The sequence below is a fragment of the Anomaloglossus baeobatrachus genome, chromosome 8 (genome assembly GCF_048569485.1).
Source record: "Anomaloglossus baeobatrachus isolate aAnoBae1 chromosome 8, aAnoBae1.hap1, whole genome shotgun sequence".
Classification (NCBI taxonomy): Eukaryota; Metazoa; Chordata; class Amphibia; order Anura; family Aromobatidae; genus Anomaloglossus; species Anomaloglossus baeobatrachus.
Genome location: NC_134360.1, coordinates 45,251,973 through 45,495,765, shown reverse-complemented (window position 1 = coordinate 45,495,765; position 243,793 = coordinate 45,251,973). Strand labels below are relative to the sequence as shown.

Sequence of the window (243,793 nt, the reverse complement as noted above, 5' to 3'; positions counted from 1 at the left end):
AGCGCACCGGACAGATTCCCTTTAATGCCAGCTATAGCTTCACTATGCTGGTCTGGTGAGGTGTTGTGATCCAGACTAACTGGTGGTTGTAGTACTTTGTTGCTGTGATTGGTTGTGGTATTAATATTTGGTGCTGCCTCACTTCTCTTGCTTTTCTCCTTAGTTTCTTACTGTTTCTTCCTGTGAGTTTGCAGTGTGACTGCGTTTTGGTTTTCCCTGTCTGTCTTGCCATCACACTTCTGCCCCTTCCTTCTTTGAGGGGTAATGGATTAGGCTAGGTCCACATTTCCGTTGTTTATGATCAGTCACAATCCGCTGCTCTGATAAACAACGCAATCCGTTTGGCGGATTCCGTTGTTTCCCATAGACTTGTATGAGTGGCGGATTGTGACTGATGCCCTTGCGTTGCTTCCGCCGCCCGACTGATCAGTCGTGGAACGACTGACCATCGGGCATCAGGAACGCAGCATGTAGTGTTTTTTGAGCAGCAGAATCCTTTTGATTTCGCTGCTCATGCTCTCTCGGCGGCCGAACGATCAGCTGATCTCCCGGCGGCCGGCCAACTTCTGTGAGCAATCAGCTGATCATCCGGCGGCCGGCTAATGAGAGCGATCAGCTGATCACTCATTAGCCGGCCGCCGTGAGATTATCTGTTCGCTCTCAATAAGCCGGCGGCCGGCTATTGTGAACGATCAGCTGATCGTTCTCTCTCTCACGTTTTACAACGGAATACGCTTTATGATGACAATGAATTCCAATTCTTGTCACCCGTTGTACAACGCATCAGTCACAAGCGTCAAGCAACGCATGTGAGTGATGCAAAACAACGGAAATGTGGACCTAGCCTTAGATCTGGTCAGGAGAATAGTAAGTCACAGGACTCCGTCATCTCCACCATCAGGGGTAATCCGGAGGTCAGGGATCACCTAGGGTCCCCAGCATGAGGAACGCTATAGGAGCCCCCTGTCCCTGACATTGTGACAGGGGAGAACGCTCGCTCATCACTAAATTGAACTAATAAAACATTACACCATTTATCTCATAAACTAAATGCCAAAATAATGATAATAAAGTGGAGGCGGCTCAGCTTATACCCAAATTTTGTTTTTGTTGATGATAATGATGTGAAAATAAAACTTTAAAAATGACAAGTGTTAAAAATGTTGTCTTAGACCCGGAAATATGTGACTGGAGAAAGTCACGTGACTACATGTCCCCCCCCCCTTTTTACTGTACTGAGTTTTAAGATAAAAAAATAGTGCGGCTCTCCGTTGCTAAGTAACATCAGAGTCGGCGGATGGATACGTTTTCAGAACACAGCGCTCCCACCCTGTGAGCCGCCGGGCTCTGCAGCTCCTTCCGCGCGAACTACATGCTACAGGGATACCAAGATGGAAATCCAGGGGCCGACGGGGCAGCGGCAGCAAGATGGCGGCTCGGGGCTCCCTGAGGGAGAGACGCCGGCGGGAGAGGACGACGAGGAGAAGTCCGGGCTCCAGAAAGACGATGGAAATGTTCGTCCCATCTACATGGTGGTCAACCTGGGCTCTGTGGCCCCGGAGCCGCCGCCTCCTCCGCCCCCACAGAGGCCCTGCCCGTCCTCGGAGCTGGCTCTGCCCGGGTACGTGACGGTGCGGCTGGAGAACGGCCTGCTCACCCTGGGAGGAGGCGGCAGAGATGCCGCGGAGAGCGGAGCCAGGCCGCAGCCTCGGACTGGGAGCAGCAGCGCGCCGGCTACCCCTCAGCAGAGCTGGGCCTCCGAGCTGTCACCCCCGGGGGAGCCGAGCAACAGCTCCGGGGCGGCGCACAGCTTCTCCGAGAGCCTGGAGGACATGGTGCTGCGGGGCCCGGTGGACGAGCAGGTGGCCGGCTTCCTGGTGGGGGACATCGGGGAGCTGCAGGTGAATCTGGGGGAGGCGCTGGACCTGGCCCGGAAGGGGGTGCTGCTGGTGTTCCGCTGCCCGCAGCCCGGCTGCGCCAAAGCCTTCGACCGTAAGCAGCAGCTGAAGGTGCATCTGCTGAGCCACACGGAGGAGCAGAGGCCCTACAAGTGCCATGTGCAGGACTGCTGCTGGTCCTTCACCACCCTGTACAAGCTGAAGCGACACCTTCAGTCCCACGACAAGCAGCGCCCCTTCTCCTGCGACTCCGCGGGCTGCGGCAAGAGCTTCACCACCATCTACAACCTGAAAGCCCACCTGAGAGCCCACGAGCAAGAGAACCAGTTCCGCTGCGACACCTGCGGCGAGGCCTTCCCCACCACCACCAAGCTGAGCTCCCACCGGAGGACGCACTTCGAGCCAGAGAGACCGTACAAGTGTGAATTCAACGGTACGTGCCGGACGGATGCGTCGCGTGGCGTTTTCTTAGGCCGCTTTCACACTGCGTCCTGATCTCTGTTCAGCGGTCTCATCAGGGCTTCTGTCCGAACCCCCGTAAAACTGGTTTCGAACATTCACTGGCGGGGCCACTGACTTTAATGGTGGAGACAGTCACCGGGTGCTCTGTCGTGCACTGTTTTCGGAAGTATACACCTATTGGAGGCGAACACCCAAACGTAGAAGTGCATCTGGATGTCCGCCTACAATAGGCACATACTCCCGAATATGGTGCACGACAGAGCACAGGGTAATTCGGTCTCCACAGTTAGTCAATGGCCTATACCCGTTTTGCGGGGGTTTCAAACAGAAGCCCTAACGGGACCACTGAACGGGGATCGGAAAATGTGAAAGCAGCCTAAGCGAAACCTCAGATCCTTCAGGGAGGTGGCAGCGCAATTATTTGTTGCAAACATGTGAAACACGGTAACTAAACAACCAGTTTGTTGCTACGTAGAGGCGCTGCAGGAGCGGCCGCCTACGTAGAGGCGCTGCAGGAGCGACCGCCTACGTAGAGGCGCTGCAAGAGCGGCCGCCTACGTAGAAATATGATGCTGGAGGAGGTATGATGACTGGATGTCAGAAAACTTGCTACAAACTTAGACTTTATACAGTGCCTCAGAGACATGCTGCAGCACGATGGGATGTGGAGGACGGTTACCTAGACAACCGCTGAATGCACAGATGGTATTGTACAGTGCATGAGATGCTGCAGCGTTTGGCAACAATCTGATGTCTTTCTGGTATCATGCACGTTTGGCTGTAGTGTCTGATCCCCGTAAGGGCGCTCTCACACATTCAGTTTGACGGATCCGGCACACGCCAGTTCAGTATGATACAGTACAGTGGCAGCGCCGCAACTTCTGGGTCACATGCTCCGGTCACATGACAGCATGTGACCGGCGCTTGTTGCGCTGCCACTGTACTGTATACATACTACTGGCTTGCACCGCATCCGTCAAACCGGCGAAAAGCCGGATGTGTGAGAGCGGCCTCAGTGTTGTGCGCATGTCCTAATAAGACTCGTGCTCTGCTTTGAATTGTTACAGCAGCATCTTCCATGCATGATCCCTGCAAAGCATCAGGTAAATGTCCCGTCCATTGTCAGATCCCATAGAAGATGAAGTCATAACGGGTGGTTCACCCATATTTATTATTGGCCACAACGATATGTTGAGAAACAAGGTTTCTCTCAAATACCTTGTGTTGCCAATAGTGTCTGAGTGGCGCTATTCCCCATCTCCTGACCCCCGGGCTCCGAGACCTCTGGGATCTGGTGATGTCACGTCAGCTTCCTGCTCACATCACCGCGGTTGACCCCTGTCTACGTGAGTGACTGGGATGTGGGCGGAGTTTCACCACTCATCACAGCGCAGCACCTCCCTCCTACTTCACTGCAAAGTGCGCAAGCAGGAGACACGCTGGGCTTTGACAAGCGGTGACACTCCGCCCACAGCCCAGTCACTCACGGAGACTGGGGCCGGCTGCGGTGATCTCAGGTGAACAGGAAGTTGAAGTAACATCACCAGATCCCAGAGGTCACGGAGTCCGGGGTCAGGCGATGGGGAAGGGCGGTCTGCAGTAGTGCCGCTCACTGGCACTATTGGCAACACAAGGTATTTGAGAGAAACCTTGTTTCTCAACATATCGTTGTGGCCAATAATAAATATGGGTGAACCACTTCCTTAAATTCTGAAAGGGGTTTTCCACTAATCTTACATTGATGGCATATTATTTGGATCGGTTATCAGTGTCTGATACCCGGCACCTCACATCACTCAGCTGTTCTAGGTGCCGGCAGCAGGAAATGCTGAGTTCTGGAGCTTTCCCGTCTTCTAATAGCAGCCCGGTGCTGCACATATGCCCCTTGTTTATTTGAATGGGATGCAAATGTGCAGTACCGGGCTGCGGCAGCTATTAGTTGATGGGGTAAGCTCTGGAACTGAGCATTTCCTGCTGCGCTGCCAGGACTGGGAACAGCTGATCGAGGGGGAGGGGGGGTGTCTGACCCCAGCTGATCAGACACTGATGTTAAAGGGAACCTGTCACCACTTTTTCGGCCTATAAGCTGTGGCCACCACCACTGGGCTCTTATATACAGCATTCTAACATGCTGTATATAAGAGCCCAGGCCACTGTGTAAAACCTAAAAAACACTTTATAATACTTACCTAACAGTCGCGCTGTGGTGGATTCTAGTCAGATGGGTGTGTCTGGTGCTGGTGCCGCCTCTTTCGGCCATCTTTGTCGTCCTTCTTTTGTATCTGCGGTGCATGAGGCGTCCTACGTCATCCACAGTCGCTGGCATTGCGGTCCTGCACAGGCGCACTTTGATCTGCCCTTAGCAGGGCAGATCAAAGCATTGTCGTGCGTCTGCGCAGGACCGGCGAGTGTGTTTGATGTACACATGTCATGCACACAGGCTTCAGAAGGAGGACGAAGATGGCCGAAAGAGGCGGCGCCGGCAAGCCTCGCTATATATTTATCCTTCTCAGACTGTCGTCTGCGTATGATTTTTTTTTTTTTTTTTTCATGGTCACAGATGGGCAGTGAGGGCAGGAGAGGAATTAAAATTGGAGGTTACAAAGCAAATCTGTATTTATGTCTTCTCCTAAAGTGGTCTCTAGCTGAGGGGGGTGCTGTATCAGATGTGTGTGGTATAATGTTGTACCCTGGTCTTATTGGTGCCTATGGGTGATGATTATTACTTTTTTACAGAAATCTTTTATCTTTAAATGCTGATGACCTGAACACTTCTGTTCTTTGTAGGTTGCGACAAGAGTTTTATTACAGTGACTGCATTATTCTCCCATCACAGAGCGCATGTGCGAGAGCAGGAACAGTTCATCTGCTCTTTCCCCGGCTGCAATAAGCAATACGATAAGGCGTGCAGGCTGAAGATACATCTCCGCAGTCATACAGGTACGGCGCCATGTCAGGGACAGGAATTGGGCCTGTTCCGTATGTCAGTAGGGTACTCGCAAGTATTCAGATACATCTGTTGTAATCTTTCACATAGAAACTGTAATAAATAATAATTGTGTTCATCATCATTGATTTCCACATCTAATGTTTTGCTTCTTTCAGGTGAGCGACCTTTTACCTGTGACTTTGAGAGCTGCGGCTCGTCCTTCACAAGCATGTCCAAGCTCTTAAGACATAAAAGGTATCTTGTACATGTCGTGTCTCTCTGACACACAGCACAATGTTAGTTTTTTTTTTTTTTTGTGATACATTCACAGTAGTTTATAGGTATACCGTATTTTTCGGACCATAAGACGCACCCTGGTTTTAGAGGAAAATAGGAAAATAAAATTTTAAGCAAAAAATGTGGTCATGACACACTTATGGGGCGAGGATCTGCTGCTGACACTATTATGAGTGTACTGTCCCCAAATTCTCTACTAAGGTACCCCATCCTGGTAATGATCCTCCTGCCTTATATATGATCCCCATCCTTGTATATATGTCCCCCATCCTGGTATATGGCCTGTATCCAATGGCACAGAAAAACAAACGTTTATACTCACCTTTCCTCACTCCATCGATCATCTTCCTCTCTGTGCCAGCAGCAGCGCCACTGACCTGTGTGGAGCCGTTCCCCTGCAGCATTGCGATGTCCTCCTGTTAGCTGACCTGTGTGGAGACTAGCGCTGCGTACAGGGATGATGTCATCGCTGTGCTCATTGCTCCCTACACAGATCAGCGGGCCAACAGACAGGAGGACATCGCGATGCTGCAGGGGAACGGCGAGTATACCGTACTTTTTCACTGCCCCCCGCACTGATGATGGTGCGCGGGGGGGCAGTGAATATAGCAACACATGATCACTCCAGGCTGTAGTTGCCAGGGGTGATCACGAGGGCCGGCTGTTTACTATGCGCGCACCCCCCGCCCATCATCCCGCCCACCTGTCAACGCCAGCTTGAGCGCTGAGAGATGGGTGGGAGGATGCATATGAAATGAGCGGGCCCACGTGGTCATGGCAGGTGCTGCTACAACCTGTTTGTGCCACTGATGACCTGCTGCACCGCAGCACCCTCATTTCCTGCAGCCCTACATTCAGACTATAAGACGCACCCCCCCACTTTCCCCCAACTTTGGGGGGGGGGGGGAAAGGTGCGTCTTATAGTCCGAAAAATATGGTATTCACACTAGACAGAAAAGGTGCATATTTTGTGGACGAGAGTTCATCAAAAATCCTATACACTGTGGATAAAGTTGCATCATGAATTGACCTATGGTGCACACTTTCTGTTCACAGCAAGTCACAAAAAAACTGTGGCTTTTCCCTTATTAAACCCTTTGCAATGAAAATCTTTAGTATTTTCACAGTGAAATCACCAGACAAGACATATTTTGTGTGCGAATTTTGCCGCTGAGGAAAGTTGCAGTATGTCAGCTCCATATGATTGTACCCTAAGTTATTGGAGATACCCTTTTAATATAAGCAGATTTTAAACTTTATAGTTGCTTTTTCCTACATACTCTATCCAGTCTTATTGATAGATTGATCCTTAGCAGAGTTATCGAATATATATATATATATAGTGGTGCTGACGAGAGCATCTACTTTGCTGTGTTATAAAGAAGGATGGACAATAAGTGCTATAGGGTCTTATTGGCGGATGAAATTGTCAAGTTGAGGCGTACAAGAAATGCTCACATTATAGTTTTCTTTAACCCATATGTGAGGAATCTAGGATTAACAGCCTCTGCAATATCCTCAGGATAGCCCGTTGTGTAGAACAAGTAGTAGGAGGGTGGGGGTAGTAATCTGTGTTGCTGATGTTATATTCAAGAAATTTAGACGACGTTGCAAAGGATTTGACCATGCGGTTTATTCTTTATGCGTTTCGAAGTTGACCAACGTTGTGGTTCTCCTGATTAGTTTCCACTTCAAACCTTGTAGAGAATAAACCGCATAGACAGATCCTATGTCTTGAATCTAACGCAGAGCAGATTACTACTCCTATCCTCGCACTACTCATACTTGACTGTATTGTCCGTGTTTGTAGATTAGATTTTCTCCCTTCTTCCACAGTAAGGGTACCTTCAGACTTTAGCGATCAGACCAGCGATCTGACCTGGTCAGGATCGCTGCTGCATCGCTACATGGTCGCTGGTGAGCTGTCAAACAGGCAGATCTCACCAGTGACCAGCCCCCAGCCAGCAGCGACGTGCAAGCGACGCTGCGCTTGCACGGAGCCAGCGTCTGGAAGCTGCGGACACTGGTAACTAAGGTAAACATCGGGTATGGTTACCCGATCTTTACATTAGTTACCAGCGCACACCGCTTAGCTTAGCGCTGGCTCCTTGCTCTCTTAGCTACAGTACACATCGGGTTAATTAACCCGATGTGTACAGCAGCTACATGTGCAGAGAGCAGGGAGCCGCGCACACTGCTTAGCGCTGGCTCCTTGCTCTCCTAGCTACAGTACACATCGGGTTAATTAACCCGATGTGTACAGCAGCTACATGTGCAGAGAGCAGGATCCGGCACTGGCAGCGTGAGAGCTGCGGAGGCTGGTAACTAAGGTAAATATCGGGTAACCACCTTGGTTACCCGATGTTTATCTTGGTTACAGCTTACCACAGCTGCCAGATGCCGGCTCCTGCTCCCTGCTCGCTTCATTTGTCGCTCTCTCGCTGTCACACACAGCGATCTGTGTGTCACAGTGGGAGAGCGCCTTTGAAGAAAACGAACCAGGGCTGTGTGTAACGAGCAGCGATCTCGCAGCAGGGGCCAGATCGCTGCTCAGTGTCACACACAGCGAGATCGCTAATGAGGTCATTGCTGCGTCACAAAAAGCGTGACTCAGCAGCGATCTCGGCAGCGAGCTCGCTGTGTGTGAAGCACCCCTAAAGAAAGTGACCAGCCAGAGAAGGGAGGAGATTGTTTTGCATCTGAGGTGGGGAAGATGCACTTGGTTTGAACAGTCATTCTGTGCTGACTCAAGTCTCTTTTAAAAGATAAAAACTTGCATATAGATGTAAAACGCTGTAGTATTTATGGCGTTCAGTGTAGGTTGCATCATTTATATGCTACATAAACAGTAAGGCCTAAGACACACGGCATGAAAATCGGAGCAAGTGGAATGCGATAAAACATCGCATTCCACTCGGACCAATATTGGCCTATGTGGATTATTTTCTCAGCCCTAATCGGACCGGGAAAACAATCGCAGCATGCTGCAACTGTAATGCGTTCCTGGTTTCTCTCACACCCATTCAAGTCTATGGGGCAAGAGAAAAATCGCACTGCACTCGCGGTACACCGCTGTTCTGCGAGTGCAGTGCGAGAATGGCAATAGCCGGCTATGGAGGAGAGAGGGAGATAAATCCCGCCCCTCCTCAGTAAACTCACCACCACCCCCCCCCCCCTGCAGCTGTGGTCCGATCGCATGATCGGACCTCAGTTGCAAGGACACTCTGCTCCCGTTGTGCTCCCAACGTGAGCCGAGTGTCATGCGAGGATCGCAGTAGTCCCCTGTGTGGCCCCGACCGAATAGCAAGTCCCCGTATGAATTGTACAGCTGCAGGACATCAGAAAGTAGGCAGACTTTATGTCCCTATCTACTCATTGGATACATTGTATTCACCTCTCAAAGCGCACCATGTGTAGAGAAAAAGCTGTTGTAGACCGCAAATGGCCATGGCAATGTCAAATATCCGATGGATTAATTGGGCGCAATTGCAAGTTACTTTGCAGTTCACCTCTCATTCTAAATTCCATTCTCAAGAACGGAGGGATATTTTACTCTAGTTTATTTCTTGTTGCCTAGGTTACCTGCCACCTTTGCCATCTGTGAAGGGTGGTCGATTTCTTAGTGAAAGAGTGCAGTGCTTAAGGATCTTTTCTATAGCCCTTGTAAGAGCTACTCCGAAGGTGGCTGAATATCTGTATCGGCCAGCTTCAATGTCCTTGGACTTCACAGATGCTGCAGAGGCAAAGCTGTCGCCGTTTACGGAGAGAGCACAGTCCAGACGAGCAGCACAACAATGCATCTGGCACCAGCTGTCAATCACTTAGTAGCGGAGCAGACCCTTACCTCAGGGGGCAGAGGAGCCGTGCACCTTTTTAAGAAAGATCTTGACACAAGCCCTTTTAAGCAATTGTGTTTTGATAAAGTATCTATGCTATTTGAAATGCTATTACTAATATTTACATCTCAATGATACATATTAATATTGCTCACATCCTTTATATTCTGTATGCTTCAAGGAAACACGAGGACAACAGACGTTATCCGTGCCCAGTAGAAGGCTGCGGAAAATCATTTACACGAGCAGAGCACTTAAAAGGTCACAAAATTACTCATCTGGGCACCAAACCTTTTGAGTGCCCTATAGACGGTAAGAATTTGCTAAATTCGTCACATTTGTACACTTTATGCCTAGGCTCGGATATGATAGCACTGGAGGTATTTCTTGTTTCTGTATAGTAGTAAATGTGGTCAGGCAATTCCCTAAATACTAGTCCTCTCTGGAATATAATGGAGTACAAAATTGGATGCATGGTACAGGCCTTCATTTTGATTTATTTTACAACCCATATTCTCTATCAGGTTGTGGAGCCAAGTTCTCAGCCAGAAGTAGCCTGTACATCCACTCCAAGAAGCACCTTCAAGATGTGGATGCCTCAAAGACGCGCTGTTTGGTGTCCAACTGCAGCAAGATATTTACATCTAAGCAGAGCCTGAAATCTCACATGGTTAAACAACATGGCCACGGTAGGTTTATCTCCTGTAATAATAACTGACTGGGGGGGGGGAGATAGATTTCCTACCCTCGTGTGTTAGCAGGTTTCAGCACCATTGACATTGTCTAGCTCCAGGACAAACCTCTGGTTGTGGAGAGCTCCACCGATCACTAGCGGGACCTTTTCTATCTATTTGCAGTAGGGATTGAATGGAGCCACATGATTGCGCACAGCCATTGTCGTACCAGTGTATGTCTTAGGCTAGGTTCACATTTCCGTTGTTTTGCATCAGTTACATGCGTTACTTGTGACTGATGCGTTGTACAACGGATGACAAGTATTGGATGAGAAAGCGGATTCCGTCTGGCGGCCGGCTATTGTGAACGATCAGCTGATTGCTCTCAAAAGCCGTTGGCCGGGAGATCAGCTGATCGCCCTCATTAGCCGGCCGCAGGCTTATGAGAGCAATCAGCTGATCTCCCGGCTAATGAGGGCGATCAGCTGATCTCCCGGCTAATGAGGGCGATCAGCTGATCTCCCGGCTAATGAGGGCGATCAGCTGATCTCCCGGCTAATGAGGGCGATCAGCTGATCTCCCGGCTAATGAGGGCGATCAGCTGATCTCCCGGCTAATGAGGGCGATCAGCTGATCTCCCGGCTAATGAGGGCGATCAGCTGATCTCCCGGCTAATGAGGGCGATCAGCTGATCTCCCGGCTAATGAGGGCGATCAGCTGATCTCCCGGCTAATGAGGGCGATCAGCTGATCTCCCGGCTAATGAGGGCGATCAGCTGATCTCCCGGCTAATGAGGGCGATCAGCTGATCTCCCGGCTAATGAGGGCGATCAGCTGATCTCCCGGCTAATGAGGGCGATCAGCTGATCTCCCGGCTAATGAGGGCGATCAGCTGATCTCCCGGCTAATGAGGGCGATCAGCTGATCTCCCGGCTAATGAGGGCGATCAGCTGATCTCCCGGCTAATGAGGGCGATCAGCTGATCTCCCGGCTAATGAGGGCGATCAGCTGATCTCCCGGCTAATGAGGGCGATCAGCTGATCTCCCGGCTAATGAGGGCGATCAGCTGATCTCCCGGCTAATGAGGGCGATCAGCTGATCTCCCGGCTAATGAGGGCGATCAGCTGATCTCCCGGCTAATGAGGGCGATCAGCTGATCGTTCACAATAGCCGGTGGTCGGGCGATCAGCTGATCGTTCACAATAGCCGGTGGTCGGGCGATCAGCTGATCGTTCACAATAGCCGGTGGTCGGGCGATCAGCTGATCGTTCACAATAGCCGGTGGTCGGGCGATCAGCTGATCGTTCACAATAGCCGGTGGTCGGGCGATCAGCTGATCGTTCACAATAGCCGGTGGTCGGGCGATCAGCTGATCGTTCACAATAGCCGGTGGTCGGGCGATCAGCTGATCGTTCACAATAGCCGGTGGTCGGGCGATCAGCTGATCATTTGGCCGCCGATGAGCATGCGCAGTGAAAACATACGGATCGCGCTGCTCAAAAAACGTTACAGGCTGCGTTCCTGCCACCCAACGGTCAGTCGTTCCACGACTGATCATTCAGGCTGAGGATTGAACGCAGCATCATCAGTCACAATCCGCCGCTCATGCAAGCCTATGGGAAACAACGGAATCCGCCAAACGGATTCTGTTATTTACCAGAGCCGCGGATTGTGACTGATACAAATTGATGGAAGTGTGAACCTAGCCTTAGGCTAGGTTCACATTTCCGTTGTTTTAAGTCCGTCAATGCGACTGAGTGACGGATCCGTCGCTTTTTAGATGTCAACTGACACAATGGCTGTGTTATTTCACAGGATTCCGTTCACAGGAATCCTGTGAAAAAACTGATCCGTCGCGTCCGTTACATCTGAGGTGCGTTCGTTTTTTGACGGATCAGTTTGTGTTTGGGACAGCCCAGTGGGTGTGCCAAATATGCTGGGCATGCTCAGTAGAGCATGACGTAATCCAGTGCTGGATTCCGTCGTAAGACGGATTACAATGGAATCCAGCACCATAGACTAACATTACAAGCTTGACTGATTCCTGCGCGGTGCATTAATTTTGACGGCCCAAAAAAGTTACATTCTGCGTTGTTTCTGCCCGGCGGTCAGTCCAAAAACGACTGACCGCCACGCAGCGGATGCAACGCAAGGTCATCAGTCGCAATCCGCCACTCATAAAAGTCTATGGGAAACAGAATCCACCAAACCTAGCCTTAGGGAATGTCCATGGGACTGTCCCATGTAAGTTTCATTTACTTTACTTTTAACATTACTTCCTTATTTTTTGTATTCTAGATCTTGAAGCTGCAAGTTCCCTCACCCCCAGCAGTGAATTGACAAGCTCAGGGCAGAGTGACTTAAGTAACTTGGATCTTTCCTCTCTGTTCTCCAACGTTTCCTCCAATGGGTCTGGAATCTCTGCAGACCTGACCCTGGTTAACTCTGGGATACTGACTATTGACGTGTCTTCTGTAAGATCTACATTAGGGGGCAACATATCTGCCGGCAGTAACTCTCTGGTTCATCCTGTGGACCCCTTGGTATTAGTGTCCAACACTGACAATAACAGCAACTTGGATAGCTCCCTCCTGTTAGGAGCAGCAGCGTCCATCCTTCAGCAAGGAAGCCTTCATCTGGACGACGTACAGACGGTTAATGCAGAGGCTTTGGGCTCCTTGGCTTCTTTATCAATGAGAGGATCCAACCAGGACATTCACGCACTTACAGCCGCAAATAACCTTTCCATTGATTCCACTACGTTAACGTCTTCAGTTACACTGGGCACTGGCGGCTCTATACCCGAACTGTTGACTCAGACCAAAGCTGACAGAAGCCTTATGCCAGCGTCTGAGGTTGTGAGCCAGCAGGAGGGGAGTAAAGTGGTGACGCAGTTTGTGTTTCCTCAAACGGGCAACTACAGCTCTCAGAAGGACATGGACTTCAGCCCAGTAGCTGGAAGCACTATATTGGTAAGATTACAAGTCTTTTGGTTTTTGTATAGATTTATTTAAATTTTTTTTCTTACATCGAAATTTTATTCCTCAGTTCGGCATCTTGGCTTTATGGCGGCAACCCATTCTGTAACCCTCTGCTTTTAAAGGGAACCTGTCAGCAGAAATGTCCCCTAAAACCTAACAGATTCCCCCTCTGCAGCTCCTGGGCTGCATTCTATAAAGGTCCCTGTTATGATTGTGCCCACTTTCTGACCGAAAAAAAGTGTTTATAAAGTTGTACCTTTTTGGCTTCTGATTCTGTAAATCCGTCACGGGGGCGGGTTGCCTGATGGCCGTTATTCTGCCCCCTGGTCCTGTATGCCGCCCCCATCGCTGATTTCAATACTTCTGGACGCCGCCCACTGCTCCAGCCATCCCCGCGCATGCCCAGTGCCCATCTCTCGGGGATGAGCACTGTGCCCAGCGTCACCGCTGGTGACGTGCACTCAGGGTTAAGATTATGGGCGGTGCTGTGATGTTTATTCCTAAGCAACCGCCCATAATCGCGGGACCGCGCTTTCCCCCTCGGCCTGCTTCTTTCTGCGCAAGCGCGCTGCTGCTGACCTCACTTCGCCTCCTTCCCAGCTTGCCCCGAGGCAGGAAATAGATGGGAAGAGCGCGGAGCAGTGACTACACCGAAAGCGCGGTCCCGCGATTATGGGCGGTTGCTTAGGAATAAACATCACAGCACCGCCCATAATCTTAACCCTGCGTGCACGTGACGCTGGGCACAGTGCTCATCCCCGAGAGATGGGCACTGGGCATGCGCGGGGATGGCTGGAGCAGTGGGCAGCGTCCAGAAGTATTGAAATCAGCGATGGGGGCGGCATACAGGACCAGGGGGCAGAATAACGGCCATCAGGCAGCCCGCCCCCGTGACGGATTTACAGAATCAGAAGCCAAATAGGTACAACTTTATAAACACTTTTTTTCGGTCAGAAAGTGGGCACAATCATAACAGGGACCTTTATAGAATGCAGCCCAGGAGCTGCAGAGGGGGAATCTGTTAGGTTTTAGGGGACATTTCTGCTGACAGGTTCCCTTTAAATGCCGTTTTCTGTACCTTCCAGTGTCCTTTTCAGGAGCGGTTTGCAAGCTGTGGCCACCAATAAGCCATGGCACTGAGGAATGAATAACCGCCAGACTTTAGCCTTCTGTAGTATATGGCATATGCATGAATAAGACTTCATTTCTTTGTCGCTCCATTGGGAGACCCAGACAATTGGGTGTATAGCTTCTGCCTCCGGAGGCCACACAAAGTATTACACTTAAAAGTGTAAACCCCTCCCCTCTGCTATACACCCTCCCGTGCATCACGGGCTCCTCAGTTTTCATGCTTTGTGCGAAGGAGGCTGACATCCACGCATAGCTCCACATCTTAGTCAGCAGCAGCTGCTGACTAGGTCGGATGGAAGAAAAGAGGGCCCATATTGGGCCCCCAGCATGCTCCCTTCTCACCCCACTCTGGTCGGCGGTGTTGTTAAGGTTGAGGTACTCATTGCGAGTACATAGGCAGGAGCCACATGCTGTTTTCCTTCCCCATCCCTATAGGGCTCTGGGTGAAGTGGGATCCTAAACGGTCTCCAGGCACTGGGACCGTGCTCCCTCCGCAGCCCCTGGGGAATCTGCTGGATAGGAGCCGAGTATCATCAGGGACAAGGCCCTGCTACTGTGAGGTACTCTGTGTCCCCGTGGGGACCGCGCATGGAGCGCTTGTGCCATACACACTGCAGCACTGCTGGGTGTGTTAGTGCGCCGGGGACTACCGCGCCGGCCGCGCTTATATGCCGGCCGCGCTTATAACTTTAGTCCCCGGCTTTTGCGGCCTAGTTTCGTTTATTCCCGCCCACAGGCCTGCCAGTCAGGGGAAGGGCGGGACGCTGCACAAGACGTCAGTGCTGAGGGCAGGAGCATACTCTGTATCCCCCTCCCCCCTCACTCAGCACAGTGGGGCACTAGATTCCCGCACTTTCTAGGGCACGCCCACGGCCCCCTCCTCCTCACAGAACGCCGGCAGCCATTCCTGTCAGCAATTCTGACGCTGGAGAGGAGAGACAACACTGGGAGGCCTAGGCAGGGATTCTGGTGATACACAACCGCTTGTGCGGTCGGTAAGCAGCACCTGAGGTGCTGGCCCCACTGAGTGCCGAAGTGTAATATATATATATATATATATGCTTGTATGCTTGATTTACACTGTATGGTCGCACTGTGCATTTTTGGCTACTACTGGAGAAGCCGTACAGTCCAGGCTGGTGATTCAGCCCGGGCACTGTTCAATCATTAAACCGCCCCCGGACCTGCCAGTCAGGGGGAAGGGCGACACAGTCGGGCTGACGCCGACAGTGAGGGCCGGAGCACACTTCGCTGTCCTCCGCCCCCCTCACTAAGCACGCTGATCCCCGCAAGTTACTCAGTGTCCCCTTGGGGACGGTGCAGAGAGCACCTTGGCCTCAGACTTGGCGACCACCGCGCCGACCGCGCCTGCTTGCCGGCCGCGGTCTGTAACTTTAGCTCCCGGCTTTTGCGGCCTAGCGCCTTAAACTCCCGTCCCTGGCCCTGCCAGTCAGGGGGAAGGGCGGGACGGTCAGTCGGAGGCTAGCAGTGAGGGCTGGAGCACACTTGGTGTCCTCCGCCCCCCTCACTTTTCACTCAGGGTACCAGAAGGGGTTATGCCCACGGCTCCCCCCTCCACTGTATACGCCGACAGCCATATTTTCAGCAGCACAGACTGCTTCAGGGTCGGTTCACCAGGGGGTTTCTTCTCGATGCTGGGCCCCCTAGAGTGATGAACTGTATATGTGATGAACTGTATATATGGATATATAATGTTTGTATGCAGTTTCACAGTTCGGCTGTACATATGTATCCTCAGTGGTCACTGTGAACATTGCTCGGGCCATGTGGCACTCGCTCAGCCGGAGACGGGGGCACTGGTTGAGCTCCGCCGGCGTTCCCTGTCCAGGCGGCAGGGACAGAGTTGCAGTTTTTGCTGAGAAACTCTCTGGGCCATTTTCACTATCCATGTCTCGGGCTATGGACAAATGGTCGGCTAAGAGACTAGGAGTTTGCAGTCCAGACCGGCCCCTTACACAGGCCCCGGGCACTGCGGGATCGCCCCAGGCCTCTATCGGTCTGCGACGAAGCGTGTTCCTGGGGTGGCCTCTAGTTATTACGTGGTGAACTCCAGCACGAACCGCAGTCCCAGTCCGGCTAAGCAGCCTTGCTTGGAATCTTCCCCGACTTCTCCAAGGGTCTCAGCTTGACGACCCTCTAGAGGATGGGGCGGAGGTCGCAACCCAGGACTCTGTCCGGACGTGGCTCTTAAGGCTTCACAGATACTGTCCAGAAGCACACCTTCCTGGACAAGCGTTTTACTGAACGCCTTATAACACACGTTGTCCCTTCCCCCTCTGACGTTGTTAAGGCTTGGGCTCAGTGTCATAAGGTGCCCTCCAGCCTCTTGACTGGCGGCTAGATCAGTAGTAGCAGTGGCTGGCGAGTCCACGCTCAAGAATGCCACGGACAGACAGATAGAACTCCTAATGAGATCCATCTATGAAGCCATAGGCGCGTCCGTTGCCCCAGCCTTTGCAGGGGTGGGCACTCCAGGCTATCTCAGCTGCTCTGTCTGAGATCAATGCGGTCTTCCGGTGCTCCGCAATTAGCGTCTTTGACGTTTCAGGCGGTGGTATTTTCATCATCCGCCGTGCACAGAGAACCTTTTCTGCATCCAGGTCAGGGGAGTGGTCCCCACATGGCCAAGACCGATGTAGGAGGCATTCTGTCTTACGGTCACAGGATAGAGCTCAGTTCTCGTCCTCCGACTCGTTGCTTCAGAGCATCTCCGTCCCCCGAGCGAGCCGAGGCACGTTTCCAGGCGGTGAACACTCCAAAAGCAGGAGGAGTTGCGATCCTCGTTCCCCTTCAAGAACGTAGTCGCGGCTTTTTACTCCAGCTTGTTCGTGGTACCAGATAGGACGGATCACTCCGGCCCGTTCTGGACTTCACACTGCTCAACGGACAGGGAACCTGATGGTTCCGGATGGAATTTCTCCGCTTGCCATCGCCCTTGATGGCCCAAGGAGGCTTCTTAGCGTCAATCGACATCAGGGATACTTATCTCCACATGCCGATTGTACCAGAATATCAGCGCTTCCTGTGCTGCGCCTAGCGGTCCTACTATCTCAGGCAATGTACTGGTCAAGGCCCCCCCTCGGGTGGCATGGCATCACAGCCCGAACATTGTTCATACTCTATCAGCGATAGTGAAGCTTCCGCTGGACAAACAGCGTTCACTACAGACAGGGGTGCAACCGCTCCTTCGAGCCCAGTCACACCCTTTGAGGCGCCTCATGCATTTCCTAGAGAAGTTGGTGGCAGCAATGGAGGCAGCTCCGTTTGCGCAGATTCATCTGCGCCCACTTCAATGGGACTTTCTCCACAAATGGGACAGCGTCCCTCGACAGGAACGTTGCTCCTTCTCGGGCAGCCAAGGCCTCCCTTCAGTGGCGGCTTCTTCCCACTTCTTCTCGAAGGAAAAGTCCTTCCTGCCCACATCCTGGGCTGTGGTCACGGCGGACGCGAGTCTGTCAGGGGGTCTTCCTCCGCCACAGGGCTCAGGGTACATGTACTCAGCAGAGTCCTCCCTACAGATCAAGGTTCTGGAGGGAAGGGCAGTGTCTAGCCCTATAAGCGTTCCAGCCATGGCTGGAAGATAGGCAGATCCGAATTCAGTCGGACTACGCCACGGCGGTGGCATACATCAACCGCCAAGGCGGCACAAGCAGTCGGCAAGCCTTCCAGCAAGTCCGGCGGATTCTGCTGTGGGTGGAAGCCACAGCCTCCACCATCTCCGCAGCTCACATCCCGGGCGTAGAAAACTGGGAAGCAGACTTTCTCAGTCGCCAGGGCATGGACACAGGGAATGGTCTCTTCGACCGGACGTGTTTCAGAGATTTGTTGCCGCTGGGGAAGCTGGACGTCGACCTATTGACGTCCCGGCACAACAACAAGGTCCCGGCATTCATGGCACGTTCTCAAGATCACAGAGCTCTGGCGGCAGACGCATTAGTTCAGGATTGGTCGCAGTTTCCACTGCCTCACGTATTTCCCCCTCTGGCGATGCTGCCCAGAGTGTTACGCAAGATCAGATCCGACTGCCGCCGCGCCATCCTCGCTGGCCGAGGAGGTCGTGGTACCCGGACCTGTGGCATCTCACGGTAGGCTAACCGTGGACACTACCAGACCGGCCAGACTTGCTGTCTCAAGGGCCGTTTTTTCCATCTGAATTCTGCGGCCCTCAACCTGACTGCGTAGCCATTGAATCCTGGATCCTAGCGTCTTCAGAGTTATCTCAAGAGGTCATTGCCACTATGAGACAGGCCAGGAAACCAACGTCCGCCAAGATCTACCACAGGACGTGGAAGATTTTCTTTTCTTCGGCGCTCCATTGGGAGACCCAGACGATTGGGTGTATAGCTACTGCCTCCGGAGGCCACACAAAGCATTACACTAAAAAGTGTAAGGCCCCTCCCCTTCTGGCTATACACCCCCCGTGGGATCACGGGCTGCTCAGTTTTCAAGCTTTGTGCGAAGGAGGTCAGACATCCACGCATAGCTCCACTGTTTAGTCAGCAGTAGCTGCTGACTATATCGGATGGAAGAAAAGAGGGCCCATATAGGGCCCCCAGCATGCTCCCTTCTCACCCCATTCCTATTGGCGGTGTTTGTTAAGGTTGAGGTACCCATTGCGGGTACGGAGGCTGGAGCCCACATGCTGCTTTCCTTCCCCATCCCCCTGAGGGGCTCTGAGGAAGTGGGATCTTACCGGCCCCCAAGCCCTGAGGCCGGGCTCCATCCACAGACCCGTAGAACCTGCTGGATACGGAGCTGGGTACCGTTCAGGGACAAGGCCCTGCAACATTCAGGTACTCTGTGTCCCCGTATGGACAGGCCGCGCACACTCCAGACTTGCTGGGTGTGCTAGTGCGCCGGGGACAGTAGCGCTGCGCGCGGGGGTTACAGTCACTGCAGCTTCTCTGAGGGACTTTATGTGTTGGGGACCGCCGCGCCGGCCGCCCCTGGAGCGGCGGCGCGGCTGAGACTTGTGGTGCGCCGGGGACTTCGCGCCGACCGGACGGCGGCGCTTATAAATCTAGTCCCCGGCTTTTGCGGCCTAGCTCCGCTTCGTTCCCGCCCCCACCCTGTCAATCAGGGAAAGGGAGAGACGCTGTTCTATAGTCAGCGCCGAGGGCTGGAGTCTTATTTACATACTCCAGCCCTCTCACTGGGCACAGTGGGACGCAAGTTTCCCGCTTTTCGTCTGAACACACCCAGGGCCCACCCCTCTCCACAGGACGCCGGCAGCCATTCCTTCATGCAGTCTGGCTGGGGAACGGACACAGGCTCTGGGAGACCCAGACAAGGGATTCGGGCGACCACACACCCGCGTTAAGCGGGCGGTAAGCAGCACATTAGTGCTGGCCCCACTAGTGCCACAGTGTTATATTGGTGTACTTTTTTCTCTGTACCATATATATATATATATATATATATATATATATTGCACTGTAAGGTCGCTTCTTGGCTGTACCCTATATTGCTCTGAGGAGACAACAACATGTCATCCGCAAAACGCAGGGGTGCCAAGACACAGGCTGTATCCGCTGCTTGTGCCGCTTGTGGGGCTGATCTACCGGCAGGTTCCAATGACCCCCATTGTGTGCAATGTTCGGTCCCTGTGCCACTTCGTCAGCCGGAGTCTATGGTGGTAGTGGCCCAGGCAGAGTCACCGGTGAACCCTGTTCCGGTGACGGGGACAGAGTTTGCAGTTTTTGCTGACAAGATGTCTGTGACTATGACAAAAATCCTAGAGTCCTTGCAGGCCAGGCCAGTTACTCAGACCATGGACACTGCTGTGTCAATGTTCCCCGGTCCCCCTCAGTTGGAGCTAATCCGTGCTTCTAGGGGGTCCCAGGCATCTCAGGCTGAAGGCTCTGACTCGGATGACAGTCCCAGGCAGCCTAAGCGAGCTCGCTGGGAGAGACCCTCCACGTCATCACGCTGGTCAGGGTCTCAGCGAGACGAGTCTCTGTATGATGAGACAGAGGAGGGTGATCAGGAGTCTAATCCTGAGACCGCTCTCAATCTGGATACTCCTGATGGTGACGCCATGGTAAATGACCTTATAGCGGCCATCAATAGACTGTTGGATATTTCTCCCCCAGCCCCTTCAGCAGAAGAGGCAGCTGCACAGCAGGAGAAGTTCCATTTCAGGTATCCCAAGCGTAAACTGAGTACCTTTCTGGACCACGCTGACTTCAGAGAATCAGTCCAGAAACACCATGCTTATCCAGACAAGCGTTTCTCCAAACGTCTTAAGGATACACGTTATCCCTTTCCCCCTGACGTGGTCAAACGCTGGACCCAGTGTCCAAAGGTGGATCCCCCAATCTCCAGGCTTGCGGCTAGATCCATAGTTGCAGTGGAGGATGGGGCTTCACTTAAAGATGCCAATGACAGACAGATGGACCTTTTGGTTGAAATCTGTCTATGAAGCTATCGGCGCGTCGTTTGCTCCAGCATTCGCAGCCGTGTGGGCACTCCAAGCTATTTCAGCTGGTCTGGCGCAGGTGGACTCTGTCATACGTCCATCAGTGCCGCACGTGGCGTCCTTGACCTCGCAAATGTCTGCGTTTGCGACTTACGCTATCAACGCTGTCCTGGACTCTACGAGCCGTACCTCAATGGCGTCCGCCAACTCTGTGGTTTTGCGCAGAGCCTTGTGGTTAAAGGAATGGAAAGCGGATTCTGCTTCCAAAAAATGTTTAACCAGCTTGCCATTATCTGTAGACAGACTGTTTGGTGAGCAATTGGCGGAAATCATTAAACAGTCCAAGGGTAAAGACTCCTCCTTACCCCAGCCCAGATCAAGCAAACCTCAACAGAGGAGGTGGCAGTCGAGGTTTCGGTCCTTTCGAGGCTCGGGCAAGGCCCAATTCTCCTCGTCCAAAGGGACTCAGAAGGAGCAAAGGAGCTCAGATTCCTGGCGGGCTCACTCACGCCCCAAGAAAGCAACCGGAGGAACCGCTTCCAAGGCGGCTGCCTCATGACTTTCGGCCTCCTCCCTCCGCATCCTCGGTCGGTGGCAGGCTCTCCCGCTTCGGCGACATTTGGCTGCCACAGGTCAAGGACCGGTGGGTAACAGACATTTTGTCTCACGGGTACAGGATAGAGTTCAGTTCTCGTCCTCCGCCTCGGTTCTTCAGAACCTCCCCACATCCCGACCGAGCAGATGCCCTTCTGCAGGCGGTGGGCTCTCTAAGAGCAGAAGGAGTGGTGATCCCTGTTCCTCTTCAGGAACAAGGGCAAGGTTTTTACTCCAATCTCTTTGTGGTTCCAAAAAAGGACGGCTCGTTCCGTCCTGTTCTGGACCTAAAACTGCTCAACAAGCATGTGAACGCCAGGCGGTTCCGGATGGAATCCCTCCGCTCAGTCATTGCCTCAATGTCTCAAGGAGATTTCCTTGCATCAATAGACATCAAAGATGCTTATCTCCACGTGTCGATTGCTACAGAACACCAACGTTTTCTACGTTTCGTGATAGGAGACGACCATCTTCAGTTCGTAGCTCTGCCATTTGGTCTGGCAACAGCCCCACGGGTTTTCACCAAGGTCATGGCGGCAGTGGTAGCAGTCTTGCACTCTCAGGGACACTCGGTGATCCCTTACTTGGACGATCTACTTGTCAAAGCACCCTCTCAAGAGGCATGCCAACTCAGCCTGAATGTTGCGCTGGAGACTCTCCAGACTTTCGGGTGGATCATCAACTTTTCAAAGTCAAATCTGTCACCGACTCAATCACTAACGTATCTTGGCATGGAGTTTCATACTCTCTCAGCGATAGTGAAGCTTCCGCTGGACAAGCAGCGGTCACTACAGACAGGGGTGCAGTCTCTCCTTCATGGTCAGTCGCACCCCTTAAGGCGCCTCATGCACTTCCTAGGGAAGATGGTGGCAGCAATGGAGGCAGTCCCATTTGCGCAGTTTCATCTGCGCCCACTTCAATGGGACATTCTCCGCCAATGGGACGGGAAGTCAACTTCCCTGGACAGGAAAGTCTCCCTTTCCCAGACGGCCAAGGACTCTCTGCAATGGTGGCTTCTTCCCACCTCATTATCACAGGGAAGATCCTTCCTACCCCCATCCTGGGCGGTGGTCACGACAGACGCGAGTCTGTCAGGGTGGGGAGCAGTTTTTCTCCACCACAGGGCTCAGGGTACGTGGACTCAGCAGGAGTCCACCCTTCAGATCAATGTTCTGGAAATCAGGGCAGTGTATCTGGCCCTACTAGCCTTCCGGCAGTGGCTGGAAGGGAAGCAGATCCGAATTCAGTCGGACAACTCCACAGCGGTGGCATACATCAACCACCAAGGAGGGACACGCAGTCGGCAAGCCTTCCAGGAAGTCCGGCGGATTCTAATGTGGGTGGAAGACACAGCATCCACCATATCCGCAGTTCACATCCCGGGCGTAGAAAACTGGGAAGCAGACTTCCTCAGTCGCCAGGGTATGGACGCAGGGGAATGGTCCCTTCACCCGGACGTGTTTCAGGAAATCTGTCGCCGCTGGGGGGTGCCGGACGTCGACCTAATGGCGTCTCGGCACAACAACAAGGTCCCGGCCTTCATGGCGCGGTCTCGCGATCAAAGAGCTCTGGCGGCAGACGCCTTAGTGCAAGATTGGTCGCAGTTCCGGCTCCCTTATGTGTTTCCACCTCTGGCACTCTTGCCCAGAGTGCTACGCAAGATCAGATCCGATTGCAGCCGCGTCATACTCGTCGCTCCAGACTGGCCGAGGAGGTCGTGGTACCCGGATCTGTGGCATCTCACGGTCGGCCAACCGTGGACACTACCAGACCGACCAGACTTACTGTCCCAAGGGCCGTTTTTCCATCGGAATTCTGCGGCCCTGAACCTGACTGTGTGGCCATTGAGTCCTGGATCCTAGCGTCTTCAGGATTATCCCAAGGGGTCGTTGCCACCATGAGACAGGCTAGGAAGTCCACTTCTGCTAAGATCTACCACAGAACGTGGAGGATTTTCTTATCCTGGTGCTCTGCACAAGGAGTATCCCCCTGGCCATTCGCGTTACCTACTTTTCTTTCCTTCCTGCAATCTGGGTTGGAAAAGGGCTTGTCGCTCGGCTCCCTTAAAGGGCAAGTCTCGGCACTATCCGTGTTTTTTCAGAAGCGTCTAGCACGACTTTCTCAGGTGCGCACGTTCCTGCAGGGGGTTTGTCATATCGTCCCTCCGTACAGACGGCCGTTAGATCCATGGGATCTAAACAGGGTACTAGTTGCTCTCCAGAAGACGCCTTTCGAGCCTCTGAGGGCTGTTTCACTTTCTCGACTCTCACAGAAAGTGGCCTTTCTGGTAGCGGTCACGTCTCTTCGGAGAGTGTCTGAGCTAGCAGCGCTGTCATCCAAGGCTCCCTTCCTGGTGTTCCACCAGGACAAGGTAGTGCTGCGCCCCATTCAGGAGTTTCTCCCTAAGGTGGTATCCTCTTTTCATCTTAATCAGGATATTTCCTTACCTTCCTTTTATCCTCATCCAGTTCATCGGTATGAAACGGATTTGCATTTGCTAGATCTGGTGAGAGCACTCAGAATCTACATTTCCCGCACGGCGCCCCTGCGCCGCTCGGATGCACTCTTTGTCCTTGTCGCTGGTAAGCGCAAAGGGTCGCAGGCTTCCAAAGCCACCCTGGCTCGATGGATCAAAGAACCAATTCTTGAAGCCTACCGTTCTGCTGGGCTTCCGGTTCCATCAGGGCTGAAGGCCCACTCAACCAGAGCCGTGGGTGCGTCCTGGGCATTACGACACCAGGCTACGGCTCAACAGGTGTGCCAGGCAGCTACCTGGTCGAGTCTGCACACTTTCACCAAACATTATCAGGTGCATACCTATGCTTCGGCGGACGCCAGCCTAGGTAGAAGAGTCCTGCAGGCGGCAGTTGCCTCCCCGTAGGGGAGGGCTGTCTTTGCAGCTCTAACATGAGGTATTTCTTTACCCACCCAGGGACTGCTTTTGGACGTCCCAATCGTCTGGGTCTCCCAATGGAGCGCCGAAGAAGAAGGGAATTTTGTTACTTACCGTAAATTCCTTTTCTTCTAGCTCCTATTGGGAGACCCAGCACCCGCCCTGTTGTCCTTCGGGATTTTTGGTTGTTTTCGGGTACACATGTTGTTCATGTTGAACGGTTTTCAGTTCTCCGAGGTTACTTCGGAGTGAATTTGTTTGAACCAGTTATTGGCTTTCCTCCTTCTTGCTTTAGCACTAAAACTGAGCAGCCCGTGATCCCACGGGGGGTGTATAGCCAGAAGGGGAGGGGCCTTACACTTTTTAGTGTAATGCTTTGTGTGGCCTCCGGAGGCAGTAGCTATACACCCAATCGTCTGGGTCTCCAAATAGGAGCTAGAAGAAAAGGAATTTACGGTAAGTAACAAAATTCCCTTCATCCTGGTGCTCTGATCAGAGTTTTACTCTCTGGCCATTCACCTTGCCCACTTTCTGTCCTTCCTTCAATCCGGAATGGAAAAGGGGTTGTCTCTCCTTACAAGCGTCGGCTAGAACCCTGGGATCGGAACAGGGTGATACCGGCTCTTCGGAAACCACCCTTCGAGCCAATGAGGGATATTCTCTTTCACGCCTTTCGCAGAAGGTGGTCTTCCTAGTGGCAGTCACGGCACTCCGCAGAGTGTCTGACATAGCAGCGCTGTCATGCAAAGCCCCCCTTCCTGGTGTTTCACCAGGACAAGGTGGTTCTGCGTCCGGTTCCGGAATTTCCCCCGAAGGTGGTATTCTCTGTTCATCTCAATCAGGATATCTTCTTACCTTCTTTTTGTCCTCATCCGGTTCACCAATGTGAAAAGGATTGGCACTTGTTAGGTCTGGTGAGAGCACTCAGACTCTACATTTCCCGTACGGCGCCCCTGCGCCGCTCGGATGCACTCTTTGTCCTTGTCGCTGGCCAGCGTAAAGGGTCACAAGCTCCCAAGTCAACTTGGCTCGGTGGATCAAGGAACCAATTCTTGAAGCCTACCGTTCTGCTGGGCTTCCGGTTCCTTCGGGGCTGAAGGCCCATTCTGCCAGAGCCGTGGGTGCGTCCTGGGCGTTGCTGCACCAGGCTACGGCTCAGCAGGTGTGTCAGACGACTACCTGGTTGAGTCTGCACGCTTTCACGAAGCACTATCTAGTGCATACTTACGCTCGGCAGATGCCAGCTTAGGTAGGCGAGTCCTTCAGGCGGCGGTTGCCCACCTGTAGGAAGGAGCCGTTTTACGGCTCTTTTTACCGAGGTATTCTTTTACCCACCCAGGGACTGCTTTTGGACGTCCCAATTGTCTGGGTCTCCCAATGGAGCGACAAAGAAGAAGGGAATTTTGTTTACTTACCGTAAATTCCTTTTCTTCTAGCTCCAATTGGGAGACCCAGCACCCGCCCCTGTTCCCTTCGGGCTGTTAGTTCTTTGTGTACACATGTTGTTCAGATTGAATTGTTCTTGGTTATGGTTTCAGTTCTCCGAACATCCTTCGGATTGAAGTTACCTTAGACCAATTTATAAGTTTCCTCCTTCCTGCTTTTGCACCAAAACTGAGGAGCCCGTGATGCACGGGAGGGTGTATAGCAGAGGGGAGGGGTTTACACTTTTAAGTGTAATACTTTGTGTGGCCTCCGGAGGCAGAAGCTATACACCCAATTGTCTGGGTCTCCCAATTGGAGCTAGAAGAAAAGGAATTTACGGTAAGTAAACAAAATTCCCTTCATTTTGGGGTGTGTGTGTGTGTGTGTGTGTGTGTGGTAGCTAAGCAGATATGGGGGTGTTTGAACTGCTGTAGAATTCTCCGAATCAGCGAGTGTCCCAGCAGTTGTACCTGTAGTGATGACACATGTACAGTATCACCCATATTGTGGATAAGTAATACCTGTATTTGTGGAAAACCTCCTTCTAACCCCTTAATGCAATATCATGTACGTGTATAAGATTTCTGGGGTGATTGCCTGTGGAGGGGACTCAGGAGGTGAGCTTTCTCCACACATGTAAGCTACCAGCTATATTAACCCCTTCACAACCGGCCGATTTTTCGCCTTTTTTTTTTCCTTTTTCTTTGTCGCTCCTAATTGGGAGACCCAGACAATTGGGTGTATAGCTACTGCCTCCGGAGGCCACACAAAGTACTACACTTAAAAGTGTAAGGCCCCTCCCCTTCTGGCTATACACCCCCCCGTGGGATCACGGGCTCCTCAGTTTTATGCTTTGTGCGAAGGAGGCCAGACATCCACGCATAGCTCCACTGTTTAGTCAGCAGCAGCTGCTGACTATGTCGGATGGAAGAAAAAAGGGCCCATACTAGGGCCCCCAGCATGCTCCCTTCTCACCCCACTTTCTGTCGGCGGTGTTTGTTAAGGTTGAGGTACCCATTGCGGGTACGGAGGCTGGAGCCCACATGCTGATTCCTTCCCCATCCCCATTAGGGCTCTGGGTGAAGTGGGACTTTACCGGTCTCCGGGCACTGAGGCCGTGCTCCATCCACAGCCCCTGGAGGATCTGCTGGATACGGAGCGGAGTTTTCTCAGGGACAGGACCCTGCTCCATCAAGGTACTCCGTGTCCCCGTGCTTATCGCACGCACACTGCAGCATTGCTGGGTGTGTTAGTGCGCCGGGGTAAACAGCGCTGCTGCGCTGGTGCCGTTACTCACTACAGCTCTGCTGAGTGAGGTGACTTTGTACGATCGGCCGATCCGGCCGCTGGGGTCAGTGTTTACTGGTAGCGGCTGGGATTTGTGGTGCGCCGGGGACTTCCGCGCTGGCCGTGCATATATGACGGCCGCGCTAGATTACTACAGTCCCCGGCTTTTGCGGCCTAGTTCGTATCGTTCCCGCCCCCGGACCTGCCAGTCAGGAGGAGGGCGGGACGCTGTACAGTCCAGCAGCGTTAAGAGCTGGAGTCTGTTTTACATACTCCAGCCCTCACACTAGGCACAGGGGGACGCAGTTTCCCGCTCTTTTGTTTGGGACGCCCACGGTCCGCCCCTCTTCACAGGACGCCGGCAGCCATTCCTGCCTGCACGCTGAACTGCGGAGGGGAGGCTGGGAGACCCAGACAAGGGATTCTACGACCTCACACCCGCTTCCAGCGGGCGGTAAGCAGCCCTCAAGGGCTCTCCCCCACTTGTGCCATAGTGTACTTTGTATTTTGTGCTGGCATTACTTTGCACTGTACAGTCGCTGGTGGTTTTCTGCTATATACCCTCCTTAGATTTCTCAAGGAGATAACAGCATGTCGTCCGCAAAAAGCAAAAGTGCCAAGGCACGGACTTTATATGCTGCTTGTACCGCATGTGGGGCTACTCTACCGGCAGGTTCCACTGACCCCCATTGTGTGCAGTGCTCGGCCCCTGTGGCAATTTCTCAGCCGGGGCCGCTGCTAGAGGTGACCCAGGGAGAACCACCTGTAAATGCTGTCCAGGTGACAGGGACGGAGTTTGCAGCTTTTGCTGACAGATTGTCTATGACTGTCTAAAATTCTTGAAACATTGCAGTCTAGACCAGTAACTCAGACCATGGGCACTGTTGATCCATTGCCCCCTGGTCCCCCTCAGCTGGACCACTTCCTAGCTCCGGGGGTGTCACATGCACCCCAGGGTGACGGCTCTGACTCGGACGACAGTCCCAGACAACCTAAGCGGGCTCGCTATGAGCGACCCTCAACTTCATCACACTGGTCAGGGTCCCAGCGGGACGACTCTCTGTGTGATGAGGCGGATGTAACTGATCAGGAGTCTGATGCTGGGGCCGCTCTCAATCTAGATACCCCGGATGGTGACGCCATAGTGAATGATCTTATAGCGTCCATCAATAGGATGTTAGATATTTCTCCACCAGCTCCTCTTGCGGAGGAGGCAGCTTCACAGCAGGAGAAATTCCATTTCAGGTATCCCAAGCGTAAATTAAGCACGTTTCTTGACCACTCTGACTTTAGAGACGCAATCCAGAAACACCACGCTTATCCATATAAGCGTTTTTCCAAACGGCTTAAAGATACACGCTATCCTTTTCCCCCTGACGTGGTCAAGGGCTGGACATAGTGTCCCAAGGTGGACCCTCCAATCTCCAGGCTTGCAGCCAGATCTCTAGTTGCAGTGGAAGATGGGGCGGCACTTAAAGATGCCACTGACAGACAGATGGAGCTCTGGTTAAAATCCATCTATGAAGCTATTGGAGCGTGGTTGGCGCCAGCATTCGCAGCCGTATGGGCACTCCAAGCTATTTCAGCTGGGCTTACACAGGTCGACACGGTCACACGTACATCTGCTCCGCAGGTGGCACCCTTGACCTCTCAAATGTCTGCATTCGCGTCTTGCGCGATTAATGCTGTCCTAGACTCTACGAGCCGTACGGCGGTGGCGTCAGCCAACTCTGTGGTTTTACGCAGAGCCCTGTGGTTGAGCGAATGGAAGGCAGATTCTTCTTCCAAGAAGTGCTTAACCAGTTTGCCTTTTTCTCGTGACCGATTGTTTGGTGAGCGTTTGGATGAAATCATTAAACACTCCAAGGGTAAGGATTCATCCTTACCTCAGCCCAGACAAAACAAACCTCAACAGAGGAGGGGACAGTCTGGTTTTCGGTCCTTTCGAGGCTCAGGCAGGTCCCAATTCTACTCGTCCAAAAGGACTCAAAAGGATCAGAGGGGCTCAGATTCTTGGCGGACTCAATCACGCCCAAAAAAGCCAGCCGGAAGAACCGTTACCAAGACGGCTTCCTCATGACTCTCAGCCTCCTCTCTCCGCATCCTCGGTCGGTGGCAGGCTCTCCCGCTTTGGCGACATTTGGTTGTCACAGGTCAAAGACCGTTGGGTGAGAGACATTCTGTCTCACGGGTACAGGATAGAGTTCTGCTCTCGTCCTCCAACTCGCTTCTTCAGAACTTCCCCACCGCCCGACCGAGCCGATGCTCTGCTGCAAGCGGTGTCCGCTCTAAAGGCGGAAGGAGTGGTGACTTCTGTTCCTCTTCAGGAACAAGGCCACGGTTTTTACTCCAATTTGTTTGTGGTGCCAAAGAAAGACGGGTCGTTCCGTCCCGTCCTGGATCTAAAGCTGCTCAACAAACACGTAAAAACCAGGAGGTTCCGGATGGAATCTCTCCGCTCCGTTATCGCCTCAATGTCTCAAGGAGATTTCCTAGCATCAATAGACATCAAGGATGCTTATCTCCACGTGCCAATTGCGCCAGAGCATCAGCGTTTTCTACGCTTCGTTATAGGAAGCGAACACCTGCAGTTCGTAGCTCTACCTTTCGGGCTGGCGACAGCCCCTCGGGTCTTCACCAAGGTCATGGCAGCAGTAGTAGCAGTCCTGCACTCGCAAGGTCACTCCGTGATCCCGTATTTGGACGATCTACTTATCAAGGCACCCTCTCAAGAGGCATGCCAACACAGCCTGAACGTGGCACTGAAGACTCTCCAGAGTTTCGGGTGGATTATCAACTTTTCAAAGTCAAATCTAACCCCGACCCAATCACTAACATATCTTGGCATGGAGTTTCATACTCTCTCAGCGATAGTGAAACTTCCACTGGACAAACAGTGCTCGCTACAGATAGGGGTGCAATCTCTCCTTCAGGGCCAGTCGCACCCCTTGAGGCGCCTCATGTACTTCCTAGGGAAGATGGTAGCAGCAATGGAAGCAGTTCCTTTTGCGCAGTTTCATCTGCGTCCACTACAATGGGACATTCTCCGCCAATGGGACGGGAAGTCGACGTCCCTCGACAGGGAGGTCTCCCTCTCTCAGGCAGCCAAGGAATCTCTCCGGTGGTGGCTTCTTCCCACCTCATTGTCAAAAGAAGTCGTTCCTACCCCCATCCTGGGCGGTGGTCACGACAGATGCGAGTCTATCAGGGTGGGGAGCAGTGTTTCTCCACCACAGGGCTCAGGGTACGTGGACTCGGAAAGTGTCCACCCTTCAGATCAATGTTCTGGAGATCAGAGCAGTCTATCTTGCCCTACAAGCCTTCCAACAGTGGCTGGAAGGCAAGCAGATCCGAATTCAGTCGGACAACTCCACAGCGGTGGCATACATCAACCACCAAGGGGGAACACGCAGTCGGCAAGCCTTCCAGGAAGTCCGGCGGATTCTGACGTGGGTGGAAGACACGGCATCCACCATATCCGCCGTTCACATCCCAGGCGTAGAAAACTGGGAAGCAGACTTTCTCAGTCGCCAGGGCATGGACGCAGGGGAATGGTCCCTTCACCCGGACGTGTTTCAGGAGATCTGTCGCCGCTGGGGGATGCCGGACGTCGACCTGATGGCGTCACGGCACAACAACAAGGTCCCGGTTTTCATGGCACGGTCTCACGATCACCGAGCTCTGGCGGCAGACGCCTTAGTTCAAGATTGGTCGCAGTTCCGGCTACCGTATGTGTTCCCACCTCTGGCATTGTTGCCCAGAGTGCTCCGCAAAATCAGGTCCGACTGCCGCCGCGCCATTCTCGTCGCTCCAGACTGGCCAAGGAGGTCGTGGTACCCGGATCTGTGGCACCTCACGGTAGGCCATCCGTGGGCACTACCAGACCGTCCAGACTTGCTGTCTCAAGGGCCGTTTTTCCATCTGAATTCTGCGGCCCTGAACCTGACTGTGTGGCCATTGAGTCCTGGATCCTAGCGGCCTCAGGTTTATCTCATGAAGTGGTTGCCACCATGAGACAGGCTAGGAAACCATCCTCCGCCAAGATCTACCACAGGACTTGGAGGATATTCCTATCTTGGTGCTCTGCTCAGGGAGTTTCTCCCTGGCCTTTTGCATTGCCTACTTTTCTTTTCTTCCTGCAGTCTGGGTTGGAAAAAGGTTTGTCGCTTGGCTCCCTTAAGGGTCAAGTCTCCGCGCTATCCGTATTTTTTCAGAAACGCCTGGCGCGACTTCCTCAGGTACGCACGTTCCTGCAAGGGGTTTGTCATATCGTCCCCCCTTACAAGCGGCCATTGGAGCCCTGGGACCTGAACAAGGTTCTAATTGCTCTCCAAAAGCCGCCTTTCGAGCCTATGAAGGAGGTTTCCCTTTCTCGTCTTTCACAGAAAGTGGCCTTTCTAGTGGCGGTCACGTCTCTTCGGAGAGTGTCCGAGCTGGCGGCGTTATCATGCAGATCTCCATTCCTGGTGTTTCACCAGGACAAGGTAGTTCTGCGTCCAATTCCAGAATTTCTTCCCAAGGTGGTATCTTCCTTTCATCTCAATCAAGATATCACTTTACCGTTTTTGTGTCCGCATCCAGTTCACCAATTCGAAAAAGGTTTGCATTTATTGGATCTGGTGAGAGCACTCAGGATCTACATTTCCCGCACGGCGCCTCTGCGCCGCTCGGATGCACTCTTTGTCCTTGTCGCTGGTCAGCGTAAAGGGTCGCAAGCTTCCAAATCCACCCTTGCGCGTTGGATCAAGGAACCAATTCTTCACACCTACCGTTCTGCTGGGCTTCCGATTCCATCAGGACTGAAAGCCCATTCTACCAGAGCCGTGGGTGCGTCCTGGGCATTACGGCACCAGGCTACGGCTCAGCAGGTGTGCCAGGAGGCTACCTGGTCGAGTCTGCACACTTTTACCAAGCATTATCAGGTGCATACCTACGCTTCGGCGGATGCCGGCCTAGGTAGACAAGTCCTTCAGGCGGCGGTGGCTCACCTGTAGGAAAGGGCTGTTTGACGGCCCTATCACGAGGTATTCTTTTACCCACCCAGGGACTGCTTTTGGACGTCCCAATTGTCTGGGTCTCCCAATTAGGAGCGACAAAGAAGAAAAGAATTTTGTTTACTTACCGTAAATTCCTTTTCTTCTAGCTCCAATTGGGAGACCCAGCACCCGCCCTGTTTTCTTAGGAAATTTGTTTTTTTCGGGTGCACATGTTGTTCATGTTGAACAGTTCAGTTCTCCGAGGTTGTTTCTCGGGTTGAATTTGTATTTAAAACAGTTATTGGCTTTCCTCCTTCTTGCTTTTGCACTAAAACTGAGGAGCCCGTGATCCCACGGGGGGGTGTATAGCCAGAAGGGGAGGGGCCTTACACTTTTAAGTGTAGTACTTTGTGTGGCCTCCGGAGGCAGTAGCTATACACCCAATTGTCTGGGTCTCCCAATTGGAGCTAGAAGAAAAGGAATTTACGGTAAGTAAACAAAATTCCCTTCTTTGCCATTCTTCTTCCGAGACACGTAACTTTTTTATTTTCCAGTCAATGTGGTCATGTGAGGGCTCTTTTTTTTTTTTTTTTTTTTTTTTTTGCAGCGCGAGCTGTACTTTTAAATGAAACCATGAGTTTTACCATATAGTGTACTGGAAAACAGCAAAAAAAATTCCAAATGCGGAAAAATTTGCAAAAAAAAAAGTACGATAGCACTATTATTTTTGAGATTTTATTCACTATATGGTAAAACTGTGTGTGCGTATGTGTGAGATACCTGAGGTCGGTGCGAGTTCGTAGATACTAAACATGTATAGGTTTACTTTTATCTAAGGGGTTAAAAAAATCTGAATTTTGTCTGAAAAAAGTGGCGAATGTTTTACGCCATATTCCGTGATCAGTAGCGTTCTCATTTTTCGTGATCTAAGGCTCAGTGATGGCTTATTTTTTGCGTCTCAAGCTGACGTTTTTAATACCATTTTTTTTTTTTTTTTTTTTTTTTCGCAGATGCTACGTTTCGATCGCCTGTTAATGCATTTAGCACAAAATTTGTGGCTACCGAAAAACGTAATTTTGACGTTTGGATTTTTTTTTTGCTGCTACGCCATTTACTGATCAGATTAATTGATTTTATATTTTGATCTGGCATTTCTGAACATGGCGATGCCAAATGTGTGGTTTTTTTAAAAAAATTTTTTTAACCCTTTAATTTTCAATGGGGCGAACGGGGTGATTTGAACTTTTAGGTTTTATTTTTTAATTTTTTTAAAGGGAACCTGTCACCAGAATTTTCACAATTAAACTAAAAGAATCCCCTTCTGCAGCTCCTGGGCTGCATTCTAGAAAGGTTCCTCTTGCTACTGGCCCCCTTTCAGACCTAAATAAACACTTCATAAAATGTTACCTTTTGGTATGCTAATGATGTTTTCTGGCCACGGGGGCTTGCTGTTTTTCATCTGTTATTGCCCCTCCTACCGCTGTTCGCCGTCCCCAATCGTTCATTTACATACATGAGGCCGCCGCCCTCATGTAACGCTGTTCTCCTGAGTTCTCGCTCATGCCCAGTGGCACCATCGCAGGACTGAGCATTGTGCAAATTGCGAGTGCCGGTGAGGTTATTGCGCAGGCGCGAGATGATGGGCGACGCTGTGAATGTCATCACCAGTGTCATCGAAGTACCCGCCCATAATCTTGTGCCCGCGGTTTTCCCTCTGCCTGTTCCGTTATGCGCAAGCGCTGGCCATATGAACCACTTTACCTATTACCGCACGAGATTATGGGCGGGTACTTGGATGACGCTGGTGATGACATTCACCACGCCGCCCATAATCTCGCGCCTGCGCAATAACCTCACCAGCGTTCGCAATTTGCACAATGCTCAGTCCTGCGATGGTGCCACTGGGCATGCGCAAGAACTCAGGAGAACTTCGTTACATGAGGGCGGCGGCCTCATGTATGTAAATGAACGATGGGGGACGGCGAACAGCGGCAGGATGGGGAATAACGGACGAAATACAGCCCACCCCTGTGGCCAGAAAACATCATTAGCACACCAAAAGGTAAGATTTTAAAAAGTGTTTATTTAGGTCTGAAAGGGGGGCCAGTAGCAAGAGGAACCTTTCTAGAATGCAGCCCAGGAGCTGCAGAAGGGGAATCTTTTAGTTTAATTGCGAAAATTCTAGTGACAGGTTCCCTTTAAAACTTTTTTTTTTTTTTTATTTTACCAGGTCTCCTAGGGGACTATATGGATCAGCAATCTGATCGCTCTGCCATATCTGCTGATCACAGCTATAAATAGCGGATATGCCAATTCATGTCTCACCCAGCTCTGGGCCGGGTGAAACTGAAAGTGGGTCATGTGAGCTTACAGGAGTCATCACATGACCCTGTGCTACCATGACAACCACAGGAAGTCACGTCACGTGACTTTCGGTATCTGCCGGTGAGTAAATGTTTACCGCTGATGCCATTTATGTCACTGTCATATATTGACAGCGCCATTTAAGGGGTTAAATAGCACGGGCAGATAACTATTCAGCTCGTGCCTGGCAGGCACACATCTCAGCTGTAAAAAGCAGCTGAGATGTGCGGCGATCGCTGCAAGCTGCCGGCAACAGACTGCAGGCAATAACACTGACCACTAGTACGTAATATTACTGCCCGCGGTCGTTAAGGGGTTAAATAGCCGGCATCTGTCTCTAACAGACGCGGACTGAGATCAGGTCCTACCGTGGCTGTTAAACATTTAAGCACCAGTCATTCTCTGACTGGCATCACTACTTGCATTTAGACTCCCATTGGTGCCCTGTGACGTGGTTGCGGGGAACAGAAGGGTTAGCATTGAAGCTAGTGGGTGTTGAAGACTCCTGTCACCTCCATATTAGTACTCCTCTGAGGCTCCGCTATATGCTGTGCTTCAAACGAGACCGAGATTTACTGTAGTACTGCAGTACATAGTGTAAGTAATTATGTGCAGTATTTAGTGGTGCAATTTTTCAATAAGTTGAATGGTAAAATGCATGGTACCATTCAAAACTACAGCTCGTCCTGCAAAATCTCTTATGGCTCTTGGAAGAAAGGGAGGTGAAAAAAAGTAAAAATGTCTGTCAACAGGTTTTTTCTATGTAATCAGAGCACTATTATGTAGGAGCGGAGTTCCTGATTCAGGGGATGCCACTTACTGGTCTTTATTTTGCTCTCTCAATACAATTAGCAACACCGGAAACTATGGGTGTGCGCTGCTGCCACTAGGCAAGAAAAAGTTATCTTCTCAGCAGGTTATGCAGATCGACCAAAGCGAAGCTGATCAGTTTTATCTTAGTGTCCATAGGAGGCAAATATGGGGCTGCCTTGTTTTTACCTTAAATTTGTTGTTTTTTATTGATTGCTTACTCTGTCATCCCACCTACAGACTGAGCATAGTGTGGTTTAGTGTCACGACTGTATCCTCTGGTCTGTCCACCAGGACCCTAACACATAGTGTGTTTTGGGGCTCCCTGGTGATTGGTCCTTGCCGTCATACCCCTGCCTGCTCGACTCCCAGAGTATGCAGGTAGGGAAGACTATGCTTTCCAGTTGCTTGGCAGATAGTCAGCAGGCGTCCCGGACGCTGTCTTTCTCAGTTTGCTGCGAAGATGGATTCTCGGGTCTTTAGGACAGATATTCCCTTCCATAGGTCCCGTACTATGGAGGGCTCAATCTTTTAAAAAAAATCTTTATTTAATAATAGTTATTATAGTAGGCCACAGGAAGCAGTCACTCCCCTTTATTTACATTTAAGACTGCACAGAGATTCCACTTGGTCTCCAATGGCCCTATCATTGTTCTTTAGGTTGCTCCTAAATCTAGTTCTTGGCTTGTCAAGCCTACTCTGCAGCCAGTCCACGCCCCCCCAGCAGCCTAGCCAATGACATGCGCCAGCTCTCCTGCGCACCTCCCCTGTTCTCAGCCTATCGGGTCCCTCGTCCCAGACATCTGTGCGGGAATCCTGTGCGTGCTTTTCAACGTCATCTCCTCCTTCCTTTTTCCGGCACAATTTTTTTTTTTTTTTAATCTTTTCCCCCTTCACCAGCATGAAATTCACTAAGTGGCGGCAAAGCTAATACCCCACCACGGTGCGCGTCTCTCTCCACTCCATCATTGCGCCAGAAAGATTTTAAATGCGTTTGGTCCCACAGCACTAAATCATAGGCAACCACAAAGGTACGTTTGCAGAGGAGGCTACAGAACAGGGGTATCCTCTGTTGCCTCCCTGGGAGGATGACGTACTCTAGTTGGTCCAGGGCAGTCTTCTTGTCAGGCCTTCATTATATACATAGGATATACATAGGCCTTTCTATATACCCTTCATTTTTGCACTTCCCTCGAAATCTCGCTTCTTGCTCGGGAGGCCCTTACAGCCTGTTTTCTAGGGTAATTCCCTTCCCTGTAAGGTTGCGGCCCCGTTCAAATGTGTCCTATCAAATCGTGTCGTCCAGACCTTTACCACAGCTTGGAGTACTTGCCTATGCTGAAAACCACTTGGTCCATTTTCCACAGTGAGTCAGACCCTCCACCTACCCCTCCACAGTGCTGATCGCAGCAGAGGCCATGTGCTCTGTTCACCATCCAGCGTTTCAGTCCCGTCACTTACAATGAATCACTTTGCTGATTACAGCAGTGGCCCAGGTGCTCTGTCCAATTTCAGTGAGTCAGACCCAACATCTACCATGTGCCAAATGGCTGATCGCAGCCGTGGTCCAGGTGTTTCCACTATCCAGTGAGTCAGTTCCACCATCAAGCACCAGCCATTTGGCCGAAAGAAAAAGCCATTTCTACTACCTAATGAGTCATCCATTTTCTACCATGATCCACAGGGGCTGGTTGCAGCGCGGCCAAGTGGCCTCATGCGATATCATTGCCTTAACCTCCTTGTCTATTAGTTGGCACTTACCTCTTCTTTTTTTTACAAAAATTGGGCCACAGCAGGTCCTTTGCAAGCTACAGACAAGGTACTGTAGCCTCTTTAGTGCAGTAACCGGTTCCCCAATTTCATGGAGGTGGATACACTCTCCTCCTGCAAGATTTTGTATCCTTTTACCATATTTGTACTTGTATTCTGGTCCTTCCTTTCCATTGACTAGATCTCGACTCATGTTCAGCACGCTCTCAGCTGGACAGCCCATTTCAGGCTACAGAATCCCTGACTAGGCTGCTCCTGTGGTTCACAGGGTCAGGCCTCGTGGGCAGTTTCCACAGCTGGTTGTGTTGGCGAGGCTGTCCCTGACTGTCCAGTTTCCTGCTCCAAATCCCTTCAATGAGTTGTCTGACCTCGCAGAGCAGATTACCCATGGGGGTAAGTAGCTTTGTGGTCTTTCCTTACAGCTGCTGACAGTTCTCAACTTCATCATGTCAAGATACGCGGCTCCACATTCAGAGAATCCGTTACTTTCTCCTTTTCAGGACTGCCGCCTCTCTGCTGCATCTCTGGGACTGAGATGGACAAGAGCCATCCCAGAAGCTGCAAGTTAACAGTATTTGATTCCATAGGCTGCACCAGTCAATTCCTCATCAGTGCCGTCTCTTATCCAGAAGAAACCATCGTTTCTATGAGAAGCTTTTCTCAGGCCGAGTCCATCCTGCTGTCCTCAAGACCAGTTGGTAGTTTCCGTCCCATCTTTCCTTCATTTCATCGGTGTCAGTCAACCTTTCTACACAGCAGTGACTCCTCGAGGCTCAGTACCTAGCACTGTTACCTGGCATCACTTGGCTCCCGGTTCATATCCTGCTATGGACAAATCCACAGGGAATTGTATGTTCTTTCTTTGTCGCTCCATTGGGAGACCCAGACAATTGGGTGTATAGCTACTGCCTCCGGAGGCCACACAAAGTATTACACTTTAAAAAGTGTAACCCCTCCCCTCTGCCTATACACCCTCCCGTGCATCACGGGCCCATCAGTTTTATGCTTTGTGTTGAAGGAGGCACACATGCACACAAGCTCCACATTTTAGTCAGCAGCAGCTGCTGATTGTATCGGATGGAAGAAAAGAGGGCCCCCCACAGGGCCCCCGGCATGCTCTCTTCTCACCCCACTGAGTCGGCGGTGCTGTTAAGGTTGAGGTACCCATTGCGGGTACAGAGGCTGGAGCCCACATGCCGTTTTCCTTCCCCATCCCTTAGGGGCTCTGGGAGAAGTGGGATCCTAACCGGTCATCCAGGCACTGGGACCTGGCTCCATCCGCAGCCCCTGGGCGAATCTGACGGACAGGAGACTGGATATCATCAGGGACAGGGCCCTGCATCCATAAGGTACTCTGTGTCCCCTTAGGGACGGTACATGCAGCGCCTGTGTTACAGACGCCGCAGCGGCTCCTGTGTGGTTTGTGAGACCGGGACTACCGCGCCGACCGCGCCTGTTTGCCGGCCGCGTTTTTAACTTTAGTCCCCGGCTTTTGCGGCCTAGTACCATATACTCCCGCCCCCGGGCCTGCCAGTCAGGGGTAAGGGCGGGACGGCCGACTGGACGTCGGCAGTGAGGGCTGGAGCATACTTTGGTATCCTCCTCCCCCCTCACTGAGCACTGTGGGGCACCAGTTTCCCGCACTTTATTAGGCACGCCCACGGCTCCATCCTCCCCTCAGAACGCTGGCAGCCATTGTTATAATCAATACTGCCGGTGGGGGATTTCAGAACGGGCTCCGCAGTTCTGACAGAAGTGGGATCCTAACCGGTCGCCGGTTACTGGGACCGGGCTCCTTCCGCAGCCCCTGGGGGAATCTGACGGACAGGAGGCTGGATACCATCAGGGACAGGGCCCTGCATCCATCAGGTACTCTGTGTCCCCTTAGGGACGGCGCATGCAGCGCCTGTGTTAGACGCCGCAGCGGCTGCTCTGTGGTTTGTGAGCCTGGACTACCGCGCCGACCGCGCCTGCTGGCCGGCCGCGCTTTTAACTTTAGTCCCCGGCTTTTGCGGCCTAGTACATGTACTCCCGCCCCCGGGCCTGCCAGTCAGGGGTAAAAGCGGGATGGCCGACTGGACGTCGGCAGTAAGGGCTGGAGCATGCTTGGTATCCTCCTCCCCCCTCACTGAGCACTGTGAATCATTTCTGCTGGTGGGGGATTTCAGAACGGGCTCCGCAGTTCTGGGAAAAGTGGGATCCTAACCGGTCGCCGGTCACTGGGACCGGGCTCCCTCCGCAGCCCCTAGGGGAATCTGACTGACAGGAGGCTGGATATCATCAGGGACAGAGCCCTGCACCCATGAGGTACTCTGTGTCCCCTTAGGGACGGTGCATGCAGCGCCTGTGTTACAGACGCCGCAGCGGCTGCTGTGTGTTTTGTGAGCCGGGACTACCGCGCCGACCGCGCTTTTAACTTTAGTCCCAGGCTTTTGCGGCCTAGTACAGGTACTCCCGCCCCCGGGCTTGCCAGTCAGTCACTTCTGCCGGTGGGGGATTTCAGAAGGAGCTCTGCAGCTCTGAGAGTCCCTGGCAGGGAACTGGTGGACACACCACTGCTTGGGGCGGTTGGTAAGCCACACCAGTTGTCAGGTGCTGGACCCCTCTGGGTCCCGTAGTGTATGTATGTATGTATATATATATATATTGTATACATTTTCTCTATTCGGCAGCATTATTTGCTTTTGGCTCCCTCAGCCGGAGTCTCCGGCACTGGTGGGACCCTCGGCTCAGGAGGTACCGCCGGTTTCCACTGCACAGATGGAAGGGACAGAGTTTACAATTTTGACTGAGAAACTCTCTGAGTCGCTTCATATTCCATGGTTCAGTCCATGGACAGATGGTCTGCTAAGATACTAGAAGCTTGGCAGTCCAGACCGGTAACACAGGGCCAGGGCACCGTGAGTTCATCGTCCCCCAGGCCCTCTCGGTCGGTACAGCAAAGGGCTCCTGGGGTGGCACCCAGATCCCACGGTGAGAACTCCGACACGGACCGCAGCCTCAGACAGGCTAAGCGGGCTTGCTGGGAACCTTCCCCGGCGGCATCACGCGGTTCGGGGTCTCAGCATGAGGACCCTCTGGAGGATGAAGCGGAGGTCGCAGCTCAGGGCTCTGATCCTGACGTTGCTCTCAATCTGGATACACCTGAAGGGGACGCCATAGTAAATGACCTTATAACGTCCATCAACCAGGTGCTAGTCCTTTTCCCCCAACTCCACCTATAGAGGAGTCGGCTTCACAGTAGGAGAAACACCAGTGTAGGTTTCCCAAACGTACCCGGAGTGCGTTTTTCGATCACTCTAACTTCAGAGATGCTGTCCAGAAGCACAGAGCACTTCCGGACAAGCGCTTTACTCAGCGCCTTAATGACACACGTTACCCTTTCCCCCCTGACGTAGTTAAGGGTTGGGCTCAGTGTCCCAAGGTGGATCCTCCAGTCTCCAGACTGGCGGCTAGTTCCGTAGTATGAGTGGCAGATGGTTCATCGCACAAGGATGCCACTGACAGGCAAATAGAGCTCATGAGGAATTCCATCTATGAAGCCATAGGCGCGTCCTTTGCTCCGGCCTTCGCAGTCGAGCGGGCACTCCAAGCTATTTCAGCTTGTCTGTCTGAGACTAATGTGGTCGCACGTACCTCTGCTCCGCAGGTTGTGTCTTTGACTTCTCAGGCGTCGGTTTTTTCGTCCTACGCCATGAACACCGTCCTGGACTCTGCGAGACGTACAGCGGTAGCATCCGCCAATTCGATGGCAGTCCGCAGGGCTATGGGGCTACGCGAATGGAAGGCAGACTCTGCTTCCAAGAAGTTCTTAACCGGTTTGCCATTTTCTGGCGACCGTTTGTTTGGCGTACAATTGGATGAAAAACCGATGGGTGAGAGACATTCCGTCTCACGGTTACAGGATAGAGCTCAGCTCTCGTCCTCCGACTCGTTTCTGCAGATGGAGTTGTGATCCCCGTTCCGCTTCAAGAACGTAGTCGCGGTTTTTTCTCCAACTTGTTCGAGGTACCAAAAAAGGACGGATCATTCCGGTCCGTTTCCGGGCCTCATTCTGCTCAACAGACACGTGTGAACCAGACGGTTCCGGATGGAATCTCTCCGCTCAGTCATCGTTTCGATGTCCCAGGGAGTCTTCCTAGCATCAATCGACATCAGGGATGCTTATCTCCATGTGCCGATTACACCAGAGCATCAACGCTCCCGGTGTGTCGCCATCCGGGTCGAACGCTTTCAGCTCGTGACTCTGCCTTTCGGCCTGGCGACAGTCCCACGGGTCTTCACCAAGGTCATGGCATCAGTGGCGATGGGCCTACACTCTCAGGGACACTCGGTGATCCCTTACTTAGACGATCTCCTAAGTCAAGGCACCCTCCCGGGTGCCACGTCAACACAGCCTGAACATTGTTTTGGAGACTCTCCAGAGCTTCGGGTGGATCATCAATTTCCCAAGTAAAAATTGACACCGACCCAATCACTGACTTACCTCGGGATGGAGTTCATTCTCTCTCTGAGATAGTGAAACTACCACTGGACAAACAGCGTTCGCTGCGGACAGGGGTGCACTTTCTCCTTCGGGCCCAGTCTCACCCCTTGAGGCGCCTCACGCGCTTCCTAGGGAAGATGGTGGCAGCAATGGAGGCAGTTCCCCTTGCGCAGTTTCATCTGCGTCCACTCAACGGCACATTCTCCGCAAATGGGACAGGAGGTCGACGTCCCTAGACAGGAACGTCTCTCTTTCACTGTCAGACAAAACCTCTCCTCAGTGGTGGCTTCTTCCCACTTCTTGGTCGAAAGAAATGTCCTTCCTGCTCCCATCCTGGGCTATGGTCACGACGGACAAGAGTTTGTCAGGGTGGACAGCGGTCTTCCTCCACCACAGGGCTCAGGGAACCTGGACTCTGACAGAGTCCTCCCTTCAGATCAATGTCCTGGAGATAAGGCCAGTGTAGCTAGCCCTAAAGTCATTCCAGCGGTGGCTGGACGGCAGGCAGATCCGGATACAGTCGGACGACGCCACGGCGGTCGCGTACATCAACCGCCAGCACAGAGCGCTGGCGGCGGACGCATCAGTTCAGGTCTAGTCGCAATTTCGACTGCCTTATGTATTTCCTCCTCTGGCGCTGCTGCCCAGAGTGTTACTCAAGATCGGGTCCGACTGCAGCCGCGCCATCCTCGTCGCTCCAGACTGGCCGAGGAGGTCGTGATACCTGGATCTGTGGCACCTCACGGCGGGTCGACCGTGGGCACTCCCGGACCGACCAGACTTGCTGTCTCAAGGGCCATTGTCCATCTGAATTCTGCGGTCTTCAACCTGACTGGGTGGCCATTGAGTTCTGACTCTTAGCGTTCTCAGAGTTTTCTCTATCACGCCTTTCGCAGAAGGTGGTCTTCCTAGTGGCAGGCACATCACTTCGGAGAGTGTCTGAGCTAGCAGCGCTGTCATGCTAGCCCCCTTCCTGGTGTTTCGCCAGGATGAAGTGGTTCTGCGTCCGGTCCCGGAATTCCTAATTAAGGTGGTATCCTCCTTTTCTTCTCAATCAGGATATCTCCTTACCTTCTTTTAGCTCTCATCCAGTTCACAATTGTGAAAAGGATTGCACTTGTTAGATCTCGGGAGAACACTCCGGCTCTTCTTTCGCGCACTGCGCCCCCGCGCCGTTCTGATGCGCTCTTTGTCCTGGTCACTGGCCAGCGTAAGGGGTCGCAGGCTTCTAAGTCAACCTTGGCTCGGTGGATCAAGGAACTGACCCTTGAAGCCTACCGTTCTTCTGGGCTTCCGATTCCTTTAGAGCTGAAAGCCAATTCTACCAGAGCCGCAGAGGCATCCTGGGCATTGCGTCACCAGGCTACGGCTCAGCAGGTGTGTCAGCACTACCTGGTCGAGTCTGCACATTTTCACGAAACACTATCAGGTTCATGCCTATGCTGTGGCAGATGCCAGCCTAGGTAGGCGAGTCCTTTAGGAGGCGGTTGCTCACCTGTAAGAGAGGGCCGTTTTTTCGGCTCGTTTTATCGAGGTATTCTTTTACCCACCCAGGGACTGCTTTTGGACATCCCAATTGTCTGGGTCTCCCAATGGAGCGACAAAGAAGGGAATTTTGTTACTTACCGTAAATTCCTTTTCTTCTAGCTCCTATTGGGAGACCCAGCACCCGCCCCTGTTCCCTTCGGGCTGTTGTTCTTTTGAGTACACATGTTGAAGGGTTCTTTTGGTTCATGGTTTCAGTTCTCCGAACATTCTTCGGATTGAATTTACCTTAGACCAATTTATAAGTTCCTCCTTCCTGCTTTGGCACCAAAACTGATGGGCCCGTGATGCGCAGGAGGGTGTATAGGTAGAGGGGAGGGGTTACACTTTTTAAAGTGTAATACTTTGTGTGGCCTCCGGAGGCAGTAGCTATACACCCAATTGTCTGGGTCTCCCAATAGGAGCTAGAAGAAAAGGAATTTACGGTAAGTAAACAAAATTCCCTTCTTTTTCATGTTTGTGTGACTTTACTTCAGTTCCTCAGGTTTTTCTTATAGACCTCCTTTTGTACCAACGATAGGTCAGTACCTCTCATACTGTTCAGTAGCTGAAGCTTACATTCTGACGTGTTCGCCTACGCCTTCCAGGTTGGATTCTGCATTCCGGGGGGAATAACTCACCATCTGCCTCTAACGCAGAGTGGATTTTAGGATGTTTACCTACCTTCTGGATGGCCAAAGAGTTCAAGATTCTCCCTATGGTGTTTCTCCTTGGCTTTCCACAGTGTCCTGTTGAGGATCATGTCTGCAGTTTAAGATTGGTATACAATAAAGGCATTTTTTATTCTATATTCTGGTGTGCATCTGATATATGTGCGGTTGCTTTCCTCCTTTTTTTGTTGTCTATCCATTCTACCGCACCAGGTAGCACCCCTCTTGCTATCACCCCTCACTCATTCTAGAATGTTGGTGCGCTCCTACTAAAATTCATGCCATGTCTGCAGTGTAGCCATTCCCTGCACCAGAGGGATCTGAGTCTTCCCTCCAGATCTCATATGACTCAAGGCTGTTCTCTTCTGCATGCTGCTAGAGGTTTTCATGCCTCTCATAGCACACCTCTCATTCGAGTTCGACATGTAAAGTAGTCTTCTATCCCAACCCAGTGTCTAGTTATCTGACCACACTGTATTTTCAATTTGCACAAACAAGACTCCCCTTTCCCTGTCCTCCCCCCTGTAGAAAAGTCCTCTACTCTCCTCCTCCTGTCCATGCTCCACTTCGCCCAAGCGATTCCTTTTGAATAGCAGTCTCTCATTTGTGGCTGTATTCAACTTTAATTTTTTATTTATTTTTTTTTTTTGTCTTTTGGCTAGAGACGCTTCCAATTATTAAAAGATCGTGATGATGGATTCCTGTTTTCTTGGTTGCTTATTCCAGTATTTCACATTTTAGGATGGCTGGTAGGCTCTATAAGCCATCTCTTCTTTCTTCACCAGAGCCATTCATTTACTTCTCTTTCAGTAGGTTCTTCTGGATAGCTGCCCTCAACATCTAATCAATAACACAGCGACATCGAGCATTTACCAAGGCGGAACCCTATCACGACCAGTAATGACGGAGGGATCTGGTCATGGACGGAGCAGTGTGTACCGGTGATTTCAGCAGTTCACATTCCCGGAGTAGGTTTCGGACCACTGACTTCCTAACCTGCGAAAGACCTTCAACAGAGGAAGCGGTTGCCTTCTCAAACGGTTGTAATCGGATTTGTTTTTGGCAGGAGCACTCCTAACATCGATTTGTCAGTATCCAAAGAGTTTATATCCAGGTCCTGTGATCCTGAGCGGTTTTCTCTGCTCTGGCAGTTTCCTGGGTTTTCCAACCTCCACTTTCCTTCCGCCATCCTCTAGTTCTAGAGTGACCTAAAGATTCAGATCTAAGGAGGCTGCCTACAACCTTGTTAATGTAGCCCATTTTGTCACAGACCTCATGTGGTGACTTCCATATGTTTCCTTGGTCCCGTCTCATGTATGAGCTTCAGGTTCTCTGATCATTATCAAAACATGTCCTTTATCTCTCTTTCCTCCATACTGTCGAAACTTGAGTCTGGCCTGCTCCTCTGTTCTCTCGAAGGTCAGGTCTCTGTCCATTGAATCCTTTTTTTTTCAAGGGAGTCTAGATTTCCGTTTACGGTTCAAGAGTTCCTGTGAAGAGGGCTCGCTTGGTCACTCTCTAGCAGCCTCCGAAGATCTCTACCTCATCTGGTGTTAAATGCTCTATAGCGCTCTCATTGTGAATGAGAGTCTAGTCTTTCTTCGCTTCCTGGATAGTTTTCTTTCCAGAGAAGATCACTTCTATGGGCGAGTCTCAGAACGAGCAGCCCGGTCTTGTCCTTTCATCCTATTCTTCTTCTGATCAGGGGCTCCTGCTTATGGTTTTTCCTCTTCTCCTAAGACAGTTTTCACTTTTCTCCCTTTGAATGAAATAGCCTTCTCTCACCCTGTTTTTTGTCCTCCTTTCTAGTCTCTAGCATATTTTTATACCTGGTCAGACTGAGCCTCAGCACTCCTATCTAAGGCAGCTTACTTAGACGCTCGGATTCCTTCTTCGTGATTCGGAGAGTCATTAGAATGGTTTTCCGGTCCAGATCCGTTTTGCCATTCTGGACACACATTGAGCTCGAGTCAGAGCGCCGCCGCCACTGTTTCTGGATCTTTCCACCTTTTGACTCTTAGCCCATTTGTCATCGGGCTTCTATTTGGCAAATCTCTAGGCTGTTTCCTAGTTATTAGTGCTTAATTTTTCAAGGTTTTATAGAGTACACACCACCTTATCTTTTTCCTTTTTGGAGGTTTCGGGCCAAGCAGAAAGGTTTTGCAATTACAGCGGACAGTTTCCAACCTGAGAATCTTGCCTCGGCTCTTCCATTTTTCTAGTCCTTCTTTTCTCACCCTTGAGAACTGCATTGGGACGTCCCACAATGAAGCGATAGAGAAAAGATGATTTGGGGGTACTCGCTGTAAAATCCTTTTCTCTGAGCCTTTATTGGGGGATACAGCACCCACCTTTTTCAAAGGCTTATTTTATTGTTTCTCCTCCTGCTTTCACACCAACTGATCGGCTTGGCTCTGTTCGGTGTGTGTATTCTACTGAGGAGGAACCTTCTCATTTAGTGTCAGCCTCTTAGCGGAAGCAGCATACACCCATAGTTTCCTGTGTCCCCCAATGAGGGCTCCGAGAAAGTTTTAACAGTGAGTAACTAAAATCTTTTTATCGGCAGGAGATTATCATTACAGGACAACCCCTAATCAGTGCAGGGTTGTCCAACCCAATCCTCCAGCACTAATTAGCAGCTTTCTGTCACTATACAATATTCACAGAAAGCTGTGGTGTTATACACTGCTCAACATCTCAGCTACGTCAGCAACAGGAAAATCCGTGACTATCAAAATAGCTGTGCCGAGTATACTGACTTGTCGTCTCTGTCCTTACCTTATGGTGCTGTCAGATTACATAACAAAAACCTGTTGACAGATTCCCTTTAACCCCTTCACGACCATGGACGGATATTTCCGTCATGGAGCGTGTCCCGTTAAGCCCCGCCCCCTGCCGCGGGCAGGCGGCGTGGATCGGCACACATATCAGCTGTTTTTAACAGCTGACGCGTGCCTACATGTTCCGAGTGGAATCGCATTCCACCCGTAACATTAACCCCTTAGATCTCGCTGCCAAAGTCTGGCAGTGAGATCTATATACGCGCGGCCATGTTTTTTACTTACCGCCGCCCCCACCGGAAGTCACGTGAGTGATCACGTGACGTTCGGTGGTTGCCATCGTAGCACAGGGTCATGTGATGACGCCTGCAGCTACGAAGTTTCACTTTTGTTTTTCCTCGGCCGGGAGCAGAGGGGAAAGAAAGTGACAATTTCTGCTGTTTACACCTGTATAGCTGTGATCAGCAGATAGCGATCAGCGATCGGATTGCTGATCGCTATAGCCCCCTAGGGGGACTAGTAAAATAAAATAAAAAAAGTAAAAAAAAGTTTTAAAAAATTAAAAAAAAAAACCTAAAAGTTCAAATTATCCCCCTTTCCCCCTATTGAAAATTAAAGGGTTAAAAAAAAATAAAATATACACATTTGGTATCGCCGCGTTCAGAAATGCCCGATCTATCAAAATATAAAATCAATTAATCTGATTGGTAAATGGTGTAGTGGCAAAAAAATTCCAAACGCCAAAATTACGTTTTTTGGTCACCGCAAGTTTTACGCAAAATGCAATAACAAGCGATCAAAACGTAGCATCTGCGCAAAAATGCTAAAATTAGAAACATCAGCTCGAGACGCAAAAAATAAGCTGTCACTGAGCCATAGATCCCAAAAAATGAGAACTCTACGGGTTTCGGAAAATGGCGCAAAACGTACGCCACTTTTATTGGACAAGCTTGTGAATTTTTTTTAACCCCTTAGATACAAGTAAACCTAGACATGTTTGGTGTCTGCAAACTCGCACCGACCTCAGGCATCATACCCACACATCAGTTTTACCATATAGTGAACACCGTGAATAAATCATCCCAAAAACCATTGTGCCATCACACTTTTTTTGCAATTTTTCCACACTTGGCATTTTTTGCTGCTTTCCAGTACACTATATGGTAAAACTTATGGTTTCATTTAAAAGTACAACTTTTCCCGCAAATAACAAGCCCTCATATGGCAGGAATGACAGAAAAATAAAAAACTTATGGCTCTCGGAAGAAGGGGAGCAAAAAACAAAAACGGAAAGTGCCCCGGGGCTGAAGGGGTTAAAGAGAATCTGACACCCATCTAAGGGTAATATCCAGTCAGATTCTGGGTCACTGATAATTGAAGAATAGCAGTGCATCCAGAAGAAAATATTAAAGTACTGGTGCAACATGAATTTGGTCTATGGACCCAGCACAAACGGCCAAAAGTTAAAAAACAAAAACCATCACGGCACTCAGAAATGGGGCATCAAATATTTTGAGTGCTGCGATCCGGTCTTTTTTTTTTTTTTTTTTTTTGGGTCGTTAACTGGTGTTTTGAATTAGTTTCCATAAAATGACCCTTCAATAGCAAGAGACGATCTCTCAGGTCCTCTATATTATGTTTGTGGGCTCCTGAGTCAGTCATTGTGCCCAGCTGTGTGTGTGTGAGAGTGTGAGTGTGTGTGTGAGAGTGTGTGTGTGTGTGAGAGTGTGTGTGTGTGTGAGAGTGTGTGTGTTTTGTCCCTGTACTATCAGTATGCAATCCGGATAGCAAATGGACACCAATGTATACTTGCTTGTCTCTAGCACTGCTGTTAATTCTGGGTCCGTGCAGTGAATATGCAATGAGCATAATGAGCGGGCCCTGAAGCAACAGCAAAGGCAGACAGCAGTGCTTGGAGACAGGCAAGTTATAAAAATTCTTTATTTTTGTGACCTGTGTTTTCTCTGATACATATTACACTGATGTCACACGGATCACATCAGCATGCGGTACGTGTGAAATCCGTGCTGTTGGCAGAACTGACATGTCGCCATGTGAAGCACACGGACACGTGTGTGTGCGCCACACACTGTCCATATGAAAACGTGGATGCCTGGGCAAACCTGTTGATTTTAATGGGTCTACAACATACTGATAGGGACTCTAGATTGGCAACACTGTCCCTGTTGGGGCTCACAATGTATGTAAAGCGCTGTGGAATTACTAGCGCTATATAAATGAATATTATGTGAGTTTGTGTCTCCGGTACGTGTGAAAACGGATGTCACGCGTACCCTAGATGTGAAGGAGGCCTCAGGTAGAGAGCAGTCAGGTAGTGGTAGGAGGGCAGAGGGAGCCATGGCATTGGGCTACCTCTGTGAATGATGCACTAGCCTCCGTAAAAAAATGTAAGTGATCAGATGATGAAATTGGAGTCTCAGTATTTTGTGCCTCCTTGGGTTTGGTAATAGATGCTTAATTTCCTGCATTTATTTGGACAAGCTGTAAAGGCTCTGTTCGCTTTCATTAGGAGAGTGGGGGCTCAGCGAGGACGGACTACAGAGCCATACAACTGGCCAAGAGCAAAAAGAAGGGAAGTGCGAGCTGCTCAGGTGAGCAAAACACAGCAGTAAACTACACGTGCTGCATATATTTCATACAGATTGTGTTCTGCGGCTCAGCGCGGATGTGACACAGGATTAACATTTACTTTTTATTTTTTAAAGGGACTTCACCTCCACAGAGGAAAAGTAAAGGTACAAAACAAAACCAAGCTGTGTCTCCTGCTGGTAACCGATTTAGTAGCAGTGTTTTGTCAAATGGCGGACTGACGTTACGGGATCCAGCAACAGGGACGCAATATGTCCAGATCCAGCTTCTTCAGGTAGGTATGCACAACCCTTGCCTTCCTTTCTGTGATCTAGACAGCAAATAAGCCTAAAGGGGCTCTCCGCTGGCAGTTTCCTGTCTTCACTGTTAAAATAAACCATATGGTCTTTATACTAAAGGCCATGTGTCTGCCAGTATACGATATGCAAGCTTCCGGCCACATTCTGACTACACCTGCGCGGCCTTGCGCAATACAAGTGAATTGAATGAGGCTGCGCACATCTAGTCAGAATGTGGCCGGATGCATGCATAATGAATATGTGCGATTCACATTGCTGTCCTGTTTCACTACCAGCATCAGAGAATTATGACCGCACACTGTGAGGATTCACATGTCTGCAGTCACATAGAATAACTGCAGACTTTTGTGTCAAACCTGGACAACCCCTTTTAATTGAAAAGGTCTCAACCATAGAAAAAATCCAACAATACAGAGAGAATCCTAGAAAATGTGCCTTACTTTCACTATGGTGGATCAAACATGTCAAAAATACAGGAGCCCATGAATGGACCTACTTGTTTCGGCATGTTATACCTTATTTATGGGCCAACAGCATTGATTGAAAAAATACTGCAGCTATATTCTCTGTGTTGCTCTCCTCTTATTTAGGGCTCAGGACAGTAAATAGTAGAGAGTTCCCTTTTAAATACTGATTAAAGTGTGTAAAGTTTGGGTCTGATGTTGTCCTTGAATGCAATACTTTGTCCTGTCACCAGGATGAGCCTCCAGGGGATGGGGACCTGCCCTTCCAGCTGAACGCCCAGTCACCAGCCGCAAACACACAGCTGACTGTTGATTTACCTGTGCATATCCTGCAGGTACCATGGTTTGTATACTTTATCACAGATATAGTAAGACTAATGGAATATAACACAAGCTGTAGCTTATGATTCTATGTTCATGTAAGAAAACAGTAGTATTAGTTAAAGTCCTAAGTTGTACTGTATTCTTTGGACTCTTTACGCCCCCCACCCCCCAATGTTGGGGGAAAGTGGGGGGGTGTCATATAGTCTGAATGTAGGGCTGCGGGGAATGAGGGTGCTGCGGGTCATCGGCGGCATGTGCAGGCTGTATCAGCGCCTGCCGTGACCACGTGGCCCTGCTCATTTCATATGCATACATCCTCCCGCCCATCATCTCTCAGCGCTGAAACTGGCGCTGACAGGTGGGTGGGGATGATGGGCGGGGGGTGCGCACATAATTAGCAGCTGGCCTGCGTGATCACCCCTGGCAATTGCAGCCTGGAGTGATCATGTGTGGCTATATTCTATTCACTGCCTCCCGCGCTGATGATTAATAAGTGTACTGACCCTTCCCTGCAGCACCGCGATGTCCTCCTGTCTGCCGATCTGTGTAGAGAGCGGTGAGCACAGTGATGACGTCATCCCTATGCGCACCGCTCTCCACACACTTCAGCGGGCCGGCAGACAGGACGACATCGCGATACTGCAGGGAAACTGCTCCACACAGGTCAGTGGCGCTGCTGCTGGCACAGAGAGGAGGATGAGTGATGCTGCTGGAGTGAGGAAAGGTGAGTATAAACGTTTTTTTTTTTGTGTGCCACAGGATGGCGGTATATAACAGGATGGGGGCTATACCAGGGTGAGGGACATATATACATGGGTGGGGATCATATAAAAGACAGGAGAATCATTATCAGGATGGGGTACCTTAGTTAGAGAATTTGGGGACATTACCCCCATAAGTGTCAGCAGCAGATCCTTGCCCCATAACAGTGTGTCATGACCACACTTTTTCCTTAAAATTCTATTTTCTTCCTCTAAAACCAGGGTGCATCTTATAGTCTGAAAAATACGGTAGTTATTTAATCATTGGGGCTGAGCCTGCAGGACCTCTGTTGGATCTGCACCATGAAGGAATGTGACGCTCATACAATTGCATGTGACTGGTGCTGATCATCAAGAGTTTCCCCTTATTGTGCTATGACAGGGGTCTCCTGGGTCAATCACTGATCACCATCAATGCCCTGCGCAGAGGAAAGGCTTTTATTGTTCCAGAGAACCACTAATGGCTCTGCGCAGACTGTAAAAAGATTTCTAAACGTGTGATGCAATCCTGAGACCTGTGTCCATGTATGTGCATCTAATGTAACATGTAGACCATAAGGTCCCATTGAACAAAATTCATGTTGCACGGTGGCCTCGATGGACATCACAAGGGCACTTTTTGTTGGTGAAGAGAGCCCTATGGATATGTTTTGACTTGTGATACAGTGTGCATTGAGCTATAACTGAATCCGCATTAATTGTACCCAGCAGATGATATTATGCATATAGATAAGTTTTTTTTTTTTTTTTTTTTTTTTCCTTTTAGGAGCCTCCCGTATCGGCAGAAGACGATGCAGCGTCGGACAATTCCCAGTTTACAGGAAGCACAATAAACCTGCAGGACCTTGAATAACCCGGAGCTGCGCTCGATCAGGAATACAATGTGTTCTTCAGAGCCGGCCGGCAGCGTGCAGTTATCGTTTCCGTTCACTCCAGTCACCTGGTATATAGGAGATGACGCCTGCACATCCGTTTCTCTGATGGTGGACTTTTCTCCAATATGGCATTTCTTTTTGCACTAGGTTTTTATGCTCCTCTTGCCATAAATGACACTCTATCTTGAAAGTGCCCAACGCTGCTCTGCAAGTTTCCCCTCCTGCCGGAAATACTCAACTGCTGTCTCCACCTGGAAGGAATGGAAATCACCCAAGCATCTTCTGGATATAGTATTCTGCAGTCTTTTGTGTGAATGTTTCCCGTTAGCAGAGGACTGCCTTCTTATCCAAAAAGTATTTGATCTCTTTACCACAAATGTCATCTCCAGTGATAATGTTGCACCTACCTCCAGAGCAGAAATCGTTCAGTATGACAACTTCTCCAACCACGCACTGTCCTTCTGTAAAGACTTGATTTCTTTTATAAAAAAAAGGCTGCGGACAAAACTGACCCAGCGTCAGGAGTTTGTAAATTATAATATCAGGTATTTATTTGTGATGCCGCAGGGATATTTTCACTTGCGTGTTTTTTTGTTTTTTTTTGTACAAAGGTGTACAAATTAGTATTTATATCCCTTTAATTCAGAGATTTCTTTTATCACCTACTGCATTTTTTTTTTAAATAATTATTATTTTTATTTTAATAGGTGCATTTAGGTGAATTAAAGTATTAATGAAACAAAATGTATAAGTGATTTGTTTCTATATCATGATGTTGGTTTAAAGGGGTTGTCCACTACTTTTACATTGAGGGCCTATTCACACAGAGTTCTGTAAATCACAGTCCTGATGCTAACTGAAAAATAGCAAAGCCTCCTCTTTCTCTTTGTCAGCGTCTTGATCCTTCTCAATTTTGGGTTTCATTGCTGGTGGATCAGATCTTGTCATCAGCTTCCTGCCAGTCTGTAGAGGGGTGAGAAAAAAAAAAAAAGATGGTGGACCTGTCGGCACAAGATTGATCTTCCTACAGAGCATTCTTCTACCGTGTTTTTCCAAAAGAAGGGAATTTTGTTACTTACCGTAAATTCCTTTTCTTCTAGCTCCTATTGGGAGACCCAGACGATTGGGTGTATAGTACTGCCTCCGGAGGCCACACAAAGCATTACACTAAAAAGTGTAAGGCCCCTCCCCTTCTGGCTATACACCCCCCGTGGGATCACGGGCTGATCAGTTTTAGTGCTAAAGCAAGAAGGAGGAAAGCCAATAACTGGTTTAAACAAATTCACTCCGAAGTAACATCGGAGAACTGAAAACCATTCAACATGAACAACATGTGTACCCGAAAACAACCAAAAATCCCGAAGGACAACAGGGCGGGTGCTGGGTCTCCCAATAGGAGCTAGAAGAAAAGGAATTTACGGTAAGTAACAAAATTCCCTTCTTCTTCGGCGCTCCATTGGGAGACCCAGACGATTGGGACGTCCAAAAGCTGTCCCTGGGTGGGTAAAGAAATACCTCATGTTAGAGCTGCAAAGACAGCCCTCCCCTACGGGGAGGCAACTGCCGCCTGCAGGACTCTTCTACCTAGGCTGGCGTCCGCCGAAGCATAGGTATGCACCTGATAATGTTTGGTGAAAGTGTGCAGACTCGACCAGGTAGCTGCCTGGCACACCTGTTGAGCCGTAGCCTGGTGTCGTAATGCCCAGGACGCACCCACGGCTCTGGTAGAATGGGCCTTCAGCCCTGATGGAACCGGAAGCCTAGCAGAACGGTAGGCTTCAAGAATTGGTTCTTTGATCCATCGAGCCAGGGTGGCTTTGGAAGCCTGCGACCCTTTGCGCTTACCAGCGACAAGGACAAAGAGTGCATCCGAGCGGCGCAGGGGCGCCGTGCGGGAAATGTAGATTCTGAGTGCTCTCACCAGATCCAACAAATGTAAATCCTTTTCATACCGATGAACTGCATGCGGATAAAAGGAAGGCAAAGAGATATCCTGATTAAGATGAAAAGAGGACACCACCTTAGGGAGAAACTCCTGAATGGGGCGCAGCACTACCTTGTCCTGGTGGAACACCAGGAAAGGAGCTTTGGATGACAGCGCTGCTAGTTCAGACACTCTCCGAAGAGACGTGACCGCTACCAGAAAGGCCACTTTCTGTGAGAGTCGAGAAAGTGACACATCCCTCAGAGGCTCGAAGGGCGGCTTCTGGAGAGCAACAAGGACCTTGTTTAGATCCCACGGATCTAACGGCCGCCTGTACGGAGGGACGATATGACAAACCCCCTGCAGGAACGTGCGCACCTGAGAAAGTCGTGCTAGACGCTTCTGAAAAAACACGGATAGTGCCGAGACTTGCCCTTTAAGGGAGCCGAGCGACAAGCCCTTTTCCAACCCAGATTGCAGGAAGGAAAGAACAGGTAACGCGAATGGCCAGGGGGATACTCCTTGTGCAGAGCACCAGGATAAGAAAACCTTCCACGTTCTGTGGTAGATCTTAGCAGAAGTGGACTTCCTAGCCTGTCTCATGGTGGCCACGACCCCTTGGGGTAATCCTGAAGACGCTAGGATCCAGGACTCAATGGCCACACAGTCAGGTTCAGGGCCGCAGAATTCCGATGGAAAAACGGCCCTTGGGACAGTAAGTCTGGACGGTCTGGTAGTGCCCACGGTTGGCCGACCGTGAGATGCCACAGATCCGGGTACCACGACCTCCTCGGCCAGTCTGGGGCGACGAGTATGACGCGGCCGCAATCGGATCTGATCTTGCGTAACACTCTGGGCAAGAGTGCCAGAGGTGGAAACACATAAGGGAGCCGGAACTGCGACCAATCTTGCACTAAGGCGTCTGCCGCCAGAGCTCTTTGATCGCGAGACCGCGCTATGAAGGTCGGGACCTTGTTGTTGTGCCGAGACGCCATTAGGTCGACGTCCGGCACCCCCCAGCGGCGGCAGATTTCCTGAAACACGTCCGGGTGAAGGGACCATTCCCCTGCGTCCATGCCCTGGCGACTGAGGAAGTCTGCTTCCCAGTTTTCTACGCCCGGGATGTGAACTGCTGATATGGTGGATGCTCTTTCCTCCACCCACATCAGAATCCGCCTGACTTCCTGGAAGGCTTGCCGACTGCGTGTCCCTCCTTGGTGGTTGATGTATGCCACCGCTGTGGAGTTGTCCGACTGAATTCGGATCTGCTTTCCTTCCAGCCACTGCTGGAAGGCTAGTAGGGCAAGATACACTGCCCTGATTTCCAGAACATTGATCTGAAGGGTGGACTCCTGCTGAGTCCACGTCCCTTGAGCCCTGTGGTGGAGAAAAACTGCTCCCCACCCTGACAGACTCGCGTCTGTCGTGACCACTGCCCAGGATGGGGGTAGGAAGGACCTTCCTTGTGATAATGAGGTGGGAAGAAGCCACCATTGCAGAGAGTCCTTGGCCGTCTGAGAAAGGGAGACTTTCCTGTCTAGGGAAGTTGTCTTCCCGTCCCATTGGCGGAGAATGTCCCATTGAAGTGGGCGCAGATGAAACTGCGCGAACGGGACTGCCTCCATTGCTGCCACCATCTTCCCTAGGAAGTGCATGAGGCGCCTTAAGGGGTGCGACTGACCCTGAAGGAGAGATTGTACCCCTGTCTGTAATGACCGCTGCTTGTCCAGCGGAAGCTTCACTATCGCTGAGAGAGTATGAAACTCCATGCCAAGATACGTTAGTGATTGAGTCGGTGACAGATTTGACTTTGAAAAGTTGATGATCCACCCGAAAGTCTGGAGAGTCTCCAGCGCAACATTCAGGCTGAGTTGGCATGCCTCTTGAGAGGGTGCTTTGACAAGTAGATCGTCTAAGTAAGGGATCACCGAATGTCCCTGAGAATGCAAGACTGCTACCACTGCCGCCATGACCTTGGTGAAAACCCGTGGGGCTGTCGCCAGACCAAATGGCAGAGCTACGAACTGGAGATGGTCGTCTCCTATCACGAAACGTAGAAAACGTTGGTGCTCTGTAGCAATCGGCACGTGGAGATAAGCATCTTTGATGTCTATTGATGCAAGGAAATCTCCTTGAGACATTGAGGCAATGACTGAGCGGAGGGATTCCATCCGGAACCGTCTGGCGTTCACATGCTTGTTGAGCAGCTTTAGGTCCAGAACAGGACGAAACGAGCCGTCCTTTTTTGGAACCACAAAGAGATTGGAGTAAAAACCTTGCCCTTGTTCCTGCAAAGGAACAGGGATCACCACTCCTTCTGCTTTTAGTGAGCACACCGCCTGCAGAAGGGCATCTGCTCGGTCGGGATGTGGGGAGGTTCTGAAGAACCGAGGCGGAGGACGAGAACTGAACTCTATCCTGTACCCGTGAGACAAAATGTCTGTTACCCACCGGTCTTTGACCTGTGGCAGCCAAATGTCGCAAAAGCGGGAGAGCCTGCCACCGACCGAGGATGCGGAGGGAGGAGGCCGAAAGTTATGAGGCAGCCGCCTTGGAAGCGGTTCCTCCGGTTGCTTTCTTGGGGCGTGAGTGAGCCCGCCAGGAATCTGAGCTCCTTTGCTCCTTCTGAGTCCCTTTGGACGAGGAGAATTGGGTCTTGCCGGAGCCTCGAAAGGACCGAAACCTCGACTGCCACTTCCTCTGAGGTTTGCTTGATCTGGGCTGGGGTAAGGAGGAGTCTTTACCCTTGGACTGTTTAATGATTTCCGCCAATTGCTCACCAAACAGTCTGTCTACAGATAATGGCAAGCTGGTTAAACATTTTTTGGAAGCAGAATCCGCTTTCCATTCCTTTAACCACAAGGCTCTGCGCAAAACCACAGAGTTGGCAGACGCCATTGAGGTACGGCTTGTAGAGTCCAGGACAGCGTTGATAGCGTAAGTCGCAAACGCAGACATTTGCGAGGTTAGGGACGCTACTCGCGGCACTGCTGGACGTATGACAGAGTCCACCTGTGCCAGACCAGCTGAAATAGCTTGGAGTGCCCACACGGCCGCGAATGCTGGAGCAAACGACGCGCCGATAGCTTCATAGACAGATTTCAACCAAAGGTCCATCTGTCTGTCATTGGCATCTTTAAGTGAAGCCCCATCCTCCACTGCAACTATGGATCTAGCCGCAAGCCTGGAGATTGGGGGGTCCACCTTTGGACACTGGGTCCAGCGTTTGACCACGTCAGGGGGAAAGGGATAACGTGTATCTTTAAGACGTTTGGAGAAACGCTTGTCTGGGTAAGCATGGTGTCTCTGGACTGATTCTCTGAAGTCAGCGTGGTCCAGAAAAGTACTCAGTTTACGCTTGGGATACCTGAAATGGAACTTCTCCTGCTGTGCAGCTGCCTCCTCTGCAGAAGGGGCAGGGGGAGAAATTTCCAATAGACTATTGATGGCCGCTATAAGGTCATTTACCATGGCGTCACCATCAGGAGTATCCAGATTGAGAGCGGTTTCAGGATTAGACTCCTGATCGCCCTCCTCTGTCTCATCATGTAGAGACTCCTCTCGCTGAGACCCTGATCCGCGTGATGACGTGGAGGGTCTCTCCCAGCGAGCTCGCTTAGGCTGCCTGGGACTGTCATCTGAATCAGAGCCGTCAGGCTGAGATGCCTGGGACCCCCTTGAAGCACGGATTAACTCCAACTGAGGGGGACCGGGGAACGTTGCCGCAGCAGTGTCCATGGTCTGAGTAACTGGCCTGGCCTGCAAGGTTTCTAGGATCTTTGTCATAGTGACAGACATCTTGTCAGCAAAAACTGCAAACTCTGTCCCCGTCACCGGGACAGGGTTCACCGGCGACTCTGCCTGGGCCACTACCACCATAGACTCTGGCTGACGAAGTGGCACAGGGACCGAACATTGCACACAATGGGGGTCATTGTAACCTGCCGGTAGATCAGCCCCACAAGCGGCACAAGCAGCGCTTACAGCCTGTGTCTTGGCACCCTTGTTTTTTGCGGATGACATGTTGTCGTCTCCTCAGAGCAAGATAGGGTATACAGCCAAGAAGCGACCTTACACGCGGGTGTGTGGTCGCCAGAAATCCCTTGTCTGGGTCTCCCAGAGCCTGTGTCCGTTCTCCAGCCAGACTGCATGTAGGAATGGCTGCCGGCGTCCTATGGAGAGGGGCGGGCCCTGGGCGTGTGCAGACAAAGAGCGGGAAACCTGCGTCCCACTGTGCTCAGTGAGAGGGCTGGAGCATGTAAATAAGACTCCAGCCCTCGGCGCTGATTAATCGTACAGCGTCTCTCCCTTGCCCTGATTGACAGGGTGGGGGCGGGAACGAAGCGGAGCTAGGCCGCAGAAGCCGGGGACTAAATTTATAAGCGACGCCGTCGTAAAAGCACGGTCGGCGCTAAGTCCCCGGCGCACTACAAGTCGCAGCCGCGCCGCCGCTCCAGGGGCGGCCGGCGCGGCAGTCCCCAATACATAAAGTCACTCAGAAAAACTGCAGTGACTGTAACCCCAGCGCGCAGCGCTACTGTCCCCGGCGCACTAGCACACCCAGCAAGTCTGGAATGTGCGCGGCCTGTTTGGGACACAGAGTACCTGAATGTCGCAGGGCCTTGTCCCTGAACGGTACCCAGCTCCGTATCCAGCAGGTTCCATGGGTCTGTGGATGGAGCCCGGCCTCAGGGCTTGGGGGCCGGTAAGATCCCACTTCCTCAGAGCCCCTCAGGGGGATGGGGAAGGAAAACAGCATGTGGGCTCCAGCCTCCGTACCCGCAATGGGTACCTCAACCTTAACAAACACCGCCGACATAAAGTGGGGTGAGAAGGGAGCATGCTGGGGGCCCTAGTATGGGCCCTCTTTTCTTCCATCCGACATAGTCAGCAGCTGCTGCTGACTAAACAGTGGAGCTATGCGTGGATGTCTGACCTCCTTCGCACAAAGCAGAAAACTGATCAGCCCGTGATCCCACGGGGGGTGTATAGCCAGAAGGGGAGGGGCCTTACACTTTTTAGTGTAATGCTTTGTGTGGCCTCCGGAGGCAGTACTATACACCCAATCGTCTGGGTCTCCCAATGGAGCGCCGAAGAAATAAGCCCTAGCAGGCATTTCTTCATCGTTCCTTATGGGAGACCCAGACCATGGGTGTATAGCTTCTGCCTCCGGAGGACACACAAAGTACTACACTCAAACGTGTAGCTCCTCCCTCCTAGCATATACACCCCCTGGTAGCCAGTCCTAGCCAGTTTCAATGCTTTGTGTTCAGGAGGTCACACACACATGCATTCTCTGATTTTTGGGATTTCAAAGATTTGGAAGAAAAGCGGGTCCAATCTGGACTCCCGGCATGTCCCTTCTCACCCCACTGTGTCGGCGGTGCTGTTAAGGTTGATTTTACAAGGCTGGAGCCTTCACATGCCGCGCTCCTTCACCATCCCCTGGGGCTCTGGCTTGAAGTGGGAGCCATCACGGTTCTCACTGCTTTGCAGGAGACCGGTCTCCATCCGCAGCCCTTTTCAGGATTCTGCCGGACGGAGCGGAGATTGATCTTCCTACAGAGCATTCTTCTACCGTGTTTTTCCAAAAATAAGCCCTAGCAGGCATTTTTGGAGCAAGGCTTAAATATAAGCCCTCCCTCGACAATAAGCCCTAATCGCTGATTAATAATGAAGTGTCCGTGCAGCTAAAAAAAATACAGATACTGCAGGACACTTCATTATACACAGTGGGCACCCTGCAATCATACTCCCCAGACGCTGAGCAGAGGACCTGCAGTGATCTCACTTGCAAACATCGGATCGCACACATACCACATCCAGCGACACCGATCTCTTCTTGCCAGCAGAATCCTGAGAGGCAGTGCAGTGGAGCACAAGGATGTGTAGAATAGGACCCGTGACTTCCTCCCATCATTCCCTGCGGCCGGTTGTGCTGTATGTGGTGTGTGTCTGCGTGCGTGCAGCAGGGGAGGACAGCGTGGAGCACCCACCGGAGATCACAGGAGGACCTGGGAGCCACGCAGATGTCTGCGTCTGGTATGGGTCTCCTGGGAAGTGGGGGGGGGGGGGGGTTAACTTACCCCCAACCGTGTTTCTCCAAAAATAAAACCACCTTCAACAATAAGCCTACTGCTTTTTTGGGGGGGGCAAAAAAATAAGACTTTATTTCTTTGTCGCTCCATTGGGAGACCCAGACAATTGGGTGTATAGCTTCTGCCTCCGGAGACCACACAAAGCACTACACTTTAAAAAGCGTAACCCCTCCCCTCTGCCTATACACCCTCCCGTGCATCACGGGCTCATCAGTTTTATGCTTTGTGTTGAAGGAGGCACACATTCACTCAAGCTCCCATTTTAGTCAGCTGCTGATTGTATCGGATGGAAGAAAAGAGGGCCCCCACAGGGCCCCCGGCATGCTCCCTTCTCACCCCACTAAGTCGGCGGTGCTGTTAAGGTTGAGGTACCCATTGCGGGTACAAAGGCTGGAGCCACATGCCGTTTTTCCTTCCCCATCCCTTAGAGGCTCTGGGAGAAGTGGGATCCTAACCGGTCACCATTCACTGGGACCGGGCTCCCTCCGCAGCCCCTGGGGGAATCTGACGGACAGGAGACTGGGTATCATCAGGGAGAGGCCCTGCATCTAAAAGGTACTCTGTGTCCCCTTGGGGACGGTGCATGGAGCGCCTGTGTTACAGACGCTGCAGCGGCTGCTGTTTCTTCGGCGCTCCATTGAGAGACCCAGACGATTGGGTGTATAGCTACTGCCTCCGGAGGCCACACAAAGTATTACACTAAAAAGTGTAAGGCCCCTCCCCTTCTGCCTATACACCCCCCGTGGGATCACGGGCTGCTCAGTTTTCAAGCTTTGTGCGAAGGAGGTCAGACATCCACGCATAGCTCCACTGTTTTAGTCAGCAGCAGCTGCTGACTATGTCGGATGGAAGAAAAGAGGGCCCATACTAGGGCCCCCAGCATGCTCCCTTCTCACCCCACTCTTGTCGGCGGTGTTTGTTAAGGTTGAGGTACCCATTGCGGGTACGGAGGCTGGAGCCCACATGCTGCTTTCCTTCCCCATCCCCCTGAGGGCTCTGGTGAAGTGGGATCTTACCGGCCTCCAGGCTCTGAGGCCGGGCTCCATCCACAGACCCGGAGATCCTGCTGGAATGGAGCGGAGTATCGTCAGGGACAGGCCCTGCAACGTTAAGGTACTCTGTGTCCCCGTACAGTCTATGCACAGACACACTCCAGCGTTGCTGGGTGTGTTAGTGCGCCGGGGACAGTAGCGCTGCGCGCTTGGGCTTTACTCACTGCAGCTTAGCTGAGTGAGTTTGTGTCGGGAACTACCGCGCCAGCCGCTGCTGGAGCTGCGGCGCGGCTGAGACTTGTGGTGCGCCGGGGACTTTCGCGCTGCCGTGCTTTTACGACGGCAGCGCTTATAAATCTAGTCCCCGGCTTTTGCGGCCTAGTTACGTTTCGTTCCCGCCCCCAACCCTGCCAGTCAGGGAAGGGGCGAGACGCTGTACAATGATCAGCGCCGAGGGCTGGAGTCTTATTTACATACTCCAGCCCTCTCACTGGGCACAGTGGGACGCCAGTTTCCCGCTCTTTGTCTGGGGCACGCCCACGGCCCGCCCCTCTTCACAGGACGCCGGCAGCCATTCCTGCAGGCAATCTAAGCTGGAGAACGGACACAGGCTCTGGGAGACCCAGCAAAGGGATTCTGGCGACCACTTACCCGCTTATGCGGGCGGTAAGCAGCACCTTGGTGCTGACCCCACTATTGCCACAGTGTTTTTTTGTGTACTTTATCCTTGTACTTATATTTGCAAGACCATACACAGACACACGCCAGCATTGCTGGGCGTGTTAGTGCGCCGAGGACAACAGCGCTGCGCGCTTGGACTATACTCACTGCAGCTTAGCTGAGTGAGTTTATCTGTGGGAAACTGCCGCGCTGGAGGCTGCGGCGCGGCTGAGACTTGTGGCTGTACGGTCGCTTCTTGGCGATATACCCCTAGATAGCTCTGAGGAGACAACAGCATGTCGTCAGCATAGAGCAAGGGGGCCAAGGCACAGGCTTTCTATGCTGTCTGTACCGCACGTGAGGCTGTTTTACCGGCAGGTTCCACTAACCCCTAATGGGTAGAGTCTCTGCTAGTGGTGGCCCAGAGAGGGCCACCTGTGAAACTGTCCAGAGGACAGAGTTTGCAGTTTTTTTGCTGATAAAATGTCTTGGACTATGAACAAAATTCTAGCAACTTTGCAGTCCAGGGCGGTGACTCAGACCATGGGCATTGTTGAATCAAGGCTCCCCGGTCTCCCTCAGTTGGAACTAATCCGTGCTCCAAGGGGGTCCCATACATCCCAGACTGAAGGCTCTGACACGGACGACAGTCCCAGACAGCCTAAGCGAGCTCGCTGGGAGAGACCCTGACCAGTGTGTGAAGTCGAGGGTCTCTCCCAGCGAGAGGATTCTCTGTATGATGAGGTAGCTGATCAGGTTTCTGATCCTGAGACCGCTTTCATTCTGGATGCTCCTAATGGGACGCCATGGTGAATGATCTCATAGCGCCCATCAATACACTGGTGGATATTTCTCCCTCAGCCCCTCCAGTGGAGGAGGCAGCTTCAGCAGGAGAAATTCCATTTCAGGTATCCCAAGCGTAAATTCAGTACTTTTTGGGCCTCTCTGACTCAGAGGAGCAGTCCAGAAACACTACGCTTATCCAGACAAGTTTTTCTCCGCCGCGCCATCCTCCATAGTTGCAGTGGAAGATGGGACTTCACTTAAAGATGCCATTGACAGACAGATGGACCTCTGGTTGAAATCTGTCTGTGAAGCTATCGGCGTGTCGTTTGCTCCGGCATTCGCAGCCGTATGGGCACTCCAAGCTATTTCAGCTGGTCTTGCGCAGATAGACACTGTCACACGTACATCTGTGCCGCAGGTGGCGTCCTTAACCTCGCATGCATTGCGACTTACGCTATTCATGCTGTCCTGGACTCTACGAGCCGTACGCCGGTGGCGTACGCCAACTCCGTGGTTTTGCGCAGACCCTTGGGGTTAAGGGAATGGAAGGCAGCTCCTGCTTCCAAAAAGGGCTTAACCAGTTTGCCATTATCTGGTGACAGACTGTTGGCTAAGCGATTGGATGAAATCATTAAACAGGCCAAGGGTAAGGATTCTTCCTTACACCAGCCCAGATCAAACAAAACCCAAGGAAGGACAGTCGACGTTTCGGTCCTTTCCAGGCTCGGGCTGGTCCCAATTTTCCTAGTCCAAAAGGACTCAAAGGGCTCAGAGGGGCTCAAACTCCTGGCGGGCTCAATCACGCCCAAAGAAGGCAGCCGGAGGAACCGCTACCAAGGCGGTTTCCTCATGACTTTCAGCCCTCTCTCTCCGCATCCGCGGTCGGTGGCAGACTCTCCCGCTTTGGCGGCATTTAGCTGCCACAGGTCAAAGACCGGTGGGTGAGAGACATTTTGTCTCACGTGTACAGGATAGAGTTTTGTTCTCGTCCTCCGGCTCGATTCTTCAGAACTTCCCCACCTCTCGACCGAGCCGATGCTCTTCTGCAGGCAGGAGTGATAATCCCTGTTCCTCTTCAGGAACAAGGTCACGGTTTTTACTCCAATCTGGTTGTGGTGCCAAAAAAGGACGGCTCTTCCGTTCCGTTCTAGACCTAAAACTGCTCAAAAAGCAGTGTAAACCAGGCGGTTCCGGATGGAATCCCTCCGCTCCGTCATTGCCTCAAGGTCTCAAGGAGATTTCCTAGCATCAAGAGACATCAGGATGCTTATCTCCACGTGCCGATTGCTCCAGAGCACCAGCGTTTGCTGCGATTCGTTATAGAAGACGAGCATCTTCAGTTCGTAGACCTGCCCTTAGGTCTGGCGACAGCCCCACGGGTTTTCACCAAGGTCATGGCAGCAGTGGTAGCAGTCCTGCACTCTCAGGGTCACTCTGTGATCCCTTACTTGGACGATCTACTTGTCAAGGCACCCTCTCAAGAGGCATGCCAACGCAGCCTGAACGTTGCGCTGGAGACTCTCCAGAGTTTCGGGTGGATCATCAACTTTTCAAAGTTAAATCTGACACCGACCCAATCACTGACATATCTTGGCATAGAGTTTTATACTCTCTCAGCGATAGTGAAGCTTCCGCTGGACAAACAGCGTTCACTACAGACGGGGGTGCAGTCTCTCCTTCAAGGCCAGTCACACCCCTTAAGACGCCTCATGCACTTCCTAGCGAAGATGGTAGCAGCAATGGAGGCAGTCCCTTTCGCGCAGTTTCATCTGCGTCCACTTCAATGGGACATTCTCCGCCAAAGCGATGGGAAGTCGACGTCCCTAGACAGGAACGTCTCCCTTTCTCAGACGGTCAAGGACTCTCTTCAGTGGTGACTTCTTCCCACCTCATTGTCAAAAGGAAGGTCCTTCCTACCCCCATCCTGGACGGTGGTCACGACAGACGTGAGTCTGTCAGGGTGGAGAATAGTCTTTCTCCACCACAGGGCTCAGGGTACGTGGACTCAGCAGGAGTCCACCCTTCAGATCAATGTTCTGGAAATCTAAGCAGTGTATCTTGCCCTGCAAGCCTTCCAGCAGTGGCTGGAATTCAAACAGATCCGAGTTCAGTCGGACAACTCCACAGCGGTAGCATACATCAACCACCAAGGCAGAATACGCAGTCGGCAAGCCTCCCAAGAAGTCCGGCGGACTCTGATGTGGGTGGAAGACAGAGCATCCACCATATCCGCAGTTCACATCCCGGGCGTAGAAAACTGGGAAGCAGACTTCCTCAGTCGCCAGGGTATGGACGCAGGGGAATGGTCTCTGCACCCGGACGTGTTTCAGGAAATCTGGGGCCTTCGGGGGAGGCCGGACGTCGACCTAATGGCGTCTAGGCACAACACCAAGGTCACGAGTTTCATGGTGTGGTCTTACGATCAACGAGCTCTGGCGGCAGGCGCCTTAGTTCAGGATGGGTCGCAGTTCCAGCTACCCTATGTGTTTCCCCCTCTGGCACTGTTGCCCAGAGTGCTACGCAAGATCAGCTCCGATTGCCGCCGCGCCATCCTCGTCGCCCCAGACTGGCAGAGGAGGTCGTGGTACCCGGATCTGTGGCATCTCACGGTCGGCCAGCCGTGGGCACTACCAGACCGGCCAAACTTACTGTCCCAAGGGCCGTTTTCCATCTGAATCCTACGGCCCTGAACCTGACTGGGTGGCCATTGAGTCCTGGATCCTAGCGTCTTCAGGATTATCTCATGACGTCATTGCCACCATGTGACGGGCTAGGAAGCCGACGTCTGCCAAGATCTACCACTGGACGTGGAAGATATTCTTACCTTAGGGCTCTGCTCAGGGAGTGTCTCCCTGGCCATTTGCATTGCCTACTTTTCTTTCCTTCCTGCAATCTGGTTGGGAAACAGGTTTGTTGCTCGGCTCCCTTAAAGGACAAGTTCCAGCGCTGTCTGTATTCTTTCAGAAGCGCCTAGCACGACTTCCTCAGGTACGCACGTTCCTGCAGGGGGTTTGTCACATTGTCCCTCCGTACTGAGGCCGTTAGACCCATGGGATCTGAACAGGGTACTAATTGCTCTCCAGAAGCCGCCCTTCGAGCCTCTGAGGGATGTTTCACTTTCTCGACTTTCACAGAAAGTGGCCTTTCTGGTAGCGGTCACGTCTCTTCGGAGAGTGTCCGAGCTAGCAGCGCGGTCATCCAAAGCTCCCTTCCTGGTGTTTCACCAAGACAAGGTAGTGCTGCGCCCGATTCCGGAGTTTCTCCCTAAGGTGGTATCCCCTTTTCATCACAATCAGGATATCTCCTTACCTTCCTTTTGTCCTTATCCATTTCATCGATATGAAATGGATTTGCATTGTTGGATCTGGTGAAGAGCACTCAAAATCTACATTTCCCGCACGGCGCCCCTGCGCCGATCGGATGCACTCTTTGTCCTTGTCACTGGTCAGCGCAAGGGGTCGCAGGCTGCCAAATCCACCCTGGCTCGATGGATCAAGGAACCAATCCTTGAAGCCTACCGTTCTGCTGGGCTTCCGGTTCCATCAGGGCTGAAGGCCCATTCTACCAGAGCCGTGGGTGCGTCCTGGGCATTACGGCACCAGGCTACGGCTCAGCAGGTGTGCCAGGCGGCTACCTGGGCGAGTCTGCACACCTTCACCAAGCGTTATCAGGTGCATGCCTACGCTTAGGCGGATGCCAGCCTAAGTAGAAGAGTCCTGCAGGCGGCGGTTGCCTCCATGTAGGGAAGGGCTGTTTTTACAGTCCAAACTTGAGGTATTAATTTACCCACCCAGGGACTGCTTTTGGACGTCCCAATCGTCTGGGTCTCCCAATGGAGCGCCGAAGAAGAAGGGAATTTTGTTACTTACCGTAAATTCCTTTTCTTCTAGCTCCAATTGGGAGACCCAGCACCCGCCCCTGTTTCCTTCGGGATTTTTGGTTTGTTCGGGTACACATGTTGTTCATGTTGAATGGTTTCAGTTCTCCGATGTTCCTTCGGATTGAATTTGTTTAACTAGTTATTGGCTTTCCTCCTTCTTGCTTTTGCACTAAAACTGAGCAGCCCGTGATCCCACGGGGGGTGTATAGGCAGAAGGGGAGGGGCCTTACACTTTTTAGTGTAATACTTTGTGTGGCCTCCGGAGGCAGTAGCTATACACCCAATCGTCTGGGTCTCCCAATTGGAGCTAGAAGAAAAGGAATTTACGGTAAGTAACAAAATTCCCTTCTTTTTTGTGATGACCGGGACTACCGCGCCGACCGCGCCTGTTTGCCGGCCGCGTTATTAAATTTAGTCCCCGGCTTCTGCGGCCTAGTACCATAACTCCCGCCCCCGGGCCTGCCAGTCAGGGGTAAGGGCGGGACGGTCGACTGGACGTCGGCAGTGAGGGCTGGAGCATACTTAGGTGTTCTCCTCCCCCCTCACTGAGCACTGTGGGGCACCAGATTCCCGCACTTTATTAGTCACGCCCACGGCTCCCTCCTACCCTGAGAGCTCTGGCAGACATTTTCACAATCACTTCTGCCGGTGGAGGATTTCAGAACGAGCTCTGCAGCTCTGGGAGGCCCAGGCAGGGAATCTGGTGGACACACAACCGCTTTGGGCGGTCGGTAAGCCACACCGGTTACCCGGTGCTGGCCCCCCTAGGGTGCCGAAGTGTGTATATATATACACATATATACATATATAATATGTATATTATATATATATATACATATATATAATATTTGTATACATTTTCTCTGTTCGGCCGCATTGTTTTGCTTTTGGCTATATACCCTCAGTGATCACTCTCAGAGGAGACTACAGCATGTCGTCCGCAAAGAGCAAGGGTGCCAAGGCACAGGCTTATTTTGCAACCTGTACCTCTTGTGCGGCTATGTTACCTGCAGGTTCCACCTACCCTCACTGTGTGCAATGCTCGGCCCCTGTGGCACTCACTCAGCCGGAGCCTCGGGCACTGGTGGGACCCTCGGCTCAGGTAGAACCGCCGGCTTCCACTGTCCAGGTGGCAGGGACAGAGTTTGCAGTTTTGGCTGAGAAACTCTCTGAGTCGCTTTCACAATCCATGGCTCAGTCTATGGACAGATGGTCTGCTAAGATACTGGAAGCCTTGCAGTCCAGATCGGTAACACCGGCCCCGGGCACTGTGAGTTCATCGCTCCCAGGCCCCTCTCGGTCGGCGCAGCAGAGTGAGTGCTCTTGGGGTGACATCTAGGTCCCACGGGGAGGACTCCGACACGGACCGCAGTCCCAGACCGGCTAAGCGGGGTCGCTGGGAACCTTCCCCGACTTCATCACGCTGTTCGGGGTCTCAGCATGAGGACTCTCTGGAGGATGAAGCGGAGGTCGCAGCTCAGGGCTCTGATCCTGACGTTGCTCTCAATCTTGATACACCTGAATGGGACGCCATAGTAAATGACCTTATAGCGTCCATCAACCAGGTGCTAGATCTTTCTCCCCCAACTCCACCTATAGAGGAGTCTGCTTCGCAGCAGGAGAAACACCAGTTTAGGTTTCCCAAACGTACACGGAGTGCGTTTTTCGATCACTCTAACTTCAGAGATGCTGTCCAGAAGCACAGGGCTTTCCCGGACAAGCGCTTTACTAAGCGCCTTAATGACAAACGTTACCCCTTCCCCCCTGACGTAGTTAAGGGTTGGGCTCAGTGTCCCAAGGTTGATCCTCCAGTCTCTAGACTGGCGGCTAGATCCGTAGTATCAGTGGCAGATGGTTCATCGCTCAAGGATGCCACTGACAGGCAAATAGAGCTCCTGATGAAATCCATCTATGAAGCCATAGGCGCGTCTTTCTTTGTCGCTCTATTGGGAGACCCAGACAATTGGGTGTATAGCTACTGCCTCCGGAGGCCACACAAAGTATTACACTTAAAAGTGTAAGGCCCCTCCCCTACTGCCTATACACCCCCCGTGGGATCACGGGTTCCTCAGTTTTCATGCTTTGTGCGAAGGAGGCTAACATCCACGCATAGCTCCACTGTTTAGTCAGCAGCAGCTGCTGACTTTGTCGGATGGAAGAAAAGAGGGCCCATACTAGGGCCCCCAGCATGCTCCCTTCTCACCCCACTTTTGTCGGAGGTGTTTGTTAAGGTTGAGGTACCCATTGCGGGTACGGAGGCTGGAGCCCACATGCTGCTTTCCTTCCCCATCCCCTTAGGGCTCTGGGTGAAGTGGGATCCTATCGGTCTTCAGGCACAGGAGACCGTGCTCCGTCCACAGCCCTGGGGATCTGCTGGACATGGAGCTGAGTATCGTCAGGGACAAGGCCCTGCTACATTAAGGTACTCTGTGTCCCCGTACAAATCGCGCACACACACACCAGCATTGCTGGGTGTGTTAGTGCGCCGGGGGCAGCAGCGCAGCGCGCTCGTGCTATACTCACTACAGCTTGCTGAGTGAGTTTATGTGTTAGGAACTACCGCGCCGACCGCTGATGGCGGTTTTTACAGCAGCGCTGCGACGCGGCTGGGACTTGTGGTGCGCCGGGGACTTCCGCGCTGGCCGCGCTTTTACGGCGGCCGCGCTTATAAATCGAGTGCCCGGCTTTTGCGGCCTAGTTCCGTTTCGTTCCCGCCCCCAGGCCTGCCAGTCAGGGGAAGGGCGGGAAGCTGTGCTGAACTTCAGCGCCGAGGGTTGGAGTCTGCTTAGCATACTCCAACCCCCCTCACTGGGCACAGTGGGACGCCAGTTTCCCGCACTTTGTCTGGGGCACGCCCACGGCCCGCCCCTCTTCACAGGACGCCGGCAGCCATTCCTGTTTGCAGTCTCAGTGGAGAAGGGAGACAAGCTCTGGGAGACCCAGACACGAGATTCTGGCGACCACACACCCGCTTGGAGCGGGCGGTAAGCGGCACCTCGGGTGCTGACACCACTTGTGCCGAAGTGTTCATTTGTATATGCTTGTATTCTATACATTGCCCTGTACGGTCGCTATTCTTGGCTATATACCCTCCTAGATTGCTAGACAACATGTCGTCCGCAAAAGGCAAGGGGGCCAAGACACAGGCTTTCTATGCTACCTGTACCATATGTGCGGCTGTTCTACCGGCTGGTGCCACTGACCCCCATTGTGTGCAATGTTCGGCCCCTGTGGCACTTGCTCAGCCGGGGCCTCGGCTAGAGGTGGCCCAAGGAGAACCACCTGTGAACACTGTCCAGGTGACAGGGACGGAATTTGCAGTTTTTGCTGATAGATTGTCTGTGACTATGACTAAAATCTTTGAGACTTTGCAGTCCAGACCGGTACATCAGACCATGGGCACTGTTGATTCAATGCTCCCTGGCCCCCCTCATTTGGAACAAATCCGTGCTCCGGGGGGGTCCCATGCATCCCGGGGTGATGGCTCTGACACGGACGACAGTCCCAGACAGCCTAAGCGAGCTCGCTACGAGCGACCCTCGACTTCATCTCACTGGTCAGGGTCCCAGCAAGAGGACTCTCTATATGATGAGGCAGAGGTAGCTGATCAGGAGTCTGACCCTGAGACCGCTCTCAATCTGGATACACCTGATGGGGACGCAATAGTGAATGATCTCATAGCGTCCATCAATAAAATGTTGGATATTTCTCCCACAGCTCCTCCAGTGGAGGAGTCAGCTTCACAGCAGGAGAAATTCCATTTCAGGTATCCCAAGCGTAAATTGAGTACTTTTCTGGACCACTCTGACTTTAGAGAGTCAGTCCAGAAACACCACGCTTATCCGGATAAGCGTTTCTCCAAACGTCTTAAGGATACACGTTATCCCTTTCCCCCTGAGGTGGTCAAGAGCTGGACCCAGTGTCCAAAGGTGGATCCCCCAATCTCCAGGCTTGCGGCTAGATCCATAGTGGCAGTGGAAGATGGGGCTTCACTTAAAGATGCCACTGACAGACAGATGGAACTCTGGTTGAAATCCATCTATGAAGCTATCGGCGCGTCGTTTGCTCCAGCATTCGCAGCCGTATGGGCACTCCAAGCTATTTCAGCTGGTCTTGCGCAGGTTGACACTGTCACACGTACATCTGGTCCGCAAGTAGCGTCCTTAACCTCCCAAATGTCTGCATTTGCGTCTTACGCTATTAATGCTGTCCTAGACTCTACGAGCCGTACGGCAGTGGCGTCCGCCAACTCCGTGGTTTTACGCAGAGCCTTGTGGTTAAGGGAATGGAAGGCAGATTCTGCTTCCAAGAAGTGCTTAACCAGTTTGCCATTTTCTGGTGACAGACTGTTTGGTGAAAGATTGGATGAAATCATTAAACAGTCCAAGGGTAAGGACTCATCCTTACCTCAGCCCAGACCAAATAAACCCCAACAGAGAAAGGGACAGTCGAGGTTCCGGTCCTTTCGAGGCTCGGGCAGGTCCCAATTCTCCTCGTCCAAAAGGACTCAAAAGGATCAGAGGAGCTCAGATTCTTGGCGGGCTCAGTCACGCCCAAAGAAAGCAGCCGGAGGAACCGCTACCAAGGCGGCTTCCTCATGACTTTCGGCCTCCTCTCTCCGCATCCTCGGTCGGTGGCAGGCTCTCCCGCTTTGGCGACATTTGGCTGCCACATGTCAAAGACCGTTGGGTGAGAGACATTCTGTCTCACGGGTACAGGATAGAGTTCAGTTCTCGTCCTCCAACTCGATTCTTCAGAACTTCTCCGCCTCCCGGCCGAGTCGATGCTCTTCTGCAGGCGGTGTGCTCTTTAAAGGCAGAAGGAGTGGTGATCCCTGTTCCTCTTCAGGAGCAAGGTCACGGCTTTTACTCCAATTTGTTTGTGGTACCAAAAAAGGACGGGTCTTTCCGTCCTGTTCTGGACCTAAAACTGCTCAACAAGCATGTGAAAACCAGGCGGTTCCGGATGGAATCCCTCCGCTCCGTCATCGCCTCAATGTCTCAAGGAGATTTCCTAGCATCAATAGACATCAAAGATGCTTATCTCCACGTGCCGATTGCTCCAGAGCACCAGCGTTTTCTACGCTTCGTTATAGGAGACGAACACCTTCAGTTCGTAGCCCTGCCTTTCGGTTTGGCGACAGCCCCAAGGGTCTTCACCAAAGTCATGGCAGCAGTAGTAGCAGTCCTGCACTCTCAGGGTCACTCTGTGATCCCTTACTTGGACGATCTACTTGTCAAGGCACCCTCTCAAGAGGCATGCCAACACAGCCTGAACGTTGCGCTGGAGACTCTCCAGAGTTTCGGGTGGATCATCAACTTTTCAAAGTCAAATCTCACCCCGACCCAATCGATAACATACCTTGGCATGGAGTTTCATACTCTCTCAGCGATAGTGATGCTTCCGCTGGACAAACAGCGTTCACTACAGACAGGGGTGCAATCTCTCCTTCAGGGCCAGTCGCACCCCTTGAGACGCCTCATGCACTTCTTGGGGAAGATGGTAGCAGCAATGGAGGCAGTCCCTTTCGCGCAGTTTCATCTGCGTCCACTACAATGGGACATTCTCCGCCAATGGGACGGGAAGTCGACGTCCCTAGACAGGAACGTCTCCCTTTCTCAGGCGACCAAGGATTCTCTTCATTGGTGGCTTCTTCCCACTTCATTGTCAATAGGAAAGTCTTTCCTACCCCCATCTTGGGCGGTGGTCACAACGGACGCGAGTCTATCAGGGTGGGGAGCAGTTTTTCTCCACCACAGGGCTCAAGGTACGTGGACTCAGCAAGAGTCCACCCTTCAGATCAATGTTCTGGAAATCAGAGCAGTGTACCTTGCCCTACAAGCCTTCCAGCAGTGGCTGGAAGGCAAGCAGATCCGAATTCAGTCGGACAACTCCACAGCGGTGGCATACATCAACCACCAAGGAGGGACACGCAGTCGGCAAGCCTTCCAGGAAGTCCGGCGGATTCTGACGTGGGTGGAAGACACGGCATCCACCATATCCGCAGTTCACATCCCGGGCGTAGAAAACTGGGAAGCAGACTTCCTCAGTCGCCAGGGTATGGACGCAGGGGAATGGTCTCTTCACCCGGACGTGTTTCAGGAAATTTGTCGCCGCTGGGGAATGCCGGACGTCGACCTAATGGCGTCCCGGCACAACAACAAGGTCCCGGCCTTCATGGCACGGTCTCACGATCTCAGAGCTCTGGCGGCGGACGCCTTAGTTCAAGATCGGTCGCAGTTCCGGCTACCTTATGTGTTCCCACCTCTGGCACTGTTGCCCAGAGTGCTACGCAAGATCAGGTCCGACTGCCGCCGCGCCATCCTCGTCGCTCCAGACTGGCCAAGGAGATCGTGGTTCCCGGATCTGTGGCATCTCACGGTAGGACAACCGTGGGCACTACCAGACCGGCCAGACTTGCTGTCTCAAGGGCCGTTTTTCCATCAGAATTCTGCGGCCCTGAGCCTGACTGTGTGGCCATTGAGTCCTGGATCTTAGCGTCTTCAGGATTATCTCAAGAGGTCATTGCCACCATGAGACAGGCTAGGAACCTAACCTCTGCCAAGATCTACCACAGGACGTGGAAGATATTCTTATCTTGGTGCTCTGCTCAGGAAGTTTCTCCCTGGCCATTTGCTTTGCCTACTTTTCTTTCCTTCCTGCAATCCGGGTTGGAAAAAGGTTTGTCGCTCGGCTCCCTTAAGGGACAAGTCTCTGCGCTATCTGTATTTTTTCAGAAGCGCATAGCACGACTTCCTCAGGTACGCACGTTCCTGCAGGGGGTTTGTCATATCGTCCCTCCTTACAAGCGGCCGTTAGAGCCCTGGGATCTGAACAAGGTTCTAATTGCTCTTCAGAAGCCGCCTTTCGAGCCTATGAGGGATGTTTCCCTGTCTCGCCTTTCTCAGAAAGTGGCTTTTCTAGTAGCGGTCACGTCTCTTCGGAGAGTGTCCGAGCTAGCAGCGCTGTCATGCAAATCTCCCTTCCTGGTATTTCACCAGGATAAGGTGGTGCTGCGCCCGATTCCGGAGTTTCTCCCTAAAGTGGTATCCCCTTTTCATCTCAATCAGGATATCTCCTTACCTTCTTTGTGTCCTCGTCCAGTTCATCAATGTGAAAAGGATTTGCATATGTTGGATCTGGTGAGAGCACTCAGAATCTACATTTCCCGCACGGCTCCTCTGCGCCGCTCGGATGCACTCTTTGTCCTTGTCGCTGGCCAGCGTAAAGAGTTGCAAGCTTCCAAATCCACCCTGGCTCGGTGGATCAAGGAACCAATTCTTGAAGCCTACCGTTCTGCGGGGCTTCCGGTTCCCTCAGGGCTAAGAGCCCATTCTACCAGAGCCGTGGGTGCCTCCTGGGCATTACGGCACCAGGCTACGGCTCAGCAGGTGTGCCAGGCGGCTACCTGGTCAAGTCTGCACACTTTTACCAAGCATTATCAGGTGCATACCTATGCTTCGGCGGACGCCAGCCTAGGTAGACAAGTCCTTCAGGCGGCGATTGCCCACCTGTAGAAAAGGGTCGTTTTTACGGCCCTATCATGAGGTATTATTTTACCCACCCAGGGATTGCTTTTGGACATCCCAATTGTCTGGGTCTCCCAATAGAGCGACAAAGAAGAAGGGAATTTTGTTTACTTACCGTAAATTCCTTTTCTTCTAGCTCTAAGTGGGAGACCCAGCACCCGCCCCTGTTTTTTTGTATACACATGTTGTTCAGGTTGAATGGTTTCAGTTCTCCGATATTCCTTCGGATTGAATTTACTTAAACCAGTTTATTGGCTTTCCTCCTTCTTGCTTTTGCACTAAAACTGAGGAACCCGTGATCCCACGGGGGGTGTATAGGCAGTAGGGGAGGGGCCTTACACTTTTAAGTGTAATACTTTGTGTGGCCTCCGGAGGCAGTAGCTATACACCCAATTGTCTGGGTCTCCCAATTAGAGCTAGAAGAAAAGGAATTTACGGTAAGTAAACAAAATTCCCTTCTTTGCTCCGGCCTTTGCAGCCGTGTGGGCACTCCAAGCTATCTCAGCTTGTCTGTCTGAGATTAATGCGGTCACACGTACCTCTGCTCCGCAAGTTGTGTCTTTGACTTCTCAGGCGTCGGCCTTTTCGTCCTACGCCATGAACGCCGTCCTGGACTCTGCGAGCCGTACAGCGGTAGCGTCCGCCAATTCGGTGGCAGTCCGCAGAGCCATGTGGCTACGCGAATGGAAGGCAGACTCTGCTTCCAAGAAGTTCTTAACCGGTTTGCCATTTTCTGGCGACCGTTTGTTTGGCGAGCAATTGGATGAAATTATTAAACAATCCAAGGGAAAGGACTCGTCCTTACCCCAGTCCAAACCAAACAGACCTCAGCAACGAAAAATTCAATCGAGGTTTCGGTCCTTTCGGCCCTCAGCCAGGTCCCAATCCTCCACGTCCAACAGGTCAGAGAAGGGCCAGAGGAACTCTTCTGCATGGCGGTCTAAGTCACGTCCTCCAAAGACCGCCGGAGGAACCGCCTCCAAGGCGGCCTCCTCATGACTTTCGGCCTCCCCAAACCGCATCCTCGGTCGGTGGCAGGCTCTCCCGCTTTTGCGACGCCTGGTGGCCACATGTCCAAGACCGATGGGTGAGAGACATTCTGTCTCACGGTTACAGGATAGAGCTCGGCTCTCATCCTCCGACTCGTTTCTTCAGAACATCTCCGCCCCCCGAGCGAGCCGATGCACTTTCAGGCGGTGAACACTCTGAAGGCAGAAGGAGTTGTGATCCCCGTTCCCATTCAAGAACGTGGTCGCGGTTTTTACTCCAACTTGTTCGTGGTGCCAAAAAAGGACGGATCATTCAGTCCCGTTCTGGACCTCAAACTGCTCAACAGACACGTGAGAACCAGACGGTTCCGGATGGAATCTCTCCGCTCTGTCATCGCCTCGATGTCCCAAGGAGACTTCCTAGCATCAATCGACATCAGGGATGCTTATCTCCATGTGCCGATTGCACCAGAGCATCAACGCTTCCTGCGTTTCGCCATCGGGGACGAACACCTTCAGTTTGTGGCACTGCCTTTCGGCCTGGCGACAGCCCCACGGGTCTTCACCAAGGTCATGGCATCCGTGGTGGCGGTCCTACACTCTCAGGGCCACTCGGTGATCCCTTACTTAGACGATCTCCTAGTCAAGGCACCCTCCCGGGTGGCATGTCAACACAGCCTGACCATTGCTCTGGAGACTCTCCAGAGGTTCGGGTGGATCATCAATTTCCCAAAGTCAAAATTGACACCGACCCAATCACTGACTTACCTCGGGATGGAGTTTCATACTCTCTCAGCGATAGTGAAGCTTCCGCTGGACAAACAGCGTTCGCTGCAGACAGGGGTGCACTCTCTCCTTCGGGCCCAGTCACACCCCGTGAGGCGCCTCATGCACTTCCTAGGGAAGATGGTGGCAGCAATGGAGGCAGTTCCCTTTGCGCAGTTTCATCTGCGTCCACTTCAATGGGACATTCTCTGCAAATGGGACAGGAGGTCGACGTCCCTAGACAGGAACGTCTCTCTTTCACTGGCAGCCAAAACCTCTCTTCAGTGGTGGCTTCTTCCCACTTCTTTGTCGAAGGGAAAATCATTCCTGCCCCCATCCTGGGCTGTGGTCACGACGGACGCGAGTCTGTCAGGGTGGGGAGCGGTCTTCCTCCACCACAGGGCTCAGGGAACCTGGACTCCGACAGAGTCCTCCCTTCAGATCAATGTTCTGGAGATAAGGGCAGTGTATCTAGCCCTAAAGGCGTTCCATCGGTGGCTGGAGGGCAGGCAGATCCGCATACAGTCGGACAAAGCCACGGCGGTCGCGTACATCAACCACCAGGGCGGCACACGCAGTCGTCAAGCCTTCCAAGAAGTTCGGCGGATTCTGCTGTGGGCGGAAGCCACAGCCTCCACCATCTCCGCAGTTCACATCCCGGGCGTAGAAAACTGGGAAGCAGACTTTCTCAGTCGCCAGGGCATGGACGTAGGGGAATGGTCTCTTCACCCGGACGTGTTTCAAGAGATCTGTTGCCGCTGGGGAACGCCGGACGTCGACCTCATGGCGTCTCGGCACAACAACAAAGTCCCGGCATTCATGGCACGGTCTCAAGATCACAGAGCTCTGGCGGCGGACGCATTAGTTCAGGATTGGTCGCAGTTTCGACTGCCTTATGTATTTCCTCCTCTGGCACTGCTGCCCAGAGTGTTACGCAAGATCAGGTCCGACTGCCGCCGTGCCATCCTCGTCGCTCCAGACTGGCCGAGGAGGTCGTGGTACCCGGATCTGTGGCACCTCACGGTGGGTCAACCGTGGGCACTCCCAGACCGACCAGACTTGCTGTCTCAAGGGCCATTTTTCCATCTGAATTCTGCGGCCCTCAACCTGACTGTGTGGCCATTGAGTCCTGGCTCCAAGCGTCCTCAGGGTTATCTCAAGATGTCATTGCCACTATGAGACAAGCCAGGAAACCAACGTCCGCCAAGATCTATCACAGGGCTTGGAGGATCTTCTTATCCTGGTGCTCTGATCGGGGTTTTACCCCCTGGCCGTTTGCCTTGCCCACTTTTCTTTCTTTCCTTCAATCCGGAATGGACAAGGGTTTGTCTCTCGGCTCTCTCAAGGGACAAGTATCGGCGCTTTCCGTGTTTTTTTTAAAAGCGTCTAGCCAGGCTTCCGCAGGTCCGCACGTTCCTGCAGGGAGTTTGCCACATAGTCCCACCTTACAAGCGTCCGCTGGAACCCTGGGATCTTAACAGGGTGCTAACGGCTCTTCAGAAACCACCTTTCGAGCCGATGCAGGATGTCTCTCTATCACGCCTTTCGCAGAAGGTGGCCTTCCTAGTGGCAGTCACATCACTTCGGAGAGTGTCTGAGCTAGCAGCGCTGTCATGCAAAGCCCCCTTCCTGGTGTTTCACCAGGATAAGGTGGTTCTGCGTCCGGTCCCGGAATTTCTCCCTAAGGTGGTATCCCCTTTTCATCTCAATCAGGATATCTCCTTACCTTCTTTTTGCCCTCATCCAGTTCACCAATGTGAAAAGGATTTGCACTTGTTAGATCTCGTGAGAGCACTCCGGCTCTACATTTCTTCGGCGCTCCATTGGGAGACCCAGACGATTGGTGTATAGCACTGCCTCCGGAGGCCACACAAAGCAATTACACTAAAAAGTGTAAGGCCCCTCCCCTTCTGGCTATACACCCCCAGTGGGATCACTGGCTCACCAGTTTTCTGCTTTGTGCGAAGGAGGTCAGACATCCACGCATAGCTCCACTGTTTAGTCAGCAGTAGCTGCTGACTATGTCGGATGGAAGAAAAGAGGGCCCATATACGGCCCCCAGCATGCTCCCTTCTTACCCCACTTGTGGTTCGTAAGGTTGAGGTACCCATTGCGGGTACGGAGGCTGGAGCCCACATGCTGCTTTCCTTCCCCATCCCCCTGAGGGGCTCTGTGGAAGTGGGATCTTACCGGCCCCCAAGCCCTGAGGCCGGGCTCCATCCACAGACCCAGTGAACCTGATGGATAAGGAGCTGTGTACCATTCAGGGACAAGGCCCTGCGACATTCAGGTACTCTGTGTCCCCGTTCAGGCGGGCACGCACACACCAGACTTGCTGGGTGTGTTAGTGCGCCGGGGACAGTAACGCTGGGGTTTGAGTCACAGCAGCTTAGCTGTGTGACTTCATGTACTGGGAACTACCGCGCCGGCCACTCTCGGAGCGGCGGCGCGGCTGGGACTTGTAGTGCGCCGGGGACTTAGCGCCGACCGCGCTTTTACGGCGGCGGCGCTTATAAATTTAGTCCCCGGCTTTTGCGGCCTAGCTCCGCTTCGTTCCCGCCCCCTCCCTGTCAATCAGGGAAGGGGAGAGACGCTGTACGTTTACTCAGCGCCGAGGGCTGGAGCCTTATTTACATGCTCCAGCCCTCTCACTTGGCACAGTGGGACGCAGGTTTCCCGCTTTTGGTCTGGCACGCCCAGGGCCCGCCCCCCCCTCCACAGGACGCCGGCAGCCATTCCTGCATGCAGTTCTGGCTGGAGGACGGACACAGGCTCTGGGAGACCCAAGACTAGGGATTTCTGGCGACCACACACCCGCGTTTAGCGGGCGGTAAGCTGCAATTTAGTGCTGGCCCCTCTTGTGCCACAGTGTGTATTGGTGTACTTTTTACTGTACCAGATATCTATATATATATACTGCACTGTACGGTCGCTTCTTGGCTGTATACCCTATATTGCTCTGGGAAGACAACAACATGTCATCCACAAAACGCAAGGGTGCCAAGGCACGGGCTGTATACACTGCTTGTACAGCATGTGGGGCTAATCTACCAGCAGGCTCCAACGACTCTCATTGTGTGCAATGTTCAGTCCCAGTGGCACTTCGTCAGCCAGAGCCTATGGTGGTAGTAGCCCAGGCAGAGTCGCCTGTGAACCCTGCCCCGGTGACGGGGACAGAATTTGCAGTCTTTGCTGATAAAATGTCTGTGACTATGACAAAAATCCTGGAGACCTTGCAGTCCAGGCCAGTTGCTCAGACCATGGACACTACTGTCCCTATGTTCCCCGGTCCCCCTCAGTTGGAACTAATCCGTACTTCACGGGGGTCCCAGGCATCACTGGCTGAGGGCTCTGACTCCGATGACAGTCCCAGGCCGCCTAAGCGAGCTCGCTGGGAGAGACCCTCCACGTCATCACGCGGGTCAGGGTCTCAGCGAGAAGGGTCTCTATATGATGAGACAGAGGTGGGTGATCAGGAGTCTAGCCCTGACACCGCACTCAATTTGGATACGCCAGATGGTGACGCCATGGTAAATGACCTTATAGCGGCCATCAATAGGCTGTTGGATATTTCTCCCCCAGCCCCTTCAGCAGAGGAGGCAGCTGCCCAGCAGGAGAAATTCCATTTCCTGTATCCCAAGCGTAAATTGAGCACCTTTCTGGACCACTCTGACTTCAGAGCATCAATCCAGAAACACCATGCTTATCCGGACAAGCGTTTTTCCAAACGTCTTAAGGATACACGTTATCCCTTTCCCCCTGACGTGGTCAAACGCTGGACCCAGTGTCCAAAAGTGGACCCTCCAATATCCAGGCTTGCAGCTAGATCCATAGTTGCAGTGGAGGATGGGGCTTCACTTAAAAGATGCCAATGACAGACAGATGGACCTTTGGTTGAAATCTGTCTATGAAGCTATTGGCGCGTCGTTTGCTCCAGCATTCGCGGCCGTGTGGGCGCTCCAAGCTATTTCAGCTGGTCTGGCACAGGTGGACTCTTTCATACGTCCAGCAGTGCCGCAAGTGGCGTCCTTAACTACGCAAATGACTGCGTTTGCGACCTACGCTATTAATGCGGTACTGGACTCTACGAGCCGTACCGCAATGGCTTCCGCCAACTCTGTTGTTTTGCGCAGAGCCTTGTGGTTAAAGGAATGGAAAGCAGATTCTGCTTCTAAAAAATGTTTAACCAGCTTGCCATTATCTGGAGACAGACTGTTTGGTGAGCAATTGGCGGAAATCATTAAACAGTCCAAAGGTAAGGACTCTTCCTTACCTCAGCCCAGATCAAGCAAACCTCAACAGAGGAAGTGGCAGTCAAGGTTTCGGTCCTTTCGAGGCTCGGGCAAGCCCCAGTTCGCCTCGTCCAAAGGGACTCAGAAAGAGCAAAGGAGCTCTGATTCCTGGCGGGCTCACTCACGCCCCAAGAAAGCAGCCGGAGGTACCGCTTCCAAGGCGGCTGCCTCATGACTTTCGGCCGCCTCCCTCCGCATCCTCGGTCGGTGGCAGGCTCTCCCGCTTTTGCGACATTTGGCTGCCACAGGTCAAAGACCGGTGGGTAACAGACATTTTGTCTCACGGGTACAGGATAGAGTTCAGTTCTCGTCCTCCGCCTCGGTTCTTCAGAACTTCCCCACATCCCGACCGAGCAGATGCCCTTCTGCAGGCGGTGAATTCTCTAAGAGCAGAAGGAGTGGTGGTCCCTGTTCCTCTTCAGGAACAAGGACAAGGTTTTTACTCCAACCTCTTTGTGGTGCCAAAAAAGGACGGCTCATTCCGTCCTGTTCTGGACCTAAAACTGCTCAACAAGCATGTGAACGCCAGGCGGTTCCGGATGGAATCCCTCCGCTCAGTCATTGCCTCAATGTCTCAAGGAGATTTCCTAGCATCAATAGACATCAAAGATGCTTATCTCCACGTGCCGATTGCTACAGAGCACCAACGTTTTCTACGCTTCGTGATAGGAGACGACCATCTTCAGTTCGTAGCTCTGCCATTTGGTCTGGCGACAGCCCCACGGGTGTTCACCAAGGTCATGGCGGCAGTGGTAGCAGTCTTGCACTCTCAGGGACACTCTGTGATCCCTTACTTGGACGATCTACTTGTCAAGGCACCCTCTCAGGAGGCATGCCAACTCAGCCTGAATGTTGCACTGGAGACTCTCCAGACGTTCGGGTGGATCATCAACTTCTCAAAGTCAAATCTGTCACCGACCCAATCGCTAACGTATCTTGGCATGGAGTTTCATACTCTCTCAGCGATAGTGAAGCTTCCACTGGACAAGCAGAGGTCACTACAGACTGGGGTGCAGGCTCTCCTTCAAAGTCAGTCGCACTCCTTAAGACGCCTCATGCACTTCCTTGGGAAGATGGTGGCGGCAATGGAGGCGGTTCCGTTTGCGCAGTTTCATCTGCGCCCACTTCAATGGGACATTCTCCGCCAATGGGACGGGAAGTCAACTTCCCTGGACAGGAAAGTCTCCCTTTCCCAGACGGCCAAAGACTCTCTGCAGTGGTGGCTTCTTCCCACCTCATTATCACAGGGAAGATCCTTCCTACCACCGTCCTGGGCGGTGGTCACGACGGACGCGAGTCTCTCAGGGTGGGGAGCAGTTTTTCTCCACCACAAGGCTCAGGGTACGTGGACTCAGCAGGAGTCCACCCTTCCGATCAATGTTCTGGAGATCAGAGCAGTGTATCTTGCCCTACTAGCCTTCCAGCAGTGGCTGGAAGGAAAGCAGATCCGAATTCAGTCGGACAACTCCACAGCGGTGGCATACATCAACCACCAAGGGGGGTCTCGCAGTCGGCAAGCCTTCCAGGAAGTCCGGCGGATCCTGATGTGGGTGGAAGCCACGGCCTCCACCATATCCGCAGTTCACATCCCCGGCGTAGAAAACTGGGAAGCAGACTTCCTCAGTCGCCAGGGCATGGACGCAGGGGAATGGTCCCTTCACCCGGAAGTGTTTCAGGAAATCTGTCGCCGCTGGGGAAGGCCGGACGTCGATCTAATGGCGTCCCGGCACAACAACAAGGTCCCGACCTTCATGGCACGGTCTCGCGATCACAGAGCTCTGGCGGCAGACGCCTTAGTGCAAGATTGGTCGCAGTTCCGGCTCCCTTATGTGTTTCCACCTCTGGCACTCTTGCCCAGGGTGCTACGCAAGATCAGATCCGACTGCAGCCGCGTCATACTCGTCGCCCCAGACTGGCCACGGAGGGCGTGGTATCCGGATCTGTGGCATCTCACGGTCGGCCAACCGTGGGCACTACCAGACCGACCAGACTTACTGTTCCAAGGGCCGTTTTTCCATCGGAATTCCGCGGCCCTGAACCTGACTGTGTGGCCATTGAGTCCTGGATCCTAGCGTCTTCAGGATTATCCCAAGGGGTCGTTGCCACCATGAGACAGGCTAGGAAGCCCACATCCGCTAAGATCTACCACAGAACGTGGAGGATATTCTTATCCTGGTGCTCTGCTCAGGGAGTGTCTCCCTGGCCATTTGCATTGCCTACCTTTCTTTCTTTCCTACAATCTGGGTTAGAAAAAGGTTTGTCGCTCGGCTCCCTTAAGGGGCAAGTCTCGGCGCTATCCGTCTTTTTTCAGAAGCGTCTAGCATGACTCTCTAAGGTGCGCACGTTCCTGCAGGGGGTTTGTCATATCGTACCCCTGTACAAGCGACCATTAGATCCATGGGACCTGAACAGGGTGCTAGTTGCCCTCCAGAAGCCGCCCTTCGAGCCTCTGAGGGAGGTTTCACTTTCTAGACTGTCACAGAAAGTGGCTTTTCTGGTAGCGATCACATCTCTTCGGAGAGTGTCTGAGCTAGCAGCGCTGTCATCCAAGGCTCCCTTCCTGGTCTTCCACCAGGACAAGGTAGTGCTGCGCCCCATTCAGGAGTTTCTCCCGAAGGTGGTATCCTCTTTTCATCTTAATCAGGATATCTCTTTGCCTTCTTTTTGTCCTCATGCAGTTCATCGGTATGAGAAGGATTTACATTTGTTAGATCTGGTGCGAGCACTCAGAATCTACATTTCCCGCACGGCGCCCCTGCGCCGTTCGGATGCACTCTTTGTCCTTGTCGCTGGAAAGCGCAAGGGGTCGCAGGCTTCTAAGGCCACCCTGGCTCGATGGATCAAAGAACCAATTCTTGAGGCCTACCGCTCTGCTGGGCTTCCGGTTCCATCAGGGCTGAAGGCCCATTCTACCAGAGCCGTGGGTGCGTCCTGGGCATTGCATCACCAGGCTACGGCTCAACAGGTGTGCCAGGCAGCTACCTGGTCGAGTCTGCACACTTTCACCAAACATTATCAGGTGCATACCTATGCTTCGGCGGACGCCAGCCTAGGTAGAAGAGTCCTGCAGGCGGCAGTTGCCTACCCGTAGGGGAGGGCTGTCTTTGCAGCTCTAACATGAGGTATTTCTTTACCCACCCAGGGACAGCTTTTGGACGTCCCAATCGTCTGGGTCTCCCAATGGAGCGCCGAAGAAGAAGGGAATTTTGTTACTTACCGTAAATTCCTTTTCTTCTAGCTCCTATTGGGAGACCCAGCACCCGCCCTGTTGTCCTTCGGGATTTTTGGTTGTTTTTCGGGTACACATGTTGTTCATGTTGAATGGTTTTCAGTTCTCCGAGGTTATTTCGGAGGGAATTTGTTTAAACCAGTTATTGGCTTTCCTCCTTCTTGCTTTTGCACTAAAACTGGTGAGCCAGTGATCCCACTGGGGGTGTATAGCCAGAAGGGGAGGGGCCTTACACTTTTTAGTGTAATTGCTTTGTGTGGCCTCCGGAGGCAGTGCTATACACCAATCGTCTGGGTCTCCCAATAGGAGCTAGAAGAAAAGGAATTTACGGTAAGTAACAAAATTCCCTTCTTCTCGCACGGCGCCCCTGCGCCGTTCTGATGCGCTCTTTGTCCTTGTCGCTGGCCAGCGTAAGGGGTCGCAGGCTTCCAAGTCAACCTTGGCTCGGTGGATCAAGGAACCGATTCTTGAAGCCTACCGTTCTTCTGGGCTTCCGATTCCTTCAGGGCTGAAAGCCCATTCTACCAGAGCCGTGGGTGCATCCTGGGCATTGCGGCACCAGGCTACGGCTCAGCAGGTGTGTCAGGCGGCTACCTGGTCGAGTCTGCACACTTTCACGAAACACTATCAGGTGCATGCCTATGCTTCGGCAGATGCCAGCCTAGGTAGGCGAGTCCTTCAGGTGGCGGTCGCCCACCTGTAAGAAGGGGCCGTTTTTCGGCTCTTTTTATCGAGGTATTCTTTTACCCACCCAGGGACTGCTTTTGGACGTCCCAATTGTCTGGGTCTCCCAATGGAGCGACAGAGAAGAAGGGAATTTTGTTTACTTACCGTAAATTCCTTTTCTTCTAGCTCCTATTGGGAGACCCAGCACCCGCCCCTGTTCCCTTCGGGCTGTTGTTCTTTTGTGTACACATGTTGTTCATGTTGAATTGTTCTTTTGGTTCATGGTTTCAGTTCTCCGAACATCCTTCGGATTGAATTTACCTTAGACCAATTTATAAGTTTCCTCCTTCCTGCTTTTGCACCAAAACTGATGAGCCCGTGATCCACGGGAGGGTGTATAGGCAGAGGGGAGGGGTTACGCTTTTTAAAGTGTAGTGCTTTGTGTGGCCTCCGGAGGCAGTAGCTATACACCCAATTGTCTGGGTCTCCCAATAGGAGCTAGAAGAAAAGGAATTTACGGTAAGTAAACAAAATTCCCTTCTTTTGGAAAAACACGATATCAAGTCACCATGGCTCGAGTTCTAGCGGAAGGCTGTTAAATACTAATAAAAGCTTTTACATTGAATAGAAACTGGGTATGTTTGGTCTACCCACTGGAACATATTCGGTATACTTACTGTTTTCTTGGGGTCGGCTTGTGCTCTTTCTAAGGCGCGGCGCAGCCTTTCCTCCTGGTGCAGTTTCTGCTGTTTAATTTTCTCATCTCTTAACCTGAGCATAAGAAATATGTAATTAAATATTCCGGCACACAAGCTTCCTTATGTAAATACTAACATAAGACCATAGTAAACCCAGGACACACCGAGCCCTCCGCACCTCAGCCGCCGCTCTTTCTCCTTTGCTTTTTCAGCGATCTCCAGCCTTTCTTTTGGAATGGCTTCGATGTTGTCTAAGAGCTCCTCCACCTGCTGCTCCATCATGGTTAACATCTGCAAGGCGTTCAGATTAGCTCGGTTTTCCTTTATGCAGGCCTGATACACCTCGCCAACTTTTTTGGTGAGCGACGTCAACATTTTCTCCTGTAAAATGAAAAATAGAGATACCTTCGCTGTCATAATAGGATTGCGAAGAAGAAATGTGATAAATGAGAAAATTACTGTGCAATATAAATTATAAATGTGTCCATAAGATTGCTGATTGTGAGTTACATCCTGTATTATACTTCAGAGCAGCACTCACTATTCTGCTGGTGCAGTCACTGTATATATTCAGGTTTACCTGCTCTTCAAAACTGTACTGTCCAAAGGCAAATACCCGACACTTCATTTCCAGATCCACCGCTCGCTCCTCCTCTCGCACAATCGCTGCCTGCAGATGACTGATCTGGGCCTTCAACTGTTCGGTCTCATTTTCCCTACAAAGAAAAATGGTAAAAAAATTTTTAAAAAATCTAAACGACAATATAGGTGTTTATTGCTGACTGCAACCCCCCCCCCCCTATTGTGCTATTGTCATTAGTTTAGCACGAGGGACCGAGGTAATATGACAGCTGTCTTTTTGTGTATTCAAAAACCGCAATTTCTGTTCTTACATTTTCCTCTCTGTCGAGGTGATGGTGTGTTTGATCTCCTCTAACGCCTCCTCTGTTTCCTGCGAGTTCTGGATCAGCGATAGGTTCCGTTCTTCCATTTCTGAGAAGATGTCTAGAAGTTGTTGTGGATCAGTGAAATACAACTCCGGCTCCTGGAGAAAGATCAGTCATCAGCATCCTTGTTTCACTTGCAAATCCAGATAGTAATATAGTCCACCATTATCATCTGGACTACTTCAGGTATGAAGGAGGAGGAAAACCTTCATTAGACCAGTGCAGACAATACTGGAGCCTGGAGAGAGGTGAGTAACCACCAGGACACCAAACATGGAGCCCAAAAGCAGGGGACTGGTAGTAACACCTTTTGTCAAGGGAGAAATTTAGGTGAAGATAGCTAATGGTATCTTCATTCAGAGTAACAGAGGCACAGATCAAATTAGCTATATATCTGCGCAGATATTACTGAATCAGACAATGATCACACAAAACGTGTTCACCGTATGAGCCAATGTCATAGACTGGACTCGTGTAATGAAAAAGACTCAATTATACAGAATACAACATTGACCTTGAAACTAGAACAGGGAGAAGGGAGTATTCAACTCTCCAGTTTTTCCCAGTATGTTATAAAATACCTCTCTGCTCATTATTCCTTCTTTCTGTGTGTGAAACCACTGATAAGGCTCCCAATTAACTTAATGAATATCTCCCTTGTTGATTTGTACCTTGGTTAACTCTTTCTTGTATATACAGTTTAGAATCATTATGGCGTCTGTGCAATTGTCATATAGACATGCAGATAAAATATAGATTTAGTAGCATAATTAATTATTTACATACACAGATATTCTTATTATGTTTGAACAAACAATTTATAGCCCAGGCTACCTTCACACTTTTATTATAGAGAAACCAAACACACAATAATTTACAATTAAAAGTGGTGGTCAGTTCAGCTGATTGTTGTGTGACCAACATCCAATGTCCCTAGCAATCTCATACCAATGAATTTATCAATGGTAAAACCCTGGACGTCACCTTTCACCCCTCCAAACTGGTTCTAACCCCTCAGCTGCCAGGAAACAATGTATTAAAGAGAACCTGCCACCAGGTCAAAAGTGGCCAGTGTTTTGCTTTTATTCCTGCCGCTTTCCTGAGTATTTTTTTTTTTAATCTGCCATGTGGTTAGAGAAATATATGGACCTTTTTATGTGTAATTTGTATGGTCTTTACAAGGAAGCATGACTTACATGATCCTCAGGGGCGTGGCTCACTGGATCTGCAGGGGTGTGTCTTTAGGCTGCTCTGTATAATTACCCTGTGAGCACCACCCTCTTGTAAATATAATTTAGCATTTAATAAAAAAAAAAAGCCTATTATATCTGCAATTGTGTGGCAGATTAAAAAATAAAAATTGAGTAGTTAGGAGCAGCAGGAATAAAGCTCCACTTTACATCCTGCAGTTCTAAAGATTGACAACAAAATTATTCATAGGTATCCCGAGACTTTTTCGGTGCTTTTTTTTTTTTTTTTAATCCCCAGTACAGTGGAATCTTTGTTTTTGAGAACAATCCGTTCTAGGAGTGTGCACTTGCAAACCAAGTTACTCGTCCAGCAAAGCAAAATTTCCCATAGGACATAATGGAAGCTCAGACAATTTGTTCCTCAACTTGTGCAATGTCCCATCCTGGTCCCCTATTGTGCCACACACTCACTATGCTCACCTTACCTTCTGTTCCCTCGCCGGCCTCCTGGTTCTTGTTCTCTGCTGGTAGAGGATGTGTATCGGGTAACCATCACGACCGATGCCGGAGCTTCCTCTTTCAGCACTTCAGCAGCAGACGTCATACGCAGGAGCCGCCTGCCTCTGATTGGTCAGCGCGCTGCCTTTGAGAAGCAGCTGTCAGCGGAAGTTCCTCAATCGTCGCGATGGTTAACAGATACACATCCTGCAGCGGCGAACTACAAGAACCAGGAGGCCGGCGATGAAACAGAAGGTAAGGTGAGCATAATATGTGTGAGTGTGCGTGTGTTTCTGTGTGTTTGTGCGGACTGCAAGAGCGGGTCAGAGCGCGGTGAAAGTATGGAACCGGAAGTGTGTGCGGTGAGTATTTGCTCTTAAAGCAAAGCTTGCTCGTAAACTGAGTTATAATTTTACAGTAAGCTTTGCTCGTATAGTGAAATACTCGCACACCAAGTTACTCGTAACCCAAGGTTCCACTGAATAGTAAAGATTAGACTGTGTGACTCCCTTAACACGTTTTTGCACCAGATTTTGCTCACCTCCTCACTGTCAGAGGACATCAAGGTTTCAGAACTGTTGTCATCTTCTTGGACCGTTATACTGCTCCTGGAGATGTCAAATGTGAGAAGCTATTATCTCCCCTCCCCACTATGATTGTACGGGGGGCTTCGTCCAGGGAGGAGAGATGTAGATGCTCATACTCACACTTTCTTGGAGGCCACGGTTTTCAGGCTAGATCTGGACGGCTGACGCATGTCCCGAGTGGAGTCACGACTCGCCAGCGGTCCAGATGATCGAGAGTCTGATTCTAGATAAGAAGGTGGTCATTACGGTACTGACCCACAAAAGAATGTCACCTACAAATACAAGTGTGCAATTGTGACGCACTGTATCATCTCAGCCGCTAAATAAATGGGGAACGCCAGAATCTGCCTCCTCTGTTCTCCCTACACAGCCCCTGCAGGATGCTCTATGGGTAGAATTGGCTTTTGGCACTGTGTAACCTGATGATGCCAAATTATACAATTCTGATGTGATCAACCCCCCCTTGTTGTTGTTTTTTTTAATAAGTGTCCATCTGCAACCAAATCCGCCGCACACAGCTCATATTTCCATCCTCTAGCAGTTTATGTGAACCTGATCTTTCCATGTGTGGTATCGCCATAACCCCAGCGCAAAAGCTCTGCCCGGCTGCTGCAGCACCCTACTCGTGTGTCTACCCAACAGCTCCTCCTGATCTCTGTCTACCACCCAACTTGTGCTTTCCAATTTGGCAGAAATCGAAGACTGGCATCCTCTATTATCTGAACCTTCCACTCCTTTTCCCCAGTCTTCTCTTGTCCTGCATCAGTTCTCTGGAATGCGCTACCTTGGATAATCAGAATAATTCCCGTCCTGCAGTCTTAGGCCAGAATCACACTTGCTAGTGCCTCGCGTGTAACTCGCGCAAGTCTCTCATGGCAGAACCCGGCTTGGCCGCACACTCCCCTGACAGGAGCGGGTAGGTTTCATGTATCTCTATGCAGCTCAGACTCTCCTGTCAGGGGAGTGTGCGGCCAAGCCTAGTTCTACTATGAGAGACTCGCGCGAGTTACACGCGAGGCACTAGCAAGTGTGATTCTGGCCTTAGGCGTTTATCACATTCACTCATCTATCTCCTCTGTGTATGTGAGGTCACTTACTCTTCCCTATGATGGGGGATGTAGACACCTTCTGAACTATGGAGCCTCTTTTCTCCATCTCGCGGCTGAGGGGCGGCAGCCGTAGCTTTCTCTCTAGCTCCTTCTTCTTTAGTACCTGATCCTGCCATTCCTTTGGAGACAATCTGAAGAGAAACTCCTTGTACATGAGATATTCGCGCAGGATCTCCTCCGATTTTGCAATGTCACTGTGGAGGGGAACAAAATATAAGAAATCCAAGCCAGGCTCTACCGTCTATATTACAGGGGTCTTCTCACATAAGGGGGCGGCAGCTCATTCCATGGATACCTTTTAATGTTCATCATTTGTGCCGTCTGACTCTTGATCTCTGCCGCTTTCTCCAGTTTCAGCTTGGTTTCCTTATCAGCCCTAGATGATAATACGGATCTCTGAGAGACGGGCGCCGGAATAACACAGAAGTCATAGGTAAGGATCGTGCCATGGAACAGAATGCAAGAATAAATCCCCTTACTGAACACCCTGGTCAGCAATCTGTGCCTTGCCCGCTGTTGGGTAACTACAACTCCCAGCATGCCATGACCGCGTGCCTCTGCAGCCGCTCGCTCTTACTGTTTCATGGCCTCCACAGAATTCCGGTCATTTTCTTTCAGGAACTCGTCGAATCTGATGGCATCCTGCTCCAAGAACTGCTCTGCTTTCTCCAGCTTCTGCTCCTCGGCAGCGGCCATGGTTTCCAGCTTCTGGATCTCATCTCTTTTCACCTGGAGGCCGTACTGGGAATGAGAACGAGGAATTAATATAGCGTTACTCGCCGGAAATGTTCAGTGAGCGCTGCTTACGAGGAGGCCTTAGTGGCTCCAACTCTGCTAGGAAGTCTCCCCCTTTTCCGGGACCCCCCAACCTTCTGGGACCCCTGCCTATGAAATGTGCACACACAGCTCAGCACTCACTGACTCATGGCCTCTTACCTCCAAGCGGAACATTTCCCGTTTCTTATTGATGTAGTCGTTCAGACTTTCCCGATGAATGTTTCTGTCTGGAGGAGAATATTGTAAATTATAAGCTGTGATCATACTGAAGAGTCCACGTTGGGTCCCCACGGACACTGCACACAAGATCCCACTACTATGGACACTGGAGACATCAGATGAGCCACCAATGCCGAAGTGGAGGGGTCTGAAGAATGTGGTGTCGACCACTATGCACTAGAGCACTGCGGCTAGAATGGAGGTGCTCTGCTTTCACTCCCGCCATGCACCCCTGGATCACCTCTTGTCACAGCAAGTTTCCAGGAGGGGTTTTCATGCAGGGCCAGCGCCTTGTACCCCGCACTTCCCATCTCCTCCATTTCTTCCTCCTCAATTTCTTTCCTCAGCCGCCCCATCTCTGCGTTCATCCGTGTGTTGTTCGTTGTCTTCTGGTGAACCTTCAGATGTTTGTTCCGTTCCTTCTCCTGCAAAGAAATGAAGACAGAATTGTGGAACTACTATGGCGGGAGATTGGGGGGAATAAACCTTGGGGGACGGCTGGTGAATATGGAGACCATCAGTAAGGAAGCCTGTGCCCCATGTTCCCGGCCGAGCACCGCGGTTCTATGGTGGCACGCATCTACATCTCACGTCTCATCTCCGCACCATTTGCTTCTTCTCTTTCTCTTGGTCTCTGATCTGGAAGACGTCCACATCGGCCGGGATCTTGAAGGGGTGGCTTCAGTCTTTTTCTTCTTCTTTTCTCCATGAGCTGCAGAGAAGACAATTGTGTCATGTGGACGGCAGAAATGTTCTACTACATCCCACCCCAACCGCAGCCCCGCTCACCTGACACCACCGACTTTGCATCCGCCCAGGACTTGGCCGAGCTCAGCGTGGACCTTGGGGCTGAGCGATGGGATTCTGTGCGGACCCCCCCTGCAGGAGAAAGACAAGGGGGTGATATTACACTGGCACTACTACTCCCGCCATCCACAACTCCTCTGAGCAGACACAATCAATGAGGAAAGGAATTGTGGGGAGCGACTAATGCACTCGGCGCCCCCCAGAGATTTTACTACTCACTAGAGCCGGTCGTCGTGGTTTCTCGCGACACAATGGAGCGCTCTAAAGACATGGAAGACATTATGTAGGGTGACGATGGAGATGGCGGCACAACAGTGACAAATCCACTGAAAGAGAGAGGTATATCCTGTACAAGCTGTATATACACAGGGTCCGAGTCTCAGCAGCAGCAGAGAGTACGGCCTTCCAGAAACATCGAGAACATGGGTCACAAATGTCAGCGCTGCAGGGTCACAGACGACATCTCCGACAGCATGGCCGGCGCGTCACGGTCAGTCACCGGTACATTCACAGCTCTGTTATACCGGAGACGTAAATGTTACAATGGAGGATGGGGACCCCGCTGCTATATAAACGCCATTACTCTATACTCTATATAGTATATACTCTACGGCCGACACCCCCAGCGTCAACCGCAATCATCCCCACCACCTCCCCTAGCATCAACCACACCCCCCAAAGCTACAGCCAAAGCCCCCAGTATCAACCACAATCATCCCCAGCTCCCCCAGTGTCAACCAAGTCCCCCCTGAACCTACGGCCGAACCCCCCAGCGTCAACCACAATCATCCCCATCACCCCCCAGCATCAACCGCACCTTCCAAAGCTACGGCCAAAGCCCCCAGTATCAACCACAATCATCCCCAGCCCCCCCCCCCCCAACCGCAATCATACCCACTGCGCCACTCCCCCAGCGTCAACCGACCCCCCCAGGCTACGGCTGAACCCCCTAGCCTCAACCGCAATCATCCCCATCACCCCTCAGCATCAATCGAACCCCCCAAAGCTTTGGCTGAAGCCCCCAGCATCAACCACAATCATCCTCACCTCCCCCAGAGTCAACCAACCCCCCCTCCGAAGCCACGGCGGAACCCTCTCTAGCGTCAGTGCAATCATCATCATCCCCCCCCCCGGTGTCAATTCAGTCATCACCAGCCCCCCCCCAGTGTTAACCCCACTCCCACTCCCCCTCGAAGCTACGGCCGAACCCCCAGAATCGGCCGATGGATGAACCCACTAAAAGGGAACCCGACACTAGATTATCCATTGTATAGTGAAACTTTCTGATCTCTGTTTGCTGTCGGGGAATATAAACTGCAGCTCTTCTCTGCAAGGTGTGGAATCCTGTATAAAGCTGATAGTTCTCACAGCTGAAGGTTTGGTACAATTGCATCCTGTTCCTACCTGTAGTGACGGCTCACAGCGCTGCCGCCTCCATTCACCAGTAGGAGCAGTGGTAGAAGGCAGCAGACAGCCCGCGGCCTCCAGTGACGCTAAGAAATGCAAAATATCAGCGCAGTCACCTGGATACAGCCCGTATAGACCGCCTGTGTGTATTTCCGGGACCGGATCTCCATGGCAACGGACGTTCCACTCAACTCACCGCGTTCTCTACAGCTTTTCAACTGACCAACAGAGGGAGCCGTGAGGTGGTAACAATGCAATAATCTGTAATCACTGCGGCCTCTGCTGGACATTCAGTATTACTACAGCACAATCAGCATTCACTGCGGCCTCTGCTGGACATTCAGTATTACTACAGCACAATCAGCATTCACTGCGCCCTCTGCTGGATATACAATATTACTACAGCACAATCAGCATTCACTGCGCCCTCTGCTGGATATTCAGTATTACTACAGCACAATCAGCATTCACTGCGCCCTCTGCTGGATATTCAGTATTACTACAGCACAATCAGCATTCACTGCGCCCTCTGCTGGATATACAATATTACTACAGCACAATCAGCATTCACTGCGCCCTCTGCTGGATATTCAGTATTACTACAGCACAATCAGCATTCACTGCGCCCTCTGCTGGATATACAATATTACTACAGCACAATCAGCATTCACTGCGCCCTCTGCTGGATATACAATATTACTACAGCACAATCAGCATTCACTGCGCCCTCTGCCGGATATTCAGTATTACTACAGCACAATCAGCATTCACTGCGCCCTCTGCTGGATATACAATATTACTACAGCACAATCAGCATTCACTGCGCCCTCTGCTGGATATTCAGTATTACTACAGCACAATCAGCATTCACTGCGCCCTCTGCTGGATATACAATATTACTACAGCACAATCAGCATTCACTGCGCCCTCTGCTGGATATACAATATTACTACAGCACAATCAGCATTCACTGCGCCCTCTGCTGGATATTCAGTATTACTACAGTACAATCAGCATTCACTGCGCCCTCTGGTGGATATTCAGTATTACTACAGCACAATCAGCATTCACTGCGCCCTCTGCTGTATATTCAGTATTACTACAGCACAATCAGCATTCACTGCGCCCTCTGCTGGATATACAATATTACTACAGCACAATCAGCATTCACTGCGCCCTCTGCTGGATATACAATATTACTACAGCACAATCAGCATTCACTGCGCCCTCTGCTGGATATTCAGTATTACTACAGTACAATCAGCATTCACTGCGCCCTCTGCCGGATATTCAGTATTACTACAGCACAATCAGCATTCACTGCGCCCTCTGTTGGATATACAATATTACTACAGCACAATCAGCATTCACTTCGCCCTCTGCTGGACGCTCGGTATTACTACAGTACAAATTGGCATTTACTGGTGGTCAAATAATATTACGGTACTACAATATTACACTATATTACATTATATTACATTAACATATTTAATTTAACAATATTATTATAATATTACAAAACTACACTACTCCCTTTGTACAAACAGCATTCTCCAACTGCGCCCTCTGCTGGATATTCAGTATTACTACAGTACAGTACAATCAGCATTCACTGCGCCCTCTGCTGGATATTCAGTATTACTACAGCACAGTACAATCAGCATTCACTGCGCCCTCTGCTGGATATTCAGTATTACTACAGTACAGTACAATCAGCATTCACTGCGCCCTCTGCTGGATATTCAGTATTACTACAGTATAATGGTGGTCAAACAATATTACGGTACTACAACATTACTACACTACTCCCTTTGTACAATCAACATTCACTAACTGCGCCCTCTGCTGGATATTCAGTATTACTACAGCACAAGCAGTATTTTTTGCACCCTCTGCTGGATATTCAGTATTACTACAGTACAAATAGGCTTTTACTGCGCCCTCTGCTGGATATTCAGTATTACCACACTGGTCCTTCTGTACAATATTCTGTATTCACTGCGCCCTCTGCTGGACAGAGGTAATAGTGTAGTGATGCTGATGGACTTAAGAGAGCAGTAAATAAGAAAGTTGAGGCTAGAATGTATGGGCTCCTTCCAGGCTAGTGGGTGTGGCCATGTTTCCTCCCGTTCACTATAATCATGCTCCCCCCACACACCCCTCTAGCGGCAGGGGGTTTTTACCCCCAGATCCCCGCTTCTATTATAAACAACTATGACTACGTGGACTTCAAAAAAAATGTTTATTTCTTCTGGAAACGTCAGGCTGTATTTTGAATATGCCCCTATCACGTGACAGAAATTATGTCATACCTGAAAGGAGCACATACAGTCTAGCATCTACCTAATTAATATTGTTCAGAAAGAGCAGTGTAGTCATTCAGATTGTCCTGCAGGGGGAGCAGGGAATAATATTATTGCACAGAGGGAATAGTGTAGTAATGTTGACTGTCCAGCAGATGGCGCAGTGAATAGCGAATATTTCACAGGGGAAGAAGTGTAGTAACGCAATTGACCAGCAGAGGGTGCAGTGATTACAGAACATTGTAGAGAGAGGAGTGTTGTAATAAGGATTATCCTGCAGAGGGCGCAGTGATTACAATATATTGTACAGACGGAACAGTGTAATAAAATTTCTCTAGAAGGGGGAGCAGTGAATAAAAAAGATTGTACAGAGGAACTAGTGTAGTAATGTTGACTCTCCAGCAGATGGCGAAGTAAATATTGACTAGTGCACAGAGGGTGCAGTGTAGCAATGATTGTCCAGCAGAGAGAGTAGTGAATACTGAACACTGTACAGTAATAAGATTTGTAGTAATAAGGATTGTCCAGAAGGGGAGCAGTGAATATTAAATATTGTACAGAGGGAGCAGTATAAAAATACTGATTGTCCAGCAGTGGGCGCAGTGATTACAGAATATTCTACAGAGGGAGCAGTTCAGTAATAAGGGTGGTCCAGCAGAAGGAGAAGAGTCTATAGCAGGGGTGGGGAACCTCCGACCCGCGAGCTGTTTGCGGCCCGTGATGACTTCTTATGCGGCCCCTGGTCATGTTCCCAGGAACCGCAGAGCTCGGGTGGTAGTAGTCTTTAAATCAAAATGTGTGATGCGATGACGCATACCATTAGGTCCTCATCACGCTGGCCTGTGCCAGCATGCTTAGAACATGTTTTGTAGGCGGGGTAAGCACAATGTGGACTCCCATCCCACAGAAGAAGAGGAGCAGCTCAGCTCAGCTGATCGCGCTACTCACCTCAGTTGCTGCGTGGAGGTGACCGGAGCGGCGGTGAGTAGAGCGATCAGCTGAGCTGTCACTGAGGTTACCCGCGGCCACCGCTGGATCCAGTGACAGCGGGTAACCTCAGTGACAGCTCAGCTGATCGCGCGGCTGTCTTCATTTGCTGTGTGGAGGTGACAGGAGCGGCTGTGTCTGCTGCAGCTCCGGTCACCTCCATGCAGCAGCGCTGGAAGCGACGCTGTACCTGGATTACGCCAGACAAGGAGGGCTTTTTGGGGCTGATTAAAGTGGTGAACCAGGGTATATGTTTGTGTTTTTTATTTATAATAAAGGATTTTTTCGGCCGTGTGTGTTGATTTACTGTAATTTACAGATTAATCATGGAGGGTGTCTCATAGACGCCTGACATGATTAATCTAGGACTTATTGGCAGCTATGGGCTACCATTAACTCCTTATTACCCCGATTTGCCAACGCACCAGGGCAAATCGGGAAGAGCCGGGTACAGTCCCAGAACTGTCGCATATAATGTATCCGGCAATTCTGGGCGGCTGCTGGCTGATATTGTTAGGCTGGGGGGCTCCCCATAACGTGGAGCGCCCCATCCTGAGAATACCAGCCTTCAGCCGTATGGCTTTATCTCGCTGGTTTTAAAATTGGGGGGGACCGCACGCCGTTTTTTTTAATTATTTAATTATTTATTTCACTGCACAGTATAGACACGCCCACCGGCTGCTGTGATTGGGTGCAGTGTGACACCTGTCACTCAGCGTTTGGGCGTGTCTCACTGTAACCAATCATAGGCGCCGGTGGGCGGGGAAAGCAGGGAATACGAGATTGTTTAATGGGCGGCCGGCTTTTTCAAAACAGTAAAAGCCGCCGGAGCAGTGTGAACGCCGTGCAGCGCCGGGGATCGGGGATCGGTGAGTATGAGAGAGGGCTGCTCAATTCACTTACTCAGGAGTTTAGCGGTCACCGGTGAGTCCTTCACAGGTGACCGCTAATCAGGGCGCGACACAGACAGAGCCGCAGCATGACAATGAAGTCGGGGGAAGTTAACCCGAGTTCATTCTGACAGTGCGGCTCTGTCTGTGTCTGCTGTCATCTGCCATTCAGCTCTGCTACATGGCTGTCTGTGTCTGCTGTCAGCGGCCATGTAGCAGAGCTGAATGGCAGATGACATAGTAAAAACGCATCCCTACACATTACACACGCTTGGCAAGTCAATAAATAAAAAAAAAAGGGGTGCCCAATGCATACGTCACAGAACACATGATCTAAAGGATCGCACATAAAATTGATCAATTTAACATAGACTACTAACGCACGTGTGACAGCAAATGAACGACCTACGTGCAATCTCATTCAATCGCATATGCAACCTGGGCGTGTCACATCGCATACGAGATCGCACACCTAATTGTAAGGTGTAAAGCTGGCTTAACTCGTTCCTGTTCCCTTCTTTCTAATTTTTCCCTCTTTTGACTCAGAGGTGGAGAACTTTGAGGTGTGATGTTAGGTGGTATGGATGATGTTGCTACTTGTAACTGCTTTTCCAAGTTGAGTAGGTCTAGAGTGCGAGCGACTCTTTGTGATAAACTTTCAAGAGAACTTGCAAAAGTATCACGCTAGGTACAGGGTTGTATCAAGCGAATGGCGAAAGGGAAGGAAACCCTGTGTCTAGGAAGGGGAAGATGGTGACCCCTGACCAAACCTAATGCTGGTCCCTGGGGTCCCTCACCACCCTAGATAGGATCCGCACCAATGTGTCGAGTCAGATACCTGACCCTAGGTATCCCTAGTGCTGGGCCCTAAATAGGGAACAGATGAGATGAGCTCTTAGTCATCCCCACTAAACACTATAGAAGACACAAGGAGGACACATGGGGGGGAAATGCATGAACTACTTATCTACAGATGACTCATGTAGAAGTTCAGCAAAGTTTCAACAACAATACCACAGAGGGGTACAAGCCACCTGCTTGCAACCAGACCTAGAATTAACTGAATAATATCACCAGCACAAGTCTAGGGAAGATGAGAGTATTTAAGCACAAAGGGAATACTGATAATTAGCAGCTGGACTGAAGGACTCCCCTGGGTCCTAAAAGGGAAGAGATGAAAACCCAGCAGGAAAGCTACCTAGAACAATGAATACTAACAGCAGAAACAATAGAAAGTCAGGGAGCATATTGCGCAACCCAACATTGTGACCTTCTGTTGCCAGAAACCACATGACTGTCTGTCAGCCGTGATGGTAAGCTCCGAACACAGATGTATATTATACTGCAAGTCTCCTCATAGTGGGAAATGCATCACTGATAGCATGATGTTTATAGAACTCAAGCAGTAGGAGGTTTGCTGTATACATCACATAGGAGTCATCACGAATACTGTATATACAACACATAGGAGACACCAAGACTGCTGTATACATCTCACAGAATACACCGAAACTGCTGTATATACCTGTCATATAGGAGACACCAACAGTTCTGTACATACATCACATAGGAGACACTGACACTGCTGTATATACACCTATGTAACCTTCCATTCAATCAGAATACTGAGTGAAAAACATAAGTGACTAAGTTATTCAGTAAAAAACTAAATTTTATTATATTTTTTAAAACACTAGTACATCACGTAGACAGATATACACTGTGTGCAGCATTATTAGGCAAATAAGCTGTGATCACGATACTTTTTATACATGTCGTCCTACTCCAAGCTGTATAGGCTGAGAGCCAACTACCAATTAAGTAAATCAGGTGATGTGCCTCTCTGTAATGAGGAGGGGTGCGGTGTAGTTGTCACGGGCGGGGGTGCAGACCACGTCAGGGGGGCTACTCAAGGCGCTCGGATCCGGGATCGTGGCTGCGGCTCGAGTGGCGACCGGATCCGGGGCTCGTGCAGCAGCCCGCTGTCCACAATAATAATAAAAGGGGATATTTACAGGGGAAAAGTCTGTCAGTGACGCCACCCGTGGGTCGCGGTGATGGCTGGTAGCACCGCCGCTGCCTTGGTATGGGGCACCCGGGGCTGTACGGGGCTGGAGTGGAGCAGCAAGATGGTATCCCCTCCACGGGTAGGGGAAATCCTGCGGAGCGTGTTCTGCAGGGCAGGACCGGGTGATAGTGGTGTGCTCACAGTTCCAGAGAACTCCACACAGAGTTCAATGGTAAACCAAATTGCCAGTGGCCGGTGACCTCTGGTGGGTGTATTCAGGTCCAACACCCTGTACAGCAAACAGGGGTCCCTTCCTCCTGCACTTAAAGTTTGTGTTCGTGGTTTGACTACTCCGCTTGGAACGGGGAAGTCCACTACCGGTGATTCTATGTGTTGGGAGCTGTGATCCGCAAGATCTGACCCTTGGGATTTCTGTAGGTGGTTGCGGACGCCCTATCCCCCGCGTTGGGCTTCCGTCTCGCTCTCTAGGCTTACTGGTGGAACAAGGCCTGAAACCTTGTCCCCGGCTGGCTAATTGACAAGGGGCTTGAAGCTGTCCTCGCCCTAGGGTCAGGCACCCTGACTGTGCACGACCTCCGGACCGGATTCCCGCTGTCGGCACCGGCGGGCTACAACCCTGCCCCGGTCCACTTTAGGTCTCCCGCGACTGGATCTCCGTCGCCTGTGGTCCTGTTTGCCGCTTGCCACCTAGTCCGTAGTCCGGTAGTCCAGGGGCCCCAACCCCTGACTCCGCTGTCACTCCACACTCCTCTCACTTCCTCTGTCAAACTCCAACTCCTGTCTGACCCAGACTTCAACTCCAACTCTTGTGTTCCCTCCCCTGACACCTCAGGACCCCCAGATGGGCGTTCCCATCCACCTGGTCCTGCCCACTGGTGTGTCCCTATTGTCATGGGGGTGGTGACTAGACTTTGCTGGCTGGTGTCATGTACCATGGGTGTGGGTTTGTGTTGGTATGCCAAGGAGGATGGAGTCCTTCACCTGGTAGATTTGTGCAGCCTCTGTGACAGCCTGGTTTTGCCTGGACGTCACACTATGACATCAACACCCTATATAAGGCGTGCTTCATTATTAGGCAACTTCCTTTCCTTTGGCAAAATGGGTCAAAAGAGAGATTTGACAGGCTCTGAAAAGTTCCAAATTGTGAGCTGTCTTGCAGAGGGATGCAGCAGTCTTGAAATTGCCAAACTTTTGAAGCGCGATCATCGAACAATCAAGCGTTTCATGGCAAATAGCCAACAGGGTCGCAAGAAGCGTGTTGGGCAAAAAAGGCGCAAAATAACTGCCCATGAACTGAGGAAAATCAAGCGTGAAGCTGCCAAGATGCCATTTGCCACCAGTTTGGCCATATTTCATATCTGCAACGTTACTGGAGTATCAAAAAGCACAAGGTGTGCCATACTCAGGGACATGGCCAAGGTAAGGAAGGCTGAAAACCACCACCTCTGACCAAGAAACGTAAGATAAAACATCAAGACTGGGCCAAGAAATATCTTAAGGCTATGTATGTGCGCACTTTGCATTGAGGTAGTTGCAGTTCTAAAGGCATCCTCTGGCAGAAATTGTCTTAGTCAAATTTGGTTTTGACCACAAAAACGCTATAAATACGCTTGCGTTTTTACCGTGTTTTAGCCGCGTTTTTACCACGATTTACACGCTTTTTCATTGCTTAAAGTCAGATGCGTTTTGAATACAAATACACTGCTAAATAAAGTTTAAACATTCAAACACTGAAAAAAACGGAAAAAAATTATAACAAATATCATGAATAAAATCATACACAAAATAGCTAATTTTATTAAAATTATAACTGTGTTATATATTTATGCCTAAAATAATGTTGTTATGGATTTTCATTAATTTAATTGTCGGACTATGTGCGCGTGTAAAGGGACATATCATGCCATCAATATAAAGTCAAAAACGCATGCATTTATTTTGTCAAAAAAGCATGTAAAACGCTAGGATTTTGATGTAGAATGCGTTTTGAAAGTTCTCATTGACTCTAATGTTGGCAAAACGCTACCAAAATGGCAAAAAAATTGACATGTTGCTTCTTTAACCGCAGGTATTTTGACAAAATTTCTGCATCAAAACCACAGCGTTTTAAACAGCATAGTGCGCACAAGAAATCCCTATTTGCCATAGACTTTGCTTGAAAAATCAAAACACATGCTTTTTTGCATTAAAACCCTGCAGTTGAAAATGCTGCGGAAACGCATTAAAAAACGCAAAGTGCGCACATAGCCTTAGACTTATTTTTCAAAGGTTTTATGGACTGATGAAATGAAAGTGACTCTTGATGGGCAGATGGATGGGCCAGAGGCTGGATCAGTAAAGGGCAGAGAGCTCCACTCCGACTCAGACGCCAGCAAGGTGGAGGTGGGTACTGGTATGGGCTGGTATCATGAAAGATGAACTTGTGAGACCTTTTCGGGTTGAGGATGGAGTGAAGCTCAACTCCCAGACCTACTGCCAGTTTCTGGAAGACAACTTCTTCAAGCAGTGGTACAGGAAGAAGTCGGTATCGTTCAAGAAAAACATGATTTTCATGCAGGACAATGCTCCATCACATGCATCCAACTACTCCACAGCGTAGCTGGCCAGTAAAAGTCTAAAAGATGAAAAAATAATGACATGGCCTCTTTGTTCACCTGATCTGAACCCCATAGAGAACCTGTGTTCCCTCATAAAATGTGAGATCTACAGGGAGGGAAAACAGTCCACCTCTGGGAACAGTGTCTGGAGGCTGTGGTGGCTGCTGCACGCAATGTTGATCGTAAACAGATCAAGCAACTGACAGCATCTATGAATGGTCGGCTGCTGAGTGTCATCATAAAGAAAGGGGGCTATATTGGTCACTCATTTTTTGGGGGTTTTGTTTTTGCATGTCAGAAATGTTTATTTCTAAATTTTGTGCAGTTATATTGGTTTACCTGGTGAAAATAAACAAGTGAGATGGGAATAGATTTGGTTTTTATTAAGTTGCCTAATAATTCTGCACAGTAATAGTTACCTGCACAAACAGATCTCCTCGTAAGATAGCCAAATCTAAAAAAAAAAAAAACACTCCAACTTCCAAAAATATTAAGCTTTGATGTTTATGAGTCTTTTGGATTGATTAAGAACAGAGTTGTTGATCAATAATAAAATTTTTTTTCTAAAATACAACTTGCCTAATAATTCTGCACACGGTGTACACATCGGGGACACGGACTAACACAGAATATCAAAACAGGTAAGCTACATGCATGTAAATTATTCTATGCAGCTATAAACCTGTGTGAACAATTATATTATATAGGCAGGAGCCAGGAGCATCTATTACAAAGGAATACCAAGATCAACACCAAACAAATGCACCAGTCACTAAGTAGTGAAATACATAAAGAGCAAAAAACGTATTACCCCTCCTAGGATGGAGGTTCTTGTCTCGTTATTTGCACTTATCCCTTATCCTGTGATTCTCATTGTGGCACATTGGTTTTGTTGATGTTTTTAGCTGATGTTCAGGCATAATTTCTTTTTATTGCTAGATTTAAAAAAAAAAAAAAAAAAAAAAAAATAAAAAAAAAATTTAAATAAATAAATTAAAAAATCCATCACACTCATTGATAACCGGTCCCATGTGTAGTGCGGGATGCAGCAGACTCCATGATAGAAGGCGGATGGGCTGCAGGTGCTGAATACTGATGACCAACCACTCCCATCATCCACGCAGGGCACATGTCTAGTATTACAGACGCACGCAGATGATGCTCATATATTGACCTAGTATTTTTCATCTTTGCAGGGTGCAGCGGGTCCTGAAATGATCTTGTGGTGATTGGGGTCTCTGTCCCTGAGGGGGAACTTATACAGAACTAACCAGCCGCCTGATCTAATAGTATGGGCGTCACTAATAGGCTGCACGGTGCACTACACATATCTGTGCAACCAACAAGCATGGAGGATGCGTGGGGGAGTGTGGGGAGCCCAGGGCCAACCAGGGGGATTCACCTGTTCCCTGTGGGTCAGTCCAGCCTGGAATTCAGGTTGATCAGTGTTTTCACCTGTTCTGTCTCTGGCTTTTATCAGGAGCCCCTGCGTCTGGCAGTATGTCAGCACTGTGCCTGGGTGTTGGTGAGTGTGGCGGGTTTATTCTTTGATTTGGGATTTCATCTACTTTTCAGTGAATTGTAATGAAGCCATCATGCTTCCAGCAGGAGTCAAGTAATCTTTGTATTTCTTTTGATGCAGTACTGTCATACGACCACCAGGTGGCGCCTAATACTGTGACAGTCTGAGAATGGACGGTGGAGTCTTCTTCAACTGTGGGACTCCAGAACATTCAGACTATGTTCACACCTTCTGTTTTTGATGCATTGTTTAGAAAGAAAAAAAAATAAATTATTTTTATATATATATATATATATATATAAATATATAATTTTTTTTATTTATTTATTTTATGCAACTTAAAGGCTGCTTTTTTACAGGACCAGCAAAAAAAAGAGATCCCAGAAATCTGCATACAATTTCATTTTTTTGTTTTTTCCCTCACTGAAATGGAAAACTGCCGCGTTTTTGAAAGAAGCAGAATGTAAATTTTTTTTTTTTTTTTTTTTTGCAGCTTTTTTTTCACCATTGACAGCAATTAGAGTAAAAATGCAACTGTTTTTTTTTGCTGTGTTTTTTTGGTGAATGAAACTAAATTTATTTAAACATACTGCAAACAAATGACGCACAAAACACAAAGCCAAAAATGCAGCAAAACCTACTTTTTGAAAGCAGATTTTTCTTTTACTGCCAAGAGAGCAGGTTTTGTTGCTGAAAGAACTGCAGCAAAAAAAGCAAGGTGTGAACAAAGCCTAATCTCCACCGAAGATGTGAAGCGTCAGGTGAGAGGAGAGGTGTGCGAAGAATTCTGACATGTGACGCCAAGGACGGGAGGAATATCACTTCTAGAAGTGTCCTCTGTACCTAACTCTGTATCTAATCCTATCATGTGTGATACTGTCTGCTGAGCTGTGTATCTAATCCTATCATGTGTGATACTGTCCGCTGAGCTGTGTATCTAATCCTGTCCTGTGTGATACTGTCTGCTGAGCTGTGTATCTAATCCTGTCCTGTTTGATACTGTCTGCTGAGCTGTGTATCTAATCCTGTCCTGTGTGATACTGTCTGCTGAGCTGTGTATCTAATCCTGTACCTGTGTGATACTGTCTGCTGAGCTGTGTATCTAATCCTGTACCTGTGTGATACTGTCTGCTGAGCTGTGTATCTAATCCTGTACCTGTGTGATACTGTCTGCTGAGCTGTGTATCTAATCCTGTACCTGTGTGATACTGTCTGCTGAGCTGTGTATCTAATCCTGTACCTGTGTGATACTGTGAATTGCAGATGAGGGCTGTGAGGTCCTTACATCAGGAGGTCACTGGATGTCGTCAGACATGATTCAATCTTTATCTGATGTAAATCTTCTGGACAGTTGCGCTACCTCTGATGAGGTCACAGACCACGGTACAATGTGGGAGCACCATATGGCAGCACACGGTGTGATATTGTCCTGTATGGCCATGTGCAGCAGTACAGACTCAGGGGAGTGATCTGAACGTTGATCGCAGACAATCGCTTATAGTGCAACTCCCTAATGCAGCGATTTCGAGCCTGTGGCTCTGCAACTAATGTAAACTACAACTCCTAGCATGTCCCTACCACAGCCCTAAAGGGGGCTTTACACGGTAGCGATATCGCTAGCAATTTGTAGCGATAGCGAGCGTGTAAGTACCCGCCCCCGTCGCGCATGCGATTGTTTGTGATCGCTGCCGTAGCGAACATTATCGCTACGGCAGCGTCACACATACCTGGTCGGTGTCGTCGCTGTGACTGCCGAACAATCCCTCCTTCAAGGGGGAGTGACGTTCGGCATCACAGTGATGGCCGGCCGCTTAGTGACGTTGCGGTGACAATCAAAGCGGAGGGGCGGAGATGAGCAGGATGTAACATCCCGCCCACCTCCTTCCTTCCTCATTGCGGCCGGCGGAAGGTAAGGAGACGTTCCTCGCTCCTGCGGTGTCACACATAGCGATGTGTGCTGCCGCATGAGCGATGAACCACCTGGATAAACAACCCTTACCGATTTTTGAGTTTGGGACGACCTCTCCATGGTGAACGATTTTCACCATTTATGAGGTCGCTTAAGGTCGCTGGTCAGTGTCACACGCTGCGATATCGTTAATGACGCCGGATATGCGTCACTAACAACGTGACCCCGACGACCAAACATTAACGATATCGTAGCGTGTAAAGCCCCCTTAACACTTGTAGGTTTGTTGGAGATTATTCCTCCTTGTGCTGTGATATTTTGATATCAGATTATGAAGGGTTAATCTGAGCGTTATATAATCTGGGCTCCGGGAGGGTTGGAAAATGATATTCTGCATTCCAGAAGGAGCAGGAAACACCTCATTTTACAGGGAACGTGATGTCCTTGCTGTGAGTGATCAGCTGCCAGTGATTTATCAGTGGTAAATACAATGACTGCGGCATGCTGAGACTTGTAGTGCAGCAGGGAAAGAAAAGTTGTTTACTACATGCACAAAGCCAACAGTGTGTGCACATGGTGAGTATTTGGTTGCAGAAATTTTTGCATCTATTGGTAGGAAAACGCAACGTAAAAAATGTGCGTTATGTGGTTTTCTCGTTGTTTTCATTGGTCAAAAATGCTGAAAGAATTGACACTGCAGATTATTTTCTGCAACAAATCTGCAAGGAAAAAAATGCACAAAATTTCAGGATTCTCATTGACTATGCTGACATAAGGATTTGCATGCAGTTTTATGAGAAAACTGCACAAAAAATGCATTAAAAAATGCAATAAAAATGTAGTGTGTGCACACATTGCTCCCATATCTTCTACCATGTGACACACACACACACACACACACACACACACACACACACACACACACACACACACACACCACCTGCCTTGTGATGTCACTCGCGCCACACCTGCCTTGTGATGTCACTCACGCCACACCTGCCTTGTGATGTCACATGCACCACACCTGCCTTGTGATGTCACATGCACCACACCTGCCTTGTGATGTCACATGCGCCACACCTGCCTTGTGATGTCACTCACGCCACACCTGCCTTGTGATGTCACTCACGCACCACACCTGCCTTGTGATGTCACTCACGCACCACACCTGCCTTGTGATGTCACTCACGCACCACACCTGCCTTGTGATGTGACACCCTCCTTGCCATGTGATGTCACTCACGCCACACCTGCCTTGTGATGTCACTCACGCCACACCTGCCTTGTGATGTCACTCACGCACCACACCTGCCTTGTGATGTCACTAACGCACCACACCTGCCTTGTGATGTCACTCACGCACCACACCTGCCTTGTGATGTCACTCACGCACCACACCTGCCTTGTGATGTCACTCACGCACCACATCTGCCTTGTGATGTCACTCACGCACCACATCTGCCTTGTGATGTCACTCACGCACCACACCTGCCTTGTGATGTCACTCACGCACCACACCTGCCTTGTGATGTCACTCACGCACCACACCTGCCTTGTGATGTCACTCACGCACCACACCTGCCTTGTGATGTCACTCACGCACCACACCTGCCTTGTGATGTGACACCCTCCTTGCCATGTGATGTCACTCACGCCAAACCTGCCTTGTGATGTCACTCACGCACCACACCTGCCTTGTGATGTCACTCACGCACCACACCTGCCTTGTGATGTCACTCACGCACCACATCTGCCTTGTGATGTCACTCACGCACCACACCTGCCTTGTGATGTCACTCACGCACCACACCTGCCTTGTGATGTCACTCACGCACCACACCTGCCTTGTGATGTCACTCACGCACCCTCCCTGCCTTGTGATGTCACTCACGCACCACACCTGCCTTGTGATGTAATACATACAAACATTGTGATGCCAGATCAGGTATCACAGACACTACTAGAGTCTAGGGCCCAGTGCCCACACTGTGTAGTTTTGATGCGTATTTTCAGCTATCTGCATGTCCATTGTGAAGCCAGCAAAGTCTGAGAATTCAGAAGTGCTCTACCTACGTTGCTTATTTTTCCCTTGAGCATTTGGTGCAGAAAAAAAGAAATGTGCACCAAATACACAAAGGGAAAAATAAGCAACGTAGGTACAGCCCTTCTGAATTCTCATAGACTTTGCTGGCTTCACAATGGACATGCAGATTTCTGAATCTGCGTCAAAATCCGCATCAAAATTCGCAGCGTGGGCACAGGGCCTAAAGGGGAAGCTTTTCTCCTTACATAGACTTATAACAGTGAGGACTGTGGGGGGAAAAAAGCGCAATAGGGTCTTATCCACAAAACTGGAAAGTTAATAAAAGGTAAAAAACTCGCCTATAGTTGTGCCAGTCACAACCCCTATAAACGAATGTATCCAACGGTTTAGCAGCTGCAGCCCCAGGTGTAGTACCGTAATTTAAAGTTTGGAAGGAGATGGGTTGTAATGCTGCGCTATGCACCACCCCAGAAATAGAAATGATTAAAGGGAACCTGTCACCACTTTTTCGGCCTATAAGCTGCGGCCACCACCACCGGGCTCTTATATACCGTATTCTAACATGCTGTGTATAAGAGCCCAGATCGGGGGTATAACATAAAAAACACTTTATAATACCCACCTAACGGTCATGCGATTGGCCTTATGGGCGTCTCCGTTCTCCGGTGCCGCCTCTTTCGGCCATCTTCGTCCTCCTTCTTCTCTAGCCGCGGTGCATGACGGGTCTGACGTCATCCACACTCACCAGTATTCAGGTCCTGAGCAGGGCAGATCAAATGATTGTAGTGCGCCTCCGCAGGACCGACGAGTGTGTATGACGTAGACGTAGTCATCATGCACACAAGCTTCAGAAAGAGGACGAAGATGGCCGAAAGAGCAGGCGCCGCCACCGGAGAACGGAGATGCCCATATGGCCAACTGCACGACCATTAGGTAAGTATTAGGCTATGTGCGCACTAGAAATGTGAAGTTTCTCAAGAAAATTTCTTGAGAAACTTCTGCCAGTGAAAGATTTACGGACCTGCGGAAAAAATCCGCACCAAATCCGCATGCGTTTTTGCCGCGGATTTGCCGCAGGTTTGTCCCTGCAATAAATAATAAAGATAATCGATAGACAGATAATGGATAGAGGGAAAGATGGATAGATGAATAGATAGATAGAGGGATAGATGGATAGATAGATAGATGAATAGATAGATAGAGGGATAGATGGATAGATAGATAGATAGATAGATGAATAGATAGATGGAGGGATAGATAGATGAATAGATAGATAGAGGGATAGATAGATGAATAGATAGATGGAGGGATAGATAGATGAATAGATAGATAGAGGGATAGATGGATAGATAGATGGAGGGATAGATAGATAGAGGGCTAGATAGATAGATAGATAGATGAGAAAAACCTATATAATGTTCCACCTCCCTGCATTTTCTAAGCTGGCACCCTCTAGTGACTTTCATGTGGCACTTAGGCTACTTTCACACCTCCGGTTTTTGCTATGCGGCACAATCCGGCACTTTGCATGAAAATCGCAACCGGTTTTTTTTGCTGCCGGTTGCGATTTTCCTGCATAGACTTTAATTAGTGCCGCATGGCCTTGCGTTCCGTCCGGTTTTTGCCGCATGCGGCAGATGTAGCCGATGCGGCGGCCGGATGGAACGTTGCCTGGCACGTTTTTTCGTGCGGCAAAAAAAACCGCATCGCGCCGCATTCGGCCGATGCGGCGCATTTTTCAATGCATGCCTATGGCGGCCGGATGCGGCGCGATGCGGCAATAACCGCATCCGGCCGCCGCATGCGGTTTTTGCCACTGCGCATGCTCAGTAGCATGCCGCAAGCGGCAAAAACCGGACTGGCCGCACAGGAAAAACTTATGCAAAGGATGCGGTGTTTTCACCGCATCCGTTGCATAGCTTAAACAGCCGGATTGAGCCGCAGAGCTCAAGCCGGATGTGTGAAAGTAGCCTAAAGGGTGCTTAGCCTTGTATTTAGCCATAAAATAAATAAATAATTAAAAAAAAATGACGTGAGGTCCCCCCATTTTTTGTAGCCAGCTAGGGTAAAGCAGACGGCTGCAGCCTGCAGACCACCGCTGGCAGCTTCACCTTGGCTGATAATCCAAAACAGTGGGCACCCCACGCTGTTATTTTAAATTATATAAATAATTTAAAACAAAAAACGTGGAGTCCCCCCCCATATTGGATCACCAGCCAAGGTAAAGCGGACAGCTGGGGTCTGATATTCTCAGACTAGGGAGGTCCACTGTTATTGGACACTCCCCAGCCTAAAAATAGCAGGCCGCAGCCGCCCCAGAAGTGGCGCATCCATTAGACGTGCCAATCCTGGCGCTTTGCCCCAGCTCATCCCGCGCCCTGGTGCGTTGGCAAACGGGGTAATATATGGGGTTGATGCCAGATGTGTAATGTCACCTGGCATCAAGCCCTGGGGTTGGTGAGGTCAGGCGTCTATCAGATACCCGACATCACCAACCCAGTCAGTAATAATTAAAAAATAGACAACAAAAAAAGTTTTATTTGAAAAAACACTCCCCAAAACATTCCCTCTTTAACCAATTTATTGAAAAGAGCACAATCAATTCCACGTCCGGCGTAATCCAATAAGGGGGGGGGGGACACGGCGATCCATACCATAGTCGCTGTCCCAGTCAATGAAAAACAGAATGTTCCCCATTGGCTGGGAGAGCAATGCAGTGACCTGAGCTAACATCAATAGGTCAGCTCAGGTCACTGCAGGGGATGACGAGCGCTGCCATCAGGAGCATAGATGAGATCATTACCTTCTGTGATCATCTCCTGTACTGCTGACGTCAGCGCTGTCACTGACTTATCGCGAGAGCCCGTGACGTCACTGCTAGTGACAGTCTCGGGCCGCTCGCGAGACGGGCCTAGACAGCAGTGACCGCGGTGACGTCAGGAGGCAGGAGATCGTCACAGCAGGTAATGATCTCACCTCCTGACAGCAGCGATCGTCATCCCCGCGGCTCCCAGCACTGCAGGATGTCAGTGTCTGCCTGCGCTGCCGCGTGACAAGCTGCTGACACTGCGGGCAGACACTGACACTGCAGTGCAGGCAGCCGCAAGGCCGGAGCAGGACACACACTGCACGGGCACCTGGAGGTCGCACGGAAGCGCTTCTGTGCGGCGTCCAGGGAGTGTGACGTGTGTTTACTCTGCTCCTCTTCCTGTCATTATGACATCGCTTCCTGCAAAACCGCAGGCAGCGATGGGCATTACCGCAGGTAAATCGCGGCTATTCCGGTGGTATACCGCACATCATTGCTACCTGCGGAATACCCCCGGAATACCGCAGGTACCTGCGGAAATTAATGGACATGCACATTTTCTCAAGAAATTTTCTTGAGAAAAATCCGCACAGTGCGCACAACTATTTTTTTTTCTCATTGAATTTCATGGGAAATGTCTGCACAAAGATTGCAGACATTTCTCAAGAAATTTCCGGGGCAAATCCGCGGGTAAATCCGCGGGAAAAACGGTCTAGTGCGCACATAGCCTTATAAAGCGTTTTTTATGTTCTCACAGTGGCCTGGGCTCTTATATACTGCATTCTAACATACTGTATATAAGAGCCCACCGGTGGTGGCCGCAGCTTATAGGCCAAAAACGTAGTGGCAGGTAACTTTAATGTCTCTTAATTTCATGCACAGGTCTATGCGTTTCAGGAGTACTCAGCTCCCATCATCAGGACATCAGGCAAAAGAACATCAAATCTGAGATTTGATGTTCATTTGTCTGATGTCCTGATGAAGGGAGCTCAGTACTCCTGAAACGCATAGACCTGTGCAGGAAATAAAAAGACATTAATCCTTTCTATTTCTGGAGTGGTGAATAGCGTGGCATTACAACCAGTCTCCTTGAGACTGACACACCATTCCAGCATGCCAGTGAGGAGACTTTAAGTCGCAATGCTCCTCTGGGAAATAGGCAAATTGTCCCTTCAGGGAGGAAGAAGACGAACTCTGGTGCCACCTATTTGCGGTAGCAATCCTAAAATTTAAAAGTGACCCTTTAACGAGTTTTGTCGTATGACTTGAGAACTCACTAGACACATGAGAGCTGGATCCTGACTGTGTGTACAGTTTTTGCATTATTGTCTATGACTGGATCTCATTCTATAACCCCTATGTCTCTCGCTCATTGCTGCCCCTACAGTAATCCATGTGTAGTCATTAGTCAGTATGTGGTCACTGTTTATTGCTAGCTCCATTACTGTTGATATCACATCACCTTATGAAATGTGGAATTTTCACAATCCTCTGCAGGGGTCACTTACTAAAACCGCACCATCCAGTATGGTGAATTGTAATGTGTGCTCAGATTGCACCATCTCTATGTATACAGTCTGGGGTTATACTTACCCATAGCCCAGGCCCTGGCGCTCCACTTACAAGCTTCCTGCCTCCATAAAATTTCCTTTTATTGTGCATAGAGGTTTATCTGAATAAGCAGAGCTGCAGTGTAAAGCATAGGGAGGTTTTCAGACTACCTTAGTCTCTAGTCGACAATGCAGCTAAGCTGGAGTCACTGACCACAGTAGGAAAACCACGAGTTCTGAGAGTTGATGCATGTTCACTAATACATATTTGCAACAAATCCATAACATATCAATGCTCACACAATTGAGGATTTGTTCCACTGTATTAATCTAGATAGAAACACGGTGGCTCAGTGGTTAGCATTGTAATCTATACAGGGCACAGCGGTGACTCAGTGGTTAGCACTGTACTATATATAGGGCACAACGGTGGCTCAGTAGTTAGCACTGTACTATATATAGGGCACGACGATGGATCAGTGGTTAGCATTGTAATCTATACAGGGTACAGCGGTGACTCAGTGGTTAGCACTGCCCTATATATAGGACACCAGCGGCTCAGTGGTTAGCACTGTACTATATATAGGGCACCATGGTGGTTCAGTGATTAGCACTGTACTATATATATATATATATCTATCTATCTCATGGCACCACGGTGACTCAGTGGTTAGCACTGTACTATATATAGGGCACCACAGTGGCTCAGTGGTTAGCACTGTACTATATATAGGGCACCACAGTGGCTCAGTGGTTAGCACTGTACTATATATAGGGCACCACAGTGGCTCAGTGGTTAGCACTGTACTATATATAGGGCACCACAGTGGCTCAGTGGTTAGCACTGTACTATATATAGGGCACCACAGTGGCTCAGTGGTTAGCACTGTACTATATATAGGGCACCACAGTGGCTCAGTGGTTAGCACTGCAATCTATACAGGGCACCACGGTGACTCAGTGGTTAGCACTGTACTATATATAGAGCACGACTGTGGCTCAGTGGTAAGCACTGTACTATATATAGTGCACGATGGTGGCTCAGTGGTAAGCACTGTACTATATATAGGTCATGACGGTGGCTCAGTTTGTTAGAGCTGGGGTCCTTGGTTCAAATCCCACCACAGACAACATCTGCAAGCAGTTTGTATGTTCTCCCTGTGTTTGTGTGGGATTCCTCCGGGTTCCCCGGTTTCCTCCCACACTCCAAAGACTTACTGATAGGGAATTTAGATTGGCAACACTGTCCCCATTGGGGCTCACAATGTATGTAAAGCGCTGCAGAATTAATGGTGCTATATATAAGTGAATAAATATTATCACAGCACTAATGTAATCTGCTGATGGGGTAAGAGTTTTGACTTTGCACATTTAAAGTAAAATACTATAATATTATGGAAATGTCCTTTAATTCTATAATATTTTAGTGACTGACACATCCTATAAGGACATAGCATAAACATTCATTGCATGATTCGGACAGATCTGTGCTACCCCAGATGTAGCAGAGCTGAGCTCATTATTTACAATGCTTAGGGATGCAGTCCCATGTAAAAGCCGCTCAGCTACATCTGCATGTGTGGTGTGTTGCTGCAGATGATCCCCCATCACATGCCTGCAGCATGGTGTAAGGAAACATTCTTGTACATTCATTTCTTGGCTGGGACAATGTTTGGGGAGGGGGGGCATTAGAAACTCCCATTGACGACGAAGGCACAGACCTCCCCCTCTGGGCCTCTGAGCCAATGGGCTGCGGAGATGTGGTCGAGCCTTCTCCAAGCCCTCCCTGCCCACGCTCGGTCATGTGAGTGTCACTAGTGCTTTTCCCCGGGCTGCTGCACACATTGTACCAGAGGGGCTGCTGCAACTGTCACTCCAAGGGCGCAGAGGAGAAACTCCCAAACTTTGCCATTACTTCCCTGGGATCTGCTGCATTGCTGGAGTAGCAGGTAGGGAGGGGAGCATGGATGGTGGCTGGGAGCAATGTGCAAACTTTGGACAACTCCTCGCTTTAGCCCCAACATATGGCGACCTGCTGCTGGCCTGGATCAGCCCTGGGATTCATTATTTTAGTCATTCTTCGCATGCAAAGTGCAAATATAAGATCTAGGGAGTTGCCTGCTGTTGTGTGAACTAGAAGTAACAACATGCCCAACCTGGGTTTGCATTTGCTCAACAGCAGTGGAGCTAATCTATCTCATGTACTCCTAGCATCAATTCTGCATCTAATCTATCCATCATATCCTACCTTTCCTAGGGTTGATGCATAAAAAAAGATATTGCATAGTAAAAAGAGCTTGAGATGGGAATGACAAAAATGAATGTAGCAGATCTGAGTTTGCAATGTTCTATCCATCATATCCTGCAGCACTTTACCTTTCCTAGGGTACATGTATATACAAAATCAGATATTGCATAGTATAAAGAGCTTGAGATAGGAATGACACGAGTTAATGTAGCAGATCTGAGTTTGCAATGATCTATCCATCATATCTTGCAGAACTTTGATTTTCTTTATACATCTACCCTAGGAAAGGTAAAGTTCTGTAAGATATGATGGATAGAACATTGCAAACTCAGATCTGCTACATTAACTCTTGTCATTCCTATCTCAAGCTCTTTTTACTATGCAATATCTGATTTTCTTTATACATCTACCCTAGGAAAGGTAATCAGATATTACATAGTATAAAGAGCTTGAGATAGGAATGACACGAGTTAATGTAGCAGATCTGAGTTTGCAATGTTGCAGATCCCACATCATAGGCTATAGCAGGATTTTGCAAAAGCATGAATGACTAGTGTGCTTCTGTGCCTGGGGGTGTGTAGAGGAGGACTGGGACATTCAGATGGGGCAGAATGTCATCATTTTATAGTGTGACCTACATTTATAAAAGCCTGGTGTTTTGCAGAATGTGTCATTGTCGATTGTGTGAGATACAAAAGGTATAAATATTGATACATTGTATTTGACAGTCTACTATTGCTTGGTTCCACTCTATTTATGTGAACATTTTGACTCCTATCTGCAGGTCACACATAGGGTTTGGTATCTCTGCTCCTTGGGGCACCTTAATGGGCACCTCTCTTGGTCTGTAGGAAGGCATTTACCCTGCGCAGGGCTCGGTCAGATGAGATGAGCTGGCGGAGCTATTCCTGGGCTGTTATGGAGAGGAGAATGTTGACAGTAGAAGCAGTGAGGGAGGGAAGATGGGTTACTAGCGGTCATGTTCAGCACTGGGGGCCAGAGATGGGGGAGTGGAGAACAGCACAAGGACTCAATAATAGGCTGCACAATGCGCCATTCACAAACAGCGCCAAGGCTAAGCTGCATTAACTGTGAAGCTACTATCCTTTTAAGCTTATTAACCCCTGCGAAGCCCTAAAACTAAATGAGATCCATCTCTATTAGGGCATATATACTGCTTAAAAAAAATAAAGGGAACACAAACAGCACAATGGTATTTTAGTGTTCCCTTTTATTTTTTTGAGCACTATATATAAAAGTGCCGTTTTTGCAAATTTTAGATTATGCCAAATAATATGTGCAATTTTTTTCCAACTTTTTTGTAGAGGTAATAAATACAAACCTGCTGCACCTTAGGTGTCATTTTAATATGGTCATATGGTCATGTTCCTGTGCAACTTGTATCATGTATTAAAAAAAAAAAAAAAAAAAAAAAAAAAGTTTAGTTTAATTAATGCACATGATCTGTTGTATCCAATCCCCACACTTTTAATCATGAAAGGATAAAAAGCAAACATTTATTTTTCCAATTGTTTACTTGAAAGTATGGCCTTGTCTTCCCAGGTGTCTTGCTGTATAGGAATGGAGCAGCAGCTGTGACAGCAGGGGGTGCAGAGCCATACTGAAGACTTGTTATGGTGTTATGTGACTCAGATTCTCCCATGCTGCCCTTAGTTTAGCATCGCTGCTCCCCTCTAAGGGTTAAGCTGACCTGGTATTTACATGACAATCCCTACATTCCACTGAGACTTTATTTTTTTGAACTTTCTATTTGCCTCAAGGGCCTTTAGAATAGTGAGATCTGCAATGATTAACACTTTATGCTACCTACATAGGCTTCTCAAGGAGTACAGCAATAAAAAAAACTATAGGAATGTGTTCACATAGGAAGAATGGGATTATCAATAGTGTTGTGTCGAAATAATAAAATGGACATGATGTCAATGTGTCTAACAGTTTACACGGCCGTAATGTTTATATGTGGTTCCATCATGAACACCTTCCCATTGTAGTTATAGGACCCAACCATGGAAAATATCTATCCATCCATCCCTCTATCCATCCATCCATCCCTATATCTATCTATTCATCCATCCCTCTATCTATCTATCTATCCCTCTATCTATCAATCCCTCCATCCATCCATCCCTCTATTTATCTATCCATCCATCCCTCTATCTATCCATCCCTCTATTTATTTATCTATCCATCCATCCCTCTATTTATCTATCCATCCATCCCTCTATCCATCCATCCATCCCTCTATCCATCCATTTATCCATCCCTCTATTTATCCATCCATCCATCCATCCCTCTATCTATCTATCTATCTATCTATCTATTTATCCATCCATCCCTCTATCTATCTATCCCTCCCTCTATCTATCCATCTATCTATCTTTTTGGACACAGCGTAGGATCGATTATGAAAGCAGTTTTTGCTTCTCACTTTCTCCAGAATGTTGCCAGAAAGAATAGTTTGCCTAATTACTTCCAGAATTTCACTGGAAACTTAAAATGGATTCCTTTTGAGCTAATAGAAGGGTTTTTCCAGCTGTGGATCCTGTTGTGCAGCTTTTCCCCTGTGTCTTATCTGTGATCCGGCTTAGTGATATCACAGTGTAAACATTCTGACTACTGACACTAGTCAAGTGCATTGTTCTTGAGTGCATAGAGCCCATAGTCACATATGGGATGTTGCTTTGCCCATAGTCACATATGGGGTGTTGCTTTGCCCATAGTCACATATGGGGTGTTGCTTTGCCCATAGTCACATATGGGATATTTCTTTTTCTGTAGTATCAATAGAAATCCCATATGATTTCCATTGATTTCTATTGACAGTGGCTGTAAACTTGCAGCAGAGATTGCAGTTACTTAGATTGGCATTGAAGTCATTTTTCACCTTTAATAGTAGTGATACAATTGATTAATCATTTGAGGCTCTAGCTGGGTGACTGAGCAGCTGTAGCTCGGGATGGGAGGTAGCTTTGTCCTGTCCATCATATTACACCGGTCCCTGGAATTGGCTGAGCCGTCACATGTCACCATGCACCTATTATCCCGTAACCCTGATTAATATGTAACTCTTCAAAGTCACTGATAAGATATTAACAATCTTTCCACTCCAGTTAAACAAGGTTTTAAACACTGGAACAAACACACGAGAACGAAGAGGCTGCGGCACTTTCCCAGCTGATTATTTCTTGTTTGTCAGGTTCTAAGCTTTGAAAATTCATCCAGCTGATGATGATCTTTCACACATCAGTTTTTTTCCATCAGTCACAATCCGTTTTGTGACTGATGCAGCGGATCCTGTAAAAATAAAAAAAAAAAAAAAAGGATCCGTTGTACCAGCCTAACAGTGGTTTTTACCCGTTCTGGGCATGTTCAGTTACAAAAAATGGCGTCCGTCGTCGGAAACCGTCATTTGACGGATTGCGATAGAGCCTGCGCACATAGGCGTCCATTAAAAAAAAAAAAGACAGAAGGCGACTGATCCGTCGCTGTCTGTTTTTTCAACGTTCACAAAAAACGTTGTGTTGAACGTTGCTTCCGTCAGCCGCACAGACAATTTTTGACGGATCCGTCGTACGACGGATAAAATGTGTGGTCCTCCGTCGCTAATACAAGTCAATGAGAAAAAACTGATCCAGCGCACATTTCGACGGATTGCAACTGATGCAAAAAAAACTGTTGTGTGAAAGGGGCCTAAACTACCATAACCTGAGCACAGGTGATCTAGAGATGAGTGAATCCATTCACCAGATCACTGTGTATCGAAAGAATCCGTTATGAGAATTGGTGAAACTCCCATAAAAACATTGACCCTTCAGTAGTTGATTGGATAGGAAAATGCTTCCTTATTTGTAAATCTTCTGGTGCCCTCTGATCTCCAAGGTCTTATAGAATGATGGGTTAAAGTATGTGAATGTCACAGGGATATGGCAATTTTGTCATGACCAACCAACCATCTTTTGTATGATGGTGTCGCCAATATCCCACCCATGACAGCTGTTCTGGGAAAGAAGGATCTGGTATAATGAACTTACCACCTGATCCTTTGGTTCTCCCATAAGAGATAAGGGGTTGGCAGCATCTTACTCCCATAGGATTTGGGCCATACTAACTTAAAAGGTCCAAATAAGGTTCCCAATTTCTACAACCACTTCCATTGTCCATAAAAATTATTGGAATTACAAAGGGAAGCAGTTAATGACAATTTCCAAAAGGAACATTGGGTCTATAGGATTGGCGTAGAACATGCCCTTCATGATTGCTCCTAATAAACGGTAATTCAGAAATCATGTTTTTGTGTTCTGTTCGCCCAGAGGTATTATGTTCCCATTCAAGCATCTGCTGTAAATCAATACTTGGGTGTAAACATCCATCAGGTTTTAACCTTGACCTCAAGTAACTAGATTTTCAAGAATGGTCAATCGAATTCACCAATCATAAGTCTTTGGCGACAGCTGTTGGCATAAAGTAGATGGATGTGATGGATGATGACATGTAGCTCCACCAGGAACAGTTGACCTTCATCCCTGGAAGAAGAGGGGTTAAGACCTAGCATAATCCCCCATTGAGTATAGCACAGAGCAACACTATAGCATGTGGAAAGGAGCTCAGTGTGGCAGTGAACATGACTAGGGTTTTCATACATGCACAGTCACAGCCCTCATATGACGGGGGAATGACTGTTACCCTTGTAATAGACTTAACATCTTTTTAGAAAGGGGCCTTTATCCTGCTCCCCTCTGGAGCCAGCAATCTTGTTCCATGTGCGGAACTGATAGCCAGATCCAGCAATCTTTGAATGTTCCTGCATTAAAACATCTCATTAGCATCACATTCCACCTTCACTTTACCATTTCGTTGCCAACTACGAGATGAGACAACGTGTACTTGAAGTGTTTTGCGTCGAGGTTCTAGAAGCCAAGGGAAGAAATGTACAAGACTTACGTAGGACTACAAATGAGGCTCTGTGGTTGAGGCTTTCAAAATGTTCCACTTTTCTTGATTTATGGATTACCTTCTATGAGTTTTCAGTCATCTTTGAAAACTCATCTGGTTTCCCGATTGAAGACACATCTGTAAACCAAGGAAGCCAATAAACAAGTATTTGGAATTTAGAGGAACATAGAAAATGATGTAGAAAAAAAAAATTGTAAAATATTCCCTAGAGAGAAGTGTGAAGAAAAAAAAAAGACTGGGGGATGTTGTTGATATATTATATAGAGTAATTGGATAGACATAGAACTTTAGTTTGGCAGCCAAAGGTTTTCCAGTAATAGTACCTCTTCTTCAGCAGGAAGAAAGCTGGTCCTCTAGTGTCACCTATTGGCCTATGATTCAATGGTCAACCACCAACTATCCGTGCAACATGACAATCTGTAGCCAGACCAGAATGTTCTTCAAAAGGCTGAATACAGCTGTTTCAAGGGGTTTGCCCCTTGCTAAAGCATAGCAGGTACTGGTTGGTTTGGTGAGAGGCCATTGAGGTGTGGTGCCATACTGTTTTGTCTGATACATATGAAGCTTCAAAGATATAACCACAGTTGACTTCATATATTTTGTCTTTTTGTCTTACAGGACCCATCCCGTAAGGGACATTTTTCATTTTTGTTTGGCTTATGGTGCTGGGACCTTCTCAGAAGCTCAACCAGGAATGGTGGATCATTTGCTTCTTACAGATGAATGCTTTTCAAATGCACAGTCAAGCCTTGATTACACAATGGAGATGCTGATGGGAGGACGGGGCTATCACATGTTGCCTTCTCCCACTTCGGAGGATGACAGTGACTCTTCCAGTTTCCGTTCCTGTTCCAGTCCTGATTCTCAGGTGCTAAGCTCCAGTTATGGAAGCACGTGCAGTGCGGAGAGTCAGGACAGCATTCTAGACTATCTTTTGTCCCAGACTTCTTTGGGTAATGCTTCTTTATCATGGTGGGACAAAAGAAAACATCCTACAATGGTCAAAGAGGAGTTCTTCAAAGTTCCTGATTTTGGGGTGGACATGGAGGAAACATCACTTTTTCATCCCACCTTGGATGAAATTGAAGAGTTTCTTGAAGAAAACATGAAAACTGATTTGAAAGTCGAAACACAACAGGAACTGAGGAATTGTGGTCACGATCAACTCAAGCAGGCCTCTATGGTGGTCAACTTTACCAAGCAGGATACAAAAGAACAGTCAAATAGCACATCACAAGGGGAATCTGATAGCAAAAGTCCTGGCGCCCTTGCTGTTGAAGGTGGAATTCCTGTTATATTGCAGATCCAACCCATAGAGATCAAGCAAGAGTCCAACGCCAGCCAAGCCTCAGCGTCACAGTTCCCCGATAACATCAAAGTAGCACAACTTCTAGTTAACATTCAAGGTCAGACCTTTGCTCTGGTCCCACAACTGGTCCAGTCATCAAATATGTCCTCCAAATTTGTCCGCATTGCACCTGTGCCAATTGCTGCTAAACCTATGGGCTCAGGTGTGGGGGGTCAGGGACAATCTGGTATTATGGTTGGCCAGAAGTTCCAAAAAAGCGCAGCAACAGAACTCATAAAAATGCACAAATGTACTTTTCCAGGATGCACCAAAATGTACACCAAGAGTAGTCATCTAAAGGCTCACCTACGTAGACACACGGGGGAGAAGCCGTTTGCTTGCACGTGGCCCGGATGTGGATGGAGGTCAGTTCACATTATTGTTTTTGTTAAAAATATCAGCTTCCATCCTAGCACATTGGGTTATAATGTCGTATGGGTATAGGTTTCTATCGTTAAACAGATTCCAATGTAACGGTGGCCATCTTGGTTGACTTCAAGCTTAGTAAGAAGTGAATGGAATTGCATGTTGTGTTGTTGGCTCTTGTAGCATAGCCATGGGCGTGTTATGCACCTTTTATTACGTCTTATGTTTGTAACCTGCAGTAACCTTGTTTGTTGGCGTGATAACATAAGAAGACGATCCCTTGTGATGTAGGTTTCTCTGAAACCTGTTGCAACATGTGAGCTGCAAAGACTCAGACCATACATAATAAATGTTAACATATAGGCCATTTTATAGAGCGGAGAGGGGCAGCTGCAGATGTGGACTGCGGGATTCAGTCCAAGCAGAACCGCACTCCAATCTTCCCAAAAATAGGAATCGTGTGATATGTAACATGAGTGCAGGACTGCGTGGACTCCACTGTAGACATAGCAGCAAAGGAAACATGTACAGGAGCTATTTCTACTGTAAAGACCTTGTGACTGCTGTGGTGGGTGGAAATGTCAATTTGGAGAGCAAGGTCATACTTGTTTAAGTAAAAAATATCCACCCATAGGGGGCTGTATTATAGTAATTATATTTCTGTACATGGTGCAGTATTATACTAGTTATATTCTTGTACATAGGGGGCAGTATTATACTAGTTATATTCTTATACACAGGGGGCAGTATTATAGTCATTATATTCTTGTACATAGGAGCAGTATTATAGTAGTTATATTCTTGTACATAAGGTGCAGTATTATAGTAGCTGTATTCTTGTATTTAGTGGTAGTATTATAATAGTTATAGCCTTGTATATAAGAGGCAGTATTATAGTAATTATATTCTTGTACATAGGGGCAGCATTATAGTTGTTATATTCTCATACATAGGGGCAGTATTATAGTAGCTATATTCTTGTACATAGGAGCAGTATTATAGCAGTTATATTCTTCTACATAGGGGTAGTATTATACATGTAGTAGGTATATTCTTGTACATAGGGAGCAGTATTATAGTAGTTATAGCCTTGGACATAGCAGCAGTATTATAGTAGTTATAGCCTTGTACATAGCAGCAGTATTATAGTAGTTAAATTCTTGTACATAGCAGCAGTATTATAGTAGTTATAGCCTTGTACATAGGGGCAGTATTATAGTAGTTATATTCTTGTACATAGGGGCAGTATTATAGTAGTTATATTCTTGTACATAGGGGCAGTATTATAGTAGTTATATTCTTGTACATAGAAGCAGTATTATAGTAGTTATATTCTTGTACATAAGGGCAGTATTATAGCAATTATATTCTTGTACATAGAAGCAGTATTATAGTAGTTATATTCTTGTATTTATGGGCAGTATTATTGTTGTTATATTCTTGTACATAGGAGCAGTATTATAGTAGTTATATTCTTGTACATAGGGGCAGTATTATAGTAGTTATATTCTTGTACATAGGGGGCAGTATTATAGTAGTTATATTCTTGTACATAGGAGCAGTATTATAGTAACTATATTCTTGTATATAGGGGGCAGTATTATAGTAGTTATATTCTTGTACATAGGGGCAGTATTATAGTAGTTATATTCTTGTATATAGGGGCAGTATTATAGTAGTTATATTCTTGTATATAGGGGCAGTATTATAGTAGTTGTATTCTTGTACATAGGGGGCAGTATTATAGTAGTTATATTCTTGTACATAGGGGCAGTATTATATTAGAAATATAATAGCCATATGCTGGTACACAGGACCCAGTAACATATGTTTTATGCTGCATTTGCTCTTGGAAATTATACTTTACCGCTGCCACATTATTACTAATGGTGGTAAGATGAGATGGGTAATGTTTTCTCTCTCAGCAGTGGAACAAGAATCAATTAGGGAACCCATGAATATTGCATGTTCCCTTTCAGCGTTTGATGTCACACGGTGTAGATTTGTGGTTCATTACTTGGCAGATGTTTGTTATAATGGTCTTACCTTGCTTTGTACTCTGTGTTTTAGGCAGTTTTGCATTACACGTCATTCTTTTTGATTTATGTTACTCCAGTAATTGCCATTTACATGCAGGTTAATTAGATGCAATGATGAAGAGACCCCTGCCCATAAGAGCTTTCAGTCTAAATGATTCTTGTGGTTATGTGGTATTGCTTACAAGCTGATGGATACATACTCTTATGAAGGGCCATGTAGTGTTCTTTTATTTACAAATAACTGTAAGCTTCTATGGTGCGGCGACTGTACATGCACAGTCACCATACCTGTAAAGAGCCTCTTAATTTGTAAACTTGGTCTTGTGGAGCTATTGATACAATTTATGAAATTCTTCTGAGAATCTAGTTATATGGTTGGTTGGCTTGAAGTGAATGAGTTTCAGGCTCAAGTCAGTCATCTCTCGTAAAGCCAAGATTTAAAGAGACGGCAGCACCTAGACTGTCTTGAGCATTTCTGGCTTCATCAATTCTCCTGTTGAGAGTTCTACCCCAGTGGTCTGTCCAGCTGTTGTAAAACTATAACTCCCAGCATGCCCTGACAGCTTGGGTGTTGTAGTTTTGCAATAGCTAGAAAGTCAAAGGGTGGAGACCATTGTTCACTAGTGTCTAAAGATCTAGCTTTGCCCAAAGTCAGAAGAGAGGAGGTGTAAACAGGGCTTATGCATTTGTATGAAGCCTGGATGCCTCTGTGGCTAAATGATGATTGCTGCCCAGAGGTAGAATATGTCAGGAACAGTCAAAGAAACAAAACCTATAGTGATAGAGTATGAAGATGTTTTGTCCTATTTGTACCTGCTTTAAAGCCATGTGCCCACAGGAGATCGTACCTACGGACTTTTCTGCAGGTATTTCCGCAGGTTCACGCAGCAGCTCCCTGGAATCCGCAGCTATCCATTGCTGCGGAATTCCGGCCTTGTATCTCCATAGTGGAAAGGCAGGAATTCCACAGCATTTTCCACAGCCGAAAATACCACAGCTTTGATCCAGTACTCCCCAAATCTCATAGTATAACATGGAGAGTGTCTGTCTGTACGTCTTGCGTAAACCTGCGGATTTATCTGGAAAATCTAGAAAATCCGTGCGTTTTCCGCAGCGAAATCCGCAGTTACTTTCTCCCGTGGGCACATAGCCTTAAGGCCCTGTCACACACAGAGATAAATCAGCGGCAGATCTGTGGTTGCAGTGAAATTGTGGACAATCAGTGCCAGGTTTGTGGCTGTGTACAAATGGAACAATATGTCCATGATTTCACTGCAACCACAGATCTGCCAAAGATTTATCTGTGTGTGACAGGGCCTTTAGGGTATGTGCGCACGTTGCTTTTTACCTGCTTTTTACCTGCTTTTTTGCTGCTTTTTCTTCTGCGCTGTTTAATGCCAAAATGGATGTGTTCTTCTATTCAAGCAAAGTCTATGGGAATTTGGGTTTCTTGTTCACACTATGTTGTTCAAAATGCTGCCTTTTTGAGGCAGAACTTTGGTCAAAAACTCAGCTTTTCAAAGAAGCAACATGTCAATTGTTTTTGCCATTTGGGTTTTGCACTGCAAAGCTGAGTTTTTGACCAAAGTTTTGCCACAAAAAGGCAGCATTTTGAACAACATAGTGTGAACAAGAAACCCAAATTCCCATAGACTTTGCTTGAATAGAAGAACACAACCATTTTGGCATTAAACAGCGCAGAAGAAAAAGCAGCAAAAAAGCAGGTAAAAAGCAACGTGCGCACATACCCTCAGGCTGCTTTCACACATCCGGTTTTTGCTGTCAGGCACAATCTGGCGAAATGCGGATAAAATGGATCCGGCGCCGGATCCATTTTATTCCTCATTGACTTGTATTAGCGCCGGATTGTGCCGGATGGCCTTGCGCTGCATGCGACGTCCGCCAGATCCGGCAAAATTTCTTCGTCCAGCTGCTGAAAAGGATGCAGCATGGGACTTTTTTTTTTTTTTGTCTCCAGCAAAAAAACGGACCACGCCAGACCCGGCGCCGTCCGGTATGTTGTATAATGGAAGGCTATGGGCGCCGGAGCCGTCGTCATCCGGCATATGACGAAATCCAACGACTGATCCGTTTTTTTTTAACGGAGCATGCTCAGTATCACAACAGATGCGTCAAAAAAACAGAAGGAACGCATGGAAAAAACTGATGCGACGGATTGTTTTTTTTTTTGCCGGATCTGTCGCATCAGTTTTTTCGCGGGATCGTGCCTGATGGCAAAAAACTGATGTGTGAAAGCAGCCTTAGGCTACTTTCACACATCCAGTTTGAGCAGTGCGGCTCGATCCGGCTGTGAAACCTATGCAACGGATGCGGCGAAAACACCGCATCCTTTGCATAAGTTTTTACATGCGGCCCGTCCGTTTTTTTTCCGCTTGCGGCACGCTACTGAGCATGTGCAGTGGAAGAAACGCATGCGGCGACCGGATGTAGTTTTTTTTTTTTTCCCTTTTCTTTTCTTTTTTTTTTTCTCCGCATCGCGCCGCATCCGGCGTCTATAGGCATGCATTGCAAAATGCACCGCAGCGGCCGGATGCGGCATGATGCATTTTTTTGCCGGACAAAAAAACGTTGCAAGATACGTTGCCTCCGGCCGCTGCTTTAATTTATTTTGCCGCATCCGGAAAAAAACGGATGTAACGCAAAGCCATCAGGCACAATCCGGTAACAATGCAAATCTATGGGGATAAAACGGATGCGGTACTGCATCCGTTTTACCCTTTTTTTTCCGGATTGTGCCTGATGGAAAAAACCTGATGTGTGAAAGAAGCCTTAGTGTGGCATGCTGTCATTTTTTAAGTAGAAACTGTGGTTTAGGACATAAAGGGAGATTAGCAAAACCGCAGGTTCACTTCCTGCAAAGCAATATGATGAAAAATGTCACAATCACGAGGTTGACGAGAACTCTGAGAACTGATTTTGACTCCTTGCCTATCTCTTGCTGAGGTCAGGAGCAGGTCAGTGTTGGAGGGAGGACATAAGAAATAATAACTTGCCAGATATTCTCCAAATACAATGTAACAAAGCTCTACTCTGCACAGTGACAGCCATTATATATTGTACTTTCCCCAACAATGTGATAAATACAAAGTAGAAGATCCTCAGATGTTTACAAATACCAAACAACGATACATTGTATCAATCAACAATTGTTATACTTAAAGGGGAAGTCCAAATAATATCTAAATACCCATTCAAAATTGTCAGTGATAACGAATATATGTCAGTGACAACCGTGACTTGAATGGACTATTATAAATTGAAACAATGTTTCGTTGAATTGATCTCGAATGTTCTTACATTATTGTGATTGGCAGCAGATCTTGCACATTACAAAAAAAATTGTTAATCTTCTTTATAATTGTGATTGATACAAATGAGGGTCGTCCAAGGTAGAGGCTTTGGCTATAATTTGTAGGGGGCGTCTTATTTGCTTAATTACTTGCAGATGTTCGTGGTGACAGATACAATTAGCTTTTACCAGATTGCTGCGGTGCTGAATGTTACATTATAGAATAAGAACCTGAATCAGTAAGGACTGATGAGAAATCAGCATCCAATGAACAAAAAAGCAACACCATTTTGAATGCAGCTTTAGCTGTGAATTTGCATTCTGTAATCTTTAAAGGGAACCTGTCACCAGATTTTTCACTATTAAACTAAAAGTGTGACCTTCTGCAGCTTCTGGGCTGTATTCTATGAAGGTGCACCTTGTGCCCTGACTCCCCTTTCAGACCCCAAAAATAACTTTAGCAAACGTGGGGGCCATGTTTTATAATTAAAGTGTGGCTCAGATGGGCGGGCTCATTTTCTTCTCCTGCCACTGTTCACCGTCCTCCTTTCTTGATTGACGTGATGACGCCTCTGTCATCATCCTCGTTGCATTTTCAAATCTCGCGCCTGTGCAGTTATGTCGGCTCGCGCAGGCGCAGTTCGCTCTGCCATATCTCGGGCAGAGCAGAAAACATAGCTGCCTTTGCACACGCCGATGAGCTAAATGCATAGGCGCGAGATTATGGTCGGGTACCAGGATGACGCTGGTGAGACGATAGTCTCGCGCCTGCGCATTTAGCTCACCGGCGCGCGCAATGTTTTCTGCTCTGCCTGTGATATGGCAGAGCGAACTGCGCCTGCGCGAGCGGACCGAACTGCACAGGCGCAAGATTTGAAAATGCAACGAGGAGGATAACTGAGACGTCATCACGTCAATCAAGAAAGGAGGACGGAGAACAGCGGCAGGAGGGGGAACAGGAGCAGAAAATGAGCCCGCCCATCTGAGCCACAGAGGTCAGTAGCATACATGGGGGTCATGTTTTATAAAGTTATTTTTGGGGTCTGGAAGGGGAGACAGGGCCAAGGTGCACCTTCATAGAATGCAGCCCAGGAGCTGCATAAGGTGATACTTTTAGTTTAATAGGTAAAAATCTGGTGACAGGTTCCCTTTAATTCTCATCAGAATGTATAGATTGTGTATAATAATGTTTCTTTCCTTCTTTCTGCAGGTTTTCCCGGTCTGACGAGTTATCCCGACACCGCCGCTCACATTCTGGCGTGAAGCCGTACCAGTGCGCAGTCTGCGAAAAGAAATTTGCTCGCAGTGACCATCTGTCCAAACACATTAAGGTGCACCGATTCCCCCGGAGCAGCCGCTCTACGCGTTTATCAAACTGATCCCCTCCGGCAGGATCCATGTGAAAACAAAGCACTTTGTCCATTCTCCCGACGTAACTTATTGGGGCGGAAAAACATCCTCGCTTGGACCGAACATCGAATCAGACAACGGACTGTGAATTGGTTCTCTGCTCCTATTTAATGTGGGCGTGAATGAGGAACTCGGTCCATTTCCTGTCAGTGAAGGGTTAACAGGGGCACTTTATGTAATAATCCACTTGATTCCATTATCATCTGTTATATCGAAGCCCAGACGGTCACTTATTATTCCAGATTGATAGTAACCGGACCTTTAGTAGGGCACTGCCATGGACAGGACTCTGTATAGTGCCATTTCAGTGTCCACTGTGTTCTTCGGGAACACATAAAAGCCACTGGCTGAGGTAGAACTACAAGTCCCAGGAAGTCATAACACTATGAAGGAGTGAAAAGCGCACCCAAGGGTACTTTTTGGGTATTTCTTTTTTGCCTAAACGACTGTCACATAGAAGGCTGAGCTACACATAGTAGATTTAGATACACAAGTCCAATAGAAAGTATCACACATGATTGACTTGGCTACACTGCTTCTGGATACAGTTATTCACAGACTTGGATACGCCAGTCCAGCAGACAGTATCACTCATAATGGGTTTAGATACACAGCTAAGATGACAGTATCACACATGATGGGTTTAGATACAATAGCTTAGCACAGTATCATACATGATACGATTGTATACACAACTTGGTAGACAGTATCACACACATGATGGGCTTAGGTAAAACAACTTAGCACAGTATCACACGTGTTCGCAGCTTTGTATCTAATCGTAATGGACCTAGTTAGAATAGAAGGTATCACACATGATTGGCTTATATGCAATAGCTTAGCACAGTATCCTACATGATACAATTGGATACACAACAGCAGACAGTATCACACACATGATGGGCTTAGGTAAAACAACTTGGTGCAGTATCACACATCTTCACAGCTTTGTATCTAATCGTAATAGGCCTAGATAGAACAGCTCGACAGACTGTATCACATATGATTGTCTTAGATACAATAGCTTACACAGTATCATGCATGATACATTTGGATACATAGCAGCAAATAATATCTCACACACGATGGGTTTAGGTAAAACAACTTAGCACAGTATCACAAGTCTTTGCAGCTTTGTATCTGATCCTAATGGGCCTAGATAGAATAGACTGTATCACACATGATTGGCTTAGATACAATAGCTTAGCACAGTGTCATACATGATACAATTGGATACATAGCAGTAGACAGTATCACACACACGATGGGCTTAGGTAAAACAACTTAGCACAGTATTACACGTCTTCACAGCTTTGTATCTAATCGTAATGGACCTAGAATAGACTGTATGACACATGACTGGCTTAGATACAATAGCTTAGCACAGTCTCATGACATGTCTTCGTAGCTTTGTATCTGATCCTAATGGGCCTAGATAGAATAGACTGTATCACACATGATTGGCTTAGATACAATAGCTTAGCACAGTGTCATGCATGATATAATTGGATACATAGCAGTAGACAGTATCACACACACGATGGGCTTAGGTAAAACAACTTAGCACAGTATTACACGTCTTCGCAGCTTTGTATCTAATCATAATGGACCTAGATAGAATAGACTGTATGACACATGACTGGCTTAGATACAATAGCTTAGCACAGTATCACACGTCTTCGTAGCTTTGTATCTGATGGTAATGGGCCTAGATAGAATAGACTGTATCACACATGATTGGCTTAGATACAATAGCTTAGCACACTATCACACATCTTCGCAGTTTTGTATCTAATCGTAATGGGCCTAGATAGAACAGCTAGGCAGACTGTATCACACATGATGGGCTTAGATACACCAGGTCAGCAGATGGCAATTCACAATAGGCTTAGATACTCTGAGTCATCAGTAAGTTTTACTTATGACTCTGACTCAGTATCACACACATTTCATGTAGATCAGATTTGCAGACGGTATCACACATTGTGGGCTTAGATACACAGCTCTGCAGACCGTATTACACATGACAGACTAAGATACAACGGTTCAGCTGACAGTGCCGCACATGACAGGCTTAGATACAGCAGATCGGTCACACGCTGTCCCTGGACATAATTGTATCATGTATGTTTCTCAATATTTTCTTCCATTTCTTGTTCTAAGGGAGCATAGAATGTCCTCGAGTCCTGTTTTTTTTTTCTGGTTTTCTGGGCAGTGTTCATTGTTCTGTCACTTTATGTCATTTTGTGTCAAAGTATCAATAACTGAACAACCTCAGACCACAGAGCGTCTTTTGGTCCTTTAGGTCCGGAACCGTATCAGTATTTCTCAGTCCAGTTCTGGTGTCATTGGCGTCTTGTTTGTGTAAATCTACAGATTTTGATCTTCCGTCTTATCCGACACTGTGAGACATCTCCTGTCACCCTCTCCGCGGAACGCCCAAAGAAAAAAAAAATCCCAACTTACGCAATCTGCAACAATGTATCAGAGCTTTATCTGGTGTTAAAAAAAAAAAAAAAAATCAGTGCATTTATTTTTCTAAAAAAAAAAAAATTGTAAAAAAATACTGTAGAAAAAAAAAATGTGAAAAATAGAAATTAATTTAATTTTGTAACAAATATTATTATAGCGAAAGTCGTATAATCTTCCAGAAATATGTATGAATGTACCTGTGCTACATTGTATAGCATGCATCAAGCCTAGAAGAGGAGGCATGCTCTAAAAATGCTGATCTAGGGGGCGCTCATGAGCTTCCTATCTGATTGCTGGAAAACATGCACCTATATTTCAGTACATTTTTAGTTTTCATAGAGAGAATGTGCAATGTTGTTATATTGATAAATCATCATATTATCCAGAATTCTCCGGAATATGCTGCTCTCCGGTGCCCGGTGTATACCGACCCCCTCCGGCTGATCACATGACTCTGCCACCGGATCCTCTATAGATAAATATATATTTTATTACTGCTGCTGTTTGAGCTTTATTTTACTAAGTTTTAGATCTCTATCTTTTAATATATTTCTGTGAATATTTTTTTTTTTTTTTTTTATTTTATTTTACGATAATGCACTTAAATTCCACCTTAATTAAATTACAAATTTTTCATTTTTTTGCTGTTGGACTGGTGTAGATAAGGGATGTTTAGTGGTAGGTCCCTCTGGTGTTGAAGAGGTTAATGAGTTTTGCATTCCTTAAAAAATATAGAAAAATGTGCAAATTTAATTATAATGGAGGGAGGGGCTGAGGGCCAAAAAATGGTTAATGTCTCAGGCTACCAGCCCTTTATTTCGTAACTCTGTTGTGTCATAGGTCTGTGATAATTAGTTAGTTCCTTGAGATCATATGCTGTGCCCTGAGAAAACTCCCACAAACACTGAGATATTATAGCTCTGAGATACTAGGCCAAACTCTAATCCAGTAAGCCAGGGCTCTGAGATAATATACCAGGCCTTAAAATAGTAACCCTGTGCCCTGAGGATATACACATACTTTAAAGTACCATATCTAGGCTCTGGGGTACTTTTGGTAAGCTCTGAGATATTAGACCAAACTCTAATCCAGTAAGCCAGGGCTCTAAGATAATACACCAGGCCTTAATATAGTAAGCTAGGCATAATAAGCTAGTTCTATGAGATAAACTTATGACCTGAGGAAATACATCAAACTCTAAAATACTATAGCTGGGTATATTTGTTAAGCTCTGTGATATTAGGCCAAAATCTAATTCAGTAAGCCAGGGCTCTGAGATAATACACCAGGCCTTAATATAGTAAGCCAGGCCTAATAAGCTAATTCTCTGAGATATGCCTGTGCCTTGAGGAAATACATCAAACTCTAAAATACTATAGCTGGATTCTAAGGTACATTTGTTAAGCTCTGAGATATTATGCCAAACTCTAACCCAGTAAGCCGGGGCTCTGAGATAATATACCAGGTCTTTGTATAGTAAGCCAGGCCTAATAAGCTAATTCTCTGAGATAAGCCAATGCCCTGAGGAAATACATCAAACTCTAAAATACTTTAACTGGGCTCTGGGGTACATTTGTTAAGCTCTGAGATATTAGGCCAAAATCTAATACAATAAGCCAGAGCTCTGAAATAATATGCCTGTGCTCTAAGGAAATATATAATATACTGCAATACTATAGCTGTGTACTCTGAAATAATAAGTCAGAGCAATGAGATAATAAATGAGTGACCTTAAGCCTGTGCCCTGAGGAAATACATCAAACTCTAAAATACTATAGTTGGGCTCTGAGATACATTTGTCAAGCTCTGGGATATTAGGCCAAACTCTAATCCAGTAAACCAGGGGTCTGAGATAATGCACCAGGCCTTGATATAGTAAGCCAAGCATAATACGTTATTGCCTTGAGATAATATGATGCACCCTGAGACAAAACCCCCATCAAACACTGAGATACTAAGCTGGGCTCTGGGGAACATTTGTCAAACTCTGAGATATTAGGCCAAAACTCTAATCCAGTATGTCAGTGCTCTGAGACAATACACCAGGCCTTGCTAGAGTAAGCCAGGCATAATAAGCTAGTTCTATGAGGTAAGCCTGTGCTGTGAGGAAACACATCAAACTCTAAAATACTATAGCTGGGCTCTGGGTTACTGAGATATTAGGCTAAACGCTAACACAATAAGCCAGAGCTCTGAAATACTACGCATATGCCCTAAGGAAATATATCAGATACTTCAATACTAATGCTGTGCACTCTTGAAATAATAAGTCAGAGCAATGAGATAATAAATGAGCGCCCTTAGATAATAAATGTGTGCCCTTAGGAAGTATCTCGGGTACTGAGCTATTATAGCGGTGTTCTGGGTTACGTTTTCTGGCTCTGAGATAATACCCCAGGCCTTAATATAGTAAACCAGAGAATAAGAGTGAGTGGTCTGAGATAATAAGCCTCTGTCTTGAGGAAATATATCAGACACTGGAATATTATAGGTGTGTTAACAAGTTCTCTGTCAGGCTGAGAGATAATAAGCTAGCACCCTGAAATTATAAATCAGAATTATGTGATAATAAGTCTGTTCTTTAAGCTATTGGGGTAAATGCTGAGACAATAAGGAAGAGCATAGTGTTTGTTTTTAGGAGAAAGCAGCTGTTGATGAGCCCCTATAAGAAAGTGCTGCCATGTATTTACAGGTTAAAAATCATTGCAGAATAGAATTGATACATTGTCCCTCTTTGCTCTTCTGGGCTTTGCAGTTGACAAGGTTGTCCCCATGGACGTTCCGTAAGATAATAGGATCTATATGTAGAGCTGCCAACCGACCAACCTCTGACCAAGCGGTTTACATCCTCCTCTGAATGTATGTAAATAACGTGTATATAGAAATCTCCAGCTAGAATATGCCTTGTAATAACAAATCAGAAATCTATGTAAATTAAATCAATATGGAAATATCTCTCTGGTACCGTGTATATAAAAAAATACTGTATTTTCTCCAATGTTCTATATAAAGTATATTTACTTTGACAATAAATTTTCAAAAATATTTTTTGCTTGATTGTGATGTTATTGGAGACTTAAGGGGGCTTTACACACTACGATATCGCTAATGCGAAGTCGTTGGGGTCATGGAATTTGTGACGCACATCCGGCCGCATTAGCGATGCCGTTGCGTGTGACACCTATGAGCGATTTTGCATCGTCGCAAAATCGTGCAAAATCGCTCATCGGTGACATGGGGGTCCATTCTCAAATATCGTTACTGCAGCAGTAACGATGTTGTTCCTCGTTCCTGCGGCAGCACACATCGCTCCGTGTGACGCCGCAGGAACGAGGAAGCTCTCCTTACCTGCCTCCCGGCCACAATGCGGAAGGGAGGAGGTGGGTGGGATGTTCGTCCCACTCATCTCCGCCCCTCCACTTCTATTGGGCGGCGGTTCAATGACGCTGCTGTGACGTCGCTGTGATGCTGAATGAACCGCCCCCTTAGAAAGGTGGCGATTCGCCGGTCACAGCGACGTCGCCGGGCAGGTATGTGTGATGGGTCTGGGCGATGTTGTGCGACTCGGGCAGCGATTTGCCCGTGTCGCACAACAGATGGGGGCGGGTACCCACGCTAGCGATATCTGTACCGATATCGCAGCGTGTAAAGCAGCCTTTTAGTCTGAAAATTAATGGAGCTCGCAGGCAAAGGGTGTACTCACATAAACAACATTTATCACTGTTTATCCTATACCTACTAAATGTTAACTGTATGATCACTATTGCCAACAGGGGTCCCAAATTAACCTATGTAAATGGCGTGGTAGTCTGCATTCTGCATGTGAGCCCTCTGCTCCATTCAGGTCTATGGGAGTGGAGGGAGTGTGCATGACCAACAATCACATACACATTGTTTGGGTACATTCCCATCCATTGTACTATCATTATTTTTCACATAAAGGATTTTGGGGCCCTTCTCTCTGACCACTGAGCCCTTCATCGTAGATTTATTACTGAAAAGTGATGAATGCTGTTTATGGAACAGCCTATATATACCTCTCTCCTCTTGCCCCCCTCCCCCCATCATTGTTAGGAAACTAAGATATGAGATGCTGTTTGGTGGGGTCCATAGACATCATTAAGCAGTTTTCTGAGCCATTGTGGTAGCAACTGACCGATGTAAGAACCTACACAATAAGTGGTCACAATTGCCATCTATCTTTTATTATAAAGGTCAGATCGTAGTTATTTTTTTTTATAAAAATTTCCAATTCTGCCTGCAGCTTCCACTAGAAGGAGCTCATGAGCTCACTGCATACTTTTTATATAACTGAGATCAATGTATAATCAGAACTCAGCAAGCTCCCCCTAGTGGTGACTGCAGGAAGACAGATTTTCATAATTTATATATTAAGGGTATGGACACACGCTGCAGATTTAGTGCAGAAATTTTCTGCATGAAATCTGCAACATTAGGTAGAAAAATACACAAAAAAGCATGCGTTTTTTGGTGCTTTTTATATTAAATCAATGGCTGAAAAGACTAAAAAACGCCCCAACAATTGACACGCCGCAGATTTTTTCTGTACCTAAATCTTCAAGGTAAGAAAAAGCAAGGCATGCAGATTTCTCAAAAACAAAACAACCCAAACGCGTAAAAAAACGCACCTTGTGCACATAGCCTTACAGGGGATATTGAGCTCTGTTTTTGAAAAATGTTCTGATGCTGAGCTCTGTATTGGAAAAATGGTCTGATATTGAGCTCTGTATTGGAAAAATGGTCTGATATTGAGCTCTGTATTGGAAAAATGGTCTGCTACTGAGCTCTGTATTGGAAAAATGGTCTTCTACTGAGCTCTGTATTGGAAAAATGGTCTGATATTGAGCTCTGTATTGGGAAAAATGGTCTGATACTGAGCTCTGTACTAGAAAAATGGTCTGATACTGAGCTCTGTATTGGAAAAATGGTCTGCTACTGAGCTCTGTATTGGAAAAATGGTCTGATATTGAGCTCTGTATTGGGAAAAATGGTCTGATATTGAGCTCTGTATTGGGAAAAATGGTCTGATACTCAGCTCTGTATTGGAAAAATGGTCTGATATTGAGCTCTGTATTGGGAAAAATGGTCTGATACTGAGCTCTGTATTGGAAAAATGGTCTGATATTGAGCTCTGTATTGGGAAAAATGGTCTGATACTGAGCTCTGTATTGGAGCAATGGTCTGATATTGAGCTCTGTATTGAAAAAATGGTCTGATATTGAGCTTTGTTTTGGAAAAATGGTCTGATATTGAGCTTTGTTTTGGAAATATGGTCTGCTACTGAGCTCTGTATTGGAAAAATGGTCTGATACTGAGCTCTGTATTGGAAAAATGGTCTGATATTGAGCTCTATATTGGTAAAATGGTCTGATACTGAGCTCTGTATTGGAAAAATGGTCTGATATTGAGCTCTATATTGGTAAAATGGTCTGATACTAAGCTCTGTATTGGAAAAATGGTCTGATACTGAGCTCTGTATTGCAAAAATGGTCTGATATTGAGCTCTGAATTGAGCTGATATTAGACCTGGCTACATCACTGTCTGTCTATAAAGTAGACGTTTTATATAAGAGGCTTCAAACCACATTATCCAATAAAAAACCCTTCCCTCTTCAGTATGAGGTTGAGCGGAGAACTTTGGGGAGTATCATAAGGAACCATTGGCTAATTAGTTACTCATTTTAAGAAAATGCAGAAACTGCATCCTTCTTCTCGAGGTGGTCTATGATTCAACCAGATGTCTAGATTGCTTCTAATAAATTATCAACCACAATTTCAGCCATATATCTATATTTATGGAGGTCTTAAAGGCTTAAAAGAATAAAAATGCTCATGCCGTGTATGCCTGGAATTGATCCATACTGCACCCTGTGTCTTGTGACTGGTCCATTAGTGATCAGGAACATGTGTATGACCTGGGTCATTTACAGGGGCCTCTGTCCTGGAGGCTAAGCTCCCGGTACACATGTTATTCTGTTTTGCTGTTAGATTTTCAGTCTAGTCATGGTTTGTCCAAACAAACAGGTGAATCTGCCCAGAAGTACACTGGCGTCAAAGTTCTAGGGTTAATGATTAGTGCCACCCTCGCTGTTTATCCAGCTCTCCTTATCCAATCAAAGGCAGAAAGCGGCTGTTTGTGAATTCCATTCACTTTTTTCCCCTCTTGTTTATGGCCTGTTTTTTCCATGTCCCTGTTATATTGTTATTATTGTACTGACTAAGCAAACAAGGACAATGTTTTCATAATGTATTTACAATGCAACAATGTAACCGTCTGTATGATGTAAACATGTAAGACATGTTTGTGAAATAAATTAAGGAGCCATTACATATATATATATATATATATATGTGTATATATATATATATATATATACAGTCAGGGCCAGAAATATTTGGACAGTGACACAAGTTTTGTTATTTTAGCTGTTTACAAAAACATGTTCAGAAATACAATTATATATATAATATGGGCTGAAAGTGCACACTCCCAGCTGCAATATGAGAGTTTTCACATCCAAATCGGAGAAAGGGTTTAGGAATCATAGCTCTGTAATGCATAGCCTCCTCTTTTTCAAGGGACCAAAAGTAATTGGACAAGGGACTCTAAGGGCTGCAATTAACTCTGAAGGCGTCTCCCTCGTTAACCTGTAATCAATGAAGTAGTTAAAAGGTCTGGGGTTGATTACAGGTGTGTGGTTTTGCATTTGGAAACTGTTGATGTGACCAGACAACATGCGGTCTAAGGAACTCTCAATTGAGGTGAAGCAGAACATCCTGAGGCTGAAAAAAAAGAAAAAATCCATCAGAGAGATAGCAGACATGCTTGGAGTAGCAAAATCAACAGTCGGGTACATTCTGAGAAAAAAGGAATTGACTGGTGAGCTTGGGAACTCAAAAAGGCCTGGGCGTCCACGGATGACAACAGTGGTGGATGATCGCCGCATACTTTCTTTGGTGAAGAAGAACCCGTTCACAACATCAACTGAAGTCCAGAACACTCTCAGTGAAGTAGGTGTATCTGTCTCTAAGTCAACAGTAAAGAGAAGACTCCATGAAAGTAAATACAAAGGGTTCACATCTAGATGCAAACCATTCATCAATTCCAAAAATAGACAGGCCAGAGTTAAATTTGCTGAAAAACACCTCATGAAGCCAGCTCAGTTCTGTAAAAGTATTCTATGGACAGATGAGACAAAGATCAACCTGTACCAGAATAATGGGAAGAAAAAAGTTTGGAGAAGAAAGGGAACGGCACATGATCCAAGGCACACCACATCCTCTGTAAAACATGGTGGAGGCAACGTGATGGCATGGGCATGCATGACTTTCAATGGCACTGGGTCACTTGTGTTTATTGATGACATAACAGCAGACAAGAGTAGCCGGATGAATTCTGAAGTGTACCGGGATATACTTTCAGCCCAGATTCAGCCAAATGCCGCAAAGTTGATCGGACGGCGCTTCATAGTACAGATGGACAATGACCCCAAGCATACAGCCAAAGCTACCCAGGAGTTCATGAGTGCAAAAAAGTGGAACATTCTGCAATGGCCAAGTCAATCACCAGATCTTAACCCAATTGAGAATGCATTTCACTTGCTCAAATCCAGACTTAAGACGGAAAGACCCACAAACAAGTAAGACCTGAAGGCTGCGGCTGTAAAGGCCTGGCAAAGCATTAAGAAGGAGGAAACCCAGCGTTTGGTGATGTGCATGGGTTCCAGACTTAAGGCAGTGATTGCCTCCAAAGGATTCGCAACAAAATATTGAAAATAAAAATATTTTGTTTGGGTTTGGTTTATTTGTCCAATTACTTTTAACCTCCTAAAATGTGGAGTGTTTGTAAAGAAATGTGACAATTCCTACAATTTCTATCAGATATTTTTGTTCAAACCTTCAAATTAAACGTTACAATCTGCACTTGAATTCTGTTGTAGAGGTTTCATTTCAAATCCAATGTGGTGGCATGCAGAGCCCAACTTGCGAAAATGGTGTCACTGTCCAAATATTTCTGGACCTAACTGTATATATATATATTATATATATAATATATAGAAAAAAGTATTAGCCGCCACCAATTGTGCACGTTCTCCCACTTAAAAAGATGAGATTTTCCTGTAATTGACATCATAGGTGACCACAACTATGAGAGACAAAATGAGAAAACAAATCCAGAACATCACCGCGTCTGATTTGGCAAGATTCTTTTTGCAAATTATGGTGGAAAATAAGTATTTGGTCAATAACAAAAGTTCATCTCAATATTTTGTTCTATATCCTTTGCTGGCAATGACAGAGGTGAAACGTTTTCTGTAAGTCTTCACAAGGTTGGCACACACTGTTGGTGGTATGTTGGCCCATTCCTCCATGGAGATCTCCTCTAGAGCAGTGATATTTTGGGCCTGTCGCTGGGCAACACAGACTTTCAACTCCCTCCAAAAGGGTTGAGATCTAGAGACTGGCTTGGCCACTCAAGGACCTTCATATTCTTCTTATGAAGCCACTCCTTTGTTGCCCTGGCGGTGTGCTTGGGATCATTATCATGCTGAAAGACCCAGCCACACTTCATCTTCAATGCCCTTGCTGATGGAAGGAGTTTTGCACTCAAAATCTCACAATACATGGCCTCATTCATTGTTTTATGTACACGGATCAGTCGTCCTGGTCCATTTGAAGAGAAACAGCCCCAAAGCATGATTTTACCATCCGCATGCTTCACAGTAGGTATGGTGTTCTTTGGATGCAACTCAGCATTCTGTCTCCTCCAAGCACCACGAGTTGTGTTTCTACCAAACAGTTCTACTTTGGTTTCATCAGACCATATGACATTGTCCCAATATTCTTCTGGATAATCCCAATGCTCTATAACAAACTTCAGACGGGTCTGGACATGTATTGGCTTAAGCAGGGGAACACGTCTGGCACTGCAGGATCTAAGTCTCTGACGGCGTAGTGTGTTACTGATGGTAGCCTTTGTTACGGCGGTCCCAGCTCTATGCAGGTGATTCACTAGGTTTCTGCATGTGGTTCTGGGACTTTTTCTCACTGTTTTTGTGATCATTTTGACTCCCACGGGGTGAAATCTTGCGTGGAGCCTCAGATCGAGGGAGATTATCAGTGGTCTTGTATGTCTTCCATTTTATGATTATTCCTACCAAAGTTTCATCACACCAAAGCTGCTTGCCTATTGAAATGTCAGTCTTCCTAGCCTGGTGCAGGGCCTCAATTTTGTTTCTGGTGTCCTTTGACAGCTCTTTGGTCTTCACCATAATGGAGTTTGGAGTGTGACTGCTTGAGGTTGTGGACAAGTGTCTTTTATACTGATAACAAGTTCAAACAGGAGCCATTACTACAGTTAGGGTACCATCACACTTTAGCGACGCAGCAGCGATCCCACCAGCGATCTGACCTGGTCAGGATCGCTGCTGCATCGCTACATGGTCGCTGGTGAGCTGTCAAACAGGCAGATCTCACCAGCGACCAGTGACCAGCCCCCAGCCAGCAGCGACGTGCAAGCGACGCTGCGCTTGCACGGAGCCGGCGTCTGGAAGCTGCGGACACTGGTAACTAAGGTAAACATCGGGTATGGTTACCCGATGTTTACCTTAGTTACCAGCGCACACCGCTTAGCTTAGCGTGTGCAGGGAGCAGGAGCCGGCACTGGCAGCGTGAGAGCTGCGGAGGCTGGTAACGAAGGTAAATATCGGGTAACCACCTTGGTTACCCGATGTTTACCTTGGTTACAGCTTACCGCAGGCTGTCAGACGCCGGCTCCTGCTGCCTGCACATTCAGGATTGTTGCTCTCTCGCTGTCACACACAGCGATGTGTGCTTATCAGCGGGAGAGCAACAATAAAAAAACTAACCAGCACTGTGTGTAACGAGCAGCGATCTCACAGCAGGGGCCAGATCGCTGCTCAGTGTCACACACAGCGAGATCGCTAATGAGGTCACAAAAAACGTGACTCAGCAGCGATCTCAGTAACGACCTCGCTGTGTGTGAAGTACCCCTTAATGAGCGGAGGACAGAGGAGCCTCTTAAAGAAGAAGTTACAGGTCTGTGAGAGACAGAAATATTGCTTGTTTTTAGGTGACTAAATACTTATTTTCCACCATAATTTCATTTGCAAAAAAATCTTGCCAAATCAGACAAGGTGATTTTCTGGATTTGTTTTCTCATTTTGTCTCTCATAGTTGTGGTCACCTATGATGTCAATTACAGGCAAATCTCATCTTTTTAAGTGGGAGAACTTGCACAATTGGTGGCTGACTAAATACTTGTTTCCCCCAATATATATATATATATATATATATATATATATATATATATATATATATATATATATATATATATATACAGTACAGACCAAAAGTTTGGACACATCTCCTCATTCAAAGAGTTTTCTTTATTTTCATGACTCGAAAAATTGTAGATTCACATTGAAGGCATCAAAACTATGAATTAATACATGTGGAATGAAATACTTAAAGTGTGAAACAACTCAAAATATGTCTTATATTCTAGGTTCTTCAAAGTAGCCACCTTTTGCTTTGATTACTGCTTTGCACACTCTTGGCATTCTCTTGATGAGCTTCAAGAGGCAGTCACCGGAAATGGTTTTCCAACATGATGAGATGCTTAGCACTTGTTGGCCCTTTTGCCTTCACGCTGCGGTCCAGCTCACCCCAAACCATCTCGATTGGGTTCAGGTCTGGTGACTGTGGAGACCAGGTCATCTGGCGTAGCACCCCATCACTCTCCTTCTTAGTCAAATAGCCCTTAAACAGCCTGGAGGTGTGTTTGGGGTCAATGTCCTGTTGAAAAATAAATTATGGTCCAAGTAAACGCAAACCGGATGGAATAGCACGCCGCTGCAAGATGCTGTGGTAGCCATGCTAGTTCTGTATGCCTTCAATTTTGAATAAATCCCCAACAGTGTCACCAGCAAAGCACCCCCACACCATCACACCTCCTCCTCCATGCTTCACGGTGGGAACCAGGCATGTAGAGTCCATCCGTTCACCTTTTCTACAAAGACACGGTGGTTGGTCTGTACTGTGTATATATATATATATATATATGTGTGTTAGTGTGTGTGTGTGTATATATACACATACTAACAGATTTGTCATAAAATTATTAGTGTCCATTCAGAATCACCATCTTCTATAGGATCCCATACTACAAAAAAAACACATGTGGGCCTTTGATTGCAAGCAAGATTTGTTATTTTCTGCAACCCTAATAAACAGTAATTTTCCTAACAAATTAATTTCCGACCATGTTGCAAAAATGAGAACACTCAAATTAAAGTCTTAGAAGCAAAGATAAAGCTTAGCATTTTTAAGAATTCAACTAGAAGTAAGTCTAGTTATTCAGCCATACAGGAGACAGGTGATAATAAAAGGGCAATACTTAAAGAAAATCCCTCCCATGCTGTCAGCAATGGCACCACATGGAAGAAAAATGTCACAAGACTTGAGAAAGAAAAGAATTTCTTTACACAAGAAAGGTAAAGGCTACAAGGAGATCAGCAAAGCTTTACTGGTCAGTCAGATACTGGAGAAAAAAGGTATACAAAGATGGAACCATAACGATCTCTCAGAGGTGTCCAGGTCATCCACAGACGTTAACACCTAAACAGGAGCATCTTCTGATGACAAGGGTTGATGAACATCCACTTGTAAGTTTACTCCAGTTAGCTAAAGAAGTAGATATCCAAACTGGGATGAGTGTTTCTCGTGACAGAATACAGAAACCGGCCAGATATCCCTCCGGGAAGGGCCCAGCCAAGGGGTGACTCTTTTTAGGAGACCACCATAACCACCATATTAAGTGGCCCTTTTAGTCAATATCCAACTTTTTGACAAGTTCAAAGATATGACAAGGGAAATACCAAGGCCAGGTATCCATCCACAGACAGCTGTTTCGGGGTATTGACCCTCATCAGTGTGGAGTAGGATTCTGGCCGGGTGGGAGCAATGCCTAGTAGACCAACAAAACAATCACTGATCTCGGGGAGACCAGCCAGAGAAAACACTGCCAGCAGCCAGCGAGGGCGCTCAAGACAGTGAAATCCTAGGTGCATTGCCCCCTGGGAAATATGCAAATCAAAAAGGTGTGTGGAGCCTCTGTTAGGAGTCTCAACACAGAAACCAGCCAGATATCCCTCCGGGAAGGGCCCAGCCAAGGGGTGACACTTTTTAGGAGACCACCATAACCACCATATTTAGTGGCCCTTTTAGTCAATATCCAACTTTTTGACAAGTTCAAAGATATGACAAGGGAAATACCAAGGAGGAATATCTGGCTGGTTTCTGTGTTGAGACTCCTAACAGAGGCTCCACGGACTTTTTTGATTTGCATATTTCCCAGGGGGCAATGTACCTAGGATTTCATTGTCTTGAGCGCCCTCGCTGGCTGGTGGCAGTGTTTTCTCTGGCTGGTCTCCCCGAGATCAGTGATTGTTTTGTTTTGTTGGTTTACTAGGCATTGCTCCCACCCGGCCAGAATCCTACTCCACATTGATGAGGGTCAATACCCCGAAACAGCTGTCTGTGGATGGATACCTGGCCTTGGTATTTCCCTTGTCATATCTTTGAACTTGTCAAAAAGTTGGATATTGACTAAAAGGGCCACTTAATATGGTGGTTATGGTGGTCTCCTAAAAAAAGAGTCACCCCTTGGCTGGGCCCTTCCCGGAGGGATATCTGGCTGGTTTCTGTGTTGAGACTCCTAACAGAGGCTCCACGGACCTTTTTGATTTGCATATTTCCCAGGGGGCAATGTACCTAGGATTTCACTGTCTTGAGTGCCCTCGCTGGCTGCTGGCAGTGTTTTCTCTGGCTGGTCTCCCCGAGATCAGTGATTGTTTTGTGACAGAATACAGCATACACTGTAGAGGAATGGCATGCATAGGTGTTGTCCACAAAGGAAGCCTCTCCTAAACTCCCCATACACAAAACTGCCACCTACAATTTTGTACATGCCGAATCATGTGAAGACTTCTGGGACTCTATACTCTGGAGAGATCAGACCAAGAGAAATGGTACATGATTTCTTCAAAACTGAATGGTGGTACAAAGATGAAAAGTGCAAAGAAAAATGCAGAGTGCCTATGTACCGCCCCCATGTCAGCAGCCGGAACTGCTCGGATCCGGATCCGCGGTGGCTTGAGGGGTCTCCGGACCCGGGGGTCGTGCGGCCCCTCAAAACAAAAAGAAGGGGGGTATTTACAGGGGATTGTATAGTTAAAGTTCGTGACGCTAATCACGGTGTGTGGTAAGATGGAGTACCACCGCTGCCGTTGGGAGCACCCGGTGGCAATGGGATGGCAGCCAGGTGTTTAACCCCTCCGTGGGTAGGGGGGAATGCCCTGGGGCTCGGTGATGGTTATGGATACCGTTGGGGAGGTAAGGGTCACTGTGTACTCACTCAGTCCAATAACTCTGACACCAACAACTTGTAAACCAAAGTTCTGAGCACCGCTGCAGCAGGGAGGGAGCACGTCTGGATCCCGTGCCCGTTGGTGTTGCTTGTTAGCCTGTGACCTTTTCCTTGGCACCTTTCTACTGTTTGGCCCCTGTAGTATAGAACTAGTCGGGTCCCGCTCACCCATATGACTAACAGAGTGAGCTTGCTCTCAGGGTTCACGCTTGGGATTTTCTGTACTATGTGGTGGGAAAGTCCTATCCCCCTCGTTGCGCTAGTACCCCGATTTTGGAGCGGGTGGAGGATGAATCTTGAAGTCTATGTCCTCCTCGGGTAAATTACCAGGACGCTTGAAGCTACTTCCCGGCCTAGGGTCCACATACCCCGTCGTTTCCTGGCCCCTGCCCGGAGATGGCACAAGGCCGCCGGCTGCCCTCCTCGGCAGTTCCGTGCCCGTTGTCATGATCCTCTGCGACTGGGGATCCAGCTCCCACCCGGCCCAGACCAACGTCTGCCACCTAGTACACAAGGAGCCCAGCTCCTGACCTCTCCACTTGAGAGTCACCACTCTTCTGACTGTCTCCTGACACTCCTGACCCTCCCAACCAACCCCCCAAGTGGCCAGCCCTATTCCCTTCAGGCTGTCCACTGGTGTGTCTGGTGGGTGTGGTGCAGAATGTTCCTAGGGTTTTGATTAGCTTGTTCTTAGCAACACCAAAGGTCAGGGACCCGTAACCAAGGAGGAGATGGATATCATGCAGAAGCGCAAATTGCACAATACCCTGTGACGACCTGATAGGCCAGGGCGTCACACCTACAGCGAGACCTGGTGATGGCAAAGTCCTTATGTAGGGAAAAATTTTTTTTATAATAAGTACAGTTTGGAATGTTTAGTGCTGAAGTGCACATTTGGTGCTGGCTTTTTGTTTTTTCTTCATTGAATTGGTCGGTGGTTGACCTCCACCTTGCTATGCACCCCAATTTGGGATGTATTCCATCTGTCTAGATTTTGGCGGTTGGTGACTGTTCACATTGAGTCATCAGGCTTTGTCCACAGGCTATTTACTTCATGCAGCATTTGCTTGGACCTGTCCCGCCCACAGCCATGACTCAGTCATGGGTACGGGATTGAAATAGACCAGGTGAGTGCTGCTGAGAGCAGTTCTACTATTCATATGTGAGGCCGTATGGCACATTTTATAAAAATATTTTAGTGTAGGACTGCCTCTAATGAGATTTGCCGTGACGTGGCGAGGCAGCTCAAGAAATTGCAATTTTTTGCCAAAAATCTCAAAATTTTTTTATAATAAGTACAGTTTGGAATGTTTAGTGCTGAAGTGCACATTTGGTGCTGGCTTTTTGTTTTTTCTTCATTGAATTGGTCGGTGGTTGACCTCCACCTTGCTATGCACCCCAATTTGGGATGTATTCCATCTGTCTAGATTTTGGCGGTTGGTGACTGTTCACATTGAGTCATCAGGCTTTGTCCACAGGCTATTTACTTCATGCAGCATTTGCTTGGACCTGTCCCGCCCACAGCCATGACTCAGTCATGGGTACGGGATTGAAATAGACCAGGTGAGTGCTGCTGAGAGCAGTTCTACTATTCATATGTGAGGCCGTATGGCACATTTTATAAAAATATTTTACTGTAGGACTGCCTCTAATGAGATTTGCCGTGACGTGGCGAGGCAGCTCAAGAAATTGCAATTTTTTGCCAAAAATCTCAAAATTTTTTTATAATAAGTACAGTTTGGAATGTTTAGTGCTGAAGTGCACATTTGGTGCTGGCTTTTTGTTTTTTCTTCATTGAATTGGTCGGTGGTTGACCTCCACCTTGCTATGCACCCCAATTTGGGATGTATTCCATCTGTCTAGATTTTGGCGGTTGGTGACTGTTCACATTGAGTCATCAGGCTTTGTCCACAGGCTATTTACTTCATGCAGCATTTGCTTGGACCTGTCCCGCCCACAGCCATGACTCAGTCATGGGTACGGGATTGAAATAGACCAGGTGAGTGCTGCTGAGAGCAGTTCTACTATTCATATGTGAGGCCGTATGGCACATTTTATAAAAATATTTTAGTGTAGGACTGCCTCTAATGAGATTTGCCGTGACGTGGCGAGGCAGCTCAAGAAATTGCAATTTTTTGCCAAAAATCTCAATTTTTTTTTATAATAAGTACAGTTTGGAATGTTTAGTGCTGAAGTGCACATTTGGTGCTGGCTTTTTGTTTTTTCTTCAGTGTTTTCTCTGGCTGGTCTCCCCGAGATCAGTGATTGTTTTGTGACAGAATACAGCATACACTGTAGAGGAATGGCATGCATAGGTGTTGTCCACAAAGGAAGCCTCTCCTAAACTCCCCATACACAAAACTGCCACCTACAATTTTGTACATGCCGAATCATGTGAAGACTTCTGGGACTCTATACTCTGGAGAGATCAGACCAAGAGAAATGGTACATGATTTCTTCAAAACTGTATGGTGGTACAAAGATGAAAAGTGCAAAGAAAAATGCAGAGTGCCTATGTACCGCCCCCATGTCAGCAGCCGGAACTGCTCGGATCCGGATCCGCGGTGGCTTGAGGGGTCTCCGGACCCGGGGGTCGTGCGGCCCCTCAAAACAAAAAGAAGGGGGGTATTTACAGGGGATTGTATAGTTAAAGTTCGTGACGCTAATCACGGTGTGTGGTAAGATGGAGTACCACCGCTGCCGTTGGGAGCACCCGGTGGCAATGGGATGGCAGCCAGGTGTTTAACCCCTCCGTGGGTAGGGGGGAATGCCCTGGGGCTCGGTGATGGTTATGGATACCGTTGGGGAAGTAAGGGTCACTGTGTACTCACTCAGTCCAATAACTCTGACACCAACAACTTGTAAACCAAAGTTCTGAGCACCGCTGCAGCAGGGAGGGAGCACGTCTGGATCCCGTGCCCGTTGGTGTTGCTTGTTAGCCTGTGACCTTTTCCTTGGCACCTTTCTACTGTTTGGCCCCTGTAGTATAGAACTAGTCGGGTCCCGCTCACCCATATGACTAACAGAGTGAGCTTGCTCTCAGGGTTCACGCTTGGGATTTTCTGTACTATGTGGTGGGAAAGTCCTATCCCCCTCGTTGCGCTAGTACCCCGATTTTGGAGCGGGTGGAGGATGAATCTTGAAGTCTATGTCCTCCTCGGGTAAATTACCAGGACGCTTGAAGCTACTTCCCGGCCTAGGGTCCACGTACCCCGTCGTTTCCTGGCCCCTGCCCGGAGATGGCACAAGGCCGCCGGCTGCCCTCCTCGGCAGTTCCGTGCCCGTTGTCATGATCCTCTGCGACTGGGGATCCAGCTCCCACCCGGCCCAGACCAACGTCTGCCACCTAGTACACAAGGAGCCCAGCTCCTGACCTCTCCACTTGAGAGTCACCACTCTTCTGACTGTCTCCTGACACTCCTGACCCTCCCAACCAACCCCCCAAGTGGCCAGCCCTATTCCCTTCAGGCTGTCCACTGGTGTGTCTGGTGGGTGTGGTGCAGAATGTTCCTAGGGTTTTGATTAGCTTGTTCTTAGCAACACCAAAGGTCAGGGACCCGTAACCAAGGAGGAGATGGATATCATGCAGAAGCGCAAATTGCACAATACCCTGTGACGACCTGATAGGCCAGGGCGTCACACCTACAGCGAGACCTGGTGATGGCAAAGTCCTTATGTAGGGATGCACAAGCACCGCTGGTTTCTGGGGCTACATGTCATTGATGGTATCATGAAGTCACATCAATTGTGTCATGCTAGGTATGGGAAAGTACCAAGCAAAAGGGAAGGGACACTGGGAAGGGGGAGATGGTGAACCCTGACCAAACCTACTGCTGGGCCCTGGCTTCTATCACCACCATAGGTTCCGCACCTATGTGCCAATCAGGATACCTGACCCTGGCTGATCCTGAAATAGGCCGTAGATAGGGAGCGGATGGAATGAGCACTTAGTCAACCCCACTAAGCTCTAAAGAACACACAAGAAATAACACACAGGGGAAAGTAAACAAATAACTTATATCCAGATGACTCAGGGAGAGGAACTGCAACAACAACAAAGTTTCTTCAGATGAATACAAGCTGACTGCTTGCACTGAAGGCTTGTTAAGGGTATTAGAGCGCCCTACCAGCACAGAGTTAGGAAGAATTAGAGTATTTAAAGACACAAAGGGAAGAAAGTGCTGAAGATTAACAGCTGAAAAGGTGAGGAAATCCGCAGGGTCCTAAAGGGAAAGGGATAAACCCCAAGCAGAGGTAAAGGGAAAGTCAGAGAGCAGCTTGTGCAGCCAAACGCTGCGACCTTCTACTGCCGGAAACTACAGAACTGTCTATCAAGCGTGATACACCCATGACAAATTGATGGGATCATGAATTCATACTGCTCTAGATTAAAAGAGAAGATGTCGCTCTCACTCCGTACCCTTGGTAGACTGTTCCAATATAACAATGATGCAAAGCACATATCTGAGGAGAGTTCTGCATTGCTGAAGAACAGAGTGAAAGTGATTCAGTGGCCACGTGTCTCCTGAGCTGAGGCCAGCCAAACACTTATGGGGGAATTCTAAAGAGACAAGTTATAATCATTATTATTTATTTTTACAGCACCATTGATTCCACGTTCTCATCAGTCTATCCATCTATCCAGCATCCAGGCTCTAAAAGAGGTCATTCTTAAAAAATGGAAAAAGATGTTGCAATATATCACCAACTTGTTTATTCCATGCCTATAAGACTTGGTGCTGTCCTTAAAACTCATGGAGGTCATACAAAATACCAGATGTAATAGCTTTTGATGTGGGGTGTACACATTTTTGCATCAACTAATTTGAGTAAAACTGAAGTTTTTGTAATTAAATTTATGTCATTAACTTTACTTTCATGTTATGGTTTAAAAAAAGTTGTTTGAAACTCAGTCTTGTCAAAATTTTGGATATTGTCCAGTGAGATCTTGATTAAAATTTTACTTTTCAAGGGGGATGTACTTATTTATGCTGAGCACTGTATATGTGGACAAAAGTATACACATATTTATAAAGAGCAGATGAATATGTGTTGAACATGTTGCAATTTTTCTAACTAAATATATTTCTAAAGGTACTGTCGACATTAATTTTTCTCTAGATGTCGGTAACAACCCATCCAATCCACATAGGCAAAGAAATCAAACCATTGATGTCATACATTTAGTGATGTGTAAGCACATGGAAAAAGTATAGAACACATGAAGAAACAGAGGTGCAATAAAACATGGAAAGTCAAGACACTAGATGAAATCTATGAGTAATTAGAAAGGAATAGAGGAGACCTACCACTTAGTGAAAAATAATATTAGCTGGTTCAACTGAAGGCCTATAAAAAGGTGTCACATTACCAAGGTGTCACACAAGAAACATCTCATAATTGGTAAAACCAGTGAGCTGTCTCAAGACCTTTGCAACGTTATTGTTGCAAAATATACTGATTGGCATTGGTTACAGAGGAATTTCTAAACTACTGAAGGCTCCAGTAAGCACTTTTGTGGCCATAATCCAGAAGCATTGTTTCACCAAAAACCAGCTCCCCGCAAGATTTCAGACAGAGGAGTGAAGATAATTATCAACAGAGTTGTCCAAGAGCAAAAGACCGCCTGTGGAGAGCTACAGAAATACCTGGAATCAGCAGGTACAATTGTTTAAAATAAAACAATAATTCGGGCGTCACACGAGACGAGCTATCGTGCGATGCATCATCGGGGTCACGGTTTTCATGACGCACATCCGGCATCGTTTGCGACGTCGTTTCGTGTGACACCTCCGTGCGACGCTGAATCGGTCACAAATCGTGAGTCGTGGACACGTTGCTTATTTTTAAAAAATCGTTTATTTTGCATGACACCGGTTGTTCATCGTACCCGGGGCAGCACACATCGCTCCGTGTGACACCCCGGGAACGATGAACACAGCTTACCTGCATCCCGTGGCACCCGCCGGCTATGAGGAAAGAAGGAGGTGGGCGGGATATTTACATCCCGCTCATCTCCGCCCCTCCGCTTCTATTGGCCGGCGGCAGTGTGACGTCGCTGTAACGCCGAGCGACCCTCCCCCTTCAGGAAGAGGATGTTCGCCGCCCACAGCGAGGTCGTTCAGCAGGTAAGTGCGTGTGACGGGGGTTTAACGACTTTGTGCGACATGGTCAGCGATTTGCCCGTGACGCACAAACGACGGGGGCGGGTACGATGGCATGATAGATCGTACCGTGTGACGCCCACTTAAGTAATGCACTCCGCGCCCATGGCCTGTATGCACGCTCTTGTATGCATGCTCACCACGCTAGAGCCCATTGCTGAACAAAAAGCATCTTCAAGCATGTTTAAAGTTTACTCAACAACATTTAGACAAGACTGAAATACTGGGAGAATATAGTCTGGTCAGATGAGACCAAAATTGAAGTTAGGATGCCATAATACACACCATGTTTGGAGGCCAAAAACACCATACCAACAGTAAAGTTTGCAGCTGGGAACATCATGGTGTGCCGGTGTTATTCAGCATAGAGCACTGACAAACTTCATAAAATTGAAGGATGAATGAAAAAATATACTAAGATATTCTTGATAAAAATCTGTTGCGAACTACCAAGATCATGAAGATGAAATAAGGGTGGACATTTCAGCAAGACACTGATCCCAAATACACAGCCAAGGAAACTCTCAACTGGTTTTCAAGAAAGGAAATATAGCTGCTGGAATGGCCGAGCCGCTCACCGGAGCTGAATCCATTAGAAAATTTATAGAAGAAACTAAAGCTCAGAGTTCATAGAAGGAGCCCACAGAACCTTGAAGATTTGAAAAATATTGAGTGGAAGATGGGCCAAAATCACACCCTGAGCAATGCAGGCGACTGGTTTATCCATACAGGAGATATCTTCAAGCTGTCATCACCAAAAAAAGGCTTTTGTACAAAGTATAAAATAGATTTCAGTAAGTGTGTTCAATACTTTTTTCACAGTGTCATCTCTCATTATTGCACATTACTAAATTTATGGAAATCTATGGTTTGATTTATGTTTTTTGCCTGTGTGGATTAGATGGGCTATTGCCAACATCTGGTACGAAATTAATGTCAATAGCAGCTTTACAAATATGTTTCATTAGTAAATTCGTGACATGTTCAATACTTATATCAACCTCTGTATCTAGCTCTTTATTGATCTATCCCTCTATCTATCCCTCTGTCTATCTATCCTTCTATCTATCCCTCTATCTATCTATCTATCTATCTATCTATCTATCTATCTATCTATCTATCTATCTATCTATCTATCCCTCTATCTATCTATCTATCTATCTATCTATCCCTCTATCTATCTATCTATCTATCCCTCTGTCTATCTATCCCTCTATCTATCCCTCTATCTATCCCTCTATCTATCTATCTATCTATCTATCTATCTATCTATCTATCCTTCTATCTATCTATCTATCTATCTATCTATCTATCTATCTATCTATCTATCTATCCCTCTGTCTATCTATCCCTCTATCTATCTAGCTATCTATCTATCTATCTATCTATCCCTCTATCTATCTATCCATCTATCTATCTATCTATCCCTCTATCTATCTATCTATCTATCTATCTATCCCTCTATCTATCCCTCCATCTATCTATCTATCTATCCCTCTATCTATCCCTCTATCTATCTATCCCTCTATCTATCCCTCTATCTATCTATCCCTCTATCTATCTATCTATCTATCTATCTATCTATCCCCCTATCTATCTATCTATCTATCTATCTATCTATCTATCTATCCCCCTATCTATCTATCCCTCTATCTATCTATCTATCCCTCTATCTATCCCTCTATCTATCTATCTATCCCTCTATCTATCTATCTATCTATCTATCTGTCAGTCTATCTGTCTATCTATGTCTATCTGTATCTATCTGTCTGTCTATCAATATATATATATATATATATATATATATATATATATATATATAGTTGTATTATATATATGATGTAATGCTGTTATAAGTACTTAGCTTTTTAATCCACAAATGTGTCCTATATGTAATAATATTGTGTGATTTTAGCTGAGGCGCTGGGTGTTACAGGACACAGGGTATAACCAAAGTCACCAGTGGGCTGCCATCCATCCACAATCTACGAGTCACTGGAAATTTTACTTTGAATATGAGACAGGAATTTAATGGGGGGGGGCAAATGAAGTGCAATCTTAGTTTCCAATATTGTGCCCTAATGATATATAAATCATAGTTGTCGACAGTCCAGAAATTGCCAGGACTTTATTAGGGGTTAGAATTTGTCACGGTCATGGATTTATTCAGTATGGGGTATGAACACCATGTGCAGAAATCCCGCCACTTATACACATTGCCTCCTGTCACTGAGGTTATTAATGGTAGTTTGAGGAATGTTCTGCTTATCTGAATGCGCTTGGGCAAATCATCAAGATCCGCTGCTGGCAGCTCCTGTGTAGTCACCAACCAATGACATCCCAAATCACGGAGACAAGTCTGGAGACGCTGCAGTCATGGGAACATGTTTAGGCACATAGGCTGCTGACAGTAGTATGAGTCTGGTGTTGTTGCGGCTCCAGCGACACTTTTAAAAAATAGCCGCACCATTGATTCCACCTCCAAATTAATGTCACCAGCTGTTAGTGTACCTGGAATGAAGACAGTTAGCAGTAAAATCCCAGAAAAACAAGAATAACATTTTGTTTTAGCAGAAATAACATTCTTAAAATCCTCAGACAATTTGCAATGTTACATTCTAAGTTTCTAACAGTTACATTGTATTAAGGATCTTAAAGTGTACCAGTTGTAAATAATCATGCGACCAGGACGTGATCTAAGTAGCATACTTGGCTCACATAGGAATAGGACATATCATATTTTTCGGATTATAAAACTCAGTTTTCCTCCCAAAAATGTGGGAGGAAAATGAGGCGTGCGTCTTAAAATCTGAATATAGCTTACTGGGAGGTGAATTGGCGGGGGGCTGTCTGTGCAGTTCTGTGTGCGGGCGGCCGGGTGCGTGCAGGCGGCTGGCAAGGTGTCTGTCGATGCATGTGGCGGCCGGTTGCCTCTCTGTCCTGGCGGCTGGCTGCCTCTCTGTGCAGGTGGGCGGTTGGCCTGCTGGCTGTGCGGCAGGTGTCCTAGTCTTTCCGCGGTCCCGGCTTCAAATGATGGCACCGGGAGTCAGCACATGTGCAGATGGAGCTCTTGGATGAGAGCTGCTTCGTGTGCCATTTCTTTGAAGCCCGGACTGCAGACAGACTGGAACACTTGCAGAACCGATCTGCTCCACCACACAACCACCGCAGCTTCCACTGCCACCACTGACCTGCCGCTGCCACCACTGACCCGCCGCTGCCACCACTGACACACCGCCACTGCCAGCACAGCTTCTGCCTCCTGTGACCCCGCTCCACCACCACGGACCCCATTTTTTATTTTTATTTTTTACTTTTTTTATATCTTAATTTGTGGTGCATCTTATAATCCAGTGCGTCTTATAAAACGAAAAATACAATAGATTGAAAAAAAATCCTCACAGTAATAAAACAGCCTTACCAGCACCAGGTCAGATTACCAATGCACTAGCAGACTGCCATCATAAAGGTGGGGGCAACACAGTGGCATGCTTACAAACATTAGGGTTAGAGGAATAGAGATATTTAAGCCCCACCCAGAAATAACCCACCCATTAGTGAGCGTCACTTTTGGGATAGTGTTTACATCCCACCCCTATTCTGCAGAATATCTGAAAATTTCGGACACTTCCAATAATTGTGGATATTTGGCAACTTATGAATGGATTCCACTATGCCAAGGAGACTTAAAAGAAAAGGGCAGACATACAATTGGTGCAATCTCTGTAGTTGGAAAATGGCCCAAGAGGTAAGGGAGCCACTTCCAATTGCAAAATAGCAAGTGGCTACGGTCACAGACATAAAGGGGTACATTATGATGAGCTATTGGACTGCAAAGGATCCATATGTCCTCTTCTGTCTGTGTCCGCCCCAGTCCTACGATCAATGTCTCAGGGCAGCTTTTGGAAAGTTGGTAGTTCACCAAATGATTTTATGATAATGGAATATTATGGCGTCTTAAAGAGACAGTGTCACTAGGTCTGATTTATTAAATACCATGCGGTAGTGAGGCTTTTGGGCCCATGATGCATCGAGGCCCAGATGTGACTGCTATTTCTGCAGATGGCAATGACTTTTCCGGATGCCTTACAGACTTACATCTTTCATTGCATTTATCTTCCATCTTCTATGGTAATAGCAATAGGAACAATCTGAGCTGTGTTCTTGTTTTTATCAAATCGTTGTACTTGGCGAACATTCAGCTGTTATTTAAAACGATTTCTCCTACTTGCAGGGTGCAGGATTGTCGGTTACACATTAACTTTTGTCTCTTTCATCGGCCTTCACATAGAACATTCTCTGTGTGTCCCTTCCGGTTGTCACAGCAACAACAGGGACCTTCATGATTAGAACTTGCTAAATATCATCGGTATGCAACGGGCCCTTGAATGGGGAGACATTGTGAAGGTCTTCACTGCAGAATGCTCGAGGAAAAACATATCAACGCCCCAAGAAAATTCAGTGGACGGACCTTCAACTACCGCGTCCTCAATATCTATGTGAAGAAGCTGAGCACGAAGCTGATTGGTCATTGCTATTTGCTGTTCCTTAAAGGGAACCTGTATGGTTCTGTTTGCATTCAGAACCACGAGCAGTCCCGGGTGCATATTGCTACTCCCTGCCTAGCATTCCCAGCCTATAGCAGCATAGATAAAGTGATCTTTAGAAAAAGTATTTATAAGGATCCTTTATGATATGCTAATGAGGCAAGTGATTTGTCGCAAGGGCATTAGTTTCCTTGGCTAGTCGGCCCCCTTAGCATGTAATCAGGTGCCTGTGGGGTGTCCTAATATGCTAATTAATGCGCAGCGTGAGAGGGATAGTCACCCTCACCTCTGCTGCCACCGCTGGTTTTCAGGATCAGAACGTCCCTGGACTTCGGTCATGCGCACTACACCAGTTTGAAGCCGGGACGCATACACCCGGCTTCATAATACACATGACTGGAAGTCCAGGACTTCTGATCATGCGCACTGAACCGAAAGCCAGTGTCAGGCATGGTGGCAGCAGAGAGGTGAGAGCGACCATGCCTCTGACGCTGACATTCATTAGCATGTTGGCACGCCCACATGGGCATGATTACATACTAAGGGGGCCGATTAGCCAAGAGAACTTACACCCTTGTGACTAGTCCTTGGCCTCATTAGCATATCATAAAGAATCTTTACAAATACTTTTTCTAAAGATCCCTTTATCTATGCTACTAGTGGTGGCTGCAGACAGGATCTTATCATGTGTGTCTTTATACAGGGAGCTCCCCCTAGTGGTGGCTGCAGACAGAATCTTATCATGTATCTCTGTATACAGGGAGCTCCCCCTAGTGGTGGCTGCAGACAGAATCTTATGTATCTCTGTATACAGGGAGCTCCCTCTAGTGGTGACTGCAGACAGAATCTTATCATGTATCTCTGTATATAGATAGAGCTCCCCCTAGTGGTGGATGTAGACAGAATGTTATCATGTATCTCTGTATACAGGGAGCTCCCCCTAGTGGTGGCTGTAGACAGAATCTTATCACGTATCTCTGTATACAGGGAGCTCCCCCTAGTGGTGGCTGTAGACAGAATCTTATCACGTATCTCTGTATACAGGGAGCTCCCCCTAGTGGTGGTTGCAGACAGAATCTTATCATGTATCTCTGTATACAGGGAGCTCCCCTGCATTACTGTTTGCTTTGTGCAGGATTTTCTGAACTAATAACTGCATGATCATAAAAGGCAGAGAATCATTTTGAGATCACATCTACATCTCTAGATTCAGAGTAAACTCGCAGTCACCTCTGATTCTCCTGACCGCTGTTAGCTGCTCCTGGCCCCTTGGGTCGCACAATAAGATGTTATACAGCGAGGCTGATCTTATCTCTTGGTTGCAGCAGATCCTGGCATTGCTTGGTCTTTCGGGAGCCGCTCAGCCGTCAGATTTAAGACCAATCAGATTTGTTTATGGAGCCGTTTCTAGAGCAGATATTAATCTTCTTGTTAAGCAATGGGATTAGACGTAATTAATTGTATTAACCCCTTCTATACCTGTCTTAAAGGCTCAGTAAGTGCTGACACTCGCTTGCTCTGGGCTCAGCACAGGCCGCCATGTTGTTCATTTTCTCAAAAATTTCCTGCACCTTCTAATCATTAATCAAACAAGAATCAGAAATCAGAGTATATTGTATCGAAAATTATTTTTTATTTTTTATTTTGCAAAAATATTTTAAACATTTACTTAATCTAGATTGCTAAAAACACCAAGAAAAACCAAGACAAACATCACTTGAAAAAACATACATAGGGTGGAAACACATCTATGCAAGTAAAATCGGTCCGACTGGGCTGAAAAAAACTCGGCTGATTTTAGTTCACGTTAGGTGCGAGTGCAACGCAAGTGCGATGCTTTTTGCTCGCGTGTGTGTTGCGATTGCGATGCTAGTTTCATGCAACATCTTAATTAGATAAAAGCTATTACACATGTGTCATTTAATTAACTTATGGGAATGTGCTGTCACATTCATCTAATGAGCGAAGTTACTGCCACACTCGCAAATGTGAACGGTGGTGCGCGTGTGTGATGCTACTTTTAATCCCCTTCCATAGGAAATCATTGGGACAAATGGTACGAGAAACTCGCAAAAAAGCAGCATGCTGCGATTTTTTTCTCGGTCCGATTTGGACTGAGAAAAAAATCGCAGATGAGAGCTGAATCATTGACTAACATGTGTCCGATTCCAATGCGAGTTTTTCTCGCATTGCTCTACTGCGAGAAACTCGCAAGTGAGAAGCAGCCCATAGAGGGAATCTCTGACCATAAATTATTGGTGAGAGTAGTAGAGGCATATTATACTCAATTCATAAAAGAATATTAAATTTCCACAATCAGAGCAACACCCTACCACTCTCACCAATATTACAAAATGTTGCACTGATAGATCCTTTTTTATATATATATATATATATATATATATATATATATATATATATATATATATATATATATAAAAGCCCCTGTATAGAACCATTGAGTCCTCAATCACTACATAAATCTTATTAAATCTTATTAAATCTTGTAAAAAATATTCAAAAAGATTTTATCATTATAAATATAAATTATTTTTTATTATTATTATTATTTATTTCTAGAGCACCATTAATTCCATGTATATAAATATAAATATATCTTCGAAAGCTATCTTTAACAATAATAAATACTCAAATAAGAATTGCTATAGAATTATGTGGAACACAATGGTTAATGGGGAAAGACTCAGCCCATATAATGACTTATCTAATAGGGCTGGATATAAACTCCTGCAGGACCTATTTCCAAGGTAAATCAATCCTTTTATAACAGAGGCTCTAAATTCACTCAGATATAGATTATTGTGCAATACTCACATAGTATACCTGAGCCCTATTAGATAAGTCATTATATGGGCTGAGTCTTTCCCCATTAACCATTGTGTTCCCCATAATTCTATAGCAATTCTTATTTGAGTATTTATTATTGTTAAAGATAGCTCTCGAAGATATATTTATATTTATAATGATTAAATCTTCTTGAATATTTTTTACAAGATTTAGTAAGATTTATATAGCGATTGAAATATTTGAGGACTCAATGGTTCTATACAGGGGCTTTTATATATATATATATATATATATATATATATATATATATATATATATATATATATATATATATAAAATGATCTATCAGTGCAATATATTGTAATATTGGTGAGAGTGGTAGGGTGTTGCTCTGATTGTATAAATTTAATATTCTTTTGTGAATTGAGTTTAATATCCCTCTACTACTCTCACCAATTTATGGTCAGAGATTCCCTCTATGTATGTTTTTTCAAGTGTGTTTGTCTTGATTTTTTTTGGTGTTTTTAGCAATCTAGATTCAATAAATGTTTGAAATATTTTTGCAAAATAAAAAATAATTTTAGATACAATATACTCTGATTTCCGTTTCTTGTTTGATTATATATTCTTTTGAGTTAAAGTATCACAAAAACTATGGTGGAGAAAATATAGAAATTTGTCGATATGCCTTCTAATCATTGTCTCATGGATGTCGACTACAACTGCAGGTGTCCGAACACGTAATGTCTATTCTTTTAGGCCACGGATCCCATGTTCCGTCACTTCTGCCATGTATATGGATTATTATTGTAGTGGGAAGGTCCGGACATCAACCAGCAGCACAGCCATGTATTCCTGTGACTGATCCTGTGTGTACATCGTCGCCACTATCACAAGTCTCCATGTTGTACTCATACGTCCACTCCCAACCAATCTCCACAGAGAAACAACGACCACAGGAAGGGGATGACAGCTTCAGCCATTACTTACACTGCTGAGGTAAAACGAAAGTACAGCTTTGATTGGGTACCTTGATGAAAACTGAGCTTTGATTGGTTGTCCTAGTGAAATAAAGCTGAGCTCTGATTGATTGCACTGGTGAAATGAAAGCTGAGCTCTCATTCGTTGCCTTGGTGAAATGAAAGCTGAACTCTCATTGGTTACCCTGGTGAAATTAAAATTAGCTCTGATTGGTTAATTTGGTGAAATGAAAGCTGAGGTGTCATTGGTTGTCATGGTGAAATGAAAGATGAGCTTTGATTGGTTGCCTTGGTGAAATGAAAGGTGAGCACTGATTGGTTGTCCAGGTGAAATGAAAGCTGAGTTCTGATTGGTTGCCCTGGTGAAATGAAATCTGAGCTCTGATTGGTTGCCCTGATGAAATGAAAGCTGGGCTTTGATTAGTTGTCCTGGTGAAATAAAAGCTGAGCTCTGATTGGTTAACCTGGTGAAATGAAAGCTGAGATCTGATTGGTTGTCCAGATGAAATGAAAGCTGAGTTCTGATTGGTTGCCCTGGTGAAATGAAAGCTGAGCTCTGATTGGTTGCCCTGATGAAATGAAAGCTGGGCTTTGATTAGTTGTCCTGGTGAAATAAAAGCTGAGCTCTGATTTGTTAACCTGGTGAAATGAAAGCTGAGGTGTCATTGGTTGCCCTGGTGAAATTAAAGCTGAGCTTTGAATAGTTGCCCTGGTGAAATGAAAGGTGAGCACTGATTGGTTGTCCAGGTGAAATGAAAGCTGAGTTCTGATTGGGTGCTGTGGTGAAATGAAAGCTGGGCTCTGATTGGTTGCACTGATGAAATGAAAGCTGGGCTCTGATTAGTTGTCCTGGTGAAATAAAAGCTGAGCTCTCATTGGTTGCCCTGGTGAAATTAAAGCTGAGCTCTCATTGGTTGCCCTGGTGAAATGACAACTGAGCTCCGATTGGTTGCCCTGGTGAAATTAAAGCTGAGCTTTGATTGGTTGCCCTGGTGAAATGAAAGGTGAGCACTGATTGGTTCTCCTGGTGAAATGAAAGCTGAGCTCTGATTGTTTGTCCTGGTGAAATGAAAGCTGGGGTCCTAGAACTGGACTAAAGGGTGCTTTACATGCTGTGACATCGCTATCGATATATTGTTGGGGTCACGTCATTAGTGACGCACATCCTGCGCCGGTAGCGACATCACTACGTGTGACACCGCAGCAACGACAAACATCTCCTTACCTGCGTCCACCGGCAATGCGGAAGGAAGGAGGTGGGCAGGATATTACGTCCCGCGCATCTCCGCCCCTCTGCTTCTAGTAGACGGCCGCTTAGTGACAACGCGGTGACGTCGCTGTGATGCCGAACGCACCTCCCCCTTGAAGAAGGGATTGTTCGGCGGTCACAGCGACGTCGCTGCACAGGTATGTGCATGTGACGCTGCCGTAGTGATAATGTTCGCTACAGCAGCAATCACCAAATGTCGCACATACGACGGGGGCGGGTGCTATCGCACGCGACATCACTAGCAATCACTAGCGATGTCGCAGTGTGTAAAGTACTCTTTAGTCTTGGTGGTACAATGGCGACCGTAGACATGAGCAGAGATTTTCATGGATTTTGGAAAGATCATAAATAAAATTGTCCCCTGGCCGAGGACGGACTCCGGGGATCACGAGCTTCTCAGTTTAGTTTTCAGGCTGACCGCCGCTCTGTCTTCTTCCATTAGGTATTCAGCACACTATGAGGTCACCTTGGCTCACAGGGAGACATTTGAGGCGCGAGGTTCAGTCAGGCTTCAACTACAAACACGCTCTGGGGGGCTTCTAATGAAGAGCAGATGGGGCTACGAGGATTTCCTATTACAACACAAGAGCCTAACTGAAAACTGCAGCTGCCAGGACCGGGGTCCGCACAGAGATAAACCTCAAGGCTTCACGTTTTCTCCGTTTCTGAGATCTCTAATTGCTGTCAGTGAATGAGACATTTATTTTTACGCGCAGAAGCTCAAAATCTGTTGAGAACTATTACTACCCACAGAGGAGGGATTGCTGCAATTGTATCGCATCCTCAGGGATTCTCACATATCTCCATACTGTCCTGTCTGCTACAATGCATCAGACCAACTAAAATGTAACACCAGTAAAGACATTTGGGGCCTGTATGTGTTTAATTGCACTGCTGTAGGTTTGTTACACTTTCATCTAGCCCGCTCTTTGCACTGATATATTATAGCAAACAGCACAAAGCGGAGATTTGTGCAGCTCATGTATGCCGCTCCCTGAGAATAATCTACACTAGATGTAACTGTAACAAACCCTCACCTGTGAGGACTCTGTAGGTATTCTAGCCTCTGTTTATTGCATGGAATGTAGACGTCTGGGTGGGAGCTGCTAATGATTTTTATATAGAATTAAATAGACTAGATATATTTGTAGCAAACCCTCACCTGTAAAAAAGAATTAGATCAGAACCTTTTTTTTTAGTTTTTGGGTGAAAAAAAAAATATCCTTTTACTATCAGCAATCAGTTGGTTGATAGCAATGGTCTCCTGATAGTAGTCAGACCATCACTGTTCATCTCCTGATCATCCATCTGTCCTCTGGCTACCCCTGTCACTCACAGACTGCGCTGGGCTTACACAACACCCGTTATCTCGATGACCCTGGTTGTTGTCTTTCCTTTTAACTCAATGGACGTCAGTCACTTACTGATATTTTTAATACAGAAAATATAAGAAAATAACCACCAGGCAGCAAAGCCAAAATAATCAAGGTCATATAGGTGAATGGGGGTTATGCCATAAATTGGGGACAGTGCGTTTACTATGCAATTACTATGAATTTAGGGTTATTAGCAGGACTATTGTCAAAGGGCAGCAGATCTCTTCTTCCTCACTCCTTCCTTCTCACCTTGTTGTCTATTCATCTTCTGTCTCTTTTACCTCCTCTTAACCTCTTCTACATTGACTCTTCATCTTTGTTTTGTCACCTCTCCTTTCTCACTCCTTCCTTCTCACCTTGTTGTCCATTTATCTTCTGTCTCTCTTTCTTCCTTAACTCCTATTCACTTCTTCTACCTTGATTCTTCATTTATGCTTTGTTACCTCCTTTCTCTCTTGTTCCTCACTCCTTCCTTGTCAGCTTGTTGTCCATTCATCTTCTGTTTCTCTTTCTTCCTTACGTCTTCTACACTTCTTCTACCTCGACTCTTCATCTATGCTTTGTCACCTCTTTTCTCTCTTGTTCCTCACTTCATCCCTCTCACCTTGTTGTCCATTCATCTTCTGTCTCTCTTTCTTCCTTATCTCCTCTTCGTCTCTTCTACTTCGACTCTTCAACTATGCTTTATCACCTCCTTTCTCTCTTGTTCCTCACTCCATTCCTCTTACCTTGTCCATTCATCTTCTCTCTTTCTTCTTTACCTCCTCTTCACCTCTTCTACCTCGACTCTTCATCTATGCTGTCGCCTCCTTTCTCTCTTGATCCTCACTCCATCCCTCTCACCTTGTTGTCCATTCATCTTCTGTCTCTCTTTCTTCCTTATCTCCTCTTCGCCTCTTCTACTTCGACTCTTCATCTATGCTCTGTCATCTCCATTCTCTCTTGTTCCTCACTCCTTCCTTCTCACCTTGTTGTTCATTCATCTGTTTCTCTTTCTTCCTTGTCTCCTCTTCTACCTCCACTCTTCATTTTTGCTGTCACCTCTCATTTCTCTCTTGTTCCTCACTCCTTGCTTTGTTGTCCATTCATCTTCTGTCCCTCCCTTTCTTCCTTAGCTCCTCTTTACCTCTTCTACCTTGACTCTTCATCTATGCTTTGTCATCTCCTTTTCTCTCTTGTTACTCACCTCTTCTTCAATCATTTATCCTTCACATCTTTTTCCTCAATCCTTCTTTACCTTTTCTTGCTCATTCTTCTTCTTGACATCTTTTTCCTCATTTCTTCTTCTTCGCGTCTCCTTTCTTACCTTTTATTCTTTGCTTTCTCATCCTTAAGGACCAAACAATTTTTTCATTTTTGCACTTTTGTTTTTTTTCATCCCCTTATTCCATAAGCTTTTTTTTAATTTTCCTTTGATATAGCCATGTGAGGGCTTATTTTTTGTGGGATGAGTTGTACTTTTAAGTGCACCATTCATTTTACACATGATGTATTGGTAAGAGGAAAAAAAATCCCAAGTGTGGTGAAATAGCAGAAAAAGTTAAATTCTGCAATTGTTTTTTGGGGGTTTTAATTACAGAGTTCATTTTACCATAATACTAACCTGGCATTATGATTCTCTAGGTCTGTTCAATGACGTAGATATCAAACATGTATAGTTTTTGTTTAATTTAAATGGTGAAAAAAAATTTCAGAAATGTTGAAGAAAAAAAAATCTTGATTGGGCCATGACTTTCCCAGAGCCATAATGTTTTACATTTTGGAGATACAGAGCTGTTTGAGGGCTTGTATTTTTAAAGAAATTAATGGGCACAACAGTAGAACAGTGCACACTCATCTGACTTGCATTAATTGTTGCCGTTAGAGATTGACGGCGGCATTTAAAAGGTTAACAGCCTCGAGCGGAGTGCCGCTCCACCATTGGCTCTTAGAGGCAGATGAAGGCTATATAATTCAGCCATCATCTGCTGGGAAACATGTAGGCTCAGTGTGTCAGCCTGCATGAAAAGCAGGGAGACAACTAATGACAGACATAGTACATCATTAGCAGTGGCGTAACTAGAGTTTGATGGGCCCCGGTGCAAAGTTTAGACCTGCCATGTACACCGACACTCGGGGTATGGGATAATGATACCGACACTCGGGGTACGTGGATAATGACGCTGACACTCGGCTCTTTCCCTCAGCACCCAGGTTTCCCATGATCTGAAATCACTCTTTCTATGAGCACCCATATGTCCTGATATCCATCTTGCCCTCAGGACTCAGCGTCCCCATGCGCTGCTATACATATTTCCCTCAGCACACAGCTTTCCTATGATATCAAAGCACTGGAAAGGTGGGTGCTGAGGGAGAGATTTATAGCAGAGCATGGATAAGCTGGGTGCTGAGGAAAATAGCCTCTTTCCTTCAGCACAAAATTTTCCCATCCCATGCTTGTATCTTTGTCCTCCCTCGTATATAGATCTCCAAATACTTTAATGGCCCCCACATAGCCTTCCATATAGTATAATGGGTCCCACAAAACCCTTCATATATTAGAACGCACCCCCCATAGTCTTCCATATATTATACTGCACCCCATAGTCCTCCATGTATTATAATGCATACATGAATAAGTAGCCCTCATAGCCCTCCAATTATTATAATGCACCTCCCATAGTCCTCTATGTATTATAATTCCCCCCATAATCCTCCATATATTATACTGCACCCCATAATCGTTACGCCCCTGATCATTAGTCATAAAGGTGTTAAAGGGAATTGTACAGACAGATTTAACCTTTCAAAATATGTAGAGCTTTCAAAGACAAGTACAAGGCTACCTTTACATGGCCAGTCCACTCCTCTGTCACTGAGAAATTGGCATTTGAATTGACATGCAAATGAGTCTGAAGGACTATGGTAGATCTAAAGCCTCTGCCACTCCTGCTCTATTCTCTGCCCAGCACCACCCACCTCCTGCTTGACTGATGGCTCTTTTGCCTAACGTCACACACCATAGATGCTGCTTGTCAAGCAGAGGAGCTGGCGCTTGGCGAGGAATAGAGCTGGAGTAACAGAAACCTAATCATTCAGCCTCATTTTCATATCTCAATCCTCTCCATCTCTTCTTCCTTACCACCACTTTACCTTTTCGTCTTCATTTCTTCTTCCTCACCTCTTTGCCTTAATGTCTTCTTTACCACTTTTTCCTTATCACTTCTTCCTCATCTGTTCTTTACCACTTCTTCTTTATAGACAGAGAGGATAAAGCTCTAAAAATTATAAAGACCTAAATAAAAGTCAGATACGTTTTTAAATCACTAAACCCAGATAGCACCTATACAACCATTGTAAAAGGGTCCAAGACTCTTATGTTCTTGACCCTTATTTGAGATTACTTCTTTAAAGCGCACCAATCACCATGATTTTCCTATATACAGTTAGGTCCAGAAATATTTGGACAGTGACACAATTTTCGCGAGTTGGGCTCTGCATGCTACCACATTGGATTTGAAATGAAATCTCGACAACAGAATTCAAGTGCAGATTGTAACGTTTAATTTGAAGGTTTGAACAAAAATATCTGATAGAAATTGTAGGAATTGTACACATTTCTTTACAAACACTCCACATTTTAGGAGGTCAAAAGTAATTGGACAAATAAACCAAACCCAAACATAATATTTTTATTTTCAATATTTTGTTGTGAATCCTTTGGAGGCAATCACTGCCTTAAGTCTGGAACCCATGGACATCACCAAACGCTGGGTTTCCTCCTTCTTAATGCTTTGCCAGGCCTTTACAGCCGCAGCCTTCAGGTCTTGCTTGTTTGTGGGTCTTTCCGTCTTAAGTCTGGATTTGAGCAAGTGAAATGCATGCTCAATTGGGTTAAGATCTGGTGATTGACTTGGCCATTGCAGAAGGTTCCACTTTTTTGCACTCATGAACTCCTGGGTAGCTTTGGCTGTATGCTTGGGGTCATTGTCCATCTGTACTATGAAGCGCCGTCCGATCAACTTTGTGGCATTTGGCTGAATCTGGGCTGAAAGTATATTACGGTACACTTCAGAATTCATCCGGCTACTCTTGTCTGCTGTTATGTCATCAATAAACACAAGTGACCCAGTGCCATTGAAAGCCATGCATGCCCATGCCATCACGTTGCCTCCACCATGTTTTACAGAGGATGTGGTGTGCCTTGGATCATGTGCCGTTCCCTTTCTTCTCCAAACCTTTTTCTTCCCATCATTCTGGTACAGGTTGATCTTTGTCTCATCTGTCCATAGAATACTTTTCCAGAACTGAGCTGGCTTCATGAGGTGTTTTTCAGCAAATTTAACTCTGGCCTGTCTATTTTTGGAATTGATGAATGGTTTGCATCTAGATGTGAACCCTTTGTATTTACTTTCATGGAGTCTTCTCTTTACTGTTGACTTAGAGACAGATACACCTACTTCACTGAGAGTGTTCTGGACTTCAGTTGATGTTGTGAACGGGTTCTTCTTCACCAAAGAAAGTATGCGGCGATCATCCACCACTGTTGTCATCCGTGGACGCCCAGGCCTTTTTGAGTTCCCAAGCTCACCAGTCAATTCCTTTTTTCTCAGAATGTACCCGACTGTTAATTTTGCTACTCCAAGCATGTCTGCTATCTCTCTGATGGATTTTTTCTTTTTTTTTCAGCCTCAGGATGTTCTGCTTCACCTCAATTGAGAGTTCCTTAGACCGCATGTTGTCTGATCACAGCAACAGCTTCCAAATGCAAAACCACACACCTGTAATCAACCCCAGACCTTTTAACTACTTCATTGATTACAGGTTAACGAGGGAGACGCCTTCAGAGTTAATTGCAGCCCTTAGAGTCCCTTGTCCAATTACTTTTGGTCCCTTGAAAAAGAGGAGGCTATGCATTACAGAGCTATGATTCCTAAACCCTTTCTCCGATTTGGATGTGAAAACTCTCATATTGCAGCTGGGAGTGTGCACTTTCAGCCCATATTATATATATAATTGTATTTCTGAACATGTTTTTGTAAACAGCTAAAATAACAAAACTTATGTCACTGTCCAAATATTTCTGGACCTAACTGTAACCTAAAGCCAGAGCTATACAGGCACTATCAGGCTGATTCCATACATACCTATAGTTGTCAGCTAGGATGTATAGGTATTGAAACACAAGCAAGTAAAGTTTGTAAAATCAGCAGCTTTTTGAGTGGCAGCAGCTGAAAAATCAGCTGATGGCTGGGGCCAGGTATTCATAGTGATTCCCGCCTTCCTGCCTGTCCATTCTCCTACTGTTATTTGTGCTAATTTTATTATCGAATCGTTTTACTAAGTGACTAGAAGGACCTGTGCCGATATCATGCCCATGTGACCATAAGGGGTGGGGCCTCAGCTAACATAGCTGATACCAGGAAGCAACATTATTTTTCTGTTGGCTGAGGCCCCGCCCCTTCTGGTCACATGGGTATGATGTCAGCACAGGTCCTTCTAGTCACTTAGTAAAATGATTCTATAATAAAATTAGCATAATAACAGTGGGAGGAACAACAGGCAGGGGGGCAGGAATTACTATGAATACCCACCCAGCTATCAGCTGATCAGCAGCTGGTGCCACTCAAAAACGTGTTCATTTTACAAACTTTAATTGCTTGTGTTTCAAAAGCTATACACCCGAGCTGACCATTAAAAGTATGAATAAAATCAGCCTGATAGTGCCAGTATAGCACTGACTTTAAGTTATATAGGAAAATCCTGGTGATTGGTGCACTTTAAGCAAATCCTATTCGGCTCTCCAGCTGTTTGTTCTACAACTACAAGTGCCAGCATGCCTTACATCTACCAGTACAACACGCCCCCCCTGCATTTATCTAGTCAGCAGGAGTTAATGCTTTATACTTGATGACAAGAATATTGGATGGAGTCAGCAATCAGATTGGCATTTGCCAAACTTTCTGAAACCTCGTTTGCCAAAGACGTATTTTGTAACAAGGTCGCAGTGGGTCAAGGGGAACTGGTGCGAGGTGACTGTGCAATCCCAAACAGCTGAGCGATTTATAACCATTACCAGTCCGCTCCAATAGGGGATGATTTACAGTTACAAAACATGAAACTGAATAATCTGGTGAAGGACTAAAGACATTTTAAGTTAACCCCATAGATCACTCATCTTCAACCAGTGACTCTTCTGCTGTTGGGAAACTACAGCTCCCAGAATGCCCTTTCAGCTGCCGCCTGCTGTAAAGGTATGCTGAGTGTTATAGCATTGCAACAGCTGTAGACCACAGTCATAGAATAAAAGCTGATCCAATAGGATCCAGTTGTGTAATCTGGGGCTTCCATTGGCTCCGGTACTTTGCCTATGACCACCAATGTTGAGAAGGGAACTCAGCTCAAAATATTTCATGACATATAATGCTTTATTCCTGTAGGGAATATGATTCAGCTAAAAAATACTCTATCCCTTTAAGTGACATCACTACTAGAATGATGATGTCATTCGTCCCAGCCATTATAACTGAGCAGGTTCCATCATACAATTTATATTGCTTAATCTGATGCTTTGTTTATGTGCAAAGATGGTCCAGCCTGAGCCCAGCTAGATGAGACCCTGACAGCCACCATGAGTACTATTTTAGGTGGCACGGTGGCTCAGTGGTTAGCGCTGTACTATGTATATAGGAATAGATAATGGCATAAACATCTGCATATCGTAGAAATTATATATAGCAATACACATGTACATACATATACATCATATATAGCGCAGAAAGAACTATAATGTATGAACCAAATCGCTGACAGGGAACAGACCAAAAAACGAGAGAGGCGATCATCGGTTCAACTTTTTTTATTAATATTCATATTGTAATTTTAGAACATGCGGAAAGGTATATAGGGCAGCATAGTGGCTCAGTGGTTAGCACTGCAGTCTTGCAGCGCCAGAGTCCTGGGTTCAAATCCCACCAAGGACAACATTTGCAAGGAGTTTGTATGTTCTCTTTGTCTTTGCTTCGGTTTCCTCTCACACTCCAAAGACATACAGATAGGGAATTTAGATTGTGAGCCCCAATGGGGACAGTGTTCCTGATGTATGTAAAGTGCTGTGGAATCAATAAGTGAATAAATATATTATATTATCTTTTGGGTAGAGCAGATTCCCTTCCTCCACACAAGGTTCTTCTAGACCCTCTTAGATTAGGAGACTCAAGTCCTTGCATCATAGCCCTGAATTTCAGGACCATGGAAAGGCGCACAAACATGCAAACTGAAATTGTGCCACCAACTTTGCCAATGTAGCAGAGCCGATTTTATTCTCCAGGTGTTTGAGGCAGCGTTTTCTGTGCATCATACATGCAGTCCCATGTAAGGCATCAAGTAACACATTGTGATGTCAACCTGATGTGTGCCAAATTGGAAACTCAGCTCTGCTACATCTGCATTTACGCCAAGTCTGACTCTTTTGTGCATAGTGTCGTTAATCCAATATTACCGTCCATAATTCATCTTTGCATGCCTTATAGGAAGCCAGCTGTAAGGTCAGTAGTGCTATATATTTCATAATTCTATTGCTTCATTGGTGTTGGCACTTGGCAAAAGGAGAAAAGCCTCCAACGTCCACTTTGCCTCCTCCCGGAGATTGGCTCAGAGCTCTCCCAAATGTCTGCAAGAATTCCCAGCTGTGAAGACACCGGGTGACCCTACACGGGTGCCAGCAATTTGCACAATACGCTGATGCCGCTGCTGATTTGCAGGCTGATGGTCAGTTGGCAGGGATGGACGGCTGCAGGGAGCTGCTCGTCGTGATTGTGATGGATTCATTGCTTTGAAACTTTCTGGGCCCCGTCTCAGTTTTCCCTGGCTGCTGCTTGTGCCAACGGAGATAATGAGACTGACAACATCTATAAAAACGCAGAGCCGGCTGACTGACCCCCAGCGACCAGCTATAATCTGTACGAGAAACTAGCAGCAAGTGCTCAATCTCCCTACAGCACCACGACTGCCATAAGTATTACACTGGCGGACACAGACAGAAAAGGGTCCCTCTACAAGAACAATATATGGCCATTTGCAGCCTAAAAACTCATAAAAATGCCAAATAGCACCTGTTGTGGAGGTAGAAAGGACTCCCTTAGGCCCCTTTCACACATCAGTTTTTTGCCATCAGTCACAATCTGTCGAATTTTGAAAAAAACAGATCCAGTGACTGATGCCGCTGGATCATTTTTTTTCCTCATTGACTTGTATTAGTGACGGATCGCGATGGATGGCCTCACGTTTCATCCGTCGTTCGACAGATCTGTGGAAAAATGTTTGTCCGTTGGATGCAGACGACGTCCACAGTAAAGTTTTTTGTGTACGTGTCCATCGCCGTACGTTGTTTGGTAGAATGGAAGCCTATAGGCCCCGTCACACGCAACGACGTATCTATCGATATATCGCCGGGGTCATGGATTCCGTGACGCACATCCGGCATCGTTAGCGACGTCGTTGCGTGTGACACCAACGAGCGACCGTTAACGATGGAAAATATTCACCAAATCGTCCATCGTTGACACGTCGTTCATTTTCAAAAAATCGTTGATTGTAGAGGACGCAGGTTGTTCGTCGTTTCCAAGGTAGCACACATCGCTACGTGTGGCACCTCCGGACTGACGAACAACAGCTTACCTGCAGCTGCCGGCAATGAGGAAGGAAGGAGGTGGGCGGGATGTTTCGTCCCGCTCATCTCCGCCCCTCTACCTCTATTGGGTGGCTGCTTAGTGACGCCGCTGTGACGCCGCACGAACCGCCCCCTTAGAAAGGAAGCGGTTCACCGGCCACAGCGTCGTTGCTAGGCAGGTAAGTCCGTGTGATGGCTCCGAACGATATTGTGCGCCACGGGCAGCGATTTGCCCGTGACGCACAAACGACGGAGGCGGGTACGCTCGCTAGCGATATCGCTGCGTGTGACTGGGCCTTTAAGGGGTTCCCTAAGATTTAAGCGGGCTTTACACGCAGCGACTCACCTTATTATTGATCGTTGTCCGGTTGTTGTAATCCCGATTATCATTGCTGCTTTTGCACACAGGTTGTTCGTCGTTCCTGAGGCAGCAGACATCGCTACGTGTGACACCCCGGGAACGACGAACAACAGCTTACCTGCGTCCTCCGGCAATGAGCTGGGCGTGTGTGGCGCCCTGGACTAGCCAGGTAGCCATAGACAGAACACACACACACCCCCACCCCAGACAGTTACATTAGTCACACAAAAACCCTTGTTGCCTCCCTCTAGGGTCTTATGTCCACACCAGGTGGGGCGGAGCCAGGCAGTTGGCCCCACCCACTGCAGAGTTCACAGGCCTGGAGGCGGGAAAAGCAGGAGATCAGTTTAGGAGGTGAAAGTGAGAGGTCACGAACTGCAAGTGTCTGGGTTGGAGCCCAGGCACTGACAGCAAGGTTGGCAGACGGTGGTGGCCGTCTGCAGGAGTGACGGATCTTTGCGGAACCGTAGGACCGGGGTTGGGCGGTGGCCCACCGGTACCGAACCGGGGAGCGAAGTTAAGCACACAGGCAGGGCCATCGGACCCCGACTAGGCTTGGAGCCGCCGACAACAGTCAAATCCGAGTGTGACAGGAACCCCAGGGGTTTCCTAACTACCCAAGTCCCGTCAGAAGGCAACCGTCTGCACCGTTAGGGTATACAGCCACCGCCACAGGCTAGAGACCCAAGGGCCAGCGCCTGCGGGCAAAACGGGCTCCTCCGGCATCTATACACCGGGGAGCGGACTACCGTTGGGAACCCATCGTAGTCAACTCAGTACACAAAGGTGCAGGGAAAGACAGCCACCATCACCTGTCCGGGGAGAGACACTGCAGCCAGCTGCGGGACCCGTCCATCCAGCCGTTTGGTTTACCAGAGACTTTGTGCATCTGTTGCTGAGTGAGTACAACAGTGCCATCCGGCACCGCGCCGCGCTGTCCCTGCAACCCTGCACCTCACCAACCCTGCCACCCTGTCACACCACCGGGCCCCGGGACCACCAACCCCTACCCACGGGGGGGAGAATAACATCCCAGCTGCTCCTTACCATCGCTCCCGGGATCCCCGTCACCAGCAGCGGTGGTGCCCATCTTCACCACAACCCGTGGGTGGCGTCACGGACTAAATCCCCAAACAAACCACCCCCTTTTCACTCACGGGCGAGGAGCACCGCTCGAGTCCCCGTATCCGGCCTACCACTCGAGCCACCGAGCAGCAGCAGCGCCGGACCCGAGCGTTAGCGAGGGCAGCGCCCCGCCGCCCGCGACAAGTGTCTTTCCTTTGGCTGCTCTCCGCCCCTCTGCTTCTATTAGCCGCCTGCCGTATGACGTTGCTGTGATGCCGCACGAACCGCCCCCTTAGAAAGGAGGCAGTTCGCTGGCCACAGCGATGTCGCAGGGAAGGTAAGTCCGTGTGACAGGGCCTAGTGATGTTGTGCGCCACAGGCAACGATTTGCCCATGACGCACAAACGACGGGGGCGGGTGCGATCGGCAGCGACATCGCTAGCCATGCCGCTGCGTGTGAAGCCCGCTTTAGTTTCTATAATTTGTACAGTAAAGTGCAGCTATATGATATAGAATTAGTAAGAATGGCCCCAGGTAAAATTCCATCTCATGGCATCAGACATGGTGGTCAATCTCTAATTAGTGGAGATATTGGGTGTTGTGGTCACTTTGCAGAATGTTATGTCACTTATTTTTGCATGTAAAGTGCAGTTGTGGGATTCTGGAGCTGGGATCTTTTTTTGGCCGTTCCACTATTTCACAAAATATGTGGTGAAAATACCTACACTAGCTCGGGTGGATATTTAAGGGATTTTTTGAAATGCTCTCTGAATAGCTAGTTCCACTTTCAGAAGATGATACTGCACTAACGACAGAGATGCTAATTCCTGTGGTTAAGCCGGTTCTGTAAATTAAGGGTTAACAAAGGTCGATGAACTCGATGTTAGTGACTTCCTAAATTATGCAAAAGTTTGACAGATCTTTTTTCAACTCCTATCGCAAATCCCTGAGCTCATCAATACTGCGCTCCAGTCATTGTGGATCCTCTGTGATTGCCTACACCTGGTTTTGGAAGTCTGACAAAATAACACAATGATGTGATAAGATCATAAGAACATTCAAAAAGCCTAATTGTGTATGTTCTTCATGCCGAGCATGGAGCACACACTATATTATACTCATGGGAGGCCACTTTGTCACCCCCCTGTTGAATGCACTTTAAGAAGAGTGGAGGAAGGGAAGTGACAACTGCTGTGCGCCCGTTTCTGGAGGTTGTCCTTCATCAAAGAAGGCACTTGACATGTGGGCCAAGTGCAGAAACTTTTGGTGAAGCTCATCTGTCACTTTTTAGTGCTTCCCTTTCATAAGATTTGTGCTTACAATGTAGCAGTGTTTAGCATAAAATATAAATACTTCCCTGAGTGCAAAACAACGATAGGTAGCCGATGTTTTGTTGATGATTAACGCAGACACAGACAATGGAGAAGATGGAGAAATTAAAGAGGACCAGCCATCAGGATTTTGCAATATGAACTAAAGGCAGTGGCATACAGGCAGTAAGATGCTGAATCCAGGCATACCTGTTATAGAAAGATCTGATGCTTGGTTGCAGAAATATCTTTAATCAAAGTTGCAGAAATGCCCTGCAATTTGATTGACAGGTGCAACGGGTCGGGTCCTTCCTGTAAAGTCCTCCTCTAGTGTCCTCTATGACGTGCCTCCTTTTCTTTATTTCAATATCACTCCGCGCAACGATTGCTGTTGGCGACAGCGCGTGCGCATTGCCACAGTAAAGGCGGCATCACACGGTACGATATATCGTGCGATCTGTCGTCGGGGTCACAGATTCCGTGACACACATCCGGCATCGTTAGAGATGTCGTACCGTGTGACACTTCCGAACGACTGTTAACGAGCAAAAATACTCACCTTATCGTTGCTCGTTGAAACGTCGTTCATTTTCATAATGTCGTTCCTCCTTCTGTGCGCCGGTTGTTCGTCGTTCCCGTGGCAGACCACATCGCTACGTGTGACACCCTGGGAACGACGAACACAGCTTACCTGCGTCCCGCTGGCAACGAGGAAGGAAGGAGGTGGGCGGGATATAAAGTCCCGCTTATCTCCGCCCCCCCCGCTTCTATTGGGCGGCCGCTGTGTGATGTCGCTGTGACGCCAAGCGTCCCTCCCCCTTCAGGAAGAGGATGTTCGTCGCCCACAGAGAGGTCGTTAGGGAGGTAAGTATGTGTGACGGGGTTAATGACTTTGTGCGCCACGGGCAATTAATTGCCTGTGACACACAAACGACGGGGGCGGGTGCGATCGCTCATGCGATGGCCCGATCTATCGTCTTGTGTGACGCCGCCTTAAATCTGTCTTCATTAAAATGGAGGTGAAGTCCGTAGATTCGCGAATCTCAATCTCCGGTGCGATTTTATTGAAGACACTATGGTGAAGACTATAAGCGGCAGTGGTGCCTGTGCAGATATAAAAAAAAAATGTGCATGCGCCGATACATCTAAAATGGTGCCGGAGATTGCGGTTTGCGCAGGCGCAGACTCTGGCTCCATTTTACTGATGATAGAATTAATGTGTCAATGCGCATGCGCTGCCAACAACATCAATGGCGGTGCGGCACAATATTCCAATAAAGAAAAGCGGATACATCATAGAGGACACTGGAGGAAGACTTTACAGTGAGGACCAAACCCACAAAGACCCACCTCTGTTGCACCTGTCAATCAAAATTAAGTGCATTTCTGCAACTTTGATTAAAGATATTTCTGCAACTAAGCATCGGATCTTTGTACAACAGGTATGTCTGTAAATTGATACTCAGCTCAAACTATGGTCAGAGTATGTGAACAACCGCAACAAAAAGAAGTCATTGTATGTAGAGCTACAGTACCCAAACCCACAGGAAAGTGCCATACAAGACTGGGAGGACCCTCAATACTGGGAAGAGTCTCCATATATACATTGTATGCTATATTCTTCTTTTTCTGCATCTATGAGAGTCATTATCTGCTGCCCTTGCCCTAGAATCCGATATATATGAAGAATGTAGCGCAACCTGCTCCTGCGGCCATGTCTGCAGTATAGACCCAATTGTGCTGCAGCCTCCCAGAGGACAAGTTACACTGTTACACAAGACAGGCCGAGAGATATTATAAATCCAGCTGCATTGAGTAACGCTAGTGGGATAGAAGTGAAAGCTCCTAAAATTGGAGTAACCCTTTCAGTTCTGACTCAAATGTCCTATCTTCTGGTTCTGGGTAAAAAATATTTAAAGGGAACCGATCACCAGATTTGTCCCTTATAATCTGCAGCCACCACCAGTGAGGCCATATATAGCACATTCTAGAATACTGTGTATGGGCGCCCAGGCCGCTCTGTCTCACGTAAAAAAAGACCCTTTATTATACTCATCTGCGGGGCGGTCTGGTCCTATCAGCATTGCTGGTCTCAGTCCTGCACCTCCTCTCTTCCTTCCATCACCGTCCTCCTTCCCAGCTCCGTGTGGATGACGCGTCCTACGTCATCCACACAGAGGCCTCCATTGCGCTCCTGCACATGTTTGGCACCCTAGGGGGTCAGGGGATAATACTTGTCACCAGACCGGTGAGGATCAGGGGATGTCATGAGTGGCCCTGTCCAGCTTCATGACCCCAAGGTGTACATGGAGGAGGATGGGTGGATAAGGGTGATGGTGGAAGTTGTTGTCATGACGCCACCTGCGGTATGCGACCAGGGAATTAGCCGCCGCTGCTGTCGCTGTCCTTCGGGGCGGATGGTATTAGCAGCCGAGATGTTTCTGCTCCCCACAGGTGGAGCGGACCCTGGGGAGGATGATGAGGAGAGTAGTGGTGGAGGGTGCCGAGGTGCGGGGAGCCGTCGCCGGGAATGACATGCGAACACAGTCTCTGCGGGTTCCAGGTGTTTTACTCACAGTCTATGCCACTCACCCAGGAAGTACCGGTCACCCATTGTGATGGGCCCCGTCGACCTCAGATAAGTTGGAAGAAGCCACCGGTGTTTGGAAAAAGTCCTTTCTAAGAGTTGCCCCTCCAGTACTGAGGAACCTGGGCTGAGCGTTCCCCGCTTCAAGCCACAGGCCCCGTGAAAGAAGAAAAAGGAAGAAGGTGGTGGTGGTGTCTTGTCGCCAGAACTGGTGTCCCAGGTAGACTGACTGAAGATTGTGTTAGTTGCTCCTATTTCTACCCCAAGTGGAACCCACCTCCCAGGTGGCTGGCTTCAGTGACCGGGAAAGTCCCATACATCGTGATGGCCACCCCCCTATCTACCCTGGGCCATCCCCCCAGTAGGAAGGCACCTGACTGTATGTAAAGTGTGAATGTGGAAAACCGGTGATTAACCCCCGCCTCAGGGGCACCACATATGTGCAATTCTCTCTTCCCTGCAGAGAGCAGTTCAAAACATTGTAGTGCGCATGCGCGGGTGATCTTTGACCTCTCCCCGCTTCAGCGCATTACAGTACTCGAATAAGCAGTTCTATAAGTCAGTGGTCCCCAACCTTTCTTACCTTGAGGAGCCGCAATCAGCTGTTAGAATTGGTTGTGAGCCTCATCCAGCCCCTCAACAATAATGAGACCAAGACCCCCATTACCAGTATAATGCTAGCCAAAGCTTTCTCACAGTAATCACATAGAGGCAGCATGTATACATCCTACCTTACCCCCATTGGGGCTTCTCACATCAAGTTCCCCAAATATATGGTCACATCCAGCTTACGCTTCCTCTGACAGATAAGATTATCCTATCTCCACCTTACCATACTTCATTTATTTCTAAATTCCCAACACCAGTACATGCGTATTCCGGTCTGTTTTCCTATGCGAGGTTACTCACAAAAGTCACTATTTGAAGATTTTCTTTTCATAGCCTTTAGCTATACCTGATGAGAATCCAGCATGCTGCCAGACAGCCACAAGCCATGCAGCATGGTCCTGCGAGCCACATGTGGCTCCCAAGTCATAGTTAGGGGGACACGTGCTATAAATCCTTGGTATTGTGGTGTGATAGTGATGGTGGAAATACATCGTGTGCAGAATTATTAGGCAAATGAGTATTTTGATCACGTGATACTTTTTATACATGTTGTCCTACTCCAAGCTGTATAGGCTGAGAGCCAACTACCAATTAAGTAAATCAGGTGATGTGCATCTCTGTAATGAGGAGGGGTGCGGTGTAATGACATCAACACCCTATATAAGGTGTGCTTAATTATTAGGCTGGGTATTAACAGCTACAAAATTTTAATTTTGTTTCTCTCACTGAGAACAATCAGTAATTATTAGGCAACTTCCTTTCCTTTGGCAAAATGGGTCAGAAGAGAGATTTCACGGGCTCTGAAAAGTCCAAAATTGTGAGCTGTCTTGCAGAGGGATGCAGCAGTCTTGAAATTGCCAAACTTTTGAAGCATGATCACCGAACAATCAAGTGTTTCATAGCAAATAGCCAACAGGGTCACAAGAAGCGTGTTGGGCAAAAAAGGCGTAAAATAACTGCCCATGAATTGAGGAAAATCAAGCGTGAAGCTGCCAAGATGCCATTTGCCACCAGTTTGGCCATATTTCAGAGCTGCAACGTTACTGGAGTATCAAAAAGCACAAGGTGTGCCATACTCAGGGACATGGGCAAGGTAAGGAAGGCTGAAAAACCACCACCTCTGAACAAGAAACATAAGATAAAACGTCAAGACTGGGCCAAGAAATATCTTAAGACTGATTTTTCAAAGGTTTTATGGACTGATGAAATGACAGTGACTCTTGATGGGCCAGATGGATGGGCCAGAGGCTGGATCAGTAAAGGGCAGAGAGCTCCACTCCGACTCAGACGCCAGCAAGGTGGAGGTAGGTACTGGTATGGGCTGGTATCATGAAAGATGAACTTGTGGGACCTATCAGGTTGAGGATGGAGTGAAGCTCAACTCCCAGACCTACTGCCAGTTTCTGGAAGACAACTTCTTCAAGCAGTGGTACAGGAAGAAGTCGGTATCGTTCAAAGAAAAGCATGATTTTCATGCAGGACAATGCTCCATCACATGCATACAACTACTCCACAGCGTGGCTGGCCAGTAAAAGTCTAAAAGATGAAAAAATAATGACACGGCCACCTTGTTCACCTGACCTGAACCCCATAGAAAACCTGTGGTCCCTCATAAAATGTGAGATCTACAGGGAGGGAAAACAGTCCACCTCTGGGAGCAGTGTCTGGAGGCTGTGGTGGCTGCTGCACGCAATGTGGATCATAAACAGATCAAGCAACTGACAGAATCTATGGATGGTTGGCTGCTGAGTGTCATCATAAAAAAAGGTGGCTATATTTGGTCACTAATTTTTTTGGGTTTTGTTTTTGCATGTCAGAAATGTTTATTTCTAAATTTTGTGCAATTATATTGGTTTACCTGGTGAAAATAAACAAGTGAGATGGGAAGATATTTGGTTTTAATTAAGTTGCCTAATAATTCTGCACAGTAATAGTTACCTGCACAAACAGATATCCTCCAAAGATAGCCAAAGCTAAAAAAAACCCCACTCCAACTTCCAAAAATATTAAGCTTTGATATTTATGAGTCTTTTGGGTTGATTGAGAACATAGTTGTTGATCAATAATAAAAAAAAATCCTCTAAAATACAACTTGACTAATAATTCTCTGCACACGGTGTAATGGCAGTCAGGTGGCAGTAAGGAGTGAACTACTTAGGGAAAGGGCAGTATTATAGTAGTTATATTCTTGTACATAGGGACAGTATTATAGTAGTTATATTCTTGTACATAGGAGCAGTATTATAGTAGTTATATTTTTGTACATAGGGGCAGTATTATAGTAGTTATAATCTTGTACAGACAAGCAGTATTATAGTAGTTATATACTTTTATATAGGGGCAGTATTATAGTAGTTATATTCTTGTACATAGGAGCAGAATTATTGTAGTTATATTCTTGTACATAGGAGCAGAATTATTGTAGTTATATTCTTGTACATAGGAGCAGTATTATAGTAGTTATATTCTTGTACATAGGAGCAGTATTATAGTAGTTATATTCTTGTACATAGGGGGCAGTATTATAGCAGTTATATTCTTGTACATTAGGGCAGTATTATAGTAGTTATATTCTTGTACAAAGGGGCAGTATTATAGTAGTTATATTCATGTACATTGGAGCAGTATTATAGTAGTTATATTTTTGTACATAGGGGCAGTATTATAGTAGTCATATTCTTGTACCTAGGGGCAGTATTATAGTAGTTATATTCTTGTATATAGGAACACTATTATAGTAGTTATATTCTTGTATATAGGAGCAGTATTATTGTAGTTATATTCTTATACATAGGGGGGCAGTATTATAGTAGTTATATTCTTGTACACAGGGGCAGTATTATAGTAGTAATATTCATGTATATAGGGAACAGTATTATAGTAGTTATATTCTTATACATAGAGGGCAGTATTATAGTAGTTATATTCTTGTACATAGGGGCAGTATTATAATAGTTATATTCTTGTATATGGGGGCAGTATTATAGTAGTTATATTCTTGTACACAGGGGAAGTATTATAATAGTTATAATCTTTAACACAGGAGGGATTGTGGATATATTATTGCACGTAGGAGCAGTGTTACAGTATATTCCTGAATATAGGAGGCAGTGTTATAAAAATTATATTTTGTTCTCTAGAGAGCGGTAATGTAGTGATTAGTGATAAGATAGTAAAAAGTTTTATGTGTAGCCATGTTCAATAAAATATCTAGCTAATAAATGTATCTTCTCTGACTTGGCCTCATTCGTGTGACTTTTACCTAGTACATTACAATGTGTTTTTGTTTTTTGTTCAGTACAGTCTATATTTCCTCTAGGCAGAACATTTTTGTGGCCCTCACATACCATTGGGCTTAGCTGTGCTCTGAGAAAAACACAAGTGAAGCCAAAGCAACAAAAAATATGAATCGTAGTAAAAGTTACAGTAGGTCATAAATATCCAATAAAGCCAGGGGCGTAGAGGGAAACCATGGGGTCCCATGGCAAAATTCCTAATTGGGCCCCCCACCCTCGGCGGAGTAGGCAGGGTGACGGCACATAGGAGGAGTCACAGACTGGCATATAACTTTTAAAGAAAAGGGAGTGACGTGTTGCAGGAAGGATGTAAACAGTATTTTGTTCTCACTGAAGCCCCTTAATGTTTTTACCATTAGAATACCTCTTTTATGGCTGAATAGAGTACAATGCCTCCAAAAATGCATCTATCACACTATCTGATAACACCACCTAACAGTGAATTCCCCTGCACGCACCATCTGATGACCCGTGTCTCCAAAACAGAATATTGTCCCCACAATACATAGCATAAGCCCCCCACACAATATAAGACCCCTATATCACCTCACACAGTATAATGGCCCCATCAGCACAATCCCCCCACACACAGTATGAATGGTCAAGCAATTGTCCCCACACACAGAATATGATGGTGTTATGCACATAAGTAAACCAACACAGGTAAAACTGGATGAAACCTATGTCAATGCAGCCGCAGCTGTACCCTACTGGTTCCTATACAGACTGGTATCCCTAGCTGCACAGCCTCTAATGGCTCCTGCACAAGATGGAATATTCCTGGCCGCAACACTAGAAACCCACAACTTGGATCTGTCTGCGAAAAAGGCCATCGAGTTGTTTCTCTTACTTCCTGAGGAACCAAAGGGGAGGTTACTGTGCACTATCAACCAAGTCAGGAGAAGCATGCAGAGATAGGCAGGGACGCAAGGTGCGGAAACTACGAAATACGAATATCAAAGCCACCTGGGCTTCCATAACACCTCAGCAGTGCCACAGGCTGATCACCTCCATGCCACATTGCCGCATCGATGCAGTAATTCATGGAAAAGGAGCTCAACCAAGTATTGAGGCATTTCCTGTACAGACTTTTCAGTAGGTGTCAACATTTGTGTAAAATCATTTTTTCAGTTGGTCTTATATAATATTCTAATTTTCTGAGATAATGACTTTTGGGTTTTCATTGGCTGTAAGCCATAATCATCAACATTAACAGAAATAAACACGTGAAATAGATCCCTCTGTGTGTAATGACTCTATATAATATATAGGAATAGATCCCTCTGTGTGTAATGACTCTATATAATATATAATAGATCCCTCTGTGTGTAATGACTCTATAATATATAGGAATAGATCCTTCTATGTGTAATGACTCTATATAATATATAGGAATAGATCCCTCTGTGTGTAATGACTATATAATATATAGGAATAGATCCCTCTGTGTGTAATAACTCTATATAATGTATAGGAATAGATCCCTCTGTGTGTAATGACTCTATATAATATATAGGAATAGATCCCTCTGTGTGTAATAACTCTATATAATGTATAGGAATAGATCCCTCTGTGTGTAATGACTATATAATATATGCGTTTACCTTTTTGTATTGAATTACTGAAATAAATTAACTTTTTGATGATAGTCTAATTTATTGAGATGCATCTGTATATATATATATACTGTATATATATATATATATATATATATATATATATACAGCATATATACAGAGGCTGTAGGGACCATCATATATGCTGTATGTAGGAGCTGTGGAGACCATCATATATCTAGAGCGGCTGTTGGGACCATTTTACATATACAGTACATACAGGGGCTGTGCAGGCTATCGTATACACAGAGGCTGAGGGGACCTCCATCATTTATATACAGGGGCTGTGAAGACTATTTTATCTAATATATAAAACTGAATGTGTGTGTATGTGTGTGTGTGTGTGTGTGTGTGTGTGTGTGTGTATGTCCGGGATTGTCATCCGCACCATCGCAGCTACAGCCACAAAATTTTGCACACTCACACTTCTGGACCCCGAGAGCGTCATAGGCTATGTTTCGAGGGGAAATTTTAACCCCGCTCTTTACAGCTATTTGCCAAAAAAATTGCCTCCATTAAATCGAATGGAGCTGGGAGCCACAGTGCAGCCAGAACTTCAGAAGAATGCGCAGCCACGCCCTTATATGGAATATTGGCGTGTCACAATGCAGCCAGGGAAAGAGACAGACACAGACAGGGAAAGAGGCAGACACAGACAGGGTAAGAAACAGACATAGACAGGGTAAGAGACAGACACAAAGAGACAGACACAGACAAAGAGACAGACTGACAGGGAAAGAGACAGACAGGGAAAGAGAGGGAAAGTGACAGACAGGGAAAGTGACAGACAGGGAAAGTGACAGACAGTGAAAGTGACAGACAGGGAAAGTGACAGACAGGGAAAGTGACAGACAGGGAAAGTGACAGACAGGGAAAGTGACAGACAGGGAAAGTGACAGACAGGGAAAGAGATAGATAGGGAAAGTGACAGACAGGGAAAGAGATAGATAGACAGACAGGGAAAGAGATTGAGACAGACAGAGAAAGAGACAGACAGGGAAAGAGACAGATAGACAAAGAGATAGAGAGACAGAGAGATATATACAGAGGGGGAGACAGACAGAGAATGGGAGAGAAACAGAGAGACAGTTACTATCCCGGGCAGCGCCGGGTGCTATGTTGTGAGGCGAAAATTTAACCCCGCGCGTTCCAATTTACCAATCAATTTTGCCCCTATCTACATAATGGGGAAAAAGTGAAACGAAAAGTGTTGGGGGCAAATTGACAGCGGCCAGATGTGAACAAGGGGGACTTAAAGAATGAGAGCGATGGTGCCAAAGAGTATATACTGTACAGTTGCTAAGGTGGTGCCTCGACATGGGATACTCACCACACTCGGGGATATGAACATACACACAAAATGCACCACACACTACCACGTGCTTGAGCACATATACCACCCTCAGCACACATCTCACCACACATACACCAACCTCCCCACATAATCGCCCTAAACACACACAAGTCTGGTATTATCCTTCACAAATAAAAATCTGATTAATAAGCAGCCAAACTACAAGAGCAACAAATGTACCACATAGGAAATACGGCAGCTGTCAGTCACATGACCTGTCTATATGTGTGAGCTAATATATACTGTCAGGGGGAGGGCTTTCTGTTGCCTGGAGATTTATCAGGCTGCCAATAGGAACCAATCACAGCTTAGCTTCTATTTTGCTACAGTTAATTAATCTGAGCTCTGATTGGTTAATATAGGCAACTAAGGACATTGTCAGTATGTGTGAGGTCATAGGATGTTAAATCTGTGTGGAATATCTGTGGTGTTGAAATATATGTTGTGAAATGCTTCTATTAGCTTAGTTTTTGCCTTTTAATAATTACATTTCTATCTATTTGTTTTGTGGTTTTTGTGTGCAGAATACCGAAGCCGGGTAGTACAGCTAGTATATATATATATACATGTTGCGGACGGGGGGGGGGGGCACGCCGCTGAAGGGGCTGCTCGTTCGTTACTGCGGCTCGAGTGGTAGCCGGAATCAGGGCTACTCACAGTTCCAAAGAATTGCACACAAAGTCCAGTGGTAAACCGAATTGGCAGTGACTGGTCGCCTCCGGCGGGTGTATTAGGGTCCCACACCCGGGTGTAGCAAACAGGGGTCCCTTCCTCCTGCACTCAGTGTTTGTGTCTTCATTGGGACAACTCCGCTTGGAACAGGGAAGTCCGCTCCCGGTACTGTGTATGTTGGGAGCTGTGGCCCGCGAAATCTGACCCTTGGGATCTCTGTGGGTTCTGGAGGACACCCTATCCCCCGCGTTGGGCTTCCGTTTCGCTCTCTGGGCTTACTGTGGAACAAGGCCTGAAACCTTTTCCCCGGCTGGTCAATTGACAAGGGGCTTGCAACCTTCCTCGCCCTAGGGTCCAGGCACCCCGACTGTGCACGGCCTCCGGATTGGATTCCCGCTGTCGGCACCGGCGGGCTACAACCCTGCCCAAGTCTGCTTAAGGTCTCCTGTGACTGGATCTCCATCGCCTGTGGTACTGCTTGCCGTCTGCCACCTAGTCCGGTAGTCCAGGGGCCCCAACCCCTGACTCCGCTGTCACCTCGCACCTTTCCACTTCAACTGTCAGTACTTGACTCCACACTTCAACTGTCTTGTTCCCTCCCAGAACACATTAGGACCCCTAGGTGGGCGCTCCCATCCACCTGCTCCTGCCCACTGGTGTGTCCCTATTGTCATGGGGTTGACTAGGCTTTACTGGCTGGTGTTGTGCACCTGGGTGTGGGTTTTGTGTTGGTATGCCAAGGAGGATGGAGTCTTGTACCTGAGAGATTTGTACAACCTCTGTGACTACCTGATTTTGCCAGGGCGTCACATACACACCGGGGCTTTGGGGTGCATCATTTATATACAGGGTACATACCCGTGATGAGTTTTACTCTAGTTTTTGACGTGTATTTTCTCTGCGTCAAAACTGCTGTGTTTTACAGTACAAGCAAAGTGTATGGGATTAATAGAAATCTCGTGTCCACTGTGCTTTTTTTACGCTGCACGCGGTGCGTTTTTCCAAGCCACAGCATGTCAATCTCTCTTGCGGGTAAGCTGAGCCCTCAGTACAGAATTTCCCCATAGACTTGCATTAGATGCGGATATTCTTAAGGTAAAAAATGCATCAAAATTCATGTAATCCTAATGATGTCAATACGAGGAAAGTTTCAAAAACAGAACAGCTTTATTTAAAGGATGACAAAATACACAGCGTCAAAAACACGATAAAAACCACATACAAAAACGCAAGAATAAGCAAGTAAATGAAGGTGCGGAGATGGTGAATAACTTCTGCAGTCAAAAACTGAACATTTACTGATCTTGGGAACGTAGCCCAACAGAGGAGACATCGAGTCTCTGCGCGGCCGGACACAGACTCTACAGAGGTAGATCCTTCTCCTGACCGCAGGCCATGTCCGGAGGATTCTCTGGTCTTTGGTGGAACTGATGGAGCCTGATTGCTTTTGTCGCGGGCAGAGGAGGGGACGCTACGCTCTCCTACTGCTCGGGTCCGGCGGCTGCTGCCGCTGTTCGGTGGTGGTTCGAGCGGTGGGCCGGATCCCGGGGACTCGAGCGGCGTTCCTCGCCGGTAAGTGAAAAGGGGGTTTTGATTGCGGGGATTTGATATCGTCCGTGACGCCACCTACGGTTGTGGTGAGGTTGTGACACCACCGCTGCTCTGGACGGGGATCCCGGGAGCGGTGGCAGGGAGCAGCTTTGATGTTAGTTCTCCCCTCCATGGGTAGGGGGGTTGGTTGTCCCGGGGCCCGGTGAGGGGGTAGGGATGGATGGCAGGCGGGTTACAGGGCCTGGTGAGGTGTAGGGTCGCGGGGGCAGCGCTGTGCCGCACGGCACGGTGGTACTCACTCAGCCCAATGATGTACACAGAGTCTCTGATGAAACAAACGGCTGGATGGACGGGTCCCACAGATGGCTGCGGTGTTGTTCCTCCCGGCAGGTTGATGGTGACTGCCTTTCCCTGCACCTATGTAGTGTAACGGTTCCAACGGGTTCCCACCGGTAACCCGCTCCCCAGCTTTGAAGGTTGCTGAAGGAGCCCCTTTTGCCCACAGGCTCTGGCCCTGGGAACTTTAGCCTTGGCGGTGACTGTGTTTCCCTCTCTCGGTTGGACTGTTGCCTTCTGTCGGGATTTGGCTGCTGGGAAACCCAGGAGATTCCCTTCGCTAACGGATTTGGCAAATTCACGGCGACTCCTAGCCTTGCCGGGGTCCGTAAGCCCCTGCCGGATGGTGCTGGCTTCTCTTTGCGTACCGGTCCAGTACCGCCGGGCCACCGCCACCAACAGGTCCTTACGGTTGGCTCCGATCGGCCTCTCCTGCAGACGGTCACCACTGTCTGCCAACCTTGCTGTTCTGTCCGGGCCACACACCCGGACCAACTTCTGTCTGCTCCTCTACCACTTTCCTTCCTCTCGCTTTCACTTCCAAACTCTAACTCTCTAAAAACTCTACTCTTTTCCCGCCTCCAGGACTGTGTACTCCTCGGTGGGCGGGACCAACCGCCTGGCCCACTTCCTGGTGTGAACATCAGCCCCTGGAAGGAGGCAACAAGGGTTTTGTCTGACTTCGGTGTGCCTGACCGGGAGTGTGGGGTGTGTTGGTGTTGTTATCTGTGGCCCCTGGCTTGTCCAGGGCACCACACTTTCACCAGTATCTGCTACCAAAGGATCATATGCTGTTGAAATTCTGATGAGGAGATGGAGGGTCTGATGCCACCGAGTCCCCCTGACTCTGCCGCTATGGACCGTGCGCCCCTGAATGAAGCCTTCAATGAGAGATGTCCTACAATATAACAAATACCAGTGCATATACTGAAATTCAAGAACATGAACCGCCAATTACTACTATATGGCTACATGAGACGGTGTAATGCCCATAGGCTATTCTGTTTACTACTATATGGTTTCACTATAGCCAGTCCTGCTTTGATGTTAATTATATTGTATCCTGTACGTAATATTTCACTTCCAGGAATGCTATAGCTCAAACCCAATTCAACCACATGTGGAATGTATGAAGTGGATACAGATGTACAGACCGCACCATGCAACAAGGAGAAGAGCAGCAGCGAAGGCTTATAGCAAATTGACTGCATGCAAAAAAAATCTATATATGCTGTATGCCTTCATTGCTATCTTATACATAATGGCTACAAGAATAATATATCTAATTTATTACTGCTCCTATGTACAAGAATATAACTACTATAATACTGCCCCCTATGTACAAGAATATACCTGCTAAAATACTGCCCTTATGTACAGGAATATAACTACTATAATACTGCCACCTATGTACAAGAATATAACTACTATAATACTGCTCCTATGTACAAGAATATAACTACTATAATACTGCTCCTATGTACAGGAATATAACTACTATAATACTGCCCCCATGTACAAGAATATACCTACTATAATACTGCCCCTATGTACAGGAATATAACTACTATAATATTGCCCCTATGTATAAGAATATACCTACTATAATACTGCCCCTATGTACAGGAATATAACTACTATAATATTGCCCTCTATCTACAAGACTATAACTACTATAATACTGCTTCCTATGTACAAGAATCCAACTACTATAATACTGCTCCCTATGTACAAGAATATAACTACTATAATACTGCCCGCTATATACAAGAATATAACTACTATAATACTGCCCCTATGTACAAAAATATAACTACTATAATACTGCCCGCTATATACAAGAATATAACTACTATAATACTGCCCCTATGTACAAGAATATAACTACTATAATACTGCTATGTACAAGAATTTATCTACTATAACACCTATGTAGAAGAATATAACTATGGGTGGGATTCAGCTGGTTCTCACTAATTCAGGGTAACTGATTGTTAAAATTGTGGCGGGTTCCCCAAACCAGCAAGAAGCAGTACCCCAATTCAGAACTGGGGGTTCGCAGGATTCAACTGAATGTGCGTCCCTGAAGTCAATATTTGCACCGGATTTGATAATACCTTCAAATCCAACCCTGAGGAAAAGGCAAGCTGTTCATCAATCATGTTTGCCCCTAAACAACTACAGTATAAAGAAAAAACGTAATAGAGACTTCAAGGTCCCCAACCTTAACCCTTAGAAGTATTAAACATTGAGACACCATTGTGGAGAATATATATAGATACAGGTTGGGATGCCCCAAACAACATGGGTCTAGAAGTTTTCCAACTGTCATCTTTCCTTGGGCACCGAGGGACCGGCACCGATAAAGGGTCCCTTTTTGCCACAGAAAAACAAACTTCGGCTCTTTTTAGTGGAGTGGAAATTCTACCCTCACAGGTCGTCAGTACAGAAACACCTTCACGGGAAGTTTTGGTTTCACAAGACCTCCGCCGAAATCGGTGATCAAATCTACGAAAAACTGGCTTTAAAATGCAGGGTCGTTCCACTGTGTGCTTGCGGACGAGTTTCAAAATTCAACACAATAATGCTCTGCATGTCGGTTCCCCTGTTGCAGTGAGCGGATCTTAGACTTGGCTAGATGAGACTGAGTGCCGAGAAAAACCCGTCCACCATCAAGAATAAGATGTATCAGACAAAGAAAAGGCCCACGCTTGCGGGTCTCCACTTAAGAGTGATACAATAATAACAACCCGCTGTTCCTCACCACCAGAGAAGCGGAGACGTAAACAGAAGTATAACTTACAGGCCTCTCTGAAAGTAACAAACCAGCTGCGCTCCTCCAAAAATATTTCCGGGAGAGACAGTTTGGGTTCAGATGATCAAGCGGCCAGGACTGATTGCTCCAGTGGCCTCCAAACATTGTATGTATTATGGCATCAAAAGAATATTTCCCAGGCTTGTCTAAATGATGTTGAGCAAACTTTAAATGCCCCTGAATCTGCTTTTTGTTCAGTAATGGAGTCTTGCGTGGTGCGCGTACATACAGGAGTGTGCATACAGGCCATGGAGGTTGAGTGCATTACTTATTGTTTTCTTTGATACAATTTCTCCCGCTGATTCCAGGTTTTTATGTAGCTCTCCACAGGTGGTTCTTTGCTCTTGGACAACTCTTCCGATAATTTCTTTCACTCCCCTGTCTAAAATCTTGCAGGGAGCTCCTGGACATGGGCGGTTTATGGTGAAACGATGATCTTTCAACTTCCGGATTATGGCTCCAACAATACTCACTGGAACCTTCAGAAATTTAGAAATTCTAATGTTGCCAAATCCATGAATATGTTTTGCAACAATAGGGTTGAATTAACCAATGAAAATAGGATCGTGTAGAGTACAGAGGAGTTTTACAAAAATATCTCAAAAACCCCAATAAAAATACTAAGTTTTCAACAATAAGGTTGTGAAGGTCTTGAGATAGCTAACTGGTTTTACCTATCATGAGATGTTTCTTGTGTGGAATCTTGGTAATGTGACACCTTGTTATAGGCCATAAGTTAAAGCAATTGATATTTTTTTAAGTGACAGGATTGCTTTCAAATTACAGATAGATTTCAGCTGGTATCATGACTTTCCATGTTTTTTATTTTTGAACCTCAATAGTTTTTCCTTGTGTCATTTCTCTTTATGACACATACCTTAATTTATGGATATCTATGGTTTGATTTCTTTGCCTGTGTGGATTGGATGGGTTGTTACTGACATATAGTGATAAATTCATGTCAATTGTAACTTTATAAATATATTTAATTAGAAGATTATTGCTTATTGCAGCCAATGTAACTACTAGAATGCTGCCGTCATGAAAAAGAATACAGTATAACTAATACTTTCTCCTATATAGAAGACTACGAATGCTGGAACATCCTACATTTTATAGCACAGGGTTTTCGTTGGCACACTGATTCTTATGTGAAGCTATTACAGGTGAGATTCTACAATTTTGTGTTATAATAGTACTTTCTAGTTTAATAATACCAGCCCTTAATGAAGTACCGTAATGATATTTTTCTCATTGTTATCCAGACATCTATTCTTTCTGATGGATGTGGAATTTTTTTGAGTGACTTGTAAAATAGAGCTCTGCTTCAGGCTTCAGAAATAGGGCTGTGTACCCGAAGGATAAAGGATAGTGTTGAGCGGACCCGGATCCGCAAAATCCGGATCCGCACGGTTTGAGAGCCCGATCCGAGTCCGACCAGTACCCGGGATTCGGAGTGCACGATCCGGATCCGTTTTTTTTCTCTCTCTCTCTCTTCCCGGATCCGGCTCCCCATTGATTTACATGGACGCGGATTCCGGATCGGATCCGGACTTATGCGGCAACCCGATCCGGATCCGCCAGACCCGGATTATAACTGATCCGCTCAACTCTAATAAAGAACATTCCACCTCTACTGTGGATCCATCGGATCTGTGCTGTCAGCAGAATCTGTGCCTTTGTTTTCTGGTGTGATCGACTACAACAATAACAATCATCATAATAATCATAGTAATAATATAAAGTCGTCCCCCCGGCCCCTCATGTCATGTGTTTGTTCCTTTGCAAACGTGAAGCGTTTCCACAGTTCTGCTGCCCAGATGTGTTCCCGAAGACGAGCTTTGTATGGATTCTTAGAAGAAATGATGTCACCGTCACACTAGCTCTTATTTTCCTATATTACTGTAGAGCTCAATATTTATAGATGTGATGATTATTGGTGAGCTCCAGCTTGTTTATTACTACGAGAGAGAAGTGTATGAGCATAACAGTGCTGCAGCCAATAGCTTCTTCAATGGTTCCTATATTAGAGCCAGCCACAGTGCCACTATAACAGAGCCAGCCACAGTGCCACTATAGCAGAACTAAACACAGTGCCACTATAAAATAGCCAGCCACAGAACCACTATAACAGAGCCAGCCACAGTGCCACTATAACAGAACTAAACACAGTGCCACTATAAAATAGCCAGCCACAGAACCACTATAACAGAGCCAGCCACAGTGCCACTATAACAGAACTAAACACAGTGCCACTATAAAATAGCCAGCCACAGAACCACTATAACAGAGCCAGCCACAGTGCCACTATAGCAGAACTAAACACAGTGCCACTATATAATAGCCAGCCACAGAACCACTATAACAGAGACAGCCACAGTGCCACTATAACAGAACTAAACACAGTGCCACTATAAAATAGCCAGCCACAGAACCACTATAACAGAGCCAGCCACAGTGCCACTATAACAGAACTAAACACAGTGCCACTATAAAATAGCCAGCCACAGAACCACTATAACAGAGCCAGCCACAGTGCCACTATAGCAGAACTAAACACAGTGCCACTATAAAATAGCCAGCCACAGAACCACTATAACAGAGCCAGCCACAGTGCCACTATAATAGAGCCACTATAATAGAGCCACTATAATAGAGCCAGCCACAGTGCCACTATAACAGAACTAAACACAGTGCCACTATAAAATAGCCAGCCACAGAACCACTATAACAGAGCCAGCCACAGTGCCACTATAATAGAGCCACTATAATAGAGCCACTATAATAGAGCCAGCCACAGTGCCATTATAACAGAGCCACTATAATAGAACCAACGACAGTGCCACTATAATAGAGTCAACCCCAATGCCACTATAACAGAGCCAGCCACAGTGCCACTATAATACAGCCAGTAACAGTACTACTATAATATAGCCAGCCACAGTGCCACTATAATAGAGCCACTATAATAAAGTCAGCCACAGTGCCACTATAATAGAGCCAGCCACAGTGCCACTATAATAGAGCCAGCCACAGTGCCACTATAATAGATCCAGCCACAGTGCCACTATAAAATAGCCAGCCACAGAACCACTATAACAGAGCCAGTCACAGAGCCACTATAATAGAGCCACTATAATAGAGCCAGTCACAGTGCCATTATAACAGAGCCGCTATAATAGAACCAACCACAGTGCCACTATAATAGAGTCAACCCCAATGCCACTATAACAGAGCCAGCCATAGTGCCACTATAATACAGCCAGTAACACTGCTACTAAAATATAGCCAGCCACAGTGCCATTATAATAGAGCCACTATAATAATGTCAGCCACAGTGCCACTATAATAGAGCCAGCCACAGAGCCACTATAACAGAGCCAGCCACAGTGCCACTATAATAGAGCCAGCCACAGTGCCACTATAATAGAGCCAGCCACGGAGCGAACCCAAGTGTCACTATAATAGTCAGCCACAGTGCCACTATTACAGAGCCAATGAACTGTGTCACTATAACAGAATCACTACAATAGAGCAAGCTACAGAGCTACTATAGCAAGGCCTGACACAGTGCCACTATAATAGAGCCAGCCACAGTGCCAATGGAACAAAGCCATAAATAATAGAGCCAGGCACAGTGCCACTACAGTAAAGTCAGCCACAGTGCCACTATGACTGAGCATAACTTAGTGGCCCTATAAATTAGCCACAGGGCCTCATAACATATTCTACCAGCATGGCTAATAGTCACACATATCACTTAGATTAGAAATGTCTCAGTAGAATTTTCCCATCTTCCTCCCATGGAAGGTTATACACCTCGGCTGCCTCAGTTTGGGCTTCTATAATCTTGCCCTCATACGTGCTCCCCTCGCTGCCGCCACATTCTTGCGCTGTTAGATCTGTGAGCCTCATAGTTTATATAAAGGCATCTGTGAAGCAACGCAGGGTCTATGCTCCATAAAACAAGCGCTATGACATGATTCAGCATCTCATCTCTATAGGAACAGTCAGGAAATTCTCCGGTGTTTATTGATATTACATATTATAGGGTTAGGTCAGCGATGGTGTCATTTGTTTGTAAGAAATGGCAATTCAGCAGTCAAAACCCAGAAGAGCTGCTCAACGCAAAGCTGTGCTTGTGTGGCAGAATTACAGATTCTTGCAGTAATTTATTTTGAGCTCTGCTGCAGTGGCTTTTACTTAATATCCCAGCTTTTCTAAAATCCTGAGTGGCAAAACTATGGGCGGTCTAGAGAGCTCCCTGTAACAAGCATAACAGCAGCCAGCTTTACATTACAGTTTTGTGACTTTTCAAAGTGATTTATGCTACAATTCTTGAGGTATTCGGTTTGATGAATTGGGGCCAATGGGTTCATACAATATACTGTATATCATGTACTAATCCTTGTATTATACTCAAGAGCTGCACTCACTATGCTGCAGGTTGAGTCACTCTGTACATACATTATATTACTGATCCTGAGTTACATCCTGTATACTCCAGAGCTGCACTCACTATTCTGCTGGTGCAGTCACCACTGTGTTCATACATTACATTACTTATCCTGTGTTACATCCTGTATTATACTCCAGAGCTGCACTCACTATTCTGCTGGTGCAGTTATTGTGTACATTACATTACTTATCCTGTACTGATCCTGAGTTACATCCTCTATTATACTATTCAAGTGTTCTGCTTCTTGGTTAACTCAGTGAAGCCACTGGCATAGTGAGTGCAGCCCTTGTGTATAATGCAGGATGTAACTCAGGATCAGTACAGGATAAGTAATGTAATGTATGTACACAGTAACTGCACCAGCAGAATAGTGAGTGCAGCTCTGGAGTATAATACAGGATATAACTCAGGATCAGTGGCGTAACTACCACGGTCGCAGCGGTCGCGATCGCGACCGGGCCCGGGAGGTCAGGGGCCCGGCGGCCTCAGGCAGAACAGCAGCCAGCTCCTGTCAATGTGAGAGGAGCCGAGCTGATCTGTCACAGACCACGCGGCCTCTATTTGACCCGCTGCCGCCACTGACACCGGGCTCCCCTGCCTGGTATCAGTGGTGGCACCGGGGCCCCCTACCTGGTGTCAGCGGCTGCGGCGTCTCCCCCGTCACCGCGCTATGCATCACCATTCTCCCCCTGTGCGGTGACGTCACTCCCGAGCGACTGCTGTGCTGAGTGCACAGAGTGCAGGACAGGAGGACGCCGACCGCAGCACCAGGAGAACGAGCAGCAGGGAGGACAGCAGCGGTGGAAGGAAGAGAGAAGGTGAGTACTTGTTGTTTTTGTTTTTTTTTCTAATATAAGTGAGTAAACGGTGGCCAGAGGCTTGGGAAGGCAGTTCTGGGGAAGCTGCATTATTATACATGGAGGCCTGGAGAGGCTGCTTTATACATGGAGGTCTGAGGAGGCTGCATTATATATGGAGGCCTGGAGAGGCTGCTTTCTACATGGAGGTCTGAGGAGGTTGCTTTATACATGGAGGTCTGAGGAGGCTACATTATTATACATGGAGGTCTGGGGAGGCTGCATTATTATACATGGAGGTCTGGGGAGGCTGCATTATTATACATGGAGGTCTGGGGAGGCTGCATTATTATACATGGAGGTCTGGGGAGGCTGCATTATTATACATGGAGGCCTGGAGAGGCTGCATTATACAGGGAGGCCTGGAGAGGCTGCATTATACATGGAGGCCTGGAGATACTGCATTATACATGGAGGCCTGGAGATACTGCATCATACGTGGAGGCCTGGAGATACTGCATTATACATGGAGGCCAGAGGAGGCTGGGTGCATTGTTATACATGGAGGCCTGGAGAGGCTGGCTGCTACATTATACATGGAGGCCTGAGGAGGCTGAATGCATTATTATACATGGAGGCCTGGAGAGGCTGGCTGCATTATTATATATGGAGGTCTGGGGGGCTGCATAATACAAAATGAAGGACACCTTATAAATGGAATATGGGGCTGCATAATGCAATATGAAGTTTTATGTGGTTGCATTATAATACATATAGGATTATGGGGGCTACATTATAATATATGGAGGACTATGGAGTCTACCTTATACATGGACTATGGGGGTGCATTATAAAACATTGGGGACTATGTGGTGCAGTATAATATATGGAGAACTATGGGGTGAATTATAATACGTATAATACGTCAGCATCATTATCCTGTACCCCGAGTGTCAGTGTCATTATCCCGTACCCTAAGTGTCGGTGTACGTGGAGGGGGGGCCCAGGTCTGAACTTTGCATCGGGGCCCATCAAACTCTAGTTACGCCACTGCTCAGGATCCGTACAGTATAACTAATGTAATGTATGTACACAGTGACTGCACCAGCAGAATAGTGAGTGCAGCTCTGGAGTATAATACAGGATGTAACTCAGGATCAGTACAGGATAAGTAATGTAATGTATGTACACAGTGACTGCACCAGCAGAATAGTGAGTGCAGCTCTGGAGTAAAATACAGGGTGTAACTCAGGATCAGTACAGGATAAGTAATGTAATGTATGTACACAGTGACTGCACCAGCAGAATAGTGAGTGCAGCTCTGGAGTATAATACAGGATGTAACTCAGGATCAGTACAGGATAAGTAATGTAATGTATGTACACAGTGACTGCACCAGCAGAATAGTGAGTGCAGCTCTGGAGTAAAATACAGGGTGTAACTCAGGATCAGTACAGGATAAGTAATGTAATGTATGTACACAGTGACTGCACCAGCAGAATAGTGAGTGCAGCTCTGGAGTATAATACAGGATGTAACTCAGGATCAGTACAGGATAAGTAATGTAATGTATGTACACAGTGACTGCACCAGCAGAATAGTGAGTGCAGCTCTGGAGTAAAATACAGGGTGTAACTCAGGATCAGTACAGGATAAGTAATGTAATGTATGTACACAGTGACTGCACCAGCAGAATAGTGAGTGCAGCTCTGGAGTAAAATACAGGGTGTAACTCAGGATCAGTACAGGATAAGTAATGTAATGTATGTACAGTGACTGCATCTATCTCATGATCAGTAGTGTAATCAATGTATTTAGCAAGTGGCACAACTTTTTTTACCTGTTCAGTATATGAAATTTGTATTTTTCTGTAGTGTGTGATTCTCTGCTTTGGTACCGCCCTTAGTTGGCAGAACATGCTGGAAGCTGTAGTTCATCTATTGTGAGTGGGAAAAAAAGCTCTCAGAATTTGGTAGGAATATTCCCTTTAGGCCGCTGGCATCTCAGGTTATCTGTCCTGCAGTCAACAGGTCAGTCCTTCATTGTGATACCTTGTTTAAACATTTCTGGATTCTGTGTCAGCAGAAATTTCACTACTTTAGTCAAATAATGACAGAATTTGTGGCCTTTTTCAGGCTAATGTGATTGCGTTTAAGAAGAAAGAGTAAGCAGTGTACAATAGTACTCATCTGTGACAGCGGATGCCCAGGTTATACCAGCGTGGTCCATATCACTACGTAAAGGAAGACGTTTAACTTATACCAACAGTACATATATAATTATATACAGAAGATGCCCAGGTTATACCAGCTGTACATATATAATTATATACAGTAGATGCCCAGGTTATACCAGCTGTACATATATAATTATATACAGTAGATGCCCAGGTTATACCAGCTGTACATATATAATTATATACAGGAGATGCTCAGGTTATACCAGCTGTACATATATAATTATATACAGAAGATGCCCAGGTTATACCAGCTGTACATATATAATTATATACAGGAGATGCCCAGGTTATACCAGCTGTACATATATAATTATATACAGGAGATGCCCAGGTTATACCAGCTGTACATATATAATTATATACAGGAGATGCCCAGGTTATACCAGCTGTGCATATATAATTATATACAGGAGATGCCCAGGTTATACCAGCTGTGCATATATAATTATATACAGGAGATGCCCAGGTTATACCAGCTGTACATGTATAATTATATACAGGAGATGCCCAGGTTATACCAGCTGTACATATATAATTATATACAGGAGATGCCCAGGTTATACCAGCTGTATATATATAACTATATACAGGAGATGCTCAGGTTATACCAGCTGTACATATATAATTATATTCCGGAAGATGCCCAGGTTGTACCAGCTGTACATATATAATTATATACAGGAGATGCCCAGGTTATACCAGATGTACATATATCTTTATATACAGAAGATGCCCAGATTATACCAGCTGCACATATATAATTATATACAGGAGATACCCAGGTTATACCAGCTGTACATATATAATTATATACAGGAGATGCCCAGGTTATACCAGATGTACATATATCTTTATATACAGAAGATGCCCAGATTATACCAGCTGTACATGTATAATTATATACAGGAGATGCCCAGGTTATACCAGCTGTACATATATAATTATATACAGGAGATGTCCAGGTTATACCAGCTGTACATATATAATTATATACAGGAGATACCCAGGTTATACCAGCTGTACATATATAATTATATACAGGAGATACCCAGGTTATATCAGCTGTACATATATAATTATATACAGGAGATGCCCAGGTTATACCAGCTGTACATATATCATTATATACAGAAGATACCCAGGTTATACCAGCTGTACATATATAATTATATACAGAGGTATATGGTTTTTCGCCTTTTCGGAGAGAGTTGCGCCTCTGAGGGTATATCTGGAGGTCAGGGGTTTCTTTACCAGGTAGCTCTGTTCAAAAGGAGGGTGAATAGGATGTAGATGTCTGCACCCTGCGAATAAACATCTCTGCAGATTGCAGCAGCCTCTGTTCTCCCTTCCTTTGCACCATACAGGCTGCCATAATCATCACCTGCCAGTGTTGCATTGGGCTTTCTTGCCTTATAGCAATCGCTCATTTTGCAATTCCCTCATATATTAGCCCAACTCTTGACCGGCCACAATGAACCTTTAGTGTAGGTTATAATTAAATGCTCATCTTGTTAGTGGCCCCTAGAGCTCGATGTGAGTTTATTTTTCTCTTCTCCTCTCTCAATGAATTATCTGTGTTCCCCTAATTATAAGTGCGCCCCCAGGGATCTGCTTACGTGCCTGGATTTTCAGTCTATATATATATATAAATATACATCAATACATGAAGATTAACATCCCGACCAGAAGATATTCCTGTAACCACCAGAGCAAACCCAGCAGCCGGCCGCAGATGAATGCCGGAGCTTCTTCTAAGAATACATCGCTCCTTTCTAAGAACGCAGGATAAATGTCTATTGTGGTAAAAGGTTGCGGCAGGTAAAGCCGGGTTATTTGTGACAGCGGAGAACTCGTATTGGTATACATAGTGGATTCCCAGGGGAGACATTGGTCAGATTTAGCATTAATGGGATTATGAATTTGGAATCTTCTTCCCAAAAAACAAGCCAATAAAATATACCGTATTTTTCGGTTTATAAGATGCACCCCAAATTTAGAGAAAAAAATGGGGTCCGTCTTTACAATCCGGTGATGTTTTACCGGGGGGTGGGGGCAGTAGCCATGGTGGAGCAGGGTCACAGGGGGTAGGAGCCGTGGTGGAACAGGGCGATGATGCTGCGGGCGGTGAGGCGGGTGTCCCAGATGCTCGCTGCGGGCGCTCTAAAGTAGGCAACATCCAGAAACTGTCAGTGGTGTGGGCGTCAAAGAAATGGCGCCCGGAGTCGGCGCAGGTTGAGCTATCGACTCAATGACAAGCCAAGATCTCATCTGAGCACGCGCCACCTCCGGGCGCCATTTTCCTTAACACCCCTGCTGGTAGATCAATGGGCCGGAGGCGGCGCGTGCGCAGTTGAGATCTGGAGCCGAGAGCTCCATCTGTGCTTGTGCTGACTTCGGACGCCAATATTTGAAGCCCTCACCGCCGACATTTTCAGGATATATAGCAGATAGGATCCGGCTCAATAAAATATAAGTAGGTGCTAGGAGGAAAAAATTAGTGATCATAAAGAGTAACGCCAGCACTCAAGAGCTATCACTGCCACCACTGCCTGGGACTAAGTCCATAAACACCGGAGGACTCATTGAAGGCGCACTGCTCATCTATCGTCTATCAGCTTTATATATTAGATTTTTTTAAATATTGTATTAGAGTATGTAAAAAAAAATTGTTTCATGGGATTTTATAGATTACTGGATAGGTGATAACACTGTTCACACAGACTGTCTTGCATGCAGCTCTCTCCTTTGAAGTCAATGGAAGTTACAGAAATAAACGAGCAATCTGCAGATAATACTGCAGGAATATAATTCTTTCTTCCAATGATGAGTGAACACTTGTGAGCGTTGTGCTGTAATGTGTCTCCTCTTCTCCATCTTCAACTCCTGGGGCAACATGCACTCATTGAGTAAGTGGGTCCTGTGTGGCCGGCAAATGTCCAGTCGTATAACCCCGACTCCAAAAGAACATTAATTACACAGACTCATGCAAGATAAATACACAAAGCATTGCAATTAGGTGTCAAATGTTCTCAGGTTTATTTAAATTTACATGACACCAAAAATGGCACCCCCCCGACTCACGGAGAGTCACCCCCCAGCACTCAGCAGAGGAAAAACCCCCTGTGGAGGAAACCTCTAGAGAACCATGGCCGGAGGATCGCCCTTCTCTTGGGCTTAGAGAGTTAGTGCAAATAAATAACAGATGGAAGACCAATTTTACAATTTGTACATTTTACCAGATTTACAGAGAACACATAAATATATATATATACTATAAATGTGATAAACTGGATGTGGGCGAGATCTGGCTGCAATATCCATCACCACAGTGGTTGATAGAATTAATCTGATCGATCCAATTGCCCTGATTGATGATCCATTTCTCCCTAAAGGCTACTTTACACACTGCGATATCGGTCCCGATATCGCTAGTGTGGGTACCCGCCCCCATCTGTTGCGCGACACGGGCAAATCGCTGCCAGTGTCGCACAACAGCCGTCACACATACATACCTGTCCGGCGACGTCGCTGTGACGGGCGAACCGCCTCCTTTCTAAGGGGGCGGTCCGTGCGGCGTCACAGCGACGTCACTGAACCGCCGCCCAATAGCAGCGGAGGGGCGGAGATGAGCGGGACGTAACATCCCGCCCACCTCCTTCCTTCTGCATAGCGGCCGGGAGGCAGGTAAGGGGAGCTTCCTCGTTCCTGCGGCGTCACACGCAGCGATGTGTGCTGCCGCAGGAACGAGGAACAACCTCGTTACTGCTGCAGTAACGAGATTTGAGAATGGACCCCCATGTCGCCGATTAGCGATTTTGCACATTTTTGCAACGATGCAAAATCGCTCATCGGTGTCACACGCAACGGCATCGCTAATGCGGCCGGATGTGCGTCACCAATTCCGTGACCCCAACGACTCCGCATTAGCGATGTCGCAGCGTGTAAAGCCCCCTTTACAGATCCAGGACACTTTATTATAGGGGTTGTTCATTATGGATAACCCCTAATAAATACCCCTCCCTCTTCCATCTCCCCCCCTCCCCCCTCCCAATAAAGTCATAGGTCGTCCATGAACTCCCAAAGGAGAGCTGCTCTTTGTAGAGGGTAATAGAAGGGGATCCTGTGCTGCGCTGGGGACCCCCCTCTTTTACCTTCATATACTCTGGGGGTGTCTAAAGCAGACAACCCCTTTCCCTGCTAGAACCTCCAAGTTCGGCACATTACGTGGGGTGGTCAAGCTCAACGTCCTCAGGCGCATCAGTAATAGCACTGATCATGGCAGCGCGCCCTTCTTTTATGGAATCTTCTTTATGACATATATGTATGACCTCATAACAGTTGTCATGGTTACTTCAGGGTCCTATTACTGATGTAGGGCCCAAGTATTAACCCCTTCACAGCTGGCAACTCACTCTTTATACAGGCAATGAAACTGCGCTTGTTAACAAGCAGGAGTCTCACCAATGACACATATTTACTGTATTTTTCGGATTATAAGATGTACTTTTTCTCCCAAAAATTTGGGAGGAAAATGAGGGGTGCGTCTTATAATCCAAATGTAGCTTACCGGGTGGTGGTGGAGAGGGGTAGCAGGAGGCAGGGGTCATACTGCGGGCGACTGCTGCAGTGCTAGTGCTGTGGGCAGTGAGGCAGGGGCCATCCTTAAAATGTGCAATACAGGCTTCAAATAATGGCACCCAGAGTTGGCACATGTGCAGATGGAGCTCTCGGCTCCAGATCTCATCTGCGCACGTGCCGTCTCCGGCCCATTAATCTCCCAGCAGCGGACTTAAGAAAAATGGCGGCGCATGCAAAGATAAGATTTCGGCTCCTCATCGCTGGAATCAGGATCTCTGCGGAATCAGGATCTCTGCCCCTACATTATGCTGCTCTCAGATTAGGTGGTAAAAACTTGATGACAGATTCCCTTTAATATGGGAGAAAGGCCTTTCTTACAAATCTGTGAATCATGGTCCGAGGATAGAGCATGAAATATGGACTGACTGCAGGTCTCCTGGCCCAAACTCATATGAGGCCATTAACTTTGGTCAGGAGACGCACGGCCAGTCCATACTTCACAGTCTGTTATCGGACCATGACAAATGGATTTGTGGCACGTGCAATGACACATGCCATTTTCTGCAACCTTCTTAAAGGGAACCTGTCACCAGATTTGGGGCCTATAAGCTGCGGCCACCACCACTGGGCTCTTATATACAGCATTCTAACATGCTGTATATAAGAGCCCAGGCCACTGTGAGAACATAAAATAATAAAACTTAATAATAATAATAATTTTATTCATTTATATAGCGCTATTAATTCCACAGCGCTTCACATACATTGGCAACACTGTCCCCATCGGGGCTCACAATCTAGAGTCCCTATCTGTATGTCTTTGGAGTGTGGGAGGAAACCGGAGAACCCGGAGGAAACCCATGCAAACACGGGGAGCACATACAAACTCCTTGCAGATAGTGTCCTTGGTGGGGGATTTGAACCCAGGACCCCAGCGCTGCAAGACTGCAGTGCTAACCACTGAGCCACCACAAGACTGCAGTGCTAACCACTGAGCCACCGTGCTGCCCTATAAAAAACACTTTATAATACTCACCTAGAAGGCCGCTCCGGTGCAGACTGGTTCGAATGGGCGTCTCTGTTCTCCGGGATCGGCGCCTCCTCTTTTGGCCATCTTTGTTCTCCTTCTTCTGAAGCCTGGGTGCATGATACCTCCTACGGCATCCATGGTACTGAGGTTCTGCGCAGGCGCACTTTGATCTGCCCTACTCAGGGCAGATTAAAGTATTGTAGTGCACCTGCGCAGGACCTCAATACCGGCCTGTGTGTATAACGTAGGACGCGTCATGCACCGCGGCTTCAGAAGAAGGAGAACAAAGATGGCCGTAAGAGGAGGCGCTGGTCCCGGAGAACAGAGACTCCCATTCGACCAGTCTGCACCTGAGCGACGTTCTAGGTAATATAAAGTGTTTTTCATGTTTTACACAGCGGCCTGGGCTCCTATATACAGCATGTTAGAATACTGTATATAAGAGTCCACTGGTGGCGGCCGCAGCTTATAGGCCCCAAATCTGGTGACAGGTTCCCTTTAAAATCCCATACTTTTCACACTTGAGAATTTCCACCAGTTGTATCCAGTATAGACAATACTCTGTGTCCTAAACATCTTAGCAGCTCTATAGTTTTCTACAATGTATCAGTGCAAAAAATGTCTCAGCCCAGAATCATGACTGATACATTGTGTATTTAGCCCCTTGTCTCTCTGTTGGTAAATAGTGTTACTATGTAACTAGTCTGCATTACTTCATAACAACAATGGATGTGTGACACTTAATTCCCCAAACCCTGTGGATTCAATACACTGCTTGTTTGCACAATACAATCACATGATATGTCCTGAAGATCAGGGAGCGTTAAAATAGGAAGAAAACAGGAACCTGACATCATAGACTTGCAGGGAAATGTACAGTTTACTGGCATCTATGGAACAAGCAAAATATGTTCCATGGCTGGAAATGAGAATTCCACCTCGGCCCGGACAGACTGACGCTGTGAGATGGAGGCGTCTGAGGAGCGGGCCAGGTAACACCGAGGATGGAGGGGGGAACTCACTGTGCTCCTGCTCCATCCAGACTCAAATCAATTTTCTCCTGAATGATCAATAAATCAGGTGAATCTGTGCACAAGGTGTAATATTGTCACTGGTACTGCCAGCTCCGGAGCGCCACAACGTCTGCCCGAGAGTAATTCTCAGCGACAAAAATTAATTTCCTGTTCACGGGCACAAATCTGTCACTGAATATAAGAATCTAGAGAGTGCTAAAAATGCAATGACGGACAGACAAGAGGAGAAATCTAATAAATACTGGAAAGAGATGGAATTGTGATGGGAAAAAGTATGTGACCCTTTAGGATTACTAGATAATTTAAAGGGAACCTGTGAGGTCCAATATGCACCCAGAACCACAAGCAGTTCTGGGTGCATAGTGCTAATCCCTGCCTAAATGTCCCTGTATCTGGTAGAATAGATAAAGGGATCTTTAGAAAAAGTATTTCTAAAGATCTTTATCGTATGCTAATAAGCTTGTGGCTAGTCCTCTGGGCGTTACTTCCCTTTGCTAGTCGGCCCCATTAATATGTTAGTATGCCCCTGTGGGTGTGCTAATGAATGTGCAGCGTCAGAGGATGATCTCACTCACCTCTTCGCTGCCATCGCCGCCCGACGTTGGATTTCGGCTCAGTGCACATGACCCCAGAGTTTGGGTCATGTGCACTATGAAGCCGGGTGTACGCTTCCTGGCTTCAAACTGAAGTAGTGCGCATGACCCAAACTCCAGGGTCATGTGAACTGAGCCGAAATCCAACATTGGGCGGCGATGGCAGAGGAGAAGTGAGTGAGATCGTCCTCTGAGGCTGCACATTCTTTAGCATGATAGCACGCCCACAGGAGCGTACTAACAAGCTAATGGGGCCAACTAGCCAAGGGACGTAACGCCCAGAGGACTAGTCCACGAGCTTATTAGCATATGATAAAAGATCTTTAGAAATACTTCTTCTAAATATTCCTTTATCTATGCTACTATAGGCTGGGACTGCTAGGCAGGGATTAGCAATATACACACAGAACTGCTCGTGGTTCTGTGTGCATATTGCACCTGACAGGTTCTCTTTAAAAAAAAATAAATCATTGTCTCCGGCCCAGAAAAAGGATGTTTCTGATGACCTCAGAAGAGGAGCTGTTGATTCTCATGAGGCTGTTACCAACTCATCTTTAAAGAGAGTGCGGATAAGGCTATGTTCACACAAGGTGTTTTTGCTCTGTTTTATAGTTTTTGCCTTGGTTTTAGGCAAATCCATGTTCTAAAACTCTGCCTTCACAGTCCCAGCAAAGCCTATGAGATTCCTGAAATATCATGCACACATACAAAACACTTTTTTTTTCCTGAATCAAATGTCAACCTGCTTGTTTTTTTCTGTATTTTTGAAAGAAGGAGCATGTCAATTCTTTCACCATTTTTGCAGCTGTTTTTCACCCATACAAAGCAATGAGGAAGTGCAAAACCGCCGCAAAAAAAGACATAAAAACCGCAGGTTATTTCCTGCCAAGAGATGAGGTTTTGCTGCAGAAAAAAAAACACACAGCAAAAACGCCCTGTGTGAACATAGCCTAACAATCCATAGTCAGATTCTGTACAAATACAGGAAAATCAAGACCTTTATTAGCCTCCTTCATTAGATAGATAGATAGATAGATATATGGATAGATCGATAGATAGGATAGATAGATAGATAGATAGATAGATAGATAGATAGATAGAAAAAAGAAGGCAGCACTCCAAAAGTAACAAGAAAATGTAGCGACTGGTTCAGTGTCGAAACAAGTTAGATGAGATCTATTTCTTGATCTTTTGTGCAAGGCTGTACCGCAATTTTTTTTTAATCATTCAAAATAAATGGAGCTTTTATATATGCCTGTCTGCGATCCACTGGATTCTATATTTATTTGGATTAAATCAGCATAGTGACATATTAATCCACAATACACTTGATATATAGATAGCAGTCATATGGCGCATAAAGTGCAAGTGCAGTCATAGTGCAATAAATGTGTGTTTCTTATAATTAAATAGGATGCATGACTCACCCCATAATAAAGAAGTTTAAGTATAAGCGCCCTTGCTGGCGTTCTTATTATTACAACATGTATGTCTGTGCATTGAGGATCCCTTGGTGTTGAGGATTTATTCATGATAAATGTGCAATTAATGTAATGAAATAAAGACTTGCTGTTCTTTGATATGTTTTCCCAATCCCAATATGGTGTCTGTAAATAACAAAGAGCTAGATATGATGTCATTCATGTTCTCTCGAACATTAAAGATGACGTCTGGTGATGTGAGAGCACTATTGCGCAGGTGCGTTGACCGCTGTGATTCCCTCTCACTGACCAATTAACTGTTATGCCATGTGCCCACGGAAGAACGTAACCGCGGCAAACCCGCAGATTTTCTAGATAAATCCGTGGGTTTACGCAAGTACAGACACTCCCCATGTTATCCTATGGGATTTGGGGAGTGCCAATGCTGCGGTATTTGCTGCTGCGGATTTCCCACAGCTGCTTGTAACTGCACTTCCATTATTCATGCGGAATTATCTGCGGAATTCCCGCCCCTCCACTATGGAGATGCAGGGCGGGAATTCCGCAGGAAATCCACACGAAATCCGCACTGTCAGCAATGGATAGCTGTGGATTCCAGGGAGTTGCTGCGTAAACCTGCGGAAATACCTGCAGAAAAGTCCACAGGTACGATCTTCCGTGGACGCATAGCCAAGATATGCACAGTGTAATGATACATACACCAGCAAAGGAGTTTATACTTAAAACTTCTTTATCATAGGTGAGGCATGCATCCAATTTTATTTTTTTAGTAAAATAAGCAAAGGCATTTTTTTTCTAATTTTGGGGGTTGACATCAAGTCTAGTCTCACACTTAGGTACTGCCGTTGTTAGGGTGGGAGCAACCACTCCGGGCACGGCAGGGCGGTCAGGGCATAATCATTTGATTGGTTCTTCCCCCTTATGGCTCCATGGACTTAGGGGTGCTTCACACACAGCGAGCTCGCTGCCGAGATCGCTGCTGAGTCACGCTTTTTGTGACGCAGCAGTGACCTCATTAGCGATCTCGCTGTGTGTGACACTGAGCAGCGATCTGGCCCCTGCTGTGAGATCGCTGCTCGTTACACACAGCCCTGGTTCGTTTTCTTCAAAGCCGCTCTCCCGCTGTGACACACAGATCGCTGTGTGTGACAGCGAGAGAGCGACAAATGAAGCGAGCAGGGAGCAGGAGCCGGCGTCTGACAGCTGAGGTAAGCTTGTAACCAAGATAAACATCGGGTAACCAAGGTGGTTACCCGATATTTACCTTAGTTACCAGCCTCCGCAGCTCTCACGCTGCCTGTGCTGCCGGCTCCGGCTCTCTGCACATGTAACTGCTGTACACATCGGGTTAATTAACCCGATGTGTACAGCAGCTAGGAGAGCAAGGAGCCAGCGCTCAGTGTGCGCGGCTCCCTGCTCTCTGCACACAGCGCTGGTAACTAATGTAAACATCGGGTAACCATACCCGATGTTTACCTTAGTTACCAGTCTCCGCAGCTTCCAGTCGGCGGCTCCGTGCAAGGGCAGCGTCGCTTGCACGTCGCTGCTGGCTGGGGGCTGTTCAGTGGTCGCTGGTGAGATCTGCCTGTTTGACAGCTCACCAGCGACCATGTAGCGATGCAGCAGCGATCCTGACCAGGTCAGATCGCTGGTCGGATCGCTGCTGCATCGCTAAGTGTGAAGGTACCCTTAGTGATTCATTCTACAGGACTGGTAAGATTGAAACATTGTATTATCTGCACAGTTTAGCACTTGCACTTTATCTTGTTTTTTGTCAGTGTGACACCTTGTCTCTGGGGGATTACAGTTGCATCTGGTTTTGGATTTCTCCCTGCTTTTATGAATATTGAATACATGTTATATTTTATTGGATCTCTTCTGCTGTATACCCACAAAGGTTGGATAATAACCGAAACGTTGCCACTTGGGCTAATAAAGTCAACATTTTTTCTTACTTATTTAGTACTGTTTTGTTTTTTCATCTATTTATCTGCCTTGGAGTAACCTGTTCTGGAGGGCTTTGCATCTACTATATTATATGTGTTTTGTGCTGTTCCAGTATTTTTACATACACTGTGTGCAGAATTATTAGGCAAATGAGTATTTTGATCACATGATACTTGTTATACATGATGTCCTACTCCAAGCTGTATAGGCTGAGAGCCAACTACCAATTAAGTAAATCAGGTGATGTGCCTCTCTGTAATGAGGAGGGGTGCGGTGTAATGACATCAACACTCTATACAAGGGGTGCTTAATTATTAGGCAATTTCCTTTCCTTTGGCAAAATGGGTCAGAAGAGAGATTTGACGGGCTCTGAAAAGTCCAAAATTGTGAGATGTCTTGCAGAGGGATGCAGCAGTCTTAAAATTGCAAAACTTTTCAAGCGTGATCACCAAACAATCAAGTGTTTCATGGCAAATAGCCAACAGGGTCGCAAGAAGCGTGTTGGGCAAAAAAGGCGCCAAATAACTGCCCATGAATTGAGGAAAATCAAGCGTGAAGCTGCCAAGATAACATTTGCCACCAGTTTGGCCATATTTCAGAGCTGCAACGTTACTGGAGTATCAAAAAGCACAAGGTGTGCCATACTCAGGGACATGGCCAAGGTAAGGAAGGCTGAAAAACCACCACCTCTGACCAAGAAACATAAGATAAAACGTCAAGACTGGGCCAAGAAATATCTTAAGACTGATTTTTCAAAGGTTTTATGGACTGATGAAATGAGAGTCTCTTGATGGGCAGATGGATGGGCCAGAGGCTGGATCAGTAAAGGGCAGAGAGCTCCACTCCGACTCAGACGCCAGCAAGGTGGAGGTGGGGTACTGGTATGGGCTGGTATCATCAAAGATGATCTTGTGGGACCTTTTCATGCTGAGGATGGTGTGAAGCCCAACTCCCAGACCTACTGCCAGTTTCTGGAAGACAACTTCTTCAAGCAGTGGTACAGGAAGAAGTTGGTATCGTTCAACAAAAACATGATTTTCATGCAGGACAATGCTCCATCACATGCATCCAACTACTCCACAGCGTGGCTGGCCAGTAAAGGTCTAAAAGATGAAAAAATAGTGACATGCCCACCTTGTTCACCTGATCTGAACCCCATAGAGAACCTGTGGTCCCTAATAAAATGTAAGATCTAAAGGGAGGGAAAACAGTCCACCTCTGGGAGCAGTGTCTGGAGGCTGTGGTGGCTGCTGCACGCAATGTTGATCGTAAACAGATCAAGCAACTGACAGAATCTATGGATGGTCGGCTGCTGAGTGTCATCATCAAGAAAGGTGGCTATATTGGTCACTAATTTTTTGGGGTTTTGTTTTTGCATGTCAGAAATGTTTATTCCTAACTTTTATGCAGTTATATTGGTTTAGCTGGTGAAAATAAACAAGTGAGATGGGAATATATTTGTTTTTTATTAAGTTGCCTAATAATTCTGCACAGTAATAGTTACCTGCACAAACAGATATCCTCCTAAGATAGCCAACTCTAAAAAAAAGCCACTCCTCTTCCAAAAATATTAAGCTTTGATATTTATGAGTCTTTTGGGCTGATTGAGAACAGAGTTGTTAATCAATAACAAAAAAAAATCCTCTAAAATACAACTTGCCTAATAATTCTGCACACGGTGTAGATAGATAGAGAGATAGATAGATGGATAGATAGAGAGATAGATAGATGGATAGATGGATAGATAGCTAGATAGATACATGGATAGATAGATAGATAGATAGATAGATAGATAGATAGATAGATAGAGAGATAGATAGAGAGATAGATGGATAGAAGGATAGAGGGATAGATAGATAGATGGATAGATGGATAGATAGAGGGATAGATAGATAGATAGAGGGATAGATACATGGATAGATAGATAGATAGATAGATAGATAGATAGATAGATAGATAGATAGATAGATAGATAGATAGATAGATAGATCCTGTATTTCCTGTAGGCTGCACTTCTCTATTATTACATTATTATGATGATTGTTACGTCTTTCCCTCTGACTGTATTTGGTTTGTATTTTGCCATTTTTCCATCTTCTCCTCTCCCTTCATAGATGGAAATTACATATAAAAAAAACATCACGGATTTTGTTCCAAAATAGAGACCAGGACTGTCTCTCCTGCGCCGTGGGCCGGATACCAGGTATTAAACCCTGGTGCGCGACGTTGTTGATTCAGGGTCCTTACGCCAAACATTACCTCACATTAACCCTACATTCACTGGAGAGGTGATGCCATTATTTTGTTCTCTGTTGACTGAGTGACTAAACCATTAACATCGAACAGATGATGTTTGGAACGGGAGACACAAGATCGCAGTCATGTTTTAACGAGTGCACGATAGGTACGAGACCCAGCGGGGATATAAACCCACGCACGGCCCAGCGGATTTAATGATGTTTTTGTAGAAACCTCAGGACATTGATCTTAAGAAGAGACCAAACAAGTTTGACTTATAGAAGGTTCAAGGAAAAGACGGACTGTTCTGGAAGGAGAGAAAAAAATAAAGACATTTCCATCACTCTGGGCCTTGTTCGCAGCACAGAACTAGACAAATGTAGACCTCCTGTAAACTGCCCACCAACCTAAGATGCTGGGGGGCTTCAGCCGGACATTTTGACACTGCAGATTATGATAGGAAGCTTCACATAAGGTGTAATTTTGGCCACAGTCTATGTCTGCATGTGATACATGTGGATTTGGATGCAGGTATTGTGCAGACAAAGCTGCAGTGGAGATGTCCTGGTTGTGTCTTGGGTGACAGACAGTCTTGTGGTGTCCGGCTATAGAAGGTCACAGCAATTGGCTGCACAAATTACTCCCTGACCTTGTATCATTCCTGCTTGGTTTTTATCCTTTTCCCTTTAGGACCCTGGGGCGTTGTTCAGCCTGTCAGATGCTGTTCATCAGTACTTTACTTGTCTATATATACCTTCCCTTCCTACTACTAGTGATATTTGATACATCTTTATCAAGTCCTCAGTGCAAGCAGTAGGCTCGCATGCATCAGGAGAATCATGGTGGTTGTTGCAGCTTCTCTCCCAGAGACACTTAGAGATTATTTTTTGTAGTTTTCCCTTGTTTGTTATCTCTGTGTGTCCTTTAGTGCCTAGTGGGGTTAAAAATGAGCTCATCCCATCCACTCCCTACCTAGGGCCCAGATCAGAGTCAGCCTAGGGTAAGGTATCCGGCTCGGCACATAGGTGCAGAGCCTATCTAGGGTGGTGAGGGATCCCAGGGACCAGCTGTAGGCTTGGTCAATGGTCACCCTCTCGCCCTTCCCTAGACACAGGGTTTCCCTTCCATTCTCTTTCCTTTCGCCGTTCGCTTGGTACTTCCCCGTACCGAGCATGACAGGAGGCTTATGCAATGTATGAATGCTCAAAAATAGTGCATGGAAGAGCAACTATTATGGGTGGATGATAAACAAATAAAGGTAAGCTCCAATGAAGATCTGAAGATTAGGATGATACCACTTATCACCAATCAGCTAGGCTAACCATTCAAAAGAGTCCAAGAAGCTGAGCTATGAGGAGCTGTTTGGTGGAGTCATAGATTTCCTGGTGCTGACCACATTTGCTTTTGCAGAGCAATTCTGATGCAACAGGCTGTTATAGATGGCATGACTGATACAGCAGAGCTCAGTTTGGCATTTTTTTTCAGTTTCACTCATTTTTCTATATATGAATATGTGGCGCCCCTGAGGCTTCAGGCGCCACAGGGTATTACACTTTCTTTTAGGGGTAATATCTATCCCGGGTTAGGAGGGCGTTAACTGCTGGTGCCTTCACAAAACCACACACACAACAATAAGGTTCTTTCCACAGAGGGGTGGACTAGGGCAGACAGGGTAGTTAGCCATCACAAAGCATGGGACTTCCCCAGTTGTTAGGACAACCACTGGGGGTGGCACCACTTGGGTAAGAAGTATGCGCAACCATCTCACTCGAGCAGACCTTCCTGGGCACAGCTTAGGATAACATCTAGCAGTGACAACTGGAGTTAGTGTTTCTCTTCCTTCGTTGGGCCCGTGGCTTGGAGTTGGAGGCTCGGCCTGAGTTCCGGATAGCAAACAGCGGACACTTCACTAGAAAGACTTTCACGGGCACCGGCGGTTACCGCTGACTATCTGGGATCGGCTGGAGCCCATCGTGACAGAGAACGGTACTCTGGGGCAGCGCCTAAACTACCTGTGAGTAAAAAGACCTGGAACCGCAGCCCCTGTCTCTGCCTCTCCTTTACCGGCGCCTAGCGCTGCTGTGTCAACGGGGACTACCACCAACGTCCCGTCCGTCCTCTATCATCCTCCCGAGTGTAATCCCGTTCCACCTGTGGGGAGCGACTCCATCCCAACTGCGACCCTCACCATCAGCCCCGTAGCAGAGCAACCGCAGCCGTGGTCCATCCCTGGCCGCGTACCACAGGTGGCGTCATGGTCTTAAACAGAGCCAAGCCACCCCATGACAATGCCGAGGATTCTGCACCCCCGGCCCAGCAACAAGTAGGTCAAAAACACCTGCCCAGTGATAAAAATATGTCTGAAAATTGTTTCATGCATTTGTATTCAGCCCCACTTAGTCAATACTTTGTAGGACCACCTTTCACTACAATTACTGCTCCAAGTCTTTTGGGGTATGTTTCTATACGCTTTACACATCTAGAGAAGGACATATTTGCAATTTCTTCTTAGCACACAAGCTCTCGCTCAGTGAGATTGGATGGCAATGTCTGTGAAAATCAATTTTCAAGTCTTTTCACAGATTCTCATGGGATTTTGATCTAGACTGGGACTGGGCTGTTGACACACATGAATATTGTCACGAGGGACTATGGGGATAGCAAGAAACCGGGACCCCGAAGCTGACCCTCAGACTAGAGGGGCCCTGTGCTATGCCTATACTCAGAGATACCCCTAACGGTGGGGATGTCTGAGTCTCCTTCCTTGCCCTACTCCTTAGCAGTCCTGATCCAATACCCTCTCCCCCTTCCCCGGGGGGCCAGGACTGGAGTGTGATTTAATCCACAGAAATAGACAAATAGGAAACCAAAACTCTGTCAGGCCTGAAACACACGTCCGCAGAAAACACGTGCGTGTCTCCCAGTCCGTTTTTTGGGTCCGTGTTCCATTTTGGATATCCGTTTCTCCAGTATGTGTTACATCAGTGTGATGGCGTATGCTTGCCGTTCGTGCGTGTAGAATGTCCGTGTATGCGTGAGATACGTACGTGTATCTTGAGCTGTTTTACCATTAAAAAAAATAAAAAACGCTCACGGACAGTACGGATAGCACAAGTACATGCTACGTGTATCGTAAGTGCAGGCACAGACCCATTGACTTTAGCGGGTCCGTGACTGTGTGATGCCGGCGAAATGCGGACATGTCATCTGTGTTAAAAAACGCACACACGTACAAACCACACGGACACACGTTCCATGTGGCTTTACGTGTGTGTGCCTGTTACCATAGGGTAACATTGGTGCACGTGTGTTCGCCGGTGTCAGAAAGTCCCAAACACGTACTTGTGGCACGGATGTGTGTTGCAGGCCTCACACAGTGCGCACATGCAAAGGTATAAGACAAGAGATTAGAATGAAAACAAGAACAGGGTAGAAACAACAGACCAAGGACAAAGCAACTCTTTCTCCAGCAAGTCTGGGGCACCACAGACCAACATAGCATATACTATAATTGGCGTAGGTAGAAGATTTCCTCCAGCCTAAAAATGAGTGGAGCAAAAGTGATTGGCTTCCTTTCGAAAATGGCTTTCTTCTTGCCACTCTTCCATAAAGCCCAGATTTGAGGAGTACATGACTAATAGTTGTCCTGTGGACAGATTCTCCCACCTGAGCTGTGGATCTCTGCAGCTCTGCAAAGTGACCATTGACCTCTTGGCTGCTTCTCTAGTGGTCTCCTTGCTTGGGATGTCAGTTTAGGTGGACGGCCATGTCTTGGTGGGTTTGCAGTTGTGCCGTATTCCTTCCATTTGTGGATGTTAGATTGAACAGTGCGATGTTCAGAGCTTGGGCTATTTTTTTTATAACCTAACCCTTCTTTACTCTCCTCCAGACCTTCATCCCTGACCTGTCTGGTGTGTTCCTTGGTTTTCATGATGCGGTTTGATCTCTAATGTTCTCAAACAAACCTCACAGAACAGCTGTAGTTATACTGAGAATAAATTACACACAGGTGAACTCAGTTTACTAATTAGGTGCCTTCTGGAGGAAATTGGTCACTCAGGATTTTATTTAGGGGGATCAGACTAAAGGGGGCTGAATACAAATGCATGTCACAATTTCTTTTTCAGATCTATAATTTTAAAATATTTAGAATACCATGTATAATTTGCTTTACACTTCATGAATATTTGCTACTTTGTGTTGATATATCACATAAAATCCCAATAAAATACATTTAAAGGGTATCTGGCAGCAGATTTTTACTACCTCATCTGATAGCAGCATAATATAGGAGAAAAGACCCTGATTCCAATAATGTAGTACTGAGATTACTATGTGCTGCAGTTGTGACACAGAGTTCTTAGATCTAGCAGAGTTCAGAAAGTTAACCCCGCCCACACGATAGCTCTCTATGCACATGTCTATTGACAGTGAGATGCTTATCAGAGGAGGGGGCATGGTCAGACAACTTCTCATGAGCCCTGTTGATATGCTAGATATGGGAAAATATCACGCGTAGAAAGGTAAGGGAAGGGGAAGATGGTGACCCCTGACCAAACCTTCAGCTGGCCCCTAGGGTCCCTCACCAACCTGGATAGGTTTCACACCTTTGCGCCGAGTCGGATACCTGACCCTAGGTATCCCTAGTGCTGGACCCTAAATAGGGAATGGGTGGGATGAGCGCTTTGTCAACCCCACTAAACTCTAAAGAAAGACAAAATGGCACACATGGGGGAAAAAAGATGAACTGCTTATTCAAAGACGACATAAGCAGGAGTTCAGCAAGCTTCGGCAACGATATCACAGATGAGAGCAAGCCACCTGCTTGCAACCAGAGCTAGAATGAACTGAATAATATCACCAGCACCAGTCCAAGGAAGAAGGGAGTATTTAAGCACCAAGACAATACTAATGATCAGCAGCTGGGTGGAAGGCGAGCTCCTGCTGAGTCCAAAAGGGAGGGAGTTGAAAATCCAGCAGGAAAGCTACCTATTACAATAGAAAGTCAGGGAGCATTTTGCGCAGACAAACGCTGTGACCTTCTATTGCCAGAGACCACATGACTATCTGTCACCCATGACACGCCTATGACACCTGTAGTCGTGGCAGTGATAATCAACTGGTGATAAAACTACAGTGTAATAAGAGACACATCCATGAATTCAGTGTTTTAACCCCTCTATAGCATGCTGTCCTCAGGTTACATATCAAAAACCTGCCGACAGGTTCCCTTTAAGTTTGTGGGTGCAACATGAAAAAAATGTGGAAAAGTTCATGGGGGTATGAATACTTTTTCCAGGCACTGTAAATAGGCTTTATATCAGGCACTATTTTATGAGCACTGATTAACGCAATTGTATAAAGACACTGCCCCTAAAAATATTACATACAATATTACTGTGTCTGACATTATTATTATTGTCTTGTAGGGATTGGCCTATTACTATGGCTGGTATTGGCGCATAAAGGAGTTAAATGACAAATTTGGCTCTGCTACATCTGGACATTATTCAGCAGTCCCTGCTCATAGTAACGTAGTAATGAGAGCTGTTAATGATGCCCATTGTCCGGGAACCGCGGCACTAGGCCCCTCGAGCGCTCCACTACCACCGAGCCTCTCGCTCTTTAATTCCACGGGGGAAAACCCTAGAGTCATTATTGATAGGAGAAGCCGTACAAGCTGCATATTATCCCCAAAGTCAAAGGCAGCCCTTTACTAAATACAGAGCTGCTTCAGCGCACGCAGTGCATTACAGCGCGGCCAGACGGTCCCCACGTGCGCACAGACGCCTCGCTTCACTCCTGTGCATTGACCCTGCGGCGCAGAATGGGCCATTTACTGCCAGGAGAGAGCCCACCTTACCATCCAGACCAGAGGGTCCTGTTAGACACCCCCGGTATGATGTGATGAATGGGGGTCGTAGTCCTTGTGCCGTCCTCTTCTTACACCTGTGTGTTTTTTGTTGTGTTGGGCTACAAACAATATGGCGGCCATGAAAACGCCCAGAGCTGAGGTCACCCATGGTGTCCTGCACACCGACATTGCAAATCTGACTGCATCCAGTGGTACATGACCCACACTGACACCACCGCACCATCCGGGGGTACATAGAAAGGCTGCAAGATGGAAAAAGAGCCAGTTTAGATACACAGCTCAGCAGACAGTATCACACAGGATAAGATTAGATACACAGCTCAGCAGACAGTATCACACATGATAAGATTAGAAACACATCTCAGCAGACAGTATCCAACATGATAGGATTAGGTACACCATTACAGCAGACAGTATCCAACATGATAGGATTAGATACACAGCTTAGCAGACAGTATCCAACATGATAGGATTAGATACACAGCTCAGCAGACAGTATCACACATGATAGGATTAGATACACTGCTCATCAGACAGTATAACACAATAGGATTAGATACACAGCTTAGCAGACAGTATCACACAGGATAAGATCAGAAACAAAGAACAGCAGACAGTATCACACATGATAAGATCAGAAACAAAGCTCACCAGACAGTATCACACATGATAAGATTAGATACACATTTCAGCAGACAGTATCCAACATGATAGGATTAGATACACCATTACAGCAGACAGTATCCAACATGATAGGATTAGATACACAGCTTAGCAGACAGTATCCAACATGATAGGATTAGATACACAGCTCAGCAGACAGTATCACACATGATAGGATTAGATACACTGCTCATCAGATAGTATAACACAATAGGATTAGATACACAGCTTAGCAGACAGTATAACACAATAGGATTAGATACACAGCTAAACACACAGTATCACACAGGAGAGGATTAGATACACAGCTCAGCAGACAGTATCCAACAGGATAGGATTAGATACACAGCTCAGCAGACAGTATCCAACATGATGGGATTAGATACACAGCTCAGCAGACAGTATCACACATGATAGGATTAGATACACAGCTTAGCAGACGGTATAACACAATAGGATTAGATACACAGCTAAACATACAGTATCACACAGGAGAGGATTAGAGATAGAGCTCAACAGACAGTATCACACATGATAAAATTAGATACACAGCTCAGCAGACTGTATCACTCATGGCAAGATTAGATACATCATTACAACAGACAATAGCACACTTAATGGGATTAGATACACAACTCAGAAGACAGTATCAAACGATAGGATTAGATACATCATTACAGAAGAAAGTATCACATATGACAGGATTAGATTTATGATTTCACCAAGCACATGACAGGTTTAGATACACCATTACAGCAGACATCATCACACATAACAGGATGAGATACATGATTACAGTAGTCAGTATCACATAACAGGTTTAGATGCATGATTACACCAGACGGTATCACAGCTCAGACTCACAATAGACAACATGGCATTACTACGGAAAACAACACTGGGCCTCATTCACCAAAATTGTCTCTCAGGTGACCTGTCTTTGATGTCTATAGCAACCAATCAGAGCTCAGCTTTCATTTTTCCAGAGCAGTGTAAGAAATAAAAGCTGAGCTGTGATTGGTTGCTTTGGTCAGAAAAGAAAGTGTTGGTCAGATATCAGTGATGAGACTGTTGCCAGTGCTTGGTACATGTTGATGGCCGGGGTCTTTGAACGCCATGAGCATCTGTGTAAAGCATGGAGGACAGTTTTGTATTGGCCAATAGCACAGATCCCCTTCTCTAAATAGTGATGGAGGTCCACAAGGATATTCCTGCAGAATCTGGGCCCTTGATCTTTCTTTCCGGCCCCGCAGTCAGCCCCATAGTCTAATTAATTTCAGTCAGCCCCTGCTATTCACACAGCGAGCCGAGGCCGACTCCTTACAGATAACTCATGAATGTTCACGGGTATCTGAGCCATTTAACACATTAAAATCCAAACATTACATCTTACAAGAAAAATCCAAGTCATTAATCACGAGCCGTGGCCCCTCGCTGAGTGGCCCATTGTGACTCGGGGACAGTAGAGGCCTTTGCTCTGTGAATAGCCCTCAGCCCGATCCCGCTGCGCTGCGCTCAGGACCAGAGCTGCTATTTCCATACTGTGTGTATTTTCTTCGCTGGCGGTTTCCAGTCATTCGCAATGAATGGATCAGTGTTTGCCAGAGGCCCCCGATCTAAGCAGAAGTGGAAGAAGAACAAGGGGAGATTTACAGCTCCGGAGCGGGGCCATTGCCTTCAGAATATACACTATGGAGGGACACTTGGCCATTAACTCCAACAGCAACGTAAAATGTCTCCTACTATAAGAGGTGAAACGAGCCTTTCCGGTGTATAGCACCTGTGTGCACTGGATAACATGCTGTTTTATTTAAAAATACTGTAGCTGCCCCTTTAAAGGGAGCCTGTCAGGTCCAATATGCACCCAGTACCACGAGCAGTTCTGGGGGCATATTGCTAATCCCTGCCTAACCGTCCCTGTATCTAGTAGCATAGATAAAGAGATCTTTAGAACAAGCATTTCTAAAGATCCTTTATGATATGCTAATGAGTGCAGCAACAAGTCGCATAGGCGTTATTTCCCCCCACTAGCATGATAGCACGTCCCCCTGGCGTTTTGAAACATGCAGACAGTGCAGAAAGGTACAGATATAGACTGTAAAGCAGTAAGAAAAGCCTTCACTATAGCTAGATAGCAAGTAGTAGTGAGTAGCACTCACAATTTAATTGGAACTGACATTTAAGGTGAACTTGCAGTGGATGTCTATTTCTGAATCTAGCTGCTCCTCCTCAATCCATAGAATTTTATAAGCAGCGACTTGCATATCCCATTGGGAGTAATGGAAAAATCTGCATTCACTGAAGTCAGATTTTACCCTTGAATTGAAAGTGTGTGATCAGTCCTGGAGGAGTATTAAGCAGAGTTATCTGATAACATTTGTTACAAGCGTACTTATTTCTGAAAAAAACCTCATTAAAATGACAATATTTTTTAAGGTCACTATGGGGAGATAAGGTATGCACACCAGTGACTATGTAAGGGGAATACATAAAATAGCAGAAACTGCTGTGTGAATACTGACTTGAAAAATCCAATAGCTATATGCAAGAGTGAATATGTGAAAAATGGAATCTGCATTACTGCCATGAACATATGAATCAAGAGAAATTTAGCTACTGAATTGATCAATGCAATAGAGCCCCAACACTACGCCAAAGTATTTCTCTACGTTGGGGTCCCTAGCTTGTGTGTGTCCTCTCATGCAGTTAAAAAACCTACCGTGTATGGGAAGCTGAGACCCAGGCTATTTATGCGTATGATATGGATTGGCAATAGGTCTGGTTGGGGAGGGTTCACAAACGAAAAAATACTAACAAATAGGAATAACGTTTGGAACACCATTCTAAGTCCGAACTGGGTGCAAAAACCTAAAAAAACATCACTATGGGGAGATAAGGTATGCACACCAGTGACTATGTAAGGGGAATACATAAAATAGCAGAAACTGCTGTGTGAATACTGACTTGAAAAATCCAATAGCTATATGCAAGAGTGAATATGTGAAAAATGGAATCTGCATTACTGCCATGAACATATGAATCAAGAGAAATTTAGCTACTGAATTGATCAATGCAATAGAGCCCCAACACTACGCCAAAGTATTTCTCTACGTTGGGGTCCCTAGCTTGTGTGTGTCCTCTCATGCAGTTAAAAAACCTACCGTGTATGGGAAGCTGAGACCCAGGCTATTTATGCGTATGATATGGATTGGCAATAGGTCTGGTTGGGGAGGGTTCACAAACGAAAAAATACTAACAAATAGGAATAACGTTTGGAACACCATTCTAAGTCCGAACTGGGTGCAAAAACCTAAAAAAACATCACTATGGGGAGATAAGGTATGCACACCAGTGACTATGTAAGGGGAATACATAAAATAGCAGAAACTGCTGTGTGAATACTGACTTGAAAAATCCAATAGCTATATGCAAGAGTGAATATGTGAAAAATGGAATCTGCATTACTGCCATGAACATATGAATCAAGAGAAATTTAGCTACTGAATTGATCAATGCAATAGAGCCCCAACACTACGCCAAAGTATTTCTCTACGTTGGGGTCCCTAGCTTGTGTGTGTCCTCTCATGCAGTTAAAAAACCTACCGTGTATGGGAAGCTGAGACCCAGGCTATTTATGCGTATGATATGGATTGGCAATAGGTCTGGTTGGGGAGGGTTCACAAACGAAAAAATACTAACAAATAGGAATAACGTTTGGAACACCATTCTAAGTCCGAACTGGGTGCAAAAACCTAAAAAAACATCACTATGGGGAGATAAGGTATGCACACCAGTGACTATGTAAGGGGAATACATAAAATAGCAGAAACTGCTGTGTGAATACTGACTTGAAAAATCCAATAGCTATATGCAAGAGTGAATATGTGAAAAATGGAATCTGCATTACTGCCATGAACATATGAATCAAGAGAAATTTAGCTACTGAATTGATCAATGCAATAGAGCCCCAACACTACGCCAAAGTATTTCTCTACGTTGGGGTCCCTAGCTTGTGTGTGTCCTCTCCCTCCCCAACCAGACCTATTGCCAATCCATATCATACGCATAAATAGCCTGGGTCTCAGCTTCCCATACACGGTAGGTTTTTTAACTGCATGAGAGGACACACACAAGCTAGGGACCCCAACGTAGAGAAATACTTTGGCGTAGTGTTGGGGCTCTATTGCATTGATCAATTCAGTAGCTAAATTTCTCTTGATTCATATGTTCATGGCAGTAATGCAGATTCCATTTTTCACATATTCACTCTTGCATATAGCTATTGGATTTTTCAAGTCAGTATTCACACAGCAGTTTCTGCTATTTTATGTATTCCCCTTACATAGTCACTGGTGTGCATACCTTATCTCCCCATAGTGATGTTTTTTTAGGTTTTTGCACCCAGTTCGGACTTAGAATGGTGTTCCAAACGTTATTCCTATTTGTTAGTATTTTTTCGTTTGTGAACCCTCCCCAACCAGACCTATTGCCAATCCATATCATACGCATAAATAGCCTGGGTCTCAGCTTCCCATACACGGTAGGTTTTTTAACTGCATGAGAGGACACACACAAGCTAGGGACCCCAACGTAGAGAAATACTTTGGCGTAGTGTTGGGGCTCTATTGCATTGATCAATTCAGTAGCTAAATTTCTCTTGATTCATATGTTCATGGCAGTAATGCAGATTCCATTTTTCACATATTCACTCTTGCATATAGCTATTGGATTTTTCAAGTCAGTATTCACACAGCAGTTTCTGCTATTTTATGTATTCCCCTTACATAGTCACTGGTGTGCATACCTTATCTCCCCATAGTGATGTTTTTTTAGGTTTTTGCACCCAGTTCGGACTTAGAATGGTGTTCCAAACGTTATTCCTATTTGTTAGTATTTTTTCGTTTGTGAACCCTCCCCAACCAGACCTATTGCCAATCCATATCATACGCATAAATAGCCTGGGTCTCAGCTTCCCATACACGGTAGGTTTTTTAACTGCATGAGAGGACACACACAAGCTAGGGACCCCAACGTAGAGAAATACTTTGGCGTAGTGTTGGGGCTCTATTGCATTGATCAATTCAGTAGCTAAATTTCTCTTGATTCATATGTTCATGGCAGTAATGCAGATTCCATTTTTCACATATTCACTCTTGCATATAGCTATTGGATTTTTCAAGTCAGTATTCACACAGCAGTTTCTGCTATTTTATGTATTCCCCTTACATAGTCACTGGTGTGCATACCTTATCTCCCCATAGTGATGTTTTTTAGGTTTTTGCACCCAGTTCGGACTTAGAATGGTGTTCCAAACGTTATTCCTATTTGTTAGTATTTTTTCGTTTGTGAACCCTCCCCAACCAGACCTATTGCCAATCCATATCATACGCATAAATAGCCTGGGTCTCAGCTTCCCATACACGGTAGGTTTTTTAACTGCATGAGAGGACACACACAAGCTAGGGACCCCAACGTAGAGAAATACTTTGGCGTAGTGTTGGGGCTCTATTGCATTGATCAATTCAGTAGCTAAATTTCTCTTGATTCATATGTTCATGGCAGTAATGCAGATTCCATTTTTCACATATTCACTCTTGCATATAGCTATTGGATTTTTCAAGTCAGTATTCACACAGCAGTTTCTGCTATTTTATGTATTCCCCTTACATAGTCACTGGTGTGCATACCTTTTCTCCCCATAGTGATGTTTTTTTAGGTTTTTGCACCCAGTTCGGACTTAGAATGGTGTTCCAAACGTTATTCCTATTTGTTAGTATTTTTTCGTTTGTGAACCCTCCCCAACCAGACCTATTGCCAATCCATATCATACGCATAAATAGCCTGGGTCTCAGCTTCCCATACACGGTAGGTTTTTTAACTGCATGAGAGGACACACACAAGCTAGGGACCCCAACGTAGAGAAATACTTTGGCGTAGTGTTGGGGCTCTATTGCATTGATCAATTCAGTAGCTAAATTTCTCTTGATTCATATGTTCATGGCAGTAATGCAGATTCCATTTTTCACATATTCACTCTTGCATATAGCTATTGGATTTTTCAAGTCAGTATTCACACAGCAGTTTCTGCTATTTTATGTATTCCCCTTACATAGTCACTGGTGTGCATACCTTATCTCCCCATAGTGATGTTTTTTTAGGTTTTTGCACCCAGTTCGGACTTAGAATGGTGTTCCAAACGTTATTCCTATTTGTTAGTATTTTTTCGTTTGTGAACCCTCCCCAACCAGACCTATTGCCAATCCATATCATACGCATAAATAGCCTGGGTCTCAGCTTCCCATACACGGTAGGTTTTTTAACTGCATGAGAGGACACACACAAGCTAGGGACCCCAACGTAGAGAAATACTTTGGCGTAGTGTTGGGGCTCTATTGCATTGATCAATTCAGTAGCTAAATTTCTCTTGATTCATATGTTCATGGCAGTAATGCAGATTCCATTTTTCACATATTCACTCTTGCATATAGCTATTGGATTTTTCAAGTCAGTATTCACACAGCAGTTTCTGCTATTTTATGTATTCCCCTTACATAGTCACTGGTGTGCATACCTTATCTCCCCATAGTGATGTTTTTTTAGGTTTTTTTAGGTTTTTGCACCCAGTTCGGACTTAGAATGGTGTTCCAAACGTTATTCCTATTTGTTAATATTTTTTAAGGTGTGATATCTGAGGATTTAGGAGGAACATATTTTTTGAAGTGAGAAGACCAGAATAACATGGATTACCACAGCAATGGGGAGGGTAGGGCCAAAACAAGTCCTCTGTATGATATATGTTCGTATAATATACAGTGAAGAAATATTTAGCAAGAAAAATGAGTTCCCTCAACATTCAGGTATTGGGTCTTCTACACTGTGGAGAGCTACCTTTTCACCAAACTTCCAGGTGCAGTTATCAAACTTGGGAATAAATCTCCATACCCTCTGTTGTGGTAATTCTCACCCCTCAAATGGAGGTATGCTCATGAGGAATGGTCTTCTCACATTGGATGAATGATTCTGACAGAAGCTTAAAGGGAACCTGTCAGCAGATTTGGGGCCTATAACTGCGGCCACCACCAGTGGGCTCTTATATACAGCGTTGTTACATGCTGTATATAAGAGCCCAGGCCGCTGTGTAGAACGTAAAAATGACTTTATAATACTTACCTAAATGGTCGCTGCGGTGGAGTTGGGCCATATGGGCGTCTCCGTTCTACGGTGCCGGCAACTCCTCTTTCGGCCATCTTTGTCCTCCTTCTGAAGTCTGTGTGCATGACGCGTCCTACGTCATACACATTCGCCGGTCCCGCACAGGCCCACTACAATACTTTGATCTGCCCTGCTCAGGGCCTCAATGCCGGCGAGTGTGGATGACATAGGACACGTCATGCACCGGCTTCAGAAGAAGGACGACATAGATGACCGAAAGAGGAGGTGCCAGTACCGGAGAACGGAGACGCCCATATGACCCAACTCCACCGCAGTGACCGTTTAGGTAAGTATTATAAAGTAATTTTTACATTCTACACAGCGGCCTGGGCTCTTATATGCAGCATGTGAGAACGCTGTATATAAGAGCCCACTGGTGGTGGCCGCAGGCTATAGGCCCAAAATCTGGTGACAGGTTCCCTTTAAATTTTTGCAGTTTTTTTTGTTTGTTTTTTTAACACGCTCCAGTGTGGTTCCCATACAAGTGGTTCCCATACAAATACTACTCTCCCCTACTTGCTAGCTATGATCTCTCTACTGTACAGCTTTTCTTTCCCCATCTTTCTGTGGTATATGTATGTCTCTGAACGCTACCGGCAGAAAAGACCTCAGTTTTTGCTCTGTGAGGACAAGGTATTGTTGTGCTGACCCCATGCTGACCAAGATCAAGCCATCTCATTACCAACTTGTCATGACCGAAGTCATGTGGGCTTACAATGTGATCAGTCGTTTCGAGGCATGAAATGTGCTCTTTTTTATGATGCTGCAGGCTGCTACTTCACATTTAGGAACTACCACACACGTGTCCATATAGACCAGTCATAAATGCCGGGGGTGTCCAGGATTTTGGAGACTTTTTTCTGAGTAAACTAGTAAATGAGAAGGCAAATCATAAGGGGAATATACAAATTCAGTGCAGATGTTGTCTTCACTGCAAAACAACAGTGTTATGGCCCCAATGCTACTGATTTGTAAGATATGTGTCAGTCATAGACTTTAATGGCAAGTCTCCTGCTGCGAGACCCATGTCTGAGATTTATGGAGTTCACGGGTCATCACCTTACCATGACCACTGGTCTTCACTCAACATGAACCAGTATAAAATCATGAATGAGGATAGATAGATAGATAGATAGATAGATAGAATCATATATAGAATCATAGATAGATAATAGATAGATAGATGGATAGATAGATAATAGATAGATAGATAGATAGATAATAGATAGAATCATAGATAGATAGATGATAGATAGATAGAGGGATAGATAGATAGAGGGATAGATAGATAGATAGATAGATAGATAGATAGAGGGATAGATATAGATAGATAGAGGGATAGATAGATAATAGATAGATAGATAGATAGATAATAGATAGAATCATAGATAGATAGATGATAGATAGATAGATAGAGGGATAGATAGATAGATAGAGGGATAGATATAGATAGATAGATAGATAGATAGATAGATAGAGGGATAGATAGATAGATAGATAGATAGAGGGATAGATATAGATAGATAGAGGGATAAATAGATAGATAGATAGATAGATAGATAGATAATAGATAGAATCATAGATAGATAGATGATAGATAGATAGAGGGATAGATAGATAGAGGGATAGATAGATAGAACAGTTTTCCCTTTCCCAGAATTTGCCTGTGGTTGAATGACTTGCAATTTTGTCATGTTGCTGATTGCCTGCAGAGTTTTTACAGAAGGTTAATGATAAAGCTGCAGGATGGAGTGGAGGACACACATCAAAGGGTTTGGAATCCAGGGTTGCGTGTTCATTAAACACAAAGACATTCCTTTACTCATTTCCAGATGTTCAGAGATGTCAGGGTCCTTATCTCCTCACACTACAATTTGGCCAGGGGAGGAGAAGACTAAAGGCCCCGTCACACTAAGCAACATCGCTCGCAACATCGCTGGTAACGAACAACTTTTGTGACGTTGCTAGCGATGTTGCTGTGTGTGACATCCAGCAACAACCTGGCCCCTGCTGTGAGGTCGTTGGTTGTTGCTGAATGTCCTGGGCCATTTTTTAGTTGTTGCTGTCCTGCTGTGAAGCACAGATCGCTGTGTGTGACAGCGAGACAGCAACAACTAATGTGCAGTGAGCAGGGAGCCAGCTTCTGCTGAGGCTGGTAACTAATGTAAACATCGGGTAACCAAGAAGCCCTGTCCTTGGTTACCCGATATTTACCTTTGATACCAGTCTCCTGCTCTCACTGCCTGTGCTGCCGGCTCCTGCTCTGTGCACATTTAGCTGCAGCACACATCAGGTAATTAACCCGATGTGTGCTGTAACTAGGAGAGCAAGGAGCCAGCGCTAAGCATTGTGCGCTGCTCCTGCTCTGTGCACATTTAGCTGCAGCACACATCAGGCAATTAACCCGATGTGTGCTGTAACTAGGAGAGCAAGGAGCCAGCACTAAGCAGTGTGCGCTGCTCCCTGCTCTGTGCACATTTAGCTGCAGCACACATCGGGTTAATTAACCTGATGTGTGCTGTAACTAGGAGACTGGGGGCTGGTCACTGGTTGCTGGTGAGCTCACCAGCAACTCGTGTAGCCACGCTCCAGCGATCCCTGCCAGGTCAGGTTGCTGGTGGGATCGCTGGAGCGTCGCAGTGTGACAGCTCACCAGCAACCTCCTAGCAACTTACCAGCGATCCCTATCAGGTTGGATCGTTGTTGGGATCGCTGGTAAGTTGTTTAGTGTGACTGGGCCTTTACCTTAGGACTTTCTCCTTACTCATTTATACATATACAATTGCTGCCCTTTTTGTACCATTTATGGGGTTAAACTCCTAAGTGGAGGGGTTCTCTATGTTCGGTGTCCCCCATACTTTCCAGAATTTATTACTATTTTAATTGTCATCATCTCATGTGCAATTTTCTATTTTATAGTCAAAGATTTCGTCTTAAAATACTCCCTTTCTGTGTTTTTGTTACTCTGCACCATTCACCATGTTCTATTTGTTCAGAACTAGAATGGAAGGATTTCAACACTTTTCTTACCTTGTTATCACATAATATTTACATTGTAATAAAGGGATCGGGCATTTTTTTTTCAACTAATCTTAAATAAAAAGTGATGTAATTTAACAAATAACCTTGATTAAAAATCACTTTGTGTTTACAGCTTCTATGAGTATCCATGGTTACAGACTACAAAAAAGCATGTGTAGTCAACTCCTCCTCATTCAACTCCTCCAACAAGTCTATCCATCAAAGTTGATGGCTGCTTACTCTCCCCAGTCTCACAAGCTCGTTGCCTTGGAACAGTGTTTCCCAAACTTCAGTCCGCATGGCCCCCAACAAGTCATGTTTTCAGGATTTCCTTACTATTGAACAGGTGATGGAATCATTATCAAGGCATCCCCTGTGCTATATTAAGGAAATCCTGAAAACATGACCTGTTGGGGACTATGAGGACTGGAGTTTGGGAACCACTGCCTTGGAGTAACCCCCGACTCTGCTCTATCCTTCAAGCCACACATCCAAGCCCTCTTCACCTCATGCTGACTACAACTCAAAAATATCTCCCGGATCCGTGCTTTCCTTAACCAAGAATCAGCAAAAACATTAGTACATGCCCTCATCATCTCCCACATTGACTACTGCAACCTCCTGCTCTGTGGCCTCCCTTCCAACACTCTTGCACCCCTCCAATCTATCCTAAGCTCTGCGGCCTGCTTAATCCACCTCTCCCCTCGCTATTCCCCGGCCTCGCCACTCTGCCAATCCCTTCACTGGCTTTCCATTGCCCAAAGACTCCAGTTCAAAACATTAACTATGACATACAAAGCCATCCACTCCTCCTTACATCTGTGACCTAGTCTCCCGGTACCTACCTGCACGCAACCTCAGATCCTCACAAGATCTCCTTCTCTACTTTTCTCTTATCTCCTCTTCCCACAATCGCAAACAAGATTTCTCCCGTGCTTCCCCTATACTCTGGATACTCTTAGATACTATGCGCTGCCCCAGCATATCAGACTTTCTCCTACCGTGGAAAGCTTCAAGAGGAACCTGAAGACCAATCTCTTCCAACAAGCCTACAACCTTCAATGACCCTCAGTCCAGTAGACCACTGCGCAACCAGCTCTGTCCTCACCTATTGTACCCTCACCCATTCCCTGTAGACTGTGAGCCCTCGCGGGCAGGGTCATTTCTCCTCCTGTACCTGTCTATTCTTTGTTGTTAATGATTGTTGTACTTGTTTTTTATGTATAGCCTTTTCACTTGTAAAGTGCCATGGAATAAATGGCACTATAATAATAAATAATAATAATAGTCGGGATCTCTTTCAGCTTGTCACCCTACATCTTACTATCTTTCATTGATTAGCAAGAATTATGGGCCACATAGTGAAGTGCACTGCTGTAGTGTAACGCCTGCCTGGATCAGCAGACTCAGGTGGGATGTAATGGACAGACTAGAGGGAAGCCACTCACCAAGCAGGACCCCCAGAACGCTGAAACCCTTTAACCCCTATACAGGGATTTGGAATTACACAGGGCCCTGGAGATCACTACCTGTGGAAGGCTGCAGTCCAATGAGAGTAGTCGTCAGGCAGGGTCAAACCAGGAATTGCAGAACAGGGACAGAATCGGCAGATAAGGACGTAATTAGAAAACGTAGCAGAGGTCAAATCCGGATCAGGCAGCGAGGTACAAAAACAGCAGGCAGAAGGGTAGTCAGAAAACACGCAGAAGTCAGCACACAGGAATCACAAAACAGAATAGGGTGGACCAGGAGCCAGGAAATCAGAACTATATCTGGCAGAGGTCAGCAGACAGGAGGGGGAATAAGAAGGGTGTGGTGTCTTCCCATTGGCTGTAGCTGAACGCTGGCAACTTCAGCTGGAAGACACATGCCACCCACAGTCAGCCAGCGGTACTGCAGATCCCAAGATAACCCAGCCCAGTGGATGATCAAAGCCTGCGCCCACCGGTGCCGTTGGCATCGACTCATCTCCCATCACCAGCACCATCCACGGCAGGAACACGGCGTCGCCTGGCGATTGGAGCAGAAGTCGCTGGAGCTGGACTCCGGTGGTGACGTAACATGTAGTAGAAAACTATACAAGGTTTTATTTCTATTACCATGGAGAAACATGGGGACAGCATAGGAGCTGTATACACAAAATAGATGACGATTTTTTTTTGTCATGACAATTTGCATAGTTGCCTAATTTTTTATTTGAGACGCAATCAGGGCAATAACAAAAGATGCTGGCAAAGTTTCCTCTACTGTTTAAGAAAATTTGAATCTATCCCTTTAAGTCTAATCTGGAATCCTTGGCTATTTCCATTCTAGTCCTGAACAAATACCTAGAGATCACGAGTAAAGTGACCCAGCTGTTCAGTAAGAAAGAATAATAAGAAGGAATAACAGCGCAGCTGCGAGCAATGTTCTCCTACGGCCGGACCCTGCCCGTGCATTATATCCAGCAATCGCTTTGTCTTTACACCTGCAGCCATCGTATAAATAATTATCTACATTATCCAGAAATCAGCAAAATACTTTAGGATCAGACGGCGACGGGTTACATACAGGTCACTAACGCGCCTACCAGCAGAGCTTTGTGTATGTAATAGTAAGAATCTTCCTGCATCTCATATATCATTACTTGGAATCATCATTAAGTCGGATTTTTATTAATTAGTTACATTTTGATATTTACTTAAAGTGGTTTTCCCAAAAACAAAAGTAATTTTTAAAGTTGATTTTAATCAATAGATCTTGGAATAATAATAAACTTCACAATTGGATGTGTTTAAAAAAAATGTTGCTGTGCTGAGATATTCTAATATATGTGTCCCAGCTATGTACTGTGTAATGGCCGTGTCTGACCGTACAGGGACATGCCACATGTCTGTTAAAGGGGAGGAAATTATTCTCTCTTAAAAAGGTAAATCATTTCTTAAAAACAGGCAGGGAAATGCTTGACCTCACACAAAGAATTAACTGTACTATCCGTGTATGGTATGATCATGTCCTAGTATTGGCAGACACGGCCATTACACAGTACATAACAAGGACACATATTATAAGATTATCTCAGAACAGGAACATTTTTTTAAACACATCCAATTGTGGAAATTATTATTATTCCAAGATCTATTGACTAAAATCAACTTTAAAATGAACCTTGTTTGTGAGACAATCCCTTTAAGGAATATTTAAAGGGAACCTAGCTGCCTAAACTGCCCCCGTACTGTACTAATCTTCTAGATTGTATTCTATACAACCATTTATAGTATTTGCTCTTCTTATGTTTATTACCTGCTTCTAGTCAAGTGGGAGGTGCTGTATCCTGGAACAGTCACACCATAGAGCCTCTAATCTGTCTCTTGGGGTTTGATTGATAATTTCACCATTCATTGACATCATCTTTTTTTTCTCTACCATTTTTGATGACATTTTTGTATAGTAAAAAATATATGAAAAATGTTTTTTCCCCTTATTTTTTAATTTTTTTTTACAGTATCCATTGTATGGGTTATGGTACAGTTTATATATTGGATGTTTCCAGATGTGGCGATACCAAAACATGTATACAGTTTACTTTCATTTATACATAAAACAATGTTTTTGGTAACAAACTATGTTTCCAAACTTTAAATTGATACCCCATGATAATAATGAGTACAGGGGCTGGAAGTGTTGACATGGGGACTCAGATAAAGAATTTGGATTCCTTTAGGGATAAACATTTACAGTGATTGACAGCCGTGGCCCACTATGTTAAAGGGAATCTGTCAGCAGGTTTTTGCTACCTCATCTGAGAGCAGCATGATGTAAGCAAAGAGATCCTGAATCCAACAATGTATCACTTAGATTACTAATCAATTTTTTTAATTAAGGCCCCTTTCACACATCAGTTTTTTGCCATCAGTCACAATCCATTTTCTTGACGAATCGATGGATCCGTCGCAGATTTTGGCTAAACTGATGCGACAGATCCGTTTTTTGACGAATCTGACTAGCTGGGGGCTAAATAATAAATTGGAGCATGCTCAGTTAAGAAAAATGGAATCCGTCACCCATAGGCTTCCATTCTACCAAACGAGGGAAGGCGACTGATCCATCCTTGTTCGTTTTTTCGACGTACACAAAAAATGTTACTTTGGCCGTAGTCTCCATCCATTTTTTTTTTCCGAAAGATCCGTCGAATGATGGATGTAATGTGAGGCCATCCATTGCAATCCGTCACTAATACAATGCAATGACAAAAAAACTGATCCAGCACCATCAGGCACCGGATCAGTTTTTTCAAAATTCGATGGATTATGACTGATGGCCAAAAACTGATGTGTGAAAGGGGCCTAATTAGCCATGTAGCAGAGCTGAGAGAGCTGTCCCGCCCACACCTGTCTCTCTATAGAGATTGTACATTGATGGTGAGATGTCAATCAGAGGAGGAGGCGTGCCAAACTGCCATGGGTATGACTTTGTAGTCCTGCAATGATAAGAGTCCTGCTAATTAAACAAACATGGCACTTACACGAAAGATCGGACCTTGACAAGACAGGCAGCATGAATTCTCTCTGCTAACCCTTGTAGCATGCGGTCTTCAGCTCACATAGCTAAAACCTGCTGACAGATTCCCTTTAACACTAGAAGTCCCAGAAATTTCGAGCTCTTTGGTTTCCAAAGGTAGAAATGTTAAATGACCCCTCTCTGGGACTTCTAGTGTTAAGTATTTACTGGAAAGTTTATATTTAGGTTCTTAAAAGTGTCAAAAAAATATGAACGGCAGTAAAAATAAAAGGAACAAAGAGGGTCATCTTCATTAGGCAGCACGAGACGTACTCAAAGCTGTAATACCTGACTCAGCCCATAGGCAAGAATGGCGCTGTCTTTTAAAGGGAACCTGTCACCACTTTTTTGGCCTATAAGCTACGCCACCACCACCGGACTCTTATATACAGTATTATAACATGCTGTATATAACAGCCCAGGCTGGGGTTATAACATAAAAAACACTTTATAATACTTACCTAACGGTCGCACGGTGGACCTTATGGGCGTCTCCGTTGTCCGGTGTCGGCGCCTCCTCTTTCGGCCATCTTCGTCCTCTTTCTGAAGCCTGTGTGTATGACGCGGCTACGTCATACACACTCGCTAGTCTTGCGCAGGCGCACTACAATACTTTGATCTGCCTGCTCAGAACCTGAATGCCGGCGAGTGTGGATGACATCGGACCCGTCATGCACCGCGGCTAGAAAAGAAGGAGAACAAAGATGACCAAAAGAGGCGGCGCCGGGACCGGACAACGGAGATGCCCATAAAGCCAACCGCGCGACCGTTAGGTAAGTATTATAAAGTGTTTTTTATGTTATACCCCCGGCCTGGACTCTTATAAAAAGTACTAGAAGGTGGCCCGATTCTACGCATCGGGTATTCTAGAATTTACGTATTGTGTAGTTCATGTATGATTTTTGTTATATATATATATATATATATATATAGAGATGTTGTTGTGTGTAGTTACCAAGTGTTTGTGTAGGCGCTGTACATGTTCTGGGTGTTGTCTGGGTGTGGCGGGGGGTGAGAGCGGTGTTGTATGTGTGTTGCCTGTGTTGCGTTGTTTGTGGAGCGCTGTGTGTCTGTAGCGTTGTGTGTGTGTGTGTTGCGCGGTTTGTGTGGGTGTGGTGTGTTTTGGGGGGAGGTATGTTTTGTGCAATGTGTGTGTTGTGCGGTATGTGCGTATATTTATGTATGCCGCGGTGTTTGTGTGTTGGGTGTTGTGTGTGTGCGGCGTTGTCTGTGTGTGTGGGTGTCTGTGTATGGCGGTGTTTGTGGTTCCCAGTGTGTGTGTGGTGTGTTGTGTGTGTGTGTTGGGGGGAGGTGTGCACCTCCCATCGTGCTCCATCCCCCATGCTGCGCACCCCCCATCGTGTCCCATCCCCCATGCTGCCCACCCCCCATTGTGCTCCATCCCCCATGCTATAATAGTTCTCCTATTATACTCAGAGAGGAGTATAATAGGAGGACTATAATAGGAGGAGTAGTCCTGGGGGGAGAGGAGTATAATGCCGGCTCCCTGCACATGTGTACCGGGAGCCGGTGTACGCTGGTAACTATGATACACATCGGGTAACTAAGGGACCTTAGTTACCCGATGTGTATAATGGTTACCAGCGTTCACCGGCTCCGTCACGATCCCAGCATCGCAAGGGTATGTCTGGCGCTGCTGGGATCGTGACGGAGCCAGTGTACACTGGTAACTATGATACACATTGGGTAACTAAGGGACCTTAGTTACCCGATGTGTATAATGGTTACCAGCGTACACCGGCTCCGTCACGATCCCAGCAGCGCAAGGTTATGTCTGGCGATGCGTGCGGAGGGCCGGGGCGAGCGGCTAATCTATGCGGAGGGCGGGGCCAGGCTGAGGCGAGCAACCAATCCGTGGGGGGGCGGAGCCGAGGTGAGGCGAGCAGCCAATCCGTGCGGGGGGGGCGGGGCCATGGCGAGCCCAGCGGCCAATCAGCTTTGTGTCACCATAAGGACACAATTTTGGAGCAAGACAGACAGACAGACAGACAGACAGACAGAATAAGGCAATTATATATATAGATGTTAGAATGTTGTATATAAGAGCCCGGTGATGGTGGCCACAGTTTATAGGCTGAAAAAGTGGTGACAGGTTCCCTTTAAAGAATAAATAAATAATCCAACTGTCCCAATTTTGTAATTTTGGACAACCCCTTTAAGAAAGGTTTGTCCACTGTATACAAGGCTTCCATGTATGATTACATTATTATTGCCTGTTTTCGTCCACGAGCGCTTGGGTTGTTGGCGAGAGATTAATTCATGTTCTGTGGAGTTTTCTGAAAGTTCCTGGAAATGCGGAATCTCTTGTGTTTTTATTTCCATTCATCTATTCCCAGGCAACTTGACAGAAAGCAGCGTTCTTGTGAGCGGGCTGAGAGACGTCTAACATCTCCAAGAGACTCCATCTTCTCCCTGCGAGACGGAGGCTGCAATAAACACTTTATATTATAGAGTTTCACCTCATTTCTATTCCGGGAAGCGTCACGTCAGCGGCTCATATGCCATCAAAATCAGGTTTAATTTTATTTTTAATTTTTGTGAGGTTGGGGGGAGTTAAAGGGGAACTGTACAAAGATATTTTATCTGCACAAAGCGATTGTATCCACCAAAAAGGAACACGAACACCTGGATATGTGACGCCCTGGCCTATCAGGTCATCACAGGGTATTGTGCAACCTGCCCTTCAGCATGATATCCAATCCTCCTTGATTATGGATCCTTGTTCGTTGGTGTTACTGAGATCAAAGCCAGTCAAAATCTTGGGAAACACTTCACATCACACCCACCACACACACCATTCGGGGGCCTGAAGGGAATAGGGCCACCCACTTGGGGGGTTGGGAGTATCAAAAGCTTGGTAGCTGGAAGGTGACCCTTGAGAGGAGAGATCACAGGTGGGAGCTGGGCTCCTGAGTCCTAGGTGGCAGACGTTGGTCTGGGCCTCGTAAAAGCTGGAACCCCGGTCGCAGGGGATCGTGTTAAGGGGCACAGATCTGCTGAGGAGGGCAGCCGGCAGCCTTGAGCCATCTCCGGGCAGGGGCCAGGGCATGACGGGGTACGTGGACCCTAGGCCGGGAAGTAGCTTCAAGTGTCCTGGTAATTTAACCAACAGGGGTGAAGCATTCAAGATTTATCCCTCACCCGCTCCAAAATCGGGGTACTAGCGCACCGATGGGATACTACTTTCCCACATACAGTCCAGAAAATCCCGAGAATGAACCCTGAGAGCAAGCTCACTCCGTTAGCCATACGGGTGAGCGGGACCCGACTAGTTCTATACTAACAGGTCCAACAGTGACAAAAAGGTGCCAAGGAAAAGGCCACGGGCCAACAAGTAACACTAAGGACACGGATACCAGCGTGCACCCTTCATGGCTGCAGAGGTACTCAGAATTCTGGTTTACAAGCTGTCGGTGTCATTATTCCTGGACTGTGCACGCGGAAAACACCCTTTCCTCCACAACGGCACCCCTTCACTACCATCACCGGGCCGCGGGGCACAAATCCCCTACCCACGGAGGGGTTAAAAACACCTAGCTGCTATACCACCGCCACTGGACTCCCCAACAGCAGCGGTGGTACCCTACACCTTTACCACGCACCGTGGGTGGCATCACGAACTTTCCTAATCCCTTGTACATACACCCCCACTCCTTTTAATTTGAGTGTCCGCGTGAACCCCCGGGTCCGGAGACCCCTCGAGCCACCGCGGTTGCGGGTCCGAGCGGCTCGGCCGCTGCTACGGGGGCGGTACAGATATATTGAAAACTATTACAGTGTATTAAATAGAGCTCATGTATTAGGGAGCCGCCTTAAAAACCCCACTGCATTTCTTTTCAGCAGGGAAAGTTTAGTTTAGGGCATTTGCAATAGTTAGAGCTAATGAGGCGTAGCTGGGGGTTCATCTTAGTGGGGGGGGGGTGAACATCTGCGTGGCACCTAACCAGGTGACAACTATGGTGGTGACCCTAATTGTGGGTACAGGGGAACCTCAGCAAATGACCGCGCTGTTACTGGAACTAAATCTCTATACAAAGCCCAACACTGATATTACCGCCATATGATGACCATATAGTGGTAGATAGCAGTCCTGCAGATATTACAGCACAGTTATAGATAGTGACTTACAGCTGACGTTCTTTCTGGAGTCGTTCACTTTTCCCGTCTTTTCCATCTGGCCCAGACCGACACAACGTCTTCTAGCCACGAATCGTCTACAAAGATTACAACAAAGACCCATCTTACTTCTCACATTTCTTGCACCGTACCCATCTATTCTCAACATGCACAAATTCCACATCCCAATGTCACCCCTATACTGAGCTGCTGCTGCCGTATGTGCCCCTATTACTGCACCTGCTGTGTGGTACAAAACGGGGCTCCTCTTATTGCCCCCCATATTAATGCCACCACTGTGCCTCTTATATAGTAAAATGCCTCCTTTGTGTCTTATAGAAGTTAAAATTGCCTCTAGAAAATATTAATATATTGTGCAAGTGCCCTAGAAAAGCGTCCACATTTTGCTCCTAGAAAGTAATAATGACCCATGTACATCTTTAATGGTCACAATGATGAGTGCCCCTATAACAATAAGGCTACTCAACATTTAATACGGTAATGGGCAAACAGCTCCCCTATACATGGTATTATGGGGCCACAGCTCCCGTTCACATGTTATGATGGGCCCACAGCTCCCCTATACGCAGTATGATGCCCCCACAGCTCCCCTATACACAGTATGATGGGCCCACCCCTCCCCTATACACAGTATGATGCCCCCACAGCTCCCCTATACACAGTATGATTGCCCCACAGCTCTCCTATACAGGGTATGATTGCCCCACAGCTTCCCTATACACAGTATGATTGCCCCACAGCTCTCCTATACAGGGTATGATTGCCCCACAGCTCTCCTATACAGGGTATGATTGCCCCACAGCTTCCCTATACACAGTATGATGGGCCCACCCCTCCCCTATACACAGTATGATGCCCCCACAGCTCCCCTATACACAGTATGATTGCCCCACAGCTCTCCTATACAGGGTATGATTGCCCCACAGCTTCCCTATACACAGTATGATTGCCCCACAGCTCTCCTATACAGGGTATGATTGCCCCACAGCTCTCCTATACAGGGTATGATTGCCCCACAGCTTCCCTATACACAGTATGATTGCCCCACAGCTCTCCTATACAGGGTATGATTGCCCCACAGCTCTCCTATACAGGGTATGATTGCCCCACAGCTTCCCTATACACAGTATGATGGGCCCACCCCTCCCCTATACACAGTATGATGCCCCCACAGCTCCCCTATACACAGTATGATTGCCCCACAGCTCTCCTATACAGGGTATGATTGCCCCACAGCTCCCCTATACACAGTATGATTGCCCCACAGCTCTCCTATACAGGGTATGATTGCCCCACAGCTTCCCTATACATTGTATGATGGACCCACAGCTCCTCTATACACACACTATGATGGGCCCACAGGTCTCCTATACACAGTATGATGGGCCCACAGCTCCCTTATATACGGTATGATGGGCCCACAGCTCCTTATACACAGTATGATGGGCCCACACCTCCCCTATACACAGTATGATGGGCCCACAGCTCCCCTATACAGGGTATGATGGGCCCACAGCTTACCTATACATTGTATGATGGACCCACAGCTCCTCTATACACACACTATGATGGGCCCACAGCTCCCCTATACACAGTATGATGGGCCCACAGCTCTCCTATACACAGTATGATGGGCCCACAGCTCCCCTACAAGATATGTTGGGCTCACAGCATCTCTATACAAGGTATGATGGGCCTACAGCTCCCTTATGTACAGTATAATGGTCCCACAGCTCCCCAATACACAGTATGATGGGCCCACAGCTCCCCCATACATGGTATGATGAGCCCACAGCTCCCCTATACACGTTATGATGGGTCGACAGCTCCCCTACAAGGTATGATGGGTTCACAGCTCCCCTTTACAAGGCATGTTGGGCCCACAGCTCACCTATACACGGTATGATGGGCTCATAGCACTCCTATACACAGTATGATAGGCCCAAAGTTCCCTTCAAAAACATCATAATGGTCTACACATTGTATGATGCCCCCACTGTAAAACGGACCCCACAGTAGCCTCTACACTGTATGATGGCCCTCACAGTAACCCAACAACTGTATAATGGCCCTCATATTAGCTTTTGGTCACCAAAATAGTCCCCACACTGTATAATGTCCCCAAAACTGTATAATAGTCCCCTTAATAGCCCTAAAACTTTATTATAGCCCCCACATTAGGACCCAAACTGTATAATGACCCCCACATTAGCTCCCATGCTGTATAATAGCCACTGCATTAGCTTACACAGTACAAGGGTCCCCGCATTAAGCTCCCATGCTGTATAAGACCCCTCCACACTGTTTAAGGGTCCCGCATATTTTATAATGGCCCCCACAGTCACACCACATGTTTTAAATACTATAGACACATTCTATAGTCACCTAATCCAGGATCCTGATGGGTCTATAATGCAAAGCGCAGGCGGATGAACGCGCTATCATTACATGCATAGGACATCAGAGTCCTGGTGCAATGACATTACCGCTGCGGAACTCTGAGGTCCTGTGTGTTCCAGACCCGCGACCAGTGCATCAGGCTTAAAGTGACCTGCGGTCTACAGAACAGAGAGCGGCAGTGCAGGGAGATTGTGGCTCTCTTCTCCACCGCAAAGCTGCGCACGCTGATATAGTTAATAATGGCAGTAGCTTTGAGTGCGTCTCTCTGAGCGAGGGGCCCAGGGCGACTGCACCCTCTGTCCCCCCAGTAGATTTGCCACTGATAAGGCATCTACTAACTTTGTATAGCAATATCCTACTAGCCTCACTTTAAAAAAATGTTAATTAGTCATAAATAAGGAATTTCTGGCAAAGTTGGGTGACAAGCAGCATAGCTGTCAAAGGTATTTGTGGCACCCCTGCGGCTTCAGTCGCCACAGGGTAGTGCACCTCACTTAAGGTGCAGTATTTATCTCGGGTAAGGAGGGGGTTAATCACCGGTGTTCCACATTACATATAGTTTAGGTGACTTCTCACTGGGGACTGGACTAGGGTAGATAGGGGGGTGGCCATCACAAAGCATGGGACTTTCCCGGTCACTACGACAACTACCTGGGGAGCGGGCACCACTTGGGGTAGAAGTAGGAGCAACTTGGACACAATCCTCAGTCAACATGGAACTTCAGTTCTTGCGACACGACACAACTTTCTTCTCTCTTTTCTTCATGGTACCTGAGGCTTGGAGCGGGAAGCTCAGCCCGGGTTCTACACTTCTGATGGGGCATTCGTAGGAAAGGACACTTTCAAGCACCGGTGGCTACCTCTAACTGAAGCCCAACACGGCAAAGACCGGCACCTCCCGGGCAACCCACGGACAGTGAGTAAAGACCTGGAACCGCAACTACTGTATTTGTCCCCTTCATTGCCGACGTCCCGCACTTCGGCGCTAACGGCCACTACTACCTCCCTCATCCTCCCTGGGGCCTAGCTTCACCTGCGGGAAGCTGAACCATCCCAACTGCGACATCACCCGCCCAAGAGGACAGCGACCGCAGCGGCGGCTAAACCTTGGCTACATACTGCAGGTGGCGTCACGAGACAACCCTCAACATCCTTCATCCTCCATCATCCCATCCATCAATCCCTTTCATTGTACACCTCGGGGCCAAGGCATGACATCCCAGACCCGACATCACCGACCCGGCGATGAGTACATTTAACCCCTGCCCTGTGGGTGCTACATAATCACCCAGCTTTCTTAAAAGTCCCAAATTTCAGACCTGCTTAGCTATGCATTATTACATCCACTTTTTGCCATTCAGGAGTCCAGAAAAGTAGCACAATCACTCCTCCGGAGGCTGCTTATCTCCTGCAGCCGGTGTATTAATGTTACGCTCTAGGGATTCCTATATTAGGAGCTCAGCAGGAGGGGAAACAGAAGGGATATTCTGAGCTGTAATGATATAAGGAGAGACGTTTATAGCTCCGCTGTTATGGCTGGGATGGTGTCAGAGTACAGGGAGGTGTATGGAGCATGAAGGAAGGTTATTCTATCATGCGATTGAGTTACTGATTTCCGTATTATGCTTCTATTAATATACCCCAGTGACTTCAGCAACTCACATGACCAACTGACGGAGACCTTGGCTTTTTCAGAGATCACAGACAAGTATTGGAAAATACACAAGTGCTGCACCAGGGAGCGTCTGCACTTGACAGGCTCTCGAGATATTATTGGAGTTCAAAAGGCCAACTAAAGTAAACCTCCCTTTAAAACCCAGTACAATATTATGTGCAGATTCATTTCTTAATATCTTTTATTAATGGTCAAATCTCCTTTTTCCAATTCCCCTGCAAAAATAAAGAAAATGATAAATCTGACAGCCTGCTGCCACCACTAGAGGGAGCAGAAGAGCTTCTTGCAGACTCAATAATAACATTGTATGTATAAGCTCCCCCTAGTGATGGCTGCAGGCAAACAGAACTTTTCCATTTAATACTATGCGAATGCAGAGCATTTGTCAGTAAAATAGATCTCTTACCTCTCATCTCTCCTAAATATATTTATTGCATTTCTGGAGGAAAGATCATAAATGAAAAGAAAACAAATATCGTTCAGTTTTGGAGAAGGGAATGGTACCGCTAATTTCCCCAGAGTGAGCGTGAGATAAGTTTGGAATAAAGCCGGTGTGTATTTTGTGCACTGATGACTATTTCTGTCTTCTCCTTAATAGTCAGAAACATACATAAAAGATATTTAAAGGCGCCTTGCAGTCCCAGCACAGCAGTCCCATGTACGCGTAGTGGAGCTATTGAAATAACTACCAGCCGCAATGCGAGTGCACAAAATCCTACCCAACCGCAGCGGCTGGTGGGCAGCCTCTGCCACAACATACTTGGCAGCTCTCAAGCCAGAATGTGGGCAGGAGGACGGTCTGCAAGGGACATATGAGACCTTATTTTGTAGACATAACTGACATTCCACATTACCTTGTAAAGGACATTTATTCAGGTAAAGTTTAAAGATGCAGAATACAACTCTTCTAGAAGCTCATTCATCTGCTCCAGAAATCATGCAAAACCATGAGCAATAAACTTCTATTATAATATGTAGCTACTAGGCGATAGAAGGCATTATAATAGTGTGAATTCTTGTACATAGGAGCAGTATTATAGTAGTTATATTCTCGCACATAGGGGGTAGTGTTATAGTAGTTATATTCTTGTACATAGGGAGCAGTATTATAGTAGTTATATTCTTGTACATAGGAGCAGTATTATAGTAGTTATATTCTTGTACATAGGGGGCAGTATTATAGTAGTTATATTCTTGTACATAGGGGGCAGTATTATAGTAGTTATATTCTTGTACATAGGAGCAGTATTATAGTAGTTATATTATTGTACATAGAGGCAGTATTATAGTAGTTATATTCTTGTACATAGGGAGCAGTATTATAGTAGTTATATTCTCGCACATAGGGGGCAGTGTTATAGTAGTTATATTCTTGTACATAGGGAGCAGTATTATAGTAGTTATATTCTTGTACATAGGAGCAGTATTATAGTAGTTATATTCTTGAACATAGGGGGCAGTATTATAGTAGTTATATTCGTGTACATAGGGACAGTATTATAGTAGTTATATTCTTGTACATAGGGGCAGTATTATAGTAGTTACATTCTTGTACATAGGGGGCAGTATTATAGTAGCTATATTTTTGTACATAGTGGGCAGTATTATAGTAGTAGTTATATTCTTGTACATAGAGGGCAGTATTATAGTAGTTATATTCTTTTACATAGGAGGCAGTATTATAGTAGTTATATTCTTGTACATTGAGGCAGTATTATAGTAGTTATATTCTTGTACATAGGGGCAGTATTATAGTAGTTATATTCTTGTACATAGGGGGCACTATTATAGTAGTTATATTCTTGTACATAGGAGCAGTATTATAGTAGTTATATTCTTGTACATAGGGGGCAGTGTTATAGAAGTTATATTTTTGTACATAGAGGGCAGTATTATAGTAGTTATATTCTTGTACATAGGGGCAGTATTATAGTAGTTATATTCTTGTACATAGGGGTCAGTATTATAGTAGTTATGTTCTTGTACATAGGGAGCAGTATTATAGTGGTTATATTCTTTTACATAGGGTCAGTATTATAGTAGTTATATTCTTGTCTATAGGGAGAGCTTGATAGTGTCAGTATTACTGTATTATAGATTGTATAGTGATTCAATACCGTAGGATTTGGGGATTTTCTGTGTTTTCAGCTCCTGTTATGATGACGATTTGCTCCGTGTTGTCTGTACACCATGTCTCGCTGTCTAATAGGGGCAGTATTATAGTAGTTGTATTCTTGTACATAGGAGCAGTATTATAGTAGTTATATTCTTGTACATAGGGGGCAGTATTATAGTAGTTATATTCTTGTACATAGAGGGCAGTATTATAGTAGTTAGATTCTTGTACATAGAGGGCAGTATTATAGTAGTTATATTCTTGTACATAGAGGCAGTATTATAGTAGTTATATTCTTGTACATAGAGGGCAGTATTATAGTAGTTATATTCTTGTACATAGGGACAGTATTATAGTAGTTATATTCTTGTACATAGGGGGCAGTATTATAGTAGTTATATTCTTTTACATAGGAGGCAGTATTATAGTAGTTATATTCTTGTACATAGGGGCAGTATTATAGTAGTTGTATTCTTGTACATAGGAGCAGTATTATAGTAGTTATATTCTTGTACATAGGGAGCAGTATTATAGTAGTTATATTCTTGTACATAGGGAGCAGTATTATAGTAGTTATATTCTTGTACATAGGGGCAGTATTATAGTAGTTGTATTCTTGTACATAGGGAGCAGTATTATAGTAGTTATATTCTTGTACATAGTGAGCAGTAGTATAGTAGTTATATTCTTGTACATAGGGGCAGTATTATAGTAGTTGTATTCTTGTACATAGGAGCAGTATTATAGTAGTTATATTCTTGTACATAGGGAGCAGTATTATAGTAGTTATATTCTTGTACATAGGAGCAGTATTATAGTAGTTATATTCTTGTACATAGGGGGCAGTATTATAGTAGTTATATTCTTGTGCATAGGGGGCAGTATTATAGTAGTTATATTCTTGTACATAGAGGGCCGTATTATAGTAGTTATATTCTTGTACATAGAGGGCAGTATTATAGTAGTTATATTCTTGTACATAGAGGGCCGTATTATAGTAGTTATATTCTTGTACATAGAGGGCAGTATTATAGTAGTTATATTCTTGTACATAGAGGGCCGTATTATAGTAGTTATATTCTTGTACATAGGGGGCAGTATTATAGTAGTTATATTCTTGTACATAGGGGGCAGTATTATAGTAGTTATATTCTTGTACATAGAGGGCAGTATTATAGTATATTCTTGTAGATAAGAGCAGCATTATAGTAGTTATATTCTTGTACATAGGGGCATTATTATAGTAGTTATATTCTTGTATATAGGGGGCAGTATTACAGTAGTTATATTCTTATACATAGGCGCAGTATTATAGTAGTTATATTCTTGTACATAGTGAGCAGTAGTATAGTAGTTATATTCTTGTACATAGGGGGCAGTATTATAGTAGTTATATTCTTGTGCATAGGGGGCAGTATTATAGTAGTTATATTCTTGTACATAGTGAGCAGTAGTATAGTAGTTATATTCTTGTACATAGGGGCAGTATTATAGTAGTTGTATTCTTGTACATAGGAGCAGTATTATAGTAGTTATATTCTTGTACATAGGGAGCAGTATTATAGTAGTTATATTCTTGTACATAGGAGCAGTATTATAGTAGTTATATTCTTGTACATAGGGGGCAGTATTATAGTAGTTATATTCTTGTGCATAGGGGGCAGTATTATAGTAGTTATATTCTTGTACATAGAGGGCCGTATTATAGTAGTTATATTCTTGTACATAGAGGGCAGTATTATAGTAGTTATATTCTTGTACATAGAGGGCCGTATTATAGTAGTTATATTCTTGTACATAGAGGGCAGTATTATAGTAGTTATATTCTTGTACATAGAGGGCCGTATTATAGTAGTTATATTCTTGTACATAGGGGGCAGTATTATAGTAGTTATATTCTTGTACATAGGGGGCAGTATTATAGTAGTTATATTCTTGTACATAGAGGGCAGTATTATAGTATATTCTTGTAGATAAGAGCAGCATTATAGTAGTTATATTCTTGTACATAGGGGCATTATTATAGTAGTTATATTCTTGTATATAGGGGGCAGTATTACAGTAGTTATATTCTTATACATAGGCGCAGTATTATAGTAGTTATATTCTTGTATATAGGAGCAGTATTATAGTAATTATATTCTTGTACATAGGGGCAGTATTATAGTAGTTATATTCTTGTACATAGAGGGCCGTATTATAGTAGTTATATTCTTGTACATAGGAGCAGTATTATAGTAGTTATATTCTTGTACATAGAGGGCAGTATTATAGTAGTTATATTCTTGTACATAGAGGGCCGTATTATAGTAGTTATATTCTTGTACATAGGAGCAGTATTATAGTAGTTATATTCTTGTACATAGGGAGCAGTATTATAGTAGTTATATTCTTGTACATAGGAGCAGTATTATAGTAGTTATATTCTTGTGCATAGGGGGCAGTATTATAGTAGTTATATTCTTGTACATAGAGGGCCGTATTATAGTAGTTATATTCTTGTACATAGAGGGCAGTATTATAGTAGTTATATTCTTGTACATAGAGGGCCGTATTATAGTAGTTATATTCTTGTACATAGGGGGCAGTATTATAGTAGTTATATCCTTGTACATAGGGGGCAGTATTATAGTAGTTATATTCTTGTATATAGGGGCAGTATTATAGTAGTTATGTTCTTGTCTATAGGGAGAGCTTGATAGTGTCAGTATTACTGTATTATAGATTGTATAGTGATTCATTAGGATTTGGGGATTTTCTGTGTTTTCAGCTCCTGTTATGATGACGATTTGCTCCGTGTTGTCTGTACACCATGTCTCGCTGTCTAATACCAAAACATATTTGTAAAAAAAAAATACAAATTGGCATCAGTACAGTAGGGCATGGAAAAAGTTACAGAGTGCTTTGCACAGTAAAGTTTAGTGCTCGTACAGAGGAGCTGTGAATACAGAGCGGTATGAGGGATTATCTGCACTCTCCATCTCATGAATATTTAAGGCTTGTCATTTTATACCTTTGTATTCCGCCCACGTCCAGGATACCCGCTGCGTCAGCGCCCCGACAGCCAAAATGTAAATCTGCAAAACAAAAACAACATGTTTAATACCGGAAGGTGATGAACTCTCTTTTCCTTATATTTTTGAAGTTGTTTTTTTTTCCTTTACTATATCATATTGTGACATTAATAACAAACAATCAAGTTGTCTGTGCCTTTTAAGCAGAAAACTTGAGTTTAAAGGGATTGTTCACCATGATCAACTCCTCTCCGTACTCATCATCTGTTAGGCGAGATTCCAGTAGTAAGTGATCAGTTTAACTGCAGCGCCTCCACTGGAGGAATGAAATATTACATAGGCACCCAATTTATCATCTATATAGGCATCGACATGGGGAGTTGACGCACCCATGGGGTCAGGGGCTTACTCGTGATGCTTCTCCTGGGTTGCCGTGGTGGTCTCGCCCCGGCGGTGTCAATAAAGCTGGAGATGGAGATGATGGGGGTAGTTGTTTGTGACGCCACCTGTGGTGTGCGGTCAATATTAGCCGCCGCTGGACTTCTTCTCTGCGGCGGATGATAACGCAGCTCGAGTGTTGCAGGTCTCCACATGCAGAGCTCAGGCCCCAGGGAGGATGGGGTTGGTAGTAGTCGCCTATGGCGGAGGGGCGCGAGGTTGCTAGCGCCGGCAGTGACGGGACGACACAGATGGCGCAGTTCAAGTTCTTTTACTCACTGGAAACACGCTACCATTAGAGTGCCGGGCCATGCTGTGATGGGCTTCAGCCGATCCCGGATACTTCGGAGGTCGAGGCAGGTGTTTTCTTTCTGTGCGTCACCTTTTGACTGTTTCCCTCCACCCCAGCTCCTGGGCCGTGGAACGGGTCACGGGTGCCTTCTACGCTCCCTGCGAACCCTGGGATCCTCCTTCTTTCCTAAGAACCCGGGTTGAGCCTCCAGCTCCAGACCATGGGCCCCGAACTGTCCGTGTCTTTGCTTGTTCCAAGCCTTACCTCACTCGGACGCTGTCCGGTGCTAACTACCTGTTGTATGAGAGATGGCTCCTAACTTCCCCCTGTGGGTGCCCTGACTCCTGGATTTCTGAACTAGTGGGCTAGAGGTCCCAAGCCTCATGATGGCCACCCCAGCACCTACCCTAGCTCAGTCCCAGTGGAAGAGCTCCCGTGTTATGTGTTGAATGAGTGTTTTGGTGGTGGTTACCAGTGACAACCTCCTCCGTATCCGAGATGAATACTGCACCTCGGGGGAGGTGCAGTACCCTGTGGCGCCTCAAGCCGCAGGGGCGCCACAGAGTCACCCAGGATTAGACACTGTTTGGGTTGTTCTGCTTCGTAGAATAAAGATGGACCACCATGGGCCCAGAGCTGGTGTATGGGTTCCTGCCACAGGATATTGGGATACATGCAACAAAGGCAACATTTACAGACTATGTCCTGCATGGCTGAGTCTTGTGATAACTCATTATGGAAAAAACAGGGGTGGCGTATTCTTAAAATGGGGGATGGGGCACATTCTTACCATCGTACAGTCTTCTCTATGCACACCGCTCCCTATGTAATGTGATGTTGTAGGGTGAAATGACCTCATGGATAAAATCCTTCTCCTAGCAACCTCCCCGAGGCCTGCATTTGTCTGTCAGCACCCTCTGTGCCATGAGATTAGCAAATAAACTCCTGTCATTCATGGGCTAACATAAGCCGTCATACACCGGACCCTCTGCACCTGTTTCTTGCAAACTCATATATTGTGCCTATACTGACGCAATAGAACCACAACATCCATCCTGTGTTCTTTTTATAACAATTAAATTTTTCGACATGAGTCCTAATCTCTAGTCACATCCAAAGCTGCAATGGAAATGCTGCAGATTTTTGGTTTAAAGAGAACAAAGCATTCTAGGAACTCCGTTACAAAGTTTCATCCAAGCTAAGATGTCTCCCTATGGATAGCTGGCAGTCTGTTTACAAGGACAGGAAGGCATATTTTGATATTTTGAATGCAGCTCTAGCTGTGACTGCAGTACATGTACTATAAAGGCCTTGTGCGCACGCTGCTTTTTTTTTTTTTTTTTAAGAATTTTTTAATGTGTTTTTTGCCTGAATCTGCATATCTATCCTTATCCCAGCAAAGTGAATGAGAATCCTGAAGTGCTGTGCGCACGTGTAGGAGGGTGCAGGGCTCGGCCCACCCCAGACGTGCAAACTGTAACCTGTACGATTATTGTTTTACTGTAGTTTGGTACATGGCCACAAGAGGGCCCCGGTGTGCTCGGCCACTTTCCTGGTCCTATGGGGTAAGAAAGGGTTAGTGGGGGGTGAAGTGTGACGCCCTGGAATATTCGGGTCGTCACAGGGTTCTGCCCAATCTGCCCTCCCCGTGCAGGGCTCAAACCCCCATGGTTCTGGGTCTCCATCCTGCAGTGCTGCCTCCCCCAGTATTCACCAATCCCAGATACACTTTGCATCACACCTGTTAGGCACACCAGTGGGCTGCTTAAGCAGGAATAGGGTCGCCCACCTAGGGGTCAGACAGGGAGGTGGGAGTTGTTAAGTCAGTTCAGTGGTAGTCCTCGAGCTGTGAGGAGCTCTGAGGAAGCTGGGAGTTGGAGCTCCGGGACAGAAGTAAACTAGGTTGCAGATGGTGGTCTGGACCTAGAGGAGTCGGACCCCCGGTCGCAGGGGATTGAGGCTAGGTGCCTGGAACCTGTCAAGGAGGACGGTCAGCAGCCTGGTCCTATCACCGGTCCGGGACCGAAGGCACGTCGGGGTACACGGACCCTAGGTCAGGGAGAAGATTCAGGCAAGCCGGCAATTAACCTGCGGAAGACAGGGCCTTTATGGACCGTTCCCACCCAGCTAAGAAATCGGGGGCACTAGCGCAACGAGGGGGATAGGGCTTTCCTAGCAAGCGGCCCACTGAAATCCCAAGCGTGAGCTCCTGAGAGCAGGCTCCTACACTTAGCCACAGTTGGGAGCGGGGCCTGGAAAGCTCCAAGCTACCGGTCCACAACGGACAATGCAAACTTTTGTGCCAGGAGGCAGGTTACGGACCACCAGGCAGTGCTTCAGGGGACGGGACCCGGACGAGCTCCCCTCAGGAGACAGTGGCAGTCAAAGACTTGGTTTACCCTGTTACCAAACGAGAGAAGCCTGGCTGAACTGTGGTTGGTGCTCAGAAGTAAAAAATAAGTCCAAATTAAAATCAAAATACTTCGGCACTCATTATAAGAAAAAATGAAGCTTCTGTCTGTCCAAAATTGTGATTTTATTTATGCCAAAAAGGAAAGACAGCATCCAGACGTTTCGGCATTTTTTGCCTTTATCAATGCACCACTGTCAAAAGATTTCCAAGAAAAATCAGCTGATGTAATGGACGGTTTTTGGGAGAAGATCAAAGCCTAATGAAAATGCTGACTCAAAATACTAGAATTGATGACGTCACAGGTATAAGTATTCCATATCAAGAAAGACGAACCATTGCGTCCTCAGATACTCCTGATGAATGCTTA

General features: G+C 46.9%; 3 protein-coding genes across 5 annotated transcripts; 2 read left to right on the top strand and 1 right to left on the bottom strand.

Moving 5' to 3' along the window:
* Nucleotides 1-1,353: 1,353 nt before the first annotated feature.
* Nucleotides 1,354-52,308, top strand: ZXDC (ZXD family zinc finger C). 3 transcript variants are annotated; one of them, XM_075321544.1, is made up of 10 exons: nucleotides 1,354-2,331; nucleotides 5,148-5,300; nucleotides 5,466-5,544; nucleotides 9,604-9,734; nucleotides 9,947-10,111; nucleotides 12,394-13,067; nucleotides 48,757-48,838; nucleotides 48,953-49,110; nucleotides 49,833-49,942; nucleotides 51,451-52,308. In XM_075321544.1, the coding sequence occupies exons 1-10, from the start codon at nucleotides 1,392-1,394 to the stop codon at nucleotides 51,515-51,517; spliced, it is 2,559 nt and encodes an 852-aa protein (XP_075177659.1). In that variant the 5' UTR covers nucleotides 1,354-1,391; the 3' UTR covers nucleotides 51,518-52,308. The 3 variants fall into 3 exon arrangements, with proteins under 3 accessions (XP_075177659.1, XP_075177658.1, XP_075177660.1); XM_075321543.1 differs by having other exon boundaries at nucleotides 49,833-49,934; nucleotides 51,451-52,306; XM_075321545.1 differs by lacking the exons at nucleotides 48,953-49,110; nucleotides 49,833-49,942; nucleotides 51,451-52,308 and having other exon boundaries at nucleotides 48,729-48,803.
* CFAP100 (cilia and flagella associated protein 100) lies at nucleotides 52,107-91,781 on the bottom strand. The gene is given in 17 exon segments (XM_075321546.1): nucleotides 52,107-52,522; nucleotides 84,047-84,140; nucleotides 84,246-84,448; nucleotides 84,648-84,783; nucleotides 84,961-85,112; nucleotides 87,244-87,310; nucleotides 87,410-87,512; nucleotides 88,387-88,592; nucleotides 88,694-88,774; nucleotides 88,976-89,139; nucleotides 89,335-89,402; nucleotides 89,636-89,819; nucleotides 90,001-90,071; nucleotides 90,074-90,106; nucleotides 90,184-90,273; nucleotides 90,421-90,527; nucleotides 91,725-91,781. Coding segments are annotated over 16 exon segments (1,824 nt in total). The 5' UTR covers nucleotides 90,482-90,527; nucleotides 91,725-91,781; the 3' UTR covers nucleotides 52,107-52,411.
* A 20,313-nt stretch (nucleotides 91,782-112,094) lies between these two features.
* On the top strand, nucleotides 112,095-131,460 carry KLF15 (KLF transcription factor 15). Its single transcript, XM_075321542.1, has 3 exons — nucleotides 112,095-112,197; nucleotides 118,089-119,183; nucleotides 125,744-131,460. Exons 2-3 carry the CDS (start codon nucleotides 118,165-118,167, stop codon nucleotides 125,910-125,912), a joined length of 1,188 nt encoding a protein of 395 aa, XP_075177657.1. The 5' UTR covers nucleotides 112,095-112,197; nucleotides 118,089-118,164; the 3' UTR covers nucleotides 125,913-131,460.
* The last annotated feature ends 112,333 nt before the right edge of the window (nucleotides 131,461-243,793 follow it).

Excerpts from the sequence above, each read along its gene's own strand:
- ZXDC (XM_075321543.1), top strand. The coding sequence starts at position 1,392 with ATGGAAATCCAGGGGCCGACGGGGCAGCGGCAGCAAGATGGCGGCTCG. Across the intron at positions 5,301-5,465 it reads ACATCTCCGCAGTCATACAG|GTGAGCGACCTTTTACCTGT; the intron begins GTACGGCGCCAT and ends TGCTTCTTTCAG. Across the intron at positions 49,935-51,450 it reads TACCTGTGCATATCCTGCAG|GAGCCTCCCGTATCGGCAGA; the intron begins GTACCATGGTTT and ends TTTTCCTTTTAG.
- KLF15 (XM_075321542.1), top strand. The coding sequence starts at position 118,165 with ATGGTGGATCATTTGCTTCTTACAGATGAATGCTTTTCAAATGCACAG. Across the intron at positions 119,184-125,743 it reads TGGCCCGGATGTGGATGGAG|GTTTTCCCGGTCTGACGAGT; the intron begins GTCAGTTCACAT and ends TTCTTTCTGCAG.